Source organism: Citrus sinensis, chromosome 2 (genome assembly GCF_022201045.2).
Source record: "Citrus sinensis cultivar Valencia sweet orange chromosome 2, DVS_A1.0, whole genome shotgun sequence".
Taxonomy (NCBI): domain Eukaryota; kingdom Viridiplantae; phylum Streptophyta; class Magnoliopsida; order Sapindales; family Rutaceae; genus Citrus; species Citrus sinensis.
Window position 1 is genome coordinate 31,327,617 of NC_068557.1, and position 269,609 is coordinate 31,597,225.

The 269,609-nt window shown below is 34.9% G+C and overlaps 45 protein-coding genes, 2 long non-coding RNA genes, 5 other non-coding genes and 3 pseudogenes across 92 annotated transcripts in view; 28 read left to right on the forward strand and 27 right to left on the reverse strand.

Moving 5' to 3' along the window:
- Positions 1 to 765: 765 nt before the first annotated feature.
- LOC102613220 (protein SRG1) lies at positions 766 to 2,639 on the forward strand. 2 transcript variants are annotated; one of them, XM_006467495.4, is made up of 4 exons: positions 766 to 1,103; positions 1,348 to 1,595; positions 1,711 to 2,035; positions 2,133 to 2,639. In XM_006467495.4, exons 1-4 carry the CDS (start codon positions 846 to 848, stop codon positions 2,394 to 2,396), a joined length of 1,095 nt encoding a protein of 364 aa, XP_006467558.1. In that variant the 5' UTR covers positions 766 to 845; the 3' UTR covers positions 2,397 to 2,639. The 2 variants fall into 2 exon arrangements, with proteins under 2 accessions (XP_006467558.1, XP_006467559.1); XM_006467496.4 differs by having other exon boundaries at positions 767 to 1,103; positions 1,348 to 1,514.
- Positions 2,640 to 5,558: 2,919 nt separating this feature from the next.
- Positions 5,559 to 8,524, reverse strand: LOC102613016 (uncharacterized). The gene is made up of 2 exons (XR_369466.4): positions 7,854 to 8,524; positions 5,559 to 5,859 (listed from the first exon to the last, which is right to left on the reverse strand). It is a non-coding gene; the product is annotated as an uncharacterized LOC102613016 (long non-coding RNA).
- A 3,154-nt stretch (positions 8,525 to 11,678) lies between these two features.
- On the forward strand, positions 11,679 to 12,452 carry LOC112497278 (uncharacterized). Its single transcript, XR_003064001.2, has 2 exons — positions 11,679 to 12,174; positions 12,285 to 12,452. It is a non-coding gene; the product is annotated as an uncharacterized LOC112497278 (long non-coding RNA).
- Positions 12,453 to 17,443: 4,991 nt separating this feature from the next.
- Positions 17,444 to 24,401, forward strand: LOC102612307 (ABC transporter B family member 9-like). 2 transcript variants are annotated; one of them, XM_006467493.4, is made up of 13 exons: positions 17,444 to 17,811; positions 17,950 to 18,270; positions 18,853 to 18,907; positions 19,543 to 19,718; positions 19,822 to 20,043; positions 20,157 to 20,395; positions 20,487 to 21,012; positions 21,163 to 21,436; positions 21,520 to 22,189; positions 22,261 to 22,489; positions 22,575 to 22,841; positions 22,924 to 23,187; positions 23,516 to 24,401. In XM_006467493.4, exons 2-13 carry the CDS (start codon positions 17,986 to 17,988, stop codon positions 24,158 to 24,160), a joined length of 3,852 nt encoding a protein of 1,283 aa, XP_006467556.1. In that variant the 5' UTR covers positions 17,444 to 17,811; positions 17,950 to 17,985; the 3' UTR covers positions 24,161 to 24,401. The 2 variants fall into 2 exon arrangements, with proteins under 2 accessions (XP_006467556.1, XP_006467555.1); XM_006467492.4 differs by having other exon boundaries at positions 17,953 to 18,270.
- A 2,228-nt stretch (positions 24,402 to 26,629) lies between these two features.
- LOC102616931 (ABC transporter B family member 9-like) lies at positions 26,630 to 30,589 on the forward strand (annotated as a pseudogene).
- Position 30,590: 1 nt separating this feature from the next.
- LOC102612011 (SH3 domain-containing protein 3) lies at positions 30,591 to 34,364 on the reverse strand. Its single transcript, XM_006467491.4, has 10 exons — positions 34,107 to 34,364; positions 33,617 to 33,739; positions 33,313 to 33,382; positions 33,040 to 33,194; positions 32,615 to 32,716; positions 32,280 to 32,477; positions 32,131 to 32,193; positions 31,951 to 32,040; positions 31,576 to 31,650; positions 30,591 to 30,935 (listed from the first exon to the last, which is right to left on the reverse strand). The coding sequence occupies exons 1-10, from the start codon at positions 34,164 to 34,166 to the stop codon at positions 30,816 to 30,818; spliced, it is 1,056 nt and encodes a 351-aa protein (XP_006467554.1). The 5' UTR covers positions 34,167 to 34,364; the 3' UTR covers positions 30,591 to 30,815.
- A 4,874-nt stretch (positions 34,365 to 39,238) lies between these two features.
- Positions 39,239 to 41,067, forward strand: LOC102611722 (uncharacterized). 2 transcript variants are annotated; one of them, XM_006467490.4, is made up of 3 exons: positions 39,239 to 39,585; positions 40,097 to 40,878; positions 40,969 to 41,067. In XM_006467490.4, the coding sequence occupies exons 1-3, from the start codon at positions 39,489 to 39,491 to the stop codon at positions 41,059 to 41,061; spliced, it is 972 nt and encodes a 323-aa protein (XP_006467553.1). In that variant the 5' UTR covers positions 39,239 to 39,488; the 3' UTR covers positions 41,062 to 41,067. The 2 variants fall into 2 exon arrangements, with proteins under 2 accessions (XP_006467553.1, XP_024950703.1); XM_025094935.2 differs by lacking the exon at positions 39,239 to 39,585 and adding an exon at positions 39,638 to 39,855.
- A 1,781-nt stretch (positions 41,068 to 42,848) lies between these two features.
- Positions 42,849 to 44,384, reverse strand: LOC102611422 (hypothetical protein). The gene is made up of 4 exons (XM_006467489.4): positions 43,777 to 44,384; positions 43,413 to 43,632; positions 43,270 to 43,315; positions 42,849 to 43,162 (listed from the first exon to the last, which is right to left on the reverse strand). Exons 1-4 carry the CDS (start codon positions 43,901 to 43,903, stop codon positions 43,076 to 43,078), a joined length of 480 nt encoding a protein of 159 aa, XP_006467552.1. The 5' UTR covers positions 43,904 to 44,384; the 3' UTR covers positions 42,849 to 43,075.
- Positions 44,385 to 44,622: 238 nt separating this feature from the next.
- Positions 44,623 to 47,218, forward strand: LOC102611131 (pentatricopeptide repeat-containing protein At5g46460, mitochondrial). The gene has a single exon (XM_006467488.4). The coding sequence runs from the start codon at positions 44,823 to 44,825 to the stop codon at positions 46,911 to 46,913; it is 2,091 nt and encodes a 696-aa protein (XP_006467551.1). The 5' UTR covers positions 44,623 to 44,822; the 3' UTR covers positions 46,914 to 47,218.
- A 1,027-nt stretch (positions 47,219 to 48,245) lies between these two features.
- On the reverse strand, positions 48,246 to 50,489 carry LOC102610825 (60S ribosomal protein L32-1). Its single transcript, XM_006467487.4, has 4 exons — positions 50,333 to 50,489; positions 50,123 to 50,230; positions 48,644 to 48,825; positions 48,246 to 48,546 (listed from the first exon to the last, which is right to left on the reverse strand). Exons 2-4 carry the CDS (start codon positions 50,210 to 50,212, stop codon positions 48,417 to 48,419), a joined length of 402 nt encoding a protein of 133 aa, XP_006467550.1. The 5' UTR covers positions 50,213 to 50,230; positions 50,333 to 50,489; the 3' UTR covers positions 48,246 to 48,416.
- On the reverse strand, positions 49,253 to 49,336 carry LOC112497350 (small nucleolar RNA Z196/R39/R59 family). Its single transcript, XR_003064148.1, has one exon. It is a non-coding gene; the product is annotated as a small nucleolar RNA Z196/R39/R59 family (small nucleolar RNA).
- LOC112497349 (small nucleolar RNA Z195/SNORD33/SNORD32 family) lies at positions 49,427 to 49,504 on the reverse strand. Its single transcript, XR_003064147.1, has one exon. It is a non-coding gene; the product is annotated as a small nucleolar RNA Z195/SNORD33/SNORD32 family (small nucleolar RNA).
- Positions 49,589 to 49,669, reverse strand: LOC112497380 (small nucleolar RNA U31b). The gene has a single exon (XR_003064178.1). It is a non-coding gene; the product is annotated as a small nucleolar RNA U31b (small nucleolar RNA).
- Positions 49,790 to 49,877, reverse strand: LOC112497381 (small nucleolar RNA U31b). The gene has a single exon (XR_003064179.1). It is a non-coding gene; the product is annotated as a small nucleolar RNA U31b (small nucleolar RNA).
- Positions 49,935 to 50,022, reverse strand: LOC112497379 (small nucleolar RNA U31b). Its single transcript, XR_003064177.1, has one exon. It is a non-coding gene; the product is annotated as a small nucleolar RNA U31b (small nucleolar RNA).
- A 481-nt stretch (positions 50,490 to 50,970) lies between the features above and the next one.
- Positions 50,971 to 55,527, reverse strand: LOC102610521 (uncharacterized). 2 transcript variants are annotated; one of them, XM_006467486.4, is made up of 10 exons: positions 55,103 to 55,526; positions 54,751 to 54,887; positions 54,512 to 54,646; positions 54,192 to 54,302; positions 53,423 to 53,707; positions 52,947 to 53,146; positions 52,274 to 52,574; positions 52,049 to 52,159; positions 51,565 to 51,756; positions 50,971 to 51,453 (listed from the first exon to the last, which is right to left on the reverse strand). In XM_006467486.4, exons 1-10 carry the CDS (start codon positions 55,287 to 55,289, stop codon positions 51,106 to 51,108), a joined length of 2,007 nt encoding a protein of 668 aa, XP_006467549.1. In that variant the 5' UTR covers positions 55,290 to 55,526; the 3' UTR covers positions 50,971 to 51,105. The 2 variants fall into 2 exon arrangements, with proteins under 2 accessions (XP_006467549.1, XP_052291057.1); XM_052435097.1 differs by lacking the exon at positions 53,423 to 53,707 and having other exon boundaries at positions 55,103 to 55,527.
- A 4,513-nt stretch (positions 55,528 to 60,040) lies between these two features.
- Positions 60,041 to 65,311, forward strand: LOC102609804 (protein MEI2-like 5). Of its 4 annotated transcripts, XM_006467485.4 has the most exons (14): positions 60,041 to 60,200; positions 60,626 to 60,668; positions 60,774 to 60,917; positions 60,998 to 61,285; positions 61,373 to 61,467; positions 61,748 to 61,906; positions 62,038 to 62,154; positions 62,235 to 62,386; positions 62,636 to 62,727; positions 62,828 to 63,779; positions 63,869 to 63,953; positions 64,041 to 64,109; positions 64,201 to 64,380; positions 64,610 to 65,311. In XM_006467485.4, exons 2-14 carry the CDS (start codon positions 60,641 to 60,643, stop codon positions 64,736 to 64,738), a joined length of 2,490 nt encoding a protein of 829 aa, XP_006467548.1. In that variant the 5' UTR covers positions 60,041 to 60,200; positions 60,626 to 60,640; the 3' UTR covers positions 64,739 to 65,311. The 4 variants fall into 4 exon arrangements, with proteins under 4 accessions (XP_006467548.1, XP_006467546.1, XP_024950316.1 ...); XM_006467483.4 differs by having other exon boundaries at positions 60,998 to 61,467; XM_025094548.2 differs by having other exon boundaries at positions 60,067 to 60,200; positions 60,548 to 60,668; positions 60,998 to 61,467.
- A 286-nt stretch (positions 65,312 to 65,597) lies between these two features.
- LOC102608760 (phytochrome E) lies at positions 65,598 to 71,152 on the reverse strand. Of its 5 annotated transcripts, none has more exons than XM_006467480.4 (5): positions 68,567 to 71,143; positions 67,584 to 68,233; positions 67,110 to 67,132; positions 66,674 to 66,967; positions 65,598 to 66,147 (listed from the first exon to the last, which is right to left on the reverse strand). In XM_006467480.4, exons 1-5 carry the CDS (start codon positions 70,620 to 70,622, stop codon positions 65,934 to 65,936), a joined length of 3,237 nt encoding a protein of 1,078 aa, XP_006467543.1. In that variant the 5' UTR covers positions 70,623 to 71,143; the 3' UTR covers positions 65,598 to 65,933. The 5 variants fall into 5 exon arrangements, with proteins under 5 accessions (XP_006467543.1, XP_006467542.1, XP_006467541.1 ...); XM_006467479.4 differs by lacking the exon at positions 67,110 to 67,132 and having other exon boundaries at positions 67,426 to 67,819; positions 67,910 to 68,233; positions 68,567 to 71,139; XM_006467478.4 differs by lacking the exon at positions 67,110 to 67,132 and having other exon boundaries at positions 67,426 to 68,233; positions 68,567 to 71,134.
- A 2,515-nt stretch (positions 71,153 to 73,667) lies between these two features.
- LOC102608270 (uncharacterized) lies at positions 73,668 to 79,986 on the forward strand. Of its 4 annotated transcripts, none has more exons than XR_008052604.1 (8): positions 73,668 to 73,831; positions 74,828 to 75,089; positions 75,492 to 75,631; positions 76,068 to 76,167; positions 76,265 to 76,789; positions 77,258 to 77,595; positions 77,922 to 78,314; positions 78,870 to 79,986. XR_008052604.1 is itself a non-coding variant. In XM_006467476.4 (7 exons), the coding sequence occupies exons 2-7, from the start codon at positions 74,921 to 74,923 to the stop codon at positions 78,078 to 78,080; spliced, it is 1,431 nt and encodes a 476-aa protein (XP_006467539.1). In that variant the 5' UTR covers positions 73,668 to 73,831; positions 74,828 to 74,920; the 3' UTR covers positions 78,081 to 78,668. The 4 variants fall into 4 exon arrangements, 2 of the variants coding, with proteins under 2 accessions (XP_006467539.1, XP_006467540.1); XR_008052605.1 differs by having other exon boundaries at positions 79,633 to 79,986; XM_006467476.4 differs by lacking the exon at positions 78,870 to 79,986 and having other exon boundaries at positions 77,922 to 78,668.
- A 1,297-nt stretch (positions 79,987 to 81,283) lies between these two features.
- On the reverse strand, positions 81,284 to 87,906 carry LOC102607594 (pre-mRNA-processing factor 39-2). Of its 3 annotated transcripts, none has more exons than XM_006467474.4 (12): positions 87,740 to 87,906; positions 87,443 to 87,543; positions 87,125 to 87,354; positions 86,655 to 86,822; positions 86,060 to 86,426; positions 85,798 to 85,941; positions 84,932 to 85,084; positions 84,700 to 84,816; positions 84,260 to 84,340; positions 83,877 to 84,026; positions 81,709 to 83,343; positions 81,284 to 81,542 (listed from the first exon to the last, which is right to left on the reverse strand). In XM_006467474.4, exons 1-12 carry the CDS (start codon positions 87,792 to 87,794, stop codon positions 81,471 to 81,473), a joined length of 3,273 nt encoding a protein of 1,090 aa, XP_006467537.1. In that variant the 5' UTR covers positions 87,795 to 87,906; the 3' UTR covers positions 81,284 to 81,470. The 3 variants fall into 3 exon arrangements, with proteins under 3 accessions (XP_006467537.1, XP_006467536.1, XP_006467538.1); XM_006467473.4 differs by having other exon boundaries at positions 81,709 to 83,346; XM_006467475.4 differs by lacking the exon at positions 84,260 to 84,340 and having other exon boundaries at positions 81,709 to 83,346.
- A 1,175-nt stretch (positions 87,907 to 89,081) lies between these two features.
- Positions 89,082 to 91,742, forward strand: LOC102606811 (cold-regulated 413 inner membrane protein 1, chloroplastic). Of its 2 annotated transcripts, none has more exons than XM_006467471.4 (6): positions 89,082 to 89,478; positions 89,560 to 89,685; positions 90,483 to 90,578; positions 90,705 to 90,769; positions 91,224 to 91,297; positions 91,384 to 91,532. In XM_006467471.4, the coding sequence occupies exons 1-6, from the start codon at positions 89,327 to 89,329 to the stop codon at positions 91,477 to 91,479; spliced, it is 609 nt and encodes a 202-aa protein (XP_006467534.1). In that variant the 5' UTR covers positions 89,082 to 89,326; the 3' UTR covers positions 91,480 to 91,532. The 2 variants fall into 2 exon arrangements, with proteins under 2 accessions (XP_006467534.1, XP_006467533.1); XM_006467470.4 differs by having other exon boundaries at positions 89,133 to 89,478; positions 91,224 to 91,293; positions 91,384 to 91,742.
- A 785-nt stretch (positions 91,743 to 92,527) lies between these two features.
- Positions 92,528 to 94,640, reverse strand: LOC102607297 (PLASMODESMATA CALLOSE-BINDING PROTEIN 3-like). Its single transcript, XM_006467472.4, has 4 exons — positions 94,255 to 94,640; positions 93,043 to 93,624; positions 92,896 to 92,938; positions 92,528 to 92,822 (listed from the first exon to the last, which is right to left on the reverse strand). The coding sequence occupies exons 1-4, from the start codon at positions 94,313 to 94,315 to the stop codon at positions 92,621 to 92,623; spliced, it is 888 nt and encodes a 295-aa protein (XP_006467535.1). The 5' UTR covers positions 94,316 to 94,640; the 3' UTR covers positions 92,528 to 92,620.
- A 591-nt stretch (positions 94,641 to 95,231) lies between these two features.
- Positions 95,232 to 99,213, reverse strand: LOC102631414 (carboxyl-terminal-processing peptidase 1, chloroplastic). 2 transcript variants are annotated; one of them, XM_006467469.4, is made up of 12 exons: positions 98,646 to 99,213; positions 98,404 to 98,523; positions 98,142 to 98,279; positions 97,959 to 98,063; positions 97,715 to 97,883; positions 97,464 to 97,540; positions 97,098 to 97,142; positions 96,856 to 96,939; positions 96,299 to 96,337; positions 96,142 to 96,204; positions 95,800 to 95,929; positions 95,232 to 95,728 (listed from the first exon to the last, which is right to left on the reverse strand). In XM_006467469.4, the coding sequence occupies exons 1-12, from the start codon at positions 99,039 to 99,041 to the stop codon at positions 95,673 to 95,675; spliced, it is 1,422 nt and encodes a 473-aa protein (XP_006467532.1). In that variant the 5' UTR covers positions 99,042 to 99,213; the 3' UTR covers positions 95,232 to 95,672. The 2 variants fall into 2 exon arrangements, with proteins under 2 accessions (XP_006467532.1, XP_052290742.1); XM_052434782.1 differs by having other exon boundaries at positions 98,142 to 98,323; positions 98,646 to 98,664.
- Positions 99,214 to 101,185: 1,972 nt separating this feature from the next.
- On the forward strand, positions 101,186 to 107,653 carry LOC102630898 (uncharacterized). Of its 3 annotated transcripts, XM_006467467.4 has the most exons (10): positions 101,191 to 101,642; positions 102,021 to 102,064; positions 102,352 to 102,469; positions 102,584 to 102,710; positions 103,239 to 103,897; positions 104,471 to 104,744; positions 104,829 to 105,111; positions 105,706 to 105,867; positions 106,453 to 106,917; positions 107,018 to 107,653. In XM_006467467.4, the coding sequence occupies exons 1-10, from the start codon at positions 101,453 to 101,455 to the stop codon at positions 107,303 to 107,305; spliced, it is 2,610 nt and encodes an 869-aa protein (XP_006467530.1). In that variant the 5' UTR covers positions 101,191 to 101,452; the 3' UTR covers positions 107,306 to 107,653. The 3 variants fall into 3 exon arrangements, with proteins under 3 accessions (XP_024950566.1, XP_024950565.1, XP_006467530.1); XM_025094798.2 differs by having other exon boundaries at positions 101,186 to 101,642; positions 102,352 to 102,710; positions 104,829 to 105,066; XM_025094797.2 differs by having other exon boundaries at positions 101,187 to 101,642; positions 102,352 to 102,710.
- A 265-nt stretch (positions 107,654 to 107,918) lies between these two features.
- LOC102630391 (uncharacterized) lies at positions 107,919 to 113,485 on the forward strand. Of its 3 annotated transcripts, none has more exons than XM_052434808.1 (8): positions 107,919 to 108,365; positions 108,771 to 109,478; positions 109,904 to 110,092; positions 110,202 to 110,293; positions 111,773 to 111,832; positions 111,955 to 112,024; positions 112,564 to 112,767; positions 112,915 to 113,075. In XM_052434808.1, the coding sequence occupies exons 1-8, from the start codon at positions 108,363 to 108,365 to the stop codon at positions 112,933 to 112,935; spliced, it is 1,347 nt and encodes a 448-aa protein (XP_052290768.1). In that variant the 5' UTR covers positions 107,919 to 108,362; the 3' UTR covers positions 112,936 to 113,075. The 3 variants fall into 3 exon arrangements, with proteins under 3 accessions (XP_052290768.1, XP_015382450.1, XP_006467528.1); XM_015526964.3 differs by having other exon boundaries at positions 107,928 to 108,365; positions 111,958 to 112,024; positions 112,910 to 113,485; XM_006467465.4 differs by having other exon boundaries at positions 107,937 to 108,365; positions 112,910 to 113,485.
- Positions 113,486 to 113,731: 246 nt separating this feature from the next.
- On the reverse strand, positions 113,732 to 116,389 carry LOC102630090 (coatomer subunit zeta-1). The gene is made up of 6 exons (XM_006467464.1): positions 116,101 to 116,389; positions 115,303 to 115,462; positions 114,799 to 114,946; positions 114,621 to 114,698; positions 114,159 to 114,243; positions 113,732 to 114,062 (listed from the first exon to the last, which is right to left on the reverse strand). Exons 1-6 carry the CDS (start codon positions 116,101 to 116,103, stop codon positions 114,003 to 114,005), a joined length of 534 nt encoding a protein of 177 aa, XP_006467527.1. The 5' UTR covers positions 116,104 to 116,389; the 3' UTR covers positions 113,732 to 114,002.
- A 364-nt stretch (positions 116,390 to 116,753) lies between these two features.
- LOC102629797 (pterin-4-alpha-carbinolamine dehydratase 2, mitochondrial) lies at positions 116,754 to 119,304 on the forward strand. Of its 3 annotated transcripts, XR_001507104.3 has the most exons (8): positions 116,754 to 116,919; positions 116,999 to 117,045; positions 117,649 to 117,746; positions 117,963 to 118,048; positions 118,125 to 118,248; positions 118,354 to 118,422; positions 118,661 to 118,835; positions 118,997 to 119,304. XR_001507104.3 is itself a non-coding variant. In XM_006467463.4 (7 exons), exons 1-7 carry the CDS (start codon positions 116,872 to 116,874, stop codon positions 118,747 to 118,749), a joined length of 561 nt encoding a protein of 186 aa, XP_006467526.1. In that variant the 5' UTR covers positions 116,754 to 116,871; the 3' UTR covers positions 118,750 to 118,941. The 3 variants fall into 3 exon arrangements, 2 of the variants coding, with proteins under 2 accessions (XP_006467526.1, XP_052290770.1); XM_006467463.4 differs by lacking the exon at positions 118,997 to 119,304 and having other exon boundaries at positions 118,661 to 118,941; XM_052434810.1 differs by lacking the exon at positions 118,997 to 119,304 and having other exon boundaries at positions 117,706 to 117,746; positions 118,661 to 118,941.
- A 297-nt stretch (positions 119,305 to 119,601) lies between these two features.
- On the reverse strand, positions 119,602 to 122,652 carry LOC102629133 (probable methyltransferase At1g29790). Of its 3 annotated transcripts, none has more exons than XM_006467462.4 (2): positions 121,294 to 122,652; positions 119,602 to 120,043 (listed from the first exon to the last, which is right to left on the reverse strand). In XM_006467462.4, the coding sequence occupies exon 1, from the start codon at positions 122,438 to 122,440 to the stop codon at positions 121,310 to 121,312; it is 1,131 nt and encodes a 376-aa protein (XP_006467525.1). In that variant the 5' UTR covers positions 122,441 to 122,652; the 3' UTR covers positions 119,602 to 120,043; positions 121,294 to 121,309. The 3 variants fall into 3 exon arrangements, with proteins under 3 accessions (XP_006467525.1, XP_006467523.1, XP_052290769.1); XM_006467460.4 differs by having other exon boundaries at positions 119,602 to 119,937; positions 121,294 to 122,644; XM_052434809.1 differs by lacking the exon at positions 119,602 to 120,043 and adding an exon at positions 120,237 to 121,043.
- Positions 122,653 to 126,849: 4,197 nt separating this feature from the next.
- Positions 126,850 to 129,235, forward strand: LOC102628872 (uncharacterized). Its single transcript, XM_006467459.4, has 7 exons — positions 126,850 to 127,017; positions 127,643 to 127,708; positions 127,848 to 127,900; positions 128,020 to 128,084; positions 128,637 to 128,728; positions 128,850 to 128,921; positions 129,021 to 129,235. Exons 1-7 carry the CDS (start codon positions 127,015 to 127,017, stop codon positions 129,057 to 129,059), a joined length of 390 nt encoding a protein of 129 aa, XP_006467522.1. The 5' UTR covers positions 126,850 to 127,014; the 3' UTR covers positions 129,060 to 129,235.
- Positions 129,236 to 132,787: 3,552 nt separating this feature from the next.
- On the forward strand, positions 132,788 to 136,213 carry LOC102628583 (two-pore potassium channel 3). Its single transcript, XM_006467458.4, has 2 exons — positions 132,788 to 134,495; positions 135,667 to 136,213. The coding sequence occupies exons 1-2, from the start codon at positions 133,300 to 133,302 to the stop codon at positions 135,812 to 135,814; spliced, it is 1,344 nt and encodes a 447-aa protein (XP_006467521.1). The 5' UTR covers positions 132,788 to 133,299; the 3' UTR covers positions 135,815 to 136,213.
- A 7,247-nt stretch (positions 136,214 to 143,460) lies between these two features.
- Positions 143,461 to 145,659, forward strand: LOC102628286 (WRKY transcription factor 71-like). The gene is made up of 3 exons (XM_006467457.4): positions 143,461 to 144,495; positions 144,653 to 144,805; positions 144,976 to 145,659. The coding sequence occupies exons 1-3, from the start codon at positions 144,071 to 144,073 to the stop codon at positions 145,349 to 145,351; spliced, it is 954 nt and encodes a 317-aa protein (XP_006467520.1). The 5' UTR covers positions 143,461 to 144,070; the 3' UTR covers positions 145,352 to 145,659.
- Positions 145,660 to 149,161: 3,502 nt separating this feature from the next.
- On the forward strand, positions 149,162 to 155,804 carry LOC102627793 (protein REDUCED WALL ACETYLATION 3). The gene is made up of 17 exons (XM_006467455.4): positions 149,162 to 149,712; positions 149,854 to 149,905; positions 150,382 to 150,473; positions 150,828 to 150,965; positions 151,057 to 151,113; positions 151,199 to 151,271; positions 151,885 to 152,043; positions 152,673 to 152,822; positions 152,929 to 153,184; positions 153,478 to 153,593; positions 153,709 to 153,795; positions 153,913 to 154,001; positions 154,129 to 154,191; positions 154,322 to 154,378; positions 154,783 to 154,879; positions 154,980 to 155,138; positions 155,334 to 155,804. The coding sequence occupies exons 2-17, from the start codon at positions 149,873 to 149,875 to the stop codon at positions 155,337 to 155,339; spliced, it is 1,632 nt and encodes a 543-aa protein (XP_006467518.1). The 5' UTR covers positions 149,162 to 149,712; positions 149,854 to 149,872; the 3' UTR covers positions 155,340 to 155,804.
- Positions 155,805 to 156,281: 477 nt separating this feature from the next.
- Positions 156,282 to 158,351, forward strand: LOC102627495 (purine permease 21). Its single transcript, XM_006467454.4, has 2 exons — positions 156,282 to 156,527; positions 156,974 to 158,351. The coding sequence occupies exons 1-2, from the start codon at positions 156,494 to 156,496 to the stop codon at positions 158,119 to 158,121; spliced, it is 1,182 nt and encodes a 393-aa protein (XP_006467517.1). The 5' UTR covers positions 156,282 to 156,493; the 3' UTR covers positions 158,122 to 158,351.
- A 1,298-nt stretch (positions 158,352 to 159,649) lies between these two features.
- Positions 159,650 to 161,447, forward strand: LOC102627212 (probable purine permease 10). The gene is made up of 2 exons (XM_006467453.4): positions 159,650 to 159,980; positions 160,124 to 161,447. The coding sequence occupies exons 1-2, from the start codon at positions 159,938 to 159,940 to the stop codon at positions 161,266 to 161,268; spliced, it is 1,188 nt and encodes a 395-aa protein (XP_006467516.1). The 5' UTR covers positions 159,650 to 159,937; the 3' UTR covers positions 161,269 to 161,447.
- Positions 161,448 to 169,603: 8,156 nt separating this feature from the next.
- On the forward strand, positions 169,604 to 171,903 carry LOC102616635 (probable purine permease 10; annotated as a pseudogene).
- A 148-nt stretch (positions 171,904 to 172,051) lies between these two features.
- Positions 172,052 to 173,904, reverse strand: LOC102626940 (UDP-N-acetylglucosamine transferase subunit ALG14). Its single transcript, XM_025094412.2, has 5 exons — positions 173,513 to 173,904; positions 173,224 to 173,363; positions 172,615 to 172,758; positions 172,455 to 172,514; positions 172,052 to 172,345 (listed from the first exon to the last, which is right to left on the reverse strand). Exons 1-5 carry the CDS (start codon positions 173,670 to 173,672, stop codon positions 172,169 to 172,171), a joined length of 681 nt encoding a protein of 226 aa, XP_024950180.1. The 5' UTR covers positions 173,673 to 173,904; the 3' UTR covers positions 172,052 to 172,168.
- Positions 173,905 to 176,795: 2,891 nt separating this feature from the next.
- Positions 176,796 to 183,313, forward strand: LOC102626137 (probable starch synthase 4, chloroplastic/amyloplastic). 3 transcript variants are annotated; one of them, XM_025094741.2, is made up of 16 exons: positions 176,796 to 177,179; positions 177,272 to 177,467; positions 177,736 to 177,817; positions 177,918 to 179,007; positions 179,080 to 179,131; positions 179,231 to 179,353; positions 179,425 to 179,500; positions 179,580 to 179,764; positions 179,860 to 180,054; positions 180,135 to 180,191; positions 180,369 to 180,578; positions 181,103 to 181,228; positions 181,756 to 181,905; positions 182,206 to 182,267; positions 182,350 to 182,425; positions 182,628 to 183,313. In XM_025094741.2, the coding sequence occupies exons 1-16, from the start codon at positions 177,022 to 177,024 to the stop codon at positions 182,805 to 182,807; spliced, it is 3,018 nt and encodes a 1,005-aa protein (XP_024950509.1). In that variant the 5' UTR covers positions 176,796 to 177,021; the 3' UTR covers positions 182,808 to 183,313. The 3 variants fall into 3 exon arrangements, with proteins under 3 accessions (XP_024950509.1, XP_006467512.1, XP_024950510.1); XM_006467449.4 differs by having other exon boundaries at positions 176,802 to 177,179; positions 180,135 to 180,206; XM_025094742.2 differs by lacking the exon at positions 177,736 to 177,817 and having other exon boundaries at positions 176,804 to 177,179; positions 180,135 to 180,206.
- A 236-nt stretch (positions 183,314 to 183,549) lies between these two features.
- LOC102626435 (chlorophyll a-b binding protein of LHCII type 1) lies at positions 183,550 to 184,540 on the reverse strand. Its single transcript, XM_052435164.1, has one exon. The coding sequence runs from the start codon at positions 184,461 to 184,463 to the stop codon at positions 183,669 to 183,671; it is 795 nt and encodes a 264-aa protein (XP_052291124.1). The 5' UTR covers positions 184,464 to 184,540; the 3' UTR covers positions 183,550 to 183,668.
- A 1,915-nt stretch (positions 184,541 to 186,455) lies between these two features.
- On the forward strand, positions 186,456 to 191,196 carry LOC102625853 (chlorophyll a-b binding protein of LHCII type 1). Its single transcript, XM_015526958.3, has 3 exons — positions 186,456 to 187,314; positions 188,645 to 188,651; positions 190,653 to 191,196. The coding sequence occupies exons 1-3, from the start codon at positions 186,524 to 186,526 to the stop codon at positions 191,052 to 191,054; spliced, it is 1,200 nt and encodes a 399-aa protein (XP_015382444.3). The 5' UTR covers positions 186,456 to 186,523; the 3' UTR covers positions 191,055 to 191,196.
- On the reverse strand, positions 187,674 to 190,166 carry LOC102625568 (probable starch synthase 4, chloroplastic/amyloplastic). 2 transcript variants are annotated; one of them, XR_008051231.1, is made up of 4 exons: positions 189,080 to 190,089; positions 188,718 to 188,779; positions 188,561 to 188,635; positions 187,674 to 188,358 (listed from the first exon to the last, which is right to left on the reverse strand). XR_008051231.1 is itself a non-coding variant. In XM_052432634.1 (3 exons), exons 1-3 carry the CDS (start codon positions 189,493 to 189,495, stop codon positions 188,714 to 188,716), a joined length of 225 nt encoding a protein of 74 aa, XP_052288594.1. In that variant the 5' UTR covers positions 189,496 to 190,166; the 3' UTR covers positions 188,643 to 188,713. The 2 variants fall into 2 exon arrangements, 1 of the variants encoding a protein (XP_052288594.1); XM_052432634.1 differs by lacking the exons at positions 187,674 to 188,358; positions 188,561 to 188,635 and having other exon boundaries at positions 188,643 to 188,779; positions 189,080 to 189,229; positions 189,487 to 190,166.
- A 4,381-nt stretch (positions 191,197 to 195,577) lies between the features above and the next one.
- On the forward strand, positions 195,578 to 196,595 carry LOC102625299 (chlorophyll a-b binding protein of LHCII type 1). The gene has a single exon (XM_006467446.4). The coding sequence runs from the start codon at positions 195,659 to 195,661 to the stop codon at positions 196,451 to 196,453; it is 795 nt and encodes a 264-aa protein (XP_006467509.1). The 5' UTR covers positions 195,578 to 195,658; the 3' UTR covers positions 196,454 to 196,595.
- Positions 196,596 to 198,753: 2,158 nt separating this feature from the next.
- On the forward strand, positions 198,754 to 199,759 carry LOC102625016 (glucan endo-1,3-beta-D-glucosidase). Its single transcript, XM_006467445.4, has 4 exons — positions 198,754 to 198,930; positions 199,052 to 199,080; positions 199,194 to 199,437; positions 199,535 to 199,759. Exons 1-4 carry the CDS (start codon positions 198,858 to 198,860, stop codon positions 199,558 to 199,560), a joined length of 372 nt encoding a protein of 123 aa, XP_006467508.1. The 5' UTR covers positions 198,754 to 198,857; the 3' UTR covers positions 199,561 to 199,759.
- A 1,873-nt stretch (positions 199,760 to 201,632) lies between these two features.
- Positions 201,633 to 204,481, forward strand: LOC107175454 (glucan endo-1,3-beta-glucosidase 1-like). 2 transcript variants are annotated; one of them, XM_052432645.1, is made up of 7 exons: positions 201,633 to 201,981; positions 202,067 to 202,101; positions 202,856 to 203,090; positions 203,199 to 203,222; positions 203,780 to 203,805; positions 203,939 to 204,176; positions 204,288 to 204,481. In XM_052432645.1, the coding sequence occupies exons 1-7, from the start codon at positions 201,921 to 201,923 to the stop codon at positions 204,326 to 204,328; spliced, it is 660 nt and encodes a 219-aa protein (XP_052288605.1). In that variant the 5' UTR covers positions 201,633 to 201,920; the 3' UTR covers positions 204,329 to 204,481. The 2 variants fall into 2 exon arrangements, with proteins under 2 accessions (XP_052288605.1, XP_052288609.1); XM_052432649.1 differs by having other exon boundaries at positions 202,067 to 202,095.
- Positions 204,482 to 211,322: 6,841 nt separating this feature from the next.
- LOC107175453 (glucan endo-1,3-beta-glucosidase 7-like) lies at positions 211,323 to 212,824 on the forward strand. The gene is made up of 7 exons (XM_025094159.2): positions 211,323 to 211,433; positions 211,539 to 211,567; positions 211,671 to 211,905; positions 212,019 to 212,045; positions 212,139 to 212,167; positions 212,275 to 212,509; positions 212,604 to 212,824. The coding sequence occupies exons 1-7, from the start codon at positions 211,364 to 211,366 to the stop codon at positions 212,651 to 212,653; spliced, it is 675 nt and encodes a 224-aa protein (XP_024949927.1). The 5' UTR covers positions 211,323 to 211,363; the 3' UTR covers positions 212,654 to 212,824.
- A 2,540-nt stretch (positions 212,825 to 215,364) lies between these two features.
- On the forward strand, positions 215,365 to 218,624 carry LOC102624173 (transcription factor bHLH144). Of its 4 annotated transcripts, XM_052435148.1 has the most exons (5): positions 215,389 to 215,566; positions 215,680 to 215,702; positions 216,084 to 216,224; positions 216,747 to 216,930; positions 217,202 to 218,624. In XM_052435148.1, the coding sequence occupies exon 5, from the start codon at positions 217,528 to 217,530 to the stop codon at positions 218,251 to 218,253; it is 726 nt and encodes a 241-aa protein (XP_052291108.1). In that variant the 5' UTR covers positions 215,389 to 215,566; positions 215,680 to 215,702; positions 216,084 to 216,224; positions 216,747 to 216,930; positions 217,202 to 217,527; the 3' UTR covers positions 218,254 to 218,624. The 4 variants fall into 4 exon arrangements, with proteins under 4 accessions (XP_006467507.1, XP_052291108.1, XP_006467505.1 ...); XM_006467444.4 differs by lacking the exon at positions 215,680 to 215,702 and having other exon boundaries at positions 215,365 to 215,508; XM_006467442.4 differs by having other exon boundaries at positions 215,389 to 215,702.
- A 1,374-nt stretch (positions 218,625 to 219,998) lies between these two features.
- Positions 219,999 to 222,929, reverse strand: LOC102616347 (probable beta-D-xylosidase 5). The gene is made up of 5 exons (XM_006468132.2): positions 222,413 to 222,929; positions 221,959 to 222,264; positions 221,687 to 221,856; positions 220,709 to 221,565; positions 219,999 to 220,625 (listed from the first exon to the last, which is right to left on the reverse strand). Exons 1-5 carry the CDS (start codon positions 222,917 to 222,919, stop codon positions 220,012 to 220,014), a joined length of 2,454 nt encoding a protein of 817 aa, XP_006468195.2. The 5' UTR covers positions 222,920 to 222,929; the 3' UTR covers positions 219,999 to 220,011.
- Positions 222,930 to 224,204: 1,275 nt separating this feature from the next.
- On the reverse strand, positions 224,205 to 228,140 carry LOC102616064 (beta-xylosidase/alpha-L-arabinofuranosidase 1-like; annotated as a pseudogene).
- Positions 228,141 to 230,271: 2,131 nt separating this feature from the next.
- LOC102615762 (probable beta-D-xylosidase 2) lies at positions 230,272 to 233,083 on the reverse strand. Its single transcript, XM_006468131.3, has 5 exons — positions 232,331 to 233,083; positions 232,044 to 232,213; positions 231,843 to 231,943; positions 230,974 to 231,729; positions 230,272 to 230,876 (listed from the first exon to the last, which is right to left on the reverse strand). Exons 1-5 carry the CDS (start codon positions 233,081 to 233,083, stop codon positions 230,272 to 230,274), a joined length of 2,385 nt encoding a protein of 794 aa, XP_006468194.1.
- A 2,041-nt stretch (positions 233,084 to 235,124) lies between these two features.
- LOC102615459 (probable beta-D-xylosidase 5) lies at positions 235,125 to 237,488 on the reverse strand. The gene is made up of 5 exons (XM_052435434.1): positions 237,032 to 237,488; positions 236,402 to 236,877; positions 236,188 to 236,288; positions 235,748 to 236,089; positions 235,125 to 235,655 (listed from the first exon to the last, which is right to left on the reverse strand). Exons 1-5 carry the CDS (start codon positions 237,467 to 237,469, stop codon positions 235,204 to 235,206), a joined length of 1,809 nt encoding a protein of 602 aa, XP_052291394.1. The 5' UTR covers positions 237,470 to 237,488; the 3' UTR covers positions 235,125 to 235,203.
- A 1,679-nt stretch (positions 237,489 to 239,167) lies between these two features.
- On the forward strand, positions 239,168 to 244,013 carry LOC102623009 (uncharacterized). 4 transcript variants are annotated; one of them, XR_008052444.1, is made up of 6 exons: positions 239,172 to 239,550; positions 239,643 to 239,867; positions 240,051 to 240,161; positions 240,808 to 240,873; positions 241,349 to 242,201; positions 243,572 to 244,013. XR_008052444.1 is itself a non-coding variant. In XM_006467436.4 (5 exons), the coding sequence occupies exons 1-4, from the start codon at positions 239,422 to 239,424 to the stop codon at positions 240,853 to 240,855; spliced, it is 513 nt and encodes a 170-aa protein (XP_006467499.1). In that variant the 5' UTR covers positions 239,174 to 239,421; the 3' UTR covers positions 240,856 to 240,873; positions 243,572 to 244,013. The 4 variants fall into 4 exon arrangements, 3 of the variants coding, with proteins under 3 accessions (XP_024951157.1, XP_006467499.1, XP_024951156.1); XM_006467436.4 differs by lacking the exon at positions 241,349 to 242,201 and having other exon boundaries at positions 239,174 to 239,550; XM_025095389.2 differs by lacking the exons at positions 241,349 to 242,201; positions 243,572 to 244,013 and having other exon boundaries at positions 239,168 to 239,573; positions 240,808 to 241,110.
- On the reverse strand, positions 242,984 to 249,289 carry LOC102623683 (tobamovirus multiplication protein 1-like). 4 transcript variants are annotated; one of them, XM_006467440.4, is made up of 14 exons: positions 248,862 to 249,288; positions 248,230 to 248,304; positions 247,792 to 247,842; positions 247,282 to 247,315; positions 246,447 to 246,533; positions 246,309 to 246,360; positions 245,727 to 245,904; positions 245,441 to 245,536; positions 245,269 to 245,329; positions 244,514 to 244,578; positions 244,263 to 244,337; positions 244,106 to 244,181; positions 243,549 to 243,715; positions 242,984 to 243,429 (listed from the first exon to the last, which is right to left on the reverse strand). In XM_006467440.4, exons 2-14 carry the CDS (start codon positions 248,239 to 248,241, stop codon positions 243,406 to 243,408), a joined length of 978 nt encoding a protein of 325 aa, XP_006467503.1. In that variant the 5' UTR covers positions 248,242 to 248,304; positions 248,862 to 249,288; the 3' UTR covers positions 242,984 to 243,405. The 4 variants fall into 4 exon arrangements, with proteins under 4 accessions (XP_006467503.1, XP_024951155.1, XP_006467502.1 ...); XM_025095387.2 differs by lacking the exon at positions 246,447 to 246,533 and having other exon boundaries at positions 248,862 to 249,289; XM_006467439.4 differs by lacking the exon at positions 248,230 to 248,304.
- Positions 249,290 to 255,967: 6,678 nt separating this feature from the next.
- LOC102615185 (agamous-like MADS-box protein AGL29) lies at positions 255,968 to 256,881 on the reverse strand. Its single transcript, XM_006468129.4, has one exon. It carries the CDS (start codon positions 256,802 to 256,804, stop codon positions 256,103 to 256,105), a length of 702 nt encoding a protein of 233 aa, XP_006468192.2. The 5' UTR covers positions 256,805 to 256,881; the 3' UTR covers positions 255,968 to 256,102.
- Positions 256,882 to 263,536: 6,655 nt separating this feature from the next.
- Positions 263,537 to 264,008, forward strand: LOC127900394 (uncharacterized). Its single transcript, XM_052435350.1, has one exon. The coding sequence runs from the start codon at positions 263,684 to 263,686 to the stop codon at positions 263,936 to 263,938; it is 255 nt and encodes an 84-aa protein (XP_052291310.1). The 5' UTR covers positions 263,537 to 263,683; the 3' UTR covers positions 263,939 to 264,008.
- A 1,066-nt stretch (positions 264,009 to 265,074) lies between these two features.
- LOC102622412 (cation/H(+) antiporter 15-like) lies at positions 265,075 to 268,783 on the reverse strand. Its single transcript, XM_006467434.4, has 3 exons — positions 268,193 to 268,783; positions 266,942 to 267,922; positions 265,075 to 266,725 (listed from the first exon to the last, which is right to left on the reverse strand). Exons 1-3 carry the CDS (start codon positions 268,406 to 268,408, stop codon positions 265,532 to 265,534), a joined length of 2,391 nt encoding a protein of 796 aa, XP_006467497.2. The 5' UTR covers positions 268,409 to 268,783; the 3' UTR covers positions 265,075 to 265,531.
- Positions 268,784 to 268,923: 140 nt separating this feature from the next.
- LOC102622109 (high mobility group B protein 14) overlaps positions 268,924 to 269,609 on the reverse strand; it is a 1,808-nt gene continuing 1,122 nt past the window's right edge. For both annotated transcript variants that reach the window (XM_006467433.4, XM_025095683.2), the window contains exons 5-6: positions 269,313 to 269,393; positions 268,924 to 269,198 (exon numbers count right to left, since the gene is read on the reverse strand). In XM_006467433.4, the coding sequence (XP_006467496.1) occupies positions 269,142 to 269,198; positions 269,313 to 269,393 (138 nt within the window). In that variant the 3' untranslated portion in view covers positions 268,924 to 269,141. The remainder of the gene's footprint in view (positions 269,199 to 269,312; positions 269,394 to 269,609) is intronic.

Here is a 269,609-nt window from a genome sequence, read left to right on the forward strand (position 1 = left end):
GCCAAGCAAATCAACGGTTTAGATGCTTGGCATCTCAGCCGGCCATATGGTATTTCTGTATCACATGACGTGTGAATGAGAATTTTAAAATTTTTTTTTTTCATATATAGTCAGTCTATCTAGGGCTCCATTTTGTCTAACGTCTTTGTGGTTTTAATTTTAAGCTACACTGTTCTAGAATTAAAGTTTGTCATAGTTTGGAGAAAAAAATTGGAAAAAAAAAAAAAGATGAAGTGTTTACCAAATATTTAACGGTTTAAAATTTCACATTACCTCACAATATATCAAATGAAAATCCTTTACCTTATCATTTGTAACTGTGGTTTGTACGTTAAAAGTGACTTTTCATCTGTTAAATGAAAATTCTATATTATGCTTATTATTTTGTCAAAAAAATTGAACTTTAAAAGTTGTATTTTATCCGACACTTATTTTGAGCTAAACGAAGGCTAAGTTGTCACGTAATCACACTTCACATCCATCATCTGCAATGTTCAAGTTTTCGAAAAAAAGAAAATTAAAAATGGTGTTAAGACAGAATATGTTGGGGTTGTCTTAGTAACATGCTCCAAACGAGGAGCTATTCAAATCCTTTAAAGAGCCTTATCCAAAGGATCTAAGCCCGGCCCAAAAAGGTACCGGACCGGAACGGTTATGATTGAGAAGTAGGCGGAACCTGTTACGGGCTCGTATAGCCCAAATCGTTTTGACACCTCTACAGCGGCAATATTAATATTAATATGCGTCATCCGCTTTGAAGCAATTGCGGCCTTACGAGTTTCGCCCCCTAATATATAATCGTAACGTGTATTAACAATTAATAATGGGTTAACTGAGAAGCGCTTATGGAGTTTGAAGCGGAAGCAACGACGGTGAACTTTGGAAGATCTATTATAGTACCAAGCGTACAGGAGCTGACCAATGAAACCATTATCAATGTCCCACCTCGATATGTACGTACAGATCAGGACCCTCCGAGTGTCACCGCTGACACATGGCTTCCATCCGTCCCACTCATCGATCTTCAGAAACTGGTGGACGATGTCCGTGCCGACGAGTTGGAGAGGTTGCACTCATCTTGCAGAGAATGGGGGTTCTTTCAGGTATACTCTACGCAACGCGAGCATTAATACTAATTATTTAATTTCTTCCTTTTATTTATTTATTTTTTTTTTTTACACGCTGCAATTCTAGTCTTTTAGATGGATTCCAACCAAAAAACATTTTAATTTTAACTTTCTTTTATAACTAAACTGAGACTGAAAGCACTACAGTTACAAATAAAAGCTTTTTATATCAAAGTTAATGATGCACAATTTTTTTTTTAAATTAATAAAATGCGTGCAGGTTATAAACCATGGAGTTAGTAGTTCATTGTTGGAGAAATTGAAGTTTGAAATTGAGAATTTCTTCAAACTTCCTTACGAAGAGAAGAAGAAGCTGTGGCAGGTGGCAGACAATCATGAAGGTTTTGGGCAGCTCTTTGTGGTTTCGGAGGAGCAGAAGTTGGACTGGTCAGACATGTTTTACATAGCAACGCTTCCACTCCATCTAAGAAAAACTGATCTCTTTCATAAACTCCCTCCAAGTCTCAGGTCTTGCAAGATTAATAATTTTTTTTTTTTGGGGGGGGGGGGGGGGGTGTAAAAAATGAAAAGATGCATCTGATGCTTAATTAATTGATTTCATCCTCGTAAAAATGTGTTGCAGGGAGACCTTAGAATCATACTCCGCGGAGATGAAAAAGTTGGCCATGACTATTTTGGGCCACATGGCTAAAGCTTTAAGGATGGATGGCGAAGAGATGAGGGACTTGTTCAGTGATGGAGTTCAATCAATGAGAATGAATTACTATCCTCCCTGTCCTCAACCGGATAAAGTCATTGGTTTCTCACCGCATTCTGATGCTGATGCTTTGACAATTCTGTTGCAGCTCGATGACACCCAAGGCCTTCAAATTCGTAACCAAGGCAGATGGGTTCCCGTTAAGCCGCTTCCAAACGCTTTTGTAATCAACATTGGAGACATCATGGAGGTACTATTTTACATCCGATAATTAATCTCTTTGCATGTATTAATATGACAATGGTATTGCTATTCAATTATAACATATATATGTTCTGTTTCTGTAGATTGTGAGCAATGGCATTTATCGAAGCATCGAGCACAGGGCGTTGGTAAACTCATCGAAAGAGAGGCTGTCCATTGCAACATTCTACAGTTCCAGGATAGATTCTGAATTAGGCCCTGCACCAAGCCTTATTGGTCCAAGTAACCCTGCAATTTTTCGTCGAATGCCTTTGGAGGAATACTTCAAGGAGTTTTTTGCTCGGAGATTAAATGGCAAAGCATACCTTGATTTCATGAGAGTGGATCTTAACAAAGTGAATAATTAACGCAATTGGGACTTCGTCAATAATCAAGGAGTTAATTCTCATTGCCTGAGCTCCTGCCGCTGAGGGTTTGATGGAATTAATTTTGTAATAATTTTATTTAGTTGTTTACAGTACCTTATATTTAGTTACCCAAAAAAATAAAAAGGGCATGGCATGCGAACAATCATAATTGTTAATGCTATAAGACCTCTTTTTCATCTATTTCCGGTAACAAATCGAATTTCAAGAGCGTGGATTGGATAATTTCTTTCTATCTTTTATTTTTATTTTTTATTTTTTTTACTGACCTCTATATTGGCTCTTAGCTAGCCTACATCCTGTTCTTACCTCGGCTAATTAAGGTGCTGATTCTGGCATGTACATGCACTTCTTGGCTCCATGCCTAATTAACCCATCTACAGCTGCCATATTTTCATAAAGAGAAATTATCATTTGTATATTCTTAGTTTACTCTATTATTAAAAATACTACAACACTTTAAGGGTATATCAATCATTCACCCTAAGTTGACAAAATATATCAGCTGACCACCAAATCGTTAGTTGCCGTTTAAATATGATAACGTCAGAAGGGTAATCTAGTCTTTTCATATGATACAAGTGATAATTTAAGGGTATATAAGTGATAATTTAAGGGTATACAAGTGATAATTTTTTAGGGTAAAATCGTTAATTCACTGTAATTCAGTTAACTTTCAAACGGTAATTAACGGTTTGGTGGTCGGCTGATATATTTCGTCAATTTAGGGTGGACGATTGATTCACACTCAGAATATTATAATATTTTTAATAACATAATAAATATTTTCCTTTCATTTAAAAAAATGCAGACGTTCCCACGTACCTACGATATCCAGAGTACTATAGACTGGTGTCCTTCGCCGATCACTAGACATGGACATGTATATATTCGTCTGAGCTTGAGGTGGACGTGTAATTTAATACTTGTGCATATATAAAAGAACTTGCCCGAGATGTCACATCCTAGAGTGCATTAAAATATTTAAATTAGAAACGAAATTTATATATGACGATCGTGCTAGTTCTATTCATCATCTTAGCTGTGTTTCCTCATGCTAGTTCTGTATGTGCATCGTCTTAGCTGTCCTTCCTCTTCTACTTAAGATGTCAAGACTCTACGCTGGTGCCTTTCTTCGGTATCTGAAAATGGAGGTATAACTTTTCGTCTGAGTTTGAGATGGACATGTAATTTAAAACTTCTTTTGCGTAGTAAAAATGTTATTGTTCTGTGCTACGATTTTGCAGATGGTAACCAATGGGAATTTATCGTAGTTTCGAGCATCAAGGAACATTGAACTCAAAGAAGGTTACATATTGCCACATTCTTACAGCCAAAAATAGACAGTGTCATAAGTCTAACAAGGAACATATCTAATACAAACCAATCCATCCAATTATTATTATTATTATTTAGAGTTACATGTCATTTTTATATTTAAGTTATTAAAAAATAAAAACCTAATTTTATATAACTATAAATATATAATAATTAAAATACATAGTACAAACTGTATTATTAATTTAGATTATATTCGACTTCAATCAGTGATTAGATTGGATTGGACCTATTTAAATTTAGACACAACGCCGCCCAACTGTGTTTGGGCCAACCCGTGGGCCTCAATTTTGATTAAAAATTTATTATTATTTACTTTTATTGAGTGCTGAATGTTGGTGCAAGTAAAAAGTTAAACTGCCTAAATCCACTTGGCTAAACAAAATTAATTATTTAAAAAAGCATAATAATAATAATATGTAAAAACTATAATTAAACTATGGTTCTTCTAATTAATTCAATAATTTAAAACACGTTTATAATAGAAAAATTAAGAATTAAACACATAATATGAGTAGAAAAACAAAAACATCATACCATTAAATTTCATTAATAACACAAGTGTAATTCTAATTTAATAGCATAATAAAAATGACAAGTAAATACATTTATTCCCAATATATTAATAAGGCATGCGCACACCCTCTCCCCTCAGCTGATTAAACTTGTTAATAGATTCAAAATCAAGGTTCATAAATAGTTCCATATGTGCCAATCTAATTAGAATGTATTGTAAATTATAAAGATGTAAATTACGCCATATTTTATTTTATTTATAATTTGTAACTTTTCATTTCATAAAAATAAATTTTATTTTTTTCTCTCAAATAATGTTTATCTTAATTGTTTTTATTATTGGGTAATATTTCTATTTGTCCTTTAAAGTTTAGATTATTAAAATTATTCAAATCGTTCAATGCAGTTATCAATATGACTGAGAATGTCACTAATTTAAAAGAAATAAATGAGAAATTAGAAATTTAAAGCAAATTTTCAAATTTAAATTATATTTTTCTATAACAAAACAAAAAAGAAATGTTTAAAAAGTTGACATGGACCCATGGGCTGACACATATAGACCCCAGATAGGCTCGTGTCCATGTCGTGCCTAGGCACTACTCCTGAGCCGAAAAGCCTAGGTCGACACAGCCTGCTAGCCATCTCTAAATATAACTACCGAAATTTTGTTGTCTTTTCTTAATTTTCGATTACGTGCACGCGCTCAAGTTGTGCTCGAAGTCTTTAATCGAGAAATTTAACGATGGTCGCATCTTTGCAACGGCTGTAATGTACAACCTTATTCTTTTTGTCACTGGACCTTTCAAAATAGCAACTCCTTATTAGCCGTAAGTGCAACACTCTCGAGTACGCCCAGCCCGCAGAAGTTTTTCTCTACATTGCTTATCATTCAATTCCATAGACCGAAAAAGTCTTCTTTCGACAGATGGGATTTTTGTCATGGGTTTTCAGTTCATTTAATAGAACGAATAACCCTACAAGGCCAGCAGACAGGCAACCCAGCAACAGAGAGAGGACAACCAATAAATAAATGCAATAGCTTTGAAGATGAGAGCAACACATCCCACTGTGTTATTAGAGCTATTACTGCAACATCATGACAGATCACTGCAAGAATTTGACCACTTTGAATGGCTAGGTAATCTGTAATTCAAATACAGTAGATAAAAATGACAGGAAATTTGGTTTTAAATGCTGCCAAGAAACCTCCAAGCATCATATCGTCAACAATTACACAAGCATTATAGATTTTAGCGGAATGAATGAGAGGGGAGAGAGAGAGAGAGAGAGAGCAAATCACTAATATTTTGCTAGACAATGACAAAATTGAAAAGATAACAAATAGAAGCTGCAGCAATGTTTTCTATTATCTAAATAATTTAAAAATAGATGATCAACAATTTACAGTAAATGTCAATATAATACATTTACCCTATGCTACACGGACCGATGGCTTCATTCCCTATTCCAAACACGGAGTGTATCAATCCATAAATTCCAACAGTACCTATAAATAGTTAACAGTTAGTGTTGGAACAGAACATAATCCTTACAGCACGCGTTAGCTGCATCACCATTGCCTCCAAACCTAACATTGAAAAAAAAGAAGGATTTATGAGGCACAACTCAAGATAGAATGTAGTTAAATGTAAATGAAGAGTATTTTAAGAGCCATAAAGGGAAAAATTAAAACAAAATGCCCCCTCAGCAACGAAAGGAGATGAGGGCCAGATTGAGGGGCTGAAGCCCTTGTATCGTTTGAGGTAGAGGCCAGGGCATAAGGGTTTCCCACACTACCCAGAAGAAAAAACACACAAACATTCACTTACATATTAGAGGGGTTTTAAAATAAAATGGCGCACCTTTTAACAGGATAAATTACATACACAAATACTGGGAAAATCTATGGTTTTACAGGACATTCATATGACATCTCAACCAAGGAAGAAAGAAACCTTTCTTGTCATCGTTTGCTAAATGCCCTTTTCCATTTTCCAAAAGAGAAGGTAGGTAAGAACAACTCTAGGATTTTTATTCTCATATCTAGACGTGATCAAAACAATAGAAGACTGAGATCTTACTTGCATTGATACATATTGAGTTTTCAAGTTTACAGATGAAGAAAAAGTGTTGAATCAAGGGAAAGAGTGGCAATTGTAGAAGCTACCTAACAAATAGGAAAAATATTAATAAAACCTATCATATGGTAAGTACAATGACTTCACATTGTGTTGAAAAAATCTGCCCCTCAGGGCAGAAATGAGGAGGTACTCTACTGTTAACCGTTAGAGCTTTATCCCCCACAGGTTGGTGACATATAATGCAAATAAAAAGTTAAGTGTGACATTTTTCTATGACAACTGAACCATCATCATAGACTTTTATGAAATAATTTAACAAAAGTATTGTTGATTTTCTATTTTAAGAAATAATATCTTGACAAGGGAGATCACTTGAATTTCAGAACAAACAATGGAGATCCATGCATTTATCACTCAAAATGGAAGGCACTGTAGCTTACTCTCTACCAGTGGAATGATGTTCAATAAATAGAGAACATAGTCATAATAAAGTTTGAAATTTTCCAGGAAATAGAACACATTAAAAGAACAACACTCAACTTCATGCCATTTCCTGAGATGCAGAGGATGTGCAGAATACAACAAACATATCAAAGTTTATCTTTCTCCCCGACAGTTCTCAGTAAAAATGGTTGAAAGTAAAATAAGCTGTTTCAGTGGCAAATAGTGGGAAAGCAACAGCTATCTTTTCCCTCTCCTTTCATGCCTTCTCTTATCTCTCTCTTTCTCTCTTCTCCTGAATGGTCCTTTGATTATCAAAACTAAGCAAGTATTCTAGAGATAAATCCTTCCAAATTACTTATGGTTTACTGATTTTCTACTTTTTTTTTCCAGCTCCACTTAGTTGTCAAGGAAATCCTACTCATTCTCTAGTGTGATCGATTCAGCTAAACTCCTTTCTGCTAATCCACAAAGACTTATATTATCTTTAAAAATTACAAATTTTGCCTCTACAGCGCTAAAATGATTGCCACATCAAGAACATTGCTAAAAAAAGGTATGTCCAAAAGTCATAAATTACGGACAGATGCATAATTACACAGTAAGTTCAAGCCAATTCCTTTGATGCCACGCAAACCTATCCGTATCAAATTGTTATTATTATTTTAATCTTCATTTTGGTAATCCAAACAACAATTTGTGAGATACAGGTGTCGTTTTCTTTTTCATAGTCATGAACAACAACAGCATACAAGTCATAATTTGTACTACAACACAACAACACATTTAAGGAAATAAGACTCCATGTGTAATACAAAAACACTAACACAGCCAATACATGTAATATGTTTTAATGAAACTTGAGAACAACATTTCATCAAATCTCAACGCACCCACTTAGCCACCACCTTTAATAATAAAATCCAGAAACTAAGATGAATAATCAGCACTAAACATACCTCAAAAACTAAACTTTAACTGAACAAAAACAAAATAAAAATCGAAACTTTGAATATCATTTCTTTCGTTTTTTTTTCTTTTGACAAAAAAAAAGGGTTACCCTTTTGGCAGAAACCATGGCCACGGTAGCCTTGAGGCTGAGGTCGAGTTGTTGCCGACCACATCTCAAAAACAAACCCTAAATCAATTTCTATCAAGAAATGGAAAAAAACGGGGGAGAGAGAGAGAGAGAGAGAGAGAGGATTTTGAAAGAAAGAAATTAATAAAAAGTGAGGTCGTGGATTTAGATGTAGAAGCAGACGAGAGATGAATGAGTAGACAAATGCGTTCCTCTTATAGATTGCACGAAACCCAATGTGACAGAGGGGTTGTGTGTGTGTGTGGTGTTTGTTTTTGTTTTGTTTTTTATTTGTTTTTGGGTTGGCAGCTTGGTGGCGTGGGTCTCTGTTCTGCGTATCCGAGGTCCTTTTTGTTCTCTCTCCTCCCTCTGGCCTCTTCCTTTAAATCTTTTCTTTGAAAATCAAACCCCCGCGCTTTTTTTTTTTTTTTTTTTCACTTTTTTAACATCTTTCTTGTCGTTGCTTGTTTTGCACAGTAAGATTATATTTGACACGTTGAATTAGATTAGATTAAATTATTAAAATTAAATTAAATTAAATTTTATAATTTTATATTTAGTATAGTATTAGATTGGACTATGTTAAATTATATTTAAATAATATAAAAGAGTATTTAAGTTGATATTTTAATATAAATATCAATTATCCATGAAATTTTATAATCATAATTAAAATAAATTTAAAAAGAAATTACTAGAAAATTTAAATATATTGCAAATAAATTATTGGATAGTCATAATATAATAAATAAATAAAAATAAATAAAATATTTAATTAATTTTTATTAAATATTTCAAATATTATATAAAATCAATTCATTAATGATATTATTAATTTTCATGATTATTTTTAATATCATATTAGTGATTATTAAATTTAATACAATAATTAAACGTTTAGTTTTATCAATTAATTATTAAATATACAAGTAATAAAAATTTAATCTCAAGAATAGGTAGAAATAAAAGTACCAATTTAATTAGATCATAGATAATAAATAAAAATAAATTTTAAGTAAATCATAATAAATAATTAATAATTAATTAATCAATCAATACTAGGTGTAAAATAAAAAAAAAATGATACAAATAAAAATCTTATAAATAGATAACTTTTTTTTATCTTATCCCAACTAAACTCATATGTAAATTAGGATTATTAATCCCATCATTTTAGGATTAAATTCAAATTTAGTCCCCCTTAATTCAATCCAACTAAGTTTGCCAAACATGGGATAAAAATTTAATCCCACATTTGATCAATTTTATTCTTAATCCTAACGTCCAAACATGACCTAAACTAAATGTCTACAACTTGGGACCAACCTAATCAGAGACAGAGACGCCGACAGTTAAAAAAATAGAAGAGGAGTAAAATGGTGATATGATAACATATCTGCATTCTACAGTGAAAAGCGCGTTCTACAAAAGCAATTCTTTCTCACTCTTAGCATCCGTTTGGTAAAGGTCTTGTTGTACATTTGAGTTTTCACACGAATAACCAAAATTAAAGAACGATTGAATGAATAATCTCCTTTAATAATTCTTTTATCCTAAATTTAATATTAATTATTACAAGCTTTATCCTATTCAACATGAGAATAATGTTTTTTTGGTCTTTGCCCGATAAAAAAAAAATAAAGATGAAGAAAAAAAACCATATTTTTAACATAAATGAAAAAAATAGAGTCAAAAGAAAAATAAAGTTGTAGCATCATCTTTTTTTTTTCCCTTTCATTTGCAATTTTCTTATCTTTGAGAAGAAACTTGCAATTCTTTTTCTTTCAAATGAAGAATCAAAGACATTATTAATGCATGACATGATTTGTTTTAGTGAATGAGCTTACACACACACAAATATATATATATATATGTATGTATGTATGTATGTATACACACACACACAAAGAAAAGATTGATTAAGTGCGTGATTACGTGTTTGACAAGTTTTGATTAGGGAATTTTGTGTTGTGAGCCTCACAATACCTCAATTATAATTTGATGTGTGCGTAGTCACACACTTGATCATGTATCTCTCTCTCTCTCTCTCTCTCTCTATATATATATATATATATATATATATGTATGTATGTATGTATGTATGTATGTATGTGTGTATGTATAATTAAATGGCTTCACTCTTTCCCAAAAGAAATAATAATCGCTAAATATTCGCTTTCATAATCATGTTGAATTCTAATTCTAGATCAACTAAATAGGAGTGGGGGGTGTATTTATCGTTTAACTACCCATGGACCAATATTTGATTCATGGCAATGTCAATTGGGCTTGCTTGGTTATAATATAGAGCCAATAAAGTCTTGCGTGAAAAGTGCCTTCTGCATTAGTAGCTCTTTATTCTAAGTACATATTTGGTATGATTTTATTTAATAATAATAAGTGTTTATTTAATCTCATGAATTCTTTTTAAAATTTTTAATGTTGTTTAGTTGTATTTTGAGATTGAATAAGTTATTTTTTCTCTACTAGCAAAAGAGAGTAGAGGTTGAAAATCTTTTTTAAAATGTTAAATTGTGTAAAACATCATCTACTCATTTCGTAATCTTATTTCATTCATTTTATAATATCTTATTAAGTTATTTTATAATTTTTAATAAAAACTCTTATTAACAACTAAACAATTATTTAAAAAGAGAATGCCTACACTAAAGCAGGACTATACATATATATGGAGAGAGAGTAATTGTCTAATAAGATAGTTTCATTTTAATGGTTAAATTAAAAGATATGAAAAATAAACATACTTTAATGTAGTATATTTTATCTTTTAATGTATCAGAGTGTGTGTTTTTCTTATATTTTAAAGTTTGCTTAGCACCAAGCATTGCATTATATAAAAGCATTGTTATGTATTAAACTTATGCATACTTATGTTTAGCTATCTACTACCCCTGCATTGCTTCACATAATACATAAAATTATGCGGTGAAACTCAAATTAACCAAACCTATGATAAGGGTTTGATTTATGCGGGTACACATTAAAAATAACCAAAAAAGTAGTTGTTTTAAAAAGTTTCCATTTTCATTTAGCCTAGAACCTTTTTTTTTTTTTTGCCCTTTTTTCTCACCACCTTACCTTGAAGGCTACTGCATCTTGATTTCGTAATGAATCCGTCGCCGGAGCTTCGCCTCATTGCCGCTGCTGTACGAATTCAAGGACTGCCTCACCTTGCGCTACAGAAGCTTCTACATCACCGTCATATTAATTTTTTTTCAAAGAAATAATTTTATTTAATCACCAAAAATTAATGTAATGTAATGCAATGCGATACAGTGTATCACCAAATATAGAATAGTTAAAATTAAAACAGTACAATATAGCACCAAATGTTATAAAACATTAATGTAATTCAATATTAGTATAATATAACATAATATAATATACCTGCATTAAAAGAGAAAGGGACTGATATCCTCTGACGTTTGAGAAAATGGACATAAAACTCTCTAATAATTTAAAGAAGACATACAACCCCTAATCCCGTTAATTTTTAGTTTATTTTAACTGAAAAAAGAGTAATATTGTATATTTATGCAAAAAAAAAAAAAATACACTTATATTTATAAAAAATGACATCTCAAATTTTCAAAATCGTCTTCCTCTCTAAAACGGCGCCGACAGAACTTAAAAAATTAACAAAATTTGAGGTTACATGTCTTTTTCAAAACATTAAAAAGTCTTTATGTTCCTTTCCCTGGCGGGCCAATAACCCTTTTCCCTCCATTAAATAATATAATGTAATGTAATAACACTGTATACTATTAAAACTCTGGGCATATTTTGGCAGGCCTCGTTGTATGGTATTAGCCCACCTCATAATATTAGATTAATTTTTTTTTTTGAGAAAAATAATATTAGATTATTACAATACAATATTAGATAGCTACTACTCATTGTATTGTGTTGCGGAAAAATTATTTTGTAACGCAGTAAAACCCAGATAACCAAACCGGTGTGAGATTCGGGTTTATGCGGGTTTGAAATTCTTGAAACAAAACAATATTTCTTCATGGCTCTCCTTCACAAATCATCTTCACTCCCGTTCTCTCTCACAGGCGTTGATCGCGACAGCAACTCCACCACAACGCCATCTGCCTCTACGCGATCTGCTTGAACACACCAGCTCCACACGATCTGCCTCCACACAGACACTGTCGCAAGACGCCACCGCCATTGTTGTGCCTCAGCTCCACACCACCACTGTCGCGCGACCTCAACTCCACCACCATGCGATCTGCGTCAGATCCACACCGCCACGGGTCATCTGGGTCTTTTTCCTGTTAAGGGTCTCTCTGATCACAGCTTTAATTACATATGTTAAAAACATTAAAAGTTTTTTCGATCATATTCTGAGATTGACGGATCTTCTGGGTAAATTTGTGGTTGCAGAAGATTGTATTAAAGTTGGGTTTTGCATGATGATAAGGTCAAGCAGAAAAAGAGAAAAAATAAAAGATGAACGAAGAACAAAAAGAACTGGAGAAGACGAAGGAAGGAGGAGAGAGTGGAAGCAGATGATGACACATAAACATTATTCAAAGAAGAAGAATTTTTTTTTTTTAAAAAAAAAAGGAGGAGAGAGAGAAGAATGAAAAAAAAGTAAATAAATAAATAAATAAAAAGCTAATAAATATTATTTTTTTAAAATATAATTTAAATTAATCATAAAAAAATCTTTTATTTAAAATAAAGCAGCTGAGATGCAATTATTAATTCTTTCCGAATTGTTATTGTCAAATCGAAAGCGAGCAATGATTCATGCGAAGAAAAGAGAAGCCATTACAATTGATTATTGAATGTTCTCCAAATTCCATCTTTTAAAAAGCTATGCTACGTGTCTGGTACAAACAGATTCTGTAACTTAGCCCCACCCTATATTGTATAGTTTGCTTTTCATTCTTGCATCAAAAGAATGCACCGTGCCGTAAAAACTAGAATCTTATATTTTTATGGAAGCAAAGCAAGCCAAGTCCAGCCATTGACTATCCTCTGGTAATCATTAACTAGAGAAAACATTAATCAATTTTTTTTTTTTTTTTTGTAAATCATCATTTGACTAACCATCGTAAGCATTTTATCAGTTAGTACTTAGTAGTGTGGTAGACTTAATTAATATATAGATAAATCTTTTTATAGTATAATATTAGGACTAAACTAATTTTATTACGAGGATATTACAATTTGATAAGAGGTTTAATTATAAATATTACATTTGGATTCCATATTTAATAGAGATTTTACTAAATTTTGTGAGGTCTTACGACATGCGTCATAATTATTTTTTTAAAAGCATAAAATACTCTAATATTCCCTTCAATTTTTGGTTTGGTAGTGATTATTATAAAAGAGATAGATATAATTTTTTTTAAAAAGAGAAAATAATATGTATTTATGTAGTATTGGGACTTTGGGAGTATTCAAAATGCAAGTCTAAATATTTGCATTCTCTTTAATGTTTTATTTTGTAAATTATATAAATATTAGACAATGATTTGGCAACAACTCTTAAGAATAAATCATTGTTCCAAACAACTTTAAAAAATATTTTATTCCATTTTAAATATTTAATGTAACGTAGTTTTTGTTTTGGTAATAAAAAGATAATTATTATTATAATAAGGCAGTTCTCTGAATATGAGATATAAAATAAAATAAATAACTTATTACAATGTAGCATTTATTTTTATTTTTATTTGACCTAAATTGGGACCATAATTTTTCATTGTATTCGAATTTCGTTTAAATTAATTCTATGTCGATGTTAAATTTACTCTTAACTTCCCTCAATAAATAATGACATTTTGGTGCTCGCTAAAATCATAGAACTAATTAGAAACTAACCGGCGTTTAACTCCTTTCCTCTTTCTTTCTTGTAGGCATCTAACACAATAAAAATGTAATATATATATCGACACTCAAACAGAATTTGGACAGACATCATCTTCATCTCTTGGCCTTGAACAATATCCACTCATCAATTGCAAGTTGGATTGAACGAATAAAGCGTTGATCAGATCTTGTTAAGGTTAAGGTTAAGGTTTGAGATCAGTAATGTTTGTCGGTTTATTGTAGATGCAGGCAATTAGAAGCCGGAGAAAGCGAAAAAAAGAAAAAAAAGAAAAAAAGGAAAATTAAGGGGGGAAAAGAGTCTAGAGAAAAAAGAGGGAGAGAAAAAGTTAACAGCTGTTTGTTGTCTATTAGTGTTTTTGTTTTTATTAAAGAAAGCTAAGCTTAAAATCTCATAGAAACATTAAGAAAAGTTAGGTTGAGAGAGGATCTACATATTTTTTTTAATAGCTATGTGAAATTTATTTCTAGCTATACATAATATCATTATAAAAAAAGATTAAGAAAGTTAAATTAAGAGAGGACACTTATCTTTTTTTATAATTATGTGAAGATTATTCTTACATAATAATATTATTATAAAGAAATTTTGCTGTAATTAAATAATTTGTTCATAGCTACTACAGTCATTTGCTTTTAGGCGCATGCATGTTTTGACTAGCAAAAGATAACACAGCAACCCCTAACTAACAGAATAACGAAAGTAATTTTTTTTTTTTTTTTGAATTTTTTGACATGGTTGGCTAAGTTACATTAATATAATCAGTTTGGCTCGATGGATTAATATGTGTTGCTTTATTAACTCCATTAATTAATTGAGTTTTAATGAACCATAGCTACAGGGTCTTGTTTATCCTGGACCTGTCTATGGTACAGATTCTGTAACAAACATCTCCCGTCATCCCACCATTCGATTTTCTATTGTTCAGTTTCTCACTCCACGTCCAACCACATCCAACGGCTGATGCTGCAGTCTGTACCTTACAGATTCTGTAAGCTAGTCGAGTCCGTTTATCCTAGCTTTGTTCGACTCAAATAGTCAAATCTATTAATTTTTATATATAATTAATTGAACAAACATCGGTCATATCACACAGGTTCGCCACAATTATAAAGTTACTAGAGGTTGCTGTAGAGTACTAGTCACGTTAGGTGAATTATTTTTTTTTTTTATGAGATCTTTTAATATTTAGTACTCAAAAAAATATAAAAGAGTTCAAAATTTATTCAATTTTAACTATATCTTGAATATCAATAATCAACAAAATAGTAAGAAGTTTCAAAAAAGAAAAGTAGCCAAGACGATATATTTTTTACTTCCTTTAGAACCATTATTTCAAGAATCAATTTTTTTTTTAATTTAAAAAATGAACCAACAAATGTAACAATTTTCTTTATAGAGAAGAGTCTAAGAAATTTTGCAACATTAAATAATTAAGTTTTTTTTTCAAACTGATAAATAACTATTAATATAGCTCTTTACAATATAAAAGGTTATCAAATATATAATTTTTCAAAAACTTTTAATTGTATGATAATTATTAATTAAAGATAGGCCTAAAAAATAAAGTTTTCCTATTATAAGTAATTTAAAAATCTATTAATTTGAGTATATTAAGAAATAATTAAAAAAAAGATTTTACTAACATATGGGGCCTAAGTGACCAAAAGGAGGCCTTCCTAACATGTGAGCTTTAGGCAAACAACCACACACTTCTACATATATATTTATTGCCAAATAGCCAAATCAATGCTAACTTCTCTTTCAACTTAATGTTCAACCATATATATAAATTCTCTAAAATAATTGTCAATTTTCCACGATATTCTTGATCAGAGCTAGGAAAATTAAGCATTTTGAAAAAAAAGAAAAAGAAGAAAAGAGTTAGTATTTGAGGGTTCAATTACTCCAAAACTATGAAAAATAGTCTCACGATTCATTCAAAAAATTATAATAACAAAATTTATGATATGACTATAGAGCACAGTGTAGGAACGTAAAAGAGTTAGGAAATTTAACACTTGCTAACTATTAATGGAATTTTATTAAACTTTTGACCAGCATGAAGACGAGACGTAGTGTTAGGTCAAAAAACACCCCGCACAAAATTTTTTCAAATCATGAAAATAAAATGTGAGCTTCTAATTGGGGAGAAATTTTAGAATATCTTATAGGTATTATAACTAATTAATATACGTATGAAATGTATAATTAAATTTAGAATAATGATATGGTCACAAACTCTTGTACAAACTTATTTTGTACAAACTGATGTGGCATGATAAGATTGATTGAATTAAATATCACTTGACCCACATGATTTGTTTTTACTATTTTATATTTTCATTCAACCAATGAATTAATGACACGTCAATTTATACAAAATAAGTTTGTACAAGAGTTTGTGGCTGTATCATTACTCTTAAATTTAATATAGTCATCACTTGTCCGGTGGTTTTTCAAATTAAATATATGTATTATAACATCATTTACTTATTTGTACGACTAACATCATACCTTTAACGTATTCTAATATTTCTCCTAATTGGGAGGCAAGAACAAATAGAGACAATAGCAGTAAAATATGACCAACTTTTGAAAGAGAAAAACAGCAACGAAGAAAGTGTTTGGTGAATAAGATGGTATTAACTTGTTTGGCTACCTACCAGATCTTTAAGGTACATTACATGCCAAGTCAAATTAATATAGTATGATCCAGCTAGGAGAATCGATAAGATAATGTGATAATATACGACTTACTTAATTGTGCATATTATTTACCATATCTATCACATTTAAGATGAACGGAGAAAACAAAAATATATCTGGTTAGGTACCAAAACATTATTGGTTGTTTTCCATTCAAATTAGTATTGTTAGTGCCACAATACTTGAAAATAATTTGTAACTGTGACCTGTGTTTTTGAAAGAAAGGATATTTCAACTTTGCGTCTTCTTCATTCATACCATGAAACAAGGCGCGAAATCTGTTAAAAGCAAAACGTCCAAGGTTTACGTGTGAAGACGACGTGATAACACATTGGCTGTGAGAATGTAGTGGAGTCATAGAATGCCACATCGCCGTCTAATTAGTTTCAACGACGAAATTTATCAAACGGTTTGATCGATATAGAGTCTCCACAAATTCCTCTAATATGCAAATAAATTCTAAATTCCGTAATATTTAAGAATAGATTAGACACACAAACTCTTTTATGAATCGTAAACAATTCACACAAACTATTTTGAAAGGTGTGAGTACTCAATACGTATTGCATACATCTAAAAAGATTAGAGCTTGCAAAATGTGTAGTGTTCCTAAGAAACAAGCAAAAGAAAATGAGTTTATATGTCCATTTAGATAGAGAACATTAATTTTATGGAAAACATAAAGAGACCCAGATATTATTTTTTCACCAATAATTATTTGGATGGATTGATCATATCTTTCCTTATCTAGATATTATTTTTTTTCCTTATTTTTAAAGAAAAAAAAGGTGACGTTTTTCCCTTTTCTGTATAAAAATATTATTAAGGACTACAATATAATTATTTAAAAGAAATAAAAAAGAAAGAAAGTTTATAACAGAAAGAGGAGGCAGAGACGAGTAAATTAAGGAGCAAGGCAGGCTTTATAGAAGAGTTCAAAAAAGAAAAAGAGTATGCACTATATATGCAGTGTTGTTGTTCACATTAAAGTAGGACGTACGTAGCTATTGATATTCTTCTATATCGGCGGAGGAGGAGGATGAGGAATAAGAGAGCAAGCTGAACTCTCAAGTTTGATTTATTTTATTACTTCCTCCGCACTATATATATAACATCCATGAAACTACAGCAGATTACATAATTCCGTTCTTTACTATAATTAAAAAGAAAAAAGAAAAAAGAAAAAGAAAAATTGGAAACTTACTATCGGTTGCATATATCAATAAATAATTCCTCTGTTCATATATATATATATGACTATAATAAATACACATACAACACATACACCGCACGCACTCTTCTCTCTCTCGATATAGTTAAATCTCGTTTGATATTGTTACGTCTCTGTTTCAGCTTCTGGTATTTTTCTTTTATCTTTCATGTTAGTTTCCCTTCAACTTCAAGAAAATATGTATAACCCTAAACCCTATTCGTGTTGATGGTACGTCATCTTTATATACATTATTTATATGTACGTGTAAATTTGTTGATGTGCAGGAGGAGGAGGAGGAGAGGTTGATCAAATTGAACAGGATGGCGGAAAATGGAGGAGCGAGTACTCAACTCAAGGGAATCAAGAGAGGAGATAACAATAACAATATTAATAATAATAAAAATGACGGTAATGATAATCAGAAAGTGCCATTTTACAAGCTGTTTGCGTTTGCCGACAAGCAAGATGCCGTTTTGATGATCGTTGGAACAATTTCTGCCATTGGCAGCGGCCTCGCTCACCCTTTCATGACTCTTATTTTTGGCCACCTTATCAACTCTTTCGGCTCCTCTGATCGGTCACATGTTGTTCATGAAGTCTCTAAGGTGATCAAACCAGCACTCCTTCATGATCTCTCTTTCTCTTTTTTTTTTTTTTCTTTTTTTTTTGTTGTTGGGTTAATTAATTAATTATCTTTTCTGTCATATACAAGATTTATTATTATTACTTTTGTTGTGACTCAATTATTCAATTATAGATCACTTGTACATGTGTCAGTATAAACCTCAAGCTCAACTTGCAAGCAAATCTTTGATCTCTTTGTTTACAGGGAAATCTACTGATCTTGCGAGTAGATTTTTCATCAGGAACACAGATATTAATTTTTCTTACAATACTTTCTCCAACCCGAATGGAAAAAAAAAAAATTCACGATCATGTCATGTCGCCCATCAGTTTTGTCAACAGAAGATGGGTCTATTAGGCAACAACTTTAATTTAATGGCCGACACGAGCTGTGTGGATTAATAATTAAAGATATCGACAAAACAATATTTCAGCATCTTGGAGAGTTATGAGCCTAAATATATATCTATTATTAGCTGCGTAAAATTATTTCTTTTCATCTAACTAAGTTAGATTTGCTGTTATCAGGATTTAATCGAAATTACATGTATGATGACTTTCAGGTAGCTGTGAAGTTTTTGTATTTGGCTGCTGGTACGGGAATTGCAGCATTTCTACGTAAGTGCATATGAGCTGTTCCTGAAATTATTACTTCAACAGTTGTCTTTTCTTTTTTTTTAAGAAAATAAAAGTTTGAGTTTTTTATTCTTAAATTTTTTAATTATGCATTCCAAATGAAACTATACATGTTAATGAAAGTCACCATTGTATATCACTGCTATTCCTAACCCTTTTAGAATTTTTTCTTTCTTTCTTTTTTTTTTGGCCAAATGAAACTGTTAACGATAATATTTGACACAGGGTATTATGCTTGTTCTGTCAGGTTACGAGTGCTTGATTTTGTGGAAAGCTACTGTAAATAGAAGTTTTTTTTTTTTTTAATGAAACTTGAAAATGCTTTTAGTAAAATCACCTACTCATCCAAAAAGAAATAAAAGCAGGTTTAACTATTGGTTTGATCAATATCAAAAGCACCTGACTAATGCAAAACAATCATTTGCCAGTCTGGAGTACTTAGTAATGGCTTGTTATAACTCTTTTTTCCCCCTTTTTTTTTCTTTTCTATGGTTACAAGGCTTGTTATATCTTAAATGAACAGTTTCTAGTGCTGGCTGCTGCATTACTCAAATGAATTTGAAACAAAATGAGGTGTAATATATTCAATTATTTGTATTTGTTCTGCATTATTGCAGAGGTGTCCTGTTGGATGGTGACAGGGGAAAGGCAAGCCACCCGAATTCGAGGCTTGTATTTGAAAACAATATTGAGACAGGACATTGGCTTCTTTGACACTGAAACAACAACTGGAGAAGTCATTGGGAGAATGTCTGGAGATACCATACTCATTCAAGAAGCCATGGGAGAAAAGGTTAATATCTACTTTGTTCATATCTGTTCTTGGTTTTTTCTACACGCTATACATATGAGAGTCCTAATAGAATTTTCTTTTCTTTTTTTATTACGTACGACAGGTAGGGAAATTCATACAGCTCATGTCAACGTTTTTTGGTGGGTTTGTAGTTGCCCTTGCAAGAGGATGGTTTCTGGCTTTAGTTCTGCTTGCATGCCTTCCTGCTATAGTCATAGCTGGTGGATCCATGGCATTGATTATGTCAAAAATGTCAAGCCGCGGGCAAATTGCTTATTCAGAAGCAGGGACTGTAGTCGAGCAAACAGTTAGCGGGATTAGAACAGTAAGAAACAAGGATCAATCTTTTAAAAATCATCACACATTTATGTAATGCTAACTGCCTACTTGTTTTTTTTTTTTTTAATTAACTTATCATTACTCCTTTAACTATACAAGGTTTCATCCTTTACTGGGGAGAAACAAGCAATAGAAAAGTATAACAACAAGCTTCAAGTTGCATACAGAGCTGCTGTTCAACAAGGGATGGTCTCAGGCATTGGACTTGGTGTACTTATGCTTACCGTCATTGGAACTTATGGACTTGCCGTATGGTATGGTTCAAAATTGATCATAGAGAAAGGATATAATGGTGGAACAGTCATCAATGTTATAATGGCAATCATGACGGGTGGAATGTAAGTGTATCATAACTTTTGATTTTGTAAGTGTGTGCTATAGGTAGCTACTACACACAATCTCAATGTTTGTTCGTGGAATTTTGAATAGGTCATTGGGTCAGACATCTCCATGTCTGAATGCATTTGCGGGAGGGCAAGCTGCGGCATATAAGATGTTTGAGACAATCAAACGCAAGCCAAAGATCGATCCCTATGACACTAGTGGGATCACATTGGAAAAAATTGAGGGTGAGATTGAGCTCAGAGATGTTTATTTTCGGTATCCTGCCAGACCAGAAGTGCAGATCTTTGCAGGATTCTTATTGCATGTTCCCAGCGGCACCACAGCAGCTTTAGTTGGGCAAAGTGGGAGCGGGAAGTCAACAGTCATCAGCCTAGTAGAGAGGTTCTATGATCCTGATGCTGGTGAAGTACTTATAGATGGTATTGATATAAAGAAGTTACAGCTCAAATGGATACGGGAGAAGATTGGGCTAGTTAGTCAGGAACCTATCTTGTTTGCAACTTCTTTAAGGGAGAATATAGCTTACGGGAAAGAAAATGCAACTGATCAGGAGATTAGAACAGCAATTGAGCTTGCTAATGCCGCAAAATTTATTGACAAGCTTCCGAAGGTAATCCCATTTTCTTTCGGTGAAAACAACAATTTTCGTTTTTTTTTTCCCCTTGTAAAAACTGTTCTCCTAGTGCATTTAGCATACAGCTATATTGATCATTGCTCTTTCTCTTTATCAAGTAATTGAGATGACAGCATATGTTTGCAGGGGCTTGACACAATGGCTGGTGAGCATGGAACTCAACTATCTGGTGGACAAAAGCAAAGAATTGCAATTGCAAGGGCCATTCTAAAGAACCCCAAAATTCTTCTTCTGGATGAAGCAACAAGTGCCCTGGATGCTGAGTCTGAACGCATTGTCCAAGATGCATTAGTGAAAATTATGACAAGTCGTACAACTGTGGTTGTTGCACATCGTTTGACAACTATCAGGAATGCTGACTTGATTGCCGTTGTGCATCAGGGGAAAATTGTGGAGAAAGGTAGCACTAGCACCACTAAACTACCCTGTCATTTTGAAACTTCCGAAAATTGTTTTTCTGGCTTTAAAATTTTCAAATTTCAGGAACTCATGATGAGTTGATCAAAGATCCAGAAGGGCCGTACACCCAGCTAGTTCGCTTGCAAGAAGGATCTAAAGAAGCTGAAGATGCCCTTGCCACTGATGCAGATAAATTAGATTCAAGTTTTGACATTCTAGATAAGGCCATGACAAGGTCTGGAAGCCGTGGAGAAAGTATGAGGAGATCAATAAGCAGACATTCATCAGGTAGCCGCCATTCCTTTGGTTTTACCTATGGTGTTCCTGGTCCCATTAATGTTTTCGAGACTGAAGAAGGAGACCAGGGGGGAGCAGAAAGAACCCCATTGATGATTGAGAAGCGACAGAAACTTTCCATGAGAAGACTGGCCTACTTGAACAAACCTGAGTTTCCAGTATTGCTGATTGGATCAATTGCTGCTGGGATACATGGTGTAATCTTTCCTATATTTGGTCTCCTACTCTCATCATCCATTAGAATGTTCTTTGAACCAGAAGACAAGCTACGAAAAGATTCCAGGTTTTGGGCACTCATCTATCTGGTTTTGGGTATTATTAATTTAATTGCTGTGCCATTCCAGAATTACTTCTTTGGAGTTGCTGGAGGTAAACTGATAAGACGAATTCGATCCTTGACATTTGAGAAAGTTGTGCACCAAGAAATCAGTTGGTTTGATGATCCAGCAAATTCCAGGTTAGTTTATTGATAGTAAATTTTACGTGTTTCAGAACTATGCTTCTCTAACCGTGGTTTCTATTTTCCAGTGGTTCAGTTGGTGCTAGGTTATCAACTGATGCTTCTACTATCCGAAGTCTCGTCGGTGATTCCTTGGCCCTAGTAGTCCAGAACATAGCAACAATTGCAGCAGGGCTAATCATAGCTTTTACTGCAAACTGGATATTGGCTTTTGTTATCTTAGCAGTATCACCTTTGATGTTAGTTCAAGGATACACTCAAACAAAATTCATGAAAGGCTTCAGCGCAGACGCAAAGGTTAGTCATGATCATAGTGTTCTGTATCCTCTATAGCAATATCTTTTGCCTGGATATATGCCTATAATGTTGTTGATTTTTGTAGCTGATGTATGAAGAAGCAAGTCAAGTCGCTAACGACGCTGTTGGCAGCATTAGAACTGTTGCCTCGTTCTGTTCAGAAGAGAAGGTGATGGACTTGTATGAAAAGAAATGCGAAGGCCCCTTGAAAAATGGAGTTCGCCGAGGAATTTTAAGTGGTGCAGGCTTTGGTTTCTCTTTCCTTGTACTATATTGCACAAATGCATTCTGCTTCTACATTGGATCCGTACTTGTGGAGCATGGAAAAGCAACATTCGGACAAGTTTTCAAGGTAAAGTCTCAGTAATTTGTTATTTTATTCTTGGAGTCTTGAGAATTCTTTAGTTCTGATCTGGACTTGAATGGCTTTGCAGGTTTTCTTTGCATTGACAATTTCAGCTCTTGGTGTCTCCCAAACCAGTGCCATGGCACCAGACACAACCAAAGCTAAGGATTCAGCTGCTTCGATATTTGAAATTCTTGATAGCAAGCCTAAAATTGACTCGAGCAAGGATGAGGGCATGACGCTATCAAGTGTGGGTGGTGCTATTGAATTGCGATGTGTCAGTTTCAAATATCCAACGCGACCAGATGTTCAAATTTTTAGAAATTTATGCTTGAGCATCCCATCTGGAAAGGTATAGTACTCAGCGTTGCACTGATAGGGCTTAGGGTTAAACTAAAACTGATTTTTATTAATTGAATCAAAAGCAAAAATAATTCTGACCTACAATTTTAGAGGTAGGCCAATCCTTCTCAAAACTACTAATTACTCCTAATATCTGACAAAACTCAACATAAATAAATAATTTTTTAATCTCTTATTTATACCTAAAATTATTAAACTGTCCATGCTCCTTTATACTTGCACCTAACATAAGTTTTCATTTGTTTAACGTACACATATTTCTTTTCCCGGTTTCCATATTAGGAGTCATTTCTTAGCTTTTGATATTCTTAGTGCAGACTGTTGCTCTTGTTGGAGAGAGTGGTAGTGGAAAATCAACCGTCATTGCCCTTATAGAGAGATTCTATGATCCTGATTCTGGTCATGTACTTCTAGATAATATTGAATTACCGAAGTTCAAACTAAGTTGGTTGAGGCAACAGATGGGTTTGGTCAGCCAAGAGCCGGTACTCTTCAATGAAACCATCCGAACCAACATAGCCTATGGCAAACAAGGAGGAGCTACCGAAGAGGAGATCATTGCGGCTACAGAAGCATCAAATGCACACAACTTCATAAGTGCATTGCCACATGGCTACGAGACCAATGTTGGGGAACGAGGAGTGCAGCTATCCGGTGGGCAGAAGCAGAGAATTGCCATAGCAAGAGCTGTATTAAAGAACCCAAAAATTCTTTTGCTTGATGAGGCAACAAGTGCACTGGATGCAGAATCAGAGCGTGTAGTACAAGATGCATTGGAGAGAGTGATGGTTAACAGGACAACTGTGGTTGTAGCTCACCGCCTTACCACTATAAAAAATGCTGATATAATAGCTGTAGTGAAGAATGGTGTGATTGCAGAGCAGGGAAGCCATGATGCACTGATGAAAATCACTGATGGGGCTTATGCTTCCTTGGTAGCTCTCCATGTGAGCTCATCATAAGGAGAAGCAGAGTGCGTTACCAATAGTTGAACACATGACTTCATCTGTCCCGGGGCCATCACCGTGGAACTGAAATTTTTGTCAGCAGCAGTTTATTTTTGCCACACCTATTTACCTAGCTTTAAAAGTAGGAACTTACTTACACTTTACCAATTTCAAGAAGGGAATTTGAGAACTTTGACATTGTATGAATTTCCATTAAAAATTTTGAGCAATTACACATGTAAGTAATCCTTCAGAATTTTTATTTGTTAGTTTTCCTTTCTTTGCATCAGATAAGCAGATGTATACAATTAGTACTATCTTTTTTTTTTTCCCTCCCTTTTGAGCGGCTTGGAAGGACATATAGGCGGCACCTTTTAACTTTCAAGAATATGCACAGCAAACAAACTTCTGGCAAGTAGTAGTCAATACTTGGTGCTGCCCTCATATATGCAATATTGCAACCACAGCTTCTTCACTGAGATATCAGCTGGATAGCCATGTTTACTTTTTGAAGTTCCAGCAACTTTCCTTTGATTCCATGCACGCGTACATTTGTCCCCTTGAAGTCACAAGCACATTTTTTACATTAACGTAACATGCAAGATCCTTCGTTCTATTTTTTTTTTTTTTATAAATTTTCAGGGGTAATATATCTTTATAATTTTTTATTTGGACAAACTGAAGTGGTAATTGGATCCTCCTGCTTTAATAAAAATTAACAATTATTCTTGACACACAACGAATGGACAATATAGTTTTGTTTAGATATAGCATACTAAATATGGCATTCTGGCATAAGCTTGTACAAATTTTTTTTTTAAAAAAAAAAGAGAGAGAGCGCAAGAGTAGGGATTCTGAAAAAATTCAACATTTAGAACACATCCCTGCAATAAATCAAAGAAAGTACTGCAGATCTTACGAGAACAAGTAACATTTACTTGTCATATCATACATTTACCGAAGCATAACCTCTGTAACTTGTAGCTGCATCTCACAATATTTTCATGCTCCATCTCTCTTTCTGGTATTTTTATTCTTTTTATTGTTACATTTATGGTAACATGAAATATAAGCATCCGGTTCTTATTTACTTATATTTCAGTCCTTGAGACTATTAACTAATAACAACAACTCTCGATGATGTTTTAGTGATTGCAAATGAACAAATAACAGGAAATTAATATTCAGAAGGAGAGGTAATGGAGGAAAAAAGAAAGAAATTAATGGAGAAAAAGCAGGAGATGGGAAGAAAGAGGCTGAGGCTGTTCAAAAGGTGGCATATCATAAGCTGTTTACATCTGCTGACAAACAGATATCGTTTTGATGACGCTGGGATCATTAGGTGCCATGGACTCTTATTTCGGCCCCCTTGTTGAACCATTTGGCTCCAGTGAGTTGAATCATTTGGCTCCAGTGATCCTTCCCATGTTGTAAATGAAGTTCCAAAGGTGACAAAACCATAATTCTTGACGTGCAGCCTTATATTTCTCTAGTTCCTTTGGTTTTGTTATGCTGATATCATTGAATGATTTTTAGGCATCTTTGACGTTAGTATATTTTGGCTATTGGCACCGGCATTGCCTAATTTCTTCGTAAGTAACATAAGATTTTGCTCTGCAATATTGCGGAGGTGTGCTGTTGGACGATCACAGGGTAACGGCAGTCTGCCAGAATCTGTGGCTTGTACTTGAAAACAATTTTGAGACCGGACGCTGTCTTTTTTGATACGGAAACATCTATAGGAGCGATCATCAGCGATCATCTGGAGATAGAACCTCCTTCCAGAAGCCGCGAGGAAAAGTAAATTTTTTTCTCACTTTTTGCTATCTTTTGTGACTTTGTGCTAGGTTCTGTTCTTGTGAATTTTTATCCTCTAATGTGTTGCCAAATACATGTTAGCTATTAGTATTCGGACGCATGTATACACATCTTTGGCGGCTTTATAGTTGCCTTCTCAAGACGATGGCTGCATGCCTTCCGGCTGTAGTTATTGCTGGTGGAATCACGGCAACGGTCGTGGCAAAACTGTCATGCCGGGGACAAATTGCTTATGCAGAAGCAGAAATGTTGTTGAGCACACAGTTGGAGCCGTTAGAAGAGTAAGGCATGAATATCTATCTTTTATAACTCCAAATAAATTTATGAGCTTCTCCCTTAAGCAGCTGGCTTGCTTGATTACAAGGTAGCGTCCTTCACTGGGGAGAAGCAAGCAGTAAACAGATATGATAACAAGCCTAAAAGTTGCTGAGGACTAGCCTCTGGCCTAGGAATTGGTACTCTTGTGCTTATCGTCTTCAGCACTTATGGACTAGCCATATGGTAACTCTCCATATTGATCATAAAGAAAGGATAAAGCGATGGAATAGTCATCAATATTATTATGGCAGTTATGACTGGTGGAATATGAGTTCTTATGACCAATCTGCAATACCACGCTATATCTTGTTAAAACAGGCACTCAAATTTGCTGTGGTATGATGGAGTATGCCACTAGGTCAGACATCGCTGAATGTGAATGCATTTGCAGCAGGGCAAGCTGCAGCATGTAAGATGTTTGAGACAATTGAACGCATACCAAAAATCAATCCCTATGACAATAGTGGGAAAAAAATTGCAAAAAGTTGAGGGGCAAATCGAATTTAAAGATGTTTATTTCAGATATCTTGCCAGACCAAACGTATAGGTCTTTGCAGGATTCTTACAGCATGTTCCAAGCGGCACAACAGTAGCTTTAGTTGGGCAAAGTGGAAGTGGGAAGTCTACAGTCATCAACCTGGTAGAGAGTTTCAGATTCTATGCTCCTGAAGCAGAACAAGTGTTAATATAAATCAGCTCAGATGGTTTAAGGAGAAGATTGGCCTAGTCAGTAAGGAACCTATTTTTCTTTTTTGCGACTTCAATGAAGGACAATATATACCATATGGCAAGCAAAATGCAAGTGATGAACATATTAGACCAGCAGTTCAGCTTGCTAATGCTGAAAAATCTATTGACAAGCTGCCCTTGGTAAATCCATTTTCTTACAGACTCAAAACTACTCCTGTTTTTCTTGTAAAAGCAGGTTATCTGCTACATTCGCCACTGCACATCTTCCGCGCACCATCAGTTAGCTAAAAAATTTCTTTTTATTCATTACGAAATCAGGTTAGTATTTGTGGCTACCAGGGTCTTGATACAGTGGTGGGTGAGCATGGAACTCAATTATCTGGAGCAGAAAAGCAGAGACTTGCAATTGCAAGGGCCATCTTAAAGAACCCAAAAATTCCTCTTCTGATGAAGCAACAAATGCCGTGGATGCTGAATCTGAACGCATTGTCCAAGCTGCAATGGTGAAACTTGTGACAAATCAGACGGTTGTGATTGTTGCAAATTGCTTGATAACTATCAGGAATGCTGACTGTATAATAATGGTGAGTAAAGGAAAAATTGTGGAGAAAGGCTGCAATGCTAGACCTGTTGTTCTCGTTTTACCACTTTCAAGAACTACTTTCGAGGCTGTGATACTTAAAAGGTGAATTTTAGGCACACATGACGAACTGATCGAAGATCCAGAGGGGGCTTACAGTCAGCTTGTTCGCCTGCAAGAAGGAGCTAAAGAAGCTCAAGATAAGTCACTTGGAGTCAAGCACATTCTTCGAGGTTTTCCAGGTCCCATTGGTGTTTATGAAACTGCAGAGCGAAGTGAGGACAGGATTGAAAAAGATCCAACGGAGATTGAAAAGAGAAAGAAGGTTTCGGTCACCAGACTGGCCTACGCGAACAGATCTGAGGTTCCAATTTTATTGATTGGATCAATCGCTGCAGTGATAGTCTTTCCCATATTTGGTCTCTTACTCTCAACATCCATTAATATGTTCTAAAAACCAGCAAAAGAGCTGGAGAATGATCCCAAGTTTTGGGCAATTTTGTATGTAGGTTTGGGTTTGAGTAGTCTATTCATTTTACCTACTCAGAATTAACCTCTTTGGAATTGCTGGTGGTAAGCTCATAGAAGGGATTCGATCCTCGACTTTTACCAAGACAGTGCACCAGGAAATCAATTAGCTTGATGATCCTGCATATTCAAGGTGAGTTATACCAGTTGTAAATTTATCATTGTTGGAAAAAACATTTTCTTACCTTTGACTTCTACTTTGCTATTGTCAGTGGTGCAGTTGGTGCAAGGTTATCAACAGATGCTTCTGCAGTTCGAAGTGTCGTTGGTGATGCCTTGGGCCTAATTATCCAAAACATAGCAACAATTGCAGCGGGGCTAGTCATAGCCTTCACAGCTTGGAAGCTAGCTTTTATAACTTTAGCAGTACCATCATTGACGATAGCGGAAGGATACCTTAAAAAAAAAAAAAGAATTATGAAAGGCTTCAGTGGAGATGCAAAGGTCAGTGCTTTCATAGTTTTTCTGCGTCTATATAATCGGGGAATTATCTAGGTATATGCTCATATTGCTATGGATGTATGAAGCAGATGTATGAAGAAGCAAGTCAAGCTGCTAATGATGCAGTTGGCAGCATTAGAATTGTTGCCTTCTGTTGAATCGAAATGAAGGTGCCAGAATTGTACCAAAAGAGATGGTAATGACCCATGAAAAATGGACTAAAACTAGGAATGGTTAATTCGGTGGAGGATTTGGCTTCTCTTATTTGAATTTGATAGCATTAATGCATTCTGCTTCTTCATTGGGTCAAAACTTGTGGAACATGGAGATGCAACATTCGGGGAAGTATTCAAGGTAATACCTAAGTTAATTTGTTACTTTGTTCGAGCTCATCAAAGGTTTTTTTTTTTTTTTTTAATTTTAGTTTTTATCTGAATTTGGATGGTTTTGAAGGTTTTCTTTGCATTTACAATTTCAGCTTTTGGTGTCTCGAATCCACGGCCGTGGCTCCAAACGCCGACAAAGCCAAGGGTTCCGCAGCTTCAATATTTGAAATTCTTGAAAGCAAGCCTAAAATTGACTGGAGCAGCAAGGATGGCATGACACCATCAACCGTACGTGGAGATATTGTATTCGAACATGTCAGCTTCAGGCATTAAAGAAGGCCAGATGTTCAAAATTTCCAAGACTTGTGCTTGACCATCGCCTGTGGCTGTATTCCATACCAGACAAATTGGTCACTTTGTTTGCATATGGTTGAATTTCAAATAATTCGAAATTTTTTGCAGACTGTTGCTCTTGTTGGAGAGAATGGTAATGGAAAATCAACTGTCATCAGCCTTGCAGAGAGATTTCACAATCCTGAACAGGTCATCTATTCTTGGATAATGTCGAATTATCGAAGTTCAAACTAAGTTAAGGCAACAGATGGAGCTGGTCGGCCGAGAGCCAATACTCTTCAATGAAACCATCCGAACAAACATAGCCTACGGCATGCAAGGAGAAGCCACTGAAGACGAGATCATTGCAGCAACAAAAGCATCAAATGCACAAACTTCATAGCTTCATTGCCACAAGGCTCTGATTTAAATGTAGGGGAACGAGGACTGCAACTCTCTGGTGGGCTGAAGCAGAGAATTGCCAGAACAAGGGCTAGAGTAAAGATCCAAAAATTATTTTGCGTGATGAAGCGACAGGTGCACTAGATGCAGAATCAGAACCTGGGTAGTTCAAGATGCATTAGACAGAGTGATGGTTAACAGAACTACTGTGGTTGTGGCTCACCGCCTTACCACTATAAAAATGCTGACATAACATCTGTGGTGAAGAATGGTGTGATTGCAGGAAAGGGAAGACATGATGCGCTGATGAAAATCACCGACGGGACTTACGCTTCCTTGACAGCTCTTCACATGAGCTCATAATGAGCAGAAAAGCATGCGGCTTCCCCAAATTAATGTTTTCAGATTTGTACCATACAACACTGGATGACTGTCATAAGAGAAACCAACAGTTTATAGAGATTCTAGTTGTGTTTTAACTTGCTATGCATATTGCATTTGGGGAGGTACTTGCTCTAATGACTAGCACAGCACCCACGGGCTACATTTCCATATTATCCAGAGATTGTGTTTTTTTTAATATTTAGTTTTTTTTTTTTAAATTGTAAGAACTAGTAGTTGATTAGATATTCAGTTAACTGATAACAAGATTTGTTGGTTTGAAGTTTCTAATGGGGAATTTAAAGGTTTAAGCGTACAAGTTCTGAGGTATGCTAGGTTTTAACTAGGAAGCCCAATGCGGCTAGGAAAAAACAGATTTAGACCAAACACATCCCAGAACCATACAAGCAATAAACTTGACATTGAAGGTGGTAGAATTCTTAGCATCCGATAAATAACAAAAAAATAGAGCAAATAATTGTGGTCTTCATGATATCCTGCTATATAGAAGTGGGTCATGCAATGGAATGATCATGAGAATAATAATTTCAGCCTCTTATAAGAAGCTACTTCGTTCAGTTTTCATGGACTGGGTACATGCATTATATAACTTGATGGAGCCTTAATCTTCTGAACTAATGTGATTGTTGTCCTTGAGAATTAATAAAATAATACAAACACTTGAAATTATAAGTGGTCATAGTAACAAACAAAGGCATGTGAATGAAAAATGAGACAGACGATCAATGGCACAATTAATTGCAAACACAAAAGTTCCTTTATAATTATGGTTCTCTTAAAAAACAAAGATGTCTTTTTCCAACTGGATTACCAGATGAACACTTGATCAGGACTAGTAAGCTTCATCAGCCACATTACTCACAGGAATCCTCTGACGCTTCTCTACATTTGCTGATGGGAACCACCCTGCTTTACCTTTGCATTCTCCTTCTGACCATCCTGATGGGCTCACCTGAGAATGCGTATGAAGAGTTAAATACAGAAGAAACAAATAAAAATGGACCAAAGCCAAGCAACTGAGAATCAAAGATTCCATATCCAATCTCTCATCCTCTCCATTATTAGCATCTAAACCAAGCATTCAATTGACCCATATAGATTTTACAGCATGGAGGCACATAATGAAGAAAATAGGAAAAAGTTGATTACGAAAAATGCATCTAATAATTGACAGACAAGAATCTCGACACAGAACAACTCACAAAAACCTTAAAAAGTCTTTTAACAGTTTCTTCAGCAAAGGTTTTCTCTCATCTGATGAGCATCTAAACAGGTATTTTCTACTTGCCAGCGCTAGAAAAGGAAAAACTTGTAAACTCCTAAAGAAAGGGAGACAAAAAATTGATTGTGAATAGTTAGATAATTTTAAACCAAAAAGGCAGAAGAAGACAAACAAGGACCTAAAATAACAGTGTTCAGAATGCATGCTCAGGCATGAGCAATGTCACATAAACATCCCATAAACACGTGTGATTATAAATTTCTTTTGTCCTGCTCTGAGCGTGAGCAACATTTGATTTCTTACACCTTGAATCTGCCAATCCATCAAAATGTAATCAAGCCATTTGTCTCAAGAAGGAAATATAACAAACCTTTCGCACGACAACATAGTCCCCGACTCCCAAGCTCAGTTCCTTCTCAGATGCAGCAGTGAAAGGATGAATTGCCTGCAAAAGGAGAACAAAAATATTAAGAGAGTCAGTCCTCTCTCAGGGTGTACGAGAGTAAGAATGCTCACGAATCATGATGTGTTAAGAATATAATCAGCCAATCACTCAGCTTCATCATCTCAAGTGTTATGAATTAGACTTATGAGTGAACCACTCATAAGTGTATTCTAGAACATTATGTGCAATTTGATATGGACATTGTTCAAACATATTATTTAAGTATAGTTTAGGTTAAGCAGAACATTTTCATCTCAAAGCAATTTAGGAGCATACCCTTAAAGAAGGAAAGAAACTTACTTCTGCCAAGAAATACACTGCTTTCTGTGAGGAATTCTCTGATGGAATCACAGGAGGAGCAGACTCTTTGCGCTGCTTCTCTGAGACCATCTAACAAAAGTAGCATGCCCAAAAATAAGCTAATGTTGTATAAATGGAATTCAAGTTTTCCTACTGGAACGTGTGAAACCTGCAACTAACCTCAGCTTCAACATCACCAAGAATAGCAGCAATTCTTAAATGGTAGTTCTTTTCTCCTTCAACCTTTAAAAGCATAAGCTCTATCAAACTCAAAAGCTGATATGCTTCGACACTAAAACTTAAACGCCAAAAAGCAGGTTTGAACGTACCATTGCTACAAGCCTCTGAAAAGTCAGTCTATGTTGCTGTGCTTCAATAGCAGCCAGTGCAGCAGCAGCTTCTTTACCTAAAATCGCCATGTTTGCTTTGAGTTCTTGCATTCTTGCTTCAGCTGCATGAAGCTTTGCAACATTTTCAGGATTTGGAGCTTCTCTTACTCGTTGTTGTCTTTTAGAAACCTCGACTGCCTGTTTGCTTTTAGTATTCAACACGAATTATGAGTTTACAAAGCAATATGAATTGAAAGTATGAAGCGAGGATTTCAGGCATAATAATTGTCAGTTATAACATAGAATTGACACACAAAATGCCCATCTTTTATTACCTGTGTCTCTGCTTCCTGTCTCATTCGACTATAACGTTGAGCAAGATGACGAGCATCTTCCAAAGGAGCTCCAGTTATCATGGCTCTCAAGGGATCCAAAACCTGAAAACATAGAATACATTAAATTCAAGTTTTTATCACAGATGTATAAGTGTGACGCATTGTTTTACTTATTATGAGACTTTAAAGATCTGCAATAAAAAAAAAAAAAATCAATTCTTTCTTCCTTGTATAGTCCACAGAGAAGTAGGCAGCTTTCACCTGTTATTGCTTTCACGAAAATAACAGTGTCTGTCCCTAATAAACTACTTTGGTTAGCAGTCATCTCACCTGGATTTTTGGTATATGAACTTAATCACAGACAATATCATGATATGATAGTCTTTACCTAACATGAATCTGCATAACTTTAAATAGAATTTAACCTGTGAGGATAGCAGTCTATTGAAATCTTCTTGCTCTTTTTCTACATGTTTGCGAGCATCGCCATATATGGCTGCAGCCTTCGGAAGAATATTTTCATTGATGTTTTGATTGTTCTCAGCTCCATATCTACAGCAGTCCTCAGACAATTTGGTTCCTGACCATCATTAAGTTTGCAAATATTAGTGAGAATTTTTTAATCAATGATACTAATGCTATCACAGCCAACTACATGGTAATCACATTCCACTTGACTGTGAGAAATGAATTTTCACCTGCTTCAATATGCTTGTACCCTATGGCAGTAAATACTTCTGCTACTTTAACAAGATCCCTCTGAAAGTCCTGAAAGGAGTACAGAAACATTTAGAAAAGCAATTTAACATATATAAGAAGTTTGCACAGTGAAGAACAATATTAAATCAGATCCAACATTTTTGAAAGACAGCATAAGTAGATCCAAAAAATATTGCAGGAAAACAGTATAACAAAGTAAAATCACAATCAAATATCAATCCAACGCCATACGCAGAACCAAACAAAAGAGATCAGGAGAATAAACAATAAAAACATCCATACCTTAGTTCCACGAGTGGACCGGTAAAGTTTCTCCAATTGTTGATGTCTTTGCATCTCAACCTCATCAATAACCATAACATCTGAGCGTTCATAACCACTGGCACTAAATTGCTTTATAACAGCCTGAAATGAAAACGTATTGAACTCATTTAATATGTCATCTATCTTTATGGCAATGCACAGCTGCAGCTGACAAAATGACATTCATGTTCAGCTCCAAATTTGCTCAAAGTGACCCAAAAAAAAAAAAAAAAGAAATTCAATTTTGCTAACCCTTTCAATAAAATTAAGTGCTAAAAACCAAATAAGAATTTCAAGATATTTCTGTTTTTTTGGACTTACGTATTGATTTAACATAAGTATCATGCTACTGTTGACCACTTTCGAAGCACATTAAATTGAAGTTATTATTTTTCTATTACTGAAATTTCCTAGCAGCCAAAGAAAACACTCGCCATATTCCAATATATAGGTGAGAATTTAGAGTCACCTGTTGTTGCTTAGCAACTTGTTCTTTGAGCTTGCTGGCTTGTCTTCTCAAAGACTCCATTTGGATTGTCGCTGTTAACACTCTCTCTCAGTGATCCCCTTTCAAGCGAACGGAGAATTTTGGCACTTTTGGATTTTGGTTTTGAAGAGGTGGGTCAGATCTGACAGCTCCCTCACAATTCTGAATTGTGAAACTCTCTATCTAACACCACTCCATCTTTCTCAGCTCCAACTGAAGCTTCTTGTGAACTGTGTTTTTGTCTTCGAAATCTTTTCTCCCTCGAAACTTACAGGAGATAACCCTACTTTTTACAAATTTTACAAATAAATATATAAATTTATCAATCATCTCAATTTGATCTCTTTTCTTTTATTCTTCCAACCCCCTTAGACATACCTAAACAGATTATATAATACGAATTTATCATCTTACCGAGGATTTAATATGAAGGAGTCCCCGAAGTTTTATATTGCAACAAAATTCCAATTATGATTTGTGAAGGACTCAATTGATAGACATGATAAATATATAAAAGTATTTGTAATTTTATACAATTTACAAGGATTTTTATATAATTTCTCTTTTGCCCTTTTGTAGTTTTTGTATCGGGTCATGATGTTTTGTTCTGTAGCAATTTTTGGCACCCTCAACATTTTTATTAAAAGCTCTTTTCAATAAAAATTAGGGGAATAAAAATTAGGGGAGGGCATCGGATCGGATTCGGATAAATCTAAATATCCAATTGGATATACACTGTAAACAAAAAATAATAATTGAAAATTAAAAAATAAGCTAAATGACTAAATGTTTTTGGATAATAATTTTTATTTTGGTTTATTTTATTGTTGGATGATATAATGATAATATTTATTTTGTGATTTTGTGTTGTTTATTTATTTGGAGACTTGAAGTAATGTTTGATTGTTTATTTTGTGTTGCTTATTTGGAGGCTTGGACTTGGAGTAATGTTTGTGCACCTAGTTTGTAAGAGGATTACTAATTAAATTAAATGGGAATGTTTGTACAAAATGAATGCATATGAGAATATATATGGGCCGTTGATTATAGATTATTAGATTTGATTATTTAAATGTTTTCATTTTAATAGTTTATATATTTTTATTTTTGTGAATGGAAACTTTGTATCAGCTTATTTTCTTGGTATATGTCAATGCCATATTGCCAAGGAAACAATACATTATCATTTGTCAACTTGTTTTCGTTTTTTTAATGGTTAGTAAGTTTTCATTAATTATATATTTCATAAATTTTTTTGTGAGAATTGTTAAAAAGGTCAAAATCTGATTTCAATCCGAATTAATCCGAATCCAAAATATAATTCAAAATCTAAACTCATCCGATCCGATCCGAATCCGATCTAAATAATTCAGATCGGATTCGGATCGAATTTAAAGTCGGATTGAATTCGGATGAATTTTTTTTCAATCCGAATAATCCGAAATCCGATCGGATTCATCCGAATCCGGAATTGCCCACCCCTAATAAAAATTGCTTCAATGATTAGATAAATTAAATTTTGTATTTTAATAGAATTTCAATTAAATATTTAACCAAAATTTTCTTTTAAATTTTTTTAGCCCATTCCATCTCATAATTTATATTTTAAAGTTAACTAAAAAATATTTATTTTTAAGGAACTTATGAGAGTATAGGATTATGAAGATAAAAGTTATATAATAAGAAGAAAATAATTTAAGATTTTTATGTATTTTATAAATAAAAACTTAAAAGAAATATTATGTTTAGAGTAAAATTTTGTGACAAAATATTTGATTTTAATACATAACCAATATTTTAAAAATTAAACTAGGTATTTAAAGAAATAAAATTCAAAAAAGAGTGTTATAAAGATTTTAGATGGGTGTTAAAAGCTCCACTGGTTGTACAAAGAGGCCCATTGTAGCCCACCATCAGTTTTAGTTGGATCAATGACCTGACCCCATTTGGTTTCTGTCTCGGAACTCTCTGCCTTTCATTTTTTTTTTTATCCCCAATATAGTTTTCAAATTTAGGTAACAAAAGTTGGCATTTATATTGAAAAACACTTGGAAACGTTTCAAACAGAGAGGACGTCCAGGTTCACGCATTTTGTCAAAAAGGTATTAATGACCCATCATCCTTATTCCATCTTTTCAATGGAAAAAAGATTGCGACCTGTGACCTACTCTAGGACTAGGTTAATGAATGGGTTATTTTTACAAACTTTTCCAGAGGTTTCACATAATAACAGTTTAAGAAAAAATATTTCTGTATTTTTACATTCTTTCCCTGCAGTTTCACAAAGTTATGTATAGCATTAGTATACAAGGCTAAAATCGTAAAATCTCATTTAAAATTAAAAAAAAACTCAAAATTTTTTTAAGGTTATTATTATTTTTTTAGGGAAAACTATTACAGTAAATCCCTAACAGCCACATCCTCTCTCATGCAGTCATCCCTCCCGGTGATTCCTTCATGCCGCACCATGTCTCGCCGTTGCAGCCCATGATTTTGCTCCCCTAATTCCCAATTTCACAAAACAAAATGAGCCCTAAGAGCCACATCCTTTCTCATCCAGTCATTCCTCCCGAGCATTCACCCCGGTCTCTTCTCCCGGGGAATTTGACCCAACCTGAGTCATGAATCTGAATTGGGGACCCGCTGCCAATTCATCTGGCGGGTGATTGGTCGGATCTCCTGGTGGGGGATTGGTTGACGACCCGGTCTCTTCTGAAGCCATTTCTCGGCGGCGGCGGCTTTGCCGGAGATCTAGTAATCACTCTCGGTCGTTGCCTCACTTCTTGCTCGCCCTCTTCAATGTCTCTCATGTCAGTGACATTAGTCATCGTTGAGAGGCTCTCGTTGACGCTGACGCTGCAAATCTCAAACACTTGAGACATGATTTCCTCCTCATTGTTGCTGCTCAAGTTCTACTTATCTTGAGCATTCTTGGCAAAGGCTTCAACTTTGCGGGGGCTATCACTAATCTTGGCCTCTTTCTCGTGTTCTCGTTCTTGTTGTTGCTGCAACTTTTGTTTCATATGAGCAGCGAAAGCTGGGTATGGGTTTGGCTTTGGTTTTGATTTACGGGTTTCGGAGAGAACTTCTTTGACAGTTTCTTCTTGATCAATAGCAGGTGGTGGCGGTGAAGCTCTACTCTCGTGGCTAAAACCCTTCTTGAGCTGTGAAGAAGCTTCATCAGATCTCCCATGTTTGTGTTTCTTTGAGGCTAAGCTTGGGGCTCCGCTATTGGAGTTTCAGCTCCTATAATGGATGTACTATCTTTGTTAAAGTTATGAAAGTGTTACTTTCCCTTTTCAAAAAAAAAAAAAAAATGCATGCTAGCCCACGCTCGCTCGTATCATTACACTAGCAAAATTTGCTGGGAAATTGTACCTGTCAGCCTTGAAAGGGTATTTTCGTTATCATATTGGTCCATTAACGGTCAACTAACCTTCTTGAGCTGTGAAGAAGCTTCATCAGATCTCCCGTATTTGTGTTTCTTTGAGGCTAAGCTTGGGGCTCCGCTATTGGTGTTTCAGCTCCTATAATAGATGTATTATCTTTGTTAAAATTATGAAAGTGTTACTTTCCCTTTTCAAAAAAAAAAAAAAAAATGCATGGTAGCCCACGCTCGCTCGTATCATTACACTAGCAAAATTTGGTGGGAAATTGTACCTGTCAGCCTTGAAAGGGTATTTTCGTTATCCTATTGGTCTATTAACGGTCAACTGACGGAAATATTAACTGCAGGAGAAGGATGTAAAAATACAGAAATACTTTTTATTAAACTGTTATTACATAAAACCTCAGGGGAGGTATGTAAAAATAACCCATTAATGAATTGATTTGAATTTGCAATATCCCAAAAGTGGGAAGCTCTTAAATTTTAGATCATGCATGAACCAATTTGATTTTTTTGTCCCCATCTGACATGTTTATTCACAGAAAAAATCATACGTGCATTATGATTATGTTACTCAAACCATATACGTCACTAATTTATAGTTATAATGTGTGATTCATTAAAATCAAGATTTGGTCGTTTCATTTTTCAGATTTTAAGAATGTGTGACCTAATCACGAAAATTTAACCGATAATTTTGACTAAATTAAGAAATCCTCAATCAAATCAAATTATTTCGATTAAAATTATTTATTGTTCTCTATTTGGTCTTATAAATTAATTTAATTATATAGAATGTTTCATTTTAACAATTGTCATACCATAAGTAGGTTATTTATTTCTTCAAGGATACAGATAAAACTCTATTAAAAACCCAAGATCATGAAATTGAATAAAATATATAGGTCTCATGAGAGAGACGAATCGATGGCTTTGAACCATACGGGCGGGGCGGGGGCTTAAATACTCTCTACTGCAAACTGCAGACATGAATGAGGGTTCACTTTTTTTTTTTTTAATCTGAAAATTCAAATTGAGTTATGAGGAAATTGAGATCCGTCTTCTCCTCAGATCAGATCCCAATTGACAATAATATTTATTTAACTGTGCAAATAATATATAACAGCTTTCACACTTGCATTTAAATTTAAAAGTGATTTGCCGACACACGTGACACCCTCCTGAAACTACCTTTCTCTTTTGAAATAAATGAATAAATTTGAAATAATCAACTTCTTAATCAATCTAGAATTATCCAGCGTTCAAAAAATCGTTAAAAATCCCCCCCCCAATATTATGACGCAATAAATTGGTTGGCAAATTTGCCACCATTCACTCCCCCTTCCAACCACATCATCCGGTCATTACCTTCTGTATGTGCCTGGCCCACCCTATCCTCATTTCCATTTAAACTTTCAAATGAAAAAAAAATAAAAATAAAATCTCCATCCACCTCTATCAATAAAAAAAAAAAAAACCAGAAAAAGAAAAAAGAAAAACGAAACACCTCATAATCATTGTATATAGAGTAATAAGAATAAGTTGAAAAGATGGGAAACGAATGAAATTGTGACCTAAAAATAGAGGGGAAAATGGAAATAAACGCGTGAAAACAGAGTAGCAAAAAACAAGAATTGCCATAAATAAAATAAACAAAGAAGCCAACCAGTAATTGGGAAACACTTGGCAAGCAGACACAGACAGAGAGAAACATTTATACGAATTTTACAGAAACGCACACACGGAGAGACAGAAAGGGAGAAAGAAAATCTAAAACAAACACACTCTCAACTCTACATCCACATAAATAAAATTTAATAACGTCTTTTACTTAATCCATTTTGAGCTTCTCGAGATTTTCCCAAATACAAACATCATCATCTTCATCGTCCCCGTGTTATTTCCTCTGTATCGTACCAATTCCCTCCTCCAAAAGGATATATATATACGAAGCCACAAAGAAGAGTCAGTCAATCATGCCATCAGGTGCTAAGAAGAGAAAAGCTGCCAAGAAAAAGAAGGAACAACAGGCCAACCACCAGCAGGGCAACAGCAACAGCAACAGCCCTTTAGGTATATCTATTTATCTTTGTTTGGCTTTTTTGCTTTTTGGTACATCACGTAGACCCATCTCTAAAATCTGTCCCTCAATCATTTTTTATTACTTCTTCTAACCTTTATTTTGGTTTATTTTATCTATTTGGGTCGATGACGGGTTTTTTGAATCATACCTATTCTTTTAACTGTTTAGGCTCGTGCACCACTGTGTCCCTTTCTCAGTTACGAAAATACTTGGAAAAGTCCTTTTGTGTTTTGCGGGTTCTTGTCATTTTCAGTTCATGGGTATTGGTTTGGTTAAGTAGTTGTTTTTTATTGGATCTTTATTTTTATTTTTATTTTTTTTATTGTGTGTTTCTGGAATTGGCTTGATGGGCGTTGATTTCATTAGCATTTTGTTGGATCTTTTTGGTTGAATCTACTATGTTTGATATACGCTTCGGCAAGTTGTTCTTAGTGAGCACGTTTTAAGTTAACAGTTTAATAATTGTGTCTGTTTACTGTGATTTAATCGAAATGTTGTTAGGTAATGATGATCCCAAAAGCCAGGATGAGAGGGAGAGTGACGGCGGTGAGGCTGGTTCCCCTGCATCACAGGACCACCATAATCACCAACATCCATTTCAGGAGGGCAATGGAGAATTGGAGAAGAGGGATCCGACCCCTGTTCGATCATCTGACTCTGAGAGAAAGTCCATGGCTGAAGTTGCTCAAGGATTAGAAGATGCTGTTAATATTGGGAGGGAAGTTAAAACAGAGGACGACTCAGGGAGCCAAAGTATCAACATTAGGCATGTAGAGTTTGTGAAGGAATCACATGGTGGAAGCTCCAGCAGCAGTAGCTCAGATAACGAATCTCAAGTGTGTGAGAAGAGGGCTGCTTCACATAATGGAGAAAACAATCCAGCTGATTTGTTTCCGAAGGAGGTGATTCAGGGTAATGAAAAGGCGTCTCTGGTAGAGGCTGATAACTCAGCTGTGGAAACTGCACCCACTGGTCATTCGGTGGAGCCTTTGATAACCGAGTCTGAGGAGGTGATTCATGTTACACAAGGTGATTTGGTTGAGATTTCAGCTGTTCCTGATGTGGTTGAATCGTTGAAGGAGAATAAAGAATCAAAGAGAAATGAAGAAAAAGGTAATCCCTTTGTGGAGGACAATAATGGGACATCTCCTACTGTGGTGGAAACCGTGACAAATGAAAACGAGGGCAAGATTTTACCCACATCAGTCACTCCTACTGATGAAATTAGTAATGTTGGAGAAAGTACAAGAGATTCGAAGATTCCTGACTGTTCTGAAAACCAGGTATTTCCCCTAATCTAAATTATTGGTTATTAAATTTGAGTTGTCTTCAGTTCAATTTAATTGATGCTGATAGACTGAATTGATATGCAGCCTTTTATAGCTTCTGCACCACGAGTAGAGCAGAGAACCTCCTGGATGAGTTGCTGTGGATTGTTTGATGTGCTTACATGCTCCAGTAGATAATTCAAGGTTGGAATATTTGTATGCTTAAAAGTACTTTTGGCATTCTTTCTTTTAGACAACGCTGTTGGATTTATGTATAAAGGCTGGGGAATTAAATAGAATGGAGCATTTTTGAGAGGTCTTGTTGGTAGCAGTTCAGTTATACCGGATTTACTATAATTTGTCCTATGCCTAGAATTTTTGTTAGAATATTCTTTATGTACAGTTTTTAAGAACATGTTAGAGAACAAGAATTTCAGAATGGATTTTGGTAGATGGATCATTTCTCCCTACATGTGGCCATTCCAACAAGATCCTTTTTGGCTAAGAGTGTCAGATTTTGTTTGCAGAAATTAGTTGAACAGTCTGTCAAGTGTTGAAATATGCCAACAGTTTGATGATGTGATTGAACTGTGGTGGAAAGGGGTGAGATGGATTGATCTGATGATCTCCAATAGAGGTTACAGGTTACTCTTAGACAAATGTACTAACTGCATATTGTGTTCTTTTGTGTGAGAGTGTGTGTTTGTGAGAGAGAGAGAGAGAGAGAGAGAGAGAATTCCTAACCAAAGATACTTTCAAAGAAATGCCATCACAGTTTGGGGTAGTTGAGCGGGGAAATGTTAAAAATGTTCTTCCATCTGGAAAAAAGAAAATGAGCCAACAGCTTGTGAACACTGGTTTGAAAGAGGGTGATTGGTTTTCAAAATTGTATAGTAGCTGAGCCATTCATTTTATTTGGATTTTCTTTTATGGGAAAGAGGGTGATTGGTTTTCAATTTTCTTACAATGCTTTTCCTTTATTTAGACCTCTTTTGCCTGCATTTAATATGTTTGACCACGAATTTTCTTTACAAGACCTGCGTCATCCTCTCCCAATGTTCTGGTGAATGATTTCTGATTCTGGTTTTCATATTCGTCTGAATTTATATATTCTTTAATCTCAGTTGCATAAAATTTTCTTTTTAAACTAAATCAGATCTGCAACTGACATCAGTATGGTTTCCTTTTGATGTAGAAACAAAGCATGGTGACTCTTCAGTGGGCCAGGAAGGTTGTGATAGAAAAGAAGGATTTGGTTTCTACAAGTGCGGATGTTTCAAGTTCAAATATTTTGGTAAATTTTCCCATAAATAATGGTAATGGACCTAAATGATCAAACAATTTTAAGATTACAGTGATGATTATGATGATAGTGTCAAATTGTCAATGGATAGACAGCTCAATGTCCCCTAGCTTTTACTTCATTACTTTTATTTTGATTTGGCAGTGTAGTATTTTACTTGAGGTGTGTTGTATCTGTTTCTTTCACCATAGAGTTGGGCGGATTTCCATATTTTACTAAGAGAATAGTGCTTGATAGTTTCATTTTGTGATGGAGGGATTCTCGACTCTTTGAGCAAATTTTGTGTCTCGCTTCTATGTTACCTTGTTTGGATGGCCAGGAAATCTGTGAAAATTTTGATGCGTTGATTTAATGAGAGACTTTTAAGTTCCTAGTTGAAGTTGAAGTTGCAGTTGCTGAAAGGCTGAGGTTTACATTTCTTGTCTGAATGTCCCCAAGAATTCACCAAGCACCAAGGTGGGGATTATATTCTTACTGAGGGATTAAATACACACGGTGATAACCAACTTTGTGTGTTTCACGGACTCCTTGTCTTGTAGTTTTAAAATTCAAAAACCAAAAAAAGGGTAAAGTAGGCCCCAAAAAAAAGAAAAAAAAATTAAGTTTAGATAGCAAAATAACATTATAATATAATATTATTTTTTGCGAGAGTAGGAGAGAGCGGAACCACGAAATGATTACATTTACAGTAAGCTCAATGGCATTTATATTCCAAATCCAGCATTTACATTTTATTGGTAAATTTTCAAATCCAATGATATCACATACAAAACACACCAATTATATATAGCATGCCAACATATCCTGGGCAGCAAAGCGGGAAAAAAGAATAAAATATGGAAAATTGAAGACGAAGCACCACATAATGTACAACAATTAATATTAATGATACAAAGTTTCAAGTTCAAATTATATCCTCGCTGCACCACCATGAATGGCTGCTATGTACAGAAGCTGTGTAACTGAGAGGATGATCAAAAATGCCTCCATGGTTCTCTGCAAAGAAGTTGTCCATGTGTCATTTAATTTGTAAAGCCCATCTTATGAAAAATTAAAATGAGTGCTTTTATTAAGCTGTGTGTTGTGTTTTGGTTCTTAATTACCAGACGGGCGTTCCTGATGTGGAGCTCAATCTCTTTGCAAGCAAAGCTGCACATATGAGTGACATCTTGCTAGTTAGAAAGAGAACATTTAGATTCATAATAGAAATTATACATGCATACAGTTGCACATGCTTTAGTCTTACCCCGCAGCGAGGAGAGTGAGAGTCCAAGCAATGGTAGCAGCTGAGGCTGCAGCTGGCATGCTATCAGCAGTCCAAACGCGAACGTGGTTCAAACCAGCAATGCAAGATGCAGCACCAACAACACCAGCTATCAAGGCAAAGGTCACAAAAAACCCAGTGGCAGCGTTGCCCATTGGGAAATATATGGGCGAAAAATGTGCCGGAAGTTCAAACGATGGGCCTGCAAGTTACACAGCAACATAATTAGCTAGCGTGCAACCTACATAAATGATAAAACCAATCATATATGTATAATACATTGTGTCATTTTTTTTTTAGGTTACATTTCTTAGTTTCTAGGAACATCAAAGTTGCGTGCTCTTACCAATGACAAAGCCATGCTCAATTGCTCGGTTCATGGCCCAACCACCAATGCCCAAAACTATGACAAACATGCAGAAATTCAAAACCAAAAGTAAGGATGCAACTGGTTTCATTTGTGTGTTGACCATTTTGATTAGTGCTCGGTTTAACTAAGATGATTAAATTTAGGTGCTGGAAGCAGGAAAAAGAAATTAGAATTTTAAGGGATGCAAAAGTTGAATAATGCAAGAAGGCTCAGAGCAAGCTGCTATACATGTGTTTTGTGCAAGGGGGAAGGCTTATAAATGACAATGCAAGAGGTGTTCTGGTTCTTTTCTTGCTAAGGCTGCCCGTTTCCAAAGTTTTCTCTGTGGGTTGTAAAGAGCATGCTTCATTTTCAAGGCAAGCCCACAAAACCAGATTCTTGGGTTACATTTTTATATCTATGGAGAGAGAGAGACACACACAATCTTTTTCGGGTTTTTCCATGATGCATTCTTTGGATGTAGTATATTTTTGTGCTATTAGGATTTTGCAAGGCAGGAAAGTGATATTCTTTGCCAGCCGCCCAGTCCAAGAGGTGCTGATGCGCCAATTTACGTGGACCCATTTGGTTTTCCCAAATGGAAAGTTGAGTAGAAACTGTAGCATCATGCACAAGCAAAATTGGGACCTTTTTTTAAAAAAAATCTTTTTTTTGTCTAAGTAATACGATTTCATGTCGAATTAAACTAATATTAGTTTTGATGATAAATTACAAACGTGAGGTGAATTTTGAATTACTACGACATTAACAATTGGATATGTTGAAAATTTATAGATAATTTAAGAAAGGGTGTCGCTAAGATAAATTATAATGTATAATAAAATACATCAAATTTAAAAGTTATTTCTATGAATTCAAATACAGTTTTATGGATTTAACTTTTAAAAGTATACTACAATTGTGTTAATGTATGATACATTTAACAAGTGAATCAACAACATATACATTAATGGTGCGTATTCAGATAAAAGGTGGAAATAAGAGAGAGAAAAAAACAAAGGGGCCGTTACTTATATGAAAACATGTTAACCATTCGCGCCAAAATTCAAACATTCACCTTTGCACCCAGATCTTTCTGCCGGCCTTCGATGGGTTTTATGAATTACACCAACCAAAGCACACTAACCTACAAGCATGGACTCTACAACCACATAAAGAACCAAAGAATTGACTTAGCTCGCAAGCTTTTCGATGAAATCCCGTCGCCTAATTCTCTATTATACACGATAATGATCACGGGTTACGCACAGAAGGGTAGAATTAACGATGCCTTGAACCTTTTTGAGCAAATGCCTGTTAGAGACACCATTAGTTGGAATTCGATGCTAAAAGGATGCTTAGATTGTGGCAAATTATGCATGGCTGAAACACTGTTCGATAAAATGCCCGAAAGAAATGTAGTTTCTTGGACAACTATGGTTAATGGGTATTTCCAGTTTGGAAGGATTGATAAGGCTGAGAGTTTGTTTTATCAAATGCCCGTCAGAGATGTGGCGGCATGGAATGCGATGATTCATGGGTATTTTTGCTATGGGAGGGTTGAAGATGCTATCAGGTTGTTTGAGGAGATGCCTTGTAGGAATGTGATTTCTTGGACTTCGATGATTGGTGGGCTTGATTGCAATGGGAAGACTGATGAATCTTTTTTGGTTTTCAAGAAGATGGTGGGTTATGGTATTTTGCCCACTGCAACCACATTAGCTTGTGTGTTGGCTGGATGTGCTAATGTGTTGGATTTATATTTAGGGCTGCAGATTCATGGTTGTGTCATCAAGATAGGGTTTTCTTCTGATGAGTTTATATGCGCTTCACTTATAACATTTTATGCAAATTGTAAGCTGATAGAGGATACTTCTAAGGTTTTTAATGAGAAATTGCATAAAAATGTAGTGGTGTGGACAGCTCTTTTAACAGGGAATGGTTTGAATGGTAAACATGAAACTGCATTGAAGGTTTTTTCTGACATGATTAACTTAGGTGTTCTTCCAAATCAATCTACATTTGTTAGTGTTTTGAATTCTTGTATCAAATTAGAGGCTATTGATCATGGTAAAGAGATTCACACCGTGGCTATCAAGCTAGGTTTGGTGAATGATGTCTTTGTGGGTAATTCTCTTGTTGTCATGTACAGTGAATGTGGTAATGTAATTGACGCTGTGGCCATATTTAGGAAAATTGATGAGAAGAACATCGTATCTTGGAACTCGATGATTGTTGGAAGTGCACAACATGGATTTGGCCGGTTGGCCTTGACACTCTATAGCCAAATGATACGTGAGGGTGTAGACCCCGATGAAATCACATTCACTGGCTTGCTTTCTGCTTGTAGCCATTCTGGGATGCTACAGAAAGGGAGATACTTTTTTGAGTATATTAGTAGGTACAAACCCAATGAGGTGAAGCTTCAGCACTTTGCTTGTATGGTAGACATCTTGGGCAGAGGAGGGAAGTTAGAGGAAGCAGAGGAATTAATTAAAAATATGCCACCGAAAGCAAATTCTATGGTATGGCTGGCTTTACTCAGTTCATGTCGAATGCATTCTAATGCAGAAGTAGCTGAAAGAGCAGCAAAAGAGATTCTTGATCTAGAGCCCCACTGCAGCGCTGCTTATGTCTTGTTGTCGAATTTGTATGCTTCAGCAGGTAGATGGAGTGATGTCTCGAGATTGAGAGTGAAGATGAAACAAGGGGGAATCGTGAAACAACCTGGATGTAGTTGGGTATATTTAAAGGGAACAAGGCATGAGTTTCTTTCCGGAGATCGGTCGCACACCCTTAGTGAAAAAATATATGAAAAGCTAGACTGGTTGGGAGGAAAATTGAAGGAATTTGGCTATTGTCCTGAAAGAAGTTATTCTCTGCATGATGTTGAGGATGAACAGAAGGAAGAAATGTTGTCTTTCCACAGTGAGAGGCTCGCCATTGGATTTGCGTTGATTACTACTGTGGAGGGCAGTACAATAACAGTAATGAAAAATCTTCGAGTGTGTGGGGATTGCCATCATGCCATTAAGCTTATATCGAAGATTGTTAGGCGTGAGATTGTTGTAAGAGATTCTAGCCGTTTTCACCACTTTAGAAGTGGCAGTTGTTCTTGTAGGGATTATTGGTAGCAAGGATCCCCAGGGGCAGGGGACCTCACTTCTCTTCACCATCCCACCATCAAAATTTAAACCCCGCAAAACAATCACAAACTGATTTAAGTATCGATGCCGTATCATTAGCTCCTACTGCGGCCTAACGTTGTAGTCATAACTCATATCAGTAAACGATTGGAAAAAACAATTAATGGAAAAGAAATATTGCTTTAATGACTAAATTAAGCAACTAAAACGCACCCAAAAAAGAAATACTATTAGCTATCATGTATGAATGCAAGAATGCATGCTTCATTCTTAATCATCCAGCTTTGAAATCGGGTACGTTTGAGATTGAGGTTGGTCAACTGAAATTTAAAAAATACAATACTAAAGTGTTTGGTAATCAGTAGTTATTGTAGTTTGAAAATTATGTTGATATGATTTTTCAATTGTATAATGAAAAATCTATTATATCTTTAATAATTTTATCAAAATTATTATTTTAAATTTACATTTACTATATATTACTAATTTTTATTTATATTACTAACTTTTGCTTCGTAGTTACAGTTTTTTTTTCCACAACAGCTGTATCTTAAAAGATAAAACATCTCAATTCCAAACGCACTCATAATGTGCTGCAACTCTGTTCTGACTAATTGCAAGGAAGCTCTGATTTCACCCAAATGAAAATTAAAGTCGTCTAATTCACTTGGTTTGGATTTATTTATGTCCTTGTAGTGAATATTCATCAAGATTTCCCATTCCTCTTCTGCACGTTTTTCATGTGGTAATAAGTACTGAGGAATTAAGAGACCAGCCCTCAGACCTTCACTCTCTTATTCATTTGCTGGTTTCACTAATACTTCCTGTACAAGTTATAATCTTCTAAAGACCTTCAAGAAAATTTAAACAAACACTAGTTGTGATATGCTTAAATTAAAAGAAAAAAAAAAGAAAAACTTCTTATATTTTATAGCCTTAGTTCCTGAGATGGACAAGACCATGCCTTAGGATATATTTTAGATAAATAATTGCCAAATTTTTCTTCATTTTTTTTTCAAAAATAAATTGAAAAAAAAATATTAATAACAAACAGTAATATTGGAATATACTGTTTGCTAAAATTATAAATTAATAAATTAATAAATTAATAAATTAATAAATTCATATTAATAAATTGCTAAAATTTATCAATATTATTTATGATATTTTATTAAATATAATTGCGATTTGAATGCTCATGATAATCAAACCAGCAGTTTTCGGCCGAGACAAGTCATGTAACGACTACTAATGAATTTGCACCGAGACATAAGCAGATACAAGGCATGGAGAGAAAACATGCAAACACCATAACACAGGTACACGGCAATAATAATATTTTTATGAAATAAAAACTACTGTATTATCACTCATCCCAAAAAAAATAAAAAATCACAAACGGTCGTATCTTTGTAAGTCAAAATTTTCAAAATTTTGATAAAGCGTACAAAACAAGACTCACTACTACTAAAAAGAACAGATTGTTTAATCTCATTCATCTTCCTGGCTTCTCAATCTAGCAAGCTTGTTAGTCACAACAATATCAAGTTGGGCAGCTCGCTCCACAATCTCTTTCCTCTTCCTCGTGGAAACATCATGGGCAATTTCAGCACAGTAGGTCCTATGATAAAAATATTGGGTTGGAATCAACAAACAAAAGGCAAAACAATTTCAGGAGGCATTAATGCAACTTCCAGGAATTACAAAAGAAATGCTACCTGTTGTGCATCATCAACAATTCAAGCTCTTTCGTATTGTGCACCACAAATTTCTTGAAACCATTTGGAAGATAGTGGCGTGTCTTCTTGTCCGAACCATAACCAATGTTGGGCATTAGAGTGCATCCCTTGAACTTTCTTCGCACCCGGGAATCAATACCCTTTGGTCTGCGCCAATTTTCCTGTAACAGAAACAGGAAAAATTTGTAAGAACAAGGCACTTGAACAATAGGGTGAGCAAGAACTAAATAACATATAAGATATGAGCTTATAATTACATTTGAACACCTATTCAAAGTGTATGAAAGAAAAGGGGAAAAAAAGTACTGAAGATTGAGGTTAAATAAGCACATATTCAAAGGCTGGATTTATACCAGCAAAAGGATGTGAGCAGGGATAAAGTAACAGAAAGCTTATGATAGAAAAAGCTAACTGTGTCGCAAAGACCTGTTCTTTTATATCTGCCCTAAAACCGAAATGTCCAGCTACAAATAAACATGATCTGGACATTAGATACCGTGGGCAAGTAAACATCATCTAAAACAAATCCAGCTTCACTCCCAAAAAGGAGAAAACATCAAAAGCAGAGTCAGCAAATCAACAAATGACTGCAATCTCAGCCGAAAGATGGTGATTTTTGTATAATAATCACGGAAAATCATAATCTTTACATAATTTACATCATAGATTGCAGTAAGATTGCAACTGTCTATAAAAAAAAAGAGTGAAACAGAGAGAAGACAAAAATGAAATTTATGAAAATACAAGAATATTTAATGGCAACAGAGATCAGATGGTAGTGCATGTTTGTAATTCATCATCAGATAACAGAATAGATGGATAAATATCATCACACCTCCGCTGCATACAAATATTTCAATAAGATTAAAAGTAATAAAAACAACAAGATTTCTCAAAAAATTAAAAAAAAAATCTCAAACAATGGGATCAGATAAAAGGTCGATTTCTATCACCATATTCCATAGTGGAAATAAGACTGGGTGTCAAAAAGAAATCATCATATCCCTTTTTATTTATGTTAAAACTAAAGGCTGATATATATATATATATATATATATATATATATATATATATATATATATATATATATATATATATGTGTATATATATAACAAAATTTCCAAAGGATCAGATAGTCGATCGTTATCTCACCACATTGCATCAACGCAAAAGAAGCAAGTGAGACTGGGTGTCAAATGCTATCATCATGTCCATTCTAAACACCGTAATGAATTAGTCAATCGAAAAAAACTAAACAAATAAATTTCGGGAATCAGATTACAAATGTCAATCACCACATTGCATCGTAAATTAGATGCAAATTAAGACTGGGGCGACAAATACATATCATCATTTTCCTTCCTTACAGATCCCAACTCAAAACAAACAAACGATAACTACGTATATAAATGAACACGAAAACGACGTAATATTTAAGAAGTCGTTTTGATTATTTACCTTGACGGAGATCTTGCGATCGCTCTGAGGCCTCTTGAACTTCTTCAGCCTCTTCTTCACTATCTTCTTCGACAGTAACGGAACCGCCATCTTCCTTACCTTCTTCCCCTACACATTTTGAAACAAAAAAACACTAATCAATATACATAAATATGAGAAGACAAGTTACATTAGATAAATAGTGGAAGGGAGTTAGAGAGAGATGCTCACAGTGATTTGAGCTAGGGTTCAGCTTGGCCGCGAGGCCTTTCAAAGGGTTAGCTAAGCCTTTATATATATAGAAGCGGGGAGTGGCTATCTAGGGTTTCATTTGGGGCTCAAGGTTTGTTTGCAAACAAGATGGGCGCCTAGTGCGAGAATGGACGGTGGAGATTTAGGGATTTAATTTCGAACGTCGTCGGGTTAAAGGCCTTTTAAATGAACTGGACCTGTAAGTTCGGAAGCGGCCCATCAAAATTTAAGCTTTTGTACAACGTGAGATAGTGACATGCTTATTTGCAGCAGAGATGGTCGAGACTTTGGCCACCACTCCCACAACTTATGGGTGTTGACAAAATTAACCAAAGATTTATATTTATATTTTCAATTTTCATTGAATTAAAAACTTATTTGTACGAAAGTCATGTCACTAAAATATTTAATAAAACCTAACTACTATAGATTAAAAGTTAAAATTAATTTAATTTCATATTCATATCAAATTATTACTATCTCACGATACTCTCAAATACATAGTACAACATTGTAAATTTAAAATTCAAGTTCGACTCAAGATATATCCATCAGGAAATTCGCCGGAGAGTCAAGAATGGCAATCAACCTACTAATAATTCTATTTGCAAATGATGTGAAAATGGAAGCTATTTGAACTAGAATACATTAATTGGGGAACAAAATCTATTTGAGCTACTAACAATTCTATGCGCAAAAGTTGTGTAATTTGACCTAGAATACATTAACTGGGGAACAAAATCTCTTGTACATTATTCCGTGATCTCCATAACACAAACTTTATCAAGAGAACAGGCGTTTAAGCAACTGTAAATGGAACTACGAAGCTCGTATGAGTTCGGAGCAGCGGGGATAACATCAATGAACTCTTTGTCAACCTTCTCAACGTGAGAATTCAGCTTCGGGGTGGCATAGAACTCAAGTTTATTGATATGGTTTGTCAACTTTTTCATAACATTCATTGAGAGCATCGTGTTAAACCTTTCCTCGGAATGCTTTGCATATTCAGAAATTTGGAAGCCTATATCTGCTCCACATGACTTAACAAACCCAAGAAACATTGAATTCCCAATTGCATTTCTTGGATTGGCGGTGCATATCTGCAAACAGGTAAAGCATAAAGCAGCAATGAAATAGTAAGAAATCAAGTCAATAATTGCGGAGATCAACTCAGAAATCAGACGCACTTCCTGTTTCGCAATGGGTCATACCTGAATATACTCCACACCCAGTTCATCAAGATTCTTGATAATGTTGTGTGATGAAAGCAAGCTGAAGACTCCTCCAGAGCCGACTGGTGCTTGAAGTATTTCCCAGGGTGACTTCATCAAAATCTTGAACTTGTTCTGTTCAGTGGGAGAGCGACTAACAATTGGCAGCTTCTCTTCTTCCAAAAACCAAACCTGTTAGCAGTTTGATATGTTACAGACAAAAATATGAAACACACACTCCAGACAACTACAAAATTCAGAAGTGGTAAAGAATGCTTCATCTTGTGTAATTGGTAGTTTGGTAAATCGCAATAGTACAAGTCAATCAATAGGAACACTACCATACTACAATAGTATGAGCTCTATTAATCCAAATAAATATTCTTCTAAATAGACAACTTTACTTTACAGCTTGTGCGGCAGAATCTCAAGATTCTAAATAAAAGAAAAAAAATTACAAAAATGATTCTGAAATATTACTCACCTTTTTTGAATCAAAAGCAAAGTGATCATTATCCAAGAATAGCTTTTCCAACATTTGCATTTCCAGAGCTGGCAAAACCAAAACCAGTGGCATAGATGCACGATTCTCTATCTGAAAATAAAACAACTTTGTTAGGCCGTGCCCTTAAAAACAACCTAAAGACGGATTCCTCATCATTGTCAAGTTGAGAAAGCTTTACAAATGAAAGTCAGAATATGGTATTACCTTTACAAATCTCTGATCATCAGAAAGTAATGTTTGAAGGAGGGCTAAAGACTTATTTGCAGTACTTTCAGAGACAACAGAATGAGGGTCACATTCGTTTCCCTCCTCACTGTTGTGCACAACTAACACCATAGCCTTTTTGCCTTCAGAAACAAGATGGTTTCCTTTCTTTTGCAAACTAGAATTTGTAACCACTTTCTTTGCACGTGCACAAGGACCAAGGGATCCCTCCCCTGATATCTTCAGGGAAGAAATCATTAGTTCTGCTTTTGTAGCGTTCATTAACTCAGTTGCGTTCCATCTGATTCAAGAAGACAGAGAAAAGTAAGTTTTGGTACAGCTCAATCCTACAATGCATATGCCCACTAGTGCTTGTAACTATATCAAAGTAGAGAGTTTTGCCACCTTGCAACTGTTCACAATAAATTAGTTTATTGTCAGTTGAACTGATTTAGGTCTTCAGGAGTAATATATATGGATAGACAGACCAATCAGGTTCAATCAACAATGTTATGAAGGTAAAACTTATAATGTGAATAGGCCCACACAAATTTTCTTTACATTTAAACAGGATAAGATAACAGAATCAGTATCTGATGAACAACTAAAGAGCATTCAACTCCTATAAGAAGTTAATGATTATAGAAAGTATTCACTCATTACGAAACTTCACCTCTTCGAAGGTATCTCAATATTTTGCAATGCCTGTTGCAGTAATTTTGAATTAATACCCACAATGTGATTTGCAAGTAAGCTCGTTTGGTATTTCTCTCCAAATCTAAACCCATGAAAGACATGTTGCTGCTCCGTTTCACGAAGTTTCTTTTTTGCAGCTATCAAGCGTTTCTGGAACTTTTTCCTTTCTTTCCATTCCTGAAATGTGCATAAAGAAGTCAGGCTTGAGTAAAAAGAAAACAACCAGTGCAATCATTTGTAATAATTAAAAGAGAACGACAAAAGAAGAAAGGGGCTATTCTTTAAAATGCAAAACAATAGCCAGCCTTTCAGAACATTAATGCATAACAGAAACACGAGAAATGGTATCATTTACATGGAAATACTGCACGAATGAATATCAACTTGGATGAAATTACTGCCAGCAAACTTCTAACTAATAAAGCAAGTAGACTAGCAAAGAGTATGCCTCACAAGCTGCCTCCTTTCTTTCTTGGACCTCTCGTCAGTGCGTAAGTTTAACTCAAGGAGACCCTTTGGAGGAGTAATCTGCATTTCTCTTCCATTCATATCAACAATTGGAACAATTTCTTCGACAAATGGTATCCACACAAGGCGACCAGATGCATCACTTGCTGATGAGCTTGCTTCTTCACTTCCCTCAATCACATTTACAGAAGAATAACACATGACATGCAAGAGATCATTGGCTCCACTGTTGAAAACATTAACAACTGTTCCCACAAGTTCTCCAGTTTCCTGAGGATTAAAAAAAAAAAAAAAAAAAAAGCATAACTAAAACCTTGAATTGCTACTTCACCTAAAAGAGATAGATCTCTTTTTATTTTTCTTAACATCATGAATCATGTACTAGATTTTCATACCTCAGATGATACTAAGTCCATGATTAAGATTATTCTAACAGAACCACATCGTTGAGAAATTGCAATAGTTTCTCATTCATAGATTAAACAACATGTGAAAAAGAAAAATATATGAGTTCTCTGATTCTAATAGAATCTGTAATCAAACACAGTAAACAGATCTAAAAATCAAAGAAGGGGGAAACCAGAAATGATCATCTCTATGCCTTTTCACGGATTCTAGCCAAACAATGAAACCTAAAGTAAACCTCTGAGGTCAATCATAATGCAGCATTAGAAGAAAGCCAAAACTGTTATTTCAGCAAAATGTTATTGCATTTAGCAGAATAATGAAAAACAGTGCCACAATAAGTACAAACCTTCATAACAACTCTCATGCCAACAAGGTCACGGGTGTAAAATTCACCATCTTCCAACTCTGGCTTATCTCCTTCTCTTGCAAGTAATGTTGAACCAACAAGTGGCCTAGCCTGATAAAGTTTCGAAAGATTTAAAATGAAGTACATAGATACATAGTAATTCACTAAAAGAACTTGTGACTCAATGTTTGCATTGAACAAGATGGCAGAAACAATGTAAATGGTAATTTTGGGTACTTGGCGAAAAGCATTTTTCATTTTAAGTCGCATTAACTGATCAGGAAACAAAAGGATAACTCCAAAATCAAGAAGCAACTCACCTGTTCAACGGTGTCAATTCCTTCAAAGGTAAGTATCCAACTCTTCTGTCCAGGATGTTCTCTTCCGTCGATTAACTTCACTTCTCGAATTGTTTCTCTTCCCAAAACTTGTTGCCTCAGCCACCTTGTTCCAGGCTGCAGAAATAAATGATCATTCTCCTCTCCCGTAAGCAACACGAAACAGTCAGGTATTAAAACCTGAATCTACTATCAGATAACAATTCCGAGTAGTTTCATACCGTGGTAAATCGCAACTCAGGAAAGTCAGTGCTGGGTTTCACAGAAATCTCCCCTTGAAGACCATGAACACTGTATACGTAACCAACATCAACGAAGTCTAATCCACTCGTACTAGTTTCAACAATCTCTTGAGTAGCTGGAGTTGCCATAAAACAAACAATCATGATCATGAAGAGCCATCATTTTAACAAATGCAAAATGTTCTGCACAACAATTTCACTACAACACAGTGCCGCATAGTTGGGATTTAAAAAAAAAAAAAGAACAACAACAACAACAAATAAGCTTTATCATCGTCAGTAAATCTAAATTCGAGAAAAGAAATTCTAAGATTCAGATAAGTGGGATTACCAGAGCTGTGAAGAAGAGAAACGGCATGGCGGTAAATTTGGGGAGAAGTTGAGGGCAATTGCACACCGAAGGAAGCTGGAAGCGAGCGAGGTAATTGATGTTGAAGTGGAAGCGACAGCGGAAGACGAGGAGAGCTTGGTGATAGAAACACCGGATTTGAAGAGCAGGCAAGTGAAGCTCTATGCATCGTTTCGTTTCCTTAATTTTCAGTTTTGTTTCATTTTAACGTTCTATTCTTATAAGTCTTAGCCAGCTGACAGCTGATGAATTTATTCAGGTCTTCTACTTCGACTTTCTTGGTGCACCGCCGTATCCTTATCCAAAGCCCCGTCGAGCCCGACTGAAGTGGCTATACATACAACTTCATTCGGCTCTCACGGTTACCTGCTTGCCGCATGTGAGGATTTTTTTTTTTTTTTTTTTTTTTTGGCCCCTTTGTTACCTTTTACTTTTTGGATATTTACTTTAAAACAAAATTTTTTTTTTCTTTTCAAGAGAAGCGCCTTCAAAAAGATGTGCAAAAAATAATTAAAATGTAAAAATTCTCCAACAAAAGATAGCAAATTGTGAAGAATCTATATCTATCTATCTATCTATATATCTATATATATATATAAAGTTAGGACTTGAGAAGGTGATGTGGCATCACCATTTCTCATTTTTGTATATTCTCTATTATTTAATAAATAGAGAAATTTTCTTTTAGATTTGGCTTTTCATCTTCTCATAATTAATTTGATTGTTATTACACAATAACAATTATGTAAAGATTTTAATGAGGCATATTCTTTGTAATGAACATCCAAGAGGAAGTGTTATGAATTTATTAAAATAAATGTAGATGTTCATAACATTTATCTCTTAGTCTCCCCACAATCTCACATTAGCAACCTTTAACTTCCCTATAACTCCCACTATCTCACAATGAATTATGATCCATAATTTTTCATTAATTTCATGGAGTGATTATGTAACTATAAAATGAGAGCTCATCTTTTTGTTTTGTACACACACAATATATCTATATCTATATATATATATATATATATATATATATATATATATATATCTATATATCTATCTATATATCTATATATCTATCTATATATATATATATAAAGTTGGGACTTGAGGAAGTGATGTGGCATCACCATTTTTCATCTTTGTATATTCTCTATTATCTAATAAATAGAGAATTTTTCTTTTAGATTTGGCTTTTTATTTTCTCATAATTAATTTGATTGTTATTACACAATAACAATTATGTAAAGGTTTTAATGAGGCATATTATTTGTAATGAACATCCAAGGGGAGTGTTATGAATTTATTAAAATAAATGTAAATGTTCATAACATATATCTCTTAGTCTCCTCACTATCTCCCATTAGCAACCTTTAGCTTCCATGTAACTCCCATTATCTCACAAGGAATTATGATCCATAATTTTTCATTAATTTCATGGAGTGATTATGTAACTATAAAAGGAGAGCTCATCTTTTTGTTTTGTACACACACAATTGAAATGAATAAAATCACTCTATAATATATTCTCTCATTTTATTCTTTCTCTTGTGTTGCTTCTTTATTTGTATTGCTGGCTAATAGCTTTTTTATTTTTTATAAGGCTGTCTCATCTTTAAAAAAATCAATTAATATTTTTTATCAGTTTCATCAAGTGTAAAATAAAAAAAATTATATTAAATTCTTTTTTCAAAACCGCGTGAAGCGCGGTTCTATTTTCTAGTATATATATAAAGCTGGGATTTGAAGAGGTGATGTGGCATCATCATTTCTCATCTTTGTATATTCTTTATTATCAAATAAATTGAGAAATTTTCTTTTAGATTTGGCTTTTCATCTTTTCATAATTAATTTGATTGTTATTACACAATAACAATTATGTAAAGATTTTAATGAGGTATATTATTTGTAATGAACATCAAAGGGGGAGTGTTATGAATTTATTAAAATAAATGTGGATGTTCATAACATATATATCTTAGTCTCCCCACTATCTCCCATTAGCAACTTTTAGTTTTCCTATAACTCTCACTATCTCACAAGGAATTATGATCCATAATTTTTCATTAATTTCATAGAGTGATTATGTAACTATAAAAGGAGAGCTCGTCTTTTTATTTTGTACACACACAATTAGAATGAATAAAATCACTCTATAATATATTCTCTCATTTTATTATTTATCTTGCGTTTCTTCTTTATTTTTGTTGCTGACTAATAGTTTTTTTTATTTTTTATAAGGCTGCCTCATCTTAAAAAAAAAAAATTTATATTTTTTATCAGTTTCATCAAGTGTAAAGTAAAAAAAAAGATAATATTAATTTTTTTTTTCAAAACCGTGTGAAGCGCGGTTCTATTTTCTAGTTGTAATATAAATAAAAGTCTATTGTGGTATAAGTGGATACTCTTATATTATGTAAGTGTCAAGAATATAGTCTAGTTGGCTAGTTCCTCGCATGATAAGGATTATGCAAAAATAAATAAATAAACAGATAAAAATCAACGACATTAATGCATCGAGAGAACTAGTGTTAAATAGATAATCTCGTGCTTTCTAAAGGTAGCGGAATAAGCATAGTGGATATGTTTATACAAATACTTAACACATGTAACATCATTTTCAGGGGGGACAAAAAAACGTGTACATATTTTTTATCATGTCATTCGAAAGGCTTAACCGTTTCCCATCGGTACGAAGGAAAATATCGTTGAAAGAGTAAAATGACATGCTTTAAGCATGGAACAATAAAACTTTTTTTTACACTGATGGAACAATAAACTTTAGTCCAGACAAAATAGTCAATCAGATACATTATTGATTTTTTAAAGGAACTCCCCAGTTTGGGAAATAAATTGATGGAATATTCCAACTGCACATCCTTAGTGTGGAATGTGAAAATGCAAATTAAGGAGGAAATTATTTATTTATTTATTTGTTCATCTTGTTGATTAGGGATGACAATGAGAGGGGAGAGAACTAATAATATTTCCGTACCTGTCACTAATATTTTGCATATGTCTTTGTTCTTTCCCCATCTTCGTCATAAATTATTTAAGAGAATTCTTATGCCCTCCCTAAATAATTATAGAAGATTCTTGAAGATCTCTAATTCTTAAATAACCCTCGAATAATTATACATTTTTAGTTTTTGAATTTTATTTAATTATATTAAAATGAAATTTTAAATAAAAGTAAAGTTTTATAATGTATCTTAATAAAGTTTAGATATTATACCTTTAGCTTTTGCATTAGTTTTTGTTTTATTAGATAAAAGTTTAAAACAAAAATGTTGGGACAAGCCTTTTGAATAAGCATGATTAAATAGTAATTCAAGACTACAATTAATTAACTAGGCTCAATAGTTTCATAGTGTATTTATATAAATATCTTGATATTTGTTATTTACACAAATATTTAATATTTTATAATTTAAATTTTATAATTTATTCATTAATAGTTTCAAAAATAAAAATAAAAATAAAAATGGAGAATTGAGAAGGGGATGTGGGTTGGGGATTCCAGCTCGTTTGTGCCCCTTCCCAGAAAAGGATATTGGGTAATTATTTTAAAACTCATAATATTTTTGAAAATAAATTTATCAAATATTTAATTAACTTTCTTAAATTATTAACTTTATTATACAACTAATAATAATTTTTTTTAAAAGGTACAATATTATCAAAATGGGCCTAAACATAGTTCATATTTCCAGTAATCCTTCATTTCCATTTAAACAGATAGACACGTTTGGGAGAAGGCTGCCCTCAAGTTGGCTTTCGTGGCCACGTTATGCGTCGCAGCGCCGTTGCATTCTACGAATCATTCTTCACAATGCCAATGGCTGAAGCCAAGGCAATGAGCCAAGAAATTTCATGATCAAATGATGGCGAGTGCACTCGGGGAGGTCAAAAACAGACTGCTCCTGAAGCTATGTCACCCGCCGCTACTTGCGTTCGCAACAGTGATGCACACGTCCTGCGCTCCTGGCTGAGTGTGCAATAATTAGACGTAGTGGAGTAAGCTTTTGAGAGCGTTAGATCTGAGAAAGATGCTATACTTAATATCTTCTGATGATAAATGGAGGCCATTCCTCATATAATATTGAATCATTTGGCATGATTCCTCGGTAATTTATGTTTGTACCTTTTTGTTTAAAAAGAAAAACAGACAGATACGTTCATTATGTAATCTTTTCAGCAATACAATTGGTTATATTTTCTTTTTCTTTTTACATATTATGTACCAGATCATGAAGGCCCATAAAATAATTTACATATTATGCTATTGCTATTTGCTAATCCACGTACATTTACTCTTTGGCGATTAATTTAATTAAATATTACAATCTTTTTCAATTGAATAACGAAAACTAAAACTGTAGCTAAAAAAATATGAATTCAAAATCCGTGGGATTCTCCACTGACGTGGTTAATAATTATCCTCTTTCTAACTTTTATTATAAATTAAAAATAGTCGAATAAAATTTATTTCAATCCGAATTACTTTTTTTTTTTTTACTTTGACTCGCCCACCGACCACAGGGTATGGCATTTTCGCAATTAATATCAAGTTGCAGGTTAATCTCAATAAATATAAAAAAACAATTTATTTTGTAATACTTTATCTTAAATCGGGCAATTAGCAAAAATAACTAATAAAAAATTTCAGGTTAACTTAAGTATATGAACCTTATCCAAACAGTAAAAGTTATTTAGGCAAGCAAGACAATTGCTTAGTCACCGGACTCCAAAATTAATTTAAACACGGTTCAATTTCCTTATTTAATAAATAATTCTTTCCCCTATTGTTTTTAACTTTCCTGCTCCAATCATAATCTAAATTCCTTTCCCTTTTTATGTTTCTTTATTATTATTATTGGTAATTAATTATTTTCCTTTTTTATCCACAGAGTTTTTATTTATTTATATATATACTCCCAGAAGAGGCGAAAAAAGGGAAAAAAGCACAAACAGAGTCCTAATTTCGAAGTGCATGTCCCTTTGTTGAAGTCTTTTAATTAACTTATCTCAATTACTGGTTGGAGCTCTAGGGTTTGCTGATTTTTCACCTCATTCGGTAATTAAAAGTTAAATATTGCTTCACAATAAGTTTTCGTTTCGCTCGTGTTTTGTTGTAGCTGCTCTGGCGTTTTCTTTGTTTATATTTTAAAACCAAGTATGATGTTTTGTGAAAGAGCAATTTTGCTGGTTTGTTGGAATATATATTGCATGTAGTCGCTGTTATAGTGATTTTGTGTTTCGGGTAAAGTGTTGGTTGTAGCGAATGGTATTAATTTCTGATAATTTGTTGGTTTTGTAGTCAATGACAGTGGCCTTTGGATTTTGGTTTTTCCAAGTACTGTGTTTTCCTTTTTGTTTAAGTTTGTAAATTACTCTACCATGTGTCAATTGGGTATTTTCAAGGGTGCTGCTGTGATTGTTCATGATATGATTTGTGCTGTGACAACTGACGCGTGATGATTTCTTGATATCTGGCTGCAGCTGAAAGGTGGCGCGATGAAGCAGTTTTTTGACCATTCTTCAGGTAACCCAAACTTCTGCTGTCTTCATGAATTGGGATTGTAAAGTAAGGTAACTGGATTTTCTGTTCTAGCTTCTTACTTCTTTGAATGAATGATACATGTGATAGGTCCTCCTAAGATCCCACAGCTGAATATACCTAAAGAAGTAGGTGGTGGTTCATGTGGGAGAATAGCTGGTTCTGATTCGTACCTTGCCTCTGACGATGCTTCTCTTTTCTCTAGCTCATTACCTGTTCTTCCACATGAAAAGTGTATGTTGGGCTGTTGATTGAAAGTTTTGTGTTTCTCTCAAGTATGAGTCAATTTCTCACCTCTATTGACCTGAATGCAGTGAACTTAAATGCCATGGGACTTGGCCGTCAGTCTGTTGATGATATCTCATCGGGCTTAAGTAAAGTCCACCATGGTGTGGCAAGTGATGATCCACTTGAAGGCGTCATGAATCCTGCTATTGGAAACTCACTTCCTGATGATGAGGACGAGCTTTTAGCTGGCATAATGGATGATTTTGACCTTCGTGGGCTGCCTTCTTCACTTGAGGACTTGGAAGACTATGATATCTTTGGTAGTGGAGGGGGCATGGAATTGGAAGGCGAGCCTCAGGAGAGCCTGAGCATGAGTATGTCAAAAATAAGTATCTCAGATAGTGCATCTGGGAATGGGTTGCTTCATTACAGTGTTCCTAATGGTGCGGGAACTGTTGCAGGGGAGCATCCATATGGTGAGCATCCTTCGAGAACATTATTTGTTCGGAATATTAATAGTAATGTTGAAGATTCGGAGCTGAGAGCTCTCTTTGAGGTAATCTAAATTTCAAAATTAGGCAGGCAAACTTACTGTTGTTGTCTGTAGAAGTTTTTATTTTTATTCCTAACTTATTTTTGACTTATCCTTCGGTTTATACCAATGGTACTGTTGTTCATAATTTCAGATGACATACCGGTAATACTGGATGTCAGATCTTAATCACTTATTTTTTCTTAAATCCTTGCTTAAATATTCCGTATTTATTCTGTATAGAATCTTTATCTTTTGAGAACTATTAATGTTTTTTCTATGTTTTATATGTTTTATTTGGAAGCAATATGGAGACATCAGAACTCTGTACACTGCATGTAAACATAGAGGCTTCGTGATGATATCATATTATGATATTCGTGCTGCTCGAACTGCTATGCGTGCACTACAGAACAAGCCACTGCGGCGGAGGAAGCTTGACATTCACTTTTCAATTCCGAAGGTTTACGTCTGCTTTATTTACATACCTGTTTTCTTCCCTTTTTTCATTTTTTTTCTTTAGCTGTTGATGTCGTCTTTACTATTTTGCATGCATTCACTCAGCCTTCTCATTTTCTTTTGCATCTGCACCAGGATAATCCATCAGACAAAGATTTGAATCAAGGTACTCTGGTAGTTTTTAATTTGGATCCATCAGTTTCCAATGAGGATCTCCGTCAAATATTTGGGGCCTATGGCGAGGTCAAAGAGGTGATTTTTTTCCCTCTACATAAGTCTTTGACATTATATGCTTGACATCTTTACTTTATGGTATATGTTTGCTAGCGCAGATAAGGGAAACTCCTCATAAGCGGCACCACAAATTTATTGAATTTTATGATGTCAGGGCAGCAGAAGCAGCACTTAAGTCATTAAATAGGAGTGACATAGCTGGAAAACGCATAAAGCTTGAACCTAGTCGCCCTGGTGGAGCTCGTCGAAAGTGCGTAAATTTGATTTACTTGACTCTTGTAATGTATATAGTGCCATAACTTGTATAAGGAACTCTCTATATTTGGACTTCTAATTCTCCTCAACTTTTAAATTTTGTTTCCATCTGTGATTATATTCATGAAGTTTTAAAATTTGGTCTTTCTTTGTGCTGTTGTCTAATTTCTAGAATTTTATTTTAATGATTTCTTGCTTTATGAATTTGGATAAATACTGACTGGTTATACCCTCTGCCTTTTAGCTTGATGCTACAACTGAACCAAGAGCTTGAACAAGATGAATCTAGGATTTTGCAGCATCAAGTTGGTTCTCCAATAACCAATTCTCCACCTGGTAGGTCTCTGTTTCATGCTTTCTGTGACTCATGGACTCAGTTTTTAATTATGTCTACATTTTTGCTTGCACGCTAATTTTGATGCAATTTTTGCGGCAGGTAACTGGGTGCAGTTCAGCAGCCCTATTGAACATAATCCATTGCAAACTATTAGTAAATCCCCTAATTTCAGGAACATGAGCCCCACTACCAGCAATCATATGCCTGGGTTGGCTTCAATTCTGCATCCTCAGGTGTCAACCTTGGAGAAAATTGCACCTATTGGCAAGGACCAAGGAAGGGGCAGTCTTATGGAGCATGCATTAACCAATACAATTTCAGCCAATGGAGCTTCCTTTCAACAATCAAATTCATTTTCAGAGCCAAAAATTGGCCTATACCGTGGAACTGTGTCTTCATTTGGCCCCTCACCTTCAAATGGATCTGGTGTAGAGACATTATCAGGGCCACAATTTCTCTGGGGGAGTCCAAGTCGATACTCGGAGCATAGCAGTTCTCCAGCCTGGCAGACGTCGTCTATGGGGCATCCATTCTCATCCAATGGGAAGATCCATGGTCTCCCATATTCAGGCCGGCAAGGGTCTTTCCTTGGCTCATCCCAGCACCATCACGTTGGATCTGCTCCATCCGGTGTTCCTTTAGAGAGGCGCTTTGGATTTCTCCCAGAGTCACCAGAGACCTCATTCATGAATCCTGTTGCTTTCTGTGGCATGGGTATAGGACAGAATGATGGGAGTTTCATGGTGAATATGGGTTCTCGTGCTTCTGTTAATCCTGGCATTACTGTTCCAAGAAATCTTTCTGATAATGGTTCGAGTTTTCGAGTGATGTCTTCACCCAGGCTTAGTCCTGTTTTTCTAGGTAATGGCCCATACCCAGGATTGACACCCGCCAATATTGAGGGATTATATGAGCGTGGACGGAGCAGGCGGATTGAGAATAATAATGGAAACCAGCTAGATAGCAAAAAACAGTTTCAGCTTGAGTTGGAAAAGATTAGAAGTGGAGAAGATACTAGAACAACATTGATGATTAAAAATATCCCAAATAAGTAAGATCAAGCTCTATATCCTGTGATATTTCAATACACAGCAAATGCCAAGCCTTGTTGATTTTTGTTTTGTTAATTTTTGTCCTCAGATACACCTCAAAGATGTTGCTTGCTGCGATTGATGAAAATCACAAGGGTACTTATGATTTTCTTTACCTGCCAATTGATTTTAAGGTAATGAAATCAGGCTTTCCAGGAGTTTCAATTGTTTTTCTTGAATTTTTCAAATCATACTGATTGACATTTTCTTTTGTGGTGCAGAATAAATGCAATGTGGGCTATGCCTTTATCAATATGTTGTCTCCTTTGCACATAATTCCATTTTATGAGGTTCTATTTTCTTGCGCAATAGGAATTCTTTTTTTTTAATAATAATAATTATTATTATTATTATAATACAACTTAAAATTTTCCTTTTTAGGCATTTAATGGAAAGAAATGGGAGAAGTTTAATAGCGAGAAAGTTGCTTCTCTGGCATATGCTCGAATTCAGGGAAGGGCAGCGCTTGTGGCTCACTTCCAGAATTCAAGTTTGATGAATGAAGATAAGCGCTGCCGCCCAATCCTGTTTCATTCGGAGGGCCCAGAGGCTGGTGATCAGGTAATGCAATTAACATTCCCTTGACAAGAGTCTGCTGAAGATCGATAATAGCTTGCAATGAACTTAAATGAAATGAAATAGATGAAACTGCTGCAAGCTTATAACATGCAAGGATCTCCCTGTAGATGTTCTGCTCTTCTTTTCCAATGTGGGAACAAGAGTGGGAACAAGACTTAAGACAGATAGTAAATCCATATTAATAGGATTTGGTGTATGTTTTTCTTTATAGGTCACTCAGGAGCAGCTCAATTCCAACAGTGTGAATTTCCAAGTTTGTCCATCAAATGGGTCACATCTAAGGGATGCCTCAGGAAGCCCAATCGCAGATGATGAAGGCAATAAGCCAGAGAATAGCTGACAGTTAAGTGAATGGAGATGTCGTGTGCCCAGACTTATGGGGATACAAGTGCTCGCTTAAGCGTATATATGCAAGTGTAAAAATTTAGGAACAGGTGAAACTTTTGGTGAAGCAGCATGCAGATTTTGTACGGTGCTTAGTAAGAAGTCTTTTGAAGCAGAAGCATTATCATTTTGGATTATGGTGGTTTCTCATGGGAGGGGGGAGAATAATTGGGATTTGTGCATGATTTTTCCTTTCCTCACCATTTTGGCATTTTGATTTTGATTTTGATTTTGATTTTTTTCCCCCTTTTCTTGGTATTCATCAGGTTGGATAATTTTACTCGGGGATAGTCGGTGGGTAAATGTTTTCTGGGGTTTAGGTTTTTTAGGGTTGGGGAAGTGAGGTGGGTAACAATCATAGAAATTGTATAGTGGAAACGACCACCAAACAACTTTTTATTTTGTTAATATTTATATTAGTATTTATAAATTGTGACTTAGTTATCTTGTTGCAAGGGAGAATTCTCTCCATTGCATTTTTGGGAAGGTGGATTCTTTGCATATTTAAATTTATTGTATTTGGTGAAAATCCTTCTTATTATATTTATACGTAAAGGTGTCGGTATGCTGGGACAATGGTCACGACATCAAATCAAATTTTGTAGTGGCTGCTCTTAATATCTTGAGTTTCCACTCCACAATCCCCAAGCGTACATTGTGACTTGCCTAACGAACAGGCTTAAGCTTATCTGTTGCTGTGTTCAACATGATGCTACTGCTTTCACCACCCTTCATTCAGCGAAACCAGGATATGTATGTGCGTATATGCACTGATGGAACATTTTCAAACATGCTTACGCTACTACCCCAAGATGGGAATTTGACAAAACCGCTTTTGATTTCATTCACGATTTTACCAATATATATAAAACATTTCCAAAACATGCTTACGTTACTACTGCATACTAAGCCGTAAAGCCACAATTACAAAGCTGCTGCAACGGTAAAGCAAGTGCATGTTCGGAAATACTATTTTGCAAATGAACAGTTTCTAACCGAACATTTACGTTGATAAAAGAACATGATCTGCTGCAAGACTCAGGCTTCACCAGATACTCCTTTGATGTCCCAGGCCATGCTAGGACAGAATCTAATGGACTCGTGTGCATGCAAACAAGAAGAGTGTGGTGATTTAAATTATGCCATTCTAATTACATCTTTTGTCTTCCTCTAGTTTTGAGTTCAAGGTCGATGACGAAATAACACTTGCTATTTTCTCTGACATAGCGGACTCGGCCATTCATCATGATGAGAAGTTTTCGAGACAGTTTCAACCCTAAACCCTCCGGTGTAGTCCACTGATTTCTACCATTATACATATCTTCAATAAGATGAGAGGGAATGCCTTCACCAGGATGAGTCAGTCTACAAGACCAATATGAGAAAGCATTAGAGTGCACTTTTTGAGAATGCATCTTAGTTCTATTAAATATCTGATTAACTGACTAGATCATCAGGGAGCAGATGGAGGAGGTGATAAATGAGTAAATCTAACAGTCTCACAGGGCCTTATGAATTACAAAGTAGATCATTAATTGTCAAAGATCAAGCATTTCAAGGAATGATGTATGCTCTGAAATAAATTTTAAAACAGTTTTCAGATAGCCAGATAAGTAAAAAGCAATGCTCCATGATCACAAGATGAACACAAATAGTCTAGAAATATCGAGATTTCTCCGTATCTGAGGTCTAAACTAACAAGTGGATTGTTTGGCAACTCTTGCTATATGAATGCACAAATGATAATGCAAACTCACCTGCGTCCATGCCGCAAGTGCAAGCGAGCTATATCATTAAATAATTATTCAAATATAGTATCAAGGTCAAGACGCCGCATATTAGATAGAAGGGGTTCAGAACTGATGAATAAATTTAGGCATATTCATTGTACCTGAACTGTACATGAACAAATTGGTCGGCATCCTTTATCAGCTTCAGACCAGGCAAAACCTTAATTTCTACCCAGCCATCTGGAGAAGGTGCATGGCGCACCACACAATGCAAAAAATCTGACAGAACCAGCTGAAGCCTAATTCGATCACCATTTAGTGATAGTGCTTTGATTTCCTCTGGAATGTCATGGAGAAGATGCAAATTCTTATCCCTCAACAAGACCATGACTTGACTAACAACAGCATCCAAGATATTACCCAGAAGGAATTCCTCCGATTTTAGCTCCATGTTGCTGTGACAACCAGGAAGATGTAAGGTGCTTTGTAAGCATTGCACATAAGTACTTTAGAGCAAATGTGACTGGTGGTTTGATGAACTAGCAGAGTAGGTGTATTTTTATGACTAAAACCTAAAGGGTTAAGTACTTCCTGTACCTTCTGCTCAGAAGACGCATCTCCTAGCCAAAAACAATAAAAAATGACAATATGAAGAAATCAGAATAGTTTATTATTACCTACATTACCTTAGTTCAAGAGTTATTATTATTAGAAAATCAAGAACTGACAGCAGTTAGAGACTGCTAGTTGGAACTATAAGACTAATTTTAGTACAATGAAGTTGAGATTCACAAGGATTTTTTCAGATTGTCCTAGATTGATAGGTTCCACAAGATGCAATGAAACAACTTAGAGAAAAGGTGAACATAAAATATGGATTTATACAGATAACAAACTTACAAAACAGACTCACCCTTCCTCTATGCATCTCAAATCCATACCGTCAATAATTGTCATGATTTGTCTTTCACATGCATCACTAGTCTCAAGATATTGCCTTTGATTTTCTGAAATAGATGAACTTTCTAAGAGTTTGTGAACAAATCTAATACCATTTAACGGATTTTTCACCTCTTGCCGTATATAAGCCAGCTCCTTAATTTTTGCATAGATATCCATATCCTCTAGGCCCTGGGCTTCTAAGGCTGGCTGCAGGTCTGGCACAAGAATCTGCATGAAGCAGAAGCAGCCAATTACTTTCCCCTCTGCATCAGTCCTTCTACTTGCAGTTAAGGCCACCTCAACAAACTGTCCTTGTCTATTGAAAAATCCAAAAGGGAAGTTCTCTGTACCTTGACCAGTAATTCCTTGATACAATAGAATCATAAATTTAGTGAGCATATCCTGACCTTTCATTCGACAGAAATTTCCAAAGATTTCCCTTGGAAGCATTTTACCTATCACCTCATGTCTCATCCAACCAGTCACCTTTTCCATGGCAGCATTCCATTCAGAACAGCATGCATTCTCATCAGAAGCAAATATTGGTGGAATCAATGGATTAACACTTTGTATGATAGCGTCATAATCCCCTTGCAAGCGGATGAATTTATTCATAAGAACTTTCTCATGTGTGATGTCTTGACCCACGAAGCACACCCCTTTGACATTATTCTTGTAATCCCTACTTGTGCAGGCATTAACTAGAATATAAACAACTGAGTGTTGCTTTTGAAGCTCAAACTTTCTCAGTTTTAATTCAACATTTTTGTCCTCCTCACCTGGATAATATAGAATTCAACTGATTATTAGCGTAAATAGTAGAAATAAACTGAAGACGACCACATTTTTAGGGGAAGAAAAAAGAAATAACATGCAGTAATGCTTAAGCTTAACTTCAATATTTTAGTCAATATTAGGCTAGAACAACTCATGAGCTAAGAAGAAGAATTTATTGCAACATATATTTTTAACTTGTAATATTTATCAAAAAGATTATAAATTTTCTAGAAAAAGTGAATTATAATGAAGAAATTTTTGTGATGATAGAGTCAGGTAATACTTTCATATCCTTCAGGACTACCCTTAGTGATTGACTTAAGAAAAGAAATTACCAAGCAGAGCTCGGCAGATAAGATTTTCAACAGCTCCCTGAGATTCCTCATGAACTACTTCATCAATTAGAGATTTCCCCATGGCTTCACTAGCTGGTAATCCTGTCAATTCGGCAACTTTTGCATTCCACCCATTGATGGTACCAGATGAATCAACTCCAAAAATTGGAGCTGTCGCTGTCTCAATCAATCTAACCATTTCACATGCCACTGAACTGAGCTCATCCACACCCTGCATCTTACTGCCATTCTGCTGGGTATTACCTTGAACCTTGGAGTCATTTTCTTCCTCCATCTCCTGAAATGAATCTCTCATTACAATTTGCAAAGAGTGAATAGCATTGATTTCCGAAACTTCCCAAGGAAAACTCCTATTTTTCACCACTTCAAGGAAAGCTTTAAACGATGATCTTGGATGCATTTTGCCACCGTTATCCTTATGCTCTGGGTGATGCTTAGCTCCTCCCCATTTAACTTCTTTTGCTGTGTGAGATCTGAACCAGAATAAGAAATCCTTTGAAGTGATTCTGGCAGTAGCCATACCACAAACCGCCTGACCCAATAAAGCAGCACCGGGGTAACCAGCCTCTGCCAAACTATCAGTACTCAACCCTGTACAATCCCCATGATTATTGAGAAGCCACCATGCAATATCTTTTAACTGTGATTCAGTTGGAGTTACCCCCACCAGCCAGCATCTCCCACCATAATATAATGCAGCCCCATCACACTTCACAAGATCCATGATACTAGGAGATTGAGTAACAATACTGAATGGGGCATCCCTGAGGAGCATGTCACACAATAAAACTTGTGTCCTCAGAATATTCTTCTCTGCCAACTGCATTGCCACCTGAAGCTCCATGTATAGCTGCAGGCTGAATGCCTGCACAAGAAATTCACAAGCATAGCGAAGAGGGAAAGGGATGTAGCGTGGAGATGTGTGGTGGCACACCACCAGCCCCCATAGCTTCATAGAATCCTTACTATTGATGATAACCGCCATCACCAATGAGGCAATAGACCCCATATTAGTCATGTATTGCAAGTGGCAGCCATGGGGCGACCGTAGGGTTGAATTGACCAAACAAAGAGGCTGCTTTAATTCTTTACTCTGAATGACCATAACAGGAATGGCATGGCAATCACAAATCATCCTAACACGATTCTGCTTGAACAAGAAACGAGCTGCTTGAGGGATATCATTGGCTGGAAAGTGTATTCCCAAATAAGGTTCCAAATCAGACCTTCTAATTTCAGACACAACTTCACCATGATCATCATCATGGAAATTGTACAGCATAACTCTATCATAACCAGTGAGCTTCTGCACATCCTCCACAACGGTATCACACAAGAGACCGATGTCCCCCCCAGGGAGTGCCTGTAACCTAGAAATTGCACTAACAGCTAGTTTCTGAGACTGCACGGCCCCAGCAAGAGACAATGCAGGATCACCTGACTTTGAAGGCTCTAAATCAATTACAATTCCCACATCAATTCTATGCAGTATAGCATAAAATGGTTTCTCGATACTCCTAGAATTAGAATGAACCAAAATTGGGTTTAGCAGTGAAATCTCTCTAGAAGCAGCTGCTTTAGCCAAAGAAGCCCCAGAAGGAGGAGTAAAAAGGGTTCTTGCGTCAATTCCGATTAAACCGTTCAACTCAAAATCTTCACTTCGTGATCTCAAATCTAACATTTCTAAGCAATTTTCACTATAACCAATTATTCTAAAAGTGGGCTCTTCAACAGCCAGCATACAACCAAAGGGCTGAATAAGACCGCCCCTTTGGATTTTTGATAAGTAAGCAGTTATTTGTTCCTCGGGAACACCTTCTGGAGGACTAATAACTGATCTTGAATAGTTAAATGACTTACCAGACGCAACAGATTGCTCGAACTCAGCTAAAAGACCGGCATCTGCATTGTAGTGATCAATAATCGTCTTGCCTTTGTTGACAGGCTTCATTTTAGCATCCGAAGATTTGAAAGGAGTTGTGTTGTGTCCTCCTCCTATTGAGTTTGTTGTTTCTCTGTTGCCTTGAAGTCCCATTTCTGAAGGAGATGTTTTAGGTAATTTTCTCAGAAATTCATGTGGGTACTCTTGTTTCTTGCTTTAGTAGTAAAAGCTGGATCTTTGTCATCATTGTACAGCTGCTTCTGTTTGTGGATTCTCCTCACTACATGTTCCACCTGTCGTTTTCAATCCTTGTTACATGTTCCACCTGTCGATTTCATTCTGCAGAGGTGGAGCTTATCTTTTCTTCTTCTAAACTCTTTTGTTAGTTGCTTCTAACCGACTGTTATTGCCGATATAATTCTCTCTAATTATTTGATTAGGCAGACGTATTTTAAGTTATTATTCTGTGGCTACTTGCTACACTGCCTCTTTCTAGTGAAAGTTTTACAGTTCTGTTGGAGAGTCCATAATCCATTGCTGGGTTGCTCCAGTACTTAAAAAAAAAAAATATCCTAGTTATCCGTGAGAACGACGTCCATTCATTTATGATGTGGAGGCAGTTAGCAATGCTTTGTTTCTCTGACGTTGCCTTTTTGGGGAAGTATCTCAGCCACAATAGAATTCAGAGGACGTGTCATCCGGATGAGCTCAGTTGCTGTCGTTGTATTTATACGATGTGGCCTGTCCTGGAAAATGAAGAAGATATTTTTGTTTCAAAGCAAATGCGTCCACTACTTATAAAATATAAAGAAAGAGGAGGAATAAAAGAATGGCAAGCCAGGCTACATTGTCTTGAGTGCTTGCTTGATACTAAGCATCAGTGCTTACAAAATCTGGCAAGCAATAGCAGTTTGCAACAAGAACTGAGAGTAAGCAAGCAGAATTGGAGGCAACCTCTGTGGCAATAAATTCCTGCCTCTTTTAGACAGACTCATTAAGTCTATCAGAATCAGAAGTCAACAAACAAAGGGAAGAAAAGCCATTGAATTGGGTTTGGATATTTATAATATGGACATGAAATTCATGCCAAACTGATAAAACACAGACCATATACATTGGTTATGTTTTTGGGCACTAAAATGCCGAGGTTATCTAAATTTATGCTCAAACTGGTGAGACAGCTGGTATAATTGATATTTCTGACCTGTGATTGGCCTCAGATTTTTTTCTATTGCTTAACATGAATTTAGCCTTATGATGTTACAATTTATCACGAGTAAAATGCTAAAAGTTCCATTGCTTTGGGATAATTTAGGGGGATATATATTCTTGCTTTTCACAGGTAAATTGGAATGGCATCGTGGGTACTATCCAGTTTAATTGGTAAAATTTATTTTATTGAAAATAAAGAATCGGGGGTTCGAATTACGTAGATAGAGAAGAGATTAAATTACTATTACGGTAAATAATAATAAATAAATAAATAAATAAAAACAAATAAGAGATGGCATCCCAATTTTTATATCAGTTGAGATCAAGACTGTCTTATCTTTAAGAAATCCTTCTTACCAAGCAGTTATTGTATCTGGGCTGTTTTCAATTCCTTTCTCCGAGTTCGTGAAAATGTTTCTAGTCTTTTGTTGTATTGGGTAAGTAAATTTTTCCACAATTAGTAATATCTGAGTCAGTAAATTTAAAATCTGATACTGGAAACAAGTGTCATTTTCATCTGAAAAAGAGGGAAAGCCTAGACTTATACTTGTATGGGAATTTTTCTCTTTTGGCAGCAAAAATCAACTACAGCAGTGGAAGTGGAACCCTCCACCGCCCATCGGGAGAGAGGGTTCATTCTACTTTTCAGTGTTAGTGTTTGTCCACAAAAGTTTGGTTGTATGGATGAGGTTTCTTCTCTCTCTCTCTCTCTCTCTCTCTTTTTCTTTTTCTTTTTTCCCCTCTTCCCCTCAATTACAATGTGCATAAAAAATAAAATTATGGTTTTCCTAATTCTTCATTTTCTAAAGCCAATGATCTAAAATGAAAAAACCAGTCTCATTTTAATATTAGGTATTTTTTCGCACCCTTCAAACAATTTCTGTCCACATTTGTTATGGAGTCAATTCTCCCATTCCCACGTGTGGAATAAGAGCTTTGAAAATTGACCACGTCAGTCAAAATGGTGGCTATTTATCAATGGGCCTAATTCAGTTGGGCCGTTGGCTAGAGCTGCCACCTTTTCTATGATTGTCAGTGAACTCAAGTAACGGCGCATTTACAGGCTGACAATGATATGGGTTAGAAGTTATAACTATAGAATAGGCAAGTATTGTCATTAGTTAGAATAGAATTGAGAAATAGAATTGTATGTTTGTTATTGCTATGTTTGTTTTATTATTACTAAAAAGATATTATTATTAACAATAATGACAATAATAATAACTTTAACAACAACAACATCTAATAATAACGAACAATTACAAGAATAAGAATAATAACAATAACAAGTAATATAGAAATATTTTAATTTCGGAAAAAAGTAAAATTATGAAAATTGGGTGGGGTAAACGGATAAGTTCAAGGAAAGGAAATTTAATTCCCATCCCATGGAGATAAGTTCCCATTTTCAAAAAAATGTAACTATTAGGTCATTCATGTTTCATTCACATTTTCTATTCTATATTAACAATTAAACATTATTAGTTATTCCTATTCCAAATTCAAATTCTCCAATCTCACAAGTAAACATATCATCAATATGATCTTTAATAATATGAATAAACAATTTAATATGAAAATTTTAATAATACTCTTAATTATAAAAAAGGAACTGAAATAATACTTCTCTCCAATCTTAATGTCTCAACATCCACCATGATTTTTTTTTATAAAAGAACTCCTCACATTACTCTGAGAAAAATATGTGTGAGATGATTAATTGCATTAATTAGGATAAAAAATTATGTTAATACTAAAAAGAAACTCCACTAATTACAGAAAAAAAAAAATAATAAAGAGAATTTTTTTCTTTAAGAAGAAAAACGAAAAGCAATCAACATCAAAGAGAGAAGCTTCAATGAGTCTCCTTTACTTCCGCGAACGTGCACGTGTCAACGCGTAAGTCCGAGCTGGTCTTACAATCCACGTGGCAAATTCCTAACGGTGTACACCTTTCTCCAAAAGATTCAATCTCGGCCGTCCGTACGATCGAACGGTCGCAGGCAACCCAACCCTGTCTTAGACTGCTCGTAGAAGTAGAAATAGAAACAGAACGGAACAGAACAAAACAAAACAAAACAAAAAGTCTTTTTAGTTTTCTTTAGACAGAGAACTAAGAAAGAGTCTTCTTAGCTTGTTTACGGAACCAGGTGAGTCTAATGTTTCTTTGTTTGTTTGTTTGTTTTTTTATTTCCCATTTGAGCTGTTATAATTCACCTTTTTTTTAATTACTTTGAAGCTAAATCTTTTAAAAGTTTCTATCTTGATTTGAGTTGCTCTTTTTTTTTTCTTTCTTTTTTCAAAGTTAATTGAATTTTGGTTTTTTTAACTGTATGGTATGGCATAGTTGGTAGTTGAACTGTATAACTGTCACTTGAGCTGGTTGGTTCTTGGGTTTAATTTGAATATGAGAAGCTGTGCTGAATTGTTTATTGTGGCTTTGTTTGTGAGTGTTTGTGTATGTGTCTAGTTTTGCTTTTGAGTGTTGAAATTTCATTTTTGGATTTATGACTTGTTTGACTTTCATTTTGGTGTTCGAGTTGACGTAGTTTTGTGTTCTGTGATATGGGTTTTCAGTTTAAGTGCTTTTTGCGAAGTGGGTATGTTCTCTCTTTCTCTCTCGTTCTCTTTAATCTCTTTATCATTGGATTTGTGTTGAGGGCTAAACATGCTGTACAGTGACAATAACCATAACTATTGTCTTCTTAAGTTTTAATTCTCTTATCGTAATTTTTTTCTTCTTTTCTCTGGTAAATTATTTGGCTGGTGATCTGGCCTGTTCTTTGAACTAGTATTTTGTGATTGGGCTGGCTTGTAAGGTTGCTTTTCGTAGATCCTGTCTTATCTAGTGCTTAATATTATTATTATTGAACTGTAAATTTCATGCTACATAGTCAGTCTGTTTTTTCAGAGAAGTCAGGTATTAACAGCACTTTTAATTTAGCTCTAGGAAATTTTTGATGATTCTGCTTTTTGAAGTAGTCGTATGGGCATTAAAAAAGAAAAAAGAAAAAAACATTTGTATGCTCTCTTCACTGCGTAATGAGTTATATATCTTGAATAATTCTATATAGAAATTTCATTTTTCTTGGGCTTCTATATCTTCCTTGATATGTTTGCTTCTGCCTCTGTTATCTGTGACACAGCCTCTGTTGCTGCTTCTATTATTTAGAGGGGTCACATATCCCCACTAATGTTCCGGAATCAAGATTGTGGCAAATATCATCACTTAAGTTCAAATGCCATCTTTAAAAATGAAGACCAAATCAAGCGCGGGATCCATAAAAGAAAAATATGGTCTTCATGTTTGCGTAAAGTCTAGTGTAATTTCCAAAAAATCATGCTCTCATGTCAGGATTTCCCAACAAACAGCCGAATTCGATTCGTGTTCTGGCGACTGTAGTGATGGTAAGCAATTTTATTTCATTGTTCTGTATTTGTTGTTAGAAGATATGAAAATAATGGGTATCATTATCAAAGATATAAGAGCGAGTGTAAAGATTCCAGAGTAAATTATATAGTTGTTCTTTTTTTGACTGATGTCTAATTTTGAAGTTATTTTTTTCACATATATGTTTAAATACTGTTATTTTTTCCTCTTTTTTTTTTAAAACACAATGTTCCGTTTTATACAGTGAAATACAATGATTCTACCAATGTGAAAGTATTATTTTTCATGCATTATTAGATGTTGGTTTCCAATTTCATAATTGATTCTGAATCATTATCTTGTAGGATGTGTTCTTTTTCTTTTCTTTGCTTTTTTTTTTTTTTCACTGAATTGATGCACCAATTAATTATTCTTGACAGTTTCGTCAAGCATGGAAGCTTCCACCCTGGGCTTTAACTGTGAAGATGGCATCAGGCACCGAGAACTGGTGGATGAAGAAAGTTCCCATTTTCAGGTGCAACCACCAATTTTTGTCGATTCCACAACTATTGGGAGAATGGTAAACCTTTTTATTTTAAAGAGACTGGGATTTTTTGTCACAATTTAAGCTTCTCCTGTTTGTCACTCTGGGATATCTTGATACTGATTACTGCATACGCTTGAAACACATTCAGCTTTCAGCTGTCTTTGTTAGGCAGAATGTTGTCCTATAGATTTTCCTCCTTAGAAACTTTGGCATAAGGTTGATGCATTGGTGGCAACGTAGGGAGCTTTTCATTTACAAGTGACTCTTATATTTATATTTTATAACCCATGCCAATCATTCGGATGTACTATCGTTACAAATATAAGTTATTTATCCTTACTGTTGTTTTTCATGTACTACTTTTTTATTCCTGGACCTGCATCTTTACAATTCTTTTTTATTTTTATTTTTCAGTTTGTTTAATTTTTTTTTTTTGGGGGGGGGGGGGGGGGGTATGCATAAATGACAGGAGCCTACACACATCTGCTCATCGGACTTGGAGACAATTTTTTCTCCTATTCTTGAGCCAGTTGAAATCTTCTGTGGATCAAATGTTGACTATGCAGCAGGTAAATTCCATTTTGATTTTCATCAAGGTTCATATGTTCTAAATTAGGTAATTTTATATGACGTGATAAGTTTTCTTTTGGTTCATGTTCATTCTAGGTAATAATGAGGGTTCAAGGGTGCCAGGGGTTGGGACTGATGATGGTGATGATAACAGAAGTTCGTGTGACTATCAAACTTGCAATGTATCGGATTTCTTTATTTCTGACATGATTATTGCGAGCTTACCCTTAGATGGGAATGCAGATGTCATCACTGAAACCAATCCTTTTCCTGATTACAAGTGTGCTGAACCAAACATGTTTTTTGATGTGGCCGATGAATGCATGATGCTGCCTTTTCTCGAGGATACAGCCAAATCCAGCAATACCATTGATGTCAAATCTCATGAAGTAGCATCAATTGAACAAGATAATGGTAGCTTATATCTAGCAATTAATCAAATGAAATCCTTCAACCAGGAATCTGATGTTAATGCTAACTCAGATCAAGCCCAACACTTTGATCCACAGTTCTTCATTAAGTATTTACCGGAACTTTCAGATATAGCAAACTTTCGGCCCACTGCATCACCGAAGGAGACTCAAGGAAGGAAGTCGGTGACCCTAGTACTCGATTTAGATGGTAAGAAAATTGAGTTTCTTTTTCATCATAATCTGCTATCACATTATTGAATGTTATTTCAGGTTTGTATAACTTTTACAATGCCAATACAATATCTGTCATCACTTTTGGCCTGATTTTTGTGATATTATCATGATTGAAGCCAAATCATAAATAAGTTTATTTGTATCTGACATAAAAATGTGCTTCGCTAGTTTTTGAAATATATTGATAATTTCAGGGATTAGGTTCAGCTTATCAAGAAATCTTTTGGCATACCAGAAAAACTGTCAAAATAGTTCTTAATGTTCTTAGTGAGTGTAGTCCCAACGAATCCTATATGGTTTTGCTGACTTGGGACTTATTCTAATCTGTTATTGAGATTATTATATGGCATAATCCCATTGTTTTTGTCTTTGGATTTTCTTTGAATAATTTTTATGTGAGAAATTGATTAAGTTTTTGTTAAATATGGCTTTATTTTGGCAGAAACACTCGTTCACTCTACCTTGGAGTACTGTGATGATGCAGACTTCACTTTTACTGTTTTCTTCAACATGAAAGAGCACACCGTATATGTAAAACAGAGGCCTCACCTTAAGACATTCTTAGAGCGGGTTGCAGAAATGTTTGAAGTTGTTATATTTACAGCCAGCCAAAGCATCTATGCAGCACAACTTTTGGATATACTGGACCCAGATGGAAAGCTTATATCTCGGCGGGTTTATCGGGAATCATGCATTTTTTCTGACGGAACTTACACTAAAGATTTAACAGTTTTAGGTGTTGATCTTGCAAAAGTTGCCATTATTGATAATTCTCCACAGGTATAAAGACTTGTAAGATTTATTATTGTTCGTCCAAAGATTTAAATTTCCATTTTCTTTCCCTCATTTCTTTGATTTTGATGTTATCTTATACTGTCTGCCAATCTTTTATTTTTTTTATGATCATATCTTTCCCAATTTGTCGTGGGCAATTAAAGTTTAATATAATGAGTCACCCACATTCACTTAATGTAACATAATAAAATATTTTGTATCTCCTAATAAGGTGGTATGGAGAGACCATAATGAACAGAAGCAAAAGAAATTGTCATCTGTACCAGTTACTCACATGAGTGCTTAAGCTTTGTACATGTTCTTGATTTCAGGTTTTCAGGCTGCAAGTGAATAATGGGATTCCTATTGAGAGTTGGTTCGATGATCCATCAGATTGTTCATTAATATCGTTACTTCCCTTCTTAGATATCCTGGCTGATGCTGAGGATGTCCGCCCAATCATTGCCAAGACATTCGGTAACAAGGAATAAAAGTCCCTTGTTTTTCCTCACTTGTTTGAATATAGCTTCTTGTCCATCTGGTTTATTTTTGAGCAAAAAAAGGTCTTTTCTTTAATTGCTCACTTCAAATCTTCCTTGCTAGCTCTTGAGATAATTAACCATCAAATAAATAATTGATTGTCTGATTGTTGGTCAGCTTTTGCTCCATCCCTTTCTCCTCTCAGCTGACAACCTTGTGTAGTGCTTTATCTATCCTTTCAAAAGGTAGTTTTAGAGAATGTCTCTATTTACTTTTATTGTACAGCTGAAGTTTGCAGGAAAATATGGGAGACATATATGAAATTTTATCTTGTGAAATATAATTTTGCAAACTCTTGTTTGATTTATTGTCTGTTTGACTAACTTGCTGATGTCCCTTAGCAAACAATCAAACATGGACCTTATTGAGAGATATTGTGTGTTGAGTGATTTAAATTGACAGGTCAATGATGAACTTACATAGAGTGAAGTGGATGGTGAACTTTGTCTTCATGAAGCTTGTATTTTGTTCAAACGTTTGTGAATAGAACCATATACTTATGCTTATTCACATCTTTCTTTGTGGTTTCCGAATGCTTACATCCAGTTGTTTTCCTCAATTATGTGTACACTTGTATCTTTAATCTTTTATTTTGTTTACCATATATCATCTTAATATTTTTTACGAAAGTGCCCCTTCTTGCTTAAATTGCTATAAATCTCTCAAGTAGGCAATTTCTCTACTATTGGATGAACCTTCAACCTTCTTCATTACTTATGGTGTGCATGCGGGATTTTCAGGCAGTGCTATCATTTTTATGGTCCGGAGAGGAAGATAGTCTTGAAAGTGAGAGTTGATTATAAGTCAAGAAAGCAGTTGGTTATTAACCTTTTCTCTTGCTCAAGTCTCAGAATCATATCTCTTGAAATTACATAATACTAGTCTTAGAGATTCAACTACAGCATAGATTTAAGTAGTGAATGAGTGAATTGGGGATCCAACTTGAGGGTAGTGGTCTGTGTTATGTTGATTTGAAGAGATTAAGGCTACTATCTCTAAACAGGTACCTACCTGACTCAACCCTGCCTTTAGGAACTTTGCCTTGTAAGTGAGGATATCTGCAATGATGCTAATACCAAGTTATGACTCTGTCTTACGTAATCATGTGTGAGTTACCACAGATTTAAGCTTCAAGTACCCAAAACTAAAACTGTTGGAGAAATTGAATTGTCTGAATGGCCGGTAGATTCGTAATTAAGAGACTCTTGCATATCCTTTTTGGGTGTTTATTGAGTAGATTGGACAATGAAAAAAGAGTGCTTAATTTTTTGATCTTCTGCTTTGAAAAGTTGAAAGAAATTAGCATGGGCTGTAGCCTTTCTCTGCTTGTCATTGCATATTTTCTTCTGAATATAATAAATAAATAAAGAAGGATACAACTGCTAACTGAAAAGAGGTACAGTACTTGTCTACTTGACTTTCTGAAGGGGAGATTGATTGTTAAATCTGTTAAATCTCATGATCTTTAGTGCAATTTCACAACTTTGCGTGCGTTATCTGCAGGTCATATATTTTCTGCCACTGGCAAATAATAGGTACGTAGAATTTTATTGGTATCCATCTTTCTAGCGAACTTCATTGATATGGCTGTTTAATCATCCCATGGACTGCCCTAACAATTTTATATCATGTATCTTTGGATCTCCGAATTTATGTTGGGAACAGTCTGCCTCTGTGTAATCTCATTTTGAAATGCTAAGATGACACCCATTTATTGTTTCCAGTCAACTGCTCTTTTCTCTTAACCAACTGGGTTTGTAAAAATAAGCAGAAGCACATTTGGCTGGTGTAAATGCACAACTATTTGTAGTGATTCATTCTTTCCAAATATTGGTGATATGGGAAATCATTTCAACAGTTTGTGGATTCGGATTATTTTAACTAGCGCCTTTTGGAACCCTCTGTTAATTACGTCAATTTATGTGCAGTGTATAATGATTGTTATTGACTTATGGTACTATATTTGCCCTGGTTGAGGCTCTTGGATTTTCAGTGAACACCATGAACAAATGCACGAACGTTGTATATTCATATATATGTGCCGTTGTCAATTGAGTAAGCCGGATACTGTTGGTAAAGTGAGTACAGGGACAAGGAGGATCAATGAAAAGAATTTTAACTCATTGTGAATATAGCATATGAACAAAAAGACTAATCTAAGAAATAACAAAATCAAACAACCATTAAAACTGTGTTTGGTTTATCCAAATGCTGCGCGTAATATATTCTGCTCATAAAATATATAATGGTTTATTACGTGTATTTTTATTTTTCGAAGTCACACTCGAGAATTCAGTTCAATTGTTCACTTATGGTAACGAGGAAAGACTGACAAAAGTAATAAACTATTAGCTTAAACAATTCTTTATAATTTGTATGAAGTTGAGATTATGGACGAAAATAATAATGATGATAATAAAAATTAATAATGATTACATAAAAGGTAGAATTTGAGGAGCATGAGAAAAATAACGGGAACCAAGTAAAGTTTATTAAATTCTACATTGTGTATATTATTACTACATCTGAAGACTATACGAAAACGCTTGTGCGAGCGGCTTGTTGTGAGCCTTCTTGCATTGTTCAACTTTTGCGTCCCCTAAAATTCTCATTTCTTTCTCCCGCTTCCAACAGCTTTTAATCATCTTAATTAAACCAATTACTCAAACTGCACCAAACAAGTGAAACCAGTCGCATCCCCTTGCTTTTGCATTTGAATTTCGACATGTACGTCAGAGTTTTAGGCATTGGTGGTTGGGCCATGAACCAAGCAATTGAGCGTGGCTTTGCCATTGGTAAGAACATGCAACTTCGTTATTCCTAATTACCTAGAAAGAAAGTGAAAAATGACACGATGTACTATTATTGGTTTAATCATCTATGTTGCTTGCTAGCTAATGTTGCTGTGTTGTAATTTTGTGTGTAACTTGCAGGTCCAGCACATTTTTTCGCCCGTGTATTTCCCAATGGGCAATGCTGCCACTGGATCTTTTTTACATATTTACCTTCCCAAACATATGCAGCCCCACCATCTCTCTTTGGAACGCCCACCCTGGTTTGCCTCTGTCATGGACGGTCTTGATCACCTGATTCCAAATGCTTGAAGTCGAAGATGTAAGTAGCATGTCATCCAAAATTCCAAATAACCACAACATATTGGTAAAGCAATTTTCCTTATCACAGTCAAAGATTTTTTTTTAACATATCTAAGACCTATCTGCAAGACTCGACACTCCAGGTTTGATGATGAAACCGCATTTATCAATTGTTGGCAAAGAACTACAGTAACTCAATGAACTGAACATTTAGGACATTCCAATATCATTGACTTTGGAAGACTGTTACTGGAGATGCAGAGATGGCGATGCAGCGGGTGTTGTAGCAGCAGTATTCGGTGGTGCAACTCCTTGGTCCTGCATGATTTTATTAAATGGAAAATCAATGAAGTCTTTGGAGAAACAACATTTGGTTATAAATAAGGCTAACTCATACTTCTTTTACATTTGCCTAGTCCCTTCTAGTATCCCCCCACTAATTAGAAAGTCTGGAACAGTACTTAGGATAAATTTAGTCACAGACCTGTTTGGAGCTGTTATTCCATTTCTCAATCTGTGACATGCCAATTTGCTGCTCAGATTGTCTCTGCTCTAGCTGCCACTGCTGCGGAGGATGTTGATCTTGCTGCTGGACCTGCTGTTGCATCTGATACTGCTCAAGTTGCTGATGTTGCGGTTGCTGTTGCAGGTAAAGTGAATGTTGCTGCTGATATTGTTGTTGCTGCACGAATTGCTGCTGTTGAAGTGGCTGCAGATGCTGTTGCTGTAATTGCAGATGCTGCTGTTGCAAAAACAACTGCTGCTGCTGTTGCTGTTGATAATAATAGTATTGCCACATTTGATTATAAGCTAGGTTACTCTGCAGAAGCCCCTGCTGCTCACTACTCTGTGAGGGATATTGGGACATCTGTGCTTGAGGATAAAAAACAGGTTGAGCAGGTACTTCAGACTGGGATGCAGAGGCAAAAGTCTGCTGCTGCATGTTCTGCATGGGCCAGGCCTGCGCTGTTAGACTGTGTAGGAACTGACTTTGTGCTTGGCTGCCCTGCTGAGCTTGTGGATTTTGAGAAGGCAAAGGTTGAGAGGGATAACGTGAATTCATAGGCATTTGATCACCGGATTCATTTCGTGGATAACGTTGTGAAGAAAATCGCCGCTGTTGATGCTGTCGTTTATGTGAATGTCCTCGATACCCAAATCTGAGATCCCTGTGAACTCTGTCAGGATTTTGCTTCTCGTGCCAGTTTCGACCACTATTTGCAGGTGTTTGTGGATGTGAATGTGCCTCTGGTATAAAATTTTGATGACTTGCTGAAGATGAAGGGCTAACTGTTCTGGTTTGAATTGGTGCAGAACTAGATGCTTGAGTGCCCATTGAACTGGGTGCAAAGTGACTTCCATTATTATTCTGGCCAGCCCCAAGCACACTTCCATCCGACAAACTGGTTTCACGCGGAGCTTCACTCTTCAGCATGCTTTCATGTGAAAAATTGGTTTTTTGAGGAGCTTCACACTCATGAGAGGTGGCGCACAGAGAGCCTGGAGAATCATTTCCTCCAGGATCTAAGGAAAGTCCCTCCAATGAAAGTGGCTTCAGATCCTTTTTGGACTCATGCTCATACTCTCGCTGAACATCATCTTCTTCAGAGAATGCCTCTGAAGCTTGTACTGTTTCATTTTCATTTGTGACTTGATGTGCTAGATCAAGTGATAAAACTTCAGGATCACAAGCATCTTGACTATGCTGCTCTGCAGCTTCAGGAGGTACCTGCTGCATTCTGTCCTGTGAACTGCTGTCTGCTTCTCCTGACAGAAGAATATCAACTTCAGCACCATCAGAGCGAATATCATGATTTTCTGGTAATGGAGATTTCTGGTTTGATGGTAGGGAAGTGGCATCATCGCCAGACTCCGAATCAGATTTTTCTGGAGGTGAAAATTTCTTGTCTTGAGAAGCTGACGGCATCAAGTGTTCAGATTCAAATGGCTGCGGCAGCGAAGCAACATTACTTTCCCGTTTTCCTCTAATGAAGGCTCTCAAGGACTTTGTTTCTCTACCCGGACACTCATAAGCAGTCCTCACGGTGTGTGGAAACAATTTGATGTGCTGATTCCATGCATTCCTAATGTCGTGGATCGTTCCACATAGGTCAAGAAACTGCTATTATAGATCACCAGTATTGGACGAGTAAGATGACAGAATATCATACATGAAAATGGAATAATTTTGAAGTTAGAGGTAAATGCAATATTTTTGAAGCTAGAAGTGAGTTTGGGCAGCATCTGCTCAATATTAGCAACTGATGAAAATAAAATGTTGGAATCATGGAGTACACATAAAAGACGTGCAGAAATCAACAAAATATAAATCCAAAGACATATAAAATACAAAAAAGCATGCACTTCTTTTACCATCTTTCAAGAATTGCACAAGTTTAATTTAGGATATACTGCACATATTATAGTAAACCTGTGCCGTATAAGGTTGTTAAGAGATAAATCAACAGGTGGCATAAAGGGTGTTCATGCAACTTACAATGGGCTGAAACACATGAGAGGTAAAGATGAAAGCTCAAAACATTAAGAAGAAAAATCACACAAGGAGAAAATTCCAACTTTTGCTACTTTTCCCTAGATCACTGTGCTGAAAAGCAGGAACTAATTTTTTTACATTCGAAAAGGAAATTTAACCTGTAAATATAAGCTTGATATATCCTCCACATCTTCCAGACTAAAAACTTTAAGTACATCTGGACGCGAATATAATGCATTAGAGATAACAGCATCTACAATACTTATGTGACTTCGTCCTCCATGCACCATTGTGAATTTTATTAGTTCCTGCATAAATTAGAATCAATAATAAAGTTTATTATCCCAACAATGTTTCATAACATTTATAAAAAAAAAAAATGAACTGATATCAAAACATGCCAACTATATTTCTATGCATATATTGTCACATAAAGGCTATGCCAATCTTACCCAGGGACATAATTCTACAAATTATCCACAGTTTGGTTGACAAATAATCATGTGTAGAAAAAACTATGGCTAGATAATGGATCGAATACCTCTAAAAGCAATTTGCAGTTTGGCACATGTTTGATACCATCTATTAAAATGTCTCTGGCATTGTCTGCACTACCAGTAGTCTATAAATTGAAGAAGCTGTCAGTAAAAAATTTATAACTGCATTTAAGACCAACATTTAAATGAAAAAGAAGAGGAAGAAAGAAAGAAAGCTAAAGCAATTTGATTGCTTTTATTCATCAGCATCTCCTCACACAAGCAACCTCCAACATAATTTTATAGATATTTAAAGCAATCACTTATAAGCAGATAAGAGTGACACTCAAGTAATTATATTGAAACATGTGCAATGTATGATTAAAAGAAACGACTTCAAAAACAGACATTAACTGGGTACTGATTAATGAACAAGTATATTGAAATAGTGAAAAGATTAACACAGCAGAAAGACTGAAAACTTGGATGTGCATGAATGGCTTACCGTGTATGTAAGTCGTGAAAATTGAACATATAACAGAGGAAGGGTATGAAACTTTCTCTGTTCTGCAGCAGTTTCCAATGCTTCTTTGTATGTATCACAAGCTGCCACAAAATTTCCCTAACAATTACGCAAAAGAATGACAGATATGAGAAATCACTCCAAATATAGACGATACATAAGTGAAGCTTTTTCCTTAATGATACACATAAAAAAAAAGGAATTGATTACATACCAGACGTCTTTCCATGTTAGCTTTAAATGTTACTTTTTCAATAAATCTTGAATCTGAGTCAATATAACTTTCAGGAAAGGCAGCACGTGCAGCAGATGTGTCTCCTATTTGCTCCTTATACCTGGCATTGAAAAGATGGATCACCGGCAGTCTCTGCAATGAGCATGTGAGAAGGGGCACAATCATAATCTGGTCATGTATAAAGCAATGCAGTCGAAACATCCAATAAAATGCAGCAATCAACCATATTTCAGCAGTGTACAAACTTGCTTCACAATTACCAAAAGTCCAGGAGTGATGTGGAAGGAGGAAAGAATCTAGGTTCATCTGTAGAATTCTACTCGTCTAAACTAGTTACATTTAGATTGTAAGTTTATAACTTTCTTGGACAGAAGTCATATGCTCATTTCTAAATTCTAATAAATTCCCCCCCTCAAATCATCGGTCTTAATTCTAATACCAAATTTATATGGAGGAAATAAAATGAGATTACCATGTGGCAGATTCTCCTTGCAAATGAATTAAAAAATGAAAAATCCAGACAACTGTCTAATGACCAAATAATCAAGTTCTTCAAAAACGAGAAGGCAGCTAATGCAACAGTTGTCAAACTTCAATTGGTGTCAAGAACTACTGCATTTATAAAATCTAGACATCAATCAAATATATCCCATAAAAGATCAATAAAGAAAAGTATATCCATTGTCAAGCTAAAATCTACTCATCAAATATTATTAGATTTAAAGTTCCATAGTTTTATGTCTAAATTAAGTGACATTTTTAATCATTCAACTATGCTTCAAACTAATTCGACAAGTTTCTTGAAATGGAAGAAAGAAAAATGCAGTGATTGTGAAGCTGAATACCTTCAGAAAAATTTGAGTTGCTCGATCCAGTGCATAGCTTGCTATCTCTCTTCCTCCCTTACTTTCCATGAAATCCACGTAACGCATCCAGAACTCAGGATAATCAGCACAAGGGATTAAGCACCTCTCATAAAGTTTCACAACCTAGAGTTAAATTTGAAAATAAGAAATAAAAGTTGCAGATGAAAATTATAGAACAGCAGGGGGGAGGAGAAATGCTACAAGCAAACTCCAGAAAAGCACCAGAGGATAAAAGCGATACCCAATCAAAATCCCCTTGCTTCTCAGCAAAGCTCAAATAGTCATGCCAATTTTTTAATTGGATGTCATCAAGTGGCTTTACATGGAAATAAGGCCTTCGAATAAGATTCTCAAAGCAATTTATTTTTTCGTCCAACTGGCTGGCTTCTTTATAGATTTGTTCTCCAATGAATCTATATTTCTGTATTGCTTTAGATCTAACCAAATCAACAGATGGATCTAGCAAGTCTTTGATGACACTAGAGGTTTCATCGTCCTTATAGTACGCAGGGACTTCACCTTCAAGCACTAACTCTGACTGGAATTCCATAGCTGAATCACTCTCACATTCCAACTCCTCTTTCCAAGCCCCAGCCAACTTCTTAAAACTGAAGAAAATATTAAACTAACATCTGGTAAGTATATTATATCGTCCAGTGAGTAGAGACTGAATGACAGAGAAGATTAAAGGATATGTCCCAGGACACAGTAGGATTGAAGAAGGTGACACACACTTTTGAGAAAATAAATTTTTTTTTTTTTAAATAACAGAGCGAGTTAACTATTTTGCTCAGAATTTACATATTATAAATTTTAACTAGGAGTTAAGTACATACCTATCATAATAGTGATGTAACTTTTTGCTTGGAAATCTCAGAGTTTGCACAAAAATCTGAGCTAATGAACTCCAACGTTGCTGAGAGATTTCAAATTCAATGTATTTGTCCCACATCGTATGGCACAAGTAATCTTTTCCCACAAACGACAAAGCTCTTTTGAATAATCTGCTAGGATGATTTTAAGGGAACATTTTCAATAAGCAAGAATATAAAATGAATTGCAAAAACAACAGCTAGGCAGGGACATTGAAAGAAAAATAACTTTACAGCATCCCTTTTTTCAATATACATACATTGAAGACAAAAGATAAAGGTGTATAGTTTTATACAAAATTGATCACAAGAATACAATTGCTTATGTAACAAATACAAATTAGGCCCAGAATACCACTAAAGTGTCTCACAAAGTTTTCAGATACCGATTTTGATCATAATAAAATCAAGTCTCTTGTTGGTACTCATATTACCTTCGGACATCATTAGGATCTTCGAATGTGGACATGCTCAAACTACAATAGTGAAACCACACATCAACAGAATATGTTGCAGATTGAACAGCTCGTTCAAAGACTTCAACAACCTTGTCAATAGAGCATAAGCGTGCCTTGTGGTCAGCATACTTCCTCCAGTAACCATAGCACAAAGGAAACTCGGCCAAGAAAGAGTCATACACCAGGCCTATCATCTCTATATCATCCTGCAGTTACAACAAAGCATGCCTTATATAAGTTTAGCATAAAAGTGGATCCAAATGTGGTAGTTTCATAGCGTAATATTGAACTTACGGGGCATGAATTCTCAATCTCGGATATAAGTGACGTCCATTCATCAAAGTCCAATGAGCCTTCAGCAATAAATTCCTCGAGTCCTTGCTTACCAAAACCAACTGTAGAAAAAAAAAAAATTGCTCGTATGTTAAATAGCACCGAGTAAAACATTTTTCTTTATTTCTTTATTTTGTAGAAGGAAATTAGAAATTTCATTAGCAAAACAACAGAAACTCTTTCTGTGTATTGTCAAAACAAAGTGAAAAATAATAATAATGCCTCGAGGTAAGTTGAGCCGCGTGGGTTTGTTTTTACCAGGCGAGTTTGGCTCTGCGGACAGAGACTCTAAGTTTGAAATCTGCACCTCCATTGTAATGAAATTACCAATCTTACTTTTAGCATCACCAATTCTTGAAGATAGAGAAGGAAAACTTTCTTTCGTTTTTTCGTTTGGAAATTCAGAAATGAATTTTTATGCTTATGCTAATTTACAGGCTGGGCTTAATTCATCCATCGAGCCGGGCTCGGCATAAGATTGTTGGGCTTGAAGGCAAAGTCCAGCATAGCAGCCCACATTCAAACTGGGGGACAGAGTTTCTCATTGGGTAAAAAGGGCCCCTCTTTATATCTCTTAAAATTCCTTTTCTCTATTTACCCTGTTAAAATATTTAAAAGTAGCGTTTAACACCATTGTTATTGACAAAATCAACATTAATCAAAACTCATGAAACCCCAATCTTTTATTTTCTTTTTTATTGTTCAGACACATGTTGCCGGTTTTTTAGTTCTTTATCTAATCTCTCTCACAGAAACTTTTGATTATATAAAAAAGGAAATCTCCTCTTCGTCATATAAGAATTTAAAATTTTCCAAGAAATTTCCAGCAAAATAAAGTTTATAAGTACTTATCAAAGCTACAAACTCTATTCAATTGTTACATCACAATCATTATCATTTTTATTCTTCAATATAATTGCTTGCTTATGCCCTTCTCTTATGATCCAACCTGTACCAATATTAAAATTTGTGGAAAATTGTGATCATACAAGATACGTATGTATTATGGTGAGTAAATATTATATATTATATATATATATAGAAATAGCAAGCAAACAAGTATTTGCTTATTAGTATTATTTTTAAAATTGGAAAATAGAGGATATATGCAATTAAATTTTACATTATATAGAAATTTTTTAATTTAAAATTTTAAAGTGCGGAAAAATTTAAAAAAATTTTAAAATCGTGCCGGATTAAAAAACTACAAATATATATATATATATATTCTCCCTACACAGTCTTTGTTAAAAATAGCTGAGGAATCGAATTAAAAGGGAGAGTTTAGGATGTAGAGAGAGTTTACGATCTAATTTCAATAAAGATTAAAGTCTTACAAACAAAAAAATAATTTTAAAGAGATTTTTTTGAGGGATGACGATAGTGCAGGCCCGGTTGAATTAAACCATTCTACGATCAATCATCGACACACTTCAACTACAGGCATGTCTAAATAGAACAGTGAGTCCCCACGTTGCATCAAATTATTAGCATAGAGAAAGGGACAATGAAGAGCAAAATCAACGGTGTAGCTTCATCTCCAGCATACGAAAAGGATTTCGGAGCCAACGATTGCTCGCCGCGAGGATAATTCAAGAAACGTAAACTCCTAATCCGTCTCAAAAGATGGACCCACGTGGCCCCAAATGAAATTAAAAGAATGAATTAGATCTCGCAGCGGATTGATCGACGCATATACAAAGTTCGGATCAACGGTAGAGATTCACATACATTCAATTAAAGATTTCCCACTGCAGAGTGAGTCACTGAGTCCAGTTCTCTTGCTCTCTCTTGCCGGCAAAAGGAGAAATACGACGACATACAAGCGACAGAATCGTAAAGACAATGTTGCCTTTTTCGCTCTCGTCCTCACCTTCAACTCGCTCTTTCTCTCTATACAACAATATCAACCAGCCAATTCTGACGCGACAGACGAAGCTCTTTGGCTCGCGTAGCTTCAGCTCGAGCTGGAGCTCCTTCGCTTTTAATCCTCTAAGGTTTATAAATTATCATTAAGTTCAATGTAAATTTTCCTCAATTGATTTTTTTTTTCAATTTCTATTCTTTGTGTTGTATAGACTTTCGGTCAATCATGAAGAAATGAAAATGGTGACAAAGCGGAAGAGCAGAGGTTTCAGTGCGGTTTGTTACGCTGCACCGCTAACCGCACGTAATCTCCAGTGGATCTCGACCATTTCTTCTACGTATTCATCGCTTTCTCTCTTATTCATCAAGAATTCTTATAGCACTTGCTAACGTTATAAAATTTTGTAGCTTTCACATGGGAATTTTCATATCAAAGAGATCTTTGTTTAATCATCCTATGTCTTATTTGGTATTTGGTATTTGGTATTGAGGTGCTGGTGCTACAATTGTTGCAGAAAAAAATTATTATTATAAAATAAAAATTAATAGTATACGTATAATTTTTAAATAATAATTTTGATAAAATTAGTAAAAATATAATAAAAAAGTGTAAAATTAAATCAATTTAATTTTTCAGTTACAGGAGTTAATGTTTATTAAATACTTTAGTGTTGTAGTTTTTAAGTTACAGCAACTCAACCTGAATCTCAAACAAAACCTTAACTTTGTTCTTTTGATTTTTCGTTTTTAATTCCTTATATTAGAGGAGATTAGTTTATTAAAAATAAATGATGATTTATAGCAATATATGAATAATAAGTAAATAAAAAATATTAATTATAATCTATAGAATATGCACATTGATATATGAAGTGTACATAATTTTGATTAAAATCTATAATAAAACTGTTAGATATTTATATTATGTAATTTTAACAAACGTTTGATGTAAATCTACTTTCAAGACCTATTTTATAACTGTATCCATATCCTAACATATCTTACGGTCAGACCCGTATCTCATGCTTCATTGTGTTACTGAATATAACATTAATTTATTGCTTTGGTTTGTCGTTTTAAGAATTTGTTTAGTTCGGGAAGTATTCACTGATGGCTATGAATTAAAACTGTCCAGGGTTTTGATGCTCGCAAAAGGCACTGCAGTTCCAAAATCATTTCTTGTACCGTTATTTGCCCTCCAAGCTCCTGCAGATGTCATCTCATGGATTAAGTAAGTATTTTGAAACATCACTGTCATCTTCACAGGAAAGCATTTTCCTATAGATTAAGAAACCTTTTGAGGCTGCAATGGTATTTTATCCTTTGGTGAACTTATAATTTTATTTGCGATTTGCAGAGGTGAATATGGTATTTGGGCTGCATTCTTGGCACTTCTTGTTCGTCTCTTCTTCTTTATTCCTGGTAGGTTTTTGAATAAACTCCTTTGATAAGACTGTGAGCCTAGGCAATAGGAACTTGCTTATTTATGAATGATATTTTCTGATCCTCCCTTAGGCTTACGCACAAGTAGGTGCTCAGCTTTCCTCCTTTCAAATATTCCCATGAACATTGTGGGTGCAATAAAATTGGAAGGATGAGTGATGAGCTTTAGTTTACCATGCAGCCCGGAGGAAAGGACAAAAATTTTGTGGTTTTGTGGACTTCAGTGAGATCGATGTTAATAGAGTAGTTTGTAGTTCTCTCAGAAACCGGTCTTGTCAGTTTGACCATACCATGAAAAATTTTGAAGTTTGTTGCTCTTAAACATTTTTTCTTTACTTATATCTTTGCATTGTATTTATTAACATCTATTCTTAAAATTGAAGAGTGGCCGAGATTGTCAACAGTTCCTCTATCCCATCTTCTTTGTTTGTAGGTGAGCTCGAGTTGCCATTTATGGCATTACTCTTGGTTATTGTGGCTCCTCATCAAGTTTTGACTCTGAGGCAAGTAGGTTTTTTGTGTGAGAATATACGAAATTATTGTTTGTTTTTAACCTGTTTTCATGCTCTTGCCAATTTTTTTCCCTCTTACAGAGGAACGCAGCAAGGTGCTATTATTTCCTTGGTGATTGCTGGTTATCTGGCTTTCCAGCATTTTTCACGTGCGGGAAACTTGAGGAAAGCATTTGAGCAAGGTTCAGTTGTTGCCACCTTAGCCATCATTTGTATCACTGCCCTCTCATGCTTGTTCTTGATCTGAATCTATTGTAAAATCATGATGAGAGGTTTCATCAGTCGTCTGTAAATCATTTCGTGCCGAAGGGTAACAAATAAGGGAATAATCATGATTTCTGGACCTTTTTGTCATGCTGGATAAATGTATAATTCTTTGAAACATAAAATAATATTTCGAGTTATACTGCCAATATATCATGTATAATTATTCTTGATTAGATTATGCTTGTCTCTGAAGCTTCTGTGTTTGTATATTGTATGACTGACCAAGCAGATTCCTCTGCATCAGTATAGAGATGGTTCATGATAAAACTGTTTGTGGCTTTTGTTTCTGTACAAATCTCAATTATAGGAAACAAAGAAACTCTATAAACCACTTGAAAAAGGAATGAATACATCCATCGTAAGGACGAGGATTTTTGTGACTTGATGGTTTTCTCAAATTCAAAGGTAACTCAAATAGATCATACCCTCAGTTGTTGTGGAAGGAATAGTGTGTTTCCTTGTATCTGTATATGAAATATATTCTTTGATTACTAAAAATACAGTGTTGTTTTTTGGAGTTTTCCCCAGGAAAAGAAAAAGGGGACATGAAATAGTGAAATTTGATATTTGTCCACGCCTAAAACCAATTGCTCAGTATCCTATTCTTGGTTAGATCTATGAATTCTATATTTATATTATTGTGTTATCAATATATTCAATAAAGACTTTTACTAGATTTCTTAATCATTGAATTGATTGAAGCTGTTGTAAAAGCTAACATTGACCATATCTTTCTTCACTGGTAAAGCAGTCCTAGGCTGGATGTGCTTGTCTAGTAATTTATTTAACTATCACTGCAGAGAAGTAGCTATAGAAAGGTGTCTAGGAATACAAGATCCTAAGGACTCTATGACCTTCTTCTTTCGCCATGGCTGCTTTATCAACTAATATGCATACATAGAAGATGTATAGTAATCGATCTTATGGTGAAAATAAAAGGCCTTGGAAAAACATCTCATTGTCAATTCTCAATGCTGGCTTAGAAGTTCAGAATTTGTAGTCCCAGGCAAGAAATTGCTATGTTGTTGCAGAAATTGGATTTCCTATATGCTTAGAGATAATTTTCAGCAACAAATGACCCCACAAAACCTGTTGCGGTGACGAGGAGCAGTAAGTTGCAGGATACCGAGGTGGCCGAGCTGGGGAGCCCTGTTGGTTCAGCTGCACCATAGACTGAATCAGGAGTCATTATGGATGGCGTCATTGGGGTTGTTGGAGTCATCGTAGCTGGAGGTGGGTTAGCTGGAGTAGTGCTGTATTAAAAGTTGAATGAGTCTTTTCTTACAAAGAGAAATTGACATTAAAGTATGGCCATGAAATATTTACCTGGTTGATCCTGTGGATGAGGGGTAGTGACAGTTTCCATTACCTGCAACAGTTCAAGGAGGGAGTCAAGATGTGTTTGAATCGTGTCAAGGTAAGTACTGGAGAACTCATATAATTGATTGTTCCTTTCTGATGAACAAAGCTTACTTGGGTCCGTGTATGTAAGCTGTGCTGCTCCTCCAAAGACACAGCTTGTAGGAGCCGGATTCTTATGATAGTAATCATTGAACGCGTAAGAAGCATGGTCGCGGATAGTGTTTGGGTTATAGCAACTTGCTCCTGGTTGAATTGCAGAACAGTCTGCACCTCCGAAGCCACAAGCATAATCGAGAGCAACCTGCAAACCAGTCTCAGAAGCACTTGGGTTTGCAATACACCATGCACCACCTGATGATGCCGGAGTTGTTGTGGTGCTCGGGGCAGGTGGAGTTATGGTTGGCCCGGTGGTGGTTGGTGATGGTGGCGATGGCCCGGTGGTGGTAGGTGATGGTGGTGATGGCCCTGTGGTAGTTGGTGATGGTGGTGATGGCCCTGTGATGGTTGGTGATGGTGGTGGGTTGACAGTAGGAGGTGATGTTCCTGGAGTTGTTGGGTTTACAACGGGAACATTTGCATCTAGTTGTGTAATGAACAGAGAAGGTGAGGAGGAGAGTATCCGGCTTTCTTGAGTTTCTAGTTTTCTGTTTTTCTGGCTTGCTTCCAATTGTAGTTTTTCTGCAACACTTGAACCTGAAGAATTCAAAAGCAGAATGAGTTCTATTCTTTTCTCTGTCCGTGGATGAAAGAATGGAAATCAGTCGCTGAGTTTGAGGCCAAAGAATAATGCAAGATCAAGAAATCTCACTGCAATCTTTCTGAGATGCAAGTGTTCCCTCCCATGTCAGTACTGGAAAACTTAATAGTTTTGCCCCAAAAAAATTAAAAAAAAAAAACACTAAAAAGGAAAAACTAAAGATACTCGTGTAAATGGATAAAGCTAAGAAACCTAACCTTAAATTGAGGCATTAATATAATGTATACGATTACTGGTAACATAAGCAAAATTATTTAAAGCATATTATTGGTCTAATGTTGTACTTATTGGATGGTTGCAAGCACAAAATATTGAAAAAGATTAGAAATCAAAGATAAAATGACTTGATCAGATTGTTGAGCTAATCCATCAGAGAACAATCAGAAATGAAGGCTCGGCTCTGCTTTGTAGAATTACAATGCTAAGCCAAGCATGCAGCGTGAGCATTTTGCTAATGTCTTTCTATTTGTGGATATTGTTATGCTCAAAAAAAAAAAAAAAAAAAGCCGAAAAAATTACATATATTTTCACGCAGCTATTAAACGCTAAAAGGCATTGCAAATCACCTGGACTGAGCAAAAGATGCAGAAGGAAGATTGAGAAACATTGAAGAGCTCTTGAACCCATGTCTCGAAGCTGCTTCTATAACGTTTTTTCTTTTTAAAAAAAAAATTATTCTTTCTTAGTTAAGAACAATGATATAGAAGCTTCCAATATATATAAAACAAGACAAGTGCACCAATGGTACTAGTGCGAACAAGAGTTCATCTTTCATCTTTACATTTGTTATATAAATAAAACTTGAAGAATCAAGGTTTCCTTGGGTTGAAGAGAGACGAAAAGAGAGCAATGAGAATAAAAAGAAAACTTGAGAAAGGAGGCATTGGATAGTTGGGATTAGCAAGCAAGAGAAGGTGCAAAAAGAGGGAAAAAGTATATCAAGCAAGAAAAGTTTTTGGAGTCCTGATCTGTTGGGAATTTAATCTGTTTCTGTATGGTATATTAGATAATTAAAATTCGACAGTGATGTTGTGGCAGTTTCCTTTCACTTTTATGCCCGTCTTTCTACTGTTTTATGGGACTGAATCAAAAGTAAAAGGTGGGTAGAGATTGATTTCTTGTTTTATATATGCATCGTAGTGGTTGTATTAACAAAATGCTCCAAGGAGGAGAAATTAAAAAACAAAAAAAGATTCCTCATTAGGAGTAGGAATAATATAAAGTTTGTTGATATTGTCTTCTAATTGTCTGCATTAGAGAGAGATTAAAGATGGAATAAAGATGGAATATTACATTCGTTAGGGTAACTTGTCGTATAACCAATTCGGGTCGCTTTTTATGTTCAAAATACAAGTTCTGGTGCTAAAATAGCTTCACGCATAAGAGATCCTTAGTTTTAAGTATAACTTGTTCAAACATGAACTTTGTTTTGGTGTTGGATTGAGCTTCTGTTCTCCACCGCACAGTTTAAACTTGATTATCAAACATGGATGGAGACTTTTTAATAATAAAAAAAATATGAAAGAAAATTTTATTTAAAAAATAAAAAATCAATTCTGTTGCAGTATTTTACCTCAAGATTTAAATTTGAAGCCATGGGCTCGATTCCAGTGTCTACAAGAAAAAAATTTGAAGGGTATATGCTAATGTATGTATTATCAATATTTACATCATATGGTTCGTATGGTAACAAATAATTTTCTAAATTTACCCCATGGTTCCAAATAATTCTTCGTTGCAGTTCAGCAGCAAACATTTTCGGTACTGAAGCAGCTGGAGTTGAATCACAAAACAAACGAAAACATTAAAATCTGTCAAATTCTTTGTCTGATCCTTGCAACTGTCAGTAGTCAATGCTGTAAGAGCAACTTGTGTATGCCAGAAAATGGAACACGAGAGCTGTTGATAAATGATCAAGTAATGCCTCGTCTTTCATTTAGGTCGCAGCCATAGGGCTTGGCAAAGAAGTGAAAGGACTTGTAGTTTACCCTTGTGGATGCATAGTGCACTGTGAAAGATGCTTGGTGACATCATTCCAAGCTGCATATAGAATATTCTTTGTATCAAATAGGTTCCAGATTAAATCACTGAAAAGTGCAAAGATAATTAACCTGGAAGATTCCGGTAATCAGGCTCAATTCCATTCCCATTTATATCCATATGATTAGGCGTGACATATTTCCCTATGGTTACAACCACACCGGATCCATCATGAAGTTCATACACAGATTGAATCAAACCCTGTTAAAAGCAACAGGGAGTAACAACAGATTGATTAAAAAGAATTCTCCTTATCATTCACTAATAATTAAGATCACATTAAACAGTCACTTTTATATAGATTCAGGTCTATCATGTAATAAGATCATATATTAAACAGTCACATTTGCAAAAATGAAGGAACACTGATATAGAGTAAAATGATGGCAAAACAATTAAGCTAAAATTTTAACCTTGCCAAAAGTCTTTTCCCCCACTAGAACAGCTCTGCAGTTATCATGAAGTGCAGAGGCTACCTGAGGAAAGAAAAGAGCCATTCGTAATAACAAAGTTGTAAAGTGCCAAAAGCAAGCAATCATAAGCACATAAATTGGTCAACTAGGTACTCACAATTTCACTTGCACTAGCGGTTCTGTTGTTCACCAAAACCTGCACAGGGAGTGAAAGAGCCTTATAATGATATCCAGAGCACATCAAAATCACACATTATAACTTGCTACAAAATAGATGTTAGCAACACACATTGAAGAAAATATATTCTCGGCAAGGACAGAGGGTATCTATATCTTGAAAAGGAAGTAGGCATCAAATGTTAAGGACACAAACAAATTCAACAGAATAAGAGAAACTCATTACTCAATTTGTAGAACCAACTTCCTTGACAAGTCAAACCCATTAAAATGTGACATCAAAACCCAGCTTGAATTCATTGTGATTTCCACAACTTTGTTTTACTGAGGTCAATGCGTTTGGCACCTCATGTACATGCCAACTACAGTCACCATTCTGATATCCTTGTTTATAGACAACAAGTTGACTCAAGATTGACAAGAATTCCAATAAAATAAGAAGCTTCTTGTATACCAATACTAACAAGTGTAATTTCAATTTAGTCATGATATATAAAAGAACAGTTGTTGTCTCATCTTAAATGCAGGAGCACATACAATTACAGGAGCTGTAACCAGTGGACTATTATCAGCAACAATGGTCTTTTGGTACTGGGGATCCCTTCCAACTGTGTAAGTGATCTGTTCATACAAATCATAAGAGAAAAAGAACACATAACTTAAGTCAGTTCCGTGGAACTCAAATAATGCAAAGCCATCTCAAAGGATATGTCATAGCTCTACAATCAAAAAATAAAAAATGTGCATCTCAAAAGTTCAGATCTCATAAATTAACATACCGTCTCCCCTTCATTTAGAAAGAGTTTGGCGATTTCAATTCCAGCCTGAAATAAATTAAAAGGATAGATGGAAAGCAATGTCATAAACCATAAATCCCAGTCCTCATAAACTACAAGAGTTAATATACAAACACATAATTTGATCTTTTTAATCACATCCCTCAATGGATAGTTTATGAATAATGGTTGGATGTTCAGTGAATTATTCAGTGCACATTAATTTGAATGTTCGCGGAGACAAGAAATGGCAAGCTCTTTTAAGCGGGTAAGAATACAATAGCAATGAAAGAAAAGCAGTTCAGATAAAAACAAAAATTAAACCTCAATGAGAGTAACATCTAGGCAACATAAATTTAGCAAACATACCTGCACTAGTCCACCAAGATTATCTCTGAGATCCAGAATGAAATACGAAGCACCCATGTCTTGAAGTCGCTTCATTGCTGCCATAATTGTTATTTCCTTATTTAATAACAAGACCAACTTAAATATAGAGAGCAATGGCATGCAATCCAGTGAAATTATGTCTAAGCACTGCATTTTGTATTTTGATTCTCAAAAATTTGAATTTATGCAGCACAAAAGTTATTTGTTAGCCAAAATATATGACATATTACCAGTGACCAAATCTTTTCTAGCCAATGCATTGAATTCTTTTAGGCGCATATACCCAACAGAAGTGGTGCCATTATCTAAATGTTCCAACCGGTAAAAGACTGGAGTTCGAGCTACAAGTTGCCTCTGGACTTGTATGGATTCAATAGGTCCACAGTTGCCGTGCTTGACCTGATTTTCACAAGAATCACATCAAACCATCATTAAAGAAAATATAAGAAAACTAGAATAGCTTAGAATCACAACCTCAATAGTCACAAAAGTTTCACTGGGGCCTTGTAACAAAGATGACACTTCAAATGCTGATTTCCCCCTTACATCCACTCCATTGACAGCTAAGACTTCATCCCCCTAGGGAGAAAAAGAAGAATGTGAGTAACAGAACTCAGAAGCAATACCAGTCATGTCATGCTATGCTTACTAAAATACCTGTCTCACTCCAGCAGAATGTGCAGGACCGTCTAATATAAGTCCAAGTACCTTGAGTGTTACAACTCCATTAGCATCGGGAACTTCCCTAAGGTTTATTCCAATACCAGACATGTCATATCTCGCCATCTTGGAGAACTTTCAAAGGTGACAAAAAATTTCACATGGCATGCAATGAGAAACTAAAAAGTCTGTCAGACTGACAATTGAGGACATTATTAGATAATAAATCAAAGAATAAAGTAACGAAAGAAGCAATTACCTCAGCAGGTGAAAGAAAACGAGTATAAGGATCGCCCAAACTGGCCAGCATTCTTTTAATTATACCATGCGCCTTTGATCTTGTCTGAATTGAACTGCTCAAAATATCTTCCCGTTTTCGCTGAAATCCAACAACAAAAACAACAATGGTATATATTATTTACCGGCATCCACTAAGCCACAGTCCAAGTCTAAGTCAGAATTGAAGAAGTTTGATGTTAATGATATTAGTATTACTTCTACCTGCCAGTTTTGGGGAGTCCATCGGTGGCGGCCAGTATCAAGAAAGCTGTCATTAACTATCTGCCAAGCTTCCTCTACAATTCCTTCGTTAGTCTTAGCCACCACTTGACGTGGTTCGCTCTCAGCTGCGTCTTCTCCTTCATGACAAGTCAAAGAAGGAGAAGGAGAAGGAGAAGGAGGCACTGATTGTACGGAGGACGAAGATTCGAGAGCGAGTGGTGAAGAGAGCAAGAGATTGAATGAGAGAGCTCCAGTGAGGACGTTGATGACTGCTTTCTTGGCCCAGTTAGTATTGCTTTGGATAATTGGAGCTTTTTGTTCAGAATGTTTATGTGGACTGAGCCTCGGTGAAGAAGATGAGGTACAGCTGCTGCAGTTTAAGATTAAGCTGCTCATCTTCTCTTCTAATTAAGAAGATGAGCGTTGGTTGGAGCGGAGCTGAGCTGAGCTGAGCTTCACTACTGTATAGTAATAATGGAAATGAGAAGAGCAACTTGATGAGACTCACTCGTGTGTCGTGTAAATGTAATGAATTACGGTATTTAGATTTTAGCCATTTCACTAACACCGAGCTCTATGCTAGCTACATTATGGGCCTATATAATTGCAAATGCGTGTGTGTTGATAGAGATCATTTTGGGGTTTCGTTTAACGGGTGGGCAGGTTGTTTTGGTTTTGGATTGACAATTTATTATTAGGGAAATTATTATTTATATATTCTTAATTTATTTTCTTATTAAAAATATTATAATATTTTAAGAGTGTATTAATTATTTATTTTAAGTTGATAAAATATATCAACCGACCACTAAATTATTAGTTATCGTTTAAATATGGTAACATCAGAACAGTAATCTGATCTTTTCATATGATACAAGTGATAATTTTTAAAGGTAAAATCGTCAATTTACTGTAATTCGTTAACTTTCAAACGACAATTAACGATTTAGTTGTCGGTTGATACATTTTATTAACTTAAGATGAATAATTGAGACACTCTTAAAATATTATAATATTTTTTATAATAAAATAAACAAAATGTATATAAATGATAATTATTATTATTATTATTATTATTATTATTATTATTATTATTATTATTACATACCGACTTCCAGCCCAACCAAAGGAGATACGGACACCTATTTAATTTAATAACTGCATCGTAAGGCAGCGCGCTCGCCCACGTGTTAGATTTCTATAACTTCATACGACGCCTCCAATAATATTTTTCAATACAAGACTCTACTGGATAAACACAATCATTTTGTTTCATTTCACCCACGCGGTATCCAACCCAATGCGTGTTCTAAGCGAGTTTCCGCCACGTAGGTTCTGATTGCTCCTCCTCACTAGCAAAAAAATTAATCCCTCCACCTAATCAAAATTATAATAATTACCTTTTTTTTTTGCCCTTTGGATTAACCTAATTAAGAGAAACTTGCGGTAATCTCCTCGACAGTAACCGTAACAACAATTAAATTCTAATGCAACGGTTGCACTTTTGTTACATTAAAGTAACTAATCAATCAGATTATCAAGATATTTATCTAATAAAATAATACAGATTATGAAATAATTATTTTATTTTGTTTTCTTATGTCTGTCTATTTCAAGTAAAATTTTAATTGATTGAGGACTTTGGGTGTATGTAATAAGCTTTTAAGATCAAGTCGAGTACGCAGTTTATCTTTATGGTAATTGAAGTGATTGTCTCTACAAATTGAAAAGTTAAGGAATTGTTTTTTTTTTTTTTTTGGAGAAAGCATAATTTAAATTATACATAGAAATAATATAATTTTTATTCGGTGCTTTGCCTACTTATAAATTATAATGACTTTGTTTTAGGCTGTCAAATATTATTATGAAAAGTAAAGGCGACATGGATTGAATCTTATCATAAAGTTCCTTTGTTATCACTTTCAATACAATCATTAGACATGCAAGACCAATTTGCCATGAAACCACCCATAAAAAAGTACAAAAAAAAATGTAATTTTTAGAACCTGGAAAACCATAATTTTATAGACATGAATTTAATTTGTGATACACATGATTTTCCATTTTCTCAAATACAAATTGATTGTGAAAAAGATATAATATTCTTAAAATACACATATAAATTTACTTTCAACCGTGTATGGTAAATTTTTTTTTTTCATGATTAACTAATGTTAGAGGTACAAATGATCTTTAGGTAGGATATCATAATAATAATATTGGGAATTACCACATGATAAAAAATAATTTAATTTTTATTAATATGTTGGAGTATATGTGGGTTTGTACAGTCATCACTAAATTACCCTTATATTAACATCAATATTTTTTATTTTCCAATGTCATCAAAAGAGTTTGTGCATGTAATTTTTTTTTTGCTATAATAATAACAAATTGTCACCAATAATTTATATTTTATACTATTAAAATAATTTATTATATAACTTAAAAGTGGTTATATCAGACGTTCTATTTCGGGGGAAAAAGTTTTTAATTAAAAGCATAAAAGAAAAAGAAAAAGAAAATAAGTTTAACTAAAAATCGTTCTTACCAAAAAACAAATTAAAAAAAAAAAAGAGTAGCGCACAGAGAGAGAGAGAAATTTATGATTTTAAAACTAGGGGGGAGAAAGAGCGAGAAAGAGAGGGTTTTCGGTGCCGCAGAGAGAGAGAGAGCAGCAGCCTTCATATAATCTTGTTCTTCTTCTAGTCGTCGGAGCCGAGGAGCCAATAAAGCGAGCGAACTGACAACAAACGACGTCGTTATTTACCGTCATCAGATCTGAGCGAGCTATAGAGATAGTCAGAATGAGTGGCAAGGGAGGAGGTGGAGGCGTCGGGAAGGGCAATAATGGAATTTCATCTATCCCGGCTGGGTCGAGGAAGATAGTCCAGAGTCTTAAGGAGATTGTTAACTGTCCTGAGTCCGAGATCTACGCTATGCTTAAAGAGTGTAACATGGACCCTAACGAAGCCGTTAATCGCCTTCTCTCCCAAGGTCCCCTTTTGCTCTGAAATAATTTTTTGAAAAAATTACGAAATTTATATATGTGCGTGCTTGAAATTAGGGATTTTTAAGCGCCTTTTTTCTTTTTTTTTTGGGGTTAACCCTGTCATACTACTATTACAGATTTTAAGTGACATAGAGTTAGTTAAAAACTTGTAACTTTTGGTTGAATGAATAGTTGTTGATGTGGATGCCAATAAGGATACAAGCACGCTGATTCTGTGTTGTGTGTATATGGGTCGTGCTGTAACATACTGTTTCAGTATCTTTTATGTTATAATTACTGTATGATGTGTAAATTCATGTTGTATTGTCCTTTTGTTCGTTTTTCAATTTTATTTCTGATGTGGAGTTTTGTTGACCATGTAGATCCTTTTCATGAGGTGAAGAGCAAACGAGACAAGAGAAAAGAGGTTTGTGGTCTTGGAAAAATACGCTTTTTCATTAACTATGTGACACTTGCAAAATTTGTTCAATGAACAATACTTCTGTTTTTTGTTTTTGAATTTCAGTTGAATTAGGTTCACATGTTTATATAGCAATGTTTGGGATTATAAGTAGTAAAGAAAGATTAAGCTTTGTAGATTGGCACATGTGCTTCTTTTGTCTCGGCCTAGGAGTTATTTCAGCTTTTTCAAATATTTAGTCAAGAATCTGTTTGTTTTTGCTTTCTCACCAGTGTTTTCTGTCATTGCTTCAGAGTAAAGATACTACAGATTCCAGGTCTCGTGGTGCTAGTAACACTTCAAACCGTGGTGGTAGAGGTGGCACAGACCGTTATGGTGTACGCAGTGGTGCAGCTTATTTCACCTCTAATGGTATTGCATATTTGCACATTAGTCTTGTATTTGTTTTGGTGGAACTTGGAAATTTTTATATCTTGATGAACTTGTTCTTACTTTATGTTTCTTTGTTTGTTTTTTGTTTTCAAGAGTCTGGCACATTGCAGAGTAAACCTGCATATAAGAAGGAAAATGGGACACATGGTTATGCGGGTTCTTCATCTTCTGCAGCTGGTGTGGTCGCAAATAACATGAATCAACGTCCTCCATTCTACAGGTTACTCCTCTTAAAACTTTGAAGTTCCTATAAAAAGGGAGTACAACAGGTTCATATAAACCTTAGTTTGACCAAGGTGCTTTCATTCCTGAATTTGGTGACTTTAGTTCTTAATTCTCACTTTGGGTGAGCTAAAAAAAGTTTGCTCCTTTATGTATATGAAATGATTTGAAATGTTTTTTTTTTTTTTTATCCCTTAGTTTTTGTGCTACATCTATGTTATATGCCTTTGGTTTGTTACCATTGTGCCAAACTCATAACTTTTGGTATCACTTGGTTTTCTGCATACAGGTTTAGATATGTTTTATCTATTGGGTTTGTACTCTATTTCAGATATACAGAGAGAACTCTTTAGATTGAGTTAGCTGGTTAGGTTTCATGTCCTTGAATATATCTGCTGGGATAGCAGATTGTGTCTGTGTACTTGGTGATGCGTATCACAAATCTGTTTGCTAGGTTTTCCAGTATATAAATTTATATTTGATGTGGTGTTATTTGTTTCTGATGTGCATTTCACATCTATTGCAGTGATGACATGCCTACAGAAAACAAAACATTAGAAGTAGTATCAGGTGATGGTATATCTTCTTCCTCGCAGCCTTCTTCTGGATTTCAATCTTCCTGGCTGGGGGTCCCAGGTCAAGTATCAATGGCTGATATCGTGAAGATGGGTAGGCCACACAACAAGGCTCCACCTCACAAAAATGTTAATAATCACCATGTACTGGCACCGCCTGCAGCAGTGTCACATCAGGAGTTGCATTCATCGCAAGGTCATTCCAAGGTGTCAGAGTTTAACTCTGAGCCAGAAGTTGCCACAAGCCAGCATGTTTCTCCCAATGATGAATGGCCTTCTATTGAGCACCCACCAGCTATGTCATCTGTCTTAGAGGGATCAGCACAGTCTGACCTCTATACAAAACCAGCACACTCTGAACTCTATACAAATCCATCTAACTTGTCTGTGGATAGAACAGACCAACAAATAGAGGCCCAGTTAGATGAGGTCGAGGAAGAAGAGGATGGTCCTCATGAAATCCCGAAAACGAACCATGTTGGATCTGCCCCTGTTTCTAGTAGAAATATGCAGGAGGATAATTCTGGAGGGTCGTCTCTTTTTGAAAACAACTTGTATAATAATATGAGTTCCTACCAGCCTCACAGGCATGCTTTTGAGCATGATGAAGGTGAGTTGACGCTTATCTTGCCCATTTCCACCATTTGTTTTCCAAATTTACACTTCTTTCAGGATCTTTATGCTGTTATGAAGACAAAAAAGGATGTGTTTCGAATGATGAAAGATTAGTTTAACATTTTTGTGATTTGTTCTGGCAGTCCTTGATATGAAGGGGTGGTTTGTTCAGTAAACTGTATAACATCTGGTATTAAATATTCACTTAAGAAGTGTAAATTGAGTACCACAACCCCACCCCCCCCCCCCCCCAAAAAAAAAAAAAAACACCGCCACCCACCAACAACAAAATTTTCTCTTATTTTTGTGGTGGAAGTGAATGATTGCCTTTGGAGATTGGTAGTCTGTGTGGACTAACTCCCTTTTTTCTCTCCATTTGATTCACCAAAACTTTCCTATGCCTCTTTGCTTTAGTGTTTAAAATGAATATTCTATGAGTTACGGAACATTATATTTTTCCATATGTAGAGACAATTGATGCTTGTTTGTTGTTCCTAGTGATTTTTGTCTATCTCAGGAGTTTATAGCAATATATAACTTTTATGCCTCTTTTCTTATTTTCTTTCAGCCCATGATGGCACATCTGTCTCTGCAAAGTTGCAGCAACTTAATTTACAGAATGATGATAGGGAGGCACCAGTGGAAGAAGATAGTCCTTCTGTAATTATTCCAAATCACCTTCAAGTCCACTCTTCTGACTGCTCACACCTGAGCTTTGGCAGTTTTGGAACTGGAATTGATTCTGCCTTTTCTGGGCCATTTGCATCTAGGCCCTTAAAAAATAACTTGGAGGAGAGATCTGAAACAGCAGATGCTCCATCAATTGGGCACTCTGACGCTAGGTATTCCCTTCATATGATATTATTTTGCTATATAATTTTTTTTTTACCTTGTAATTATGTTATCTTTGACTTGTTTGGTGGCAGAAATCCTGAGTATTATGGGGATGAGCATCTTAGAAGTACCTCAGATGCAAATATAGCTAATAGACCTAATGTGACTGCTGGGGATTATGACTCTCCTGCTGTTTCACAACCTTCAGAGGTGTTGAAACAGGAAAGTGTGGAAGCTCTGCAGGAGAATCAATATTCATTTCCTTCATCTGCACCTGGTTACAATTATGAAAATGCCCAACAGTTGAATTCTGCATTTGCTCACCAGCAGGCAAGCTCTCAGATGCAGAATCTTGCTCCTTTCTCAAGCATGATGGTAATATAATGGTTTTCTGAATCTTATGGCTTTTGTGGTTTGGATAAAAGCTATGTGTATTTAAGGGTTGGCTGAGTAAAATTTTCAGTTTTCAGAGCAGGAGTTCATTCTGAATCTATGAACATTTTGGGCAAGTAAATTTTGTATAAAGGCTCACTGTGCTAATCTATGTTTCAATTCCTTGGTAATTGTAACTCGGTTTTTTTATACATTAAAGAAAACTACTATTCTGGATCTTAACTCATTTCCGTAAATATTCTTCTAGTAAGTCTATTCATTGTCAGTGGTGAAGAAATATAGGGAAGGGGTGTCTGTGGTGAAGAAATATAGGGAAGGGGTGTCTGTGGTGCTAATACTTTTACAATAGATATGAACTTAAAACCTGCTGTATTAAAAGGAAAAAAATGAAGTCTCTTTTGGTAAGGGCCCGACAAACCATCAGCGTTGCACTTGTGATTCTATTATCTATGTTACTCTAATTTTGCCACTCGCGTTGCTTTAGTTGCATTCTGTATTTATGGCTGAACTTAAGAGGCTTGGAACTACAGTTTTAGTTTTGTTTTAATGTCATTTTATATATCGTCCCTATGGCAGGCATATACGAATTCACTACCTAGCACCTTGTTGACATCAAATGTCCAGCCGGCGAGGGAGCCTGACCTTCAGTACTCTCCCTTCCCTATGACACAATCAATGCCAACAAAGTATAGCAACACAGCTTCTTCGATTAGTGGTCCAACTATTTCCATGCCAGAGGTGCCACCTTTGCTCTGTCTTATTGAACTTCTTAAGTTTATAGCGCTTCTTAGAATTTGGTTAAGATTAAATAGAAATCAGTTTATTTCTTTAAAATTATTGGAGGACGTGCTCTGAAATGCTGAAAACATCCATGTCAAGCAATATTTACATCTAGAAGGGAAGTCAATTTTCACCATCTGGAGGTCTGTTTGGTATTGGTGTTGACTGTTGAGTAGCTGTGGGCACAGCTTAAAGTGTTTGGTTAACAGTTGCAACAATTGTTTAGAAGTTAAGGCTCCCACAGTTTGATGGAAAACCCATATTACCTTAACTGTTTGTTTATTTAAAAATCAGATTTACTAAACTCAGTTTATTTCACAGCAGTAGCATGAGCAGCTACTTTGGATATCCATCATGGTTGTGGCAAGACTTTTTCTCTGACTGTCTCAATCCATGTTTTGCTTGACTTTCTGTATGTTGGAACTTTTTCTGTGTTGGCTTGTTTTTAGAAGACAAGTGTTGTATAGGAAATTTTGGAAAGCTGTTTCAAGTGTTGGGGATTCTGCTATATGTTATTCTAAACTTATCCCCCTGTGTGTTCAGGCTTTGAGAGGAGCTAGTATTTCTACAGCTCAGCCAACTCAACAGACCATGCCTGGTGCCAGCGTTGCCACTGGACCTGCTCTTCCTCCGCATCTTGCTGTGCATCCCTATTCCCAACCTACTCTTCCTTTGGGTCACTTCGCCAACATGATTGGCTATCCTTTCTTGCCTCAGAGTTACACATACATGCCATCAGGTTTTCAGCAAGCATTTGCTGGCAATAGCACATACCATCAGTCTTTGGCAGCAGCAGTGCTCCCTCAATATAAAAATAGTGTTTCTGTGAGCAGCTTGCCTCAGTCTGCTGCAGTTGCCTCTGGCTATGGGTTTGGGAACTCTACCAGCATTCCTGGAGGAAATTTTCCTTTGAATACACCCACTGCTCCTGCAGGCACAACCATGGGTTACGATGATGTTTTAGGTTCTCAATACAAGGACAATAATCATTTGATCTCTCTTCAACAGGTACTATACAAGGCCTTCTCAATTAGCAAAATTGAAAACAGGCGTTTCTTTTAAATGTAATCGTCACTGATGATGTAAATCCCTTGTGTGCTTTTGTCAGAATGATAACTCGGCCATGTGGGTTCACGGGCCTGGTTCGCGAACCATGTCTGCTGTTCCAGCGAGCACATATTATAGCTTTCAGGGGCAGAATCAGCAGCCTGGTGGGTTCCGGCAAGGGCAGCAGCCGTCACAGCATTTTGGGGCACTTGGGTACCCAAATTTCTACCATTCTCAGACAGGAATGTCGCTGGAACACCAACAGCAAAACCCACGAGATGCAACCCTGGGTGGCTCTCAAGCCCAACCATCCAAGCAGACCCAGCAGTTATGGCAAAATAGCTACTGATCGCATCACCTCTTGGTTTTTCAGGGTCTTGTAGTGAGTTTGAAAGTGGCCAATCAAAGGAATTCCTCGGTTTAATAATATTTATGTAACCATTGATGGAGGGTCTGAAGAGACCTTGACTGGCTACTGCCCTGTACCATGAGGTTGTATTCTTAGTATTTTCCGTTTGGTCATGTTAACTTAGGAACACGTGTGCTAATTCCAGTTAGTGAACTACGTGGTGGTCGTCTTTTCTTTCGCCTTTCTATGGTCACTCGGTGTTGGGAGTGAAAATTTGCCTCTTTTCCATTTCCCGACCTGCCAAACGTTTTGTAATTTTGATGTTTGTTATTAGTTATCACCACTCAACAGTTCTGCCCATAAAGATAAAAAGGATTTACATACATACGCACATATACACACACGCGTGCGTGTACTATGCAACTATTGCAAATGACTGGTTATATTTGATGACCAGTTCTATTGACACGAGTCAGGCTCGGCTTATGGATCTAACACCGGCAAGCAACGGATCCGTTGGGAACCGCCTAGAAAAGAATCAAACACGGTAACGACATGATACAAATACGGTCGTTATGTGATTAGGACGTACATAGGCTACTCAGTTCGGATAATGGAGAGACAAATGGTAATCATGGTATCATACATACCCTTTTGGACCAACGGAGCAACTGTTTTAACTGTAGACGTTTACGGTGACAATTATGAGCTTGTCAGCTCTGAGCCGAACGTGTGGATTTAAGCTTAGCTCAAACCGTCATACGCTGCTGGCGCAAGTTAGCAGCAGTCCTCGTTGCGCTTTTTCGCGAACTTTACACGTCAGGACTTCTTTCTCAGTAGAAGCCACTCTCAAGAGATTTATCGTCGATTCACTGTCTAAGAGTCTGTCTACTCCTTTAATCTCTCTCTAGATTTTCAATATTCGTTTCTTTTCAATCGAAGCATAAGTACTCTTCCACTCACAAAACAACATTTTATGGCAGTAGCTTTTCAATTGTAAGGCTAAGGCCAGCCAGGTCCTGCTGACGCTGTCATTTCGGAACCTTTGTTCAGGTTCATGGTAATAGGCAGCTTCTTCTTCTCGTTTTTTTTTCCCCGAATAGTTCTTTTAATATGTTTCCAGTTTAAGTTCTCATCTCATTTAGTTCCATAGCTTGTAATAGTTTGAGCAACAACGCGACTGACGCCAAAGCTGTTCAAGAATCGGTGTCTTTAAATCGCTTAATTTAATCGCAATTGAAAAGTTCCAGCTTGTCTATATTGTTGTAACCGAAGACTTAAAAGCCTCTAGACCATTAGTGGGGCTTTAGTAATTTTCCTTTGTATTTTTATTTTGGTTTTGAATCTAATTGATACATATATGTGTGTGTGTGTATTTTATTAGCCGTATTTAATTTTAAGATCTGTTTTAGATCCTAACAATGTTATCCCGTGATTATTAATTTTTTAATTGTGCATGCCATAGATGGAACGTAGGAGGAGTAACTTGAGTGATGACCCCTCGAATTCTCAAAACCATAATATGAAGAAACCTGAAAGTAACAAAAAATATGCTAACAAAGATGTCATGCCCCGGTGTGAACTTTGGACTGACGGGCTTATTTGTGCTTTTGAATTCATTCGAGGCCGTAAAAGATCAGTAACCTCAAAATCTGATTCAAGGACTCTGTCTGATAGTGAAAATTCAAAAAAGAAAGTTCCAGCAGAAGGACTAGGTGAGGCTTCTCCAGAATCGGATAGGAACAAGCTTCTGGATTCTCTATTGCTTGATGAATTGAGGGGCGGTCAGAGTTTTCCTTTGGGTGACAGTAGGCATAATCGTCTATCTCAATCAAGCCAATTTAATGCCGCAGCAAGGTTTGAGGGCAGTCATTGGGTACCTATTGGCTGGGCTAGAATTTCTGAACTTGTACAAACTGTGCAAGTTGATGGTGAATGGGCTTCACAGCAGTTAGAACTAATTGATGACGAAGATGACATTACGGTTGCAGATTTAGCTGCCCCATACTGGGAGCGACCAGCAGGGCCTGTATGGTGGTGCCATATGTTGGCAGGTCACCCTTCTGTTGAAGCATGGCTCAGTGGTGCTCAGTGGTTGCACCCTGCTGTCAGTTTAGCTTTGAGAGATGAAAGTCGACTGATAAGTGAGAGGATGAAATACCTTCTGTATGAGGTAAAAAGATTCTTATACTTTGATCATGCTTGTGTCATAGGCAGGATTTAACAAGTTTATGAATTATGAGCAATTCATAGCTGATGTAAGAATTAATAGATGATCCCACCTGAACCGAATTACATATATGGTGTATATGCAGATTGGGTAGCATTTTTAATGACAAGATTCCATATGGATCTAAACTTAGGAGATCCTGTGCGTAATGAAGAGGAAACATTCTCTTCTTTTGTTTATTTGATTTTGTGGATCTGTGTCTTCTGTTTGATTAGTGATGTAGCAATATTTTCTTGTCCGGAGACCTCTTAATAATATGCTCCAGATTATAACTTATGATGGATGGAATTAATTTTTGCCTTTTTTTTTTTTTTTGGGGGGGGGGGGGTTTCATTTGGTTATTGACGATGCTTTCTTCTTCATTTAAGGTCCCAGTTAGGGTTGCTGGAGGGCTGCTATTTGAGCTTCTGGGACAATCAGCTGGTGATCCATTTGTTGATGAGGATGATATCCCAATTGTACTCCGGTCTTGGCAAGCACAAAACTTTCTTATAACTGCTTTGCATGTAAAAGGACCTGTGTCAAGCAATAATGTTCTCGGTATCACAGAAGTTCAGGTTGTTCATTCTTTGATGCTAAAGCTATGATTTAAGTTGCATGCATCATTAGAATCTTACTTGATTGCTGATTCATACTTCATACCTTTGATGCTCTACTTTGTTTTAGGAGCTTCTTTTCGTTGGAGGCTATAATGTACCAAGGACAGTGCATGAAGTCATTGCACATCTAGCTTGCCGTCTTTCTCGATGGGATGATAGGTAATGGTATATTTCATCTCGAACTTCATATCTGTCCTTGCACTCCACAAACATAGCTTGAGGTCATAGTTGTTTGGTAGCTAACTAATGATTGCCCCTCTCTCCCACTTTACATAGTGAGTAACATGCAACCAACAACATCTTGCTTTCTATCTTCTAATATGGCTTAAATGACATGATTCGAAGGCTGACAGGGGAGTAGTATATGTTTTTCCTTTTTGGTAAGAGACAGTAGCATAAGTTACTAATAAATTGCAATGAAAAATAGTATGCACTTGAAGCTTTTCTTTAAATAATTGCAGTGTGATTTTAGTTTATGTTTCATTTATTTCCCCCAATCTAATTATAGACTCTCTGTCTTGCACAATGTCTTTATCAAGAGTATGATTGCTTATTCCTTATTAGATTGGGATTTGAATTTCAATTTTTTGAGGAACTTGAATGAGAGAGAAATTCAAGAAGCTTCTGCTCTTTTAGCTTTATTGGAGAATATTTTGGTTAATGTTATGGTAGAGGATAAAAGAATTTGGAAGTTAAATCCTTCAAGGATCTTTTCTTGCAAATCCTTTTTCGATAAGTTGATTGATGAATAAGTTCTTTTGAACTTTCAGCCTGCCCATATGTTTTTGAAAGCTAACGTCCCAAGTAAAGTTCAAATTTATGCTTGGTCATTGGCTCTTGGTAAACTTAACACTGGTGATGTTATTCAAAGACGGAGTCCTAATGTGTGTTTGTCTCCTTCTTGGTGTGTCATGTGCAAGAGAAATGGTGAAAGTGCGGATCATTTGTTTTTGCATTGTCACAACACTGTCCAGCTGTGGATTAGATTGTTTCAGGCAGTTAAAATCTCTTGGATGATGCCAGCTTCTAGTATGTCTATGCTTTCAGAGCTTATTCATGCTTTTGGAAAAGGTGAAAAAGCTAGAGTGCTGTGGAAATGTTCGGTTTTTTTGGGTGATTTGGATTGAAAGAAATAGAAGGATTTTTGAAGATTTAGAGGAAGATGTCATCCTTTTGTGGGAAAGAGTGTGATTATTAGATTCTCTTTGGGGCTCAGTTACTAAGGAATTTCATAATTCTTCTTTCTTCTTTATACATCTAAACTAGAAAGGGGTGTTGACTTAATTCTACGTTTTTTGTTATGTCTTTGTTGTAAAGCTTTCACAATCTTTTAGACCCTATACTTACATTGTCATCTGATATGGTTCTCAACTTTATAGATCTTTTATTAAACTTTTGGGGGTGGTTCTTTCTTTATGGACTCCTTGTTCACATTTTGTAATAATTATTCTTATTGGTACTAGTTTTTTTGTTTCCTATATATATATATATATGAGTTCATCTAGTTGCAGTGCATTAAAAAATACTCACACGTTTATGGTTTCTACCCTAGTATGGAGCATATGATATGATTTTTATCTAAGCATATTTGAATATCCTGACATAGGCTTGCCTCTTTTATTCTTTTATATGTTTTAGATTGTTTCGTAAGACTATATTTGGTGCTGCGGATGAGATTGAATTGAAGTTTGTGAACAGGTATTTTCTTTTCTTTTCCGTTTTCTTTCTTTTTTTTTTCATTATAAAACCATTTTTCTAAAAGTGAGTTTATTACTTCTATTGATGTACTATCTTAGTGAAAAATAATTCTTTTTGATTAGGAGAAACCTTGAAGATATGAATCTTTTTGCCATCATTTTGAACCAAGAAATCAGAAGGCTATCAAGACAGGTATGTCACTTTCTCTGCTAGAAAGAGCAACAATCATGAATTTATCAACTGGAATAAAGTTATTTGGATTATTGTGACTTATGGACTGCTAGACAATTTCCTTTGTTTCTTTCTACATTTTCAGTGAGCCTACTTATCTTCTTCTGCTAACGACTGGGGTCTTTCAATGAGTTTGTTTCTTCTGTGTCTCTTTTTCTGTGCTACATAGGAGATGGGTGAATTTGCATAAATATGTGATTTTAAAATTTTTGCACATACAAAGTGAAGTATACCCCTGCAAACTGAAGTATACATCCCTCAGATTGCCAAAAGAAGTGGAAGAATAAATTGGAAATTTGGAATATGTAAACATGTTACCCTTTTGGATCTAAAACTCTAGTGATATGATGGCTTGTATTAGTGCTTCTTATCTGATTTAACGGACAAGAGAAGCTGAAATATTTACAGAAAGGATAATGTGGCTGTTAATCATTGATTCCACGCCAAAAGCTAAAGTACTCAATGGAGGCATTCTGAATGTTTTTCATTTTCTGTTCCAGGTCATCAGAGTGAAATGGTCGCTCCATGCAAGAGAGGAAATTGTGTTTGAACTTTATCAGCATTTGAGAGGAAATGTAGCTAGAACCTTGTTGGAAGGGATAAGGAAGAATGCAAGGGAAATGATTGAGGAGCAAGAAGCAGTTCGTGGCCGCTTATTTACAATTCAAGATGTTATGCAAAGCACTGTTCGTGCATGGTTGCAGGTCTGTACAAAAACGTAAAACCAATCACAATCCTTATTCTTATCCCAAAAAAAAGAAAAAAAAATTCAGAATCCTGATATCTTAAATATCCCAGTCAATAATTTCATCTACCTCGATTAATTCAAGTTACTTTGTTGTTCAGGACAGAAGCCTTCGAGTAACCCATAATTTGGCTGTTTTCGGAGGCTGTGGTGTTGTCCTTACTGTTATCACCGGCCTTTTTGGTATCAATGTTGATGGAATCCCTGGAGCAGATAATACACCATATGCATTTGGATTGTTTACAGCCATTCTGTCCTTCATAGGAGTTGTTCTAATTGCGGTTGGCCTGCTTTACCTTGGCTTGAAGAAACCCATCACCGAAGAGCAGGTTGAAGTGAGGAAGCTGGAGCTGCAAGAGTTAGTGAAGAAGTTTCAGCATGAGGCAGAGACTCATGCCCAGGTTCGTAAAAACGTCCGGAATAACTTGACCCCAACTGCTGGAGATATAATTTCTGATGCAGATTACATTCTCATACAGTGATATTTTTCAACTAATTGTGTAAACCATTTGGTCGTCTCGTGTGGTGGGTTATGTCTTACCGCATGTTTAACGGGATCCACCACTTTAAATTCCGCAATTTTTTTCATTTTACGGAAATTAAGATATAGCCTTGGTATAAATTAATAAATATATCTTCATTGCTGTCTGAGAAGGCATGGAAATATATTACTGTAAGCTGCCATGCTTCCTATTTCTATGCAATTATTTTGTTCAGAACATCAAATTTCATTTAACCGTCGTGGCAACGGTTTTAAATCCCCAAAAAATAAAAAGATCAAGCCCACGGAATTTTTTTTTTAATTACTGTAAAATGGGAAAAAAGAAGAAGATTCTTCCATCTATTTCTTCTCTTCTTTCACCTAATTCAGTTAGATTAACACTCGCGCAACTACGACTGGAAGTTAATGTGGGGCAATTCCGTGTCTCAAAACTAATTTTTGATACTTTAATCATCACCGTCCTCTGTGTTTTCAATGATCAAACAATACAAGGTTTACACAATTAAAATCTTCAAATGCGAAAACGCCAGCACACCCCCGAGGGACAACACTTCTGACAGCACAAATGGCAGGATCATCTACTAATATTAAGAAAGCAAAATTGGAGATGCTCATTAACCGGTAAATCATGTATGGTAAAAACTGAGAAAATACGAGAACTCTGCTCTCTCCTTTTTATTCTGGTGCAATCATCACTTAAGAAGGGATCTTGTTAAATGTTCACGGGCAGTAGCCAATGCTTGACTAATTGTCTGCGCATATACACAAAAATCACATCATATAATGAAGAAATATTTTCCTTTTAAGGAGAATGATGGTTTGTATATAGCAGAACAGAGTGTAAATACCTGCTCAGACAAAGGAGCTCCGACATCCACACTATGGCTTGCAACCTTTCCAGCAATGACATTTGCATCAGTTTCCAGAATGATACTGCACAGGCCATAAAAACATTACGCCAGTGTGCTAACAAACATCAAGGGGATTTAGTGATCGGAAGGATATAATAATAACCTAACAAGACCAATTGAATTATCCCAAGAATCCTAAAGGTAAGATGTCAATAGGCAGTTTCAAACAACAATGCCTAACTCATACTGATCCTCCACAAGTTGTTTGCCATGTATGTGCTTTTTAGTTACAAGCAATTGAATGTTTTCAACACAATAGACTTTTACAAACTTGGAATCCAAGGGATGCAATCTTTCCATGTTTTAAATCTCAGCAAACAATATCAGATCAGAGGCAACTTTGGATAAGTTCAGCAGTCAAAGTTGATTAACAATATAAACGAGTAGCACGTTGCATACCCTCCATCAACAATTTCATCAAGGCACAACAAGATAAGATCCAAGTTCTCAAGAGCCTCCTTCTTGTCCACATTGCCTCTGGAATAAAGAAATATTAAGAATAAACGTCCAAAAATTGGTAAGTACTAACCAAATTTGAATTTATATTAAGAAATAAACGATAACATAGTGCAATAACCTAAGAAGAAGACCAACTGCATCAAAAAATCCCTGAAGAACTGTGGCTAAGATCAGCTCATTTTCATCTTCACCCCCAGTGACAAAAAAGTGAAGGTCTTGAACAAACTTGTAAACAATAACGTTGCCCTCAAGCATAGCTATCTCCGCTGTAGATGTAGAAGTAGCAACAAGTTAATTACAAAGGTTAAAATATTAAACTAACAACATTTTCTAGTCCAACTATTCAAACCATGAAACATAATGAAAACACAAAATCCTAAGAACTTTGTAAAGAAAGAGATGTCATTGTCATTCACAAACAACTTGAATATTTAAGAGATTGAAATACACACATGCATTACTACAGACCATATATTGCGAAAATACACCACAAATACACACATTTACAAATGAAAAGAATTTGCTAATACACACAAGCATATGAGGACAGGCAATTGCATCGTATGCAAATCAAGATAAGAACAAAAAACTTCATCAAGAAACCAAATTGTAAATAGCTTACCTTCGGTCCGTGCATTTGTTTTCTGGGTCTTGGTAAACACAGCTTTCTCAAAAGCTTCCTTTGCACTGTTGGTTGGCCAGTCATTTGAATAATACTTGACTGCTACACGTTTCCCTTCAGAATCCAGGAGAAGGATATTCTTTATGGACGGACAAGTATCCTACAAAAGATATTCAGACCACCATTCAATGCGAATCACTTCACATCAACCTTTCTACTCCTCATTTACAAATAAAAAGAAGCAACCACCCAACCTTGACCATGTAACTATGGCCTATTAATACTAACAACACTCTTAAAACTGATCAGTTAGAAATTTTGCATTTGACATCTTTGTTGTGGCAATAACAGCTCAAACATAACATTATAGCATCCAGTCACAATCGAGATCTAATCACAGTTAGCAATTCAGAAGTTCAACTGCACAAGACTGCCAATTATCTCCAAACTTAGATCATTTTACTTTACCAATTTCCATGAGTTGATAATACATCAAAAACTAAGATCAATCTAAATAATACACAACTTCAGTAGAACCAATAAAACCCAGGTCATTTATAGAATATATAAGATCTACAAAGTGTGGCAAACAAAAACCTGGGACCATCCTTAAAGTTATTACAGAACATTAAACAAGAATCAAAAGTAAGCCCAATTCATATTTGAAGTAAACAAGTCGGATCTGCATCGTCGACATCGAAAACGAAGCATAGCCAACGAGATCTCATAAAATTTATAAGAAAAGAATAAACCCTTGAGAATTTTAACACTACAAATAGAGAATTCGAAGAAACTTACCATGCTTGTTGTTCGATTAAACTTGGTCGTCTGCAGTCAATTAATTTCGAGCGTTGAGACTCCCGAGAGTCAAGGAAGATTACAATACAGAGAAGAACGTAATGGACGTTTGTTGATTAACCGAGCGAACAACATGACAATACTAAGTCTTCAAATATAACGCTTTCTACAACAGCTTTTGAGAAATAGCACTTCCTTAATGTTATTAATGATATGACTCAAGTACCCCCCGCATGTATAATAAATAAGTTAAAATTTGGGGTCACTTGGGACGGATGAGGAGGCACCTGTGAGACATATCAAAAGAGTCGCCGTAGTTTGCAAAGCAAATATTTCATTTTATAGGGTTATATACTTATACAACTTGAAGAATCATTTATAGTTCCTGCCAGTGCCATGCCACATGTCAAGTGCCAACAGTCTTGTTAGCAGAAAATAATAATAATATATTCACAAGCTTGATTAAATTTTAACCAGTTTGCACGGAGGAGGGGCAAAAACGACTGTAAATACGGATGGCGATGGTGTCGACTGTCGAGGACTAAAATGACACGAGTGGTAAATATGTGGACTAGACGGTTATTTAAATGAATACTAAGGACTTTATGATAATAAACCATAAAATTGTCAAGGTTATCACTGACTACCCCTTTTGTCAATCGTTTAATCATACCGGGAGGTATTCGGCGGAGAAAGCAACAACTAGCCAGTGAGCAGACACGTTCGTGCCGTGACGCCAACTTCGTAAGCAATTATCTACATATTGATCCAATGAATCGGTTGTTTAATCCTCATCTCCTTTCTCTCTCTAGGCCTCAGGTACTCACCAGCACCCCTGTCTCTCTCTCTCCTCCCACTCTTGTACAATTTGTATATCAGTTTTGTTTTGGTTTTGCAGGTACCTCTACGATCAGTATTTGAAAGCCTGTTTGCTCGTAATGGACGGTAATTTACGGCCTTACCCTTTTTGCACTCTTGCTTTTCCTTTGCTGGGTTTCTATTTTCATTCACTTTTGATCACAAACGTATCATTCATTTTTCGTTTTTGATGGGTTTGGATTCTATCTGAAAGCAACCCAGTTCATGTTGCTTTTTGGTTTTGTGTTCCGAGCGTCTTCACTTGTTTGATTGCATTTTTAGTATAAGATTGATGCTGTGAAACATTACAGTAGCGCACTTCATGACATAACAGTCTCAGGTGAACATACGTACACAATGTTTTTATTATATTCATCACAAAATAAGTTCATTTGATCTTGTTCTATCAAGAATGAGATATTATGAACTTGTTCTGTTATAAAATAAGATCTTTTGGCTTGTTATATTACTAAATAAGTATTAACCCACTCTGTATTTGCCTCATACCATTTACCATGCCCTTCAATTCTGATGCTGAACTACTCTTGTTTTTGGAAGATAACATTTCACTTTTAACTTTTTCTTCAATTTTGTTTGTCCTTTTAAAAAAATTTAGTCTTTATAGTTTTCCCCTTTTCTTTTCCTCTAGAATTCTATCATATGAAGGTAAATATTTGTATGTACATACAGCTCCAATATTCGAGTGACTGAGATATTTCAGAATCGTGTGGGATTGTTTCTATCTAGGAACTCACTGTATGGGTTTAGAACCTTTTGCACTGGCCAAGGTGTGTGATGACCTTTCTAAGCTGCATAAGATGATTGCAATTTTATGCACAGAACTTAATTTATTTACCACATTTTCATAATTAGCATTCACCAGCATGCACTGGAGTGCAGATTATGATATGAAATCAGGGTTTGGTCCTAGTAGTTTTTTGATAGTATGTTTTTTCAGAAACATGTTATTTGTGTTTTCTAATACACTTTTATGGCCTTGTTAGATTTGACGACTAAAAAGTGTGTGCCATGTGACACAAAGGACTTACGTCCCATGGCCGAAGATAGTGCTAAGCACTTAATGCCCAAGGTCTTATTTCATTTTTTTTTTTTCGGCCTCTAAAACTCTGTAGATCTATTTCTCATAGCGGTTAAACATTGTTTAGGTAGTAGGGTGGGATTTGGTGAATGAAAATGGTATCTTGAAGCTGAACCGATCCTTGAAAGTGAAGAGTTTCACCAAAGGTTTGGAGTTATTTAAGCTTGTAGCAGATGTTGCTGAAGCAGAAGGTAATTTACACCTTGTTTTTGGCTCATTGTAATTTTCGATTCATAATTTTTAGAGACACAATAACATATTCATATAGATAAGCATCAATATTTTTGTCAATGCAGGTCATCATCCAGACCTTCATCTTGTCGGATGGAACAATGTACAAATTGAGATATGTACGCATGCAGTTGGTAAGAGCATCATCAATGAAGTACTATTTTCTGTATCTTTCCTCTTTGGTTTTTTGTGTTGTTCTGCAATCTTTGCATCATAGCTCCGTGAAAATAGTAGGAGGTATCTCTCTGCTGGAAATTTAGCATGTAGGATGTTTACTTTCTTTTAAAGTTTCATGTGAGTTTTACTTGACACTTAATTGGGTTTGAGAATTGACAAATTTACATTCTTTTACCATGCTTCTTATATGCACAGGTGGACTGACTGAAAATGACTTCATACTTGCTGCTAAGATCAATAGGCTTGATATTCACCACCTACTGAGGAGAAAGATTTCTGCTTGAGAGATTATCAAAACTTGTGCTGGCTTTGTAAAACATTTTAAAGGAGACCCCGAGCATAATTTTGATGCCCTATTAAGAACTAGGAGGTGAAGAAGTATCTTTGGCTTCCTTTTATGAATAATGTTTTGATCCTGAACACCAATGATGATGGTTTTGATTGCCTTATTCCATATAAGATTCCAGTTCACATTTCTTCGGTTGGGTAACAGTCAATAGTAAGAACTAAGAAAACATGTCACTATGTCAGGTGGGTTCGTGGTTTTTCCTGGTGGGCAGACACATCACAATTCAACACTAGAGGAGCTTGATTGCTTTCCGACATCATACATTTTTTTGTTTGGGGATTTGAATTGGCGTAGTCTGTTTATTTCATCTCACTTCATTAGAATTTTGTATAAGATGAGTATCTATCCCTAAGCAAACCACAAATCAAACCCATTGAAGTGTTGAGCCCTCTTGTCAGTTCAGGCAATCCCTAGCCAGCTAGGCTGTGGCTTGTGGGTTCTTCATAAAACTATGAAAGTAGCAAAAGCGGGATACCCAGTTGGCTGAGTAGGTTGTGCAAGTGGATCTTATTACAGTTGGAAAAATATATGAAGAAGGGAGATAGCATCATGTTCCTTCTCTGCAACTTGCTAGTTGCTAGCTACCTTCATTGACAAGATTTCCCCTGCTCCCTGTTCCTTTTTTTTTTTTTTTTAATTTCTTTTAACATGCCTTTTGCTTGAGCTTTTGCCATCAAATGGACAACTCCGTTTCAATGACTGTCCAAACATAGATTTGTTTTCCAACAAGAAAGCAGTTTCTTCCCCAACGTACTTGTAAAGAATTAATAGAAATTACATACCGGGATAAAAAGTTCAAATTCCCATCACCAAAAATAAATAAATAAAAGAGTAAAGCGAATAATAGCAATGTTCCACACGGCGTTCTCCCTAGAAGCCTTATGATGATACAACCTGCCGGCAGTTACTAATAGAAATTTTTCAGCACTACGATTTTTACAACTTCAAGAACCTGCTACTAACCTATTCAACAAGTACCAGATGGTATATATGTTGTTTCCTTATCCACAGTGAGCGATCCATCTTCAGCAGGAAATGATATGAATCCTCAACAGGTATCATTTAAGCAATAGAGATCTAAACAGCAACAACCTTTTTCCAGCCATTGTTCTGACAGTAAAACCTGAAATAATAGGAGTGCCTGTGAAATGGTATGAACTGGAACTGCTTCGAAGTAAGGCTAACAATTTACTCATTTAGCTTTTCAGCCTTAGCACGCATCTGAAAATCTGACCAATCGGTCCCAAGGGAACAGTTCAGTTGATTTGCACTCTTGAAGTGAAAAGCAATATGTCAAGGATTAGAATCCCCTCAGCACCAACCTTGGTGGGGGATTATTTTACTTTGGGGTGGGATGGGGTTAAGTGAATTGTAACTAAAATAAAAAAACATCAGGCCAATGTATCTGCTGGAAGTTCAAATCACAAAGCTTAACAACATCATGCCATTCAAATAATAACTACCGGCTTTCAAAATGCTGCAGGTTGTTTATAACAACAAACATTAAAGAGTGATCCGCCAAGCAATTAATGTGCACGTTTTCTATTAACTGCCGATAACTTTCCACACAATAAAATGATTGTGTCTTTTTGTTGGTTGGGTGCTTCAATTAATAAGCTAACCTTCACATGCACCAATTTAGAGAACTAACACCACAGCCTTGGTAATCCCCATAGACTTAAGGGTACAGCGCCCAATATAGTATCTGGGTGCAAGTGCAACTTCAATCCAAGCATAGCCACCAATTGTGATGGTAAAACACAGTCATATCTTAAGGACTTTAAATGAAGCTTTACAAGGATCTTAGTCCAAAAGACAAGCCAAACTCAATAGCATGTCTTTGGAAGTCTCAGTTTGGCCCCAAAATCTGAAAATTGATTGAATAGATAGATAGATAGATAGATCAGCATGTCAAACTGACAGATGATTTTTCAGCAGAACATTTCACCTGTACTTTTTACACATAGGTAGTCAAAATTAATGCACCGGGCAAAACATAAAGATCCGGTGAAATGAACAAGCAATCTCTTGCAATAAGAGACTAATCAGAATTCAGCACAACAAATACTACGACTAGCGTAGCACATTTCTGGGAGAAAGAAAAATCTCAGCTTCAGTGCCTTAAATCATTGATGGACACCGAATTAGTACACACAATACTTCACTTCTAACTTACAAACCAATGCCATTGACAATCAGGCTAACCATTTTCGATTTCAACCCACGTCACTGAAAGCCACCACAAAACATGAAATAACAAAGAATTGTAAAAACCAATCAAATATTATGACTTCCCTCTATGCCAATGCCTTAAGATTCAAAAATGAAGATCTAGTTCATATACTTCTACATTATAGAATTGGTAACAACAAAAAAATTGTAACAAGGTAGAACTGGTAACAACAAAATGCTAGTAAATGGTACAATGCAATAACAAAAACACACAGTTCACAATTTCTGATTCGGCATACCAATTTACCTGAAATACTAGAATCTCATTTCGAGACAGGCTTTTGCAAAAGAGCAGTCAAGTAAACTTCCCCGTTCTTTGAATTAGGCTTATTAGCTGTCGCCCACTTCACCTTCTTGTACCCCAATTTCCCAATTAACGGGCCATAAACATCCTCAAGATCCGATGCTTTGCTGAAAAAACGATCCAACCACAAGTACCCTCCCCCTCTCAACACCCTATCAACATCGTAAAACAAAAACTCCATCATTATGACAGGTATCCATCTATTCACTGCGTGTCCACATCTCACAACATCAAGCACACCGTCAAACAAAGGCAGTCTCTGCTGCAATGGCACGTGCAATGGCACTAATCCTCTTAAAGCCGCAGCCTCACTATAAGGAGCACCAAGATTCATAGTTGTGGTAAGTATCGTTATGTTGTAAAGTTTCATTCTTGCGGCAAATGAACCGGTAGCTCCACCGACATCAATCCCAAGTCTTATAACTGAGTTAGCTGCTTTAGCTAAGTCTAGAAATTGTGTAACTGGAAGATCAAGCTCAGACTTGAAAGCTAAAAAAGACGAACTTTTCTCACTAGCTGGATCAAACCCAAGATTGGGACTTTTTTGAACTAAACAAGAGAAGCTTTTGCAATTGTACTTACTCCAAATGACATTGGAATCAGGAAGTGATGAAGGGAAAGGGTTTGAAGAAAGAGAAGATGAAGGCTTTGATGGGGTTCTTGAGAAGCAACGGCGGCGAGGTAAAGGGTGGCAGCCATGAAGAATGAGAGTTTCTTGAAGGTCAGTGTCATGTGGGCAAAGAGTAAATGGAGTGTAGCTCATGTAATTGTGAAGAAGATCAGGATGGCTATGGCAAGAAGAAGCAATGGGGGAGAGGCGAGAGTAGAGGAGGAGATCTTGAGGGATGGTGGTGGTGGTTTTGGTTTTTGAATTAGTATCTATTGTGGTGGAAGGATGGTGGCGCGTGAGGTGGTTGATGGTGGCGCGTATGGTTTGGAGCTGGTGTATAAGGTAATCAGGGACTTGTTGCTGAGTTGGGGGCTTTGTCTGGGATTGGTAAGTAGTGGAGGAGAGGTGGTAAAGGGAAAGGATATTGGTGGCCACCATGGCTAACAGGAGAACTAAATTCAAGCCCATTGAGAAACCCATTTGGTTTCCTTGTGTGTTTGGTCGATCTGTGTAACTGCTTCGTTTTTGGGAACTACCTCTTGTCTTGGTTTTTGGAGCTTAAAAGCTTTGGCTTTGTTTTTGACTTAAATGAGGAAGTGAGTTATTGTCTAATCTTTTCTTGCAGTCGTGAGTTTTGATTCAATGTGAGTGATCTATGATTTTGATATTGTACGTGGGAATGTCGTGGCCGTTGATCTGACTGGGGGCAGCTTGAAATCATGGGATGCAAAATCTAGATTTTGTTTCTTTGGATCTAAACCAGAAAAAGTTGGATGCACCTTGCATAGTTTTGCAATTAAATAATATTAAGGTGACTCCAAAACTATTTATATATTATTATTTTTTTCTGCTCCTTTGACTGTTTGACTCCCTCCTTTCAGTAAACGTAAGTCATGATGTCTAGACGCGTGAATTAGAGGATAATTGGAAGTAAAAGATAAATATTGCCTTAATATTTAATTCTTTACGCTTCAATAATTGCATAGACCACAGTAAATTAAAAGGGGCTCTTAACATTGAGATTCCTGAGTTTTTATATCTTCTTAAAAAGCACATAATTTCTTCATTTATATAAAATAAGTCCCTAATTTATTTTTTTCCCCCTATTTGTATCGAGTAACTTCCTAGTTTCTCTGATAAATTGAGTACGATATCCTTTAGAGTGTTTAGGAGCGTTTATTATTTATTTATTTATTTTGTGATTAAATCTAAATATGGCATGTTTTAAAGTATTCAAAAGCTGTAGGTTGTTCTTTTAACTAATCACTTATTGTAAAATATTTTGATTAGTTTAGTTGGTTTACTGAGCCGGATTGAGATGATACTTTGAAGGATGCTTGACTTATTAGATTCTTTTTTGATCAATTAAGGTTCCGCGCTGCTTGCCACCCCCCAAGGCCAAGGATAAGGCCGAATCATCATTCTAGGATTTGTAGTCCGAGACAATTCCATTATGTTACCTAGCTACACCCACCACCTCATGTGCTGAAGTCAACCAAAGTTATGGAAAAATATTCAGTGAGGGCAGATCCTTTAGATGATTATGGAGGGGGATTATAGGGGGGGTAGGTGATTCGGGTACATCTATGCGATCCATTTAGCTATCTATTGGCAACAAGTGAACCAACAAATGGAGATTCTTTTTTATAGAGGCCTATTTGCCATTTTTCAATAACATGCAACACAAAACCTAGTGCTTTCATTCTTCCTGAGTGGGTATAGATTGGTGGGTTGGCATTTAATAAGAAGAAAACAACGATCAACTATAAGTCGATGGGACTGGTAATTGTAAGATATTTTGATAGCTTAGTTGGTTTAGCCCTTATCAGAATAAACCATAACTAAAGCATTCAATCTTGTAAATAAACTTTGAAATAGAAAAAATAAATTAAAATTTATGGTAAAGTTAAAAATGAGTACAGCAGTGACAGAGATTGATGCGTCTTCTTGAGCTGTTGGCTTTTGTCCTATCATCTTGATTAGGATCAGGCTACGGTACAGTGGTACCGTGCCACATCCTTTGTCTTTTATGGCTCCAATATTATAAATTTTTATATAACCCCCTTTTATTCATTTTTATTTAAATTTTAATTCACAAATATTAAGTTAATATCTATTATATCCACATTGACATTTTAGTTAGCACCTTATATTATTTATTATTTATAAATTATTATTATATATTGCACTTATATCACAATACCCCCTCTGTGAACCGAAATACCCATGCCGAACCCACAACCCGACCCGGATGCTATTTCCATTTCCGGCCACTTCACCGGCCAAGGTTGGTACCGATCGGAAGATCGTGCGATGCCGGTCATCTCCATGCCAATCTTGTCGCCGAAAAGCGTTCGGAAAGCTCCCGATTGAAGCCGTAAAAAGCCGCAAACCACCGCTTCAATTAGCCGCGATTTCTCCGGTTTCCGGTGATGCTATCACTTGAGTTTTGCTCCCCACGATTCCCTCTGTATTTTCCGACCAATCACAGCCACCGGGGGGAGCCGATTTGCCGTTGATCGGTCATTGAAGGATTCACAGCTTTGAGAGCTCGATCTGGCGCCATCACCACGCGTAAGAGGTCACCACCACCACCGTTGGACTCAGCTCGGCCAAAAGTGTCTAACTCGAGTTTCCTGTCGCCGTCAGTTGAAATCCGGTCACCGTTGGTCGGCATGGGTATTTCGGTAATGTTCACATGGATGCAGTTGAAATTAGTTTAATATTTGTAAAGTAAAGTTTAAATAAAAAAGAGTGAAAGGGGTTATATGATAATTTATCACAAAAGACAAAAGGAAGTGGCATGGTGCCACTGTAGTACTGCAGGCTGATCCGATTGATTAATATTATTATTATTATTATTTTTATCTTGATTGGTTATATAGAAGATTTGATAATATCTCCAGTGGAGTCTTATTATGTAAAATCTGCCTTGGGTGGATGTAGAGGAAACATTGAGATTATCTTTGAAGATGTCTTTTTTATATAGAGAAATACAAAAGAGTCTTTTTAATTTTCTTATGGAGTTTGGTAGATTATTAATTTTGGTGAAATATAGTGATAGTTGTCGTCAAGTAGAAGTATGGTGGAAGGAATTTGAGTCATGATCTACAAGTGATAATGTTGATATAATGTTGTAATCATCATGTCCTTTCATTAGACTTTGTGCCTCTAATTATAGTGCCTCACTTGGAGTTCAATGATAATTCACATTTCTCTTTTGCCTCTTTTACTCTTCTCTTTTTTTCTTCTCTACTGCCTCTTCTCTTACTCTCCTTTGTTGTTATCTTCTAAATATAACTCTTTCTTTCTTTCTTTCTTTCTTTTTATAGCTTTTTTAAGACTTTTAAAGTTATTAACTAATAACTTTTTATTTAGTTGGCGAATTTTTAATATAAGGCTACAAATAAGATATTTTTTTGCCACTATAAATACGTAGTTAAAGAATAATTTTTTTTGTCTAAATGAAAAAGAGTACATAATTTATATATATGTATATATGAAAATAAAAGGATAATAATAAAGTGCACCTACAGATGATCCACCTTATGATCAGCGGGGGCTTAAGCCCCACGCTTAATAAAATAATTTCAAAAAAATTAAAGAGAATTGATTAGTCTCATTAAATTCATTAAGAGAACCTCGTTAAATCTATAAAAATAATACCATACACTCATAAGTCTATAAAATTTAAATTTTAACATTGAAAATTATAAAATGCCGCACTTTACGTCTTTTAACTAATAAAGTAAAAGTTCATGGTAAACCGTATGAGTGGTTTTACTATTATTTAGTTTAGCTCTTATGGCTTTAGTTGGTATAACTTTTTAAATATAGCTTATTTAAATAGAGTTTCTATAAGTATAGTTTTTACCTAAAAAAATATTAGTTGTTTAGTTGTCAATAAATGTTTCTATTAAAAAATATAAAATTACCATAGTAGGTACGTTTTTTAAAGTTATGTTATGAAATGAATGAAATAAAATTATCAAATAAGTAATAAATACTTTAAATATTTTTATATTTTAAAAAAAAGTTTTCAACTTCTACTCCAAAATGTTTAAAGTTTAAGTTTTTGTTAGTAGAGGTAAAATACGTTATTTAATCTCTAAAAATTCTATTTAAAAAAAGTCCAAACAATAATTAAAAATTAAAAAACTTTTAAGATGAAATAAATACTTACAACCATTAAATAAGTCATACAAATATATCAAAATAGGAAAAATATGTGGTGCAACTATGGTACCGTGCCACAGTTGCATCCAGTCGTTGGATGCTAGTAGACTCCACCTATTTAAGTGCATCCAACCAGTCGTTGGATGCTAGTAGACTCCACCTATTTAAGTGCATCCAACGATTGGATGCAACTGTGGCACGGTACCACAGTTGCACCGTATCCGGACCCATCAAAATAACCTCTACAAATGTATTAACTTATAAAATTTTCTGGTCTTATCTACAAGGTATCTTGGGGAGGGCTCCAACTGTGGGAGGCACCTTTAAGCCTGTACCACAACCTAGACTAGAAGTTTCCGCTCGAACCGGGAGGCATAGGTTCTCCCAACAAATGCGATTTCCCTGCTACTCGAACGGGGAGCAAACCCAGTCAAACCACTTAAAGCGACTTATAAAATTTTCACTTTACATCTTATTATTCTGTAATTTAGTCAACAATAAATTATTTTTCTAAATCTGTTACTGACCACCCACCTGTGACCTGTGCTGTGCAGCAACGTAACCAGGTGATTTCAACAGGAGCTTCCGGGATAGGAGATACAAAATATAGAAGTAATGCATTTTGTGGATAAAATAAAAACACAGGTATCTAAATGATAAAGTACGATCAAGATTAAAAGAAAAGAAGTAATGGGTCCCACGCCCACGAAGTATATCGGGTGTATGAGGATGGCGTCCGACAAACGCTGGGCTCCGCCACCTAAAACATATTCTAATTTCTATTGAGCGGAGGAGATCGAATCATAAACCCCAAGGGGAAGGAAGCAGAAACAGAGTTCAGAGTAGGCAGCGTTTGCTCATCGATCCATTCAAATCAAATGGTTAGTTTAGTTTCTTCTCTTTTCTTTATTAATTTTTTTTCCTTATCCAAATAGTCGTTAGGGTTTCATGTAACGTCTGTCGAATTCGATTATTTAAAAACATGCACATTATTATGAAAAATCTAGGCTTTAATTCATTCGTTTCCGATTCTTGATGTTTTGTTTCAATTTATCGAGACTATTATTTTGACGAAATTTAAATTTTTATTATTAGTAATTGAAAGATTAATTTAATGTTCCTTTAAATTGAACTTAATTATACTTACTTCGGTGCTCTGTCCGTGATTTTATTTTTATGAGGGTATCGTTAGAGCTTAAATGCTTTCAGAGAGCTAACACCTAAACAACATGATTTGGAATTTCAGAATATTTTATTAGATAACGTCTGTTGGCTGTTATTTTTGAAGAGTTACACACAATGCTCTTGCTTGATCCATTGTTTTCGTATTGCTGAAGATTGTTGGATGGGTTATCTTATGTTTGGAGCAATTTTCACCTTGCGTTAGATTTTAGTTTAAGCAGAATCTTAGTCATGAAACCCGTAATTAGCCTATATTTTTTCATCTATTTGTCCATACCTCGTTTTCTTTGGAGTTTGAATTTTCCCTTTATTTATTTTTGTTAGGCTGACCCTGAACTAGAAGCAATTAGACAAAGAAGAATGCAAGAGCTCATGGCCCAACAAGGCGTGGTAATCCATTACCTCCTTTCCTCTTTCTTCTTCTTCTTATTATTTTTGGTTCCTTTTTGACATGTCATTGAAGAATCACTAAGGCCTTATCATCCATTTTCAGTTGTGGAACTAATAATCAAATCTTGTTTGTCTACAGGGGAGTCAACAAAATTCTGAGCAGCATCAGAAAGCTCAGGAAGATGCCAAGAGGTGGGTTTCTGAAATTTCTATACTCATATATATGCTCTCATGGAAATTTACATTGTGGATTTTTAATTTTATTATTTAAAAGTCTAAGTGCTGATTCTAAGATTTGAATGATTATTTAGGGAGGCAGATGAACGGAGACAAATGATGCTTAGCCAGATTTTGTCAACCGAAGCACGTGAAAGACGTAAGTTTGGATTTTGAGCTTTCAACTTGCTGAATAGGGTGTTTCCTCTTTCCCCTGTTTGTGATGCAACAATGTCCAGTAGTATATGGGAGCATAGACAGTGTATTGTGAATTTCTAAGATTACTTTTATCAGAAAGAGTTGGGCAGCATCTGGGACATTTTGATACACCCATCAGATTCTTGAAAAATTAGCTGGTGGAAAATGCTTTTATTATTAGAAAGTGCTTGCAAAACTTTCAAGTTTTAAACCAGGTCATCAGTTCTTTATAGGATTGAATATTAAATCTTTTAAGGCATTTTGTCAATATAAACAAACGTGCCAAGATTTCGGTTTAGGGCCAGGCTGTCTGGAGGCACACGCACAAGATTAAGGTTTTTTTTTTCAATTTCTTTTTTTTTTTTAAATAATTGCAGAAATGATCCCCTTGCATTTCAGTGGGGGCAGTAGATTGTTATAGGTCTAAAGCATTTAAAATACTTATCTTTATGCTGTTAACATTTCCAAATGAAATGTGCTTTTGTTTTTCCTGTGCTAATAATCATCTTGACAGTTGCTCGAATTGCTTTGGTGAAACCCGAGAAGGCTAGAGGTGTTGAGGACATTATATTGAGATCTGCCCAAATGGGTCAGATAGTTGAGAAGGTACCCCTTTGTTTACTGCGTACTCAATGTTGGATGGATGCGCAGATCATTAGTCAGAACATTGTTTATTTGAGTGACAATGAGATCAGAATCATGCTTTACTGATCTTTTTAACTTGTAGGTTTCTGAAGAGAGGCTCATATCATTGCTGGAACAGATTAACACCCAAACCACCAAACAGACCAAAGTCACAGTAATTAATCTGCCAATTGTTGTCTATCCAGTGTTTGCTTACCAGATTGTGGCTTTCTATCTTTTTCTAATTTTTGTCTTGCTTTATTCTGTGTTCCAGATCCAAAGGCGCCGGAGTGTTTTGGAAGATGATGATTAACCTTGTGTAATTTCTGGTCATCATGGTGTGATACGCAATGCTATTCATGGTTATTGAAATTATGATGTGCTTTTTCATTGTTATTGACGGTTCACCGTTTTGACATTATCTACAGGGTTTGTGTTATTTATACTCAAATCTTTTCTATAGTTATGTATCGGTTATTTTACTAGTAATTAACTTCCATGAGTGTTGAAATTCCCATGAATTCGTTCATGCATGTATGCATGAAGCATGAGCATTATTTTCGGGATATGATGGAAAAATGATTTCATCTGGAATGTCTTTTGAGAACAGTTGACTTCAAAAGTCATTATATGTTGGAAAATAGCATGTTGTAAAGTATAAAACACGGCAGCTAAATTCAAGTTGTCGGTTTCGGCGTTCGGCACGAGCACGACCATCCATAAGATTTCAATATTGGGTAATACGTTATTATTAATAGCTTCTTTTCAATGGAATTTTTTTTTTTTTTTTATGCTTTTTGAGTCTTTTCAATGGAGTTGTGATTGCTTATAAGCACCCAAAGCGTAAGACAAACTTGCTCGTGAGTCGTGACTCTGCGAGGTGGTTGGTGACAGCCAAGCCTTGGAAATTCTAAATATTGAATAATTTACACCAACTCACAAATAATTTTCACATGTCTGTTGGTCATCAATTATCACTGTGAACCAAAAATTTGAGGGTTGGTTTGTGATGTTGATAGACAATTAGAGATCGATACCTATATTTCTTTCTTTCTTCTTTTCTTTTTTTTTGGGAAAATATCGATACTCAACTTTAAATTGATTAATGGAGAAAATTTAACCGCATGGTGGCCGAGTAACTCGCTTCGTTGTCTTCTAATTAAAAACTATTGGATGAATTTGAGAGAGAGACACGACTGCTTGTCAACTTAACCGGAAGTGAAAGTAATAATCCCATAAGGGTAGAAAACAGATTTTTGCTATAACAATTTTAAAATAAAAAAGTTTAAAATTGGCTTGGGAATTGGGATGCAGTATTGTGGTGGCCGTATATTAGTTTATGGGAGATTTTCTCCCTGTTGAAATAAATATATATCATTTATTTTTTATTATTTTTATAATACCTAAAAACTCTCATATCACCATAATTTTATAATATTATTCTTAACTACATATAGATTTTTATTCATAATTATTTTAAATTAAATAAATCACATACATTGAAATTAAGAATAAAAAAACTTAAATACTCAAAATTAAAAAAAAATTAGTGTGAATAAAAAATTAATAACAAGATACTATTCTTGTACTTTTTTGTAAATTTTTAAATATTTTTTATAATAAATATATAGCTTATATTCTCAAGATCAAATTTCAAGTAAATAATATATTTATCTCTTTTTTCTTTCAAATTTCTGTATGAGAGAAGTTATTAGATATTATGAAAATAATAAAAAATAGTAATATATATTGATTTCAGTAGGAAAACTGACAATCTTTCATTAAATAATTTGGGACAGTGTGTTAGGATTAATTTGAGATTGCAGTAGCTGATAAAATAAGCTGCTTCTACCGTACATATGAAATAAGCAGCTGATTAAAACAACAGTTTGGTATTTGATTAATTGTATTGTTGCGGTTGCTAATAAAATAAGATGTTTCTACAGTATATATAAAATAAACAACTGATTAAAACAACAATTTAGTGTTTAATTAACTGTATTGTTGCGGTTGTTGAGAGTTTGAAAAATAGAATACATGTGTTTGGTAGTTTTTATTACAAAAGGGTTGGCATCAATTTGTAAAAAAAAAAAAAAATTGTACATGAATTTATAACTATATTATTACTATTTATTGTATAATGATCAAAATAAACATCAGATTAACTATAAAGTATGTTTAATAAATGATGTAAACATACCTTTTCACTTTTCAAAGTACAGAAAATGAAAAAAAAAAAAACTCAATTAAATAATATCTAATGAAAATTTATCAAAATGCCAATACAATTATAGATAATTATTGATTGCTGCTGCTTCCAGCTTCATCTACAATTTACAGAAAGATTCAAAACAATTACTTTAGATGACTGGTGCAGCCAAAACTTCCAAGCCGGACCTCAACTAAGGTTCGACAGAACGATTTAATCGAACCAACCATCTATAAATTTTACAAAGCTTCACCACCAGTATCCAAGCAGGTATGGATTACTCCTATCCTTTTTTTTTTTTAATAGCCTCCTAATGTATATATACTTTACAAGCAAACTCGATAGTTTTGTGTACCCAAATCTTCTTATTCGCCAGTCCTAACTCATCGTCCCAGCCCAGTCATTTACCACCAAAACATACCTCAATTTGTGCAAGAAAGAAAGATGCACTGATTGACACTCAACAACAGCAACACAATATTCACAAAATCTCTTCCAAGATGATTCCTCTTCTCATCTCATGGCTGCAGCACGACTCGATTGGTCGTTTCGCGACATCGACTAACAACCATAATAAAGACCAGAACCTCACGTGTTGTATGTGAACCCGCCGCCGTGTGATTGATGAAATACACAATACACGAACTTTGCCAATGAAAATCCTAATTGACAGAAGCAAGAGTTTGTTAATAGGTATCTGAACCCATTACTCTAATAAATGTAACGCTTGGGTCCCTCGCCTCTACTAGCCTTCGGCCACCAAGTAGATTCGCTAGATCAACTTATCAGACAGTAGACATTAAAGAAACAATTTTTTTTTTAAAAAAAACCCTAATTTTTCTTAACAGCTTCTGCCGGTAACCCAATAATTAGACCTTTTTTCTTTTTCAAATTTCAGCCCTTTGATATTTTGCTTCACCATCTGATGATGAAATCGCTAAAAGACAAAGAAGAAGTGTTACTTTACTCCTTATGCAAAGTAGCCGGACCCGTCATTTAGTATTTGCGGTGTAGAAACTAACTACCTACTCCATCCACTTTTATTTTGATAAATTATTTTATTATAACAATACCCATAATTTTTAATAATAACTCCTTCTTATAAACTAATATAATATAATTACTTTAAACACTAATATCAAAATTTGTTGTTCAATATATAATTCTCTTGCCATAAACTCTAAAAAAATTTATTTTTTTATCTCTTAAACAGTATTCAGTTAAATAAGGAGCAAATCAGTACTTTTAATATATCTTGAACATATTTTTACTTTTTGATTTTAAAAAGAAAAAAAAAAGAAAGATTTTTTTGCAGTCTTTTCCCTTTACTCCGTTGTCTTCTTCTTCTTACTCTTTTTTTTAATCTTTTTTTTTTTGGGCTAGTAGCCATATTTTTTTTTTAAATGGTTAGGTTCAAAAATTGGGATATAGAAACTGACATTGAACATATTGTAAATAAACAAAAAATAATAACTGAAACTTATGCTAAAAAAATGTGTTTAAAGCATAATTTGATTCCATTATTTTAAATGTTAAATTATTATTATTTCATCTTAGATGTGCTAAATAGTTTCATTAGTATTTTGAGTAAATTAATTTAACTAGTTTAAATAATTTTTTATTTTAAAGAATATAAAAATAAAATTTAATTTTTTTAGGATACGAGTATATAAAATAATAAAATGGTACGAATAATTTTTAAAATATAAATAACTCTACGCCCTAGTAATATAGTATCAATAATAATTGTCACATGCGCTGTGCCAGCGTGTGTATCCAAATTGTGAAACGTGGCCACCTTCAATTACGAAAAGCAGCGTCCGTAGGCAGTCTGTAATCAGATTCACATGACGCACTCGCCATCAACTGGCGCGTGTTTCACAATCATTTGACAGAAGAAACCAAAACTTTTTATCGTTGAGGACGATGATTAAGGAGTTTCAGCTTTTAATTCTTTCAACTGCTCGGCGGTTTTCCATTAAAAAAAAACGACGGCCACAAAACACGAGATCGAATCCAAACTTTCTCAAAGCTTTTATTTCATCGTCTTCTTCTACAATATAAATGCAAAAATATAAAAGAAAATAAAATCCTTTTAATTTGATCCTCAGAATTAATAAAAGCACTTCCACAAACTTACACAAATACAGTCACCATCTCCAAATCCATCCTTAAATATATATTTTTTTTAAAAAAAAATTGATCGTTTGGTTGTTTGTTGAGAAACCCAGTTCTCCAAAACCACCCAATAATAATAATAATAATAATAAGGTGGGGTTATAAAAGCTGAATCTTTTCTTTTCTGCCAGTAAAAGCGTTTTTCCGGCTTGGCTTACCTGTGAGGATGGAAAAAGAACCTCTTTTATGTTATTTGAGCCCGAGGAAGAAACCGACGCCGCCACCTCCTCTGTTTCCACTTCCAGAAGATGGAGAAATCTCAATTCCAATGCCTATAACTCCTTCAGAGCTCAAAGATAGACTCATATTTGGACCTGTTACGTCTCCTAAAGATGCTTCTCCCATTGTTGATGCCTTGACTCTTTCACTCGCGTCGCCCACGACCAGTGCCTCCTCTTCTTCCAGCACCTCTTTCTTTTCCAGAGATTCATCTAGTCTGCAACAGTCATCCTCGATTCAAGATGCAGTATTGTTGCCGCAGCAGCAACAATCTTCACAATTGCAATCACCTCAATCTTGGTTAATTGATCCTAATTATGCTTTTGCCAAGAGCAATCTTCACAGGTCAAAAACTGCACCCGCTATGGCTGTCATCAATGATTTAAAGCACCATGATGCTGTTCCTAAGCCTCAATTCGGTTCTCAGTCTATTGTTAGGCAAGCTGTTGTGCTTTTGATCTTATATTTATCATTGGGCGTCACTATTTATTGGTTTAATCGTCATAATTTTACTGCTTCTGAGACTCATCCTGTTGTTGATGCTTTGTATTTTTGTATTGTCACAATGTGTACCATTGGCTATGGTGATATTACCCCTAGGACTGTGCCAACTAAGGTGTTTTCAATCTTGTTTGTGTTGGTTGGATTTGGCTTTGTTGATATTTTGCTTACTGGGATGGTTAGTTATGTGCTTGATTTGCAAGAGAACTATTTGTTGAGAACTATTAAGGGTGGTGGTCATAAGGAGTCTCCAGGATCATATATAATTGATGTGAAAAAAGGGAGGATGAGGATAAGAATGAAGGTGGCATTGGCACTTGGTGTTGTGGTTCTTTGTATCGGAATTGGTGTTGGTGTTATGCATTTTGTTGAGAAGCTTGGTTGGTTGGATTCCTTTTATCTTTCAGTTATGTCGGTTACCACAGTAGGCTATGGGGACAGGGCATTTAAGTCAATGCCAGGTCGACTTTTTGCTTCCATTTGGTTGCTTGTATCCACACTTGCAGTTGCTCGAGCATTTTTGTATCTGGCTGAGGCCAGAGTAGATAAGCGGCACAGGAAGATGGCAAAGTGGGTACTTGGTCAGGACATGACCGTGGCTGAGTTTCTTGCTGCTGATATTGACAACAATGGTTTTGTGAGGTATGTTATACTCGTAATTTTGTGTGCCCTAATTATGCATTCTCATCTTCTCACTTTGTTTGGGATTTGCTGACTTGAAGTTTAATGTTCAATCAAGCTTTGTCTGAGTGTTTTTTTTTTTTTTGGTATAAATAGCTTCATGTTTGGTAAATTGCTTTGATGTACTGCTGGAATCTGTTAAACTATGTGTCTGATGATTACTAAAGGTATTGCGGGAGTCATGTGGTGCGGTATACCTTATGTTAAGATGTGATAGACAACGGCAAATTGTGCCAAGTTCTACCTTATCTGAACCTAAAATTCATTTTTTAACACTAGTTTAAATATTTCAGTTTTAGCTTCAATGTTGCAAAAATTTTCTTACTGAACTTTTTGTGTTCAGTGCTTCCAAGTTCCAAATATGAAGTTTGAATTTCAAATTATTCATAGAAAATTTACAACTTCATGTAGTAATGAAGACTGCAGATTTGCTTGCTCTTTGATTCTAGTGATGTGCATTTACGTTTGGTATTGGCCTCTCTCTCCCCTTTTCACTATTGAGAGTGCTGCTTGACAGAATCAAGTTAAACATCAATTTCTCCTGTTAGCTTTAGGTGTCCAATTCTTGTGACACTGCTGGGAATTGTTCGACAATTCGTCCTGGTTGAAAGGAGAAGTAAATCGACACTCTAACATCATCTCAAAAGACTTCAACTTTTACAAATTAATACATCCTTGCTCTTCTGAACAAGGAAAAACATTCCAAGTGATTCATGTAATGAGATATGGGTATTACAGATTGTATGGTAACCTTCAACTTCCTATGTCATTCATACTTGGCAATTTTTGTGATCTATGGAGTTTCTTACTTTCTTGGGTAGCTTGGCATTCAAATATGTGTTCTATGCTTGAAAAAGCTTGATGATCTATTTAAGAACTTAAACCCTGCATTTCCAATGCTGATTCATTTCTTTGTTATTCATCATCCTTCCCATGACTGCGAGTAAGTTGTCAAATAGCAGTCTAAATCTGTAATCTCTGCCTACTTTGTTTTTGCTTTTCTGGATTTCCTCAACGTTCAACGCTTGTGTAATCATTTATTCTCCGTTCATTTATTTAGAAACAAAGCCAACATGAAATAGGCAGGTTGATGATTAGACTCTTATAGAGTGTTCTGTTGTTGTTTTTGCAGTAAATCAGAATATGTCATATACAAGCTCAAGGAGATGGGAAAGATATCAGAGAAGGATGTTATGCAGATATGCCACAAGTTTGATAGACTAGACACTGGCAACTGTGGAAAGATAACTCTTGCTGATCTCATGGAGGCTAATAAATGAAATAAAAGCATCCTTGCTTTAAATAGCAAGTTCCATACAACATGCAATTGTAAATTGAAAGAAGGTTTGGTCAGAATGCAAGTTGAACTAGTTTTATAATGCCCCCATGAGCTTAAATGTCTGATTAGTTATTCTCTTGCACGTCAGCCTGTTCATTAACCAGCTTTTGAATCCAAATGCGCACAATCCACACAATTTTCCTATCCCTCGAGTAGATGGATGACTGTATTAGTGAGGGCTTAGATGGCGTTGTACAAACATTCTGCTAGTGTAGGCATATTGAATTTATTCTTTTGTAAGTGCATGAGAGACTTTAATTAGTTTTATATTCTTGATGTTGCTGCTTCTGAGCTTATTCGTTGCTCTGCAGAGTGTATAAATTATTTTAAATTGCATGAACTGAACTGCCTCGTCACTCATGCGGTGTTTTCCACATGTTTTCGGAGTTGATTAACTCAACAAGACCCTTATTATTTTCCCACATTTTACACAGCTCTTTTATTAAGATTACACCAGCACTCAATTATTTGTTCTAGAACCATGATGATTCCACGCCATGATGTGTTTGTAGAAGTTTTTATTCTCCCTACGTACCTTTTTCCAAAGTTGATTGGTGCCACCTTTTAAGCTTTGACCATAATCTGAATTTGCCATATGCTGATGAAAGGTTACTTGACCTTTGCATAATTTGTGCGGTAATCATACAAACTTTTAGGTAATGATTTTAAACAATCTTTCTGTCGTGCACAGAGTTTGTGTAGAAATTAAAGTGGTCTAGAAACATGATGCTCTATTTAATTAATTTGCATGCCTTAATTTATGTAAGTTAATAGCTCTCCCAAAAGCTTACTTCACTGCCTGCCGCAGCGATTCAAGCTACATAACCTTTTCAATGAAATGCGATATTTAAGTAATTTATTTTTAAATCTCAAAATGTTTAACGTTTATTTGAGGTAGAAACAATCTCACATACAGACTACTTTGGTTCAGAAATGAGTAGCGTAGTAGACTGTAGAGCAGAGGGTTTGCAAATTGCATGCGTCCTGGCTTTGCCTTGTTACCCTAAATCTCCCAAAGGTGGTAGGCCAGTATTGCTTTGTCTCTAGACTAGGAGCAGCTTAATTTGATCAAAGGCACTTTTCGCGAAACAGCTAAAGCAATTTACTTTTGGACAATAATTAATTGGCGTCGTATTGTATTAATCATCCAAGCTTTTCCTAATTAGCTTGACCTTTCAACTAGTCCATGCACGACCCAAAGTGTATATGTTCATTGAACTTTGATATTTTTTTATAGTGAAAACTCATTAGAAGTCTTCATTCAAAAGCTAATCACTCGATTATTAGTTGATACTGGGATAAAAGCAATACCCTTTTGTTCAATTCACAAAATTCAATAGATATCATAACTTTGAATTTTCCAAGTTTCATAAAAATCTTTGTATGATCCCCCAATTCAAGCTAGTTGGCTATAGCTCCTTTAATATCTCTTTATGTCCGCTTACATGAATTACCCCACAATGAAATAACAACCATGGCACAGTAACAGGTGCATGCAGACAAAGTCATCGGTCTCTTTATTTGTAAACTTTCTTAGCATAAAATAACTCATAATTAAAATGAAGAATCATAATACAACCTTTTTGAATTCAAGTGAAACTGGCTTCAGTGACCTTGACTGAGTGAACAAACATGGTCTCTAAAAATAATTGAGTTCATGGCGTTTACTAAAAAGCTTTCGAAAATGGACAAGTCAACTCCTTCTTATCTTGTGTAACTACTGTTATTGCATGTATAATTTGGTTAAAATAAGTTTTTGTACATTTTCTTCTTCTTCTTATTCTTATTATTATTAGGACATAACTATGTTGGAAATGCTCCACTTTAGAATAACTCCAACAACCATACGATCATAATCACTCCATTTGACCATCAGACTATGGTTATAATCGTACGGCTATTCCTTATAGCAACTCTAATATATTTGAACCCTTATTATTGTTGTTGTTGTTGTGATTGTTGTTAGAATTATTATTATTATTATTATTATTATTATTATTATTATTATTATTATTATTATTATTATGTTGAATGGTGGTGGGGCACATTGACATTATGAAATATATATTAGAATTGAGAAGATGAAAATAATTAGCCAGAATCTAGAATGGGTCAAAAGAAATTTTGACTGACGAAATAATCAAACAATCCATATCCCTTTCACATTATAAGTTAGGGGACTAAGAGACAAGCTTTGCTTATCAAATTTAGAAATTATATTTTATGAAACCAGTTGTATTTGTTTAAGAGAAAAAATAAAAAAAGTTTGGAACAATAATTCTAAGTGGAGTATATGTTTATTCGCGATTGGACCGGTGTATGTACCTTCACTTTCAAGTCAATTCATATAATTAAAAATATGTGAAAAAAAAAAACAGATTTTTGACGTTACATGATTTTTTTTTTTCTTTATCTTCGAACCTAGGATCCTAATCCTGGTTGGGTGTTCAAATAATTTCAATAACGTTTTAAAGAGATATATATCTTGTTCATCTTTAATTTATTAATAGGGTTGTTTTCAAATGATTAATTGATATTACTTTTCCTAAATAGGAAGTTTCGGATTTGAATGAGTCCTTAATTGTGTAATTTCAACTAATAAAAAAGAGTGGAGGGTGGGATGAATTCTAAACTAAACTCATATATATTCAAATAAATCGTTTTGTAAGATTTCTTTTCAAGCCATACTAAAATTAGAATCCATTATGATTAGAATAGGTTGCTTGGTTGTCACAAAGTTGCCAAATTAAACGTAAGTGTGGAATTGACATTGGAGCGTACAAGTTGTCGCATAGCTTTCAAAACTTCAATTTTTTTCTTCCCCTTCACCACCGAATTAATGAAATTAATGAATTTTGTTGTATTTTGTGAGGTCTAATAAAAAACAGAAATATAGGAAAAATAATACCTACACCCCTAGACTGTGAAGAAATGGTCACAAAGACCATAAATTTTCAATAAAGGATACCAAGATCCCCTTTTAATAATAATGCCCTTTGACTTAATGAATAGATATATGCCATTAAAATAAATGTAATATTATAAACATTTTAAAATGATTTTAATATTTAAAATATTTTTATATTTTACAATCTAGTAGACCAAATTTATTATATTAAAGTAATTTTAATAATAAATAGAAACATAATATTGCAATAAATAAATTAAAATCAAAATTATTTTGAATATTATAAAATAATAATTTTAATATTATTAATAGGGAGATATTTTGTTAATTGTAAAATCTATTTAACCCAAAAATTTGTTTAAAATCTCTATAATAATTTAATAGTTAATATAATTTCAAATGTTAAAAATAACTTAATATTATTAGTCTACTAGACATATTATATTACCTATATTAAATTTGTATTAATTAAAAAACTTCAAAGTCATTTTTCTAATTATTAAATCCAAAGGGTATTATGGTTAAGTAGTGATATTGGTGTCCATTTTTTAAAACGTGGAGGTCTTTGTGACCATTTTCCCAAACCTTGGGGGTGCATGTATCATTTTGCCCATAACTAAATTAAGGGTTAATTTGGTAATACTATAACTTTTAAAATAATTGTCATTAGTTGTGCTGTAGAAATAATCAGCTGTGAAAATAATCAATTAAATGTTTGGTAAAATTTATTTTTAAAAGTGTTTTGAGTCTTAAAAACAATCGTATGTATTTAGTTAATCTTACTGTTAGACTGTTGTAAGAATATAAATGACTAAATTAAATGTTACGTTAGATTAAATTTTTTTTAAACATGTATATAAAATATCTTTTATTGTGTACATATAATGATTAATAACTAAAATAAATATTTATATTATTATTTTTATTCTTTTATCTTAATATAATTAGTAATAATAATAAACTCTTTAAAGTTAATAATTTTATTTTCTAATAAATAGAGATAATTTTGGATTTAATAGTATATGAGGATACATCAAAAATTGTATTAAATATAAAAATGATTTTCAAAATCGAATTTTGAATGCCACTCCTTTCTTACTTTTTATATATGTTGTAGGATAGGAGATTTTTATCAAAGGTTATTTTAAAAATAAATAACAATAAATAAAGTTTTTTAAATAAAATAAATAACAATATTAACTAAATTTTTTAAATAAAATAAATAAAAGTTTTAACCTTTTTTTTTTAAACACTCTTAAACCTCAAATAAATAATTTGTGATTTAATGGAGTCGACATCCATCCAAAGACTCTTATTTCAGTGTGTACACCTAACAAAAACCTGCCCTCTTGTGCATTGATAGGGACTATTAGCACATATTCATACTCCTCATTCCAAATATAATGAATGCAACAGATTAAGGTCAACAATTTCATGCTGTTTTGTCAATTCAAACCTTAGCCATCATCAAAAGTCACCCTCCAATAAGCAATCGTCCACTGGAATTTTACCCACAAATTATGTATTATTATTATTAATTCTCCACGAGAATACGGCATTTGCACTATAGGTTTCATTATTGGTGCAGACATGGTTGATCAAATCTTCTAATTGTATTTAATTAAATTCAAATATGTGCCTCCCGGTTCGAGTAGAAATTTATAGTCTGAGTTGTGGTACGGTCTTAAAGGTACTTCCCACAGTTGGAACTCTCCCCAAAATACCTCGTGGTTAAGACAAAAAAAAAAATCTTCTAACTGTATCCAATCAAATTCAAATATACGATAACCCAATACTAACCTTGTAGATTAGATGTCACAAACTAACACAGTACTTTATTATAAATGTTATGTACTACTTTGTTATAAATGTTATGTACTATCATTAATATTAGGCAATGGAAAAAAAAAATTATATACACATGACACAGTGATGGTCCTATTTCACATGTCACATTTCTTTGTTTTCCTTAAACAGAACATACTTTTTAAAATATTCACATGTAATTAAGTTCAATCTAAGATAGAATTATGTCAATAGAATGATGTGTTTTTAAATATTGTCAAATGACTTATACTATCTATCACACCTGCTGTCATAGATCTAGTTGTAGTGCACAGAATTGAACCATTTGGTTCTTCTCTCTATGTCTTTGTCTTTTTTTTTTTTTGGGTTCAAAAAAATAATTAAAGAAAACCTATTTCAATACGTAAAGGACATAATTTGCAATTAAAAAAGAATAAATAAGTGTACAATTTTGATACCCACCAAGGCAACAACCAACAATATGAGAAGGTAGGTAGACGTCATAATTGAAGTGGGTATTGTGTAGCGATATGTGAGAGAATAAATGTGACAATTGTGGAGTCAAATGTATAACTTAGTCTACGCCTTTCCGTAATTAAATCAGAAGGTCATGATTTAAGAAGGATTAGTATATATTATGTAAGTTTAAATTTGTCAACAAGCACTGTGTGAAAAGCGCAGGCATTGGAAGAGGACACCAGCAGTCGTGTAACCCAAACAACTAGCCACAATTAACGGCAACTGCACATATTTTTAAGTGAATCATCTTTGATTTACCATTTCAAAACACTACTAATTTTCATTTTGAACCCAAATAAATAAATAAATAAATAATAATAATAATAATAATAACAGGAAAATTCTATAATAGAGAGACGTGATGAACTTTGCTCAATCTATGAACGCATGTTAAACACACAGAAAAATGAAGAAAAAAAAATACAAGAAAAGTGCAATCTAGTCAAACATATAGCTAGAGAGATAAGAAAGTAAGAACTTTTGAACGATTCCTAGAGGAACCATCACAATGAAGAATAAACTAATGGTCACTGAGAAGAATAACAACTAGCAGCATTAGCAAAGAGTCCCTCCGAAACTAGTGATTAAGCCAACTCTTATCAAAATTTAAAACTTGATATCAGCCCATCAATGTCAGATGATTGAGGTAAGTTAATAATTAAACATGTGAAAGTATTTCTTGTTGAAATACATTTTATTTCATTTTCATGATAACTAATGCACAAAAAAAACTCAATAATCAAATAATGCATGTACCGTTTCTTTAAAGACGATGCACGTTGGAGGACACGTACATATTTCACAAAAATGGTGATAAAATTGATGAGAAACAGCAAAATGTTTCTTGATTTTTCAAAACTTCATTCGTGTTATTGATCAGTTCTGTCGTGGCTTCATGAAGGGGTGGCTTTAGCAATATACGGCCTTAAATTTTCTTGTCATTTGATGATTGTCGCCGGAAAATTGATTTGTGTGCTTTCTTCCAATTTGTCATTGGAAGGGAGACGATTGTTCTTTATTTATTTATTTTAAATAATAAGAGAAAAAACTTCTAGATATAACGAACTCATCAAATATAAAGAATTTGCTACTGATTAACCAAGATTTTAAAATTCTGACAATTTCTCAATCCTATGTAATTTGTGCGATATAGGCATCCTCACTTTATAAAAAAAAAAAATATTTAATACATTAAAAATTATATTTTTTTATTTGTTAATAATATTCTTATTTTATTAAAATGAAGATTTCATTATTATACAAAAATTATATATATAAACACACACACACGGGGCGCATACTAGCTTCTACATCTCCATATTAACATTAATTGCTTATGTGCACATCAATTGGTGTTTTGGGCTACGATTAAATATAAAGAATTTACTACTAATTAACCAATATTTCTAAATTTTGGCAATTTCTCAATTCTATTTAATTTGTGCAATATAGGCATCCTCATTTTATAAAATAAAAAAAAAATTCAATACATTAAAAATTATATTTTTTTATCTGTTAATAACATTTTTATTTTATTAAAATGTATATGTCGTCATTAAACAAAAATTATATAAATATATATGCATACATACGCGCACACGCGTGCACGCACACACACACATACATGCACGTGTGCGCGCGCACACCCGGGGCGCATACGAGCGTCTACATCTCCATATTAATGCTAATTGCTTATGTGCACATAAATTGGTGTTTTGGGCTGCAAAATAAAAACAGAATGGCAATGTCAACGACAAATTACCCAACAAACTTATATTGAATGATCATCAATTCTTTTAACTCACAAACAACATTTCTCGCCGGAAAATTAAATGAAAGTACGCCAACTACGTTTGCGCATTAATTTGTTGTACGAAAGAATAATAATTTATTTTCAAGCTAATTAAAAGGAATGGGATTTTTTATTTGAAAAAATAATAATAATAGTTATTATTATCAAATTTGAAGAATTAATCTCAAATACGTAACTAACGAAAGTCGAAATTTCAATATTATAGAGAAGCTAATTAAGAGCCATATAAATTGTAGTGTGTCGATGAGGAATGGGACCAGAAAGTGCGAGACCAAAAAGTTTGTACAGCAGTTCAGTCAAACGTACAGTTGGAACGAAGATGGTGACGTGGGAAAAGGCTCCAGCAGTTGCAGACGGCAGGACAGGCCAAAGAGGCCCATGGGCCATGATCACTGTGAGAACTAAGAAAGCAGCTTAAACTTTTAAAGGTCTCCCACGTGCCAGATCATGTTGTCGGCTACGGTCAAAAGCCGGTGCCAATTTAGACACGTGTAAGCCTGATAACGATAATAGTGAACTTTGAAACTTTGACCAATTTTTCCTATCGTCGTCATCATCTCATAAAAAATGAAGAGCCATACATTACACATATCGTGACTGACTGACTGACTCTCGCCGGTTACTGCTAGTCTCCGCTGACTTCTTATCTCGTATTGCCATGTCCGTCTCATAGCTCCCCTTAAACGCTGATCACCGTTCATTCAATTCAACGCCTTCTTCACTTCTCCCTCATCGGACTGGTCTATAACATACATTAGTGATTCTAATATATGGTTGTATCTTCTTCTTATTTTTATTTTACATTTCATTTTGAATTGTAGGATCTCGCAAGCTAGGCATGGACATGTTTCCACATGAGAGGCCATTTTATTTTATGGTCATGTTATCGGAAAGGAGATGTGTCAACTTTTTCTCTTTATAAAAGTGGCGTAACAAAAGTCTCATTCAACGCTCAAGATAGACTTTCTCTCATTCTAATTTTATATATATACATGTGTGTGTTGTGTTGTGTAAGAAACGCAAAAAACGACATGAATATTTATATGTGAAATCACAAGTCCAAAACAAAATTAAACTAAGAGTCCATACCAAATAAGCTAGCTAGCTATCTCTCTTTACTTCTTCCTTTTTCTTCTTATTCTTCTTCTTCCATGTCTAATGAATCTAGGGATATTTACTATCGTGCTCTATTTCAACCTAATGTTAACATTGAAGCGGCCGCCAGGCCAGGTGTTTCCGTAGCTGCAAGTTCATCATCACCAGATTATGTGAGCCCACAGGAGTTTGATCCTTCACAAATGAACTTCACCGACTGCTTTCATGGACTCATGGACTATAATTCACTTGAAAAGGCCTTCACGGGCATGTCGCCTTCTTCATCCGAAGTGTTTTCTTCGGTTGAAGGCAACCAAAAACAAGTTAAAGATCTCTTGATTCCGAATTCTTCAATCTCTTCTTCTTCTGCAGAGGCTGGCGGTGAAGAAGATTCTCATTCTGGCAAGAGTACTCAAAAAGATGACCAAGCCCTGCAATCACCAAAAGATCACGGTCACGGGGGAGAGAGCTCTAAGAAAATGTAAGTTTTAATTAACAATATTTACTTAGTAATTCGACCTTCATCATGTACACACACACACACACACACACACACGTATAGTAGTGCAACTGTTAATTAATTTTTTGATTGATTAATTAATTATATAATTTGAGCATTAATTGATAATTTACTACAGGGGCAGAGAAAAGAAGAATAATAAGAAAGGAGAGAAAAAGCAAAAGGAACCGCGAGTTGCGTTCATGACGAAGAGCGAAGTTGATCATCTAGAAGATGGGTATCGATGGAGAAAATACGGACAAAAGGCTGTCAAGAATAGCCCTTTTCCAAGGTAATTAATTAATTGTTATTTTTCCATCTTTACACGCAAAGGAAATTAAGCTTGATAATACAATTAAGAATTAATTTGGTCATCCTACGAGCAGTCAACAAACTATATATTTTCATGATCACATTTATATATGATCACATTTATATATGTGTGTGTGCGCGCGCGCGCAGAAGCTATTATAGGTGCACCACTCAGAAATGCGGAGTGAAGAAGCGAGTGGAGAGATCATATGAGGATCCATCAATTGTGATCACAACATATGAAGGCCAACATAGCCATCCACTTCCCACTACCCTGAGAGGAAACGCTGCCGGGATTTTCCAATCCTCATCTATGCTCACGCCGACGCCGATGAATGTCTCAAGTTTTCCACCAGATCAGTGGTTAGGTTACAGTAATATGATGCCTGCCATGACTCATAACCAAACTGCTGCTCCAGGCCCTAATGCTTTTGTTACACACCCTCTTGACGATCATCAGCTTCCTGATAATTTTGGTCTTTTGCAAGACATAGCTCCCTCAGTGTTCTTCAAAAGAGAGCCATGAATCCGATCATCTCTCTCCATATCCTTGACTTTAATTTGTAGATATGTACTTAGTTACTATGCCCACAGGCGGCTACTTAGACTTTTATATTCTAACCTTTTAATTTAAAGAGAACCACGTCTATGAACGAATCCAAACTGAAACTGTTGTTTTGCCCCTTAAATTATATGTATTTTGCAGCATCCTCGTCTTTGAGATCGATGGATGTTTTTTTCTACATACAATGGGAGAAATTAAATATGTTGATGCTGGCGATAATTAATTTGTATTTTATATATATAGCCTGCTGTTGGTGTTAATTTGTATTATTTTATGGAAGCCTGCCCATATATGTTATGTGTATACAATTACTCCTCGATATATATGGAACTATAATTATCATTTATATATGATCGATGAAGAATTGCCAGAGTTTTCTCCCTGTGTATTGAAGTAAATATTATGTTCAATTTGTCTCCAAAAGTTAGAAAACGCCATTTTTGGAGAGCTTTTCAGGATTCTAGTCGCGCAGCCAAGCTTAGATTGTTGAATATTGCACTAGCTAGCTTTATTCGTCAGTTTTATGACCTCTTCAATCAGGCAGGATGGCAGGAAATTAAATGCAGGTATTTTTGACCTTCTGTTTTGGTACTTAATTTACACCACTTGATTTTTTCAACTTGCGACTAATCACCAAAAAAGTAGCTTACAAGTTTGAAGTGTATATATATATATATATATATATATTAGTTCCGTATATTAGTAGTTTTCACACACACACACACACACATATAAACACACACAGAGATAATATAAAAGCCCGAATTTTCTTCCCAATCAACTATCTGTGATTATGTCTATAACACAGTAGCTAGAATCAATGGTTTGTCATTTTTGTTTTTAATTTTGGTTTGATTTATCATTAATTCAGGAATATGATTGCATAATTGGATTTTTCGGGCCAAATTCGGGAAAAAAAAGAAGAAGAAGAAAACCAAAAACAAAAATGATTTGATCGAGCTTAATTTGGTTGATTCCTTGGCTTCCTCGTCTTATATATATATATATATATACACGAAGATATTATGCGCACATCAAAGAAGAAAAAACATATGTAATACGCATACATGTTTCATTTGTACGTATAAGATACATCGCGTGCCTCACGTGTGAATTATTTTATGTCGATCAATAATTGGTTATGTGCGTAGTTATTCAATTTACTTACTAGCTGTTCATACTCGGTGCACTTAGAAAAATTATTACGAGAATTGTGAGACTTTTGCAAGAGGAATTATTTATTTAGTCAATTTTCCACAAAGAGCATTAAGATTTAAGAACAGGATTAACTAGTCATTAACAATAACAAAATTAAATATATCAAAATCAATCAAAAAAGTTATTGTGTATGGATAATGCATCAATTTGTGTGATGAATAATGGTCGAGTGATTGTTCGAATAATTTTTTTTTCTTATACATCGATATTTACAATAACATCGTAACTCATTTTACTAGTTTATATTGAATATCATACTATAACTCATATTACTGGTTGACATTAGATTTTATGAAGGACATATAAACCACCCACATTTTCTAAAAGAGAAGACCGTTAAAGGCCCAGTGGTTGATTGTTTGAATAGGTTATTATCTAAATCCTTAATAAAATGAAATGATGTTGTAGTTTGTAAAATAACAAAGTAGATAGTTAGATCTCTCTCTCTCTCTCTCTCTCTCTCTCTCTCTCTCTCTCTCTCTCTCTCTCTCTCTATGTGTGTGTGTGTATTTACATTTGGAGTTTCAAGTAATTACCATATGAATATTGTATGTGTAAGATTATTTGCACTAAAAAAATTACTCACAATGTTCATTTTCTCAAAACACCCATTTTCAAACTTAAAGTTAAAGAATTGAATTTTTACTCTGAACACTCTAATATTTCCAATATTGCCTAAATTTGAATCATGCATGTCGTCTACTTTAATTAATTAATTATTTACTATAAATAAAATGATTTCAACGCCAACTTTAATCAAAATTCTTTCAAGACGTGCCTATTTATACATTTTGGATTGATCTTTTAATATGTGTTATAGATATATAACAATAATAACAAGAACAACAATTATAATAAGTATTTATAACAGGTGCAGACAGATAACTAAATAAAAAACGTATATTTATATTTTTAAAGATCAATTTCTTAGTTTTGATTCTCGTCAATTTTGTTGTCTGGCAAACCACACGTGGGAAGAAAAATAAAATCTTCTTCATTTTGTGTAATATAGCTCTTGATTAGCGAAAGAAGATTAATTATATAACTTGCTATTTACGCAGGAGATTGATAGAGCTTTAACCAAACATTGAATTGGGAGATGTCATTGCAAGCCACATCGTGTGTGATCTAAAATGCAATAATTTAAAATCGGTGCTGAACACCTTAAGGGGGAAAAAAGGTTGTTCATTTTCTTAATTATGTCTATTTAAGTAATTTCATTAAATGGTAATTAGATAATAAAAATTTTTATTTTAAGATGAGTGTTCAAAGTAAAGTTTAGAGGAAGAATAGCCCAATTCACATTGTTTTTGCACTCATTGCCTTAACTTTAATTACTTGATTATGAACAAAGTAAAGGTAAAAGCTTGTTTAGTTCCTATATTTTGATGTTAGTGTCCGTTTAGTTCTTATATTTTTTTAAAATACCTCAAAATATCTATGCTATTGAATTATTGACATCCATGCCATTACTTTTTTCTTCATTTTAGCTTGTTTTTACAATATTATCCTCTTGCAATAATGTCTATTTTTTTTAGACATTAACAAAAAGAAAAAAAATTAAATAATGAATTTGATCCCAAAAAATAAAATTAGAAACAAAAAGAATATATATATATGATTTTTTGTGGAATACCTTATTGAGGAGTTAATATATTAATTTTTTATGCCTAAAAAAATGGTACATTTAATTTTTCTAATAATGTTATTTTTTGGACATATATGAGCTTCCACAAAAATTGATATATATTCTTTTTGTTTTTATTTTATTTTTGGGGTTAAATTGATAAATTAATTTTTTTTCTTTTTATTAATGTCTTAAAAAATTATTGTAAGAGAATAATATTGTAAAAGTAAGTGAAAATAAATAAAAAGTATGGCCAGGGGTATCAATATTTAACAATAGGGATATTTTAAGATACTTTTAAAAATATAAGAATTAAATGGACAGTAATATTAAAATATATAGACTAAACGAGCTTTTACCGATGAAGTAATAACAACCTACCTTGTTTATATCACCAAAAATAAACGATATACACACTAAGATTTTTGAATTAATATAAATGCACAGAGTTAATGGTTACTACAAAATTTGAATTAAATTGCTTTTGTATGGTATGTCTGTTTATCTGTCAAGGTTCCTTAAGCAAACCGTATAACTCTTTTATTGAGTTACCAAAATAAAAGCCAAAGAGGGGAAAAGAGAGAGAGAGAGAGAGAGTTGTGAGACGTGTCCATTGATTTATGTCCGAAAGTGTTAAAATATGCGATTGGGTGATTTACTTAATCTTTACTTGTCTCTTAATTAATTATGTTTTATCTTCAAGACTCCCCTCTGCATTAATAAGTACAGTTCATATCGTTCAATAAAGTAATCAAAACCAACGGTTACGATAAGAGTTTGTGCGGTTTTAAATTGCTTGTTTATCCACAACATTAGTCGTGTTTCTGATCAAAAGTCATCAGTCAGAGTCAATGATTCGTGGGGTGGTGATCTGAGGTTTTAGATCTTCCCCAATTTCTTTTCACGTGCTCAACATTGTCACCTTCTGTCAGAAATCTGTTATAAAATTGGAGCTCATAATTAATATCAAAGCGTCTCTTTGTTATGAAAGTCCAGTAATCAGGCTTCAAAAAAATTATTAAAAATCAGCAGCTATTTAAAAAGTTATTATCATTCGGAGAGAAAAAAGGCAGTGCATTGGCTTGTTTAGTAATAAATAATAAATAATAATGCACACAATAAATAATAATAATGATGGTTCATTTTATTAAATTCAATGTTTGTAGTAAAAAATAGTGTGTGTCAAAACGAAAGCTAAAGAGCAACCAAAAACCAAAGCCAACAGCAACAACCCGACCACCACCAATCCATCGACCGTTTGAGAAAGAGGAGTGAAAACGACGCGTCGTCGAACATTTTCTCTCTTCTTGAAGCAAACTCATCGTCCCTTGTTCACTTCGGATCTCTGCTTCTTAGCTTTATATTACGCAAGCCTAGCCTAGGTTTATTAAATTCTATCAGAACTTTTATTTATATAAGCATGTCATAGAGATCACTCTCCCATACGCCTCTGCTTCCTTCTTCTTCTTCTGCTCTGGTACTTCATTTCATTTCTTTTTTATTTTATTTTAGCTTATCGATCTAAATTTCGAAATTTAGAGTTTAATTTTCGTTTTCTTGTTTTATATTTCGTCGTTATTTTCTACATGCATTGTTTTTATTGTTTTTTGTTTTTCAGTTTTCCGGATCCTATCACAATGGTGGTTTTCCGGCCAATCACGCCTGGACAGGTGCGGTGCCGTTTCAGTTCCTCAGCATTATTCGATTCCTGCTAATTATAATTAGTTTCTTCCTAATCTTATTGTTTCTTGTGTTGTGTTTGATTAACTTTTGTTTTTCTTTTTTCATTTCAGTAAAATGTGGTTGTTAGCTTTAGATCTTTTAGATGCAACAACTTCTGATAATTCTGCAGATTTTGCTTCATTTTTAAATTGATAATGCTTGGTGATTAGCGGAATCTGTGAGTGAGAGCAATTTGAGCACACTAGCAAAATGAGACTGTACACATTACAAATAAAAAAGAAAAGGAGAGAGAAAAATGCTAATGTCTAGTTTTAATAGAAGTTCTGAAGCTGATGGCAATCAGTTTCTGCTGCTGTTTCTGCATATTTTGTTTCATTTGGATTGTTATTGGTGTCTTCATTTTTGGTGTTCTGAATAAACTTTGCCTGACGTATGTAATGGAGTCTTTTGCTGCACATCTCAGGTGTCTTTTCTACTCGGAATTATCCCAGTATTCGTTGCATGGATATATTCAGAGTTTTTAGAATACAAGAAAGTTTCTTCTCATACGAAAGTGTAAGTTCCTTACCAAATGGATTGAAGTAGTTTGTTAACCTTGGTTTTGTCAGGTAATCCACTTTTATGTGTCTACATGGTGAATTGATGTTGCAAAATAGGTTTCTTTTTGGATGAAAAATATTGTTGTCACAGGTGTAGACTAAGGGAAAATTTTCCTCTCGTTTTTTTTTTTTTTTTGAAAATCGAAAATAATACTTTGAGATCTTGTGATATGTGTGCCTGGACGAAAATCTAAGTCACTGATACAATGAGTTGACTGGTATGTTTGGAGAATAAAGGGAAGGTAGAATCTAGACTATCAAGTGGTCAACATAAACATTTTCTAGTACTGAATGAATTCCCTGGTTGCAGCCATTCAGACACCAATCTAGTTGAATTGGAAAAGGAGACCATCAAGGAAGATGACCGTGCTGTTTTATTAGAAGGAGGCCTTTCAAGATCAGCTTCTGCGAGGCTTCTCAGTTCATCCATCAAAACAAACCTGATTAGGTCACTTCCTGTGATATGCAAAATGGTCATGGACCTTCATGTGATTCTTGTATTAAAAAGTCTTTCTTACCTTCACCTATTCTTCTTCTAGGTTTATGACTATGGATGATGCTTTCTTGCTAGAAAATCGTGCAACTCTGAGAGCAATGTAAGACATATTATTTTGTTGAGGGGAATAGGTTGCTGGTTACTCCTTTTGCTATACGTATATAAACTTCATGTATATCATGTAGGGCTGAGTTCGGGGCAATTTTGTTTTATTTCTACATATGTGACCGTACAAATTTACTTGGTGATTCTACTAAGGTACTTTTGTCCTGTTATTTATTTAATTTGTTTCTTTCATGATTTTGTTTCTGATTGATTCGCACTCAAATGCTATACTCAAGTAAATTTTGCAAGTGGTTCCTTGACTTTGAAACATTTCCTCTGTCACTCTAGAGTTTTTTGTCTTACTTCTTTTCAACTATCTATGTCATGTGCATATCAACATATTGCTGAAATCCAGCCATCTTATTTTTTTCTATGAGGGAGAAAGGGAGGAAGTTGGGGAATCTAAATTGGCATTGCTAGTTTTGTTCCTCGGTTTAAGCTAATGCCCTTATGAAGTTGTTTGAAGCTGCAAATCTTTTAACCTTTTAATTGTTCTTGATGGATATCCTATGAGCTGTTAGTGTATACCCTGTAATTTTTTATATTTTGTCTTTTGATGGTATAGGTTGCTTAAGTTTTATGCAGCCGTAGCTTTTACCTGAAATGCAGTACAAGAGCAAATTATAAATATGGTGCTTCTTTAGAATAACTTGATGGTTGTTGGAATCATAGTTCACATTTGCCTGATAATGACAATGAGCTAGATGTCTATATTGTAAATTTTATATATTTGTTTCTCCTCCTTAATGTGCCTTTTCTTCAACAGAACTACAATCGCGATCTTTTCCTCTTTCTCTACCTTCTTCTTGTCATAGTTTCAGCTATGACTTCTTTGAAGAAACATAATGACAAGTCTCCATTCTCTGGAAAGACCATACAATACCTTAATCGACATCAGACTGAGGAGTGGAAAGGATGGATGCAGGCAAGTATTTCTTGACAGAACTTTTAACTAATAAAGAAATATTCCTTTAGCATAATCTTGAGTGAAAAGAATAAAAATATTTTTTAGACCAAGGCTTAGCTCCACTGATTAGTGGGCAGCCTTCCCAGGACTTAGGTTTGGGTTCGAGTCTCGTGTAGTTTGTATGTGTTTAATTAATAATTTTTTTTTGAATAAAAATAATTGTATGCTTTGCAGCCGCTTTTTGTTCTGCATTTACTTTGAATTATGGAAATTGGATTTTAATTTGCATTCTGTTATTCTTCTTGATATATTTATCTTGCATTTATGTTTTCATCTGTGTACAACAAGCATTATCTCTTGATGCTCTTCATCTTATTCAAGCTGAAGACAATATTTTCTTTTTTTTTTCAGTAACTGCACTGTAATTTTGAGAAAATCATATCAAGAAATTGCCAAACCACGAGATGGAATTAATTATGATATGTATGATGGTTATATGTTGAAAGAATAGAGTACATTACCATATCTTAGTTGGTTTTCGAAAAAGGGCTTGTTCTTACAGCTTTGCTTCATTTATCAACTAAATGATATATTCAACGTGCATGAGGACTTTAAATTGTTTTACTGGTGATTTTGTATTGTGGCAGGTCCTATTTTTAATGTACCATTACTTTGCTGCAACTGAGATATACAATGCAATACGTATCTTTATTGCTGCATATGTTTGGATGACTGGGTTTGGAAACTTTTCCTACTATTACATCAGAAAGGATTTTAGCCTTCCACGCTTTGCTCAGGTGATTATATTTATTCTAGGCTATTGCTACATTTCACTGTAATAATCATGACTTTTTTTTTTTTTTTTGGTCTCACATGCTTTTACATCCTTATAATTTGATGCAGATGATGTGGCGGCTGAATTTCTTTGTGGCATTTTGCTGTATTGTTCTCAACAATGACTATATGCTGTACTATATCTGCCCAATGCACACGCTTTTCACCATAATGGTTTATGGAGCTGTCGGCATTTTTAACAAATACAATGAGATAGGATCGGTGATGATTGTGAAGATTCTTGCATGTTTCCTTGTGGTCATCTTGATTTGGGAAATTCCTGGAGTTTTTGACATCTTTTGGAGTCCTTTAACATTCATATTAGGTTGGTATCCTTGCAGATATCCCTAAACACTTATCTAGCAGAATCAGAGAGAACTCAATTTATACTCTGCAGTTTCGGTTTTATGCCCAATTTTGATTGTGTTTTATGGCCTTTGTCACTTTTCTGCATACCTTCTATATGAAGTTTTAACGAATTTTCTTGTTGATAGTTTTACCTTTTTCCCAAAAGAACTTAAACTGATTGTGCTTAATTCAAGTTGAATACATTGAATAAGTTCAAGTTGACTTGGATTTCTTGGAAGGTGCTCAACATTATAGTTTTTCCATTGGCAGGATATACTGATCCTGCAAAACCAGATCTCCCTAGACTGCATGAGTGGCATTTTAGATCTGGGCTTGATCGCTATATATGGATCATCGGAATGATATATGCCTATTATCATCCCACTGTAACTTCTTAATCTTTGGTGATCTTGGATTTTTGGTGTATTTATTTATTTATTTATTCATTTTTTAGTGTCTGGCAACAAACTACTAAATTTTTAAAATGTTTTAACATGTCAGGCTGAGAAATGGATGGAGAAATTGGAGGAATCTGAACCCAAGAGAAAACTTTCAATAAAAGCAGGCATCGTGACAGTTGCTTTATTTGTGAGTTGCATGCCTTTGTGGTCACAGTCGAATTGTTGTCTGCTTAAATATGATTGATTATCTTTTATCACCTTTCTAATTTCAGGATTTTTCTTATATGGTTTATTTTTAATTTAGGTTGGTTATTTGTGGTATGAATGCATCTACAAACTGGACAAAGTTACATACAACAAGTACCATCCATATACATCATGGATTCCTATCACGTATGTACTTTTTATTTTTTATTTTTTCTCTTTGGTGAAGCACTTATCAGGTAGTTTATACATGATGGCTTGTAGATATTCCTAAGGATTTTGGTTAAGTTTTAACTCAGCTTTGTTGTGATTCCAGTGTGTACATCTGTTTGCGAAATTTTACTCAGCAGCTTCGGAGTGTCTCTTTGACTCTCTTTGCGTATGTTCTTTAACCATTTTAACTAAATTATCTGACTTTGGTTAAGCTTAAATTATTTTATTTTGCATCCTTACCTGTTTTGTCTAACCATATTTTTGTGCTGTGGAATGGCTAAACCTTGTAATGCTAGGTGGCTTGGCAAGATAACTTTGGAAACATACATTTCACAGTTCCATATCTGGTTGAGGTTTGTGGACTAACTGTTTTGTCCTCGTATTTCTTGCCCTTACTGTGCTTGTTTTGAATTGACTGGTATGATATATATATATATAAATTTCCACCAGCTTTTTCAGTTTGTTACCTTGATATCACTCTCTCAGCTGAGGTGGAACACTGCATATTTGTTTTCGAAGTAATTAAAATAAAAGATCATATTTGATGTTTCATTTCTTGGGTCTAATATTCAAGTAAGCTAGCAAGTGTTAGGCCTAATTTCTTTCTAGTACATCATTTTTTGTTGGGGGGGGGGGGGGAGCCTAAATAAACATGAAATATAACATCATTTGAGCTTACTCTTGAAGTCTCCCAGAAATCAAAGACTTCACTGTCAACTAGAATAAATGCACTGTAACTTATTCTACATATGTGCAGATCAAACACCTCGAATGGACAACCTAAATGGCTTCTTTCATTAATCCCAGAATATCCAATGCTCAACTTCATGCTTACAACTGCCATTTATGTCTTGGTAAGTAAATATTTCGTGAATTTTAAAATTACGTGAGCAGAGAGTTTTAACTAATCTTGTTTTCTTTGCATGATCCTGATATCTTGACTTGCTTCTACAGATATCTCATCGACTTTTTGAATTAACCAGTACACTCAAGTCGGTTTTCGTACCTACAAAAGACAACCGGCGGCTGCTATGTAATTTTCTTGCTGCAGTTGCCATTTCCTTATGCTTGTATTGCGTCTCACTCATTCTTCTTCAGATCCCTCATTCACCGGTAAGCTTTTCAAAAGCGCCTAAGCAGGGAGAGAATTTTTGGAACAGTTATCATATGGCTTTGTTTGCTCTAAAATTATAACGAGTTATGTCATGTCCTGTGCTGAGTTTTGCTGTATTATTTGGAGCTGTAAGAGTACCTTACAATTCTCTTTTAACCTGCATGTATAACTTGTGTTGCAAATTATTGTTACAGGCCTGACAAATTGAGGCGGAAATGAAAGTTGTGTAGCAGTTTTCTCTTGGACATACAAAATCAATTGTAGGTGGAGTGAAATAAGGGGACGTCGATATTGTTGTTTGCAGGTAATGAAGCAATTGTTTCTGCAATTTTGAGGAAAGATCCCCTCCATTGCGATGGCAAAGACAAATTATGTTGCAAATGGTAGGGGCAGGCAACGAGGGAGAGTAGAAATTTCATTTTTTCTGTAATATTTGTGAATTGCTATATATATCAATTTTTTTTTTTCATTTTTTTGGGTCAATCATCAAAGAAAATGTAGGTTCATGAGGCATAGATTTTGTTGTTGGCATCAAAAGAAAACGAGACCCAATACGAAAGAAATTGTTTATTGTGAACTCGTCCTGTTACACGCCTTGAGCAACAGAAACCTATATATGTCAATACAAATTTCTTATCAATAATAGCCTTACAAATTTCTTGTTACCCGAACCTGTAAAATGAAGTAATGCCCGCAGTTTGTTCTTCAGATAAAAAAAGAAGTTAAAAAAAAAAAAAAGTCAGACTGAGGTGAGGTGGTTAGGGCATAGCAATGCAGAGGGTGAACCTGCAATCCAATTATAAGGGATCGCTCGGCATTTAAGTAAGGGGATGGAGGATTTCAATTAGTCTACATATGCATATATTGTAGATTTGTGATTTTAGTATCGATGTGAATTTTGGATGTAGGAAGCGGGAACTAAATTAAATCTTCTGATAGTCCAAAAATGAGCAATTCTTTTCCTCAACGCATAAAAAACTCATCTACCCAAAACAAAACAAAACAATATTCTTGGAATGCGTGTTTGGATATCCCTCAATACGTATCTATTCCGAAGAGGAAAGAGAAAATAAACTTTGTGGTCACTTCACTCGTTGGTTGAGTTTTGTAAGATGTAAATGTAAAACAAAAGGGGTGGTTCATGGTTGGATGTAATTTGCAACCAAGGTAGCAGAATGGAATCAATTCCATATGAAGACAGAATGAAAAAACAAAAAGGCCTTGTGGGAGGGGGCCTCTCAAAATCAACTAAAGACGCCAGGATTAAATTCTTCATCGCTAACGAATAAAATTCTCCACTCTCTTTCTACTCTCAGCTTTGATCGTTTCTGTAACCGCTAGCTTCACCTTTGCCATGAGAGAAGCTCAACAAGCGCAGCTCATGCTATGTAACGTGACACCCTTTTTTCTTCTCCTTTTATCTGTGTCATGTAGATTTATGGGAACATATATAATTTCAAACAAATGGCTTTTGAACGCAATTTTAACCAATTTTTTTTCCAAAATTTTATTTTCATGCTTTATTCAGTATTTTCTTGTAACAAAGTTGACAATTTAGTTTTATCACAGTCTAGAGCTATTTTGGATTACTTTGCACATGCACGTGAACATGATCTTTTCAAGGAATTTATGTTACACATTTAGGATTAATTTTCTCTCTGTTGGGGATGCGAAATATTTTTTTAATTTTTTTATTTGAATGTTTTGAATCTAATTGACATTATTAAGAAGAGTGGGTTTAGGATTGAGAATTCAGTTGCTACGACTTTTTAGCTACTGTTAGCTAGTTACCGTAAAATGGAATCATTGATTGTTATTTAATTCTTGATATCAGACCAAGAAGCAAAAGATGAAAGCTCGATTGCTGGAAATGTCATCGGCAATTCAACATCCCCTTCCCAACAGAATTGGAAGTGGTGGATCCGAATTTGCTTTTATATTCTGTTTCTCCTTGGTGGGCAGTCAGTGGCCACTCTTCTCGGAAGACTATACTATGCCGAAGGAGGAAAGAGCAAATGGATGGCGGGACTCGTTCAACCTGCAGGCTTCCCAATTCTGCTTCCCTTGTATCTCATCTCGGCACCCGAAAATATTCCAACCTCGTACAATAGTAACCTCCATGAAAGACCCCCATCATTTTTAACTATTATATCAGTCTACGTTTCACTTGGCATACTTCAAGCGGCAATCAGCTTGATGTATTCATTTGGGTACTTGTATCTCCCAGTCTCCACTTATTCTCTCATTTGCGCCACCCAATTGGCATTCAATGCTTTATTCTCCTTCTTCCTCAACTCACTAAAGTTCGATCCTTATATCATCAATTCCTTAGTCCTTCTCACCATCTCCTCAATCCTTCTCGCCTTTAATAATGATGAGTCCACCGAATCAAGTGATGCTTCCAAAGGCAAATATGCAATCGGGTTCATTTGCACCGTCGGCGGATCAGCTGGGTATGGATTAATACTTTCCTTAACGCAGCTTTTCTTCGAAAGGGTTTTCAAAAAGGAAACATTTACGGTGGTTTTGGACATGATAATTTATCCATCCTTGGTCTCAACTTGTATTATTCTAGTGGGGCTTTTTGCAAGTGGAGAATGGGAAGGCTTAAGTGGAGAAATGGAGGAGTTTAAATTGGGAAAAGTATCCTATCTAATGACATTGATTTGGACAGCTATTGGCTGGCAGGTTTTCTCAATTGGTGCAACAGGGTTGATTTTTGATGTGTCTTCACTCTTCTCTAATGTGATAAGTACCTTAGGGCTGCCTTTTGTTCCAGTTCTGGCTGTGATCATTTTCCATGAAAAAATGAGCGGATTGAAAGTGATTGCCATGGTGTTGGCTATTTGGGGCTTTCTTTCTTATTTCTATCATCATTATTTGGATGACTTTAAGTCCAAGACTAAGGATGGAACTGCCATTGAAGCTCCAGAAGCTTCAACAACTCCAAGAATGCATGAACCAGAACAAGATCTTCTATAAATCATCTAGAAATTAAATGTACGTAATTAACATCTGCCAGACAGGATTTGGGCTTTTGTTGAGTAAGCAACACATTCGTGATGGAGCTAAATAAGAGGAGTTCTATCTGTTCTTGCATTATAATTTCTAGTTCATGAAATAAATCAGATGTCGATGTGTATATGCAAAATCAATTAATTTCACTGAATTTGTTGCCTCATTGGTCTAATCAAAGTTGCAATTTCAGTTTCCATTTATTCTATTATTATTTATTTAACCAAATGCTAGATCCAGCATTAATTGACGAAGCATTACCGATATTCCAGACCCGAAGAATTGACGACCAAAGATACATGGATCGCTCTGTGGTTTAGTGTATAATCCACACCTACATAGACTTCGAGATTTAGGATTCGAGTCTTAGTAAGTAAGATAAACCTTTTAAGCCATTGGAGGATGGGGCGAACCAAGAGTTTGGGCACTACAATGACAATATCAGAGTCTTAGAATATACAAGTCGCGAAATACGATTTAATGATACCATTAAACTCAGGACCCTTTTCCCCACTTAAAGTGGGCTTAATTAAACCCTCTAGATATGGGCTTTAGGCTCAGGCTGCCAGAGGCATAAGGCAAGCAGGTGAACATGTGGAGTGGTCATGAGTGCCGGCCGTATAATGACAATGTCATTTCTTTTGTAATTAAATGTCACGACATATCATTGGACGGTGAAATTCTTTTGAAACCCAACCCAAAAATTTCCTTTAAAGATGGAGAAACAAACTCATTCTTAAATTAGGAGATTCCTATAATTCTATGGGAGGCTGGAATCTTTCATTTTGTAGATAAGATAAGAAGTATCAACCATAAGATTAATAAATAACTGCTCTATTTATGGTCATATCTAACTCATAATTTATTAACTAATGATATACGTCTCACCAATGAACTCTACTTTAAAAAAAAAAAAATTAATGTAAACAAATAGAAATTTTTATTCCTACAATTATATGGGGAGACTTGAATCATTCATATAATAAATTAGACAAGAAATGTCAACCAGAAGTGACTATGTTATTTATAATTTTATCTAACTGAAAACTTATTGAGCAATGATACACCTCTCTTTAGTCAACCCCACCTAAAAAAAAAATGATATAAACAAAATTTGACTAGATAGATTCAAGTGAGGTTCGTTGGTGGGATGAGTATCATTTTGCTAACTCATATATTTGCGTACCGCAACTCTTACTTGACATATCAGTCCCATTTCAGCCACTCATTCAAATAAGTTCTGAATTAGTTGTAAAAGTATCCACTTGGTAATTTGTTAGGTTTTTTTTTTTTGAGTTCATTAATTTGTTAGTTGGTTGCATTAATACTGACAAATACGTGTATATAATATTCTTAATTTATTACTGGATCGAGTGACCCGAATCTAGGTAAGACAACTTGAGCAGCGTGCTACAAAATAAATATCGATGGAGACAAGAGACAAGGTGATCGCCAAAGTTGAACCCCGCAGAGGCGGTTGACAATAATACAGATACACGTGGATTCTATTCCAGATTAAGATCAGTCTGAACTGAAGAAAATATTTGTGGCGTGGCTGGTTTATGTATTGGCAATTTTCCATAAGAGCCATGTGTTTCATTTGCTGAAATCAAATAAAAATAGATCCAACTTTTCTGTAGACGCAACTGGATATGAATATATCAGAGAGCGTTGTATGTTACAGTTCTTCCATTCTTTGAATAGAAACTCTCTCTTGTCCTCTTCTTGGCTTAAAAACTTATTCAGATCAGCCTTCCATTGACTTACATATCACTTACCACATATGGGAGAAATTCAAGAAGTACAACTCCAAATCAGGGCCAAAGGTAAGTCAAGTTTCTGTATGTTTTCGAGGGTTAATTATTGCTTGAAGTCTCTTTAATTAAGTAGTTATTTTCGTTCAGTTGTCATCTCCAGCTTTTCCTTTTTCTATCTCCTGTTGCTAAGAACTTTTGTGTTTTCTTGACAGTTGAAGAAGAAAAGGAAGCAAAGTTAGCAGTGAATAACCGCAATAATCTGACCCTCACCGATCAACCAACAACTGATAATCGATCAAGAAACTATTGGAGGTGGATCCGGCTAGGCATCTACGCATTATTTGTTATCTGTGGTCAGGCAGCAGCTACTCTCTTGGGAAGGCAGTACTATGACAAAGGTGGGAACAGCAATTGGCTAGCAACACTTGTGCAACTTGCAGGCTTCCCAATTCTCCTTCCTTACTACTGCTGCATTAATATTTCTACACCATTTGTCCAACTCCAGAGGAAGATAAAGATAAAGCCACCAAATTCTTTCTTTATCTTAGCTTCAGTCTATGTCGGCCTTGGCATAATCACAGCAGCAGACTGCTTTCTTTACTCAATTGGGCTCCGCTATCTTCCAGTTTCAACGTATTCAATCATCTGTGCATCCCAATTGGCCTTTAATTCTTTCTTCTCATTCTTCTTCAACAAACAGACGTTCACTCCATACATAATCAATTCACTGGTCCTTCTCACCATCTCCTCCGCCCTCCTCGTTTTCCAAAACGATTCTGAAAATAAAAAAGGAGTACTGTCTAAACAGAAATATGCAATCGGATTCATATGCACTGTTGGCGCATCAGCTGGGTATGGATTTCAGCTTTCCCTCACGCAACTAGCCTTCACCAAGGTTATAAAGAGGGAAACGTTTAGAGCTGTCTTGGATATGATAATCTATACGGCTTTTGTAGCGAGCTGTGCGATTCTGGTGGGACTTTTTGTTAGCAGAGAATGGATGGGTTTAAACAGAGAAATGGAAGCGTATCAACTTGGGAAAGTATCTTATGTCATGAATTTAGTCTGGACAGCTATATGTTGGCAGATATTTTCTATTGGATCAGTAGGATTGATTTCTGAGACGTCTTCTCTGTTCTCCAATGCCATAAGTGTTGTGGGTTTGCCTGTTGTTCCAGTCCTAGCAGTCGTCTTTTTCCGCGACAAAATGCATGGCTTGAAAGTGATTGCCATGGTGCTGGCTATATGGGGCTTCTTCTCGTTTTTATACCAGAACTATCTTGACGACTACTGCAAGTCCAAGAGTAATAATGGAGAAGCCAAACAACCTCTCCAAGCTCCTTCTACTGGAAGTTAATTAATTAATTAATTAGTAGATGAATGTGAAAAGTGTGTTATATCATTGCTCTGATAAACAAACAAGAGAAGTGGAATTTTTAGCTTTAATTACGGTGTTGAAAGAACCTGGATATCAAGTCAAGCAGACCGCCCTTTAATTTGGTGTTGAAAATTAAAATACGTAGTATGAATTTATTATATCCACCGCGTCTATTGTTTGGAAATACAGAATCATTTTTTGTTGTTGTATGAGAAATCTTGTGAAAATGGATTGCATATGTCAACCATGAAAAATTGATTGCAAGAATATTTGTTCAACCTGCTGGCTAGGCTTGCAATTCTCTTTCCCCTTTTTTTCTGACTGAAATCGGCACCCGGAAATCCAAACTCAAACAATCTCCATTACGAAAGGCCACCCTCCGTTGTCATATTTGTATCATCCTCTATATGTTCCACTCGGCATGCATTCTTCCTTCCAGCAGCTAGCTGTTAATTAGCAAATTGAATTATTCATTCGGTTAATTATATCTTCCCTCTTGTGTTGTCTTTGCTTGTGAAATTGGGAAATCAAAGTAAAAAATGAGAATAATTGATGGTGTTTATTTGTTGTCTTTCATAATTTCACTCTTATGATTGTTGTTGTTATTAATAATTATCATTAGAATAATAATAATAATAATGCTAAAATTATTATTATTATGTTAGAAGTATTTATTTAAATGATAATAATCACAATTATTAAAATAAATAATAATAATTAACTAAGGATATTTTAGTGATTTAAAATAATCTATTTCAATTCTTAAATAAACACATCAATAAAAATAGAGTTCATTTCAATTTTAATTCCTATAATTCAAGTAAATAACTTATTTTAATTTCCAGTTTACACTCTCATTTCAATCCATTCTAATTCCTTCTTATTTTAGCTCAAGCTCAATCCTATTAGCAATGGATAAGTACAACCTTATTCTCTCATTTGTCTTCTTCTTATCTAATGGATGGGCCACTTAATTTTGCACAAAATTATACAACTTTTCAACCTTTACATCTCTATACAGTGGAGATTAAATGGGGATGATGACATGGATTATCAATAATTAACAATAAATCTATCAATTTCTCTCTCCAGCATTAGTTGAGTTTTGCAATCTTGTCTTCCGTTTCCAATCTTTCACTTTCCCATCTTATACCTTATTCTCTTCCATGACAGAATTCCCTTCTCCTAAGATTTTTCTGAGTCATAGAACCATATTGTCTAGGATGCATTTCATTTTATTTGAGTAGTTATAGCCCCTATTTGGTATTAATGTTATAGTTGTTTTGAAAAAAAAAAAAATTGTAAGTATAAAATAAACATTAATAGTATATAATAAATATAATTTTTAAATAATAATTTTAATAAAATTAGTAAATATATAATAATTTTTTTATTATATAAGTGTAAAATCAAGTTAATTTAGCTTCCAAAGTACAGTAATTAGTGTTTACTAAACATTTTAGTACTGTAGTTTTAAAGATATAGATGTCCAACTTCAATTTAAAACGGACGCATAGCGAAGTTTTTCATTTTTAACTATCATTAAGTAGTATTCATATTCAAACATGAGATTATAGCAAGAAAAATTTAAAGAAGATTAAAAAATGGGAATAAAATTAATAAATACTATTAATGTGTTATGAATTGTTTCGTCTGTGAATTTTAAAGAAAGGAATTAAGATGGACACGTTTTGCGCTTGGTAGTGCTTTCGGTAATTTCCAAAAAACATTGTAAAATAACTTCACACGTTCCGTAAACTCATTGATGTGATTCAGTTAAACTACCAACATTATGCATGGAAAAACGTCAAAAATCCTCTTGCTATATGTGTTTAAGTATATGGAGGAACAAGAGATTGTACTTAAATTTATGTAGCAATAATATATAGTAGCTCTAGATGATCAATTCATTGTTAAAAGAATCACTAATTCTATCACATGTATCTATATTGAAAAAATCGCACGACGAATTATATTGCAAACCGATATCCGCGTTCCACATTGCATCTTATTCTATTCTATCCATCCATCCGATTTAATAAAAAAATTACCACATGTGACACAATACAGTCATTATTGATTTCAACTAACTGAGGTCGACACCTACGCGTCTGTACAAAAACATAAATGAAAAAAACACTCCATCATGATTTCATCAGAACATGGACGTTACATTGATTTTTTACGAATCGAAATCCACAATTTGCTTGATAAAGACATGCAAATGTGCTGTTTTAACATATTCATCCTTGTTGAGATTAGATTATTCATTCAACAACACTCCATTAGTGCTGTCCAGTATTAACGTTAAATCTAATACTTTCGGCAAATAGATGGTAATACTATATAATTAGGGGGCAGAGACTATACGAAATAAAAGTTGATCTAGGCCGTCCTACATGTAAGAACACATGTGGATATTATTTAATTTATATTTAGATTTAGGTATGAATGAAAATATATGGCAATGGATATGATGGAGTTGCTCCACAGTAGAGCACTGATGATGATTGTCAGATCATAACATTAAGTAAGGGTGGACAAATAACCCATCCCGACCCGATCAGATCCGAAAAATTTGGGTTCGGATTAGATTCAGATGAAGGCTCTAACTCGATCTCAGATCGGGTCAATCTGAAAAAATCAAACCCGATCTAATCCGAAAATATGAAAAAATCAAAGCAAAAACAAGCGTAAATTTTCGATTCGATCCGAATTTGTTTGGATCTGATTGGATCGAATTGGATCACATGTTTGAGTTATATTTTTTCCAATATGATTAACCCATAATCGGATCGGGTTGTTCTGAACCCAAATTTGCTCACCCCTGACACTAAGTTCAGATTTTATTTTTATGTTTATGATCGTATAATTATCAACAGTACTCTATCGTGGAGCAGCTCCAATATAGCCAGGCCCAAAATATATAATTGATTTGATGAAGTTAAATAAAGGTCGTTCCACGAAGTTTTTTTTTTTGCAAACCGGATATAATATTGTCAGAGCCACATATGGTTCACAACTCACAAAGCCCATTAATTCTTGAATAAATTTTTTCTCTGTTTCTTGTCTCCCCTTTTGGCTTAATATCTTCTTTCTGAGAGACTAACCATACGGGAGAATTTGAAGAACTGCAACTCCAAGTCATTGGTTAGTCATGAGTTTTTGTTATTGTTTGCTTTAATTTATTCTTCATAACAAAATTCTTGATCATTGTCGATTTTTATGCATTCATATATATCCACGTACTTATTTGCCTAGCAGTACCACTGGCATTAGCCGAAAAATAGCACCTTCAAAAACAGAGCAGGACCGGATAACTTGCGGATTAATAAGTTGAAAGGTTACATACTTGCAAATGATTTAGATATCAAATTTTCTAATTTAAGTAATAGATTATTCTGTTAGGCTAAAAGCCTAGAGGTTGTGAGGTCATGAGTTCGAACCCCCATAACGTATTGTGAGAGTAAATTTGAGTGAAAACAATCTTTTCTTTTTTGAAATGTGAGTAGAATAGACGTCCCTCGAATATTAGAGAAGGTAAAAAATCTAGGCGTCCTCGATGTAAACTAGTTCCAATAATAGTCTGATTTGTAAATATCAGTTGTAATCTCATGTAATACAAGTTGTATTCTTAAGCAATAGTCTCATGTAATAATAAAAAAAAAGTAATAGATTATTCTATAATCTATAGTACTTATATTTTTATCTGCATTCTTGCCGGTTGAAAGAGATGAAGGAGAACAAACTTAATAGAACAATGCAGTCCGACCAATCAATATCAACCAGCAGTACTAAATGGATCAAGAAACTATATTGGGTGCGGATCCGAATAGCCATTCACGCATTCTTTGTTCTGTCAGGCCACGCAGCGGCTGCTCTATTGGGAAGGAGGAAATAGCGAATGGCTAGCAACAGTAATGCAACTTGCAGGCTTCCCAATTCTCTTGCCTTTCTACTACTGCATGAAGTTTCACAAAGAAGCAAAAATCCCAATGCAGAATCGGAAATTGTATTTGACCAACTAAAGACCAAAACAATAAAGCCACCAAACCTTATCTTAGCCTAGGCATAATCAGAGCAGCAGATTGCTTTCTCTATTCAATTGGGCTCATCTGTCTTCCAGTTTCAACATTTTCCATCGTCTGTGCATCTCAATCGACCTCCAATTCTTTCTTCACATTCTTCTTCAATAAGCAGATGTTTACTCCATACATAATCAACTCACTAGTCCCTCTCGCCATCTCGACCACCCTCCTCGTTTTCCAAAGCGGCTCTGAAAATACAACTAAAAATATGCAATTGGATTCGTATGCAATGTACCGTTGGCGCATCAGCCGGGTATGGATGTTATAAAGAGGGAAACGTTTACAGCTGCCTTGGATATGGTAATATGTTCGTTTTTCGTCTGTGGTGGGACTTTTTGGTAGCAGAGAGAGATGGAAGAGTGTCAACATGGGAAAGTATCTTCTTATGTCATGAATTTGGTTTGGTCAGCAATATGTTGGCAGCTGTTTAAATAATGGCTCAACAGGATTGATTTTTGAGGCGGCTTCACTTTTCTCCAATGCCATATACGTGCGCACTGAGCTTGCCTGTTGTTACAGTCCTAGCAGTAGCAGTGGTCTTTTTCCATGAGCTTGAAAGTGATTTCAATGGTATTAGCTATATGGATCTCTGTTCCGTTTCTGTACCAGCTGTTTCGTTTCTGTACCAGCATAAGCCTGAACAAGTTTCCCAAGCTTTAATGTATATATGGATGAGAAAAATTTAATAAACAAGAAAGGAATTGGCTTTTCTATAGCCATTATATATATATATATAATCAAAACCAAGATCAGTGTCAATGACTTTTCTCCGTGACACGTGTGTAATGACTAACCAAAACAAACTCTTCACGAGAAAAACTTGCACACGTCGCGCGGTTCGGCTCACTTCGAATTTTTGTTAAAAAATAAATAAAAATGATTGAGACACCATCATTTGCTTTTGTAATTTTGTCAAACAACAGTCGCCGGACTGTCAACTACCGTCGGCACAAAATAAAAGCTGACCAAGCAAGTCCGTAAAGCTAACCATGAAGGACCAGGATCCGGTGCTCAGCTGAGCTTGTGCTGAGCACCGGATCCGTTTCCAACCATGAAGCCCAGAGAGAGTTAGTCAGTGGTCATGATGACCAAAAATTTTGGGTAATCCTAAAGTATTATTTTTTTTTTCTATTCATTATTTATTATGTATAATTTTAATTAATCATAATAATTTGTATACATGCATGATAAATAATGAATAATTAAGAAGTAATATTTAAAGAGTACTAAAAACTTTTCATTCACCATAATAGCACATTTAAGAAATCGTGGAGTTATAATTTGACAAAAAAGAAATCATGAGGTTATAACTTTATTTATTTTCACGTCTGAGCATTATATAAAAAAAAGGGGTTATAAATTAATAATAGAAAATGACTTAATTCTGTGTTTTAAAATTCTCTTTGGAGTAATTTAATTAAGAAGGGAGCGTAAGAATGAAATAATAGAATTAACTGTCATTTTCGATGATAATTTTTTATGATATATTTTCTATGATAATTGGATACAACTAGAGGCGCATAAAATAACAATGCTCAATATTAACAGTAGGAAAAATTAAAATAAAAATATTCTTCCTATAATTATGATAAATGGAAACAACTAGATGCACACAAAATAAATGGACGACTTTAAAATAAAAACAATAAATTAAAATTAAAGTAAAATAAGAAAATCATACACACACATTCATGGTGGTCGGTCCACTCACCATTAATGTGAGAGACTGAGAGTTACGTCTACTTAATATATACAGTAAAATGCCAAGGTCAATCCGCAAGTGCTTTAGTGTCAGGGTCATAATTAGGCTTCGTGCATCTAACAGTGATAATGACGGTACAAAAGAAATATAAGTCATTATAGAAAGGGTTGGCAAAATCCCAAGCTGGGTCGAGTATCGCAATGACGGGACCTAACCCGAATCTATAAATGTCCGAGTTAAGTTGTGTCAGGCTTTAATTTAGGTATTCGAATTTTATATATTTTTAATAAAATTTAACATTAAAATATGAATTTTAAGTATTTAAAATTTTATATATATATGTAATAAATAAATCAAATAAATATAAATATTTAAAATAATATATATTTTATAATATTTTTTAATAAAATTTGAGTTTCGAGTTTATCAAGTGATGCTTAAAACCGGCCCAGCTTCATACCTGACCCAAAACGCTTGAGTGCTGTTCGGGTTCGGACCGAACGGATATTTTTGCCACCTCTAATTATAGATAAGGATTTCTAAAATGTTGGAGTGCGGTGTGAAGGAAGTGGTTCGAACTCCCCAAAAATATTGTGGAGATTTAATTTAATTTTTTTTCATTATCTCTTAAATGAAAGTTAAAGTTTCTTGAATATTAATATTCAAAGTTTCTTGAATATTAATATTCAATGATTAAATCTACATTGTACTATATAAAAGTTGACGTAAACTAGTATAAAATTATGTAATATGTTGTATCATGAACTAGGGGTGGGCACTATTTAGTTTAGTTCGGTTTGGTTCAGCCCTAGAACCGAACCAAACTAAAACCAAATGGTTCATGAATTTATGAACCAAATACACACCAAATTATAGAACCGAACCGAACCAAACCAAATTAATTTTATTCAGTTCAGTTTGATACTATAATTTAGTTCGATTCAGTTTGGTTTGGTTTGATTTTATCTTATATATTCATTATTCAATAAAAATTAATATAATAATAATACATTATTAATACAACAATAATCTTGAGTCTATAAATTAACAAACAACATGTAAAATCTAACAATAGTAAATTAACATAATAAATTCTAAAAATAATCTAGAAATCCATAAATAATAATCAACATATGTCATGACCCAACCTAGACCTAGCAAGATATTGTCCGCTTTGGGCCTTAACAAGGCCCGCACGGTTTTGTTTCTGGGGCGCCCATACACCCCAAAACGCATCTTGTCAATTAAGGTGTGGATCACCCCTTATAAACCCAGCATTTCTCCCGTGCTTTGCCGATGTGGGATTCGCCTAGGGTGTAATATCATGACCCAACCTAGACCTGGCAAGATATTGTCCGCTTTGGGCCTTAACAAGGCCTGCACGGTTTTGTTCCTGGGGCACTCATACACCCTAAAACGCGTCTTGCCAATTAATGTGTGGATCACCCCTTATAAACCCAACATCTCTCCCGTGCTTTGACGATGTAGGATTCGCGTAGGGTGTTACATACACTCCCCCTTGGGGACTCAGCGTCCTCGCTGAGGTTTGCCCTACCATTGCTCAAGAGGACACGCAGAGCCGCTCTGATACCATAATGTCATGACCCAACCTAGACCTGACAAGATATTGTCTGCTTTGGGGTGTATGGGCACCCCAGAAACAAACCTGTGCGGGCCTTGTTAAGGCCCAAAGCAGACAGTATATTACCAGGTATAGGTTGGGTCATGACAACATAATAAAATCTAATAACAATAAATTAACATAATATAGTTCAACAATAATCTAGAAATCGACTATACATTAGAAAATAAACGTTAAACTTTCATTGCCAATGAGTACTCTCCCAATCACCACTTTTTCATCTTTTAACTTCCACATTCGCCTTTGCCCTGGTGGTTGGGCTGCTGCCCTCACAAGCGTGAGGGCAGCGGTTCAGGCCCCCACAAAAGCATTGTGGAGGCTAAACATTTATTAAAAACTCTTCTCCTTTACGAATGCGAGTGGAGTAGGGACACACCTCCTCTGTGAGGGTTATCTGTCTGGGCATGTACCATATAAAATTTAATGTAATGCATAAATCACAGTTATATCCATCTGATTGTAAATATCAGTGTAATGTTTGCTATAATAGCAGTTGTAAATATATGTGTACTGCAGTATCTAGTGCGTAACCAATATTCCAAAAAAAAAAAAAAATTCACATTCACAATCCTTACATTATCTCTCAAAGTCAAAGCAAGCCATTAGCAAAGCATGAACAATAAAATAAAATAAAATGTATGCTATGACATATATAATCACATGTATTAATTAACAAACAAAAATTAAAAAGAATAAATTCTGAACCATTTTTTACTTTTAATTTTAATTTTTTCTTGAACCATTTAGTTTGGTAATTTGGATCGGTTTTGAACCGAACTAAATAAAAAATGAAATGGTTCAGATTTTTTGAACCATTTAGTTTTTATGACGGTTCGGTTTGATTTGGTTCAGATTGAATCGAACCAAATGTCCACCCCTACTTGAACAATAGTCTCATGTAATAAAAAAAAAAGTGTGTGGTGCGGTTGGAAAATTATGTAGGAACGTATATGTTGTATAGGATATTGTAATTAAAGAGGTATCAGCAGAAGGTCCAAATTCGTTATATATTAACTTAACAATTTCCATTCTTGGTTTAAAATCTTCTTCAGAGACTGCCTACCTTCCTTTGAATTTCATATGGGAGAAGTTGAAGAAGTGCAACTCCAAGTCATTGATAAGTCAAGTTTCTGTATGTTTACCGAGATTAATTAAAGTCTCTTTAGTAAAAGATTCATGTTTAGTTGATATATGTGATGTGATTAAGGCTTGAGCTGGTTTACTTGTCATTTGAGCTGGTTTACTTGTCATCTCTAGCTTATTCTATCTCCTGCACCTGCAACTAATATATTTACCTGTGCTGACTGCTGTGTGCACTTGACAGTTGGAGGAGATAAAGAAGCAACCTTACCAATGCAATGTGATGTGGCCAACCAACTAACACTAAATCGATCAAGAAACCATTTGAGGTGGATCCGGATAGGCATCCTTGCATCATTTGTTCTCTGTTGCCAGGCAGCAGCTATTCTCCTGGGAAGACAGTACTATGACAAAGGTGGAAATAGCAAATGGTTGTCAACACTTGCGCAATTTGGAGGCTTCCCAATTCTCCTTCTTTCCTACTGCATTAATCCACCAAGAAGAAAATGTAAAAACACTGAAATCGTATTTGTCCACACAAAGCGTCTTTTTTTCTTTATCCTAGTCTCAGGGTACATTTGTAATTGAGGTTGGACAACTGTAGTTTAAAAGTTACAGCACTAAAGTGTTTGTTAAACACTAACTACTGTGGCTTAAAAGCTATGTTGATATATTTTTTCACTTATATAATGAAAATTTTATTATATCTTTAATAATTTTATCAAAATTATTATTTAAAATTTACATTTACTATATATTACTAATTATTATTTCATATCTACAGTTTTTTTTTTTCCACAGTTATAGCACCTCAATCCTAAACGCACCCTCAGTCTACGTCTCTGTTGGCATACTCCTAGCAGCAAACGGCTTTCTCTATTCAGTTGGCCTCCTCTATCTTCCAGTTTCAACATTTTCCCTCATCACTGCATCCCAACTGGCCTTCAATTCTTTATTCTCCTACTTTCTCAATAAACAAAAGTTCACTCCGTACATAGTCAATTGTTTAGTCCTTCTCACCATCTCCTCCACCCTCCTTGTTTTCCAAAATGACTCCGAAAACTCAACAGGAGTATCAAAACGAAAGTATGCAATTGGATTCATACTGTTGGTGCATCAGCAGGGTATGGATTGTTGCTTTCCCTTACGCAACTCGCCTTCACATGGGTTGTAAATAGGGAAGCCTTTGCAGCTATCTTGGATATGGTATTGTATCCATATTTTGCTGCAAGTTGTGCTATTCTAGTGGGACTGTTTGTTAGCAGAGAGTGGGTGAATTTAAAGAGAGAAATGGAAGAGTATAAACTAGGGAAAGTTTCTTAAATCATGACTCTGGTTTGGAGAGCTATATGTTGGCAGCTGTATGCTATTGGCTCAACAGGACTGATTTTTGAGACGTCTTCCCTCTTCTCTAATGCCGTAGGGATCGCGGGTTTGCCTATTGTTCCAGTCCTAGCTGTGGTCTTTTTCCACGACAAAATGCATGGCTTGAAAGTGATTGCCATGGTGTTGGCTATATGGGGCTTCCTTTCATATGTCTACCAGCACTATCTGGACGACCGCAACTCCAAGAGTGATAATGTCCAAACAAATCTTTGAATTTTCCCAAGCCTCTTCTCCTGTGAATCAATAGAGAAATAAGAAAGGTTCTGAAATGGGCGTAAATCAACCTGAGAGGCTTTATAAGCTATATATTAAGTAAAATGATATAATTGTGAAGGCGAACTTTTATGCTGCAATCCATAGCATCTCCAGTTGTTGGAAAGCTGAACCCGGAAACAAAGATAACAAAATAAAAAGTTTGCCTTCACTGTTATTAGCTAATCAGTTGAATGTTAAACATGGCCATCTTCCTATCCATGAAATCTTTAGAAGCTCTTTCAAGCAGCGTAATTGGGCACCAATTCACAAAGGCTTTGAATTTCTCATCTCCTTCAAATATTGGTTGTCACATAATGCATTTTCATTAGAATAGAAGGCCCTAGTCAAAGCTCTCCTGCGAAAAGCTTTTAAAAAGAGAAGCACTTGCAGTGTTTTGGCCTTTGGGCACATTGTTCTAAACCTAGTAATGATCTTCTCTCATGACATAATGAAGGGATAAATGTCGTTACCATGGTAATGGCCTGCAAGGCTCTGTTTCATATAAATATTATCTGGAAATTTTGAATACCAAGCGCGGTGGCAAAAAGGTTAGTGTAGTCACAAAGGCTCCCCTAATTGATGGGGATAGATGGCTGATGACCAAATGACTATCTGTAATTCCACCTATTCAAACTTTTCATTTAACAAAAAAGAATAAATTCGAAGTTACAAGCAAGGCAACATTCTTGTACTACAACTAGATCATGCCCGCTGGACTTTAATCAACTACATGAGACAGCCGACATAGTGAGCTCGTGGATATTTTCTCTGTAGTTGTGGCCATTGCACAAAGAACTGATCAGCTATACATAACTTGTAGAGAAGCAAACCACTTAGAGAAAGCCTTTTCACCCTTGCAATACTCTCAACATAAAAGATGGATGACCATCTAATTCCAATGACCTAAAGGAAAAATGGAGAAGGTTAAATGAGGAACCTCAATACCATCAACTTTCGCAGGTATTAAGTGGGAAATTAGTGAAAACAGAGGCTCAGGTGAAAGTTCTCACACCTTAAATAAGAAGGCAATCACACAGAGAGGAATACAAGTCCCAGGGCCATTGCAAAGAACCTAAAGTGAGAGGAAAGTTGATAATTAAAAACCAACTTTAAGCATGTTGCAAAATTACTAAACTACTAAAGAAAACACGAGCTAGGGACAAATTCATTACCACTTGTGGCCTGATTTTAACCATCAGCCATAGTGCGTGAGTGGTAGCTAGTAAAGTTGTCCATACAGAGGTTACATATGACTGTCCAACTTCCCTGCTTCTATAGATCTGCATGAACTGAGCAGAGGACCCCTTGATCACTTTCTGCAGTAACAACCAATTTAGTGAGTAACCTTCAAGAAAAGTGAGTTGAAAAAAAAAAAATTGGAGAAACCATTAAGATTAAATGAATAATTATATCAGGAGGAAAGTAAAGTAATGCAACACATATGAAAAAAATCTGTAAACAAGTTTCTTCTTCATTCCAACATTTAACAGTAAACGTTAGGCAAAATTCTACAAATAAATCATCTCTAAATAGTTTGCATTTTGCAAAAGATTTCCATCTTGAGAGATCAACTACTTCGGCTAGATTAACAACAAATCTCTCGATCCTCAAAGAGTAAGTTGCTACATGTATTTAATCAAGACCAAATTTAACAGTGAATTCAACTACAATGATTAGAAATACTTGGAAGAACCTGAAAACAGTGAACAAATAACAGGAACAAGAAGAAAATCAATAAATAAATAAACAAAATTTAGAAACAGTCAAATCAAGCAACCTACTTTGTGCAGCAATGAATCCTCGAACACACGAGCTTTTTGGAGACTCATGTTATCAGTAGCAGCAGCAATGTAGAAGCGCGGCGTAAACCTATCCATTTGCAGCACGGATAAGAGATTCATCATCTCCGCCGTGTGGCCGCCTATTAAAATTTCCAATTAATAACAATTAATTGATGATAAATATAGATGAATAGCATCAAGTAAAGCAAGCAAAAATAATTAAAAAAAATCAAAAACTTGTTTTTAATCATATTTAAATTTATATAAATGTCTCTGACTTATTAATTACCTGAACCTAAAACAATGAGAGTGGAGAGCGGCTGCGGAGATTTGAGGCGGCGTGATTTTCCAGTCAAATAGAGAACGTGCAGAAGACGAATTAGAAAAATTGCAACACTAGTGGCAATAATTGTCATTATATAAAAGTAAAAATCATCCATTTTGTTCATCTCAAGAATTTGAATTTACATGTCTATTGAAAGTGAAACGAACTGAGTCGTAAAATATCAGTTTTATGACGGATTAGTTTATTCGAATTCTATGATCCGAGAGAAGAAAACGAAAATTTGTCTAGCAATCTCGAATCGGCGACGACCAAGAGAGGAATAGAGCAATTCTCTATGATGTCAGCTTTACGCAAGCTCCCCCTTTTGTGCTCGTCGTCGCTAAATTCTTTTTCCCGTATTTTTTTTATTCGAGCTTTAAAAGTAGAATGATTATCATCTAGCTCCCTCCTACGTTTCTTTATTTTTATTTAATGATATAATTAATTTTCTATGTTGTATTAGCCCCATCTATTGGATTTCTATGGCAAAACCAAAATTGTTCACATCTCATTACCATCAAACGGTTGCTGGCTAAGACATAAAAATTCAACATCACAAAAACTGTCCTTGAATAAAATATAATCATGCCCCTAGTACAGCTTAATTAATTAATGACTTTAGTTATTTTATATGATCATGTAAAGATACATAATTCTTCTACAGCCGTTAGATTTTTATTTAACGACTGTGAAAATAATATTATTTTATTATTTTATATTTCCACAACCATTGAATTTTCATTAAATGGATGTAGAAGAATCATGTATCTTACATGATTATGTAAGATAACAATCTCCTTAATTAATTTATCTTTTTTGGAAAACTCGTATTGGTGGTATAGAAAAGTAGAAACTGTAAAGTTCTTAAGAAAATGGGAAATAGAAAAATTTACATATACCTTAGAAGTAAACTTTTTTCAATTTTGTTTCTCTTTAATTTCATGAATGAAGAAGCATCCAATTTTTCAATTTTATTTTTCTCTTCCAACAACTAGATGTCTGCAATTCTGCAAGCAGCGATTCCAAGTAAACGTTTTGAACATGTGCTATCTTGGGCCAATCTTGTCCCCTTTCCTTCTCACATCGCTTCTTCAGTTTATAGCATTGTGAAATGAACAAATTCTGTAGTTTGGTGACCGAAATTTTTGCAAGCCCTCCTAAACCAGATACAGGATAGACCGAAATTTTATCACGACAAGCTACGTGCTTTACCAGATAATCAATAATTTTTTCTTTATCCTTATCTCTTCCAGACACCTTAGGCTGAGTTACTATGGAGCCAGTATGGCATCCTTCCATGACTTCAGCTTACCTATCTGAAAGTACTGCATCTACCTCAATTCAAATGAAACTTGATCCGCCCTTGAGCAATTTCATCTAACCTCCTTCTAATATCTCTCTTTCTATTGCCAATATCGCAACAAAACAAGATATTACTTAGAGAAAATCTATTAAAGAAGGAAGTTTGTTCATTTTCAGACTCCAATTGAGATGATTTTGTTGCACACTCATCCATTGTATCTTTCGCCTTGTAAGCAGCTTTCACAGCCAATTCCGAATTGCCTTGTCTTTTATTTGCATCTCTTCAGCATGTTCAGCCACGACTTGTCTAGTAGAGAGCAAGTTTGAAAGCCGTTTCATTTCTTTGTCAACACCCCAAAGCAACCCGAGATCCTTTTGGATTTGCGAGTTCAAATTCTCCAGCAACATCTGAAAAAAAAAAACTTTAAAGACTAACCACGTTGCTCAATCACATTCGAGATTCCATGGTATTTTCAGAGAAGATGGAAGTACATTTCGTCCTCCACTTTCAAACATGTTCCCGCGAAGATGCTGCAAGCAGTGAGGATGATTTTATGCGTTACAGTCTCACAGATCAAATAAATGTAACTTTTCATATAACAATAAGCTATTAACAAGTCCATTAATTAATAACGCCCCAAAAACAACGATTTACAAACTTCAAGATCTGCGCTCAAGTTTATTTTCTGTTGCTTCCTTATACTCCTGGGAATTTGAGGTCTTGTGTAACTAAAGAATTTTTTTACTATTGATGTCGTAATTAATGTACAAAGCAAAATTAAAAGATTGTTTATTAAAATTACCAAAAGATGCTGCAATTTCTGTTGCTTCAAGATTATTTATTAAAGATTGTCGTAATTAATGTCTTCTCTAATCGCCCAGCTTCTTGTTTCTTTTATTGGTTGCTATAAAAATGACCCCAAAAAAAAATAAAAAATCTTAGTATCATGTAGTTGTTTCACCAATAGAGAAAGCAAAAATCTAGAAAAGCATAAATGCTAATTTATTAGTAATTTTAACCTTTTGTATGTAGGGTTGTCAAAAATACCACCAAACTTGAATTTGATGGGAAAAAAAAATCTATTATTGTAAATAATCATATTAATTTGGTCCACCCACTATATATATTTCAAATTTTAAACATTTAAAGTCTATATTTAAAAGCCTAATTTCATTAAAATAAAATTTAAAAATTATAAAAACCTAACTTCATATATATGTGTGTGTGCGCGCACGCGCGTGTATGTATATATGTGTATATTATATATATGTATGTATGCATGTATATGTATAAACAAAATTATTATATTTTTTATCTTTTTTTTTTCCAAATGCCCACCTATAAAACTTATAAATCTATTTAAAAGAAAAAAACTTACATCTCTCTCTTTTTTTTAAAGATTTTATCCATTGTTGCCATAACAATAAGAAAAAGATTTGATATTTCTTCATTGTCCTCTATTGAGTATTGTAAATTAAAATTTTCTTATAATTACAAAAGTAGAGTATACAATATTTGAGAAGAGATGATAATTTATAAAATTAAAAGAAATTAAGGTATAAAAATTAAATTAACTAAATTAGATATTAATAAAAATTATTAAATGGGTACATTTAAAAGTTATTTGTCTTTTCAAATTATTTCATATAAGAAAATAAAATAAGTATGGTATAAAAGTGATTAATGAAGGCTAATAAAGTATAATGAAGGACTCGAATGTAACAACTGTTATTTTTCCCCTCGAACGAAGCTATGTTCGTGTTTAGGCGCATTTAATACGTTGCTTCGATTAATATACCTAAGTTGCTTCGATCGCTCAAAACAGTATATTAAATACGTTGCTTCAGACCATGGTTACGTGCTTTAATCAAATCAAACGATCCCAGAAGAAACACAAAAACGGGTCACACAAATTGATCGGATCCACATTTGATAAGCCGTTCGATAACCGTTGCGGGTTGGGACCCACGTTTCATCTGCCATTCGATCAGGATAACTTCAGTGACACGCGCCTTACAACACTTCCCGTTATTCTTAAAAGAGGGCAAAAATAAGAACTTTTTGAAAGTCATTGTTCCGAAGGAAGCGCTTGTTCTCTATTAGGACAGAGAGACGGAACAAAGCTCAGCTTCTAGTTCTTGATAGGAGGAGTCCAAGTCAAATTCATTTCATGGCTTCGAAGATTTCAACTTCCTTCATAAGCCCCTTCGTAATCCATTTCAACTGTAAAAATAGTAACAATAAAAATAAACACTTAAACGTCCCGTTGCTTTTTTCTTCTCGTCGCTTACTCCCTGCTTCTTGCAAAATGCGACAGCGTAGTTTCGGGTACTTTTGCTTTCTCTCTTTCTCAATCTCCTTAACTGGGTTAACCTATAATACAATTAATTGGCATTCAATTGAAAAAAAAAATGATTCAGTTCGCAGCAGAAGAGACAGCACGTGAAGAAAGGTTCGCCTGATCAGCAGCGGCCAAATGATGCAGATTTGGTGCCAACTAGTGATGGGGATTCCGAATCTGAAAGTTCTTTGATAGATAGGGAGCCAATTGATGTGGAGCATACCGAAGAACAAAACTTGGGCAGTGTATTTGTGCCTGAGCTTAAGGAATCTCTGGTATTTCTTTTTTCTGTAGATTTAAATTTTATAGCTGACTGTTATTTCTTAATCCAGCAATTGAGTATGCGACATGTTCCACGCAAGTACTTTATCATTCAGATAACTGACTGGAAATGATGACTTATTATTTTATTTTGATTTGTACTTTGCAATGCAACTTGTAGTTGGTATTTGTAGTTTAATTTGACAATGAACATTGGTAAAACTAAGGAAGTTTAATTTGACAATGAACATTGGTAAAACTAAGGAAGTTTCTTTCTTCCAGGTCTTAAATTGCGATGGTGGAGAGGAGCTTTCAACTTCCCAATTAGATAATCTGATAAGCATGATAAGAAATGCTGAGAAAAGTAATTACTTTTAGTGTGTCTTTTCTTTGGTTTGGTGTCTTGTTATCAATTTTTGGAGGATTATATGCGTGTCCAATTGCTCATTGTACATATATTTCAGATATCCTTCTTCTCAATGAAGCACGAGTTCAAGCACTTGAAGATCTCCACAAGATTCTACAGGAGAAGGAGGCATTGCAAGGAGAGATTAATGCTTTGGAGATGAGATTGGCTGAAACGGATGCACGGATTAGAGTTGCTGCCCAAGAGAAGATACACGTGGAACTCTTGGAAGATCAGTTACAGAAACTGCAGCATGAATTGACTCACAGGGGTGTTTCTGAACATAGTGAGCTGGATGTTTTTGCAAATCAAAACGAACCTGCAAATGAGGACCTTGTGTTGAACAATAGTGAAATTCATTCTTTTAGCAAGGAGCTTGATTCGTTGAAGACAGAGAATCTGTCCCTGAAGAATGATATAAAAGTGCTCAAGGCAGAGCTTAATAGTGTCAAGGATGCAGATGAGCGTGTGGTAATGCTGGAAATGGAACGCTCATCCTTGGAGTCATCTTTGAAAGAATTGGAATCTAAATTGTCTATTTCTCAAGAAGATGTTGCAAAATTGTCAACTCTAAAAGTTGAATGCAAGGACTTGTATGAAAAGGTAGAAAATTTGCAAGGATTGCTGGCTAAGGCAACAAAACAGGCTGATCAAGCTATTTCAGTGTTACAACAAAACCAGGAGCTCCGAAAGAAAGTAGATAAGTTGGAAGAATCTCTTGATGAAGCTAATATCTACAAGTTATCGTCAGAGAAAATGCAGCAATATAATGAGTTAATGCAACAAAAGATGAAATTATTGGAGGAGCGTCTTCAAAGGTCTGACGAAGAGATTCATTCTTATGTTCAGTTATATCAGGAATCTGTGAAGGAGTTTCAAGATACTCTTCATAGTCTGAAAGAAGAAAGCAAGAAAAGAGCAGTACATGAACCCGTGGATGATATGCCTTGGGAATTTTGGAGCCGCTTATTGCTTATTATTGATGGATGGTTGCTTGAGAAGAAATTATCAACCAGTGAAGCAAAGCTGTTACGTGAAATGGTGTGGAAGAGAAATGGACGTATTCGTGATGCTTACATGGAATGCAAGGAAAAGAATGAGCATGAAGCTATATCTACATTTCTCAAGCTGACATCATCATCAATCAGGTATTGTTTTTGGTATTTATAAGTTTCAGAGAATTACTGCTCTTATCTAATTTTTGCTTTGTTGAATTTTAGTTCAGGATTGCATGTCATTCATATTGCAGCAGAAATGGCACCAGTTGCTAAGGTAAGCTTAGTGAGCTTGGCACTTCTTTGCTCTGTTAGTATCATTATTGTGAACTTATTCTAATCTTTTTGGAAAATGTTAAACTCTTCCTTGTTTCAGGTTGGTGGTTTGGGAGATGTTGTGGCTGGTCTTGGTAAAGCACTGCAGAAGAAAGGTCACCTTGTAGAGATTGTCCTTCCAAAGTATGATTGCATGCAGTATGATCGTATTGATGACTTGAGGGTATGCAACTAACTTGGTCTATGAGCAGCTTGGTTTTATGATGTTTGAGATGACACATTTACTTTATACAGGCCCTAGATGTTGTGGTGGAGTCATATTTTGATGGCAGACTATTCAAAAATAAAGTGTGGGTCAGCACGATAGAAGGTAGCAATTTTCTTTTTATTTGTTAGTGTGAGAACTGATACAACTTAGCAGTGAATTCTGACCACATGTATGGCTGCAGGTCTTCCTGTTTACTTTATTGAGCCTCATCATCCTGATAAGTTCTTCTGGAGAGGACAATTTTATGGAGAGCATGATGATTTCAGACGTTTTTCATTTTTTAGCCGCGCAGCGCTTGAGTTGCTTCTTCAAGCTGGCAAGCAACCGGACATCATTCACTGTCATGATTGGCAAACAGCTTTTGTTGTATGGTCAATTGGAATTTCACTGTTGACTTTATGTTCTCCTTCATCACCTGATTATTTGTTTTGTTATGGTAAAAATTGTTTTTGATTTTCTAGGCACCACTCTATTGGGATTTATATGTTCCAAAAGGATTAAATTCTGCTCGAGTTTGTTTTACTTGCCACAACTTCGAGTACCAAGGGACTGCACCTGCAAAAGAATTGGCATCTTGTGGTCTTGATGTCCAGCAGCTAAATAGACCAGACAGAATGCAGGACAACTCAGCCCATGACAGGATCAATCCTTTAAAAGTATGAGAATGATTGTTACAATGATACTTATGGTATTCCTCAGGGAAACATTTTCACTATTTATTTGTTTATTTTTGTAGGGTGCAATTGTGTTCTCTAATATTGTAACAACAGTGTCACCCTCCTATGCTCAAGAGGTACGGACATCTGAGGTATGGATGTTTTTTTGATAAGGATGCAATGTGGATTTTTGCATTAGGTACTATGGATTGCTAGAAGTAACTGTTTATTGTCTCATAGTATCTATCGTTAATATCGTGCACCCATGTTCTAGGTATTCAATGAAAAGTCTCTATTTTATATTTGTTTTATAGGGTGGACAAGGCCTCCATTCAACACTTAATTTTCACTCCAAAAAGTTTGTTGGCATTCTAAATGGAATCGACACTGATGCATGGAATCCGGCCACCGATACTTTTCTCAAAGTCCAGTACAATGCTAATGACCTTCAAGGAAAAGCAGAAAATAAAAAATCCATCAGAAAGCATCTAGGACTTTCTTCTGCAGACGCTAGGAAGCCGTTGGTAAAGTTTACATGAAGTTTTCACCTTAGACACAACTTATACTCTATTTGAATGTATGCTGCACATTTTGTTGCTTCATAATCTAATTCTTAAAAAAGTAAAATAAATGATATCACGCACTACATTGGGGCCTACATTATGATTCAGTGATGGAGATTTTGAATCCTGAAAAGATTTGTTTACTGCATCACCTGAATTTTAAGTTATGCATCTATATATGATGAAGACTTTAAGCACATACTTTGCATTCATATATATTGAATATAGTGAGCACAACATCTGATATTAAGTTACAGATACTTAAAAGATTATGCTTTTAGGAAATTCATTTAATTTGAAGTGCCTTTTCTTTTTCTTCATTAATTTCTTTTGTTAACACCCTGCATCCACTGTGCATTCTGTTGTCATTAAGAATTTATTTTTGTTACCTACACATATGACCATATCCTGCTTTCTGCTCTGGTACAGTCTTTGCAATTGTGCTCGCATTCTTACTTGCAACTCCTTGATTTATCCTTTGATAGGTTGGATGCATAACAAGGTTGGTGCCACAGAAAGGCGTGCATCTTATTAGACATGCAATATATCGAACATTGGAGCTGGGAGGACAATTTATACTTCTTGGTTCAAGCCCAGTGCCGCATATTCAGGTTTATCCAATTTTACTATCTTCTTTTTCCTTTCTTCGAAAGCACATATTCAATATTTGCAATTTATATATAAAGTTAGGACAAGGAGGGGATCTTACTGTAAACAACAATTGTGAACCTTGGTTACATCATATTGAAGTCTGGTGCTAGTGTCATTCTTTCCCCATTTCTCAACTTTTTTCCCTTTTAGTTTTTGTGTTTGAAAGTGTTGGTGTGCATCATGCTATGATTACTGGTGATTACGCATCGTGATGGCATCTGATGATCCTAGTACTGTTCTGTACTTATGTTTAGATTTGAATATATGTGATATATTCATTATTTGTAACTTTTAGTAGTTATTGCTTGGTTGTACTGCCAGCTGATGGCTGCTTTGATCTTTCTGATTGTAGCTACTGGTTTCCATTTTGAGCTGAATTGAAGTCTTCCTTACTTTCAACTTTATCATTCAATGTGCTGACTCTTGTGATTTCAGTGAACTGATTAGGGACCTTTACTTCTTTAAATGATAATTATTTTCTCTGTAGAGAGAATTCGAGGGCATTGCAAATCATTTTCAAAATCACGATCACATTCGGCTGATATTGAAGTACGATGAATCTATTTCCCACTCCATTTATGCTGCATCAGACATTTTCATTATCCCATCTATCTTTGAGCCTTGTGGCCTTACACAGGTAATTCTTCTTGAACAGTGAATTCAGTCGTAAGAAATGAAGAAATAGATGGATGTGGCTAAAGCTTATACCTCCTACAGAATATTGAAACCTTGAAAAGAAAGCTTATTTTGTTGAAATCTACCTCTGTATAGATGACATAGCTTAAGATCTGTGGTTCGACTTAATGCAGTAATCTAGATATTAGCCAAATGCCTCTGTTTTGCATGCATATGAATCAAGTGTGAATCTAAATAACAAATTTCAATTTTCATATTATTATTATTATATTTGTCTTAAACATTTGATGATTTTCTGCAGATGATAGCAATGAGATATGGTACTATACCTGTTGCAAGGAAAACTGGAGGTCTGAACGACAGGTAAATCACTGATTGACTGATATCAGGTATATAAGCTATACTAATTGGAGAATTCTTAGCTTTCACAAATTTTCTTCTGTAGTGTATTTGATGTTGATGATGACACAATACCTCTCCAGTTCAGAAATGGATATACTTTTTTGAATCCTGATGAGCAGGTAAATGGAATGCTTATTAGTTTATATAAAAGTGGCATTGGATTTTTTTTTTTTTTGGTTCTTTGGCCACTAGTGTATCATATTTCTTCTAGCATTGCTTTTATAGAAACTTCATGTTTGTTCTTGTCCAATTGCAATTGGTCATATTGCTCCTGGGTTGTTTGTCATTCTAATTTTTCCTAAAATTGGTGAAACTTGACAGGGAGTCAATAGTGGTTTGGAGCGTGCAATTAGTCGCTACAGAAACAACCCAGAGAGTTGGCATCAGCTTGTTCAAAAGGTCATGAGTATAGATTGGAGTTGGGAATTTTCGGCATCACAGTATGAGGATCTTTATGCAAAATCTGTGGCCAGAGCAAGGGCAGCTGCAAGTCGTGCTTAAGCTAGCTGCCCTGTAGAATAGTTTACCCTCAGCGTCTCATACAGATTTTCCATGCAAATCCCACCAGCAGACAGACAGTTGTTGGTTTGATCATTAGATGCAGCAGGTGAAGCAATGGTTTCAGATGCTGATCAGAGGTTTCAGATTTTTTTATTGGATGTAGAAGCTGCATTGGTGGGTTCTATCTACTTCACACCTTTGCCATATTTTACAGGCCATCCTTCATTTTTTTTTTTTTTTTTTTCCATTTTTTGGGTAAATGAGAACCTAGGTTGCAGCTTATGTAAATTATGATTCTCATGGAATTCTTACTTTCACTGAGGAGCTAGATTTATACTTTTATACAGATACAAAGATTCATTGATGTACTTAGTAAAAAAAGGAAGAGAGTCATTGATGTAAAATTATGTACAGCATACATGCTTCTCTCAATCATGAGTGAGATATAGCAACATGTACTGGATAACTCATTGTTTATTAGCAAATGTATTGTTTCTGTTTTGTAACTTATCGTTTTCTGTTTATGACTTTCCCTAAATTCTTTATTTTTCCGGAAATCTCTATCACCTGAAGCCCGTTACCCTTCAAAATCGCCTCTAAGGACACTTAATGATTTAAAGAAAGGTCACGAGTGGTACCTTCCTCGGTTTTTTTTTTTTTTAATAATCTTGCGATTCTCTTTCGCGTTATCACCATTGATTTCACAAGCACCGAAAAAAAAAAAAGAACAAAAAGCAGAACAAGATCAAATTGAAGCATTTTATAAATAATCACAACTCAAATTAAAGCTTCCATGAGCTCACAACAGATTTACATGATATCCAAGAAACCGAAAAGAGAAAAACTCTTATCAACCGAAGCTCACTTTCCGGGGACAAAGTTGGTGGCGTAGGCCCAGGCATTGTTATTGACAGGGTCAGCCAAGTGGTCGGCCAAGTTCTCTAACGGTCCCTTGCCGGTGACAATGGCCTGAACGAAGAAACCAAACATGGAGAACATAGCCAACCTTCCATTCTTGATTTCCTTAACCTTGAGCTCAGCAAAAGCCTCCGGGTCATCAGCCAAACCCAATGGATCAAAGCTGCCACCTGGGTACAATGGGTCAGTCACTTCACCGAGCGGCCCTCCAGCAATTCTGTAACCCTCAACGGCTCCCATCAAGACCACCTGGCAAGCCCAGATGGCCAAGATGCTCTGAGCGTGGATCAGGCTTGGGTTCCCCAAGTAGTCAAGCCCGCCCTCGCTGAAGATCTGGGCCCCCGCCTTGAACCACACGGCCTCACCGAACTTGACTCCGTTGCGGGCCAAGAGCTCCGGGAAGACGCATCCAAGAGCTCCCAACATGGCCCATCTGCAGTGGATGACTTCGAGTTCACGGTTCTTGGCAAAGGTTTCTGGGTCAGCTGAAAGCCCAGCAGTGTCCCAACCGTAGTCACCAGGGAACTCACCAGTCAAGTAGCTTGGGGGCTCGCCAGAGAGTGGGCCCAAGTACTTGACTCTGTCCGGGCCGTACCACGGGCTACCTGAAGAAACAGACTTGCTCCCGGTTTTACGCATGGAGATGCGGCCACCATTGCTCAGCTCATTGCCTGAAGGGGCAAGGTTCACAGCCTTGCCGACGAATGATGAGGAGAGAGCCATGGTCGAGGTTGCCATTGAGGAATTTAATTGAGAAGCAGAAGCTGTGTAAGCAAGAGAAGCTGTGTAAGCAAGAGAAGCTGTTGGTTGTGGTGGATGGGCTTAGTGGGCTCTGTATAAATATGGATTAGAGGAAAGAGTCCTTATCTTAGGAGATCTATATCTCGCTCCCCATTGGCTGGTAATATTTTGAAAGTTTGATTCCTATGCCCACTTGGCACACTCAGTACCACTCACCGGATTTTTACGACAATGCATCACCTAATTCACGGGTTTGGAGATCGTATCTCCTTCCAATAATGCACTGCCACTTCCGCCATCCGATAGCGCCATCCATTATTGTTTAATAACATTGTTGTTCATCTTGTTCTTTTTTTTTAAAAAAAAATTTACATAATATTATTACTCAAATTAGAATTTATATTATATGAAAGAGGGAAAAATATACCCATTCAAATTTGAGAAAAAAAATTAAATCCCTATAATATTTTTAAGAGAGTTCGAACCATCACCCTCACAGTTGTGAGGAAATGGTTCTAATCACTCGGTATCTTGTTCTAATTATACAAATATTATTTATTATTAATTATGTTTTTTATTTTATTATGGGCTATATATATAGAGTGAGAGAGCGTCTTCCGCTAATCATAATATATTTACTTTGTTAAAATAAATATATTACTAAAATATATAAAATAAATAAATTTTAATACATTGAAAATGTACAAATACATTGAGAAACTAATAAGAATGAGATGAACATCATAAAGAAATATCTAGTCTCCTAATTTACTTTGATTACAAACCAGAAATTCCATATACAGTAATATTGAGAAACGAGGATGGTAACAGCCCAAAAAATCAACATGAAAAAGGATCGATGGGTAGACAGAGATCTTATGCTCGACTAAAATCAAGAATTTCAATATTTGTTGTAGACAAATTAATGTATCCTCACAAATTAGTTTGTTACTGTACAACAATGACACGTTTCGGTTTTCCTTTCTAGATACTTTCTACAGGCATCCTATCTGCCACGAAAACTTCATTATTTGTGTTTAAGCTTTCATGACGACGAATCACTTGGGCTTAGTCCAAGTGGCCAGAGTCACTCTCTCACAAATGTGAGGGAAGTGGTTCGAGCCTCCGTAGACGCATTATAGGGGTTTGATTTCAATTTCCTTCCTTGGAGGCTCAGATCTTGAGTGAAGGCAGTCTTTCTCCCAGAATGGGAGTTGACGTCCCTCGAATATTTGAGAGGGTTAAAAATCTGAGCGGTGCCATATCAGAATTGATGTAAATGAATCTCAGTATATATATAATTGTAAATGCCATCATGATCAATAGTTCTCATTGAAAAAAAAAAAAAAAAAGCTTTCATGACGACGTATAATTGTTTCATTAATCTTCCGGCCCAACGTCCGCATCGTCATGGGTTCATTTTCTTTTCATTTTGTCTATCAAGTCAGACTAACATCACGTCTTTTAATTCAAACAAAGAAAACATCACGTCTTTAAATATCTATAAATGCAAATCACTCCAGAATTTTCTTCTCTTGTTTGTTGTTTATCTGCCGACGACGATAACTGATAACAAACAAGTGTGGAAAATTCAGTTTAAAAACTTTCAATTAATCCATCAATATTTCGTGGCGCAATTTTAAGTCGTTGAAAACTATTTTTCACCAGAGGAAAAACAAAAGAAAAAAGAGTCGTTAAAAATATCGGACCATGCAAACGTGGGTGTTTTTAATTCAAGATAATCAATCTAGGAAGCATTATCTCTTACAAGATTTTCAATGAGTCTGAATGCAATCCATTATACATACGTGGAACACCCACACTGGTTCCATGTCAATAAAAGAATCTGAAGAGCCTGGTGGACTAGAGACTGCCACCTCACATGAAAAATCAAACCCAAAATCTTCAGCTTCCAATGAAATTAGAGAATTAGATACCACAAAGATAAGAAACCTGACTCAAAAAACATTATATAATAAACCCACCAATGTACAAGTTCCAATTCACCTCTCAACACTCGAACACTAGAGCTCACCAACAACTCTGATCATTGTAAAATGGCAACCTCGACCATGGCTCTCTCCTCATCATTCGTCGGCAAGGCTGTGAACCTTGCCCCTTCAGGCAATGAGCTGAGCAATGGTGGCCGCATCTCCATGCGTAAAACCGGGAGCAAGTCTGTTTCTTCAGGTAGCCCGTGGTACGGCCCGGACAGAGTCAAGTACTTGGGTCCATTCTCTGGCGAGCCCCCAAGCTACTTGACTGGTGAGTTCCCTGGTGACTACGGTTGGGACACTGCTGGGCTTTCAGCTGACCCAGAAACCTTTGCCAAGAACCGTGAACTCGAAGTCATCCACTGCAGATGGGCCATGTTGGGAGCTCTTGGATGCGTCTTCCCGGAGCTCTTGGCCCGCAACGGAGTCAAGTTCGGTGAGGCCGTGTGGTTCAAGGCGGGGGCCCAGATCTTCAGCGAGGGCGGGCTTGACTACTTGGGGAACCCAAGCCTGATCCACGCTCAGAGCATCTTGGCCATCTGGGCTTGCCAGGTGGTCTTGATGGGAGCCGTTGAGGGTTACAGAATTGCTGGAGGGCCGCTCGGTGAAGTGACTGACCCATTGTACCCAGGTGGCAGCTTTGATCCATTGGGTTTGGCTGATGACCCGGAGGCTTTTGCTGAGCTCAAGGTTAAGGAAATCAAGAATGGAAGGTTGGCTATGTTCTCCATGTTTGGTTTCTTCGTTCAGGCCATTGTCACCGGCAAGGGACCGTTAGAGAACTTGGCCGACCACTTGGCTGACCCTGTCAATAACAATGCCTGGGCCTACGCCACCAACTTTGTCCCCGGAAAGTGAGCTTCGGTTGATAAGAGTTTTTCTCTTTTCGGTTTCTTGGATATCATGTAAATCTGTTGTGAGCTCATGGAAGCTTTAATTTGAGTTGTGATTATTTATAAAATGCTTCAATTTGATCTTGTTCTGCTTTTTGTTCTTTTTTTTTTTTCGGTGCTTGTGAAATCAATGGTGATAACGCGAAAGAGAATCGCAAGATTATTAAAAAAAAAAAAAACCGAGGAAGGTACCACTCGTGACCTTTCTTTAAATCATTAAGTGTCCTTAGAGGCGATTTTGAAGGGTAACGGGCTTCAGGTGATAGAGATTTCCGGAAAAATAAAGAATTTAGGGAAAGTCATAAACAGAAAACGATAAGTTACAAAACAGAAACAATACATTTGCTAATAAACAATGAGTTATCCAGTACATGTTGCTATATCTCACTCATGATTGAGAGAAGCATGTATGCTGTACATAATTTTACATCAATGACTCTCTTCCTTTTTTTACTAAGTACATCAATGAATCTTTGTATCTGTATAAAAGTATAAATCTAGCTCCTCAGTGAAAGTAAGAATTCCATGAGAATCATAATTTACATAAGCTGCAACCTAGGTTCTCATTTACCCAAAAAATGGAAAAAAAAAAAAAAAAAATGAAGGATGGCCTGTAAAATATGGCAAAGGTGTGAAGTAGATAGAACCCACCAATGCAGCTTCTACATCCAATAAAAAAATCTGAAACCTCTGATCAGCATCTGAAACCATTGCTTCACCTGCTGCATCTAATGATCAAACCAACAACTGTCTGTCTGCTGGTGGGATTTGCATGGAAAATCTGTATGAGACGCTGAGGGTAAACTATTCTACAGGGCAGCTAGCTTAAGCACGACTTGCAGCTGCCCTTGCTCTGGCCACAGATTTTGCATAAAGATCCTCATACTGTGATGCCGAAAATTCCCAACTCCAATCTATACTCATGACCTTTTGAACAAGCTGATGCCAACTCTCTGGGTTGTTTCTGTAGCGACTAATTGCACGCTCCAAACCACTATTGACTCCCTGTCAAGTTTCACCAATTTTAGGAAAAATTAGAATGACAAACAACCCAGGAGCAATATGACCAATTGCAATTGGACAAGAACAAACATGAAGTTTCTATAAAAGCAATGCTAGAAGAAATATGATACACTAGTGGCCAAAGAACCAAAAAAAAAAAAAATCCAATGCCACTTTTATATAAACTAATAAGCATTCCATTTACCTGCTCATCAGGATTCAAAAAAGATATCCATTTCTGAACTGGAGAGGTATTGTGTCATCATCAACATCAAATACACTACAGAAGAAAATTTGTGAAAGCTAAGAATTCTCCAATTAGTATAGCTTATATACCTGATATCAGTCAATCAGTGATTTACCTGTCGTTCAGACCTCCAGTTTTCCTTGCAACAGGTATAGTACCATATCTCATTGCTATCATCTGCAGAAAATCATCAAATGTTTAAGACAAATATAATAATAATAATATGAAAATTGAAATTTGTTATTTAGATTCACACTTGATTCATATGCATGCAAAACAGAGGCATTTGGCTAATATCTAGATTACTGCATTAAGTCGAACCACAGATCTTAAGCTATGTCATCTATACAGAGGCAGATTTCAACAAAATAAGCTTTCTTTTCAAGGTTTCAATATTCTGTAGGAGGTATAAGCTTTAGCCACATCCATCTATTTCTTCATTTCTTACGACTGAATTCACTGTTCAAGAAGAATTACCTGTGTAAGGCCACAAGGCTCAAAGATAGATGGGATAATGAAAATGTCTGATGCAGCATAAATGGAGTGGGAAATAGACTCATCGTACTTCAATATCAAACGAATGTGATCATGATTTTGAAAATGATTTGCAATGCCCTCGAATTCTCTCTACAGAGAAAATAATTATCATTTAAAGAAGTAAAGGTCCCTAATCAGTTCACTGAAATCACAAGAGTCAGCACATTGAATGATAAAGTTGAAAGTAAGGAAGACTTCAATTCAGCTCAAAATGGAAACCAGTAGCTACAATCAGAAAGATCAAAGCAGCCATCAGCTGGCAGTACAACCAAGCAATAACTACTAAAAGTTACAAATAATGAACATATCACATATATTCAAATCTAAACATAAGTACAGAACAGTACTAGGATCATCAGATGCCATCACGATGCGTAATCACAAGTAATCATAGCATGATGCACACCAACACTTTCAAACACAAAAACTAAAGGGAAAAAATTTGAGAAATGGGGAAAGAATGACACTAGCACCAGACTTCAATATGATGTAACCAAGGTTCACAATTGTTGTTTACAGTAAGATCCCCTCCTTGCCCTAACTTTATATATAAATTGCAAATATTGAATATGTGCCGAGTGGTTAAATAATATTTGTATAATTAGAACAAGATGCCGAGTGGTTAAAATTATTCTCTCACAACTGTGAGGGTAGTGGTTCGAACTCTCCTAAAAATATTATGAAAATTTATTTTTTTTTAAATTTGGATAGAGAAATTTTTCTCTCTTTTATATCATATAAATTATAATTTGAGTAATAATATTGTGTAATTTTTTTTTTAAAAAAGAACATGATGAACAACAATGTTATTAAACAATAATGGATGGCGTTATCGGATGGCAGAAGTGGCAATGCATTATTAGAAGGAGATACGATCCCCAAACCCGTGAATTGGGTGATGCATTGCCGTAAAAATCCGGTGAGTGGTTCTGAGTGTGCCAAGTAGGCATAGGAATCACACTTTCAAAATATTACCAGCCAATGGGGAGCGAGATATAGATCTCCTAAGATAAGGACTCTTTCCTCTAATCCATATTTATACAAAGCCCACCAAGCCCATCCACCACACCCAACAGCTTCTCTTGCTTGCACAACTTCTGCTTCTCCATTAAATTCCGCAATGGCAACCTCAACAATGGCTCTCTCCTCATCATTCGTCGGCAAGGCTGTGAACCTTGCCCCTTCAGGCAATGAGCTAAGCAATGGTGGCCGCATCTCCATGCGTAAAACCGGGAGCAAGTCTGTTTCTTCAGGTAGCCCGTGGTACGGCCCGGACAGAGTCAAGTACTTGGGCCCATTCTCTGGCGAGCCCCCAAGCTACTTGACCGGTGAGTTCCCTGGCGACTACGGTTGGGACACAGCCGGGCTTTCAGCTGACCCAGAAACCTTTGCCAAGAACCGTGAACTCGAAGTCATCCACTGCAGATGGGCCATGTTGGGAGCTCTTGGATGCGTCTTCCCGGAGCTCTTGGCCCGCAACGGAGTCAAGTTCGGTGAGGCCGTGTGGTTCAAGGCGGGAGCTCAGATCTTCAGCGAGGGCGGGCTTGACTACTTGGGAAACCCAAGCTTGATCCACGCCCAGAGCATCTTGGCCATCTGGGCTTGCCAGGTGGTCTTGATGGGAGCCGTTGAGGGTTACAGAATTGCTGGAGGGCCGCTCGGTGAAGTGACTGACCCATTGTACCCAGGTGGCAGCTTTGATCCATTGGGTTTGGCTGATGACCCGGAGGCTTTTGCTGAGCTCAAGGTTAAGGAAATCAAGAATGGAAGGTTGGCTATGTTCTCCATGTTTGGTTTCTTCGTTCAGGCCATTGTCACCGGCAAGGGACCGTTAGAGAACTTGGCCGACCACTTGGCCGACCCTGTCAACAACAATGCCTGGGCCTACGCCACCAACTTTGTCCCCGGAAAGTGAGCTTCGGTTGATAACATTAGTAGCGTGGAAATTGGAATTGAGAGTGATTGGTTATTGATGTGACTCTATTTCAACTTGCAAAACATGTGAATTATGTAATGTACTGCTACTACCAGTTTGAGGGGATTGTATTTTCATTCAATCTCTTGTCGCACGGTTCTAGTTCTAGTTCCTCCTCCTTACAGGTTGTGCCAGAATCTAGTTACAAGTTTACATCAACAAAATCTCCAATATGTTCCCTTTTACAACTTCATTTTGACCTTAACTATAGCTTTAACAACAACAACCCAACAAATCTCCAAGAAAGTAGTAACAGTGAAGCCCCGCAAGCATTTCTTTCTCTGTCTCCACAGTTTCCACAAACCCAACAAAACACACCTCGCTTAAGCATTATCAACAAACTGAGAAGATTGATGATGCCCAAAAGTTAATGCAGCTGCTGGGTCTAGCAAACAATTCTCAAGTAGAGAAGCGCTGTGAGTGTGAGGGGGAATTCTATAATAAGATTGTTGGGGGAAGGGGCCAAGGTGTGGGAGTAAATTGAAGAGAATGGAAGGGTGGATTAAGTACTTTTTGAGCAGTAGTGACATTGAACAGCTTTAGGTTGCTTATTTGCTTCTTGGTAAAGCTGCTTTTGTTGGAAGTGATTGTGATTCGGTAACTTCGAGTTTCCTTAAACTATATATTCTGGTAACTTCAATTTTTTTTTTTTTAAGTAACTGCATTGTCTAAGCTTTTTTATGAAAGCTTTTATTTGGAATCGGCTTGTACTAGAGAGAATTTCTATATAATGAACCATTCATCAATTACAGATAGAAGATAACACTTGGAGCAATATATAATACAACTAACGAAACAAGCGCTTATGTTTTCTGAGCTTCTGAACGATTTCCAAATTGAAGTGCTTCAAATGGGAAATGACAATCAGTCAATTACCAAACCTTGAATTAATTGCCCAGCTTTCCGAATTTACAATGGTTGATACCAAGTGTTGAAAACAAGAAAAGGAAATTTTGATCTTACAAGCAATTCCTTCTCTCTCAAGAAACATTGTGTGAATATTCATTATTGAAATGTATACCATTAATGGATCATCCCAGTTCATAATCCATCAAATAAAATCAAAAAGTTGCTAGGTCTTACCATTTCAATCGCCATTAATGGTAGCTATACTACCACCATCAACATGAGAATGTCCCATTGTTATGGTGACTGTCGCTGCTACTCCACTGAATTTCTGTTTTGCCTTATCAGTATATAATAATGCAGTGCAAGTTGCATTATGTATATATATTTTAATTGCAAACCATACAAGTTATACTACATTTTTCATTTGGCGATTGAGATTTTCCAACCACAGAATGAGACAGAAACCTCTTATTTCTCTAAACAAAATATCCTCTTTAATTGAACTTTGCTGAGGTTTTTAACCAACCTACATTTTCCTGGTTTAGTAGTAAGGGCTAGAGCTTAGAGGCGCTTGTGCAATTTGAACCCATGACGATGCGGACGTTGGGCAGGAAGATTAATGGAACAATTATACGTCGTCATGATAGCTGAAACACAAATAATGAAGTTTTCGTGGCAGATAGGAAGCCTGCAGAAAGTATCTGGAAAGGAAAATCGAAACGTATCATTGTTGTACGGCAATAAACTAAGTTGTGAGGATACATTAATTTGTCCACTAACAAATATTGAAATTCTTGATTTTAGTCGAGCATAAGATCTCTGTCTACCCATCGATCCTTTTTCATGTTGATTTTTTGGGCTGTTCCCATCCTCGTTTCTCAATATTACTGTATCTGGAATTTCTGGTTTGTAATCAAAGTAAATTTGGATGTTTTACGAGACTAGATATTTCTTTATGATGTTCATCTCATTCTTATTAGTTTCTCAATATATTTGTACATTTTCAACGTTTAAAATTTATTTATTTTATATATTTTAGTAATATATTTATTTTAACAAAGTAAATATATTATGATTAGAGGAAGACGCTCTCTCACTTTATATATATAGCACATAATAAAATAGAAAACACAATTAGTAATAAATAATATTTGAATAATTAGAGTAAGATGCTGGGTGGTTAGAACCAGTGGTGAAGCTAGTACTATTTTTTAGGGTGGGCTAGATTTTTTTTAAATTCAATTACTTCTCAAAAAAAATTTATATACAAATGAAATTATTAAAATACACTAGACAAGCAAAAAACTAATAATAAAACTATAAAAGTACAATGTAAATAAAAAAACACTATCGATGAAATTTTATCCGATTCTTCAAAAAAAAATTCATATAGTATCGTATCTGAATTATTTTGTGTGCGATAATAATATATTAGAGAATTATTAATTATTTTATCAAAAAATTTGACAAAAATATAAGCTAATAACTAATTAAAAAACAGTATGAGCATATGGGTGCAGCAGAGGCTGACCGTCAATCATGAGGTGGCAACTTGATGACTTGAACAGCTGAGTTATGAGAAATTTAGACTTTGAATAATTAGATCAATTAGTTAGGAATTTGGGTGAGTTTTTCGATTTAGAGAAAATAAATATTAACTATAATTATTCGTTATATTTTTATATTTTATTTTAAGTTTTTTAAAAAGAATAAATTTATAATTAATTCATTTTTTTTTCAAGAAACTAACCCGGGCTACAGCCCGAGTTAGCCTTCTTGATAGCTTCGCCCCTGGTTAGAACCACTCCCTCACAACTGTGAGGGTAGTGGTTCGAACTCTCTTAAAAATAGTATATGGGTTTAATTTCTTTTCTCAAATTTGGATGGATACATTTTTTCCTCTTTCATATAATATAAACTAGAAAATAGAACCGCGCTTCACGAGGCTTTGAAAAAATAATTTAGTATTATCCTTTTTTTTATTTTACACTTGATGAAACTGATAAAAAATATGAATTGATTTTTTTTAAGATGAGGCAGCCTTATAAAATTAATGTTATTTATGAAAGTTAATTATTTGTTTGTTAACTTTAAATATATATATATATATATATATATATATATATATATATATATATATATATATATATATATATTAATGTGTATAGTTAAGTGTACAAATCTTATACCTTTTGTAGTTGTTGATAAGTTCCAAATTATATTCAACTTGCTAATCTTTTAGAACTTTTATATCTCTTTTTTGCAAACCAGCTCCAACGATCTCAATATCACCCACACCACATAAACTTCCGACAACATCTGTAATATTATGAAAAAATAATATAAATATGTTAAAACATAAGGATCAATAATTTCTAATATACACTTAAAGATTAACAAACATTAATAATTAAAAAAATATCTCAGAGGATTGTGTTATCATTCACACGTATGTTAACCAATAAAAGTTAGAAATGTTGAATGCAGTAGAAGTATCCAATGCGGTCGTCGAAAATTGGGTGGTTTAAACCAAAAAAAAAAAAGCTATTAGCCAGAAACACAAATAAAGAAGCAACGCAAGATAAAAAATAAAATGAAAGAATATATTATAGAGTGATTTTATTCATTCTAATTGTGTGTGTACAAAATAAAAAGATGAGCTCTCGTTTTAGGGAGCCCTTATGTTACAATTAATGTAACATACACACTCAACAACAACCACACAAATGATGGGCCCACACAATTTGTGTGGTTGTTGTTAAGTGTGTATGTTACATTAATTGTAACATAGCATTTGCCCTCGTTTTATAGTTACATAATCACTTCATAAAATTAATGAAAAATTATGGATCATAATTCCTTGTGAGATAGTGGGAATTATAGGGAAGCTAAAGGTTGCTAATAGGAGATAGTGGGGAGACTAAGAAATATATATTATGAACATCTACATTTATTTTAATAAATTTATAATACTCCCCCTTGAATGTTCATTACAAAGAATATGCCTCATTAAAATCTTTACATAATTGTTATTGTGTAATAACAATCAAATTAATTATGAGAAGATGAAAGACCAAATCTAAAAGAAAACTTCTCTATTTATTAGATAATAGAGAATATACAAAAATGAAAAATGGTGATGCCATATCACCTCCTCAAGTCCCAGTTTTATATATATATAAATAGATTATAATTTGAGTAATAATATTGTGTAATTTTTTTAAAAAATATTATGGAGATTTAATTTTTTTTTCTCAAATTTAGATGGATACATATTTCCCTCTTTAATATAATATAAATTGGAATTTGAGTAATAATAATATGTAATATTTTTTTAAAAAAAGAACATGATGAACAACAATGTTATTAAACAATTATGGATGGCGCTATCGGATGGCAGAAGTGGCAATGCATTATTGGAAGGAGATACGATCTCCAAACCCGTGAATTAGGTGATGCATTGTCGTAAAAATCCGGTGAGTGGTTCTGAGTGTGCCAAGTGGGCATAGGAATCAAACTTTCAAAATATTACCAGCCAATGGGGAGCGAGATATAGATCTCCTAAGATAAGGACTCTTTCCCCTAATCCATATTTATACAGAGCCCACTAAGCCCATCCATCACAACCAACAGCTTCTCTTGCTTACACAGCTTCTCTTGCTTACCCAGCTTCTGCTTCTCAATTAAATTCCTCAATGGCAACCTCAACAATGGCTCTCTCCTCATCATTCGTCGGCAAGGCCGTGAACCTCGCCCCTTCAGGCAATGAGCTAAGCAATGGTGGCCGCATCTCCATGCGTAAAACCGCGAGCAAGTCTGTTTCTTCAGGTAGCCCGTGGTACGGCCCAGACAGAGTCAAGTACTTGGGCCCATTCTCTGGCGAGCCCCCAAGCTACTTGACCGGTGAGTTCCCTGGCGACTACGGTTGGGACACAGCCGGGCTTTCAGCTGACCCAGAAACCTTTGCCAAGAACCGTGAACTCGAAGTCATCCACTGCAGATGGGCCATGTTGGGAGCTCTTGGATGCGTCTTCCCGGAGCTCTTGGCCCGCAACGGAGTCAAGTTCGGTGAGGCCGTGTGGTTCAAGGCGGGAGCCCAGATCTTCAGCGAGGGCGGGCTAGACTACTTGGGAAACCCAAGCTTGATCCACGCCCAGAGCATCTTGGCCATCTGGGCTTGCCAGGTGGTCTTGATGGGAGCCGTTGAGGGTTACAGAATTGCTGGAGGGCCGCTCGGTGAAGTGACTGACCCATTGTACCCAGGTGGCAGCTTTGATCCATTGGGTTTGGCTGATGACCCGGAGGCTTTTGCTGAGCTCAAGGTTAAGGAAATCAAGAATGGAAGGTTGGCTATGTTCTCCATGTTTGGTTTCTTCGTTCAGGCCATTGTCACCGGCAAGGGACCGTTAGAGAACTTGGCCGACCACTTGGCCGACCCTGTCAACAACAATGCCTGGGCCTACGCCACCAACTTTGTCCCCGGAAAGTGAGCTTCGGTTGATAACATTAGTAGCGTGGAAATTGGAATTGAGAGTGATTGGTTATTGATGTGACTCTATTTCAACTTGCAAAACATGTGAATTATGTAATGTACTGCTACTACTAGTTTGAGGGGATTGTATTTTCATTCAATCTCTTGTCGCACGGTTCTAGTTCTAGTTCCTCCTCCTTACAGGTTGTGCCAGAATCTAGTTACAAGTTTACATCAACAAAATCTCCAATATGTTCCCTTTTACACCTTCATTTTGACCTTAACTATAGCTTTAACAACAACTACCCAACAAATCTCCAAGAAAGTAGTAACAGTGAAGCCCCGCAAGCTTTTCTTTCTCTGTCTCCACAGTTTCCACAAACCCAACAAAACACACCTCGCTTAAGCATTATCAACAAACTGAGAAGATTGATGATGCCCAAAAGTTAATGCAGCTGCTGGGTCTAGCAAACAATTCTCAAGTAGGGAAGCGCTGTGAGTGTGAGGGGGAATTCTATAATAAGATTGTTGGGGGAAGGGGCCAAGGTGTGGGAGTAAATTGAAGAGAATGGAAGGGTGGATTAAGTACTTTTTGAGCAGCGGGGACATGGAACAGCTTTAGGTTGCTTATTTGCTTCTTGGTAAAGCTGCTTTTGTTGGGAGTGATTGTGATTTCGGTAACTTCGAGTTTCCTTAAACTATATATTCTGGTAACTTCAATTTTTTATTTTTTTAGTAACTGCATTGTCTAAGCTTTTTTATGAAAGCTTTTATTTGGAATCGGCTTGTACTAGAGAAAATTTCTATATAATGAACCATTCATCAATTACAGATAGAAGATAACACTTGGAGCAATATATAATACCACTAACGAAACAAGCGCTTATGTTTTCTGAGCTTCTGAACGATTTCCAAATTGAAGTGCTTCAAATGGGAAATGACAACCAGTCAATTACCAAACCTTTAATTAATTGCCCAGCTTTCCGAATTTACAATGGTTGATGCCAAAGTGTTGAAAACAAGAAAAGGAAATTTTGATCTTATAAGCAATTCCTTCTCTCTCAAGAAACATTGTGTGAATATTCATTATTGAAATGTATACCATTAATGGATCATCCCAGTTCATAATCCATCAAATAAAATAAAAAAATTGGTAGGTCTTGCCATTTCAATCGCCATTAATGGTAGCTATATGATTCCACTACCACCATCAACATGAGAATGTCCCATTGTTATGGTGACTGTCGCTGTTACTCCACTGACTTTCTGTTGCCTTATCAGTATATAATAATGCAGTGCAAGTTGCATTATGTATATATATTTTAATTGCAAACCATACAAGTTATACTACATTTTTCATTTGGCGATTGAGATTTTCCAACCACAGAATGAGACAGAAACCTCTTATTTCTCTAAACAAAATATCCTCTTTAATTGAACTTTGCTGAGGTTTTTAACCAACTTACATTTTCCTGGTTTAGTAGTGAGGGCTAGAGCCTAGAGGCGCTTGTGCAATTTGACCCACTAGTGACCAAATCCCTTTACATAATTAATCCACTAACCTATTCAATCCTTGCGTTTTTCTGTTCTAATTTCTCGATACAGCATTTCAACACAAATTAATGATCAAAGATGCCTAAGTAAAAAAAGAAAAAAAAAAGAAAGACTTAATTAATTAATTATCAAATTTTTTTGTTGATTTATTTAACGATCTTATCATACTAATATCAAATGATCAAATTGCCCCAAAAAAAAATGTGTTCTTGTATCTAATTAGTAGTTTTATTTTATGAAATCCGCAAACTTCCTCTTTATTTGTATCTTCAAAAGATAATATGGACATATTGTAATTAGTTTTTGGGAGCAGACTGGATTGACAAAAATTATAGGGGAAAATTTATCCACTTTGTATTTATTTACGTTAAACCCCTCATTTTCATAGATTTATAACATTTTCAAGTCTAAGATTTCTCTGTTATGACGTGGTCGAAGTCGAACCAAAGTTTGTTCCCCGAGTACTATACTGTATACGTCGCTGGCCACAATGAAGCGATGTGAAAAGGTATTATCGTGATCTTGGCTACACCAGATTATATTGGTCGTAACGGTAACGGATCGTTTAATCTTCTACCCCTACACATTCCCCCACTACTTTTCTTCCCATTAACTGTAGCCGTTGATTATTTAACTAAACTCTTCGTTGTTTATAGATAGGTAATAATGACAGAAACGTACATTTTGGCTGCTTCCACACAATTGTCACCTTATCTGGCTAATGGGAATGGTTTAGACTGGGGTGGAAGCAACAAATGGTGCTGTGGAAAAAGCAGTCTCTTGTGTTTATAAACCTCTCTCATTTACTCGGTTGACACATTATAACATTGTCCAATTCTCAGTGTTTAGTGCCTCTCGCAACAAAAGCAATGGCAAAAAAAGTGCTTTCACTTCCCTTTCTCCCTCTCCCTCTCCTGCTTCTGCTTTTCTTCTTCGCTTCAGGTATTTTAAAAATCCTTTCTTCTTTCGGAAGTAATGCTTTTATTTTTCAGAATTCTGCTTTCTGCGTTTCTCAAGTTTACATGAGAAAGTTTTGACTGATGACGATTCTCTTTGTATCCAGGGGGAATATTGAAGTTGGCAAATGGACAGGTAAATATATACAAGAGTACTTTTTTAACAATATATAACAAGTTGTCCGTACATAAATAATTAATGAGTATAAATGAGAGTTAAGAAGTTATATTGTTTTTGATTTGTTACAGGAGATGAAAACCTGGTGCGTAGCAAAGCCATCATCAAGTGAAGCAGAATTGGCTGCAAATATTGATTTTGCCTGCAATCAAATTCAGAACTGCAACATAATACAAGAAGGTGGGCCTTGCTACTACCCAAATACTGCAATTAACCATGCATCTGTGGTCATGAATCTCTACTACCAACTCAATGGCCGAAATAACTGGAACTGTGACTACAGAGCCTCTGGTCTCACCACTCTATCCGACCCAAGTATGATATTTAGTTTTCCTACTCTTTAATTAAGATCACCAACCTTTTTTTTTCTTTGATAATGCGCATTTGACTTGTATTATTCCATTCTCTGCAGGCTACGGCGGCTGCCGGTATGCATAGTGGGTGCAAGATGCAAGAATATATAAGATGCTGCAACCTCTATTTAACTCCGTTTTATTATTATTTATTTCTCCTAAACTGTGAAAATTTTCACAGGAAGCTATATCTATATACAGACACGATGAATTTGGTTTAATGTAATAAGTAATTAATATGAATTAATTCTTAATTGGAAAAAAAAAAGTGAGATTTATGTCTACTTTGGCAGCTTCAATTTTTATCCGTTCTTTAATTTATTTAAAATTTACAATTAATTGGAACCTATGTTGGTTTATGGATTGTTTGGTTGAGATTAACTTCTATGGGGTTCCGAAAATAGCATAAGATTATCTTTGGGATATAGCATAAATCGCAACTCATTACTATCCAAGCTCCATTTCAAAAGGGTCCAATTTCTCGTTAGTTACAGGCACGTTCATTAATCACTTTGTAGAGAATCGTTAATACTGCCGGCAGATATTTCGTCTTTACATGCTTGTACAGGACAATAAGCAAAGCGTTCTACCTTCTTCTTTTTTTTTTTTCCCTCCCCCCGTTAAATTACACATCACATTCAACTGATTAGTTTGAAAATCTGCTTCGATAAAAGAGAAATTTACTCGCATTTTATAAAAATTTACCCAGATCTGCAATTAGCGGGAATTGATTTAATTTACTCTCAACAAAATTAGAAGGGAGATATAATATATGCCCTTTAAGTATCAGCAAGCAAGCAAGCAAACAACAATATTAGAAAGCTACTCGCAGTCATAGAGAACCTTTTCCTTCGTGGTCCGGTTGATGAGGAAACTTACTAGTTGACGCACAACACGAACCAAATATGAGACGAAATGCCGGCTGTAAGTTCTAATATAGCCACATGCCGCATAATTAAAAATTTGGACGAACCAAGCAAACATACATGCTGCAGAATTAAACAAAATTTTTGTCATTTTCAATTAAATTTCTATTTTTGGTCTATACTTAGGAGTAACCTAGCTAGTGGCGGGTACAAAGGGTTGAAATCGAAGACACGTTCTCGGCTGAAGAAATTTTAAAAGAAAGACAAAGCATGAGGTCACAATTTGAGTAGTTTTTTTTATTATGACTCGTTAATTTGATCCTTTGATTTTTCCTCCTTTGATTTTTCCTTACGTTGGAAAATTCTTTAATTGAGGACTTGACGCTGTCATTATACTGGTCTTTCACACGCCCATCCAATATTAAATTCTAACACATACAAGCTTATCTTAAATTTGATTAAGATAATTAGAGAGAAACTTATGATATCCACATGATATCATTTAATTGAATGGTCATAAATCGTGGTAGAACATTCTACCTAGAGTGTTTTCTTTATTCTTTTAGTTGGAGAACAATTAATACTTGAATTCTCGATGTAGATGCTACAAAGTTGGTTCTTATCCTTCAGAGACTACGAGTGTAATAGGAGCATCCGTCAACGATTAGATATCCACTAAATTGGAGTTCTAAATATATGTTTGAATTGGTGAGCGAATGGTTGCTTCAAATTCTTATTGTGTTTGTAATTAAATTGTAGGCTGAGTCGTTATTCTATCATTGATTTTGATCGTGTGGACCATTCATGTCCCGAGGTTGCGCACATATTGTGAATGGGTTTGTCTTCCAACTTCGGATGAGCACGAGAATTTCACTTATTTTTTGTAAATAATAATAATCATCATCATCATTATCATCATCATCATCATCATCATCATCATCATCATCATCATCATCATCATCAATTAGTTGCGTGGTAGCACGTGTTCACCAATCATTGAATTCAATGGTTTAGTTAAGTTCTTTCATATCGTGAATAATTTTGGTTTTTTTTTTAAATATTTGATATTATGAGCCAGATATCTGAATACATAGGTGAGAGGCCTGAATATTTAAATTGGGTTAAACACTGAGAAAATTTAATAAGTTTGAATAGAGTTTTATTTTTAATTATCAGTTAGAGCGGGTACACATGATCTATTTAAAAATATTCTTACGAAAATTTGCCCACATGTTGAGTTGGCTAAAAACTGTAATTAATGAAATTTAACTACACATAAAAACTTAATTAAAGAGTTGCCTATATAGCTACAATATATTAATATTCCAACCAGAATCCTATGCACACATAATCAATGCTTTGAAAGTGCATTCAACCTGTAGTTTTCAAATGTAAATCTCCTCTCAATGACCTTGGAAAGTAAATAAGTTATTTGTATCAATTAGGTAGGTCCACTTCCTGATTTTCTAAATGATCTTCTTCTCCTTCTCTCTCTTATAAAACCCACTTACATGCATCCTCTTCTCAGGTTGCAAATAAACTCGCTTTTTTGTTATATATATCGCCGACGCCATAGTTAATGGCTAACTTTGCTCTCCTGCAACCTATTGTATCCATCATTTTGATTTTCTTCCATTCAGGTATCTTTCAAGCCCTAGCTTATATATGTTATATAAATGCTTCAATTATTGTAGACCTTTGACATATGACTTAATAAATTTGCAGGAAAATATTCAACTTTGGCGGCTTCACAGGTAGAGGTAGTAAGAAACTATGTGAAGTGATAATATTGATAAAAATAAGGGAAAAGGACATTCAACCCTCCAACGTTTAGGAAAAAGGACAAAAAACTCCTCAACGTTTTAAAAAAGACTTATAACTCACTTTTTGTTAATAAACACCGTTTGTTTTAACAGTAAATTTATTTTTAATTTTTAATTATTATTATACCCTTATAATAAATATAAATTAATATATTGATTTGAGACATGTCACAATTAATAATTTTTTTAAAATTAAAAATTGAGATACAATTACATTTTTGCCCAAATTATTTGCTATAAATTATACCTTTCTAATGATCAAACCTTTCATATGTGATTATTACTAATAAAACGAAATTTGATTAAACCCTTTTTCTTTGAGGAATCAAAACCATATTATTATTGTTAGAAAGGTATAATTTATAGTAAATAATTTTGGCAAAAAAATAATTGTATCTCAATTTTAAGCTTTTAAAAAATTATTAATTGTGATATATCTCAAATTAATATATTAATTTTTATAATAATAAATAAAAATTAAAAATAAATTTACTGTTAAAACAAACGATGTTTGTTAATGGAAAAGAGATTATAAGTCATTTTTAAAACGTTGAGGGAATTTTTATCCATTTTCCTAAATGTTGGGGGGTTGAATGTCCTTTTTCCCAAAAATAATGATATTGCGTATTCCCCAGCCCCTGTTAGGGCCCTGCGTCTAATAGTAGTTAATAAATCATAATGGTGCTTGTAGATGGCATGGTGCGTGGCAAAGCCTGGAAGCACGGACCAAATGCTGCAAACAGGTTTAGATTATGCATGCAATCACGCAGACTGCGGTCCAATACAGCAAGGCGGTTCGTGCTTCGATCCTAATACGCTGGTGCAGCATGCCGCTTTTGCTATAAACATGTACTATCAGTCAATGGGTAGACACAAGTGGGATTGTGATTTCAGCGACTCTGCTCTACTTTCTTTGACCGATCCAAGTAAGCCACCATCCGTATCAAACCTGAAAAGGGCAAAAAAAAAAAAACTACTATTTAATTGCAAAAGCTTCTTACATCAGTTGACGAGATATTAAATATTTCGTGCAGGTTTTGATGGCTGCTCTTACGCTGGTATAGATTTATTTTTTTCAGATTAATTAATATATATATATATATATATATATATATATATAGTGGTTTAAGTACGTCAATATGTACATAGCATTAGTAACAATCTAATATAACCGTTTGAAAGAATTTCAAAATGTGATCCCTCATTATTATATTATTCTCTACGATTCTCCTTATTTTGTTAAAATTTTTAAATATTGTAACGTCTGTTCCATGATATATATTTATAATAAGCTGCTAGCATTTTCTTCAGCTTCTTTTCATCTGTAATCTATATCGTATACATGCAACCACTTAATGGTTATGGTATATTGCCTCTTCATATGCGCATTATGGCTGATTTTTTATTTTATTTTAATAAGTGATATTTCAAAGTAAATCCGGCTTATTGTAAGCCCGGACATTTGGACTATGTGCGCCATCACAAAATTAATTTATATATATATATATATATATATATATATATATATATATATAATAGCTAGCTAGAATTAAAATCTTTCGTAGGTCAAATATATTTGTGATCTAAATATTCTATGTACCAATTTATATTGCAGGGGGTAATGCAGAGGTGGATACAGAGGTAATTTGAATCTCCCTTAGTAATGAACAAGAGTAGTTTCAGCGTGGGTAAAACAACTGACATCTAATTTATCTCTTTTTTTTTTTCTTTTTCTTTTTCTTTTGTGTGTGTGTGTGTGTGTGGGTGTTTGTAGAGAACTTGGTGTGTGGCAAAACCTGCAACAAGCGACCAGTTGCTGCAATCAAACATAGATTTCGCCTGCCAGAAGGTTGATTGTAGCCCGATAAAAAGTGGTGGTGCTTGTTTCGACCCCAATACTCCTATGCACCATGCCTCCTTTGCCATGAATCTTTACTATCAAAACAACGGCAAAACTGCTGCATCTTGTGATTTCAACAATTCAGGCCTCATTGTTGCCGCCAACGATCCAAGTGATAACACATTTTTGATCTGATTAATTGATTATATCTAGTTACGAATGGAAAATTATCAATCGAGTTTGGTGGCATAATTCAAATTAGTTTTCGTGTGTCAATTTGCAGGTTTTGGTAGTTGCACTTATCCCGGCCCTGAACAGACCTGAGAATGAGAACTGAAAACGGCAATGGGATTGCTAGCTGATTTTTTTAATAAATAAGAGAAGAATTCTGCTTTTCATTGACAGTAGTCATTAATATTGGGGATTGTAGCCATTTGATATCCATGAATTATGAAGTTTGTGCCTTTGTCGATTGAATTATTTCTTGTCAAGCATTGTTTTTATTATTTCTCCGTTGGGTGGGTTATGGATGTTAATTTCTACTAAAAGTACCGTTAAATGTTTCGATCTGCAGATCTAAATGTAAGGGTGTGTGGTGAATTGACTCCGCTCAAAATAAGTTTTCTATTAATTTTTAAAAAATTATCTTTGAATGGGGGCAATTATATAATCAAAATTTTTATATTCAAATCAATTTCATAAATTATTATTTTTTATTATGATGCAGTCCCTGTATGAATAAAATGGAATCATTTAATACACAAATTTGTAAACCATATATGTATATTTACCTAAGTTCGGCTGTTGATTAGCAACTTCAATTTAATGACTTTTTTGGATGCAGAATGACAAATGACGAACTATAGCTTAAAACACCTCAAGTCTTCAACCAGCGGCCATTTGTAAATTCATCTGAACCCTCACGATATTCTATTCTTCTTTTGTCTTTTTTCCTTTTTTTTTTTGAATTATTTTTAATCTATAATGACAATCCCGTCATTGTGTACACAACTTTATCTTTGGTTGCGTATGTAAAATTTTTTTTTTCCATTTTAATGTGATTTCAGCATTAGCCTAACAATTGTAATAGAAAAATAATAAAATAAAATGTTTTGTAAAATTATATTAGTAAAATGATAGACAACGATACTTGTAATCATTTGATACTTTACAATTTCTTAACCAGTAAAACGAAAATATCGCAAAAAAAAAGAAGAAAAAAAATCCCGAAAAGGCTTCAACGGTGTCCAATACCCACTTTGTTTTTTCGAAGTATTTTACTAATAAGACTATAGTAGGAATCATGCTTGCTCATAAGAAAGCTAATATTTAAAGAACGACATGCATCTATAACACCCAATCAAAAACTATTAGTCGTTTTAGTACTGACGTGGCTGGTCGTTAGACATTGTGCTTCACACAGACTGCCACTATCATCGTTTATTGGTACCCTTGCCACATTTATGCTTCAACCACTCGTGATAATACGCATGTACATGTGGTAAACAATGAACGAATAAGGAGAAGTGCTCCAAGAGCTCCAAAAAACCTTCTCGTTCTAATGATGGCTGACATAGCACAGCAGCTTACGTGGATCAATTGGTGAGAAAGTTTGTTAAAGGCCACTTTCTTTCTGTTTTCCAGATTCTTCGAATGAGCGAGTATAAATAATTTTGTTTCCTCATTTTGCTTGTATGTTAAAATTCTCTGTGTTTCCTCTTTAAAATTTCTTTAAATTTCTCAAGACTTTCTCAAGAACCGAACACTTGCTATTCATCAATGGAGAGGAAGGATCATGATGACGATAATGATCTTGAAATCATGGGCGGAGATGCAGAACTGGATCACTGCCTTGGAGAATTGGAACAAAAGAAGAAAGAAATGCAAGATGTGGCGAAGAAGCTGAAGGAGATTTCAAGAGAATACCATAATCCACCATTACCAAATGAAAGAGAAAGAGATCCCTTCCAGTTACAGAAGAGGTTGAACGAGTCGCTGACTGAGTTGGAAAAAACCACCGATCAACTTCTTCTTGCTATCAACAAAATGAAGACCAAAGTCAAAAGTCCAAAGAAACAACGATAAAATGTTCCAAGTTCATCTTATTAGGTCTCTTTCTGTATTCAATGAACAGTCCTAGGCTTCACAAGGTTTTTTCTATGTTGCCATAATCCAATGTCCAGTCTATATTCTTGGACTTCATTTCAATTTCTTGCTTCAAATTGGCATATGTGTTGTTGATTTTCCTGTGATTGCCGTGGTTTAATGTCTGTAATTTGTTGCTTTAAAACCCTCGTAATAATAAGAATGGTGCAGTTTCTTTCTTGAATTGTCATCTTGTAATTTGCTAATCTTCACAACTAGCTCATTTTTACACGTACACAAGCGTCACATAGCCCGTTAATTACCAAAAATGACTATACGTACATCACCGGAAACTAATCTCGATTCGGAGCGCATGAGTTTACAGTCGCACAAAAGAGCTCTTCATTAACCACCAATGAAATTTGATGTATATATTGAATACCTTTTCAGTAACGAAGGAACTATCTACAGCCATCCAATGAAATGTCACCGGCAGGCGAGGTAGGGGCTATGCACATATATATCCTTATTACTGGACGTAGCTGAAATGCCTAACTAGTCTTTCGACGATCCGAGTAATTCAAGGTCTTGTTGAGGAATATTCTTCAAGTAATGACGTTACTGATTAGTGTTCAGAGCTGACGTACGTGGCTAGTTGGCTGTGCATCACATGGATTACCAAGCTGGCAAAATTAGTTATTAATCCCAACTGCATTTCCCGCCAAATTGGAACTAATTAGTTTTGATTGATTTCTCGAGTCTTCGTTGTACTATTAGTTAGTGAATATTATTAGATCAGTTTGTCATCAGTGATTCAGATTCAACAATTAAGTAAGTTTCTTTTACTCTGAAATTTCTCAGCTCCAAACATAACAAAACAGCTAAAACTGACTCTTTTGATCATATTGTTGGCTTACTCCGGGTCAAAGAATTAATCATCAATGAGGAGGGAAGGACAGAGCAAAATGGTTGGACATCGGGACGTTTCAACTGATACTGCCGGAGACAACTCTATCTTTCTCTACCCGAAGTCATCAATGAAGAGGAAAGATCCTACTGACGAAACTGATCTTGAAAGCATGGGCAGAAATGCAAAGCTGGCTCGTTGCCTTCAAGAATTGGACACCAAGAAGAAAGAAATGCAAGATTTGACGAAGAAGCTGAAGGAGATATCGAGAGAGTACCGTAAACAACCAATACCAACGTCTGAAAACGATGATGACTCACAACTGTGGCAGAATAGGTTGAAGGAGTCGCGGATTGAGTTAGATAAAACCATCGATCACCTTCGTCTCGCTATCGATAAAGTGAAGACTGAAATCAAGAATTTAGATAAACCGGATGATGCACGTGAAACTCAAGGGGAAAGTCAAGGATAAATCTTCATAGTGCAGATAAATGTTCTAAGTTCATTCTATTAGGTCTTTGTTTTTGTACTCGATAAAGAATCCTAGGCCTCAGAATTCCGTGAAAAAACTCATGGGTCCCATCTTTTTGCTGTCAATAGCACTTCAATGTCTATTCTGTTGCTTTCACTTCAATTGAATTCTTTCTAAAATTGGCATCTGTTTTTTGATTCTTGGAGAATCACGCTACTCTTTCTTGAATTGGATTCTATTTGATTTTGTTGAGCTCGCTATGCCCTGGAATTAATCTTTCTATACTTGTGTTGTTTGCTATATAATTTCATTTCTCACCACAAAACATGAAAACGTTAGCAAAGTTCAGTAAGTCACCTCTCCTTCTTGCCACCAACGATCCAAGTAATTAATTAATAATATTTCTCTCAATTACTATGCCTTTAGTTAGTTATGAATAGAATTTCTTAATCGGATTTCTTAATCGGGTTTTTTGGCATATTATTCAAATTCAATTTCTTTATGCATGCAATGGCCGATTTTGCCCAATATTAATTGAAAATTATGTATTTGATTAATGATTTGCTGAAGGAAAAAAAAAATACACTTCCGAATTTGCTCCAAAAAAGGAATATGGCTAATAAAAATTAAGCTTTTATGGGTAATAGCATTAGGAAATAAAAAATAATATCTAATCATTTCAAATATTAATTTTAGTTTGTATATGAAGTGTTGTGTCTCATATCAATAATTGTCATGCATAAGCAGGGACGGATGCAGCACATGACCAGTGGGGGCTCAAGCCCCCACTGGCCAAAAAAAAAATTAAAAAATAAAAGAGAAAAATATTTTAATTTTCTAACTAATCCCCATTAAATTTATTAAAATAGTCACTATAAAATATAAACCCCCGTAAAATTTAAATTTTGACTTTTAAAAAATATAAAAATTTATATTTTAATTAAAAATAATGATAGCATACCACCCAAAATATTTTATATTCTAAAAAATATGGTTAATTCTTCAAGTTTATATAATAATAGTAGAACGAACGTTTTCAGTAATAAAACTCATGAAGAATCATCTTTGAAATCGGATGGAATAAGTGATAGTTTGGTTGTTTATATAGGAAATAATAAATTTAATAATATTGATAATGAGTCTATTGCATAACATTTTTAAAATATAAAAATCCATAGAGACTAATTATAAATGTATTAGCAAATATTTTAGATATTCAAAATTTTAGTTTTTATATTTTACTATTATCTAATTTAGTCCCCGGTAAATTATTTTTTTAGATCCGCCACTGTGCATAAGTATATTAATTAACTTTATTATACTTCACTAACGGGTTAATATTGTAACACCCGTGAATTGATGACATTACTACACTTCATCATATAGAGAGAAGCTATGTTTTCCCAGCTTTGTCCTGTTAGCCTAACTTATACTACTACTACTACTACATCGCCCAAAATTCGTAAAAAAGAACTAACTCAAAATCTACAACAAGATATGACTTGGTCAAATGCATAATCTGATAAAGGACGACTTGTCATCTATATAATATCTATTGAAAGACGATGAATCATTGTTGTACAGATTAATGAGCTATGTTGTCGTCTTGCATCTGTAGTGATTTCTGTTATCCAAAGAAATGTGAAGGACAGGTGAAGCGGGCATTAGTTACTTTGCACTGAATCCATAAAATACCCGGAAACTTCGTTCTTGGAAGATCGTGTTAGGCGCCTACGTACCCAACACTCTCTCTTGATCTCTCTCTCTCTCTCGATTACTTCACAAACAGATTTTATTACATTTTCATAGTTTTTGTGGAAGTTATACATATATTATACCAATGGGTACGAAAGATCGCGATGATATATTTCATGAGATCACCTCCAGAGTTTCAGAAGTGAATCGGTGCATTGAAGGACTGGAAAGAAAGATTACTGAAATGGGTCTCAAGAAGAAAGATCTGGAAGACATGAGGAGAGGTCTTGATGAGATTTCGATCCGATTCTATCACGTTGATCATGATTCCGATTCCCCATGCCCAAAGAAAGAAGAGGATGTTCTAAACAAGAGGCTGAATGAGTTGATATCTGAGTTTGATAGTCTCAAAGATGGTATCGATCTTGGTCTTGAAGAGGTCAATGATGAGAAGAAGCAGAAAAAGTTGGATGATTCTGCACAAGAGGAAGTTCATGAGAGTAAGAAGATAAAGCTAGGGATTTGACTGAGGATAGGATGCATTGTGGAACGGAAGATGAAAGCCCCGAATAATAATTTAATATAATGTTTAACATTTGATTCCTTCCACGTCTATTGCTTTGTTGCTTTCCTTTGATTTTTCTTTTTCTTTTCTTTAATTCTTCCTTCTTAGATTCGGATATGTTTATGGCTTCTGGGAAAATCACATGATCAGGCCTCATATTTCTGTTTTCGTGGTTCAACGAATCATTGTCTACTCTTTTGTTGCAGCTTTCACTCCTGTCCTACTAATAATATTTTGAATTTCTTTCTGAACTGGATTGCTTTTTCTATATAATTTTGCTTTCATTTTTCCTAACTTGCATTGCATGATGATCTGAAATTACTCAATTTCGTAACCACCAGTAAAATTCACACCAAAGTTGGACAAATAGTAGAATTAGGCCACTGTAAGATGCTGCTATTTTACCTCATAATTTAATTGGTAATTGAAGTTTATTTTGTTGTAAATTTTGAAATTTTAGATAATTGAAGAATATATAGCTTATTATTCAGCAGAAATGATTAATAACACCAGAGACTAATCTCGATTTGTAGCACATGAGCTGCAGTCACGCACAAGAGCTCTTGATTAACCACCAATGAAATTTGATGTTAGTGTTTAAACCCTTTAAGTCACAAAAGGAAACAATAACATTCACTGTCATCCACTTAATTTGATGTTTGCTTTCGTTTCATTTTCTTGCTTAAAATATTGGAGTCTGTTTTCTGATTCTTGGAAAATAAATATATCACATGAGATTTGATTTTTCTGTTACCATGTTTTGTGTCTGTATTTTGTTGCTTTCAATTCTAGAACTCTTAATAAGAAATAGTTCAGTTTCTTTCCTGGATTGTCATCTGTTCGATTCTGCTGAGTTTGCTACACCCTGGCCTGGAATCATTCTATACCTCAAATGCTACTTAATTTCCACACACTCATGCATCTTTACGCGGAGAAGGGTAATATGTGTGTGTACACACACACACACACACACATGTATAGTGTGAAATGCTGACCCACAAGCATCAATAAAGTTGAGCCTCTCCTATCCGAATAGCATGTGATCTAACGATCAACAATGTGCTAGAGCTGAACGAATAATGGCAGTATTTCTAGGACTTTCAACAACTAAGCAAATTTCAACTACAGAGAAAGGGATAATGTGGGTTCATGATCATAATTCATATTAATGGGGACATCATGAATTTGTACCTAATTGAAAAACTTGATGACATAGTATATACTATTCTGTATGAAATAATTAGAATATGTTAGATATAAAGAGCTATCCTCTTCGTAAGAAATTGTGCCGAAGGATTACACAAAGATACATTAATTGTTCCAGAATGACTTTACTAATTAGCCCATGTGAGCTTGATTAAAAAAAAATAAATGGCACGTTAAGAAATAAAATAAAATTACCGTTTTCTTCATCAATTATTATTATTATTTGTTTTGATTTCATTTGTGTAAGTTGGCTCAGTTACATGAAAATCAGGAATTACCTAACTCCTTACCAACAAGGAAATGAAATTAGCATGAATGTAAAGGCCTCAAGGCCACCACCTTCACACATTTCCCAGACTACATATAAATCCAAACGCATTTCTCCATTCACTATTCATTTTTCTATCACCAGTTTTTCACACTTCCAAAATGCTCAAACTACCTCTTTCCCTCCGCACTACCATGTGCCTTTTGTTTTTGTTTATCTCATTCAATTCTGGTAAATTCAATCCTGCCATGCGTGAATTTTGCGACTGATATGTAGGTTCAATTTTCTTTCTTTCTTTTTTAATTTTTTTAATACTTTATTCCTGATGTTTTGCAGGGGGAAAGTTGAAGATGGCTTCAGCCCAAGTAAATATTTTAACAACTCTCCCACACAACACAATTTTAGTACTCGAAGATTCCTGCATTGGATTTTTCTTAACATGTAACTATTTTACGGTGTAATCTGCAGAGAACTTGGTGCATTGCGAATCCATTAACCAACATCTCTGCTCTACTTGGAAACCTAGACTTTGCTTGCAGTCATGTAGACTGTCAATTAATTCAGCAGGGCGGTTCCTGCTTCTACCCTAACACTCCCATTCACCATGCCTCTTTTGCCATGAATTTGTACTTTCAAGTCATGGGCAGACACTCTTCACACTGTGATTTCAGAGGCTCCGGCCTTATTTCTTTGACAGATCCCAGTAAGCCACTTAAACTTTTACTCAACAATTAAAATGCCTAAAATAATAAATCTTTCCCAAATATTACTGAAAAACTTAACAAATCAAATTTTATATTCTGTGGCATTCTACAGGTTATGAAAGCTGCAGCTTTCATAGTGGTGAGTGCGCCAATCTTCAGTTTCTTTCTGCTTAACATATTTTAAGAATGGTTCATGATTGAAAAATAAATAAATTAATTAACTTTTTTGCAGAAGGAGATCTGGCAGAAGCGCCACCATCGGTAATGCCAAAGCAACAGCTTAATTTTTGCATGCATGGTCACCATATTTAATGAATTTGCGGAAGTGTTTGATACATAAGCAGTTTAACTCTTGATGTCGGCCGCAGGCAACATGGTGCGTGGCAAAACCCGGATCAGGGGAGTACATACTGCAGCAAAACATCAATTATGCTTGTAATTACGTGGATTGTAGCCCTACACATGATGGTGGTTCATGTTTCAATCCAACAACACTTATAAACCATGCCTCCTTTGCCATGAATCTTTACTACCAGACTTCGGCAAAAAATACAGCAAGTTGTGACTTCAGAAATTCTGGCCTGGTTGTTGTTAATGACCCAAGTAAGAGTTAACCCAAGTTTTCATTGTTTCTGTTTTTCATTTGCAAGTTGACTCTAATACTGATATAATCTGCTTTTGTTTTATCATTTTGCAGGTTCTGGTGATTGTACCTACGCGTCCATTCGCTATGTACGATATCTCTGAGTCTTAAGAAGCCGTATCAAATGACTTCAATAATATATTTATTTCATTTAATGCCCATAGAGTGTGGAATTAAGGATTGCTTATTTATTTTCATGAATTTGAAAGCAAAGGAAAATGATTACGGACGTACCACTTTTTCTTTTTTACTAATGAAAGGATCAAATCACCGTTCGTTGATGGCTTATATTTTGATATTTAACCACTAAAAAAAGTGTCGTAACTTTCAAGATAGCACTTTCGTTAATTTTGTGAAATCTTTGTGTGGGTGTAAATTTTATCCCAACTTATTAGGTGGTGATTCCAACTAAAAATGACCCCTTTAAGATAAGCTTCCTTTTTGTTGGATTCCATGATAATGAAAATTTTCTTTGGACTGATTTTAATGGGCCTTTAAATTTTTTTCTAAGAGTCTACTTCCTTAGGGGATGAAGATGTCTTTGTCGACGATACTTTACAAATATAAGAAAATGATTAGAGGGCCAATTTTACCGGTGTAAACCCTTTGACGGTCAAATCAATCATTATATTTTTTTGAAATATAAAATCTAAAGAGAGAAAGTCAGTATTTTCCCTATTGAGTCAATGTTTTCTTACCTTTAATTTCAAGGGCATATTTATGGGTGAAATTGATTTAACTTGAGTCTTAATTGCTTTAATGACAAGTGTCGTTATTCTTTTGACATCTGACGACACTTATGTTCTTGTTCCCATGCTGATTGACATATAAATATGCAAGCTTGTTTACTGAGCAAAAGAAGATGTGTTTCAATCTTAGATTGTTTCTCGTAAAATCCTAGGATCGTAGGAACTTTGGAACTTATGAGATTTATCCTAGGATCTTGAGATTCTAAGAACCTTAAAATCTTTAGAAATTTTCCTATGATTTTAAGATCTTAAGAGTCTTGTAACCTTGGAACCTAGAGGGATTGTCCTAAAATCTCGGATTTTAAGAGTTTTGGTACCTAAGAAGTTTATGTTAGGTGGTTTGTAAAGTTTATTTTTATGTAGTTTGTCTTTAAGATAGGATTTTAAGAAACTTTTTAAGTCTTGAGCATTGCCACCTAGGAGGTTCGTTTATTTCTTTATGGACTTTATAAGAATCATATTTTTTTAGGTCATAATTAGGTTTGGGACTTTATAAGAATCATGTTTTGTTACTTTGAATTTTAGTGGTCTTTGATATTGCATTATTAAGAAAGACATATTTTCCTGTGATTCACTAGTATGGCTGAAAGTAAATAAACTATACCAAATATTATGGGTCAATTACTTTGTTAAATTGATTTTGATCATTATGATTAATTGAACATCTTATCTCTATTTTTTTGGAGAGAAGTTTCCAAAAGAATTTCTTTCTTCAAATCCGATTATTCCAATGACAACAGAATTTTTTAGATAAAAACAAAAATTATTTTAATAACAATGTTATCTAAAAACATAAAAATAAATCTGCCATAGACATAGATATGTGATATGATAAAGGACATGGATTCTTGTACAACCAATGTAACAATAAAAATAATTATGTTACTTTTTACACAAGCGGATGGTAAGGTTACACTGGGGGGGGGGGGGGGGGGGGAGGAAGAGAGAGAGAAGGAAAGGTTGATTCAAATAGATTATATTTTATCCTTCCTAAGACAGGAAAAAAAATTATCCTTATAATTCATTTCGTTAGTGAGCTTAAGTGGTTACTTTCTTTTCTTTTTTTTTTTTTAAAGAAAAATATTTTACTTCTTTTAATTTGATTTAGTTTTCATTTTCCGGGTCGGATCATTGAAGGTATAAGCTCGGGGCTCATCTTCGTAATTCAACAACGATAATGGGAAAAATGAAAAATAGATAAAACAAAACAGATCCCCTCTTTCCAATTATACATGTGATGATCACATATTAAGACACGTTTAACACAAATTATCATTAGTTAATGGTTTGATTCGACTGATACCAATCACGGAGCTAAAAAGTCAATTGCAACGAGTCGATTCCACGATGCAAATCGTCAAACCTCGTGAGGCCCCCTGTCCACCTTCACGCGTGCTTCATCCAACGGTCCACAATCCCCGCATTTGACGACTCCTTGTCTGCAAGTAGCACGCATCCCAAGCCCCAACTTTTAAAATAATTAAAAATGAGGTCTTTCGTGTGGATTCCTAGAAAACTATATATTCCAAAATAACTACATAGTTAGTTCATTATATCAAATAGGTCCCAATCTAGTCAAAATTACTGTTTTCTCCTTTTTGTTAAGTTCTTTTTTTTTTACCATTAGTCTATTAATCTTTACTAATAAAAATTTATTGCAATAAACTTAAATTATTTTTACTATGAAATAATATAAAATTTTATTTCTATTAATATTATCTATTCTTGTTTAAGTATAAAAATGATATATAAATTTTTATAATTATAAAATTTAAATTTACTCCCTCAATGTTTAAAGAGAAATTAAGATCACCAAACTAATTCTCAAGCGGCCCGCTCATGTCAAAATTTGATACGATAAAAATATAAAACTCTTGTTTACGATAGTATAGCTCAAAACTTATATTAGAAACTTTAGCAGTAATCTTAATATTTTTCATTAGGAACGACAGGGATGAGGGACCAATTCGATAGAAATGGAGAAACTATTTTCTTTAAAAGAAAATATAGAAATTGGGGACCTTGATGATCATACTCAAAATAAAAATCAATTTTTTTTTTTATTACAGAACACAAGGGCGCAACTTATAAGCAACACTTCCAAAGCCAAAGCGTACACTCGACGCTTCTCTCTCTCTTTAGATCTCTTCAGCGCAAATCTAGGAACTTATCTGCCAGCTTACATAAGCTTGGATATTAAGTTTTGTTCGGTAATCGGAATCTTCTTAGAGGGAAAAAAAAAAAAAAAATATCTGTTCGTTTTGCAAGGTGTTTTTAAATGTATTTTTTATAAGTACTTTTAATTCTTTCGTTTGTCTTAGATTCATGTGAATTCCGGTCTGATTTTTATTTTTGCTCTGTGGGAATTGATAATTGGCCAGTCTGATACGTACTGCCATAAAAGGTTTCATTTTTTTAAACTCATTTACATTTATTTATTCTAAGATCTAGAAAATTTTTGCTTGGTTGTTACCTGTTAGCAAAGTTCAATCTTTTTTCAAATTGTGATGAACTTAGTCGGTTCAGCTGTAGTTGAGTACTGCATCTTCATATCTTGAATATTTCTGGTACTCAAAGTTTTGCTGTAGTTTTTTTTTTCTAATTATAATATTGATTTCTTGACTGTTTTCGGTACCTAATTTTGTTTTTTTTTTTGCTTCATATCTGCTTGTTATAGCATAGTTTTGACTCTGTTTATTATATTTTTTTGTATAATTAAATGTCATTATTTATTAATAGCTACTGAATCATTTGCTGGTTATGCTGGTTTATTTTTCTACTGCAGTACTGGTGTTTAGGTTCTTCCTTTAATGTCATTTGGAATTGAATGAAAAAGGTCAACATGCCTTGGACATCTTCATTTGTGAACTACAGCAGGAACTTGGTGGTGTTCTTTCGTGTGATACTGTAATTTTGATTTGTTCAGGTTAGATTTTTCTTTCTTTGGCTGGTGGAACTTGCATATGATTTGCTACTATTTTGATTAAATAATGAATTTAGTTGTTGGTACTTGGTAAAAAGGAAAAGAAATTTATTGGTATGAAAAGAAAAATAGAACTGGAATGTGTAATGAAGTACTAAATATATTTTGTCTTTGTCTAATTATCTTTTTGTATGCTGCAAAATAAATTGAAATTTTCAATCATGAGTTTGGAAGATATATCGAAAAAGTCATTTTCCCTGATTGTTGCCTGGGCACTGCATTATTCATGCTATGATTAAGGAAGAAGAAAAGATCATCTAAGTAATGGTATTATTATTTTTTGGTTTAGTTGATGCATGCTTGGAATTTTTTACTCGAAATTAGTGAAGATGCATGATTTCAAATTTTCGTGATTTCTAACTTTTTTCTACCAATCCATAATCAAGTTCCCAGGTTATGTGCTTTTTTCTTGTTGCATTCTCCTTTACTTGATGATATTATGATGGTTCTTGTTCACTGCTGCAGGTGAAATTCTGTTGACTCATAAAAGATACTACTATCAAGCGGGTTTATAATTGGAAAGTAGTTGGAGTGGTTGAGAATGTACATTGCAATAACCTTAAAGAGATATCGAGCAGTGAAGGAAGTTGGGAAGATTAAAATGAGCGTCGGTGTCATTGCATATTACCAACTAGTACAAGTTTGTCAGGTAATTAACCTCTGTTTGTTTTCATTTTCAATGTTCTTATAACAATAATACTTCACTTTTGGAATTTGTATTTCAACTGATGTAGCATATGACATGGCTTCTTATCTTATCATTCTATTTCCACATAAGTTGGAATACAAAACCCAGTGTACCATTATTCTTTCATAAATGATTCTTATTACCTTCCAGTAATAAGATGTCTGGTTTTGCCACATTGGACTGGATGAAATGCTTGTTGGTAACTATTGTGCCTGTCCACTTGCTGTTGCAGGCTGAATATTTCCGTCAGTTGCTTAAACCTGTCACGTAGTCTGCTGATACTAAAATCTGGGGCATTGGGATTTGGAAGATCTACCCTCTGGTTGTTTTTGTGCATAAGAAGGCAATGACAGAAAGGAACCATTAGATTGTGTTAACCATTGACTGGGGATAGACAGCTTGCTTATTTTCAGTGATGGCCAAAATACCTTGAATTTACTATTAGACCTGTAGTTGCTGTAGGAACCTGAACCAATTGATAGTTGAATAATTGCCAGCTTTTAAGGTGAAAATCCTCCTTTCCTTTGAATTTTTGTTTTTCCAATTAAGTAGGTCTTGATGCAGAGTGACCAACACTTTCACCCAAAAAGGATAATGCGCCCCTTATTATCTCAAGTGAGTGGTGATTATGTGCACATTCCAGTTGCATCTCCTTTTGGTGCAGATTTACCTCCAGCTGCAAACCCACCAACACCTTTCCAGGGTGTTGAATTTCATCCCTCTGAGGTTTGCCCAAAGAATTTCATTATTTTTGATCAGACTGATCATAGAAGTCAAATCATGTTCCATCCTGCTATTGCACACAAATTTATGGGTCCTAGCTTTAATTTCCATGCAACTTACATCCAAGACAATTTTGAGAGGCATGATGCTACTAATGTGGGAAGAGAGATGGCCTCTTCTTTTAAAGAGGATTCAGATGATATTGATGCGTTGCTGAGCTTGGAAGAGGGAGACGAAGAAGAAGAATACGATGAGGAAGAAGTCAGCACTGCACGAACCTGTGGAATTTATGGAAGTGACTCTCCTGATTCTACCTCCACTTATGATTCAGAACCCCAACATAATAAGTTTTCTTCCATGCTGAAGTCCTCTGGCAGTAGCAGCAAATGTCACAATGGGAAAAAACGTCAGAAATTGAAGAAGATGGTAAATGTCTTGAGGGGTTTTGTGCCTGGCGGCAATGAGTTGAACACTGTTGGTGTTCTGGATGAAGCTGTGAGGCACCTCAAGTCTCTCAAGGTTGAAGTGCAGAATCTTGGAGTTGGGAATATGAAGAACTAAGCTTAGTGCCATGCAATGGTAACATTGATGAGACTCTTTATTATAATTATGAGTTTATAAGTTATTAGTTAGTTTCTTGCCTCGCTCTCGGCAGGTCAACATTAGGTCGATAATAATTTTGAGGGCGTATCTAGAACTTATGGTTGTGGCAGAGATATGCAATTGTGTTTCTGTATTGAATTTGTTTCGATGTTTTTGGTTGCTGATCTTTCTTTGAAACTCGATGGGTGGGAACACATGCAATGGCCTTAAGGTATGATATGTTATATGCCTACTCTTGATCTAGTTGCCACTAGATTATGCCATATTGAACCTCTTAAATGTTATAAGTTATGCACTCTTATTATTATGTAATGTTATTTTTTAAGTGATGCTCCCTGCTGTTGTTTTGCTTGTTCCTTGTGTCTCTTCGTCATCTTTGGTCCTCATTTAGTGATGAATATTTAATTTTTTAAATGCCCAAATAGTATTAATTACTTGACATGAGCATGTACTCGTTCTGGATCTACCTTTTTACTATTATGCCACTTCGATTCCTTTCATTTGTTGGAAAAATTGTTGACATTGAAGTCAAGGTTCTACATACAGACTCCAGTGGATCCAAACTATATTTATTAGATAATGGCATAATGCCCCCTAGGTCCATATCACTTTATATGAGCTGGACTCGCTCATATGCTATCGATTATGTTGTCGAATTCTAGGGACATTGAGATTATTGTTATGCATGCGTGGTGATTTCCTTTTCCTACACTCCTGTTGCTGCAGACCCTAGTGCTGTTTGTGGCGCAGGATTGGAGCTTTTTGCTGCCGCCCATCCCTTGCCAAGTTTTGTGCCTTTCAATTGGTCCCACCCGCAAATCAAACTTTAAAAAAAAAAAATTTGATATACACCGGCAAATCAAGCTCGTTGTTCAGAAATCTTTCATTCTCAGTAGTCCCACGGTTTCCGCATCTTATGGATTTTTTTTCCTCTTCTAGAATTATATCCTTTGCGAGCACTTCATAACATTAAAGTGAGTTTGCTCTTCATGTACGTTATTCGATAAAGTTAAATTTCGAGACAGAAATCTTCCCGGTCTCCTCCACGATGAATATGCTCAATTGCCTTGTAGAAACTTTATAACCACCCTCAAAGGAAGTGGAAAGTAGACCTAAGACCCATTTACTAGGAACTTTACGCGTGTCCAATATTGTTTTCAAATAACTTTTTGTTTTCTAAATTCGTGCGGTAGATGACTATGGAAGCTTTTGGGAAAATGTAAATTTTATTCTTCGCTTTAAACAAGAAAAATAAATTATGAAGCTCCCAATGAACAACTTTTCTCCCTCATATCTCAGTTTTTAAAATTCATCTCTTAAAATAATAATAATAATAATAATAATAATAATACAATCCTCCCTCAAAATAATTTTTCCTCTTCTTGTTACATACATTATAATGTTCGATATTTTTATATATTAATGAAATCGAACTAAATTTGAAAATAAGATTTTCATTCGCATTTTAAATTCATGAAAATACCAGTAGACAAATAATATCGAATGCAATTAAAGAAGAATGAAAAAACAGAAACGACTTTCCTATTATTATTCCTGTGGTTACATCCACTTCGTAATTTCAGCACCCTAGAAAGCATCTTGAAATATGAAAGACATTCCGTTATTACTTTACCGATAAACCTAAACTAGAATCTAAAAGGCCTAAATTGCATCATCATCCTAATCAAAGTAAAAGGCCTAAATTGCATCATCATCCTAATCAAAGTAAACATGAATTGGAAATGAAACTCCTGAATCGCCAACTAGAATGGTGTGGCCACCGGATGGCAAAACAATTTGTGCAGAGGAGTCCACAATCTGCAAACTCTCGCAAACATTATACTTGAATTTAACCTTCTGACTTTCTCCTGCTGGTACAGAGACCCTTTGGAAGCCAATCACTTGCTTGATGGGGCTTGCAGCAAGTTCGTTTGGTGGTTGTGAGTACACTATGATCACTTCGCTGCCATCCCTCTTGCCTACATTCAGAACTTCAACTTCAAAGTCAAACTGATAGTCATGACATTTGAGGTCATCAACTATCATTGCAGGGCAGGGGGCCTGGTAGGCGCCGCTTGTGTAGTTGAGGTTGTGGCAATGATTAAACTTGCTCAATTTAATGTGGATTGCTCGCTTTGAGGTTTTCAAATTTGTGTAGTTGAACTTGGTGTAGCTGAGGCCATGTCCAAACGGGTACACAGTGGAGCCATTGAAGAATTTGTATGTACGACCTGGATAGCCCAAGCTGTCAATCGGTCTCAATTGCAAGGATGTCATTGGCAACTTTTGAGCATATTCTTCTTCATACCACGTAATTGGCAACCTTCCTCCTGCAGACAACCAGATAATTAAACAATCAATATTTGTTAGACATTTAATTATGGACATTGAGCTATGCAAAGATAATGCTAACCAGGATTGTGCTTTCCAAAGACAATATCTGCAATGGCACGTCCACCTTCTTCCCCAGGATAGCCAGCCCACAAGATGGCTTTGATTTTTGTATTATCCTTTGCAAAAGAGATGTCAACACCACCTGCAGACATTATTACAAGAATCACAGGACCTTCGGCTGCCTCAGTTACTTGGTTGATAAGCTGAGTTTGGTAACCAGGGAGTGTTAGGTTCTCTCTATCCAAGCTCTCAGCCTCAATTGTCATATCTAAGCCAGCGACAATTATGGTAGCATCAGCCTTCTTGGCAGCTCTCACGGCTGGGAATATCAAGCTCTCATTCTTGCACATAGCTTCACCGCAACCCATTGCATAGCTCACTTTCCCATATGCGGCAAAGCCATCAATAGGAGCCCTGTACCGACATGGAGCACCTGCATAATTTCCAAGCATGGCCGAGGTGGCATTGGCATGTGGCCCAACAACTGCTAAGTTCCTGAACTTGGAAGTGCTCAAAGGCAAAGTATCATTATCATTCTTCAAAAGAACTATGCCCTGTCTTGCTGCATCTGCGGCCAACTCAATGTGTTCATCAGCGCACACATCAGCCTTTCCAAGAGACTTATATTGTGGGTGTCCATCGAACCAACCTAATCTCATTAGCACAGTATAAAGATATTTTAATGACTTGTCAACATCTGCCTCCCTGACCTTCCCTTGTCGGAATGCAGATCCAGTGAAGTCGGGGTAATAATCACCGCAGTCCAAATCCAGACCTGCTTTTAGTGTTCTGGCAACGGCATCCTCTCTTGTGTCACCAAGAAATTTATGGTCATCTACCATCACTTCTATTGAGTCACAATCAGAGACTATATATCTGAAAGAAAACGGAAGTACAATATTTAATCAAGGTTTGAGTAACGTTTTAATTTCTGTATACACTCAATATGATTAGTTAGGTTCTAAAATATGAAAATATCATTATAATATCATTATACCCATGAAGATCCCATTCTCCTCTAACTGTTTGATTCAAAAGTTTTGGATCAGCACAAGTTGGAATGCCGTTGACACGGTTATAAGAGCACATAATGCTACTAGCATCGCCTTCCTTGACACACATTTCAAATGGTCGAAGGAATGTCTCCACCATATCTTGCTCAGTCACCTTCAAAAAAAATAATAATTAAAAAAAAGGAAAATATAAAAAGAAAACTATAATATATTGTATTGACAAATGGAAATTTTTATTTATTTTTTCTTATTGTACCCTGGCATCAAAATGGAAACGATCAACTCCTGACCAATTGTCAACATCATAGGCAGCATAATGCTTGCAACAAGAAGAAACTTTGAGAGGTCTAGAGTTGGGATCCGTATAGTTATCATGTCCCTCAACATCCTGTAAGCCTCTAACATAATTAGCAGCATACTTGCCAACAATAAATGGATCTTCACCGGGTGTCTCAGTGGCTCTTCCCCATCGAGGATCTCTCAGTACATTAATTGTTGGACTCCAAAATGTCAATCCAGCACGCCCTAGATTGTACATGGCTCTTGCTTCTGTCGAAACAGCCTGCAATAATTTGACCCAAAAAGAGAAAAAAAGAAAAAAGAATAATTACCAATGCATGTGCTGTCGCTATGCGTATTAATTAATATTCCTAGTAAAAAGCTTTTAAGAAAAACGGGAAAAAAAAAAAAAAACACTGAACATGAACTACTTGGCCAATGGTTTTCCACAATGACTCATTGAAAGACGCTGTTGTAAGAATGACTGTTGGAAAACTTGTTGCACCGGGGACGAGATCATCGAAATATGTTCCTGGACCCACATTGGAGACGCCATGAAGTGCTTCGGACCACCACTCATACTTAGGCAAACCCAATCTCTGCACTCCTTTACCATGGTTTCCTAATTGCAACACTTTTTCGTCTATGGTCATTCTGTCCACCAAATCCTTAACCCTAACAGGATAAGGAAGCGATGAATCGCAGAATGCAAATGATGATATTTCCAATCCCAGATCATCAAGCCTTTTTGGGTCGCATACATAAGTGAAGTTACTGCCTTTTGGAGTAGCATCGTCCTCACTTAATGTTGATGCATTGTTAACAACTGCTCTCCCATTAGCGCAAACATTAAGAAGAAGAATGGAGAGACTGATGCCGAGAAGAAAATTCAGAACTTTAGCCATTGTTTGAGTTACGATGGAGCTAGTGAATTGCATTGAAGTTCGAATGAGGTGTGTGCCTTTTATAGTTAATTATTTCCACTCATTTAATAAAAATAATATCCTTTTTTTCATATCTTTCTGTTGATCATTTAATGCTCATCATTATCCGCATAAGATTTTACTCTATCTCATTTATGATTATATGATTATATCCTCAATAGATTGTTTCAACCAAATCTTATTCATACAGTTAGCATAAAGATCCCTTCGTTTTCTCATTTAGCTAGCTTCTCATAATCAACACATTTTCATTGTTCATAATTCTTAATGATAATCAAATCCTCACACGTCAACATAAACTCCTCCTTTTTCTCATTTAGAATTTTATTAATGATTGATTATCAAAATATCAAATAACGTTAATGTTCATACAATCACTTTTTTCTTAATTAATCAGTCTCCCATTTCTATTCAATTTCGTCATATACAGTCTTAAATTTTGTTCATTGAAGAGATGTCCAAGTTCGGTAACACTGTCAAGTGATATTCCCAAGTCGCGGACCATTGGATGAATTAGACTTAAATAAGAATTGTATAAGTTGAGATAAAAGATTAGATAAGGACTATGACAATTTAGTGTGACGAGTTTGATTAATAATCGGATAACAATAATAATCTAAATAAGAGAAAATGATATATCATTAAAAAAGATTGATTTATTCGGAATATATTATTATTATTATTATTATTATTATTATTATTATTATTATTATTATTATTATTATTATTATGATGAAGATGATGATGATGATGATGATGTTACCTTGATAAAAATGACTATAATCAGAGAATTGATCTCGACCATGACGGATAACTAATAATAAACATGTGCCAATTTAGAGTCATTAAAGATCAGGTAATTCAGTTGGACTTGAGATTGAGAAAATGTTTGAAATATAATTTGGATCATTAAGCATATGAAATAAGAAATAACTTTTTTCTTGGCCACCCTGTCATTGTACAGGCCAGCGACCCAACTGATGATTATGTAAAGTAATTAATGAGAGCACTTAATTTATTTGTTAATTTTGCCAGCCAAACGAAGAATCGGTTGATTGCTCTTCTTATTTCGTAAGCGCAGTTGTACATTGCACATTAAAAATCACATAGTTAATTATCGTATCATTTATTACTATTATTTGTGTGAGAGAGATCTTGGTGCATGCAGTCTTGTAAATTAATTAATTAATTAGTTAAAAAAGACCTGAATAGGAAATGAAATTCCCTTATCACCGACAACAATGTTGTGCAAAACCAGACGGCTGATGCTGTTAGTGGCTTAATCAACGATTATTAAGCTCTTGCAAAAATTAAACGTGAATTTAATCTTCTCGTATTCTCCAGCGGCCACAAACACCCTTTGGAAGCCAATGACTTGATTGATATGAGTAGTAGCAATTCTTTCCGGTGGCTTTGAATAAACTATCACTGCTTCACTGCCGTCTACCTTGCCTGCGTTTTGAACTGCCATTTTAAATTCGAAAGCGTCATTGCACTTTAAATCGTCTGTCAAAACTGCTGAGCACTTGGAGCTGGAGGCGCCAATAGTGTACTTGATGTCACGGCAATGCTGACGTTTGTCTAATTTTATGTCGACTGGAAATGCGTAAAATGTTAGACTGTACTTGAACTGGGTGTAGCTTAAGCCATATCCAAACGGATGCACAGTTGAGCCCGTCAAAGAATTTGTATGTTCGACCAGGATACCCTTTGCTGTCTGCAGGCCTTAATGGCATCGATGACATAGGTAGCTTATTGACATAATCAGCCTTGTACCATGTTACAGGCAATCTTTCTCCTGAAATTGAAAGATTCATGTTTCATTAGTTATTTACACACGCACACAAATAGATTACTTGACAAACAAACTATTGATATATTAAAAAAGTAGAATAATGCTATTAATAATTAATGCTTAATTACCGGGATTTTATTTTCCAGAAACAACATCTGCAATGGCATGACCACCTTGCTCTCCACGACAGCCAGCCCACAAAATGGATTTGATTTTTGAATTGCTCTTAGCAAAGGAGATATCAACACCACCTGCAGACATGATCACAATAGTTACTGGACCTTTGGCAGCGTCGGCTACTTTGGTTGATAAGCTGAGTTTGGTAACCAGGAAGTGTTGGATTCTCTCTGTCCAAGCTCTCTGCCTCAATGGTCAAATCTAAGCCAGCAAAAATTATAGTAGCCTCGGCATTCTTTGCAACTTCTATGGCTTGATGCATGAAGCTGTTATTGTTGCAAGGAAAGCTGTAATTCAGGTTTCCCTATCAAGAGAAGCCTTCGAGAGGAGGGATGAATCCGCACAAAAAACCTATAGGGTGCATTTGGCACACTGTATTGTATTATGTTGTATTGTATTATTTTAATGTTGGTTTATTATATTATGTTGTATTGCTTTAGCACTGTATTATAATAATATTGTACAATGTTTGATGCTACACTGTACTATATTAATTTTTTTGTGATTAACTTAAATTATATATTTAGAGAATAATATTTATTAGTACCTAGAAAAATACAAAATATAGAAGTCTTAAATTTTACAAATTTAACATTTTTTTAGTATAAATATTAAAAAAATAAATTTTCCATAAAGATTGAAACTTATAGCCTTATAATTGACAACATAACATTTATTTTTCAGTATTTTCTAAATATCTAACATGCGAAATAAAGATCGAAGTAAATAATTCAATCAAATAATCTCTAAATAATATCATAACGTAATGATATTTATATTATTATTTTTATTAGTATTAATTTTAAATTAATATTATTTAAATTAATTCATATATAATATTTTTATTAGTTATATTAAATTTTTATATATTAATTACTACAATATTATTAAATAATGTAATATCAAGTTATATTCTTATTTTTGTATATTATTTAAGTACTTATTAATCAATTTTACATATTAATTATTATATAATTAAATAATATATTATTTAGTAATAGTTTTAATATAATAAAAATTAAAATATGAATAATAAATTATTAATTTATATTAATAATTATGATGTAAAAATAAAATAAAATAAAAATTAATATTATATTATATTAAAAAGTTATATTAATTATTATTATTAAAAAAACAAAAAAAAAGAAGCAAAAGCAAAAAGTTAATGCAGCAACTGGCGCGTTAGCTTTTCCCGACTCACAGTCGGGTTTAGCTAATGCGGCAATTAGCATACCCCCTTAATCTCTCGTAAAATTTTTCCAAACATGGTATTGGTACTAAGTTAATGTGAACAGTATTTTAATACCCCATAATTTCGTGTACCAAACACACCCATAATGCATAAGTAAGAGCAAATTCAAAGCCCATAATACATTTAATGTTCATCAAATTAAAGATTAATATTGGCTGTAAATAATATACCTGCATAATTACCAATCATGGCTGCTGTGGCATTGGCAGGAGGCCCAACCAATGCAAGTGTTTTGATCTTACCATTGTTCAAAGGCCGAGTGTTGTTATCATTTTTTCAAAGGAACCATTCCCTCTCTTGCTGCTTCTGCCGCTAATTCAATGTTTTTAGCAGAGCATACATCTTTCTTGCCGAGATAATTATGTTGAGGGCTACCATCAAACCAATCTAGCCTCATTAACAAAATATAAAGGTACTTCAATGATCAATGACAGTGAAATTGGTGTAGTAGTCGCCACAATCCAAATCCAGACCTAAAACATCAGCTTACATTAACGAATTTCATGATCAAGTTATGAATCCAATATATAGTCGATAAGGCACACATATAATAATAAGAGACAAATTAATTAATCTGCTTTTGGTGTTTGTGCTGCAGCATCCTCTTTTGTGTCATTGGGAAATTTCTGGTTATCAAATATAACTTCAATTGAATCAGAATCTGATACTATATATCTGGAAATTAAATGAATTCAATTGTTAATTAAAGAAAAGCAAAAAAAAAAAATTAAATCAGTGGTTATTGTATTAAATTAGCGGCTTGTCCCATTCCATTCATCTCTGGTGGTTTGTTTCAAGAGTCTAGGATCTGAACAAGTTGGAACGCCGTTGACTTGTTATAGGAGCACATAACACTGCAAAAATAGCCTTCTTTATCACATGTTTCGAATGGTACTTGGAGCGTCTCTGCCATATCTTGCTCTGGCACCTCTAAAAAATTGTGGAAAAAGGAAAAATAATTAATGGCATGCAAATCTACTAAATTTTTGTTCTTAAAGTTACTAACCCTTGCATCAAAACTCAAACGATCAACGCTCTGCCAATTCTCAACATCGTAGGCAGTGTAATGTTTGCAACAAGCAGAAACTTTAAGAGGTCTAGTACGTTCAAAATTCCGTAGCATTTTCTTGTCCGTCAACATCTTGTAGACCTCTAACAAAGTTAACAGCATATCCGCCCACAGTGAAAGGATCCTCGCCAGCTGTCTCCTGTCTCCAGTGTTCTTCCCTATCTAGGATCAGTTAATTATAATGTTAATGTTTGGACTCCAAAATGTTAATCCAGCGTGTCCTATCTAGGATCAGTTAATTATAATGTTAATGTTTGGACTCCAAAATGTTAATCCAGCTGTCTCCTGTCTCCAGTTAATTTTGCATTGCTCTTGCTTCTGTTGAGACAGCCTAAGCCAATAATTAATATGAAATTTAATTTTGTTATAGTAATGCAAAAGGAAAAATTACAATAATATATATATATATATATATACACACACACACCGGTTGCTCATTTAACTACCCGGCCAATCCTTTTCCACAATGACTCATTGAATGAAGCTGTTGTGACGATGACCATCGGAAAACTTGTTGCACCAGGAACTAATTGGTAGAAACATGAGCCAAGAGGAGTGTTTTTCTTGCGACCAATATTGGACACGCCGCGAAGTGCCTCAGAACACCACCATAAACATGCAGCCCCAGCCGCGGTACCACATAAGCAAGATCTCCTAGCTGCCGCAATTTTTCATCTAGTGTCATTCTGTATATCAAATCCTTCGCCCTAATAGGAAAAGCAAGTGATACATCACAGAAGACAAAGTCCGAAATTTTCAACTGAATAGCTGCAAATCTTTTGGGATCACGCACATAGGCGGTGAAGCTATTTTTGCTACTTGTTGCGGGTTTAGTGCTAGCTGCTGCATTGAAACAAGTAACGAGAATAACAATGGATATAGTACTGATACATAAAAGGAAACCTGTAAGGTTTATCATGGCTTTGTAGAAGAAGCTCTTGACAACAATTTAATTGCCATGAGTGTTTTTAAATAAAAGTAACAATTAATGGTGAGCCACAGTGTATTTTCAGCTGCATAATAACTTAATTTATATAGAAAATGCAAGATATAAAAGGAAGAAACGAGTCACACACACTTTGATCTTATCTACTATTAACAAAGAAATAACTCTTCCATTAATTATATGACCTCGTAATCGGACTTTTTCTGAATGTGTTGCAAATACAGCATTGAAAATTATCATATAATATCACCTAATTGTTACACTAGATAAGTTGATTAAAGGAATATGTACGTAATTACATAAGTTAATTGTGTTGGTTGGCTATGTGCCATCGGCGTGTAGATGTGCAGCGACAAGGAGCGATATTAAAATTGTGTTTTTGAAACTTTTGTCAAAATTTTGTGTGTGGTGTATATATGTATGTATGTAGGCACGCACGCACGCACACACACACGCACATATTTAATTTGAACTCATGCATCCATTCAAGTTTGAACATAAACTTGAGTTTTAGGAATGCTGCACTTATCGTTGAAGCATGATCTTGACTTTTAACAAAAGAATATTTATAAACACAAAATTTTAATTTTAAAGTTAAAATTTTAACCTTAATTGATTGAATTAACAATTTTGTGTTTAAGAATAATCTTATTTCATTGTTGTTTGTTTCTTTTTTACATGAAGCACACTAAAAATAAATAAATAATAACTTGTAGGTAGAGATGATTGAGATGATTTTTATTTTCAAAATTTGAATGAGTCTGAACTTTCTAAATATATATATTTAAACGGATTTGAATATAAATATTTGAATGTCAATGTTGTGGAAGCGTGTGGTTGAGCAATTACTAATTTTATGGCGACTGTGACTTTTGGAGAAATATAACTGTGACAAATACATGCAAAGAAAATATGACACAATAATTTACGTGGTTCGGCGTAAAGTTTACGTCCACGGACAATGACTGGAAGATAATTTTATTAACAAATAAAAATTTACAAAATTGGAAAAACTCTCAACAGACAAAACCCTAATACACCCAAATAGAACCTCACTAAAACACTCAAATGTAAGCTCTGTCAAATTTCTCAAATTGCTTCACTTGTAATTACTCTCAATTCTCTCAATGCCTTACTCTTTTGAGATGAAGCTCAATTTATAGTGTATGTGTAACCTTGAGTTTCAACAAGACAAGTCGCTATCCTTGAAATTTGCCATCAGATGGAACTTGCATTGCATGCATTAAAGTCATGCATACTTTGTCAGCAATTGCATGTGCAATTTGCCGCCACTTTCAACTTTCAACAACGCTAAAATTGTCAAACAATTTCACTATCATCTTCACGCTCAAATAGTTGGCAATTTGTCTTTAATAAATTTCCATATTTAAGTCAAAATTTCAACAAGCATGTTTGTTTTTCTTTTTTAATAACCGATTATAAATGACATCTTATTTATTTTTATAAATAAAAAATATCTTAAATATGTTTATTTGGAATTATTTATAGTCTTACAAATCAAAACAGAAAAAAGAGATTACACTTTATAGTTTAGGGAAAAATATATATTTTATAAAGACATTTTTGGATTATAATATTTACTTCTCATTCACACATTTTTTCATTCAAATAAATATAAAATAAATTTATTTTTTCTATTTAGATAAAAATATCTGAAAATTAGATATAAGTTACAAAAAAAAAGTAAATTTAAAAAAAAAAAAAATTCAGACTTGAGACACTTAACAAACAAGCCTGTAGTCTCGTTGCCATTCAATAATTTTCTTTTTAATCTTCAAAAAATAATCATTTAACATAAGAGTTGATTGTAGTTTTGGTTAAAAAATGTGGACATCTGATAATTTTCAGTTGAACATTATCTCTCGTTGTGGTAAATAAATAAAACTTTATAAACCTTAACTATAGCTGAGCTATCTAGACTAATCCAACATCATAGGAGATGAAGACTATAAAATCAAATTTGAACAGAGATGGAATTAGAATAGAGGAAAATAGTGGGAAATCGTCCACTCAATTTATTTACTTAAATAATTAAATAATAAAGGAATTGACAAATCCTTTTGAACAATGGAATTAATATTTTTTAATAAATTAAGTTGACTTGAAGGGGAAATGAAACTGCACCATCGCCAAGTAAAATGGTATGCGCACCCGCTGCTAGAATACTATTTGCAGCAAAGTCGATGATTCTTAAGCTGTCGCAAACATTCAAGGTGAAATTAACCTTGGCACTTTGCCCTGCCGCTACATAAACTCTTTGGAAACCAATCAGTTGCTTGATAGGTGTACCCGCAATTCCTGGAAGTTTTGAGTAAACCATCACTACTTCACTGCCATCCACTTTACCAACATTTTGAACTTCGATTTCAAATGTGAAATAATTATCGTTGCACTTTAAGTCGGCCGTTTGAACTGCAGGGCATTGGGGCTTGGTGGCGCCATTTGTGTAGTTTAGGTCACGGCAGACTTGAAATTTATCCAACTTCACGTCAATTGATTTGTTGGAAAAGGCTAGATTGTACTTGAACAGGGTGTAGCTTAGGCCATATCCAAATGGGTACACGACTGGACCATCGAAGAATTTATACGTTCGTCCTGGTAATTTGTCAACAGACCTCAGTGGCATGGATGTGAATGGAATCTTGTCGACATAATTACCCTCGTACCATGTAAGAGGCAATTTTCCTCCTGAAAAAGTGGAGAAAAACAAAGTTAACTATTATTCGTCGCATATATGAAACTTGTGTCCATTTTCCTTATAGGAGGAAAGAGACAAAAAGCTTACCGGGGTTATATTTTCCGAAGACAATATCAGCAATGGCACGACCGCCTTCCTCTCCAGGATAGCCAGCCCACAAAATGGACTTGATTTTTGGATTGTTTTTAGCAAAGGAGATATCAACACCACCCGCACACATCAATACAAGAATAACAGGACCTTTGGCAGCGTCGGCGACCTGGTTAATAAGTTGAGTTTGGAAACCTGGAAGATAGAGATCATTTCTATCAAGTGCCTCGGCCTCAATAGACAAGTCCAAGCCTGTGACGATTATTGTAGCATCAGCATTCTTTGCGGCATCCGTGGCTTGGGATATCATGCTGTCGTTCTTGCAAGCAATGTCAGCACATCCGACTGCGTAATTCACATTTCCATATGTTGAAAGGCCAGTCATAGGAGAGATGTATCGACATGGAATCCCCTCGTAGTTTCCGATCATGGCTTTCGTTGCATTGGCATGAGGCCCAACCACGGCTAAGGTTTTGATGGTGGCATTATGAAAAGGAAGTGTCCCGTTATCATTCTTCAAAAGAACAATTCCTTGTGCTGCTGCTTCTGCCGCTAATTCAATGTGTTGAGGATTGCATATATCATTCTTTCCAAGAGATTTATATTGAGGGCTTCCATCAAAATACCCTAATCTCATTAGCACAACATAGAGAAACCTCAGTGACCTATCTATGTCCGTCTCTCTGACCTTCCCCTGCTGCACTGCACCAACAGTGAAATTGGTGTAGTAGTCCCCGCAGTCCAAATCCAATCCTAAGTTAACATACACAAAACCATGAAATGTATTTTAATAATATTAAATCCAATGGAAGCAATCTACTTCACAATTATTATTATTAGGCAGTTAGGGCACATAAATGACTAACCTGCTTTTAGTACACGGGCAACAGCTTCTTCTTTGGTGTCGTTAAGGAATTTGTGGCTTTCAACTATAGTTTGGATTGAATCACAATCTGAGACAATATACCTGAAAGAAATTCCAATTAACATGTTGATTAATAGTGGTTAATATTTTCAAAATAACCAAATGAGATTATGATTCCAAGTGTATAATAAATTAATTGTACCCATGAAGATTCCAATCTCCTCTGATAGTCTGATTCAAAAGTTTAGAATCAGCACAAGTAGGTATGCCGTTAACGCGGTTATAAGAGCACATAACACTGCTGGCATCGCCTTCTCTAACACACCTTTCGAACGGTAGATTGAATGTCTCGATCATGTCTTGCTCAGTCACCTTCATACATATTGTAGTAATTAGAATATTAAAGAAACATATATAATAAACTTGAGCTTAATAATGAACGAGTATTTGTTATATATAAAATTACCCTCGACGAAGTTATTAATTTACCTTAGAATCAAAATGGAAACGATCAACTCCTTTCCAATTGTCAAGGTCGTAGGCAGCATAGTGCTTGCAACAGGCAGAAACTTTAAGAGGTCTGGTGGACAAATCGGCAGTGTTCTCCTGTCCCTCAACATCCTGTAGGCCTCTAACATAGTTTACAGAGTACCTTCCAACAACAAAAGGATCTTCACCGGGTGTCTCCATTACTCTACCCCATCTTGGATCCCTCACTACGTTGATGTTTGGACTCCAGAATGTCAATCCAGCATTCCCCAGATTGTGCATAGCTCTTGCTTCTGTCGACACTGTCTGGCCAATCTTCTTCCATAATGACTCGTTGAACGAGGCTGTTGTGAGAATAACAGTTGGAAAACTTGTAGCGCCAGGAACTTCACTGTCAAAATGTGTGCCTGGAGGAGTGTTTGTTCTGCGACCAATATAGGAGACGCCGTGAAGTGCCTCGGACCACCATTCGTACAGGGGAAGTCCCAATCTAGGCACGCCATAAGCAAGATCTCCGAGCTGCTGCACTTTTTCAGCCAGAGTCATTCTGTCCACCAAATCCTTCGCCCTAACTGGGTAAGGAAGCTTTGCATCGCAAAATGCAAAGTCCGACAATTTCAATTTAAGTTCGGCAAACCTTTCAGGGTCACACACGTAAGTGAAAGTTTTGTTATCGGGTCCTGCGTTAGTAGAAATTACAAGAAATGAAACGCATATGCTAAAACATAATATGAAATTTGAAATTCTTGCCATGACCTTGTACGTGAAAGAAATTAAGAAGCCAGTATATAATCAACTTGATTTTTGTAAGTGATGATGACAATTTATTCGTCCAGTGTGCCATTTTATAAGTAATTTCTACGTGCCTGATTTATCGTCTTATGTTCATAACTTGTAGTTGTAAACCGCAAATTTTTTGAAATTAGTTGTTTTTACAGCAACACATATCCTAGATTACCAGTCTTACCAGATTGATGTTATGACAACCATCACTTGGTTTTGGTCATTGAGTAAGGTACAGCTGTTAATTTCGATCAATAATATCTATATTATTATCCAATCCAACTGAAATCATACCTAAATACACACAATAGCTGTTACTCAATTGACTATTTTAAAAAAAAGTACAAAGTTACAACTTGGACTTAATAGGATTGGTTTTAGAAAATGAAATTGTAATAATAACAAATTAATATTATTTTTTATTAAGTATGACCAAGTTATTGACGCTCGAAATAATAACGACGGTTTGAATCCCCCCCCTCTTTTCTTTTTTGGATGATGGTTGAAGAATTCCAATTTTTCGGAGCTGAAATCCAGTTCATAAGATTCAGGCCTCAGGACAGTGCTATTTTTATTTTACTTTGAAAAAGATAAATTGGTTATAATTAGAACTATAATTAATTTTTTTTCAAATATTTAATCAACTAATTGTAATTTAATCTAATTAGCCAACAAACCGTGGTTGGCTAAGTCGGGACTTCTTCTTGTGGATATTAATTATCATATTTTCTGCGTTAAGCTTATAGTGGGCATCATATTTTGGATTTTGGGGTCTTATTTCTGCTGGGCTTGCACACTTTCATTATATATATATATATGTCAAAAAAGTTGTAATTTAATTAAATAAAAATTTATAAAGAACTTATGTAATGTAGAGAAGTTTTAGAATATTAGAGATAACATGTAAGTCATATAATAAATAAATGATGTTATAACATGTCAGTCATATAATAAATAAATGATGTTATACGTATATATTAATTTTTAATTATCATTATATAATTATTATATTAAATTTAATTATACGTGTCGTACATACTTTAATTAGTTCCATTACCTTCAATATATTTTAGAATTTTTGTAATTGTACTTTAATTAGTTCCATTACCTTCAATATATTTTAGAATTTTTGTAATTGTCGATGAGCTTGAAGCATAACATAAAAGAAAAGATTGAACTTAAAAACTTGTGTTATCAAAGCTAAATAAAAATCTGGGATTTCTGAACGCGAGAGGGTTACAACAATAATTAACCCGACCCCAAACATAAACGAACACTGAGTTCTTTATTTATTATTAGCTCTACAAAGATTATTTTGATGAGAAATAGAAGAAGCAAGAGATGGCATCAACATCCATTTATTATTAACTCCAGCAATAAGAAGCAAAATCCTTCAGCAGCCTTCTAATGATTCAAGTTGAGTTGAAGGGGAAATGAAACTCCACCCACGCCCTCGCCGACTAAAATGGTATGAGCCCCAGATGCTAGAAGACTATTTGCAGCATTGTCAACGATTTTTAAGCTCTTGCAAGCATTCATCGTGAAACCAACCTTGGCGCTTTGCCCAGCCGCAATAAAAACTCTTTCGTAACCTATTACTTGCTTGATATGAGTACCCGCAATTCCTGGAGGCTTTGAGTAAACCATTACTACTTCACTGCCATCCATTTTACCAATATTTTCAACTTCTATTTGAAAAGTAAACTTATAATCCTTACACTTTACGTCGTCTATTAGAATTGCTGCGCATGGGGGCTTGTTGGTGCCAACTGTGTAGTTTATGTCACGGCATTGTTGATCTTTATCCAATTTGATGTCCACTGACTTGGGCGAAGACGCCACCTTGTATTTGAACTGAGTGTAGCTTAAGCCATAGCCAAACGGATACACTACTGGACCATCGAAGAATTTATATGTTCTTCCTGGGAAGTTGTTAACAGGCCTCAATGGCATGGATGTGTATGGAATCTTGACATAATTAGCCTCGTACCATGTAATAGGCAACCTCCCTCCTGAAAGTTAAATTTGGGAAACATATTAATTAATTGTTGTAGAAATTTAAATTGGAGATATATCTCAATATTCCTCCATCAATTAATACATATAATACGATCCATTTGCTTACCTGGATTGTATTTTCCAAATATAACATCTGCAATAGCACGGCCACCTTCCTCTCCAGGATAGCCAACCCACAAAATTGATTTGATTTTTGGATTATTTTTAGCAAAGTTGATGTCGACAGCACCTGCACTCATGATTACAAGAGTAACGGGACCTTTGGCAGCGTCAGCGACCTTATTGATAAGTTCAGTTTGAAAACCGGGAAGGAGGAGATCAACTCTATCCTTTCCCTCTGCTTCAACAGACAAATCCAAGCCAGCTACTATGACAGTGGCATCTGCATTCTTTGCTGCATCTATAGCTGCGGGTATCATACTGTTGTTTTGGCAAACAATGTCTGCACATCCTGGTGCGTAATTAATCACTTTGCTATATGCGTAAAAGCCATCCATCGGAGAAGTGTACCGGCATGGAGTACCTGCTCGCGCGCATGCAGTAATTTATCAATTTAATTATTTATAGAGAGGGGAGGGAGTGTTCAAGTTATAGAATATAGCTAAGCATACATACCCTCATAGTTTCCAATCATGGCCTTGGTTGCATTGGCATGCGGCCCAACTAGTGCTAGTGTCTTGATGTTACCAGTGTTCAAAGGAAGAGCCCCATTATCATTCTTCAAAAGAACAATTCCTTGTCTCGCCGCTTCCGCTGCCAGCTCAATGTGTTGAGGATTGCATATATTATTCTTACCGAGGTTTTTATACTGAGGGCTTCCATCAAAATAACCTAATCTCATTAGCACAATATAGAGAAACCTCAATGACGTGTCTATATCTGCCTCTGCGATCTTCCCTTGCTGCACTGCACCCATGGTGAAATTGGTGTAGTAATCCCCGCAGTCCAAATCCAAACCTAAATTCACCATATTCCAAAGAAGCAATTACTATGTATATATTAACTATATGTCAATGGGGAAGCGTGCGCAAGGCGCATAAAAGAAAAAGACTAACCTGCTTTTAATACGCGGGCAACAGCATCTTCTTTGGTGTCGTTAAGAAATTTGTGGCTTTCAACTATAGTTTGGATTGAATCACAATCTGAGACAATGTATCTGAAAAAAATACGTATATATATTTACATAGTAAATTAGTCAAAGATACAAAATTAATAAACATGTAATTAATTAATTAATTTTTTTGTTAAAGTATAACGGAGAATGGATACCCATGAAAATTCCAATCTCCTCGGATGGTCTGATTCAAAAGTTTGGGGTCAGCACAAGTGGGTATGCCATTAACACGGTTATAAGAGCACATGACACTACTGACATCGCCTTCATTAACACACATTTCGAAGGGAAGAATAAAAGTTTCTTGCATATCTTGCTCAGTGACCCTTGAATCAAAATGGAAGCGGTCATTTCCCTCCCAGTTGTCAAGATCGTAGGCAGCATAGTGCTTGCAGCATGCAGATATTTTGAGAGGTCTACTGTCCGAATCTCTATGGTATTCAACACCCTCAACATCTTGTAGGCCTCTAACATAATTTATAGCATATCTGCCGACAACATAAGGATCTTCACCCGGCGTCTCCAGCACTCTTCCCCATCTAGGATCCCTCACTACGTTTATGTTTGGACTCCAAAATGTCAATCCAGCATTCCCCAAATTGTACATGGCTCTGGCTTCTGTTGAAACAGTCTGTATTTATATAATACGACAATTAATTAGCTAGTGCATGTTCCGCAAGTATACATGCAACTATACATACATACTTAAAGCCACTTGGTGCTTAACTGCTCATTAATTAATTGCATGCCGGGCCACATAGATAATTAATTAATTGATTACGTACCTGACCAATCTTTTTCCACAATGACTCATTGAACGAAGCTGTAGTGAGAATAACAGTTGGAAAACTTGTAGCGCCAGGAACTTCACTGTCAAAATGTGTGCCTGGAGGAGAGTTTGTTCTACGACCAATAAAGGAGACGCCGTGAAGTGCCTCAGACCACCACTCATACAGGGGCAGTCCCAATCTAGGGACGCCGTAAGCAAGATCTCCCATTTGTTGCACTTTTTCAGGTAATGTCATCCTCTCCACCAAATCCTTGGCTCTTTCAGGATACGGAAGCTTTGCATCACAGTAGGGAAAGTCCGACAGCTTCACTTTAATTGATTCGAACCTCGCTGGGTCACATATATAGGTGAAGGGAGTTTTTTTTATTCCAGTAATTGGCTGAGGTTGAGCATCGCTACCAATTTCAATGCAAGTGATGCATATTATTATCATAAAACTGACTGTTACAACTTTGGACGACATGGCTTTAATCTGTATGAGAAAGATCTAGCTAGAGTAGGCAACTAGTTACTTTCCTAATCAAGTAGCGTGGATATATTGTGTTGTATGCTGTGTGTCTTTTCTTTTCATGACTGACTTACTTTGCATGCATCCTTTAAATAAGCGTTTCATGTTCGCCGATTGTTCGCCACCTGCAGTTAATTTAAACCATTCAATTCTCTTACCACGAAACATTTTGTTCATAATGAATCTGATCACAAGAGTAGAACTAGGACAACCGTGATTTTGCGTCCGATCATTTGGGATGAATGGGTAAAACCATGAGAAATGGTTGTGTTTCAAATTCAAACTTCCTAATATATTGCAGTTTTATAAATAATTACGACGTATTCTCACCTCTGATGAGTTGATTGTTGGAAATCATTTGATAATTATTTGTAATCATGCCTCTAAAATCAATATCAATGATTTGATTATTCACTCTATTCGTTGATCATTTGTGAACCTAATTCACAAATCAAGCAACCCTACTTGTCGCAAAACTGAGTAATTCACTTTGGTATGTAAATAATTATATAGAACCATAAACACTTGTTTATAGACTAATTAGTGTGGTAAGTATTTATGATTCGTTGATCAAAATATAAAAATAAAAATAAAAGTATGTGGTTCTTTTCATATTTTTAATTAATTTATCAAATGATAATATATCTACAACAATATTATTTGTACAAAATATTTATGGTTATGTCTTTAGTAGTTGTACATTTATAGAGAAGCCATTAGTTGGAGAGATGTATCAACCTAGAACTCCTATAATAGCATACAACTACAAAATAAATCTTGTAGATAGGAGAACATTTTAATGATTTACATTCCATTTTCGGAGTAAAGTCACATTATTATAGATGTAACATTATTTTAAAAGAAAATTTCTAGTACTGATATGAGAAAAAATATTATACTTATGATTTTATTAATTTAAATTCAAATTTGGACATTAGCTATTTTTGTTTTTAGCTAATACTTTAAATATTAAATATATCTAGTCGATAAAGTTTTTAAAAATATACGTCTGATTGATAAAAAAAAATACCAATTTTTAATTTTTTTCAATAAATTATAATTAATTAAATTTATATTTAACTAGATAAAAATTATTTTAATAAATAAATAATTCAAGAAATTCAAATCATGATAAAATAATCATTAATTTAATGTTGTACATAAAGTAATTTGAGATACCTTTTATAGATAAGCTAAAGTACTTAATATTATGTAAATATCTAATCATGCAAAATAATCAAATTCAAATGGATATTGTTCAAAAATTTAAGCACCTATTCGTATGACATGTCATATATAATATTAACTTATAAACGACATGTCATATAAAACTTTACCTCTGGAGGAAAGCTTTACAACATGTCATTTATATGACCGTCCAAATAAACGACATGGCATTTTTCATATATAAAATCTTTATTTATCAACTCACTTTTATAAATAAAATAATATAATTTTAAATATATAATTATCAATAAGTTATTTGTATATTTAATTTTCTTTTAATTACGTGATTCATAAAATAAAAAATAATATAAAATATAATTTAATGCAATATACTCTTATTTCATCCAATGCAATTCCATCCAATATGGCTCATCAAATCTGTTAATGTCAAGTTTCGTCATCCATATTGGATTAGTAAATCATAATTTTTTTTGGCTATCTTTACACATTTTGAAAACAAATTTTTATAAAACATTTGTCACTGTATATTGAAAATTAAAGTATTCAGAAAGTGTGTATAAGAAAAAAAAAATTATAATTTAGTTCCCAGCCGAGCATACAGTAAGCTCAGATCTTACTCACTGACTGTCTAAGAAAAGGCGGCAAGACTGTGATTTTAACAAATAACGACGAGAGAGCGCGAGACGAAGATGGGAGTAAGAAATCAACTAAGTTTGTTCGTCACTTTCGCCAAAGAAGGATTCGAAAAATCCCTTTTAGTAGGAAAATTCTTCTGCTGTCTCCACGTCGTCAACACTTACGTTTGCACTCCAGCTCTCGTAAGCAAATTCGCAAACACTTGGTAAACACTCTTCACTCCTTAATGATTTCCATTTTCTTTGTTTTAAATAAAGAAATGATTCTGTCTCAGGCTTACGGTCCTAGCATGCTCCCGACTATCAATCTGACCGGCGACTTGGTATTGGCTGAGCGGATCTCGACCCGCTTCAACAAAGTGTGTCCCGGAGATGTTGTTCTTGTACGCTCTCCTGTGGTTCCAAGGAGGATTGTGACCAAGCGCGTGATTGGAATGGAGGGTGATCGTGTTAGCTACGTTGCTGACCCCAAAAGCAGTGACAAATTTGAGACTGTTGTGGTATTTTTCTCTTCTTTTCTTTTTGTAGTTGAAAATTTTTTACTTTTTTTTTTAAAGTTTATTGAGCGTTATGGGTTGTGTTTTGCCTTATGGGAATTTAAGGTTGTGACTTTAAGTGAGAACAATTCTTCTTGGGGTTGTAGATTGCCCTATTTATTTACTGCTGATTATATTTGTCTTCAGGTTCCTCAAGGGCATGTGTGGATTGAGGGAGATAACATTTATGAATCCAATGATTCAAGGAAGTTTGGGGCTGTTCCTTATGGTCTTATTGAAGGCAGAGTATTTTTGAGGGTGAGCTTATTAATTAATTACTGTTTTTTTTTAAAAAAATTTTAAAATCTGATGGTTTGGTTTGCTATTCCTGTGGGAAATTTGTGGGTTTAAGCTAACTAGCTAAGAGAGATTTAAACTCATTCGTGGAAAGGATCTCTGCCAAACAGTTCTATCTGATATTGAAGTGCTAAATCATTGGGGAATCATCTTTGCTCAGGAATTAAAGCATTTAAGGCTAGTCTTTTTGAACAGTCTGTGGAGGCCCAGACAAAAATAAATAAATAATAATAATAATGATTTCATTTGGTTAACAACCTGTGTGAAACAACCATTAGCTGAAAGCTTTTGGGCCAAAATCCTGAACATGGCATAGAGGATGTTCTTTGACATCCCAGCCAGTCGCATAAGGCCTTTGCTGTTCTTTTCCCTCTCTGTTCTACTCTCTTTTTCTTCCATGCTGGTGTTGAAATGTATTGTTTGTTATTTGTGACATGTATGCAGTAACTTAACCTTTCATTCTGAGCTATTGATTCTATATTCTTTCTAAGTCATTTTATTACCTTCTTAACTGATGATTTTGAGAAACAGAAAAAGTTTTTTGTATTTATTATTAATGTATCATTTCTCATTTTTTTGGGGCATCTATTTCCTGTTCTCTTAATAGATATGGCCACCTAAAGATTTTGGATCATTGGGAAGAAGAGCAGAATAAGGGACTCATTCTTACAAGGTACACTATTTAGCAACATTCGGCAGCCTTTTTAGGAATATAGAAAATGACCAGCTGAACCTGAACTTTGGAGTTTTGAAATTGACTTTGTATTCCCATTGCCCATTATTTGTATTTGTTGACTTCAAATTTGTTTTCAAAGCTTTTATCATTTTAATTGGTAAAAGCATTCTCTCATAAATTTGAAAACTACTTACTACAAAATCACCTTAGAATTATATTTCTGATTACCATCTATGGCAAGTATCTATTCTGGTAAGTTTGCCTCATTTTGAAACCTTGATGTGACCCTTTTGAAGTGTACCAGATAAAAGATTTGCCTTAGCAAACTTATTATCTATGTAGAGAAATATTGAAGTAACATTACAATAGCACAGTAAGTTGAAAGCAGGAGAACCCAAGGTTGACCATCACCGAGATAAAAGTAATGGGACTACATTTCATTAATGTAGACTGTATTTTGTACCCTTACCAGATAGAATAGTGACAACAGTCATTGAGGGCTATAAATCGGATGACAAATCATGATTATGGCTAGACTATAGCCATTGGCACTTAAGGATCTCTTGTCAAGATAAGGGTTGGATTGAGCCAGAATAGCACAATTGCATGCGGTGGTGGCGGCAGTGGCACCACACTGGATACATATATGAAATGAGAAAACTAGGGAAAGTGAACAGGAAAAGAAAATACGAGAAAGAGAGAGGGTGTTTGAAAGGAAGGCAAGCCACTCTGCAGGCTTGAGCTATTCCCTGCTTGAGGCTGCAAGAAAAGAAACACACAGAACTGAGGGAAAGGATTACTAGAAGGGAATCAATGAGTTTAGTTCAGTCGATCGAAGTCGTCTCGGTTAGAACCATGCTCTATATGTTGAAGTCAACTTTGAGTAAAGTGGCTTCAAAATCGTATCCTTCTATCGTACGGATATGCCATTTAGGAAAGTCTCAGTATTCTCACAATTATGTGCTCAAGGACCTGTTTGATTGAGGTACTGAGATTTTAGAATAGTTGTAGTTATAAAATAAAAATTGATAACATATTGTAAGTACGATTTTTAAATGAAAAATTTGACAAAATAATAAAAATATTAGAAAATTTTCATCATACAAATATGAAGTTAATTTAACTTAGTTTTTAAATCATAGCAAATGTTAACACAACACTTTAAAACTACAAAATCAAACAAGTTTCATTCCTTCTTATTTTTTCATAAAGAATGACACTAATTTATTTATTTTTTATTTTTTATTTTTTCAGTTAATACAGGGGATTTTTTTTTTTTTGTTTGAGGAAAAGGTAACCTAATTTACTCCTTTAAGAAGCAATAGGTAGGGATGACAAAATCCTCTATGGATTTAGGGCCGCATGACGCCCCACCCTAAATGAGAAAAACTTTGGATAATTTTTAGAAAATGTGGTGAGAAATGAAAGAAAAATAATCTCTAAATTCTTAATAAATTGAGATTTAGTTTTATACTCCTCACCTTCTACTCTCACTCTAATTATGATTATATATAAATATTTTTTATTTATCAATTACAATATTAGTTAATAATTTTTCTTGTTATTTTTTCCTAATATAAATAGACTATAACTAAAAAAAAATCATGTGATATAATTCTTATTAATTCAACCTTAAAATATTGTTATATTTTCTTTTTTCTCTTAAGATGTTGCTCTCTTCAAATATTTTTCAATTTTGATATAATTTTAAGATATTGTTTTAAACTTTCAGAGATTTTTTTTATAAATAATTTAAATACTTTATAATATAGTGATAATTTTATTAAAGTCTCTAATTTTTAATTTATTGAAAATATGTATCTATGTTTACTATAAAATAAATAAACGTGGAATGAGATGAGGATAGGAAAATCATTCTCCACATAAAAATTCTCCACATAAAAATTCTCCATCTCTATTCCACTAAATTTATTGAGAAATGAAGTAGGGAATGGAGGTGAAAATTTTAAAAGGATGGAGAATGAGGTAAGCTTCCCCACCTCCATTGCCATCCCGGCTTTTGATGGTATAACAATTTTAAGTGCGTTCCTAAAGCACAAATAGATTTTTCTGAAAATACCTCACTGTACAAGTACAACCCACAACAGAAAACAACTATTTCTAAATCGATCATAATATTGTCTCTTGAATATAAAACCAAATAATTGGCAAATCAGCAGGATCATACCCTCTAGAGGAGCCAAAACATAAGGCCATTTAGCCATATGGGCTGTGACATATTCTAGAACTAGACCAACTGATACATACATGTGGGATAAGCATCTCAGAAGTCGAAGTAAAGGACACAACTCATTTTGCATTTTGTTGGTATTTACAATCCCAAAGGGTGGCAAAAAATGGCAACCGGCAAACCTTACGGCTGAACTCCGAGTGCCCTATCAAGTGTCCAGCTTGTCAGCTTCTTTGATTGTGTATCCAATTTCCATATCTTCTCTTACAAGTCATTCAGAAGTTCAGCACACACTATGTGGCAGGAACAGCATAAATATTGTTGTAATGAAATGCAACTTATATGGGACTGACACTCGATATCTGCTTTCAGAAAAATTGTAGTCACTATGGGTTCTTTGTAACTTAAATAACAAAACCAAAAAGATCAGTAGTTGGATTTTTCATATCTACCAAATTTAATAGAAAAAGGGAATCCGAACCTGATTCTGTGCACTTGTTGCAGTTGTCCAGCGCTGATGGTGATTTACTGCCGCTGAACTCTCACGAATGAAAGTTATTGTTCTTGATTCATCTTGTCTGTTAGCTACTACAAAAGGTGGTAAGTCTCTCATTTCCCACAATACAAATGCCGAGGGTACTGAAGAACCTACAAAAATACGACGGCCTCACAGTTAGCTTTCACAGGAAACTTCTTGACTTTGTCCAACGCTGATGCAAGAATATGAAAGCATCACTGATGTTTTAATCATTTTAACAAAGGAACTTTATTGCAACCTTAGTGAACAAGCCATTATTCTAGGCCTAGCATTTGATGCCTTGCAACTAGCTATAGCAAGCAACAACTTCCGTATAATCGGAACTGTTTCGTGGATTCTTATGTTACTTCAAACAAGCAGTAGAGAGTCAATGCTAGTTGCTAATGCCTACTATGGATAGCCACTATACATCCTTTGTTCAAATCAAATTCTGAGTATTACAATAGATTATTTGTGTCTTAGTAAATCACTTAGCATATGGAAAATGTTATTGTACTTACCTACAAAATAATACAAAATCAATAAAAGTGAGGTAGAAACACCATTTATTTCCAGTCGATGCCAGTGATAAAGGACCTGCAATCAAGATCTTATGGTTGTTTCAGAAATTCAATGGTGAAAATGCAAATATTGAATATATGATAGATAAATACATACCGGGATTTCAGTCAAAAGACCTATAAACGCACTTGGTGTAAAACATAAAACAGAGACAACAGCTAACCCTGCAATCTGCATGTAACAAGTCAGTTTAAAATCACAAGTAATAAAAAGAATTTAGGGATCTTTGAAACTGCTGAATTGATAAATACATCAAGACAAATGCCACCGGTGCCAATATATATGCCAAAGAACAACAGGCTAAGAAACTCAATACAAAAATAGGGCAAAGAAAGCTACGTCTATACCTTCCACATCTCAGATGTAGCGCTCTCAGATCTAACTGTCCTCATCTTCAAGCATAAAATTAGTCCTGCGAAACACAGCAAAACATATGCTTTAAATAAAAGTGGAGCAGCATATATATACTAGAACTCAGCAAACTATACAGATACCCTAGTCACATACGTGGTCAATAAAAATCTTATCCCACCATTTTCAGCAAGTAAGATAATATTTCCAATTAAATGAAAAGTCATAGAAACTTCTCCACTACCTTCCCCTTTCTGGGAAACTGGTCCAGACAGGCATATTGAATTGCAAATGAGGCTATTCCATTGCATCAAATTAAATTACAAAAAAATTATCCCTATCATTTGTGCACTTGCGGTTCATAGTTCAAATTTTCACATGCATGAAACCAGCAGTAACAGACTTGAGACAAATTCTATGAAGTCAAAAACAACCATGCACACATACATATTATCTAGCATCAGAGAAACACACACACAACACCCATTTGAGATGTGATGCTATATGCTGCAACCTATAATAAGCTACATGCTAGTTGTCTAGATCTAAAGAACTTCAAGTAAATATCTTTTATTGACCTCTTCAACAATAAGATTCCTTTCGTATAACAAATTAATTAACGTGGTAAAAAAAACTTAGCACTGAGTCTAAAACCTATTCCAAGTCGCACAAAGCTATTACATCAGCAAGATAGGTGCGGATATTGAAAATTATACCCAAAAATTGAAGGTACAAAATGGTAGTTGCTCACCATAACATGCTAATGCTCCTCCAAGTAGCAGTATTGCTATGGAAAAAAGAGATACATACACCTGCATGAGAATATAGTAATAATGAGAACCAGATAATTAGAGATACAATGTAGAGGCGAGCGATGACAACATGACTGGGAAATTACAAAACTACAACATAAATGTCCATACCCGGGCCACCATTGATGAATCAATAGGATTTTCTCCCATCCCAATCCAGATTACCACAGCAAATGTCATCATTAAAATGAATACTAGAACAGTAGCCTGGGATCAAGTGCAGAGTAAGAGAATTTCTGAAAATTAAGGTCTCAAATGTGATTGTGGCTGTGACTTGATTCAATTAAGGGGTGTGGTTACCATCATGCTACTATTAATGATAATAAAATAAAGAACAAAAAAAAATGACAGCATGGTAACCAAGGGAAATACAGATAACTTTTCATCATTATCATACCAAAATCACAATTTTTTGACGGCTTCCCACGTGAATTGAATGAAAAGGAACACATATTCTACGAGTATCAGTGTTTGGTGAACCAGGTTTGCTTAATGACCTTTTCAACAAAGCTTCCAGAAAACCATGCTCCTCATCTTCTTCTTCTTCATCGTCTGGCTGATGGCAAAGGTCAACCCTATCAAAAGAATACCCCAAGAAAGACAGTGTATAGATTATGAGAAACAACAATTTAGTCTGAAATGGATATGTTGTATTGCAATGTTTCTTATATCAAATTATAATGTTTGCGGCATTTCTTTTTCTATTAACAAATATTATGATTCTTGCTATATTTTGCTTTCCAATTAAATGTATTGCTACAGGTAACTGGCAGCAGATCTGGTGTTAACTGAAAATTTAGTCCAACTGAAGTATCTATGTCAACATAGCTAATATTGTTTGATGGTGAACATTAATGACATGCAATTGAAGACAAAGTCAATACTGAAACAAATAATATGCAATAAACTTTTGAGTCCAAATAATGTGTTAACAGGTAAATGATCAATAATGAAAACAAAGAATAAGAAGAAGATGTACCAGAAAGATAAAAGCAGAAGAAATGCTGCAAACAACAGAAGTCTAGGAAAGGCTGCAAAGCAGAAATTCACACAACTCAAACACTTTCATTAAGCTCTTAAAATGAAGATCTAAATATGTTGGAAACCAGAAGCATACCCATGGCAATAAAACCACAGGAGTAGGACCAGCATAACCATCCATTGCAGGCAGCAACAAGAGTTAAAACAAAATAAAGTAAATAACCTGCCAGGTCAACAGTAAACTTAGCAATTTAGTTTGATTCAGAATTACAATATTACCCTTTAAAATAGCTGCCATTAAAGTTCAGAGGACCAAAATAGTTCACAAATACTCTGACCTTAGATCGTTGAACAATTGAACATGTTATTAGTGAAAAATAAGTAAGCTCGTAAAGTTGCATGGCGTTTAGACATTCACACGATAAGCTGTAGATGTTACCTAAGTACTATCTTCCGCCAAAAAATAAATATATAGAAAATAATCCATATGAATGTAAATTAATAATTTCAATCATATTTATTTGAAGCATGATTTTATTTTTATTTTCACTGTTGATATGGTCTTATGAAGTTGAAAGCCAATGAAGACATGTAAAGTGAATCCTATGGAGGTTGTTAACAGATAAATGTATAATAATATAGCATAACCATTTTATTTCCTGACTAATGCATTTCATGAAAATTTCTAGCATCCCTAAATCATCAAGAATTATGCATTGCACACAAGCAAAGAGTAATTTAATCGATTGAAAGTTTGTAATATAATCATTAAAAGAAAATAAGCAAAATGAAGACTAGATATGAATGACTAAAGACCCATTGTAAGCTTTTGAACTGGAAGCAACAATACAGTATTAAATGCTTAGCCATGGAAACTAAAAGACAATCATGAATTAAGAAGAATCACTATTAAACTATAATATACGTGTAGCAGCCCAGGCAGTATCAAAATGCAGAATAGGAATTCTTACCTACATTAGAGGAGCCAATTAATAGGTGAAATACCTGTAGACATACATTTCTATTAACAGCATGCCAATGCACTTACAGTAAAACCAAAAGTAGAGTATCTTTTCACAATAAAACAAGCATCTTTAGTGAGATTTTTTACGACCAAGAACACAAAAACAAAACCAGAAGCAAAATAGTTATGCTTTGTTGATTTTCTGGAATAGTTTTCAACTGTATTTTCTCCCTAAACGATTCTAATTGATTAATATTATATAATTTCCTGATAACTTCAATCCAGAAATCCACAGTCCCCTTAAATGAAAGCCAAGTAAGATGAGACACCTAAATTTCTTCTGGTTCAAAATCTTTCCAAAAAGTTTCTGCTTAAGTGTGAGACAAAACACCCAGATTGATCAAGGCACAACTTTTCCATCAACCAATTGGTCTGAAAATAACAAATTTATCTAGCAGCCTGTCATGGCATTAGTTTCAAGATTTACAAAGTTGTTCATAGGAGATGTAGCACTTACTTTCTGACGAGTCCAGCCAAGTTGTGAGTTCCTTAAATGAATCCTTATTAGCTGATACACAAAGTAGCATCATAATTAATCAGTTTGCACAGTATATAGGGGGGAGACAGAGAGAAAATATTGCAGGCACACCAGAAGATACACCCATCAAAACATACATAAATGTAAGGGTAGGTTAAACTGCAACAAAATGAAGAGTTATTGCAACAGATGCTGAGAATGCCATCTCATTGATCCAAGCATTGGCAGCACGAGGCCAAGACAGACAAATTGAGCAAAACTCTTGGCTCATGCTTGGTTTCAAACTGTGAAACCATTTCCACTCACAACTTAAAATATAGAGTACATAGGTATGCCAACTTAAATTTTTGGCATCGTTGCTCATTACATGATCCTACATTATACAGAAATTGTTAAAATTTAAATGTAGTAACTCACTTTTTCCTGCATTTTTACTGTTCCTTGTTGATTCTCCTCATTCTCTTTCTTCTAACAAGTATTTTGAGTTGCCCACTGCTTTTCCAACAAATTATTGGGTCATTCATATCTCATGTTTTCACAAATGCTAGTAACATGTTAAATTCACAAACTAAACTTCTAAATTCAATAAACCTATTTCAAAATCAAGGATCCAGATGTTATATCACACACTCCAATGTTATTGTGACCAGGGTATTAACCAGTAGTCTCAATACCATCATTAATAGGACGGCATAATCCCCTTAAACCACCACCATTGCTCGAGTATCAATAATCTCACTTCCAAATAAAGTCTTAAATATTATACTTGACCTTCCATCTAATCTCAAACCCTGTCAAACCAAAACAAACCCAGTCCAAGAACTATACCAAGAAAACAAATTCCTCAGACAATCAATCACCAATAGACAACAAAAAAAGAAAACGTTCATATCCCAGGTACCCAAAAAGAAAAAATATTTTAAAAATTCCAACATTAAGAACATCACTGGAACCAAAATTCTCATCTTTTTAATCAAAATAGGTGAGTATGTATGCACCAAAAAAAAAGTTAAATAAAAATTAATGATGATGATAAAGAGAAAACAAACCTGAGCAAAAGCAAGAGAAGCAATAATGCCATCGACAAAAGCAAGACCCACATTAACACCCACTAACAATCCTGGAAAACAAGACCCCTCTCCCAGTTGTAACATCTTCTCTCTCTCGTTTAACCGATGATGTATCACATATGTATGCAGCATATAGACACTTATACGAGTGCCACTGTGTGTTTTATTAATATATCACTTTGCCCCTCCAAGTCCGTCCAGGAGAGAGAGAGCCAGATAATGTGAGCGAAAGAACAGCTTTTGGGTTAGAAACTATCAAGTGTACGATATCAAAAGAACCCTTTTGTTTTACTGGGCATCTTTCATGCAGTATCTCTCGCTGATTCTATTCATGTTCCTCAGCAAAGAGAGGGCTTTCATGAGATTTGTATTTTATCTTTTCTTTTCTTGAATTTGTTAATTTTTGTGGTGTTTCATTTGTCCTAATCAAGTGCCAAAAAAAAAAAAAGTGTTCTTTTAATGATGATTACGTGGAAAATAGTTGAGGACACGCGTCACCCCACGGCTCCCCGGGCTGCAGAAATCTTGAAGGAGATTCCGTGATACCGTTTTGACCCAGTATTTTGACCTTAAATTTAACATTTTTATATCTAGTCATTTAAGAGAGGAAAAAAAAAGAAAAAAAAAATGAAAGTGTGCACATAGTCGGAACTATATTCGTAATCAATTTTATTCCAATTAATTAATTAACATTCATCGAAAGTTTACAATTATTCAATTTTATTGAAATTTTATTATTATTATTATTTGTATTAAAAGGCTGTCCTTTCACAGCCGCCTCACCCAACTTTGTCTGTAGAGTATCCGAACAGATCCCATTGTCCTTTGAAGTTTCAAACTCCAGCACAATGGCCCAATTCGAAAGCAATCACATGATTGTTACTAAACGATGCAACTGCAATTTGTCACTGACACCAAATTCCCAAAATATAAAAACTAGGAAAACCAAATTCCCAACTTTATTCGTTTTAAGTTACATATCTTTGCAAAACCAAAAACAAAATATAATGAGCGATACGGTAATAGGGTCATTTTGACTTAAAAAAAAACAAAGTGAAAAAATTGTTAGACAGATTGTGCATGCACATGGAAAAAAGGTGGGGAAAAAAAATAATAATAACGTTTGCTATGTGTTTGCGGTTTCTGTTTCCTTAATAAACATTCTCCTGCTGATGGATTAAAAACTAGGAATATATCGTTGTTAACCCAACTAGCAGAAATTGCAGTAGCAACAGCAACAGAAAATTTTAAATTTTAATTTGAGAAGAAATCTATGCCACTGTGAACAGCAATGGAGCGGGTTTGTGGTGGAGATTATGATACCCAACCCTAAATTTGTAGTCATCCCAAATCTAGATTATTCCTGAATTGTGGTCATTGGGGTTGAATCCAGGATATCTCCGATAATTTCCAAATGGAGTGAGAAATAAAATAGGGGCTCGATCTTCCAATATTTAAAATTTTTATTTTTAAAAATGTAAAAAAAAGAAGGTAATTTTAGACTTTTCTTTGAAATTGTCTCATGCTATGCATCAATCTGTCAAAGTTACATGCCCAAAAAAAAAATTAAAAAAAAAAAGACACTTCATTTCATGTAATTCAGATTATGAGTGCATACTCACGTTGAACACAAATGACAAAACAACCGCATCCTAGTTTTTTACTCTGTACTCGGAATCTCTCATCACTGGCAAAATAGGACATACTCCACATACACCAAATTGCCCGTATATATGATGGATTTAAATTCTGAACCTGGAATCAGCTTGGCAATTCCATTTTTGCAATTCTGAGTTAAGCAGTGAGTTTAATTGCTAATGTGTTCCAATAATGATGAGTTTTTAGTACACTGTTCGTGTGTGTAAAGACAAATGTCAGCACAATAGACAAACTGTTGACAGTTAGATTGTAGTTTCAGTTTTTGAAACACAGACTTGCAGGCACGAGGCATGCAACCATATAGTTTCATTGTCGATATAGACCGCACAAGGACTCCCAAGTTAGTAATTTAGTAACATGTACTGAAATGCAATACTCGTTTCTAAATTGCCATATGATAAACATTTGCGATAGCAAATTTATAAATTTACTCTAGAAGTTAATCTTTAGTCATTCCTGTATATTACTGTTTAATTAGCTCATTTTTGCATGGACTTTTTATTACATCTTTGTCTGCAAAGGATAATGCTAATTCTGAAAGTTGTTTACATGAAGTACCTTCCAAGTTCCATATCAGTCAATTGTTCACTCTTCCACAAATGGTAGTCCTTAGAGGGGATACGACACACGTTGTGCAGTAAATATGAACCCCAATACCTCCTTGATCTAGATAGATAGCGGCCCAGACATTCTGATCAATGGACCAAAATTTATACCAATTTTATGATTGGAACAAGTTTCGGTATCTAACTAGCTAGATCAAAGACAAACTATTACTGATAATGTCATGAGGTGCATCTGATTTAGCAAGTGCGAAGAACAACATAATGAGAATATACTTATAGTTTATATTTTGAACACTTAACTTTGAAATTAAGTACCAGCCAAAACTGGGGATAAACCGGCACTCGAACACTGGGTAAGAAGAAAGGGGGCTTTTTTCTCTGATAGGGCCAACATCTGATGGCTCAAAAGCTACAGTACCGATGCACATTAAATTGAGGAAAATATGTTAAGATAACAACTTAGAATAGAAAATTCATGACCTTATACTAATTATTTCTCTCTGTCTTTCCTCTTAGAAATTCATCACAAAATGACCATATCAAAGCACAGAACCGTTGTGTTTGCTCATAGGAAAGAAATTAGGCAATTACAATCATTTTGGAAATTGCAGCCAAGAAAACCAATGGGAGACAAAAGATTGAGATGAAGAGGATTGAAAATGAGGATGACAGGTTGATAACATTCTCCAAACGTAAATCCAGGACTTACAATAAGGCGAGTGAGCTTGTCACTCTCACTGGCGCTGAGATTGGTCACCCCTCAATTGAAGCTGTAGCAAACCGCTTCCTGGGGCAAACCAGACGCCAAATGACAACACTCCTGCTTGTTGAGGCTCAGCGCCAGGTAAGAATTGATGAACTGAATCAGCTCCATGGTGACCTGCTCGCCAACTGGATGGGGAGAAGGAGAGGGGAAACTTCCTGAAGCAGATGACCAAAGGGAAAGAGACTCAACGGTGGTGGGAAACACCAGTTGAGTAGCTGCTTCAAATGAATGCAGCCTTTGATGATATCTACGTAAACGTTTGCTCACCGAACTCAACGAAAATACTGTTGCTGCTGCTGCCCGTTCCTCCATGGCTCCAATGAATCCTCCTCAAGCAGCAAATCCATTTGCTGCCAATCCTCAGGAACGTGATCCAGCAAGGGCCTACCGATTCTTGTATGGGTTTAAGCCTGGGCAGTTCTAATCACTGTCTCTGTAACAGTTACTTCAGTTTTCTGTTTGAGGCCTTTCTTTCACTTTTGTCTTGAGTCCTTCTCAAGCAGATGTTCCAAATTTCTAAAATTCCGGATCGGCAAATTCTTTGCATAGAGATTTTCATAATCAAAGCAATTTTTTTTTTTTTGGGTTGAATGATAACTCCCTGTGCAAAGCATTCATTGCCTTTGACTGGAATGAATGTAAACAGTTAACCTCTACGTTTGAGAATATATATGTGCGTGTGTTTTCTCAAATGGGTATAGTGAACTTTTAGATTCAGTCCTAATTAAATCTGTTGTCTTCTATGGTTATTTCTTAATGAGCATTATAGTTGGATATTTATTTGTAGACTATATATAATCATGTAAGTGTTCTTTTACTGCTGCTGCTGCTGCTGCTATTATTATTATTATTATTTAAGAATAAAATCAAATAGGCATAATCTAATGGCCGCACTAACCAATATAACAAGATTGTGCCATATAGCGTATAACCTAATCTTCTATTGAACAACCATCTGCAAGTTTTCTGAAGTAATTAAACTCTTATAGCAGAAGATTAAAAATAAAATCATTTTAAAAATTGCAGATAGCCATTCCTTATAAAGTTTTTCTTGTGTTAATTATCTTTTGTCTTTCTCTTCATTTATCTTTCTAAGGCGGTTAGGCACATGTTAGCTATCTAGTCATTTTAATTGTCTCAACTCTTAAGTAACCGTACTTTTTTTTTTTAAAAGCAAAATACGGAAGATATTGTTCCACGAAAAAATCAAAAGAATTGCCCAGGCTTGAAGCCGTAGGAAAAAGGACAGGCTTTTGATGGATCAAATTCCTGAGGATTGGCAGCAAATGGATCTGTTGCTTCAGCATGATCCTTGGAGGAGCCATTCAGGATGAGGACTCGAGAATTAACAAATACAATCTTTACTTTACAGTTTGGTGACCAATTAAATTGGGTATATATGCAAGAGACAAACAAGCCCTCCAATAACTGATTTAATTCTAGATGATGCAGTGCCTATGTGAATTTCAGTTGATGTGCAATCAAAGAACTAATTTAAAATCTAAGGCTAAGTTTGTTTGCTTAGGATTAGACTTGATTAATAATTAAGATTGGACCGGATTAGATTTGATTGGAATAGATTGGATTATATACTACTACCTTATATTGGATTGGGTGTAATATTGGATTGGATTATGTTAAATTATATTTGAATGAAATTAAATAGTATATTGACGTTTAAATATAAATATGAATTATCCATCGATATTTAATAATAAAATAATTATTAGTATTAAGTTAAAAGAGAATTACCAAAAGATTAAATATATGGAAAATTAGATATTAGGTAGTCATAATTATAATAAATAAATATAAATTAGATTAAATTAAATTAAAATATACTTGATTATTTTATTTAATTTTTATTACATATTTTAAATATATTTTATGTTACCAAAAAGTTAGCAAATACTATATATAAAAGCAATCAATTATTGGTATTATTTCATGATTAATTTTACAATAATGTTACTCTTAATTAGTTGGGAATGTTATTGGCAAAAGAATGGCATGATGTAGTAGGCACGTATGCCTTCCGAAAGTTGCAAGTCAACACATAATATTGTTGGAGCTGAGGTAGTGGCTAAATCACCACAGAATCGGTATCAATGTAATAGATCTACGCATTGATGCCAACAAAAGAGGCACGACGAAGGCGTACATGCCTCCCAATAGTGGAAGGCCAATATAATATCGCCGATGATAGGGTAAGAACCAGATGACGAAATTATTAATACCATCATTCTCAAATTTTCTACATTTACTATTAGTACCAGAAAAAAAAAAAAAAAAAAAAAAGGCACAATACAATACATTGGTGATGGGATAGATTAGATGACGAGACGGTCATTACAATCAAATTCAAATTAAATTTTTAGATCTATACATTGGTGAGATCATTATTGGCAAAAGAGATACAATTTAGTCACAAATGCCTTGTAAATTGGCCGGCAACATAGAGTGTCGCCGTCAAACTATGGGCTGTTACACTACAAAACGAAATAGGAAAAATAAAAATCAAACACAAATAAAAGAACTACCCAACGTTTGTTGCCCAAAGGAATGAGAACAAAGGGAAACTTGGCACGGTTGACCCTTCCTAGCAAATGTTTTGCTTCGTAATAATAATTGTCATATTAAGTCCTTTGCAATTGACAAAAAAACATGAATCCAATACCCTCTTTTGAAGAGAAACAAAAGAGATTCTTTTTTCTTTTATTTTTTCAACTAGTGAAGTAATAATGTTTAAACTTGAATTATCAACTTAAAAAAATTGTATAAGGCAGTTTTTTTTTTTTTAATTATCTGAATGGATCTGAAATTAGCTGAAGCATGAGTATATTTGTAAATATATATCTAAATGAAATTTTTATTTTTATTTTTTTAATATCTAAATATAAGTATTAAGTTATTTATTTTAAAAAATCATAAATATAATATTTTACATATACAATCTCATAAACATTAACACTACTTATATTTATTTAATTTGTTGAGCACATGTCAAGTTATAATTAAATTATTTGATTAGTTAAAAAATTTGATAATGTACCTTAACAAAGCATGAATATATATATACACACACACACACATGTATGTATGTATGTATGTATGTATGTATGTATGTATGTATGTATGTATCTTTTGACATTAATATATGATACTTATAATGTTCTTTTTATTATATTATTTGATATTTTTTCTTGTTAATTACATAAGCCAACCAAAAATTGTTTGACCAACCAAGAATTGTTTAATCATTTAAATTTAAATTAATCTATTAAATAATATTTAAAATCAATTAGAAAAAATGTAATTATAAAAAAAATGAACCTATTGCAAAACACTCACCTAAAGTCTTATTATGTTTAAAATTCTCATTCTTAATAAAAAAATGATAGTTAAATATGCACAAAACATAGAAAATGGATAAAAAATAAAATAATAAAAGGATAATTTATATAGTACTAAATAAAAGTATTTAATAGGGGTATTAATGAGAAAGAATATTAAAGTTCCGTTCAAATAAAAGTTGGAATATTTAACTTTTTTTTTCATTCAAACCTAAATATCATATAATCAAATATAAGTTATAGAAAACAAACAAACTAAAAAGTCTAAACTTTTGAAAATAATTAAAATTCATACTTTAGACAAAAAATAAATAGCCACTAAACTTTTATAAAAAAATAGTGAATAAAATACACGCATGCACGTGTTGGTGTGCGTGTATGTGTACATATATAAATGTAGACAATATAATTTTCTTTAAAAGATTACAAATTGAAGTTCACAATATTACTAATTGAAGTGTGTAACAGACAATTAATTCAAAATTTATATAATTAATGAACACCAAGAGGATATCAACACGTGTGACAGCAACATGCTAAAAAATACAAAAAAGCTAATTTTACCTAATCAAATAAATAAAGAAAAAATATTGTAATTTAGACTAACTTAAACGCGGAGCAAGAGCATGCAAATGCTTATATGCTTGAATATAAAATTAACAATATGAATGCTTGTATGTGATGACAATAATATGTAATCTACAAGAATTACTAATTAAAGCAGAAGAGGTTGAAGTCGCCATACAGATTTTATTTGATCCAAAGTTAACAAAGATAATGATATTATCATGTACAAGCCATCTTTTTTATAATCGAAGCTCACAAAAAATGGAAGATGGTGTGTACAAGATCCATATAGTTTCTACTTTTGGCATTTTAACCATCATTTTCTTTAGTTGCCCCTTTCAAAAGCAACAAAGAAGATGATGCCTCCATATCATCAATATGGCTTTTTAGATTCTCACGAAGCTTCTCCAAGGATGCCTTCATATGGAGAAGTTCATCAAGGCCAAGGTCATTAATGGATTTCTTACAATATTTCGATAACCCTTTTGCTTTGAGAGCCTTGTCAAGCATCTCACCGCGTTTCTTCTCAATTTCCAGCTGATTAACCAAGTCAATTAGTTGCTCGTTGAGCTGCTCGACTTTAGCCTCTTGCTCGGCATCAACATGGCTATTAGTCTCGTCTTTTGGGTCCATTTCCCAATTTAGAAGACGCTGAACCACAACATCAACGCTGGGGTGCCCAAATGAGAAAGGCTTTCCCCCAGGAGAAAAAACAACAATCGCAATGTGAGCAGCACATAGAGTAGCCAGTTCATTTGCCTTCTTGAAGAGCCCATTTCGGCGCTTCGAAAAGGTCACTTGCCTTGAGTTGCTATCTTTCACCATTTTCATCTCAATCTTTCGGCGACCCATAATTTGTTGATGAATGAGAATTTTAGAGAGGATGAGTGAGTCAACTCTCAATATTACCATGTTTATATATGATATATTTAGGAAAGTGAGAAGGAGGTGTTTAATGATGCCAGAATCAGAGAGTTTACATGTTTCTAATAATGGATTTTGCTTCTTCATTACTTCTATATATGGATTATTATTTTGCCGATATTGGAGAACTTTTTAATTTGTTACCTTATTAGTCTCACCCTTGTAATTATGAAACTTTAAGCTTTTAGTTGTCAACAATTAATCTTTCTTGAATTTGCTTCTAAAAGTATTAATTTCATGTTGTGCTAGTTTATTTAGCTTATAATCACATTGAGAATGCTCTTTTAATCATGGTGCGTGCTATGTATTCTTAGTCAATTTAGACTTAGGTCTTGAATTCAAGCATTATAGTATGCATGTGTGTTTAATTAGTAAAAATTTAAAAAAAAAAATTACAACCACTAAGTGGTAATATGATGTGTGTTGTTATCTTTTTGTAAAATAATTTTATTTAATTATTATATGAATGACATAGTACCTCCAATGTATTTTGGGTATTAGAAAAATAAAGTATAATAAATCTGTTGAGTATTTAGTGTGAACGTATATATATGGCACCTAAAGCAATGCGTTTTCTAAAAACAGATAAAAAAGAAAAATGCAATCTATATATATGGTGTATGAATTAATGACCAACTAAAGATATTAGTTGTGCTTACTAATTTTTTTTAATAATGGCTTGACATCCTAAAATTTTGAAGTGAGAGGTGAATAATACATTCAAAATTGTTGCAATTGTTACTTCCAATTCTATTTGTCTTGCCATTTTTGTTTACATGCAGTTCTTTGTCAGTTATTCTAGTTTTGACATATGTCTCGTTTCTGAAAGCGCGGTCTTATTTTTTATCTCTTTTTTGTGTCTTTTTTGAATCTCAATTAAAACAGCTAACTAGAGGGGAATTTATAAAAATAGCTCCAACACTTTTAAGTTTTTTAAAATTGATTTCAATCATAACTAGTCAAATACAATTTTTTTTAAACTAAATCAGCTCTAACATTTAAGATCATTAGCTTGTCGTAGGGCAACATATGTCTATCACGCATAATGAAATAGTTGTAATTACGTGTGGTAGGCATATGTCACCCTGCCTATCGCTAACAATAGGTGCCCGTCACACATATTTTGAATGTTATCTCCAATTTTGTTTTAACTTGGATTTTTATTATTTTCAATATTTTTTTAATCTATTATCTCAAACTAAATATTTAAGAACCCTCATAATAAATAGAAAATAACAATATTTATAACAAAATCCAACATCAATATCAAACCTAAATCCTAAACTTAAAACATTAAAAAAAATCACATTATGTAAAAGCATACACTAACCTTAACTTGTTGTTTTATGCATTACAACATTTATTTGATGAATTTGGTAATTTATTAAGAGTCATGAGGTTTGGTGATTTCATGAGATGGTGAGGTTTGATGATTTTCTAAGAATGGTATCGATTTGGTAATTTGTTGAAAATGATGAGGGCTATTGGTACTAAAAACTTGTATTTATCTAGTTATAACAGAAAAAAGTTAACATAGTTAATTTCAAAAAAATCCAATAGTTTTGAGACATTCCCTAATTAGAAAGATGTGCTTTTATATATTTTTATTATTTAGATATCACAGAGTCTTGGCAGGGGTGAGCTTAGAGTTCAACTTTGCGGTAGCCAAATTAAAAAAATTCTAAACTAACTATATGATTTATTTTTTTCAATTGTACTACATGTAACATGTAAAATTTTTTATTTTCATAGTGTAAAAGTTATTTTCCTATTGAAAAAATATAATATAAATGTGAATAAACAAAGTCTATAAAACATCAACAAAAAAGTAGGCTCATTTATTTCCAACAAAAGGAAAGAGAATAGAATTTGTTAAAAATAAATTAATAATTATAAAGACACAAGTTACTATCAAAATTGATTTTTATGAGATGATATAACTTGAATGATATTTTTCTCCAAAATTTAAACATTGTGAGAGAATGTGGTCCCATAAGGTAAGATTGGCAAAATATGGGTTTAGGCTAAGCTTTTTCAAAATCATCCTTATTTGCAACCCTGATAGCCCTCCAGTAGTCATCTCTAAGTTGTACATTAGGAAACGTTTGTGTTAAGTTGGAAAATACATAGCTTGCATAGTACCTATTAAGGAAAAGAACTGAAAGTGTTAATCTTGGGCCACCCTCTTGTGAAATGATAACACTTCAAATTGCCCCCTAAAGTTTTGACAACATCAGGTTACCTCCAAGAGACACTTTGATCATAATTAAATATATTAGATTGATCAGATCATACCAAACTATAAATGTAAAAAAAAAAAGTAACAATATTTAAGTTTTTACGCACCTATTTTGTGATCCATAAAACTCTTGGTTTAAGACATTCAGCACACCTTCTGTATATCTGTCATAAAAGTTAACTCCCTTGAATCAGCTAAATATTCTTTCAAATGCCCCAAAAACCAAGTCCAGCTGTTAGTGTTCTAAGATTCACACATACATACTGTTAATGGAAAGATTCATTGGCTTGCATCAAGTGTAACTGCTAATAACAATACACTCTCGAATGGTTCCTTTAAATGATATCCTTCAAAAAAAATAAATGGTCTATATCCCTCCTTGAAACCATCTCTAAGTCCTGGAAAACACATAATGAACCTTTGGAACTTACACTTGTCTGCAGGGGTGCTTGATTTTATGATTTTAAGCATTGCTAGTGCACCCAACATATGTTGTTTAATGATGTAAGCATAGTGTCACATGACGAGAGGTTATATCTTAGGTGTCACGATTGCGGTCCATGACATTAGTCCCAAAAGTCTTTAAAGCTCTAAATATGGTCTCCGCTGCCTACTGACTCTAGAATATTTCTTTTGGCTCTATAAGCCTTCTGTGGACTGACCTTAACCCCACACATCTGTTTGATATCAATAAACATATTCTCCACAGAAAAGGAAATATTAACATTGATTTTTTTCTGGTACTTCTTGACAATCCAAGCAGTTGTTGCCTCTAGATTTTTCATAATCCCTTGACATGTATAGATATTATGAAAACTTTTTATTTGGAAGCATTCACCATGTCTATACTACGAAGCATAGACTTTAAACGGATAGTTGAATGCATAACAATGACATAGTATCCTCATTCTCTTAAATTTCACTCTTCTACCTCGAAAACTTTCTTGATTACAAAAATCTTGAAGGACTCATGCAAAAGACTTCGTGTTTCTTAAAACCATTTCAACCTTAAAATCCATTAGATTTGTACTATCCTCAAACATTTGACCACTACTATGTGAGATATTGCACTGAATGGATGCTCATTATCTAATGATTGGATTGGACCAAAATCAGCATTGTCACTTTCATAACCCTGTAACAACCTACCATCTCTATCACTACCATCACCATGATTAAATTTACTACTACCTTTATGTGTTGCTTCTTCATTATCGCTTTTATTATCTGAATCAAAATATAAATAAAACTCATCTTCAGCATGAGGAAGAGGCAAATCATCTATTATTGTCTGTGTTGAAAGACAAGCAACTGATGAATTTGTAGTTGCCCTTGTCTTGCTTGGCTTAGGCCTAGTCTGAACAAACTCATTGTCTATAGAATTTATTTTTCTTTTCTTTCCACTGCTCTTTGAAGGCTTAACAGGAACAAGTTATCTATTTTAACTCTACTGTGCAATCCTATGAGAAGCTCTTATCTAGAGAGAAGTAGTTTTCTTTTTGTTGGCACAAATATGAGATGACTGCACTTTACTACTTCTGTGCCTGCTTTGGCAAAATCAAATTGTTCTGGATACTGCATAGACCTAGCGGAGCAGTGTTAAACTGACAAGGAGATGCAATAGATTGCCAAAGCAAGCAACGGCAATTTGTTAACTCTTTATGCTTTATGTTAAAGCAAATGTATACACGCGCACACACACTCTTTACAAGAATTCTAATAATTTAAGTCTCAATTTAAGGCTCAGTTGATGTGTTATTTATCTAAAAAGATGGTACTATATTAATCTCATTAATTATGAAATTTAGTATACAATGAATATAACTTAATAATTAGGATCGTAATTGTTGGAATCCTTATTGATACTATAAAGTTGATAAAAAAAAAAAAGGTCGCGTCCAGCCGGCTTCGGAATGGCATGGCATGGCATCGAATATATTTTGTAACCTTTTTTCTTTTTCTTTTCTTCAAAAATTCATCATATATTTGTTTGGATAGCATGGAAAATGTTTTAGTCATTCAAATTCTCTGTCATCTCGTCATTCGGCTGCGTCTTCATCTAATTTAATATTTAAGGCTGCCAGCCAATCACCAATTCAACATATTATATAATTCTAGTTACCAATTCATTTTTCTAAATGGTATAATACAACATCAAATTGCTTTTGTAAGAAGGGTATTATACAATCCAAGCCACAACTCTTCACACATGAAAACCACAGCTCGATCTTAAGTTTTCTTTGGTGATACTCTAATTTTATATATGTATATTTATGCGGTCAATAATGAAAATTTTCATAAATTTAAAGTTTTTTAATGAAAGATGATGAAGGATGTTGTCCCAAAGAACATTACACTATAGTCATTTCTTATAAGAAAATACAATTAATTTGTAGGATTGCAAGGCATAGCCGTTAACCTCAAAAGTGATTTGATATCAGTTGTTCAGACTACTTTATTCTGAAATTAGCTGGTTTTTGACACCGTGCACTCTTTGAGAAATAAATTTATAAGACTATATATATTGTAATGGGAAGCATCTTATCTAGCATATGAATAAAGAAGGAATAAGAGTTTTCGTAAAGTTCTGAAAGCAACCGAAAAGATTATTCTTAAATTATATATCAATAAGTGAATATCGAAAGAAGCATATACTAAGCCAACTGGCCAATAATTGAAGGTCTTTAACAACAATTAAGATTTAATATTAACTATGTGAGCGCAAGGCTTTGAAACAAACCCAAATTACAAATGAATTGGACTGAAATCAACTTTGAAATAACATTAATTACTGACGAATTCCGGCATTAATTAAAAACAGGCTTAGTCAAGCTAATCAAGTTGCAACTAGTTATTGTCCCAAGGGCCTGGCTAAGTAGATTTAAAGCAGCTTCAATTAGCTGATCACTTGAGTTCAAATTCAAAAAAAAGGTATGGCTTAAAAAATTTATTAATTTGGTCCAAGATAAAAATAAAAATTTACAACTAATTATTCAAAAGACAATAAATTTTAATATTAAGATTTTGCTTCTAGCAATGAGTAATATTGATTAGCGCAATCATATTTTTGAGCAAGTCCAAATTGAATAAGACTAATGACTAAATCTCCTTGTAATTAAATAGCATAAGTGTTTCACGGATATGTGTTTATTTAAAGAAGTCTATAAATTGTTTACTATAATTTATTTTTGCTTATCTTGCTTTTCGTTAAACCGTTTATAGCATTGCTTCTAGAAAACCCTAAATGCTAAAAACACATTGAAAAGTAGCCTTAACGCTTCTCAAAGTTGAAAAGCGTTCACAAAGTTGAAAATTCCCTGTCGATACTATTCGGGTAAATAAATGGGAGTTTCAATAAACGTAGCACATGCCCAAATCGAAAATCACACATTCAAATCATCCAAATTCGGAAGCCTTTGTATTTATTCCCCCGGAAACTGCCCGCTCTATTTCCTCAGTGCCACTGTCATTTTCTAGCATATTCCTCCTTAGCTTTTCCATCGTATTTATGTGTTCGTCTTGTCCCGAAAGAACTGAGGTGTCTCACTTTGATTTGAAATTAATAAGACGATAAATTCCGATGCTTTTTGTTGGTCCTTGGTCGAATCCACCGACCTGAGGCTTACAATTGGCCACATCTTTTTTTTACAATTGTGAGAAAAGAGATCGGTTGGGTCTTAATAGTATTATAAATTTACAACATTTTAGTCTCGAATTTTGTATTTTTTGGAAATTCGGTCTATCAACTTAATTAAAAGTATAAGTTTCATTTTTTTAAGTTTAAGATTCTTTTTTCTAACTAAGCACATTAATTAAGTCTTGTATTAACTAATTAGATATTATATAGTAGCAAAAAGGTATTTGATTCGTTTAAGGACGAGTTCTGTATTTCTTAGAGAGTTAAAAGTCTTCTATTAATTAAACTGCGTTAGATATATTATATGGCGGCGAACATGTGTGTATAAAAAATAATTATATGTCCTGAAAAAGTTTATTGATACTTTCCACTCCAATGTGTTTCTAGATACGCACGTATCCAACCACTCGGGCAGTAACCCGAGTGGCCAGGGCTGCTACCCTCCAACTTGGAGGGCAGCAGTTCGAACCCCCACAAAAGTATTGTGGGGGTATTTCATTTCTCAATTAATTTGAGTGAAGGTAGTCTTCTCCCTTACCCATGAGTGAGGAGTAGACATCCCTCGAATATTTGTGAGGGTTAAAATCTGGGCAGAGCTCCATTAGTATTGATGTCAGTTAGTCCCAGTAATAGTCTGATTTGTAAATATCAGTAATAATCTCATGTATATGAGTTATAATCTGAGCAATAGTCTCATGTAATAAAAAAAAAAGATACGCACGTATCCTACGCAACACAGCTCACGCGTTCACTTCTTCACGTTACCTAACCTACCCTTGGTTTATTTTTTATTTATTTTTCTTCTTTTTGGGTGGGTTGAGTTTGACCCATCAAAACGCGGAACAGTTATTCTTGCACACCCGCCACACAAATTACCAAACCACCCTCGACGAATAACCAAGTAGGAAAAAAATACCCTCACATCTTTATGAAATATGAACCGTGTCCCTGAAGAAATTCAACTTTCAGAGTCTTTTATATAAGCACCATAATTTTGACGCTCTCATTATTCTAATGTGAACGAACAACAACCAGAGACCAGAAGGCAGAAGCAAAGGGCCGATAGTTCGGTGATTGTATCACATATCATATGGAAAGCACGAGCACGAGCACGAGCACGAGCACGAGCACAGGCATAAAGAGGCTTAACAGGAGATGGGTTTTATTTAAGAGGCTGATAAAGAGGGAGTCTCTGAGATGGAAGTTTCTGGGAAAGTGGAAGAGACTCAATCTTCAGATCTCTTTCTTCGATGATGTTCTCTTCAAGATTGTTTCCGTTTTTGAAGCTGTTGTTTTGGTTGCCACCGCCTGTTTCTTCTTTCTTTGTTGCGGCTGTCACTTTTGACCCTTTTTCTTTCTCTTTACGTATCCATTTATTTTATGGCATACAATTTTCATTTTGGATCTTTTAATGAGGTTATGTTGTTTAACTTTTAAGTTACGCCTTGGATTTGGAATTGGGTTTGTGGAAAGAAGAAGAGAGAGTTGGGGGAAGTTTCTGATTGGATCTGATTCGTGATCGCCTCCTTTGGTCCTTCGTACTTAATTCGTTTTCTAATTGCTGGGGCTATGGTGGTGGCCGTAATTTGGGCTCTGAAGCTTTGCGGGGGCCGTGGGCAGAAGCTAATTTGCATAAATACATCCAAGAAATTTTTATAAAAAAAATTAAGTGAGATGTAACTTCTTTCTATGAACGGATCTTGGCAGAGAGTTATGTTACTTCTCCCTCCGTGTCTCTAGCCTTGATTAGCTAAAATATTCTCATAAATTAAGTGTTAATTTTTCTCCACGCCAATCGGCCAATGCCACTTTCCGTGGTGGTGTAAACCTTGCTAATTTGTCTTCTTACAGCTCTCCAATATGTTTAGAAACTTAGAATTGAATTCGTAGGGGTGCAAATTTAGTTTTTTTTTTTTTTAAAAATTCTTTCTAATTTTCTTTCTAATTTTTTTTTCTCAAAAAAAGAAAAGAAAAGAAAAGTAAAACTTCATCATCTTTGGAGGAAGAAAATAACAAAATCTCCAATGTCAACCGTCTTGCTGTAACTAGGCCTGACAAAGCTATTCTATTAAGCTCGCTGGGCTCTTCATGGGGAGCCTTATTGTTTTACAGTGTCCAGTAATTTTTGCAAACTTAAGGTCAAATAGACGAAATATGTACCATATATATATTATAGTTTTTTTTTTCAGAATTTTAAAATGTGGAAAAGTTTGAAAATTTTTTAAAACTGCATAATGTTAAAGTATTATTAAAATAACACTTTAAAATCATAAGATTTTAAAATTTTTCAGAATTTTCTTACATTTTAAAAATTTTTAAATCTTATATTAGAAAATTTCGAATACGTACATCACATTGTAGGTAAGCAAGAAGTAATGAGTCGAAACACTATTGAAATAAGTGAAATTCTAACTAACCACACACTTGCACGATAAGACAGAGTAGTTTATTTCTAATTACAGTGTAGTACATTGTGCGCAATTTAAAGCCTAATAAATTCAAGATGCCACGAGAAAGGGGCCTAACTACGGTACCTAATTAAGTTTGACTTGGCAGCCAGAAATTCTTCCAATTTACTTAGTTTTCTGGGCTGTCAAATTGGAATCCTTCAATCCAGTTATTGGAGACAGAGATTTTTAAACCCGAAAACCCGCAAATATCATCCAAACGGAACGGATCCTACATTAAATCTAGTAAGCGGCAGCGTTTCAGACGACCAGAGAAATCAGCCACTAGAATCTCCTATTTCAATTTTGAAGATTATAGTTTTTAAAAAAGTCAAATGTTGCGGACATAGTTGATTCTAAGGCAATTTCGTTTCACTTTCATCCGTCCCAATCTCAGTAAAATCAATGTTATACCACTCAAAACAAAACTTAATGCATCAGCTGACGACATTGAACGAATTAATTGAAATTGAGCTAACTGGATCTATGATCTAATCGTCCACAAATAATAACCCATGGTTGGAGCGTCGCATTGAGACAGCACCCACTTCCCCATCATCGCCAGGATAGTGTTGGACAACCAGAACAGAGGCACGAATAAAATCTGAATAAACTAACAAATCCCCAATAGCTCCAATCTCCGGGCACTCACTCCAGCCCAATAAATCAGCCGTGGCCGCCGACGCCATAACTTCTCTTCCTACAATGTATAAACCAACCTTCTGAAGTTCCATCTCTCTTAAGGCACCTGTTGTCTCTTCTCGATTATTCACTACCTTTTCATAATAATTCACGTTGTGCTCGCCCGCAGTCTGTAGCCTGAACTCGTTTACAAACTCCGCATCAACCTGGCTTTGCCTTCCATCAATACATTTCGAATATCGGATATCTTCTTCCTTCACATTGTTGTTGTATCTAGAGTGAAGCCGCAGAACGGTTAGTTGAACCGACGGGTTCGCTGACATTCTCCACGCAAGTGCTAACGCTTCGCGGTCGTCTGGGCCGCCGATGAAAACCATGACCACATGTTGCATCCTCCCGTTGTCGGATTTGCCTTGTCCTTTGTCCACGAAGATTCCCACAGAACATGGTGCATTGGCTAAGATATTCTTGTTCACTTCACGAAAGGGTGATGACCCTGTTGTATCGCCGTTGCTGTTACCGGCTTGATTATGAAAAGGAAGAATCATGAACGCTATGTGCTTGTCTTCTGCGAGATTGCATACGTCTTCGTGCATAGTGATGAAAGGTGACATTGCAGTGAGGGGATGAACCGAGATGCCTGTGCTCCGGTTTTCAAAGGCTTCAAATATATTGACGATTCGGTCCGACGGGGAACTCCCAACGCGCTTGTATGCGGAGTTCTTGCTCGAGGTGTGGACAATGAGCACGGCAGAAGCGCTGCCTCTGAGCTCAACAAGGTGGAGGGCGAAGATGCAGAGAGGGGATTCTTTGGTGGCATTGGAGAGCTCGAGGAGGTTGATTGTGCCTAGTACATTGCCAACACCGTGGACGCATGCAAGAATTCGGAGCTCAGCTCCTTGTTTTGCGCGCTGTATGCTCCTGCCCTTGTATTTGATAATACGCGTTGAGGACCTGTACATTGTAGAAATGATAGGCGCAACTCCGCCGGTCATTATCACGATAGCTATCACCATGACAGCATACTCTTGGTCGTGCAAAACCTGACAGATCAGATTACTAATACTCTTCTTGATTGTTCTTTGGAATCAAAAGTATATATAGTACTAACTTAAGAAGAGCCCAATATTTTTTGCCTTTTTTTTTAATTTATATGGTTCTTAAACTAAGAAAGAGATTTTATATATATATATATATATATACACTGAATCCAATCCAGACAAAGTCTTGACAACCGAGAGAGAAAATTATTAACTAACCTTTTTGTCCCAGCCGAGGTTAAGCACGACCACGGCCAATATACCTTTGGTGTTCATAAGTACGCCAAGAGCCAATCTATCTTGCAATGGCATGTGGTAGGAGTGAGAAACCAAGAGAGTACCCAGAATCTTACAAAAACAAGTCAAGATTATAACAAACCCAGCCAGGAACCAATTATGGACCTTATGAACATTAGTTCTTATCCCACACATTGCAAAGAACAGCGGCAGCATAATCCCAGATACAAAGTCCGCAAACCTCTCAAAAAGCAAAGCGCCCAGATCCCTATCCGGCATTATAATTCCGAAAACAAATGCCCCCACAATTGAGAACGTGCCAGTAACTTCCGTAACAAATGAGCAAATTACAACCCCAATAAGAAAAAAGCACAAATAGGAATCGCTGTAAGCATTGTTGTTTCCTTTTGAAGTGCGGCGAATAAGCCACTCCAGGCCTGGACGCACTGCATAGATGCATGTTAAACTGAAGGCAATAGTCGAAATGATAGCAGCAGGGGCATTTTCAGGACTAGAACGTATTGGTAACACAACTGCCACCAGAATCCAGGAGCAAACATCACTGATCATAGCAATAGACGTAGCTAAACGTCCAATATCTGTTTGAAGGAGCTTGAGTTCTCCCAGAATCCAAGTAACGGCAGGGAAGCCTGTGACAGTGAGCGTGAGGCCCCAGAACAGGCATCCGCTGGGATCAGTAGGGAGATGCAAGAGGCGGGCTGTGAGGAAAAACAAACCAGCTCCCACACCCATTGGAATCAAAGCTCCAGCAGCTGCTATGTTCAATTCTCTCTTGGCGGAACTCTTAATAGAATTTACGTCCATCTCTAAACCAATCAAGAATATGTACAAATCCAAGGCCATGTATGCTACTGTCTCCAACGTCGTCACTGATCGCACAGGAAATAATTTGGAGAAGTATGCTTTCCTTCCAAAAAATGATGGACCTAACAACAAACCACCCTATATAAAATGAATATTTCACATTGTTAATTGGTTATTTCTGACAAACAGCAAAAGGAATTTAATTCCACAAACTATAGTTTTTTTTTTTTGGGTTTAAAAAGAAATTCAGAACCTGGAGCTCTATGTACAGAGAATTCCTAAAAGAAAAATTATGCATAATCCATGCATTGGAATTGACAATTGTTTTTTCCATCTTTTAGCAATATTTGTACAAAGGGTAGAATTTTAATAAAAGTGAAAAAGATTTGAAGGAACAGTCTTACTTACAAGAATATCTGTGACCAGACGGGGTTGACGGAGAGGTCTGAGAATGAAGTAAAGAGAGCGAGTGATCGTAATGATGAAGGCAAGCTGCACAATAAGGAGAGGGATGGGTTCAAAGAGAGGGTTTTTGCTTGGCCAGATGCCATTTGTGGTGGTTACATTAAGAATGATACATGTATTGGAAAAATTACTATGGTTTTCATATACATTTGTGACCATTTTTTTCCCCTCAAGCTTGGCTTCTTGAGCAAATTCACCCCGTGCACACCACCGTTGGGTCCTCCTGATATGGCCAGGAACTGGGGGAGAAAGGAAAAAGAAAACAAAACCGGAGTTCGGTTAAAGAGTGCATATTCATAGGTAAATTATTTTGGTTGTCAGCTCTAATTAGGGTATCGTTTTGTTCGTTGGGATTTTGTTTTCGACAACTTTTGAGTAGTTGGAACCAGAACCAGATTCTGATTTTGCGGTCACACGGTCATCTGTCTCACTTGATGTCTTCATCCATCCCCACATTAGTTAGATTCTGACAAATATATCAATTATATTATATGATTGAAATGATTAGCGGTTGATGAGCATTAATTCTTTTCCAAATATTTAATACATTTGACCACACCTCATTTCTAATTGCTAAAATATAACTTAAAAATAAATAAATAAGCTTTGATCTCCACTTCGTAGCTACTTACGTTTCAACCCAAAATATGAGTTCACTCATGAACACAAACTACTGAACTAGAATAATAATAATCACCTTAATTGTCAAATCTGCATCCAGGATAACCTCAATGCAATTGCCAAGACCTAATTTACAAGGATAGTACAGACAGGAACAAAATTGAAAAGCAATTTGTGAATTCAATAGTGATCCCCATAAACTGATATACAACTAGTAACCCAGTTCCTTCTATTCCTCGTGAAACATTGTACTAATAATACAATAACAACCCTACTCATACTCATCAAACTCAGAGTCTTCTTCACTGTTCTCAACTTTGCCATTTTCCTGAAATAATTACATATTTATTGAAGAAAATCAACTTAGCATTATGCAACTGAGCAGAATGAGAAAAAATGATAAAAGTTTTAACAGATGTGACAAACAATGCAAAGCTGTCACCTTTCTCTTGATGTAGTCAGCCATGGCTCTGTCAAACTCAGCTCGTTTCTCAGTGGCTATATCATAATATTTAACTTTTTCCTACAGGCAGGAAATACAGACGAAAGGTTAGTTCTTACAACCACAACCATCCTTTCAATCTTGGAAATTCATTGAAGGATACATACTAGTATCTAACTTCGTCCTTTGCAATTGGATATGTTTCACGTAAACGTACAAATTAACTTAAACTTACAGACAAGATTACTGGCACATGCATAGTCTAAAAATATCCACGTAAATGACGAAAGGCCCATA

Excerpts from the sequence above, each read along its gene's own strand:
- LOC102613220 (XM_006467495.4), top strand. The coding sequence starts at position 846 with ATGGAGTTTGAAGCGGAAGCAACGACGGTGAACTTTGGAAGATCTATT. Across the intron at positions 1,104-1,347 it reads GAGAATGGGGGTTCTTTCAG|GTTATAAACCATGGAGTTAG; the intron begins GTATACTCTACG and ends AAATGCGTGCAG. Across the intron at positions 1,596-1,710 it reads AAACTCCCTCCAAGTCTCAG|GGAGACCTTAGAATCATACT; the intron begins GTCTTGCAAGAT and ends AATGTGTTGCAG.
- LOC102612307 (XM_006467493.4), top strand. The coding sequence starts at position 17,986 with ATGGCGGAAAATGGAGGAGCGAGTACTCAACTCAAGGGAATCAAGAGA. Across the intron at positions 18,908-19,542 it reads GGGAATTGCAGCATTTCTAC|AGGTGTCCTGTTGGATGGTG; the intron begins GTAAGTGCATAT and ends GCATTATTGCAG. Across the intron at positions 21,013-21,162 it reads TTATTGACAAGCTTCCGAAG|GGGCTTGACACAATGGCTGG; the intron begins GTAATCCCATTT and ends ATATGTTTGCAG.
- LOC102612011 (XM_006467491.4), bottom strand. The coding sequence starts at position 34,166 with ATGGAGTCTTTGAGAAGACAAGCCAGCAAGCTCAAAGAACAAGTTGCT. Across the intron at positions 33,740-34,106 it reads AAGTTGCTAAGCAACAACAG|GCTGTTATAAAGCAATTTAG; the intron begins GTGACTCTAAAT and ends TTTTCATTTCAG. Across the intron at positions 32,041-32,130 it reads TTGGTGATGTTGAAGCTGAG|ATGGTCTCAGAGAAGCAGCG; the intron begins GTTAGTTGCAGG and ends TACTTTTGTTAG.
- LOC102611722 (XM_006467490.4), top strand. The coding sequence starts at position 39,489 with ATGCCATCAGGTGCTAAGAAGAGAAAAGCTGCCAAGAAAAAGAAGGAA. Across the intron at positions 39,586-40,096 it reads CAACAGCAACAGCCCTTTAG|GTAATGATGATCCCAAAAGC; the intron begins GTATATCTATTT and ends AAATGTTGTTAG. Across the intron at positions 40,879-40,968 it reads CTGACTGTTCTGAAAACCAG|CCTTTTATAGCTTCTGCACC; the intron begins GTATTTCCCCTA and ends ATTGATATGCAG.
- LOC102611422 (XM_006467489.4), bottom strand. The coding sequence starts at position 43,903 with ATGGTCAACACACAAATGAAACCAGTTGCATCCTTACTTTTGGTTTTG. Across the intron at positions 43,633-43,776 it reads TGAGCATGGCTTTGTCATTG|GCCCATCGTTTGAACTTCCG; the intron begins GTAAGAGCACGC and ends TGTAACTTGCAG. Across the intron at positions 43,163-43,269 it reads ACATCAGGAACGCCCGTCTG|AGAACCATGGAGGCATTTTT; the intron begins GTAATTAAGAAC and ends ACTTCTTTGCAG.
- LOC102611131 (XM_006467488.4), top strand. The coding sequence starts at position 44,823 with ATGTTAACCATTCGCGCCAAAATTCAAACATTCACCTTTGCACCCAGA.
- LOC102610825 (XM_006467487.4), bottom strand. The coding sequence starts at position 50,212 with ATGGCGGTTCCGTTACTGTCGAAGAAGATAGTGAAGAAGAGGCTGAAG. Across the intron at positions 48,826-50,122 it reads ATCGCAAGATCTCCGTCAAG|GAAAATTGGCGCAGACCAAA; the intron begins GTAAATAATCAA and ends TTTCTGTTACAG. Across the intron at positions 48,547-48,643 it reads TTGTTGATGATGCACAACAG|GACCTACTGTGCTGAAATTG; the intron begins GTAGCATTTCTT and ends TTTTTATCATAG.
- LOC102610521 (XM_006467486.4), bottom strand. The coding sequence starts at position 55,289 with ATGCATAGAGCTTCACTTGCCTGCTCTTCAAATCCGGTGTTTCTATCA. Across the intron at positions 53,147-53,422 it reads AGAAAGAAAGGAGGCAGCTT|GAATGGAAAGAAAGGAAAAA; the intron begins GTGAGGCATACT and ends TGCACATTTCAG. Across the intron at positions 51,454-51,564 it reads TGGGTGTGGAGTATATTCAG|ATATGCACCGCCAATCCAAG; the intron begins GTATGACCCATT and ends ACCTGTTTGCAG.
- LOC102609804 (XM_006467483.4), top strand. The coding sequence starts at position 60,641 with ATGAAGCAGTTTTTTGACCATTCTTCAG. Across the intron at positions 62,728-62,827 it reads AATAACCAATTCTCCACCTG|GTAACTGGGTGCAGTTCAGC; the intron begins GTAGGTCTCTGT and ends TTTTTGCGGCAG. Across the intron at positions 64,381-64,609 it reads GCCCAGAGGCTGGTGATCAG|GTCACTCAGGAGCAGCTCAA; the intron begins GTAATGCAATTA and ends TTTTCTTTATAG.
- LOC102608760 (XM_006467478.4), bottom strand. The coding sequence starts at position 70,622 with ATGGGACTTCAAGGCAACAGAGAAACAACAAACTCAATAGGAGGAGGA. Across the intron at positions 68,234-68,566 it reads TATCTGCCGAGCTCTGCTTG|GTGAGGAGGACAAAAATGTT; the intron begins GTAATTTCTTTT and ends TATATTATCCAG. Across the intron at positions 66,968-67,425 it reads TTGAGATGCATAGAGGAAGG|CAACATGGAGCTAAAATCGG; the intron begins GTGAGTCTGTTT and ends TGGTTGTCACAG.
- LOC102608270 (XM_006467476.4), top strand. The coding sequence starts at position 74,921 with ATGCCATCTTTAAAAATGAAGACCAAATCAAGCGCGGGATCCATAAAA. Across the intron at positions 76,168-76,264 it reads AAATGTTGACTATGCAGCAG|GTAATAATGAGGGTTCAAGG; the intron begins GTAAATTCCATT and ends TGTTCATTCTAG. Across the intron at positions 77,596-77,921 it reads TTATTGATAATTCTCCACAG|GTTTTCAGGCTGCAAGTGAA; the intron begins GTATAAAGACTT and ends TCTTGATTTCAG.
- LOC102607594 (XM_006467473.4), bottom strand. The coding sequence starts at position 87,794 with ATGGAGGTGCAGATTTCAAACTTAGAGTCTCTGTCCGCAGAGCCAAAC. Across the intron at positions 87,544-87,739 it reads CGCAGAGCCAAACTCGCCTG|TTGGTTTTGGTAAGCAAGGA; the intron begins GTAAAAACAAAC and ends TTTTTTCTACAG. Across the intron at positions 87,355-87,442 it reads AGATTGAGAATTCATGCCCC|GATGATATAGAGATGATAGG; the intron begins GTAAGTTCAATA and ends TTGTAACTGCAG.
- LOC102606811 (XM_006467470.4), top strand. The coding sequence starts at position 89,327 with ATGTTGCCTTTTTCGCTCTCGTCCTCACCTTCAACTCGCTCTTTCTCT. Across the intron at positions 89,479-89,559 it reads TTCGCTTTTAATCCTCTAAG|ACTTTCGGTCAATCATGAAG; the intron begins GTTTATAAATTA and ends TGTGTTGTATAG. Across the intron at positions 89,686-90,482 it reads ATCTCGACCATTTCTTCTAC|GGTTTTGATGCTCGCAAAAG; the intron begins GTATTCATCGCT and ends AAAACTGTCCAG.
- LOC102607297 (XM_006467472.4), bottom strand. The coding sequence starts at position 94,315 with ATGGGTTCAAGAGCTCTTCAATGTTTCTCAATCTTCCTTCTGCATCTT. Across the intron at positions 92,939-93,042 it reads GCTTACATACACGGACCCAA|GTAATGGAAACTGTCACTAC; the intron begins GTAAGCTTTGTT and ends GAACTGTTGCAG. Across the intron at positions 92,823-92,895 it reads TCATCCACAGGATCAACCAG|CACTACTCCAGCTAACCCAC; the intron begins GTAAATATTTCA and ends CTTTTAATACAG.
- LOC102631414 (XM_006467469.4), bottom strand. The coding sequence starts at position 99,041 with ATGAGCAGCTTAATCTTAAACTGCAGCAGCTGTACCTCATCTTCTTCA. Across the intron at positions 97,541-97,714 it reads TAGAAAAGATTTGGTCACTG|CAATGAAGCGACTTCAAGAC; the intron begins GTAATATGTCAT and ends CAATTATGGCAG. Across the intron at positions 95,930-96,141 it reads GGGAAAAGACTTTTGGCAAG|GGTTTGATTCAATCTGTGTA; the intron begins GTTAAAATTTTA and ends TGCTTTTAACAG.
- LOC102630898 (XM_025094797.2), top strand. The coding sequence starts at position 101,453 with ATGAGTGGCAAGGGAGGAGGTGGAGGCGTCGGGAAGGGCAATAATGGA. Across the intron at positions 102,065-102,351 it reads AACGAGACAAGAGAAAAGAG|AGTAAAGATACTACAGATTC; the intron begins GTTTGTGGTCTT and ends TCATTGCTTCAG. Across the intron at positions 105,868-106,452 it reads CAACTATTTCCATGCCAGAG|GCTTTGAGAGGAGCTAGTAT; the intron begins GTGCCACCTTTG and ends CTGTGTGTTCAG.
- LOC102630391 (XM_006467465.4), top strand. Across the intron at positions 110,294-111,772 it reads CTTTCTCGATGGGATGATAG|ATTGTTTCGTAAGACTATAT; the intron begins GTAATGGTATAT and ends TATATGTTTTAG. Across the intron at positions 112,768-112,909 it reads CTGTTCGTGCATGGTTGCAG|GACAGAAGCCTTCGAGTAAC; the intron begins GTCTGTACAAAA and ends TTTGTTGTTCAG.
- LOC102630090 (XM_006467464.1), bottom strand. Across the intron at positions 114,947-115,302 it reads AACAAATGCACGGACCGAAG|CGGAGATAGCTATGCTTGAG; the intron begins GTAAGCTATTTA and ends CTACATCTACAG. Across the intron at positions 114,244-114,620 it reads GATGAAATTGTTGATGGAGG|TATCATTCTGGAAACTGATG; the intron begins GTATGCAACGTG and ends TGGCCTGTGCAG.
- LOC102629797 (XM_006467463.4), top strand. The coding sequence starts at position 116,872 with ATGAATCGGTTGTTTAATCCTCATCTCCTTTCTCTCTCTAGGCCTCAG. Across the intron at positions 117,747-117,962 it reads AACCTTTTGCACTGGCCAAG|ATTTGACGACTAAAAAGTGT; the intron begins GTGTGTGATGAC and ends TGGCCTTGTTAG. Across the intron at positions 118,423-118,660 it reads GATATGTACGCATGCAGTTG|GTGGACTGACTGAAAATGAC; the intron begins GTAAGAGCATCA and ends TTATATGCACAG.
- LOC102629133 (XM_006467462.4), bottom strand. The coding sequence starts at position 122,440 with ATGGGTTTCTCAATGGGCTTGAATTTAGTTCTCCTGTTAGCCATGGTG.
- LOC102628872 (XM_006467459.4), top strand. Across the intron at positions 127,709-127,847 it reads TCATGGCCCAACAAGGCGTG|GGGAGTCAACAAAATTCTGA; the intron begins GTAATCCATTAC and ends GTTTGTCTACAG. Across the intron at positions 128,085-128,636 it reads AACCGAAGCACGTGAAAGAC|TTGCTCGAATTGCTTTGGTG; the intron begins GTAAGTTTGGAT and ends TCATCTTGACAG.
- LOC102628583 (XM_006467458.4), top strand. The coding sequence starts at position 133,300 with ATGGAAAAAGAACCTCTTTTATGTTATTTGAGCCCGAGGAAGAAACCG. Across the intron at positions 134,496-135,666 it reads GACAACAATGGTTTTGTGAG|TAAATCAGAATATGTCATAT; the intron begins GTATGTTATACT and ends TTGTTTTTGCAG.
- LOC102628286 (XM_006467457.4), top strand. The coding sequence starts at position 144,071 with ATGTCTAATGAATCTAGGGATATTTACTATCGTGCTCTATTTCAACCT. Across the intron at positions 144,496-144,652 it reads GGAGAGAGCTCTAAGAAAAT|GGGCAGAGAAAAGAAGAATA; the intron begins GTAAGTTTTAAT and ends AATTTACTACAG. Across the intron at positions 144,806-144,975 it reads AAGAATAGCCCTTTTCCAAG|AAGCTATTATAGGTGCACCA; the intron begins GTAATTAATTAA and ends GCGCGCGCGCAG.
- LOC102627793 (XM_006467455.4), top strand. The coding sequence starts at position 149,873 with ATGGTGGTTTTCCGGCCAATCACGCCTGGACAG. Across the intron at positions 151,272-151,884 it reads TACTTGGTGATTCTACTAAG|AACTACAATCGCGATCTTTT; the intron begins GTACTTTTGTCC and ends TTTCTTCAACAG. Across the intron at positions 152,044-152,672 it reads AGTGGAAAGGATGGATGCAG|GTCCTATTTTTAATGTACCA; the intron begins GCAAGTATTTCT and ends GTATTGTGGCAG.
- LOC102627495 (XM_006467454.4), top strand. The coding sequence starts at position 156,494 with ATGAGAGAAGCTCAACAAGCGCAGCTCATGCTAT. Across the intron at positions 156,528-156,973 it reads ACAAGCGCAGCTCATGCTAT|ACCAAGAAGCAAAAGATGAA; the intron begins GTAACGTGACAC and ends TCTTGATATCAG.
- LOC102627212 (XM_006467453.4), top strand. The coding sequence starts at position 159,938 with ATGGGAGAAATTCAAGAAGTACAACTCCAAATCAGGGCCAAAG. Across the intron at positions 159,981-160,123 it reads ACTCCAAATCAGGGCCAAAG|TTGAAGAAGAAAAGGAAGCA; the intron begins GTAAGTCAAGTT and ends TTTTCTTGACAG.
- LOC102626940 (XM_025094412.2), bottom strand. The coding sequence starts at position 173,672 with ATGAACAAAATGGATGATTTTTACTTTTATATAATGACAATTATTGCC. Across the intron at positions 173,364-173,512 it reads TCTCATTGTTTTAGGTTCAG|GCGGCCACACGGCGGAGATG; the intron begins GTAATTAATAAG and ends AAATTTTAATAG. Across the intron at positions 172,759-173,223 it reads AGGATTCATTGCTGCACAAA|AAAGTGATCAAGGGGTCCTC; the intron begins GTAGGTTGCTTG and ends TTGTTACTGCAG.
- LOC102626137 (XM_006467449.4), top strand. The coding sequence starts at position 177,022 with ATGGCTTCGAAGATTTCAACTTCCTTCATAAGCCCCTTCGTAATCCAT. Across the intron at positions 177,180-177,271 it reads ATGCGACAGCGTAGTTTCGG|TTCGCAGCAGAAGAGACAGC; the intron begins GTACTTTTGCTT and ends AAAATGATTCAG. Across the intron at positions 179,132-179,230 it reads AAATGGCACCAGTTGCTAAG|GTTGGTGGTTTGGGAGATGT; the intron begins GTAAGCTTAGTG and ends TCCTTGTTTCAG.
- LOC102626435 (XM_052435164.1), bottom strand. The coding sequence starts at position 184,463 with ATGGCAACCTCGACCATGGCTCTCTCCTCATCATTCGTCGGCAAGGCT.
- LOC102625853 (XM_015526958.3), top strand. The coding sequence starts at position 186,524 with ATGGCAACCTCGACCATGGCTCTCTCCTCATCATTCGTCGGCAAGGCT.
- LOC102625568 (XM_052432634.1), bottom strand. Across the intron at positions 188,780-189,079 it reads AGCCTTGTGGCCTTACACAG|ATGATAGCAATGAGATATGG; the intron begins GTAATTCTTCTT and ends GATTTTCTGCAG.
- LOC102625299 (XM_006467446.4), top strand. The coding sequence starts at position 195,659 with ATGGCAACCTCAACAATGGCTCTCTCCTCATCATTCGTCGGCAAGGCC.
- LOC102625016 (XM_006467445.4), top strand. The coding sequence starts at position 198,858 with ATGGCAAAAAAAGTGCTTTCACTTCCCTTTCTCCCTCTCCCTCTCCTG. Across the intron at positions 199,081-199,193 it reads TGAAGTTGGCAAATGGACAG|GAGATGAAAACCTGGTGCGT; the intron begins GTAAATATATAC and ends GATTTGTTACAG. Across the intron at positions 199,438-199,534 it reads CACCACTCTATCCGACCCAA|GCTACGGCGGCTGCCGGTAT; the intron begins GTATGATATTTA and ends CATTCTCTGCAG.
- LOC107175454 (XM_052432645.1), top strand. The coding sequence starts at position 201,921 with ATGGCTAACTTTGCTCTCCTGCAACCTATTGTATCCATCATTTTGATT. Across the intron at positions 203,091-203,198 it reads ACTTTCTTTGACCGATCCAA|GTTTTGATGGCTGCTCTTAC; the intron begins GTAAGCCACCAT and ends TATTTCGTGCAG. Across the intron at positions 203,806-203,938 it reads ATGCAGAGGTGGATACAGAG|AGAACTTGGTGTGTGGCAAA; the intron begins GTAATTTGAATC and ends GGGTGTTTGTAG.
- LOC107175453 (XM_025094159.2), top strand. The coding sequence starts at position 211,364 with ATGCTCAAACTACCTCTTTCCCTCCGCACTACCATGTGCCTTTTGTTT. Across the intron at positions 211,906-212,018 it reads TATTTCTTTGACAGATCCCA|GTTATGAAAGCTGCAGCTTT; the intron begins GTAAGCCACTTA and ends GGCATTCTACAG. Across the intron at positions 212,510-212,603 it reads GGTTGTTGTTAATGACCCAA|GTTCTGGTGATTGTACCTAC; the intron begins GTAAGAGTTAAC and ends ATCATTTTGCAG.
- LOC102624173 (XM_006467444.4), top strand. The coding sequence starts at position 217,528 with ATGCAGAGTGACCAACACTTTCACCCAAAAAGGATAATGCGCCCCTTA.
- LOC102616347 (XM_006468132.2), bottom strand. The coding sequence starts at position 222,919 with ATGCAATTCACTAGCTCCATCGTAACTCAAACAATGGCTAAAGTTCTG. Across the intron at positions 221,566-221,686 it reads GGAGAATGGGATCTTCATGG|ATATATAGTCTCTGATTGTG; the intron begins GTATAATGATAT and ends GTTTTCTTTCAG. Across the intron at positions 220,626-220,708 it reads CTTTGGAAAGCACAATCCTG|GAGGAAGGTTGCCAATTACG; the intron begins GTTAGCATTATC and ends GGTTGTCTGCAG.
- LOC102615762 (XM_006468131.3), bottom strand. The coding sequence starts at position 233,083 with ATGGCAAGAATTTCAAATTTCATATTATGTTTTAGCATATGCGTTTCA. Across the intron at positions 231,730-231,842 it reads TGCCCGTGTACTAAAAGCAG|GATTGGATTTGGACTGCGGG; the intron begins GTTAGTCATTTA and ends ATGTTAACTTAG. Across the intron at positions 230,877-230,973 it reads CTTCGGAAAATATAACCCCG|GAGGAAAATTGCCTCTTACA; the intron begins GTAAGCTTTTTG and ends CCACTTTTTCAG.
- LOC102615459 (XM_052435434.1), bottom strand. The coding sequence starts at position 237,469 with ATGATAATAATATGCATCACTTGCATTGAAATTGGTAGCGATGCTCAA. Across the intron at positions 236,878-237,031 it reads TGTGGAAAAAGATTGGTCAG|ACTGTTTCAACAGAAGCCAG; the intron begins GTACGTAATCAA and ends ATATAAATACAG. Across the intron at positions 235,656-235,747 it reads CATGATTGGAAACTATGAGG|GTACTCCATGCCGGTACACT; the intron begins GTATGTATGCTT and ends GCGCGCGAGCAG.
- LOC102623009 (XM_006467436.4), top strand. The coding sequence starts at position 239,422 with ATGGGAGTAAGAAATCAACTAAGTTTGTTCGTCACTTTCGCCAAAGAA. Across the intron at positions 239,551-239,642 it reads ACGTTTGCACTCCAGCTCTC|GCTTACGGTCCTAGCATGCT; the intron begins GTAAGCAAATTC and ends ATTCTGTCTCAG. Across the intron at positions 239,868-240,050 it reads ACAAATTTGAGACTGTTGTG|GTTCCTCAAGGGCATGTGTG; the intron begins GTATTTTTCTCT and ends ATTTGTCTTCAG.
- LOC102623683 (XM_006467439.4), bottom strand. The coding sequence starts at position 249,014 with ATGCTGCATACATATGTGATACATCATCGGTTAAACGAGAGAGAGAAG. Across the intron at positions 246,361-246,446 it reads CTGTGGTTTTATTGCCATGG|CCTTTCCTAGACTTCTGTTG; the intron begins GTATGCTTCTGG and ends TCTGCTTTGCAG. Across the intron at positions 245,330-245,440 it reads ATTCATCAATGGTGGCCCGG|GTGTATGTATCTCTTTTTTC; the intron begins GTATGGACATTT and ends ATTCTCATGCAG.
- LOC102615185 (XM_006468129.4), bottom strand. The coding sequence starts at position 256,804 with ATGAAGAAGCAAAATCCATTATTAGAAACATGTAAACTCTCTGATTCT.
- LOC127900394 (XM_052435350.1), top strand. The coding sequence starts at position 263,684 with ATGGAAAGCACGAGCACGAGCACGAGCACGAGCACGAGCACAGGCATA.
- LOC102622412 (XM_006467434.4), bottom strand. The coding sequence starts at position 268,408 with ATGGTCACAAATGTATATGAAAACCATAGTAATTTTTCCAATACATGT. Across the intron at positions 267,923-268,192 it reads GTCTGGTCACAGATATTCTT|GGTGGTTTGTTGTTAGGTCC; the intron begins GTAAGTAAGACT and ends CATTTTATATAG. Across the intron at positions 266,726-266,941 it reads ACCTCGGCTGGGACAAAAAG|GTTTTGCACGACCAAGAGTA; the intron begins GTTAGTTAATAA and ends CTGATCTGTCAG.